The 246,497-nt window shown below is 33.1% G+C and overlaps 21 protein-coding genes across 35 annotated transcripts; 11 read left to right on the top strand and 10 right to left on the bottom strand.

Moving 5' to 3' along the window:
- Positions 1 to 3,607: 3,607 nt before the first annotated feature.
- LOC133310704 (bidirectional sugar transporter N3-like) lies at positions 3,608 to 5,471 on the top strand. Its single transcript, XM_061511673.1, has 6 exons — positions 3,608 to 3,653; positions 4,182 to 4,218; positions 4,359 to 4,569; positions 4,725 to 4,886; positions 4,998 to 5,117; positions 5,220 to 5,471. The coding sequence occupies exons 1-6, from the start codon at positions 3,608 to 3,610 to the stop codon at positions 5,469 to 5,471; spliced, it is 828 nt and encodes a 275-aa protein (XP_061367657.1).
- Positions 5,472 to 21,093: 15,622 nt separating this feature from the next.
- Positions 21,094 to 22,857, top strand: LOC133310690 (bidirectional sugar transporter N3-like). The gene is made up of 6 exons (XM_061511657.1): positions 21,094 to 21,139; positions 21,516 to 21,552; positions 21,706 to 21,916; positions 22,099 to 22,260; positions 22,373 to 22,492; positions 22,603 to 22,857. The coding sequence occupies exons 1-6, from the start codon at positions 21,094 to 21,096 to the stop codon at positions 22,855 to 22,857; spliced, it is 831 nt and encodes a 276-aa protein (XP_061367641.1).
- Positions 22,858 to 27,045: 4,188 nt separating this feature from the next.
- LOC133310694 (serine/threonine-protein kinase PBS1-like) lies at positions 27,046 to 32,587 on the bottom strand. Of its 3 annotated transcripts, XM_061511662.1 has the most exons (6): positions 32,288 to 32,587; positions 32,151 to 32,209; positions 31,589 to 31,794; positions 30,362 to 30,551; positions 28,004 to 28,395; positions 27,046 to 27,904 (listed from the first exon to the last, which is right to left on the bottom strand). In XM_061511662.1, the coding sequence occupies exons 1-6, from the start codon at positions 32,335 to 32,337 to the stop codon at positions 27,446 to 27,448; spliced, it is 1,356 nt and encodes a 451-aa protein (XP_061367646.1). In that variant the 5' UTR covers positions 32,338 to 32,587; the 3' UTR covers positions 27,046 to 27,445. The 3 variants fall into 3 exon arrangements, with proteins under 3 accessions (XP_061367646.1, XP_061367645.1, XP_061367644.1); XM_061511661.1 differs by having other exon boundaries at positions 31,589 to 31,788; positions 32,151 to 32,586; XM_061511660.1 differs by having other exon boundaries at positions 32,151 to 32,583.
- Positions 32,588 to 43,059: 10,472 nt separating this feature from the next.
- On the top strand, positions 43,060 to 43,664 carry LOC133310705 (auxin-responsive protein SAUR72-like). The gene has a single exon (XM_061511674.1). The coding sequence runs from the start codon at positions 43,119 to 43,121 to the stop codon at positions 43,662 to 43,664; it is 546 nt and encodes a 181-aa protein (XP_061367658.1). The 5' UTR covers positions 43,060 to 43,118.
- Positions 43,665 to 49,427: 5,763 nt separating this feature from the next.
- LOC133310706 (olee1-like protein) lies at positions 49,428 to 50,059 on the bottom strand. Its single transcript, XM_061511675.1, has 2 exons — positions 49,888 to 50,059; positions 49,428 to 49,786 (listed from the first exon to the last, which is right to left on the bottom strand). The coding sequence occupies exons 1-2, from the start codon at positions 50,057 to 50,059 to the stop codon at positions 49,428 to 49,430; spliced, it is 531 nt and encodes a 176-aa protein (XP_061367659.1).
- Positions 50,060 to 53,655: 3,596 nt separating this feature from the next.
- LOC133310681 (signal peptide peptidase-like 3) lies at positions 53,656 to 66,341 on the bottom strand. The gene is made up of 14 exons (XM_061511642.1): positions 65,969 to 66,341; positions 65,629 to 65,787; positions 65,276 to 65,387; positions 64,677 to 64,793; positions 63,222 to 63,379; positions 62,669 to 62,848; positions 62,277 to 62,311; positions 61,998 to 62,154; positions 61,222 to 61,275; positions 61,014 to 61,106; positions 57,871 to 58,013; positions 55,889 to 55,959; positions 54,199 to 54,282; positions 53,656 to 54,106 (listed from the first exon to the last, which is right to left on the bottom strand). Exons 1-14 carry the CDS (start codon positions 66,101 to 66,103, stop codon positions 54,009 to 54,011), a joined length of 1,596 nt encoding a protein of 531 aa, XP_061367626.1. The 5' UTR covers positions 66,104 to 66,341; the 3' UTR covers positions 53,656 to 54,008.
- Positions 66,342 to 68,833: 2,492 nt separating this feature from the next.
- LOC133310682 (ras-related protein RABA5e-like) lies at positions 68,834 to 70,769 on the top strand. The gene is made up of 2 exons (XM_061511643.1): positions 68,834 to 69,355; positions 70,113 to 70,769. Exons 1-2 carry the CDS (start codon positions 69,022 to 69,024, stop codon positions 70,433 to 70,435), a joined length of 657 nt encoding a protein of 218 aa, XP_061367627.1. The 5' UTR covers positions 68,834 to 69,021; the 3' UTR covers positions 70,436 to 70,769.
- Positions 70,770 to 74,773: 4,004 nt separating this feature from the next.
- On the bottom strand, positions 74,774 to 76,240 carry LOC133310699 (pirin-like protein). The gene is made up of 7 exons (XM_061511669.1): positions 76,098 to 76,240; positions 75,978 to 76,027; positions 75,838 to 75,876; positions 75,729 to 75,757; positions 75,563 to 75,625; positions 75,376 to 75,476; positions 74,774 to 75,257 (listed from the first exon to the last, which is right to left on the bottom strand). The coding sequence occupies exons 1-7, from the start codon at positions 76,211 to 76,213 to the stop codon at positions 74,774 to 74,776; spliced, it is 882 nt and encodes a 293-aa protein (XP_061367653.1). The 5' UTR covers positions 76,214 to 76,240.
- Positions 76,241 to 84,886: 8,646 nt separating this feature from the next.
- Positions 84,887 to 88,415, top strand: LOC133310680 (inositol transporter 1-like). The gene is made up of 6 exons (XM_061511641.1): positions 84,887 to 85,172; positions 85,499 to 85,569; positions 85,978 to 86,313; positions 86,489 to 86,596; positions 86,701 to 86,886; positions 87,652 to 88,415. The coding sequence occupies exons 1-6, from the start codon at positions 84,986 to 84,988 to the stop codon at positions 88,297 to 88,299; spliced, it is 1,536 nt and encodes a 511-aa protein (XP_061367625.1). The 5' UTR covers positions 84,887 to 84,985; the 3' UTR covers positions 88,300 to 88,415.
- A 6,501-nt stretch (positions 88,416 to 94,916) lies between these two features.
- LOC133310707 (protein NRT1/ PTR FAMILY 7.1-like) lies at positions 94,917 to 98,055 on the top strand. Its single transcript, XM_061511676.1, has 6 exons — positions 94,917 to 95,045; positions 95,433 to 95,492; positions 95,890 to 95,980; positions 96,204 to 96,421; positions 96,511 to 97,070; positions 97,194 to 98,055. Exons 1-6 carry the CDS (start codon positions 94,917 to 94,919, stop codon positions 98,053 to 98,055), a joined length of 1,920 nt encoding a protein of 639 aa, XP_061367660.1.
- A 1,025-nt stretch (positions 98,056 to 99,080) lies between these two features.
- Positions 99,081 to 108,909, bottom strand: LOC133310696 (putative E3 ubiquitin-protein ligase LIN-1). 2 transcript variants are annotated; one of them, XM_061511665.1, is made up of 10 exons: positions 108,710 to 108,909; positions 108,058 to 108,455; positions 106,712 to 107,988; positions 105,638 to 105,802; positions 105,427 to 105,454; positions 104,699 to 105,314; positions 104,382 to 104,526; positions 102,820 to 103,083; positions 100,757 to 101,063; positions 99,081 to 99,303 (listed from the first exon to the last, which is right to left on the bottom strand). In XM_061511665.1, exons 2-10 carry the CDS (start codon positions 108,383 to 108,385, stop codon positions 99,185 to 99,187), a joined length of 3,249 nt encoding a protein of 1,082 aa, XP_061367649.1. In that variant the 5' UTR covers positions 108,386 to 108,455; positions 108,710 to 108,909; the 3' UTR covers positions 99,081 to 99,184. The 2 variants fall into 2 exon arrangements, with proteins under 2 accessions (XP_061367649.1, XP_061367648.1); XM_061511664.1 differs by having other exon boundaries at positions 105,674 to 105,802; positions 106,712 to 108,455.
- A 4,065-nt stretch (positions 108,910 to 112,974) lies between these two features.
- Positions 112,975 to 138,133, bottom strand: LOC133310679 (callose synthase 3-like). The gene is made up of 44 exons (XM_061511640.1): positions 138,110 to 138,133; positions 137,726 to 137,979; positions 137,519 to 137,619; positions 137,139 to 137,263; positions 136,969 to 137,062; positions 136,719 to 136,829; positions 136,524 to 136,640; positions 136,085 to 136,177; positions 134,588 to 134,679; positions 133,695 to 133,821; positions 132,239 to 132,376; positions 132,033 to 132,109; positions 131,858 to 131,951; positions 131,078 to 131,200; positions 130,847 to 130,964; positions 128,643 to 128,814; positions 128,480 to 128,522; positions 128,306 to 128,358; positions 128,152 to 128,212; positions 127,804 to 127,885; positions 127,673 to 127,722; positions 127,506 to 127,592; positions 126,948 to 127,082; positions 126,760 to 126,854; positions 126,575 to 126,659; positions 126,311 to 126,471; positions 125,960 to 126,083; positions 125,733 to 125,839; positions 125,501 to 125,639; positions 125,270 to 125,421; positions 120,041 to 120,150; positions 119,814 to 119,942; positions 119,599 to 119,667; positions 119,277 to 119,463; positions 117,834 to 117,987; positions 117,158 to 117,277; positions 116,963 to 117,081; positions 116,799 to 116,882; positions 115,818 to 115,930; positions 115,509 to 115,738; positions 114,459 to 115,259; positions 114,307 to 114,357; positions 113,825 to 114,010; positions 112,975 to 113,363 (listed from the first exon to the last, which is right to left on the bottom strand). Exons 2-44 carry the CDS (start codon positions 137,922 to 137,924, stop codon positions 113,115 to 113,117), a joined length of 5,757 nt encoding a protein of 1,918 aa, XP_061367624.1. The 5' UTR covers positions 137,925 to 137,979; positions 138,110 to 138,133; the 3' UTR covers positions 112,975 to 113,114.
- A 5,499-nt stretch (positions 138,134 to 143,632) lies between these two features.
- Positions 143,633 to 147,146, top strand: LOC133310686 (pentatricopeptide repeat-containing protein At3g24000, mitochondrial). Its single transcript, XM_061511649.1, has one exon. The coding sequence runs from the start codon at positions 143,915 to 143,917 to the stop codon at positions 147,101 to 147,103; it is 3,189 nt and encodes a 1,062-aa protein (XP_061367633.1). The 5' UTR covers positions 143,633 to 143,914; the 3' UTR covers positions 147,104 to 147,146.
- Positions 147,147 to 148,195: 1,049 nt separating this feature from the next.
- Positions 148,196 to 151,279, bottom strand: LOC133310687 (high mobility group B protein 15-like). Its single transcript, XM_061511650.1, has 6 exons — positions 151,110 to 151,279; positions 150,729 to 150,807; positions 150,190 to 150,352; positions 149,974 to 150,099; positions 148,899 to 149,296; positions 148,196 to 148,771 (listed from the first exon to the last, which is right to left on the bottom strand). The coding sequence occupies exons 1-6, from the start codon at positions 151,277 to 151,279 to the stop codon at positions 148,370 to 148,372; spliced, it is 1,338 nt and encodes a 445-aa protein (XP_061367634.1). The 3' UTR covers positions 148,196 to 148,369.
- Positions 151,280 to 164,488: 13,209 nt separating this feature from the next.
- Positions 164,489 to 168,874, top strand: LOC133310688 (transcription initiation factor TFIID subunit 10). Of its 4 annotated transcripts, none has more exons than XM_061511651.1 (8): positions 164,489 to 164,589; positions 164,813 to 164,927; positions 165,039 to 165,103; positions 166,424 to 166,486; positions 167,203 to 167,260; positions 167,331 to 167,381; positions 168,266 to 168,395; positions 168,582 to 168,874. In XM_061511651.1, the coding sequence occupies exons 2-7, from the start codon at positions 164,835 to 164,837 to the stop codon at positions 168,344 to 168,346; spliced, it is 411 nt and encodes a 136-aa protein (XP_061367635.1). In that variant the 5' UTR covers positions 164,489 to 164,589; positions 164,813 to 164,834; the 3' UTR covers positions 168,347 to 168,395; positions 168,582 to 168,874. The 4 variants fall into 4 exon arrangements, with proteins under 4 accessions (XP_061367635.1, XP_061367636.1, XP_061367637.1 ...); XM_061511652.1 differs by having other exon boundaries at positions 164,572 to 164,707; XM_061511653.1 differs by having other exon boundaries at positions 164,572 to 164,589; positions 164,806 to 164,927.
- A 1,827-nt stretch (positions 168,875 to 170,701) lies between these two features.
- On the top strand, positions 170,702 to 182,865 carry LOC133310673 (casein kinase 1-like protein HD16). Of its 3 annotated transcripts, none has more exons than XM_061511632.1 (16): positions 170,702 to 171,354; positions 171,516 to 171,644; positions 171,729 to 171,802; positions 171,903 to 171,972; positions 172,060 to 172,115; positions 174,866 to 174,937; positions 175,087 to 175,181; positions 175,270 to 175,336; positions 175,466 to 175,610; positions 175,693 to 175,913; positions 176,027 to 176,167; positions 177,957 to 178,131; positions 178,235 to 178,325; positions 180,899 to 181,056; positions 182,236 to 182,424; positions 182,513 to 182,865. In XM_061511632.1, exons 1-16 carry the CDS (start codon positions 171,037 to 171,039, stop codon positions 182,570 to 182,572), a joined length of 2,061 nt encoding a protein of 686 aa, XP_061367616.1. In that variant the 5' UTR covers positions 170,702 to 171,036; the 3' UTR covers positions 182,573 to 182,865. The 3 variants fall into 3 exon arrangements, with proteins under 3 accessions (XP_061367616.1, XP_061367615.1, XP_061367614.1); XM_061511631.1 differs by having other exon boundaries at positions 175,466 to 175,595; XM_061511630.1 differs by having other exon boundaries at positions 175,466 to 175,595; positions 175,693 to 175,911; positions 176,037 to 176,167.
- Positions 182,866 to 184,039: 1,174 nt separating this feature from the next.
- LOC133310674 (DExH-box ATP-dependent RNA helicase DExH9) lies at positions 184,040 to 195,985 on the bottom strand. The gene is made up of 14 exons (XM_061511633.1): positions 195,593 to 195,985; positions 195,280 to 195,480; positions 194,971 to 195,189; positions 194,246 to 194,581; positions 194,038 to 194,142; positions 193,506 to 193,616; positions 191,651 to 191,901; positions 190,075 to 190,198; positions 188,517 to 188,799; positions 188,275 to 188,429; positions 185,927 to 186,076; positions 185,625 to 185,857; positions 184,705 to 184,969; positions 184,040 to 184,500 (listed from the first exon to the last, which is right to left on the bottom strand). Exons 1-14 carry the CDS (start codon positions 195,821 to 195,823, stop codon positions 184,222 to 184,224), a joined length of 2,943 nt encoding a protein of 980 aa, XP_061367617.1. The 5' UTR covers positions 195,824 to 195,985; the 3' UTR covers positions 184,040 to 184,221.
- Positions 195,986 to 197,947: 1,962 nt separating this feature from the next.
- Positions 197,948 to 201,702, bottom strand: LOC133310684 (probable methyltransferase PMT19). Of its 2 annotated transcripts, XM_061511648.1 has the most exons (7): positions 201,199 to 201,702; positions 200,978 to 201,090; positions 200,248 to 200,458; positions 199,705 to 200,002; positions 199,124 to 199,519; positions 198,756 to 198,833; positions 197,948 to 198,172 (listed from the first exon to the last, which is right to left on the bottom strand). In XM_061511648.1, exons 1-7 carry the CDS (start codon positions 201,536 to 201,538, stop codon positions 197,971 to 197,973), a joined length of 1,638 nt encoding a protein of 545 aa, XP_061367632.1. In that variant the 5' UTR covers positions 201,539 to 201,702; the 3' UTR covers positions 197,948 to 197,970. The 2 variants fall into 2 exon arrangements, with proteins under 2 accessions (XP_061367632.1, XP_061367631.1); XM_061511647.1 differs by having other exon boundaries at positions 200,978 to 201,701.
- Positions 201,703 to 208,327: 6,625 nt separating this feature from the next.
- Positions 208,328 to 214,620, top strand: LOC133310691 (uncharacterized). The gene is made up of 11 exons (XM_061511658.1): positions 208,328 to 208,704; positions 209,010 to 209,104; positions 209,935 to 209,992; positions 210,273 to 210,467; positions 210,659 to 210,735; positions 211,594 to 211,676; positions 212,304 to 212,355; positions 212,893 to 212,961; positions 213,346 to 213,432; positions 213,548 to 213,609; positions 214,314 to 214,620. The coding sequence occupies exons 1-11, from the start codon at positions 208,584 to 208,586 to the stop codon at positions 214,447 to 214,449; spliced, it is 1,035 nt and encodes a 344-aa protein (XP_061367642.1). The 5' UTR covers positions 208,328 to 208,583; the 3' UTR covers positions 214,450 to 214,620.
- A 1,814-nt stretch (positions 214,621 to 216,434) lies between these two features.
- Positions 216,435 to 223,434, top strand: LOC133310683 (uncharacterized). 3 transcript variants are annotated; one of them, XM_061511645.1, is made up of 9 exons: positions 216,435 to 216,868; positions 216,961 to 217,172; positions 217,331 to 217,612; positions 218,609 to 218,731; positions 219,003 to 219,153; positions 219,709 to 219,947; positions 220,745 to 220,781; positions 220,905 to 221,055; positions 223,116 to 223,434. In XM_061511645.1, the coding sequence occupies exons 1-8, from the start codon at positions 216,538 to 216,540 to the stop codon at positions 221,021 to 221,023; spliced, it is 1,494 nt and encodes a 497-aa protein (XP_061367629.1). In that variant the 5' UTR covers positions 216,435 to 216,537; the 3' UTR covers positions 221,024 to 221,055; positions 223,116 to 223,434. The 3 variants fall into 3 exon arrangements, with proteins under 3 accessions (XP_061367629.1, XP_061367628.1, XP_061367630.1); XM_061511644.1 differs by having other exon boundaries at positions 219,727 to 219,947; XM_061511646.1 differs by having other exon boundaries at positions 219,850 to 219,947.
- A 1,394-nt stretch (positions 223,435 to 224,828) lies between these two features.
- LOC133310675 (clathrin interactor EPSIN 3-like) lies at positions 224,829 to 231,948 on the bottom strand. 4 transcript variants are annotated; one of them, XM_061511636.1, is made up of 14 exons: positions 231,754 to 231,948; positions 230,701 to 230,778; positions 230,507 to 230,558; positions 230,220 to 230,299; positions 230,062 to 230,140; positions 229,681 to 229,764; positions 229,424 to 229,569; positions 228,640 to 228,975; positions 228,337 to 228,378; positions 228,152 to 228,244; positions 227,875 to 228,080; positions 227,224 to 227,402; positions 225,777 to 226,911; positions 224,829 to 225,650 (listed from the first exon to the last, which is right to left on the bottom strand). In XM_061511636.1, the coding sequence occupies exons 2-14, from the start codon at positions 230,733 to 230,735 to the stop codon at positions 225,193 to 225,195; spliced, it is 2,925 nt and encodes a 974-aa protein (XP_061367620.1). In that variant the 5' UTR covers positions 230,736 to 230,778; positions 231,754 to 231,948; the 3' UTR covers positions 224,829 to 225,192. The 4 variants fall into 4 exon arrangements, with proteins under 4 accessions (XP_061367620.1, XP_061367621.1, XP_061367618.1 ...); XM_061511637.1 differs by having other exon boundaries at positions 225,777 to 226,908; positions 230,701 to 230,783; XM_061511634.1 differs by having other exon boundaries at positions 230,701 to 230,783.
- Positions 231,949 to 246,497: the final 14,549 nt, after the last annotated feature.

Here is a 246,497-nt window from a genome sequence, read left to right on the forward strand (position 1 = left end):
CCTACTTGGATCTTTCCCCTATCATAGCCCAAAATTTTTTAAACCCAAGACTCATTGGGTATCAAACTATCAAATAAACCCAAGAAAAAATCTAGTCACATCTCATCAACAATTTTATCTTTGTAGAGTTTCATATCTCATTGCAAAAAAAAAACTATATTATAGTTTACTAATGGTTTTGTATTTATAAAAATAATAATTTACAAAGCCAATATATACAAAAGATGTTATTTGCATAATAATTATGAAATAAATTTTAGGATTTTTAAAAAATCGAAAACCGATCCAATCCAAACCGAAAAAATTGGATTGGATCGGATCGGATTTGAAAAAAAATTCAAACCGAACGGATGATTATATGATCAAACCGAAGGTATTGGATCAGATGATTTTTGCTTCCAAAACTGATCCAATCCAGACCACGAACACCACTAGTGCCAACAAGTTATAGTACAGTGGAATCCAGCTTACGATTATAGCTCCTATATATGTGTCTGCTTATACGAATGTGCCTAGCCACTGGTACACGTGGTCGCTATGTGTACGTAAACATAAATATTGACTATGTGTAAATAAATCCAAGTATTATTTATAGTGCCGGATGCGAGATTCTCTTTTGGCTTTTGTAACATTTTAATTTGCGGATACTTTTTCAAGCCAGTCCCAAAACGCTGGTGTTAGTAACCCCAGATTATACTTTTCTAAGAATCATGATTCATTTACAGCAAAAAGAGTATCATAATTTATGGTTGAGAGAACCAGTTCGACTGTAACCTCTGATTTTATTCTAATATCGAGATTCATGGTTGACGAGACTAGTTTGACTGATCTTTGTCGACGACCGCATATTGAGAGGCTGCGTTTTAAAATCACAAAATTAAATATGTTCGTCATTTATAATATTATTCCTTAATCCTACGTTCCCTTTCTCTCAATTATTGTTAACTAGAAGTTGTGAAAGTAAAGCATGATTAATTAGTGGACCTAGCTTAATCAACTTTTATGCGTCAAAATGGTGGTCATGATGCTAAAGATAAGAACCTTTAAAACAAGCAAGTCTCTCTCCCATTACGCGGTGGAAATTAAACGAGCGCTGATGAATTTGGGGGAATAAATAATAATATTTGAGCCGTGTATTTTTTTCCCCCCCCAACCAACATTCCCCGACCTCTTTAATTTGTTCCCTAACATTACAAAAACAAAAGGACCTATGCGGCTATGCCTATTTCTTTAACATTCCCCCCTTTGGTTGCTCCTCTCAAGTCTCTGTCTATTCTTCTCCATGGTCGTTTTTGAAAGGAAAAAAAAAATGTGTCACATGCATTTCTCTAAAACAGGTTCTATTTCTGAAATGAGAATTAATACTTATCTCCCCTAGTCAAAGACAAAGCCTCCCATTTAATTATATTTGTAGATACGCACCAAGCTATATATTATATGTGAATCATGCTTTACATTAATATCGAATTTTAATATAAGTATAATTATATTTAAATACCGGAGCTTTATCTTTTTATTTTTATTTTTTTCATGTATTGCTATTCTACAAACCTTTGGGGTATAAAAAATGGTATTACAATTCACAAAAAAAAAAAATGCTATTGCATGCACTCAGTAGTTAGGTCACTGAAGATCATATTGAAAATATATAAATGAGTAATGATACAATATCCTAAAATATCTTAGTTCTTAATAACGTAAGTATTAAATGAAAAAGTAAATCATTTAATATCTTGAAAACATAAAAAGCGTAACACTTACTTACTATTAAGAAGATTTTTATGAAGATGAGTTGGGAGGACTCTAGCTATTTAAATAAAAACAATGATATTATTTAAAGACAAATCTCATGGTTGACATGTATAAAGATATTGAATGGCCATGTCAAAAAGAACCTATTTCTAAAATGACCTTTTACATGTTAAAATTTTAATTTAAGTATATATGATAGATTATATATATACAAAGATTATTTTTGTTTGAAAAATTTTCTTCTTTTTTATGTGGAAATAATAGTTAATACATAGAAAAATCAGGTTATTTTTTTTTAAGTTTTGATGAAATTATATATAATGTACATTCGGTTCACATATTAATTTTTTTTTCTAGGAGAGGGCCCATTAGGATTTCCAAAGAAGAAGATGGGGGATGAGAAGGGGTTAAGAGTATTGCGAGAATTGAACTCTCACATTAAGAAGTGGATGAATATGATAAGGGATATGCGTTATACATTATTCTTTTTCCGTAAATGGGCATGCGTTAAACATTTTTCTTTTTTCGTACAATGTAAGGCATGGCTCAAAGCATGCGATAAACATAACCTGCAAATATAAAAGTTATAGTCGATCATTAAAAAAAAGACAAAAACTAATTATTGAGAAATGGATGAATGTGGGAACAAAAGTGCGTTCGTTGAACAATAACTATCATAGCTCGGATGCAAGAATATTGGAAGGCTTGAAAGGGACGAAAGCCATACTCCTTCGAGACACGAAAAACTACATTTTGGAATAAAAACAGCTACCTCAGGCTATGTGACAAGCTAAAAGAAAATGCAGATAAAGTGAATGAATTGTTTTGAAACTTGGTGATCGTGACCATTATATGTCACGAGGAAAAGATCGTGGTGGGGGACCACCACCAATAAACATTAGATTCATATGAATCCTTTCACTTATATACTTTTCACTTAACTCATTATCAATTAATATGAGACTGATCACATTTGAATATCTCAACATTATATACAATAAATTAATGCAAGTGAGAAACAGCTTAGGTCTTATAGGGATGTAGGATCGATTAATTGTATCAATTACACAACACAGGCCACCCTAGCTTTACACTGGTCTTGACCTAAGGTAAAATTTCCGATTCTGTAACCACTTTAAATTGCACTACCACTACCCCTAGCTTTAAACAATTGAAGTAACATTAAATGAATCTTGCAATTTAGCATCCTATTTTGATTATTGAAGAACCAAAAAAATGGAATAATGCTGATTCAGCCCTCACGTAAGGCGCGTGTTTGACTTATGATTATGACTGAATGACACCACCCAAAACAACAAAAATAAATAAATAAATAAATAAATAAATAAAATAAAATAGTTTTGTGGTATGTACACTACCTACTAAAAAGTTCAATTGCTCACTCATAATTAATAAGCATGCAGTAGGCACATATTTTCCCCTCGGAACAACAATAATATATTAGTACGATATGATATATTTTATATTGGGTTTTATAATTCTCATTCAACATGAGAATTGAAATCTTTTTACACATTCTTCGATTTTCATATTGACGTGAGTCTTACACATAATTTTTTCTAACATATAGATTCCACATACTTTTTGTCTCTATAACATAAGATTTTAATTCTCATTGTAACTTTAGAATTATAAAACCTTTTTATATTTGCAGTTCCTCCTTGTGTTATTTTTAATTGCTCTTTCTTGGAGTGTGTCTATATATATATAGTGTGGGCTTGCAAGGCCTGCATCCTCACCAGCACGAGATTTAGGGGTTGAGTTCGGAAGAAAGTTAAGGTTTCCCTCTCTCCCCTAATTCTTGTGCTAGCCTAGCTAAAGTCAAAAGGAGAGCATGGCTATTAGTCACAGCACTTTGGCATTTACCTTTGGGATGCTAGGTAGGACAAAAAACACATAAACGGTGATCGCCGTCGTTCTCTTTCAGCTTTTCATTATCTTATATCTTTCTTTTTTTCCTTTTTATTTATATTGTTCTGGGTGATGATCAGTTCTTGAAGGAAATATACCTGTTTCCATCCATGTTCCTACATTAATTCTCCTTCCCGATTGTATTAGAATGTACACAATGATATGATACTTAACACACACAAAATGATATGTTTTTGTTCGTTTTAGCAAATTGTTAGAATTCAATATTTAATTGAACAGCTTTTGGGCTTTATTTCTTCCGGTACCTAATAATTATTTTACACGGTTCGTCTGTTATATTTCTTTTAAAGGACTGAGTGGGCTGACCCCCCACTCGTGTGATCTACAAATCCACATTCCTCTATACTATATTCCAAATTAAACATCTCTCCACTCTTTTCATTTTTTACTTGCATTAACCGTGAATATAATATTCCTAATTTCCTTCTTTTTAATTAAGAAATAAAAATTAATTTATTCTCCTTTTTGGTGCACAGGCAATGTCATTTCGTTCTTGGTATTCCTGGCTCCGGTGTAAGTATAAATAAATATCTATCGATAAACACATTTGTTACTTCCACTTAGTTAATGGCATTTAAAAAAAGAAGAAGAAAAAGAGAGTAAACCAATTTTAGTTAAGGGTAATTAGTAATAAAATTGAATATATATTGCAGGCCAACATTTTACCGGATTTACAAGAAGAAATCGACGGAGGGTTTTCAGTCACTGCCTTACCTGGTCGCGTTGTTCAGCTGCATGCTTTGGTTGTACTATGCGTTAATCAAAAGAGACGCTTTTCTCTTGATTACCATCAACTCATTTGGATGTGTGGTAGAGATCATTTACATCATCTTGTACATCATCTATGCGCCCAGGGATGCTAGGGTATATCCAAATTAAGTAAACTCATGAAATATATATATGTACATATATACATTGATCTTGCTAATTAAATAATTAATTGAGCATAGCTAGGTATATATATCTTTCGTTCCAATTTGATCGATCATACTAAAATATGTTCCGTTAATTAACTGCAGAACTTAACTATTAAGCTATTTTTGGCAATGAACATGGGCTCCTTTGCTTTGATCCTCTCAGTCACACACTTGGCCGTGCATGGCCCACTTCGTGTCCAAGTCCTTGGATGGATTTGTGTTTCCGTTTCGGTCAGCGTCTTTGCAGCCCCACTAAGCATTGTGGTACGCAAAAGTCCCTATTTAATTTAATTTAATTTAATTAATTAGTGCACTTAATTATAAACTCTATGTATATTCTTTAACTACTCTTTCTTACTTTCTTGCACTGTGCAGGCACAAGTTGTTCGGACAAAGAGCGTAGAGTTTATGCCCTTCAATTTATCATTTACACTTACATTGAGTGCCATTATGTGGTTTGGTTATGGTCTCTTTCTCAAGGACATCTGTATTGCTGTAAGTGTTATTGTACAAGTACAACTGAATTAATTAGTCTAACATTTCAAGCTAATTATTTAATGAATCAGCCATTGACAAAATTTTCCTTTTGTTGTGTAGCTCCCAAATGTGCTGGGTTTTGCACTGGGATTACTTCAGATGCTGCTCTATTCCATTTACAGGAATGGCAATAAAAAGGTTATTACAAAGGAAAAGAAGGCATCACTAGAGCCACTCAAAAACATTGTCATAGTGAACCCATTGGGAACTGGTGAAGTGTTTCCAGTGGAGGAAGATGAAGAAGGAAAGAAGAGCGAAGAAGAGACAGAGGAGAAGAAGAAAATCGTGGAAGCTGCCGACAGTGCTGTCTAAATGCGTTTATGCTGAACACTACGATGACCACGACTATCTACTTTTTCTTCAATTAAGTTGTAGCTACCTAAATGTGATAGACATTTATCATTAGTGTGTGCATGCGCTTGCTTGCTTTTTTTCTTCTTCTTCTATTTTATAGGTATATCCTACCATTATTGTGTTGTGAGAATTTCATTGTTTCCCTTCTGTCATCAGAACTATATAATAATATTATCACTATCAGTTGAACACCTTATATATGCGTATAATTTAATTATTTTCTTCCATTAATTTCAACTTTACTATATTTATGAGGATAATTGATGTACTTACAATTGACGCATTGCACATGGCTCAATCATTGATTTAAGAAGCTCAGAGTCAACCAAAATTGTACTCCAATAAGTATGGCTAAATTGTTAAACGAAGCAGTAATTTGAAATATAACAAATTATAATTAAATCCAAACTCAAATGAAGTAGCATATATAATTGTGATTTGTTTAGCAAAAAAAAAAAAAAACAACATATTTGACATGATTTGAGATCTAAGATTTGTGACGTATTTTGAATTATTTAATTGTAATTAATTAATTATTTTAGAAATTAATTACCATTATATTTATTTTAAGAATTTTCCTTATTTTTAGAATTTTAGATTTTGGATCAATTTGTAATTGAAATATAAAAGGGTGCTTATGATCTTTATTGCATGAGTTGAATTTGGTTATTTTGTTAATAGAAATTGAGAATCAGAGGGTTACTCTTTCTTGAAATCTCAATTTTCTGTTTAGCCACTTTTCTATGCGCTTTTGACATCATTTAGTATCAGAGCACTAGTTTACGTTCAACCAATAATGGCTGAACAGAATAGTGGAGGTCATCGATGGCAGAGTTGTGATGGTGAGGGACGTGGATTCATTCCTAAAGAAGACGGACAACCGTGTCAGATAGACCAGGGTGACAAAGAAAACGAAGAGCTCGAAAGGCGAATCCAGGATTTGAAGCGACAACTTGAGTAGTTGTTGGTCAAGAAAATCCAAGTTTTTGAGTGATTACTTGTGCGAGCGCAAAGCAATAAAATTCAAGATTTGGAGCGACAACTCATGGGAGTGCATAGGGAGAAAATCCAAAATTTGAAACGACAATTTGTGGAGGCGCAGAGCAGAAAAATCCAAGATTTAGAGCGGCGACTTCCGCGAACAAAGTTGGGCATTCAATCTAAAGAGGGAAGGAATTAGAGGACGTATCTGAGGACGAAGAGGAGGACGTCAATTCTTTGGGGATTCTAAACCAGGGACAAAATTAAGGAGTTTGATCTGAAGATCAGTCCTCCTTTCAAGATATTGAGATGCAACTCAACATTCATAACTTTGATGTCTATGATCATAACACATTTACCCCCTTACTTAAAGTTGCTTTATCATTTACCCCCGTGACTTGATTTTCCATCCAAAGTTAGTGTTAACAGTGTTAATTTTTTTTATAAAATACCAAAACTAACCTTTTAAAAAAAGTGTTAGTTGATCTTTTTGATTTTCAGACTTGCTCCCACCACGTGAATGAAACCATTTGAGATTTGCTCAGTTCATCCAACTTGATTTTCAGATAAAGATTCATTACAATTTTGAGAGAGAGAGAGAAGCCACTTTTGGTTTAGTGTCCCTTCAATAACACATGTTCCTTTTGAATGCACAACAGTCAACAACATATAATTCTCTTTCACAACATTGATAAAAATTGCTGATCCATTGCAACAATGAAAATAAAAAAGGTTCATTTCTAAAACATATTGTATATATTGACATGTAATTTAGGACAAAGTTGAAAAATCAAGGTTCAAAATTACATTCAAATAAAAATGAGGACTTTGGGATGGACTTGTGTAGAATCTGAGCTTCACAGGATTATTCCATGCTCCTCTTTTTTTATCTTCTTTTTCTTTCTTTCTATCAAGCTTAGTTAATAATGGAGTTGGGTACCCATTACTCTTTAGACTCTATAGTTTTCTGGCTCTTTATGGACTCTGTTTTTACTTTATGGTAGCTTAGCTATAAATTGTTGGAATTTGTATAGACAATCTATTGGTTATGAATAAGAAGTGGGTTAAGGAAGAAAAGAAAAGAAGGAAGTTGAAGGGGTGTGTGGGTTTTAAAAAGTCCCATATTGGACAACTAGTAGGAGGTGAGAGAGTTAATAAGCTCTCACCTCATACTCCTAAATTGCCCTTTAGGGCACTACACTTTTATGGAGGGGAGATGAGCTAGGTCGCCTTTGGTCCATCACACACACGCGCCGCCGCCGCCCATCCGACTCGGCCCGGTTTGTGTGTGAATTAAAAATAATTTTTTAATTTTTTAATTTTTTGTCCAAAATACCCTTGTTCCTATCCGTTGCTTGTATCCATAATTTTCTGCACTGTTATTCCGTTGGATTTTTTCCTTCATCCGGTTTGCATATTTCCTTCCATTCTCTGGTGTAATTCTTCTGGCATATTGTTATGTTCCGTTCGGGCAGTTGATTGGTGGTGCCACCATTCTTCTGACGCAATCCGTTCTATCCCGGGAGACAAGTGTCTATTAACCTTCGACATCAGTGAGGGAGCAAATTGTCTTAAGAAGACGCATTCTGTGGGTTCGGATTTTCTACACTATTCTGCATATATTGATCATTTTGTTCCATTATCTGACATCCTGTAAGTCTGTTCTAATTTTCTTATTGCAGTGTGTTTGATAATTCTGATCATTAATCTCTTCTGCTTTTTACATGGGTTCAAACCTCTTAGCGATTTAATATCACCCGTTGTCTTCTAAATAACATAAATAAGAACTGTTTTACTTTTGCCTTTCATTTTGATGGAGGTAGCTTCTATGAAAAAGGCTTTCAGATTTCCAACAAAAGACTGTGACAAAATGAAGAAGATCAACTAACGCCTTTTTTAAAGGCTAGTTTTGGTATTTTATTAAAAAATTAAAACTGTTAACTATAATTTTGAATGAAAAATCAAGTCAATAGGATAAATAATAAAGCAACTTTAAGTAACGTTCTATAAATATGATTGCGGAGTAAAGATCTATATAAAAACCCAAGTCTCTCTCTCTCTCTCCCTCCCTTCGTTCACAAACTCTTTCTTGATGGTAATTGTTATAAATTCGTTCCTTGGCAGATAAAGAATCTCTTCTTATTTATATTGAACTTTCGTCAAACTGGCAATTGGGAAACCATCATATTAACAATAATCTTATATTTTAGAGTAAATACCCTTTTTAGTCCCTGACAATATCCACGAAGCCCTTTTCAGTCCCTAGCAATAAAAAAAGGACAAATTGGTCCCTGAAATAACAAAAAAGAGGCCACGTTCATCCTTCTGCTAACTCCCACCTAACGGCCCAACTAACGGTGCACAGTTGGCATGTTAGTTTGCTGACGCGGCTTGGATGCGGGACACCGTGGAAGACGAGACGACGATATTTTGGTCCCTGTCAAAACCACGAGGGCTATTTTGGTCCCTGTCAAAATGCACGAGGACGTTTTTAGTCCCTGACAAAAAGCACGGGGCCCTTATTGGTCCCTAACCAGAGAAAAATAGGCACATGATCGACTTCATTGCTTTTCTATGCAGTTCAATTTTGCAAAATAGAAGTGCATTACATCAGAAACAGGAATGCAATCCAATTTTGCAAAACAGGAACATGACATTAAATTCGATTTGTATGCAGTCCAATTTGTTAAACCAGAAGACATGGATGAACGTGGCCTCTTTTTTGTTAACAGAAGGATGAACATGGCCTCTTTTTTGTTATTTCAGGGACCAATTTGTCCCTTTTTTATTGCTATGGACTGAAAAAGACTTCGTGGATATTGTCAGGGACTAAAAAGAGTATTTACTTTATATTTTATTAGATCTCGTACATCCCAAGAAGTTTACAAAGTACATTGAGTCACGTGACCAGTTAATTTTTCTGACAATCTCCCATTATAACTCGTGATACTGCATCACTTAATATTCAATAAGCACATCAATTATAATTCGCATTAACTAACACGACAAATCTTCCACAGATTAGTTCTATCATTAATCATAATTAAGGATAATGAACTCACAAGAGAACTCATAGCAGTTACAAGTTATCAAATCAAACATGTTTCATTTCCTTGTAAAACTATATATATAAACCTTTTCCCCAATGTGACTTTCAATGAGAAATTAATAATAACTTAAAACATAATATCTTTTTAAAAGACAAATTCTGTTTTCAACACACAATAACACATGATTTTACATATATAAGGTCAAAAATAATTAAACAAGAAAAATGAGATACATTAACCAGTAGGTATGAAAGTGGGTTGGGCTGGGCCAAACTTTGTCAAGAAAAGCCCAAATCTATGTTAAAAATTTTTAATTTGGCCTGACCCAAGCCTAGTACGAGTCTAACTGTTAGCCTGGCTTGACCCTTTTATAAAAAAACAAATGGTCTGGCCTAACTCGTTAGCCTGTTAATTTTTAACTTTCAAGCAGAACCATGAATCAACTTCACAAAATACTCAAATTCTGTTGCAAAACCAAAAATCACAATTTCAACGTCCAAACAGAATCATGAACCACAACAAAACTCATCACAATCTGTATTTAAGTCACTTTCAAAAGCAAAATGCTCAAACTAAATAACATATATTTCATGAAATCTAACAAACAAATCCATACTATGTAAATTAAAATAACTACATAAATCCAACAAACACATCATGATGCTTGTAGTAAGTATAACCTCTCTCAAAAATATTTTAGCATATTCATATACACAATCTATCATGCTGAGATGTTGGTTCCTCCTACATAAGAAATAAAGTCAGATTTATATTAATCTATAATCGAATATAATTAAGTTATAAATAATTGCAATTGATTAAATTTATATCTTTTTTTTTTTTAAGGCATACTTATTCTATTTTATTTTATTTAAAATAAATAGTACAATATATGCCGGTCAGTAGGCTTATAGGTCATGCCTTGTGAAACTGGGCCTACGGTCTATTTATTAAACAAGCAATTACAAGGCCTAAATCTGGCCTATTTTACGAAATATACTAGATCAGATCAGACCTGACGTAGGCCGAGCCGTAGGCCCTTGTAGGCCGGCCCGACCCAGTTTCACCCCTATTAACCATCTTAGAGTGTGAAATATGGGAAACATATGCATCCTTTAAAAGAACACACACTTAGGTCATTTTATGAGAGATATAGACACAAAGTACCTACACTATTATTATTTTTTGTATTTATATTTTTTAAGTGGGACTCACACCTCTTGTGTCTATATCTCTCCTAAAATGACCTAAGTGTGTATCATTTTTAAGGGACACACACTTTTCCCATGAAATATATACATTAAAACTGAATTAATAACAAGTTTGTTCAATTCTCACCAAAAAAGTTTTCCAAGGGAAAATCAATCATAGTACTAACAAGTTCAATTGACAGTCTAAATTAAATGGAAGCTTAACTTCAAGTTTTCCAAATTCTACCACTTCTTTGCTCTTTCTGTTCTTTCCTTCTTATTTTTTTTTCGTTTCACTTTTTGTCTAAGTCTCTCTGTCTCGCTCTTAGTTCTTGACTCTTTGTTTTAATTTCTTTCAACTATAATTTTTGAATAGTTAGTTTAACATCTCTCTTCAATTATTTTTTTCCATATATAATGTTAGAGAATAATATAAATCATTAAAAGGTCTTCACCCAACACCTTAAGGTTTTAGGTTGAAATAGTTTTTCATATGGTATCAGAGCGTCAATGACCATACTTGTTGAATTAAAATAAGCATAAGGTAAACAAAAAATCGGGTCTGTGTAATATCGCGCTTCAAGTCCAAATGACTCTTGTGTGAGGGGTTGTGTTGGAGAATAATATAAACAATTAAAAAAGCATTCACCTAACACCTTAGACTTTGTTCGGGAGTTAGTTTTAGTAGGGAAAGGAAAGGAAAATGAGGATTTTATTAAGGGTATTATAATTCTCATTCAACATGAGAATTCAAATTTTCCTATACACCCTTCGATTTTCGTGCTGACATGGGTCCTACATATAATTTTTTCTAACACATGGGTCCCACATGCTTTTTATCTCTACAACATGAGAATTGAACTCTCATTCAACATGAGAAAATCAAACCCCTTTTATTAATCTCTTTCCTTGTTTGCGAGTTTAAAAAAATGGAAGAAGGGAATTGGGAATTTTTACAAAATCCTCCAAAATCCTTCCCATCCTTAAAATTAAAGTTCCCCTAATTTGAGGGGTTTAAGGGGGGAATATTGAAAATTACTTATCTACCCTTAGCATTAATTAAAATGTGAAAACTACATAAATGTGATTCATTTTTAAATGTGACGCTATTTGAAAAGTCTCCAATACTGACAGTATCAACGAAAAAAAGATTGTCAAATTTTTTGACAAAAATCATATTATGTAGAAAATAGAGACGAAATTTTTTTCCATCAAAACTATTGCGAGAATAAGATTTTATCATAATTACTAACATAAATTTTTAAGGGAAAAAATTTTTTAGTCACAATTCTTGATAGAATCTAAATTCATTCGAAACTTTCGACATAAATATTTATGTAAAACTTTTCAATGAAAAATAATTCTGTCAAAAAATTTGAGAAAACACATTTTCATAAACAAAATATGATAGAAAATAATTTTGTCAAATTTTTTACGAAAAATATTTCAGTCCAAATTTTCGACGAAAAATATTTCAAGCAAAATTTTCAATGGAACACATTTACAGCGAAAATTTTGACAAAAAATATCTACGTAAAAAATTTTGACGAAAAATATTTCTGAAATTTTTTTCGACGGAAATTATTTTTGTCAAAGTTCTTTACAGAATCTAAATTCCCTCGAATCATTTCCCTCAAAATTTGACAAAAAAACATATTCGTTGAAATTTTTTACGAAAAATATTTCCACCAAAATTTTCAACATACACATTTCAATTGAAATTTTTTGACAGAAAATATTTTCGTAAAAAATTGTGACGGAATTTTTTTTTTTTGTCAAAATTCATTACATAATTTAAATTCCATCAAAAATTCGACGGAACACATTGCCAACGAAATTTTTTTTACAAAAAATATTTATGTAAAAAATTTTGACGGAAAAAATATTCCGTCTAATTTTTTTACGAAATCTAAATTTCGTTGAAAGTTTCGACATAAACATTTCCCCAAAATTTCTGACAAAAAAAAATTTCGACCGTCGGAACACATTTCCATCTAAAATTTTGGATGGAAAAAGTTTCGTCAAATTTTTTGACAAAATTCTTTGTTTTTCAAAAACATTTAAGAAATTATTTTCGTCAAAACTTTTAATGGAAACTAAATTACGATAAAAATTTCGACAGAAAATTTATTTCTGTAAAAAATTTCCACATATAAAATTTTTTGTCACCTTTCAACGAAAAGTATTCGAACGGAAAAATACTTTTTTGATGAAATTTTCGTCATTAGCAACATAAGAATTCCGTTAAAAATTGATCTTTTTTAGTAAGTGTGAAAAGTACATAAATAATTTTGTTAAAAATTTTAAATTTGATTTTTTTTGCAATATATATTAATTATATTAATTTTTAAAAAAGGTTAAAATTGTAAAAATATGTCATTAACCCTTCACTTTTCTCCCTTACCATTTTTTTGACTCCTAAACAAGGGAAGAAAATACCCTTCAATTTCCTTCCCTTCCTCCCCTTTTCTTTTTCCTCCCTCTAAACTCCCAAACAAAGCCAATGTTTTGGGTTGAAATAACTTTTTACACAATGGTCATACTAAAATTTGAATTTATATTTTTCCTAAATTTTTTTTTTAATTTATAATCACATTTAAATTACCTAAACTGACTTACCTCTTCAATTATTTGGGTGGCTTCCAAAAAATATGTTAGTTAAGTTTAAAAAGTCTTACATTCATTATTATTCATTGATTCCCCTTGTATTTAACAATTCACGTAACTAAAAAATCAGAATCATTTGACACAATGGGTATCAATGTCAAGTTATGTGTGTAAAACTTACACTCGTGTAAATTAATTCTTTTCATGTATTTAAAGATAAATTCTAGTCTTAAATCTTTTAAATTAATTTTAAATATTTCTTTATTATATTTTGTGAAAAATATATTTATTTAAATACTATTAAATTTTTATGTTCCTAAAATTTAGGTCTTAGGTACTCTTTTAAATATGAAGAGCCTTATGGTAATTAAATAAATAAATAAATAATATAATTTATTTAAATCCAAAAAATATATTTAAAATTTAAAAGGTGTTATATGCAACCTATATATATAATATTATTAATTTGCACGAAGGTGCTTTGGTTAAAATGTGTTGTCAAAGGGCTTTCATGTTTAGGCAAACTGGAATTATGAAAAGATTAGGTGTCTTACTGTTCTTTTTATTCGTATATAACTATGTTTCAAGTTAATATTTTTTTTGAAATATGTTAATGACTTTATTTTACATATAATACATAATATTTAAAAAAGTTATCAAATTACAATAAAAGTTTAAAAAAATTAGTTTCCATAACAAAATGAAAAATTGATGTAATTAAAGAAGAAGTGCTTTATTTACCAAAAAAAAAGAGAGAATAGAAGAAGTACTTTGAAAATAATATCACTCAATGCTTAATATGTTATGTTTAATTTGAGAGATCCAAGACTTGAATATCGTGACTGGGAAGTTTCTTAGCGGTAACCTTCACAATATTAGAAAACCAGTGTACTGCTTTACTGGGTAGACATGCATGTGGCTAGCATGTTGCTTTCGGTTATCATTTGTTTTCTACAAGACATAGTATAGTGCACTCTAGCTCACGGGGTAGCTCCTATGCATCTGCTTCTACGAATAAGCCTATTCCCTGGTACATGCATGTAATCAATGGTAGTGCTCCGCCATGGGAAGGTAAAATATAAATTGCTATATGTAAATAAACCTACTTGTTCTACATAAAAAAATAAAATAAACCTATACATGTTATTGCATACTGTCGGATGCAAGATTCGCTGAGCTTTTCTAACTTTTGATGGACACTTTTTTTGAGCCAGTCCCAAAATACAAGCATTGATTAGTAACCCCAGGTTTTATTCTTCGAATAATCATAATTCAATTACAGCTAAAAAATGTACGATTTATGGTTGTTTGACTGTAACCCCCAGATTTTATTCTAGCTAGTATCAACATTTATGGTGGACTTGACTAGTTTAACTGATCTATGTCGACCACTAAATGAAAGGCTGCGTGTTACTGTTTAAATCACAAAATTCAATATGTTCGTCATTAATTTATAATATCATTCCTTAATCCTAAGCTCCTTTTAAGTTGTGAAAGTAAAGCGTAGTGAAAGTAAAGCATGATGAGTGAACCTGAATGAATCAGCTTTTCTGCGTCATAATGGTGGTCATGATGCTAATTAAGAAACTCTAAACAAGCAAGTCTCTCTCCTGTTAGATGGTGGAAAAGGCCAGCTGAATTTTTTTGGAAAAAAAGTAAATATATGAACCGTGTATGCTTCTCCAACCAAGACCCCCCTGTCCTCTGTTGTTTCCTTTCGGCACCATTTACAAAAACAATAGGACCCATGTCCATTATTTTAATATTCGCCTCATGCTGCTCATCTAAATTGATAGTTTTTTTTTTTTTTTTTTAATTAACCCAACTCCAATTATCTCTTTGATATGAGTTGGCTTCCTCTAATATTCTCACAAGTTTTGACTCTTTGAACTGACTATGATACTAATGCAGAGTACGGAACGAGTCAGGTATAAAGATATTTAAACCCCTATCAAAGGTGGCACGTGAAGATCGAAACGAGATCATATTCTTTTCACTTACTCAGCTCCCTTACTATCAACTAAGTTACTATCATTTTGATACTCTAAATTGATAGCTAAATCTGTATATATATATATATATATATATATATATATATATATATATATATATATATATATATATGGGAAGAATATTTATCCTTTTAAATGACACAACTTATATCCTTTCACTATCACAAAGAAGTGAGACTCACACCTTTATTTTTTATCTATCTCTTTCTCTCTCTTAAAATGACACTTTACATCATTTAAAATTATACACACTTTTCCCTATATATATATATATATATATATATATATATATATATATATATATATATATATATATATATATAGTGTAGGATCCTTTGACACCAGTGTCAAATTTCAAATTTGACATCTCATCTGAGAACCATCAGATCAAAAAAGATCAACGACTCTGATTTATAAGCATTTGACACCATTGATCTTTTTTGATCTGATGGCTCTCAGATGAGGTGTCAAATTTTAAATTTGACACCAGTGTCAAATTTTAAATTTGACACCAGTGTCAAAGGATCCTACCTCATATATATATATATATATATATATAAGGGTAATACTTCTCTTATGTTGCATAAGAGAAGTATTATCTCATGCTCAAACAATAGTTAGAAGAGAAAAAAAATTGAAGGTGAGAGAAAAAAAACCTTGTGGGACCCATTTGAAAAATGTGACTGTAGAAAATAATAATTTTTTAATGTAACATAAGAAAAGTAATTCTCATATATATATCCACTCCACACCTTCATTAATAACTAGTAATTTTTTTTATGTATGGCTAGACTTCACATTTCAAAAAATGTAATTACATGACTCAATAAGTATGTAAGTAAAGAAGATTGGCATTACTTAAATAGAAACAGTTATTTGTTTGAAGAATCTGTTTAGATAGATACAGTCTATCACAAAATAGACTTGTTTAAGGTTATGTAAAGTTATAATAAAAATTATTACAAAAAAAAAAAGATATAATAAAAATACTCACACAAAAAAAAGTTATGATAAAAATGTAGTTTCCTCTAAATATGTCCTTATACGTATCTCAACTTTTCATTTAAGCTTAAACCGTGCACGTATACTTAAAGAATTATTCTTTGTTTAAAAAGCCTCTTTTAAACGAAGTTAAAAATAAAAGAGGGTTAAATTCTTTTACTTCAGGTTGATGAAATTAAATATAAAATATGTTGGGTTCACATATTAACAAATTATAGGATAACCATGCGTTAAAAGATAATTTTATCTCAGATACTAAATTATAACTGTATAAGATGGATCAATGATTATAAAGGAAGAGAGAAAAAAAAAGAGAATTATAACCATTCAAATATTAATCAATTTGTTATCAAAAAAAAAAAATATTAATCAATTAATATAAGAAAATAAATAAACAAAACTACGTAGTTTTGAGATGGATGGAAATAAATATATTTCAAATAGCTTAAGAATACCATTAGATCATAATCTTAATTAACATTTATTTTTCTCTTTTCTCTTCAGATTATTATTTAATGGTGTTTTAGAATGATAGGTAAAATAATATATCTTTTTTATATATATATATATATATATATATATATATATATAGGGTTCATATTTTCTTATGTTGAAGGAGAGAAAAAAAGTAGAAATAAGTTAAACATGGATTCCACATTTTATATTAAAAAAGAAAAAAAAATTAATTAACACGAAAAATAAATTTGTATAGGAAAAAGTTCTACTCTCCTATAGCACAGGAGAATATGATTTCCGATATATATGTACATATATAATTATGAAAGTGATATAGTTTGATTACTTTTGATCATGGAACCCCACAAACGTACCATGTGTCATGATCATCTGATTGACATGCATATGTCATGTTAATTTGAGGGTTTCACATATTTAAGAGCGATTAAACAATATCATTTTAATAAATATTTTTAAATTATATTATTTTAATATATTTTTTAAATATATCACTTTGATCAATCAGCCAACTGTTACTCAAAAACTCTATCATATAATAGACTTGTGTAAGTTATGCTAAAACTACACTTAGCTTAGGGCTCTTTGACCGACGTGAGATTTTTATTCCTTTAATTTTTTAATTTGATATTTTATTCATGATATTTGTGAATTTATAAAAAAGTGAAATTATTGTTGTAAATTTTAACTATGTTAATGAAAGATGAAATATGTTAAATGAGATGTCATTGTGTAGATATCAAAAAGTTATGTGAAATAAAAAAAATTATCTGATTTGGATACCTGAGTCAAAAGTTATGACTTTATGAAGTTTTACGGTAACGGAACTAATGAGGGTTGCGGGACTCAGTGAGTTTCCCAAGGGAGGGGGCGTCACTTAATTAAAAAAATAAAAAAATAATAAAAGAAGTGTCAGTGACGCAAGAGGAGGATTGCGGGACTCAGTGACGCCGGATCCTCTTTGCGTCACTAAACAACCTCCATTAATAAATACCATAAATCAAATACAAATTGATAAATTAATGGGTTTTATGTTTATCATTTAATATAATATAACTTCACTTTCCTACCCACACATTAAAGAGGTGGGTCCACATGTTTTTATTTCTCTTTCATCATTCTACTTTCTCTCTCCATTTTGATGTGAGAGTTGGAAACAACACTTACATCATATTACATAACACTAATAAAACCCTAAATTAATAGCTCAAAAAACCCCGATGGGTCAAAACTACTTTTGTTATATAATTCAAATACTGGGTATCGTATAATTTTACATAACTCAACTTTCTATGTTAACGTTTTTAGGAAACCTTGTTATATAAAAAGTACTTTTATCCCAAAAGTTCTTTTCTTAAAAAAATTAAGATATACGTACAAAAGTAAGTTAAATTTTTTTAATTGAGGGTGAGAAAACTAAAGTATGCTAGGTTCACATTTATATTAATGGAGTTTGCATTTGTCATTTAACATGACACAACAAATTTTCCTATACACACAACATTTTGTGAGGCTCACACTTTTTGAAGAAAAAAGAAAAAAAAAGAAAAAGAAATTATGGCACGCAAAACGAATCCCTATAACATTACACAATCACTTTTCCTACAACATAACTCTTAAAAAACCCTATATTAATATCAAGGAATCGATGAATGTGACAAGAAGAATGCGTTAAACATATATAATTTTACAAATATATAGTTATACTCAATCATTAAAACATGTACACAAGCGCGTTAAACTTAAACCTATACAATATATATATATATATATATATATATATATATATATATATATATATATATATTGAAAAAATGAAAATAAAGTGACTGGACGGTCCAGTGCATTCAATTTACTATAACGCGTTAAAGTTAAACCTATATTATATATATAAATATTATAATAGTGTTTTTCCGGGAGAACATAATTATAATATTTACTATATTTGTGTTCTTGCAGGAGAACTTAGAACTTAGTGCACTGGATCAAATTTTATATCCAGTCACTATACACTCACTAAATTATATATATATATATAGGTAGGATCTTTTGACACCTCATCTGAGAGCCGTTAGATAAAAAAAGATCAATGGTTTCACATGCTTACAAATCAGAGTCGTTGATCTTTTTTTGATCTAATGACTTTCAGATGAGGTGTCAAATTTCAAATTTGACACTGGTGTCAAAGGATCTTATCTCTATTTATATATGGGGAAGGATCTGTTTACAAACTTTTTTTTGAAATTTTTTACAAAGTACACTATGTTCTCCCGGAAGAACATAGTGTAGTTTGTAAACAAAAAATTTTGTAAATATAACCTGCCCATATATATATATATATATATATATATATATATATATATATATATATATATTGGGAATTGATAGTAATTAATAAGTTTAATTCTCAATAAATGATAACCGTTGATTGACGGAAATCGACGGTAAAGATTTGGTGTCAAATTTCAAAATTTGACACCGGTGTCAAAGGATCCTGCCTCATATATATATATATGGTAAAATTATTTTGCAGTCGCTTTACGTACAACAACGGCAGGTGTATGGTTATGATTCCTCACATTTAATGCTTTCATTCTTTGTATGGTTATGATTCCCCACATTTAATACTTTCAAGTATATATATGACAAGTATTTGACTGTTGCACGTACAGCTGCTGCAAAAATATAAACCCCTACATATATATATATATATATATATATATATATATATATATATATATATGAGGTAAGATCCTTTGATATCAGTGTCAAATTTGAAATTTGACACCTCATCTGAGAGCCATTAGATCAAAAAAGATCAATGATATCACATGTTTACAAATCAGAGTCGTTGATTTTTTTTTTGATCTAATGACTCTCAGATGATGTGTCAAATTACACTGGTGTCAAAGGATCCTACCTCTATATATATATATATATATATATATATATATATATATATATATATATATATAGGCAGGATATTCTTACACCGGTGTAAGAGTTAGAAGTCTTATACTTAATCTTGACCATTTATCCACTTGTATCCAATGCCTCACATTACTAAAAAATTTGAGCCGTTAGATATAATTGGAATCAACGGATAAAAGTGTAACTTACACTGGTGTAAAATGATCTTGACACACATATATATATAGGGTTTAGTGAATGTACAGTGACTGGATATAAAATTTGGTCCAGTGCACTATGTTCTTTCGGGAGAACACAGTTATAGTAAATATTATAACTATGTTCTCCCGAGAGTACACCATTATAATATTTAGTATATTATGTTCTCCCTGAAGAACATAATACACTGGACTGTTCAGTCACTGAATTTTTATTTTTCCCATATATATATATATATATATATATATATTTATATATATACACACTAAGACTGAAATGCAAGAATCTCGCCTCCGCCACACAAATTCAAAACAAACAAACAAACTATAAATTATTTTTGTGGGATAAAAGTTATCTTAAAAACATAGTAGAGAGAGTTTTGTCTCCCTTGATGGTCATGTTTACCTTAAATCGGATTAGTTGAGTAAAAATAAACCGATAAATAAAGTAAAACAAGAGCTAGCATAGGTTAAGAGACAAACTAACAGAAATTAATGGAGGATTAAGGAAAGTTTTTGAAAACTTTATGATCGTGATCGTCAGAGTCTCAGATAACAGATGCCAGTGAGAAATGGCTTAGTTCTAGTGGTGTTTTCGATGCTCACATGCCCACAAGATCTATCAAGTGTCTACACATTCTCTTTCTCTCCAGAGATGATTATCTATCTATCAAGTGCCCCACTTCCCTAACTCTAACAATGTAGAACTTGAAACAATTACATGACATTACCTGCTGTACACTACCCATACCCCTAGTTTTGCATTATCTCAGTAACGTTAAAAAGACCTTACAACTTATGACCCCCCCCCCCCCCCCCCCAAAAAAAAAAAAAAAAAAAAAAAAAAAAAAAAGAAAAAGAATCTTGCAAGTTAGCATCATATGGAGTAGAATACAGAAAGTGGACGCTGATTCCACCACGTACGTACGTTTTTGCTATATTTTATTGAGCAGATTCTTTTTGTATTATAATTGCTCGCTCTTCGAGTGTGTGTATAAATAGAGAAGAAATCCTCACCAGCGTCAGCACCTGCATGAGATTTAGGGGTTGAGTTCCGAAGAAAGTTAAGGTTTCAGGTCCCCTGCCCCTAATTCTTTTGTAGTTGTTGTTTCCCAAGTCAATAAACAGAGAGCATCATGGCTATCAGTCACAATACTTTGGCTTTTACCTTTGGCATGCTAGGTACGATCAATTACCTCCGGTCCCTTTTCTTAATTTAATGCTACGAATATGTTCTTATCTTTTATTTCTCTTGTTCTAGTCCAATACAAACTCTAGAAGCAAATGTGCATGTTTACCATTTATGTTCCTTCATTCCCCTTTCCGGTTCACAATTTTTTTAAAAGAACTTTAGTAAATATTAGCTAGACTGGTCAATCTACACATGTCGATAATTTAGACACATCACACAAAGTTGTTACCAACCACCACATGATAGTGTCCCCTGTTTCGCCTTCGACCAATCTATATGTCCTTCTTCCCTTGATATAATATTCATAACCTCTAATATATTTTGCACTAAACAAAGGAATTAATATATTCTCCTTTTGATGCACAGGAAATGTTATTTCGTTCTTGGTATTCTTGGCTCCAATGTAAGTATTTATATCTATCAATCAACTCTTGTTACTTCCACTTAATTGATGAGGTTAAAAAAGAAAAAGAAAAAGAGAATAACGGATTTTAGTTAATAGTAATTATTATTAATAAAAAATATATATATATATTACTTTCCTTAAATATTGCAGTTCAACATTTTACCGAATATACAAGAAGAAATCGACGGAGGGTTTTCAATCACTGCCTTACCTGGTGGCGCTGTTCAGTTCCGTGCTTTGGTTATACTATGCTTTACTCAAAAAAGACGCTTTTCTCCTCATTACCATCAACTCATTTGGATGTGTGGTAGAGATCATTTACATCATCTTGTACATCACCTATGCGCCCAGGGATGCTAGGGTAACTATGTCCAAATACAATCTTAATTAATCTCATGAAACATATACGTACATACATTAATCTTGCTAATTATTTAAATAATTGAGTATAGCTATATATATATATATATATATATATATATATATATATATATCTTTCTCTTTCCAATTTGATACTAAAATGTCTTCGTTAATTAACTGCAGAACTTAACTTTAAAGTTATTTTCGGCAATGAACGTGGGCTCCTTTGCTTTGATCCTCTCAGTCACACACTTCGCCGTGCATGGTCCCCTTCGTGTCCAAGTTCTTGGGTGGATTTGTGTTTCCATTTCTGTCAGTGTCTTTGCAGCCCCACTTAGCATTGTGGTACGCGAAAATCCCTATAGTCATTGAGCTTATAAAATTAACGTATATATAGTATATTCTTCAACTGCTTGGCACTCCCGGCCACATGATCTTATTTTCTTGCTTTATGCAGGCACAAGTTGTTCGGACAAAGAGTGTAGAGTTTATGCCCTTCAATTTGTCATTCACACTCACATTGAGTGCCGTTATGTGGTTTGGTTACGGTCTCTTTCTCAAGGACATATGCATTGCTGTAAGTGTTATTGTACCAGTACAACTGAATCAGTTTAATATTCCAACCAAGCTAATTATTTAATTAATGAATCAGCCACTGACAAAATTAATTTTCCTTTTGTTGTGTAGCTACCAAATGTGCTGGGTTTTGCACTGGGATTACTTCAGATGCTGCTCTATGCCATTTACAGGAATGGCAACAAAAAGGTTATTACAAATGAAAAGAAGCAACCGCTAGAGCCACTCAAAAATGTTGTTATAGTGAGCCCGTTGGGAAATAGTGAGGTGTTCCCGACTGAGAAAAATGTACAAGGAAAGAATAAGAGCGAAGAAGATACCAAGGATAAGGGAAAAAGTGAAGAATCTGACGCCTGCGCAGTCTAAATGCGCGTGTCTGTTATTGTTTCGTGAGCACTTTGATGGCCACTTTAACTTACTGCTCTAATTTTCTTCCATTAAGTTTTAGCTACGTACCTACATGTGCTAGTGATTCTATCTTTCAAGTTTAACCACATTGAATCTTGCATTATAAATATTTCCATCCATCAGTAATGCTTGACGTTAACTACATGTGCTAGTAATTTTATTTTTTCAAAAACGTTTTTGAAATAATAAAATTACTTGATGCACTTTTCTCTTGACAAAACAGTAATTCATATATAACATAACCAAACAGGCAATGATTCATTTATAATTTTTTTTTTTTTATAAATTTTTACAAATGATAGTATATAGTGTACTCTAGTGTATTTCTAAAAATACATAATATAGTTTATAACATTTTATAAATAAAAAATTTGTAAATATAATCATTTCTTAATCAAATAGACAAACTCTTTCAAAATCTCGTGCTCGCTAAGATGATCAACAACTGATACATCACTTTAAATTAAAATTATTGTGCGCTATGAAGGTTCATAATTTTTTTTTCATGTTCATTGGCTTCATGTAAACAACTCGTTTACATTAAGGGTTGAAAGACTTTTCCAAAAAAAAAAAAAAAAAAAACTTATGAGTGATTATTTTGTATCGTTAACAGATGTATTTAAAATTAAATAATGATAAATAAGTAAAAAGTAATGTTGGGTATTCAATGTGAGAAATAAAATTCCATATTAATTAAGAATGAACTAAATAAAAACTATATAAATGAAATGACTCATAATTTCATTGTCTTAAATTTTAAGTTGAGTTATATATAACTGTAAATTTATGAAACTAGTAGTGCATAATACTAAACCTTAAAACACCATAATACTAACAATGGAAATGGCAATTGTGGCGAAAGCAGTTTGTTGTATTATTCCGTGGTTCAAAATATTAATTTGTTATTTTAAGAAATATATTTAAGTTTAACTTATCTATATCCATTTAAAAAACCAATTAAGTATTATAATTTTTTTTCCAAACTTTATCTTCATATATTATTTAGGGCACATTTGGTGCACAAGATAAAGGCTGATAGTATAAGATATGATAATATAAGGTCCAATTGTATAAGACCAGAATAAATTTTAATTATCCAACGTTTGACATAACATTGTATAAGATAATGTATTATATAAGATAATATTATTCAATATTTGATAATGCACTGTATAATAGTAAATAGTTTAAAAATAAATATTTTTGATAAAAACACCCTTTAATAGAGAATTTATATAATTCTTTCAAATATGCCATATAATATTAATTTTTATAAAAAAATCTATCGATATAGTAAGTTCAAAAAATATATTAATTTTCTTAAAAATAAAAATCTTCAGTATTTAAAAAAAATTCATGACTACTATATAAATAATAGAGTATTAAACAATAACTAATATTTTAATTTTTCTTCTACTTTTTTTTTCTATTTAAAATAGAAAAAAGCTCTTCCTTGCGTCTGTTGTGAACGTTATAATGCTACCATCTCGCCATCTCTTTGTCACTCTATTCACACTCTCAGTCTAACACTGATGATACTTTAGGTATTTTAATAAAACAATTTAGTCCAATGTAGTTATATTTTCTTGTAATCAAACTTAGTTAATAACTCTGAATCATTATTAATTAATTACATTTAATGTCATATATGTTAAAATGAGTATGTTGAACAATAAATACTTATAACGCATTTCTTTTTTTTTTACCTTGTACGTGTTTATATCTAAGACACACTGCTCGCGTACACAAACACGAATGTCAAGTTATAGTCTTCTTTCCATTTCCTTATTACCCCTCCGATCCGATCCTAGTTTATTGTTTTATTTATAAGTCACTTTATAAAATTATTACTATCTTTTTTTAACTTTTATATATATATATATATATATATATATATATATATATATATATATATATATGGGCTTAGTAAGTATCAAGTGACTGGATGTAATTTTGGTCCAGTGCACTGTATTCTCCCGCGTATTCTCCCGCGAGAATATAGTGCAAAAAATATTATAACTATGTTCTCCTGGGAGAACACCTGAAGAACACCATTGTAATATTTTTGCACTATATTCTCGCGGGAGAATATAGTCACAATACATTCACTGGACAGTCCAGTGACTGAATTTTGGATTTTTCGTATATATATATATATAAGCATTGGCGGACTCAGAAAACAAAATTATGTGTGCACACTTAAGGTGGGGTTCGGGAGCAGCTCCCCCGAAGATTTTTTTAAAGAAAATTTTAAATGTATTAATTGTAGGGGTTAATTGATCAAAAATCTACCTCTATTGATGTCTATTTGATCCAAAGTTGACCACTTTTGCTTCACAAAAAAACGTGAAAAATCCCATGCAATTCTCCTCCATTTGATGAAGATTGAATTTCATGAATCATTGATGTCCATTAAAGTTTGGAGCTAATAAGGTTTATGTTTCAAAAAAAGAAGAAGAGACAAAATAATGAGATAGGGTTTAAGCTTTAAGTTTTTAATTATATGGGTTGGTTGGGTTGGGCTTGGGCCTATTTTTTCTTTTCTTCTTTTCAATCTTCCTAATTTTTTTTTTTTTACTTGACCTAAATCATCTATCCCTTTAAAAAAAAATTTATCAAATTTTTGTGTCTGCATGTGCAGACACAAGCAACAACACCGGTCCGCCTCTGTATATAAGTGAGAGAGAATATTAACAAAATCAAAATAATAATTTGAATATGTTATCAAATAGTTATTTTTACTCATAATTAAAATTAGTTAATGCGTTTTTGAAATTTTTGTAAATTACCTTAGTTGATAGAAAAAAAGGAACGAAAGAAATATTAAAAAAACTCATCTATAAGAATTCAGGCTGCCAATTCTACAATGAAGAGGAAAAGGAGTTCTTTTTTTGATAAGGAACTTAGGCTTATATTATTTATTTTTCTGTTGATTTAAATGGCAAATTGACTACTGCTAAATAACGGCACGCCTTACGTGAATCTAAGCTCTATGGAACACGTGATTACAAACCAAAATTTATTATGGATCACTAACTGGATGTTAATCAATTACTCGGCTAACATGTTTTGACCAACCCAAATAAAAACATTCTTTCACATTGGTAATGAGTATAAAAGGATCGACAAATCATACTAACGCATATTATTTTATGAATCCTCATCATATAATCTCTTTCGGAACCATGACATCATGTAAAATTCTTGAATAGTTACTTTGCCAACTGTTTATGGCCACCGTTGCCATCGAATAGGAAGAAATTCGGGCTACAATTCTACGTTACTTTTTCAAGTACTTTTAATAATATTAGTCTAAAGTCAATCAAATGTGAGGATTCAAATTTTAGACAATATTTAAACAGTAGACTATTGGTAGCATTTGGTCTCCCCAAAAAAAAAAAAAAAAAAAAAACCTTATAAACGTGAAAAAGGCATTATGAGTTGGTCTAATTTACTATTATGTGAAAATAATATTAATCTATATTTATTTATTTTCTGAGAATACATACAAAATATTAAAAAAAAAAACAAAATAGGATGGTACCTTCGGAAGGAAGAGAATCATGCAAAGAATCTGATGGTAATACTCACTTTCAACCTCCCACAAATACAAGTACCTTATTATACGATCGGTTAATTTTTTTTGGAAATATTCCAATCGGTTCATTGCTTCGCAACTAATTCGATTCGGAGCGGGTCCAGAATTAAGACTTTAAACCCCTTCCAAAGGTGGTACTGGAAAAATTCAAACACATGCTCTCACCCCCACCTGCTTAGCTGCCATGCGCCAACTGAGCTACCACCATTTGGTTACGATCGGTTAATTGATTTTATCTAACATCCAATCCTATCATATTTTCAAAATGGGTTACAGGACAACGATAAAATCGCAATCTTACCGACTATTTCACCGAAGAATAAGACTTCAAAATTTTCCATTATAAGCCGAAGTAGAAGGCTGCATTATTAAGCCACTAGGCTGCATTAATTAAGCCACTATGTATGGTTTAGTGGTGAGGGATTTGAGTAAGTTATATTAGGTCATGTGATCAATTCTTACTTATATTTAAAAAAGAAAAAAAGAAAAAGAAAAGGCAGCTGCATTAATTACAATAACAAGCTAGTTGATAAAAATTATTGCTGAATACTGAGATTATCATAAACATACTACAAAGAATCTACCAAAGCTTTTACGACACAAAAACCATGACTAGTTCTAGCAATTAATGTACACCCTCGATTATGCTCGTGTTCAAGAGGTAAAGGTACAGAAAAGAAATAAGGGGGGAAAAAAGTGCCCAAAAGGTTATGTTAGAAAAGATATTATACCACGTTCATTTATGTTGCAGCCATGGCAAGAAATGGCAGCTAGCCAGATTCTAAATAAATTAGACCCCATTCTGTGGCCAAAATGGCTATCCAGATTGCTCTAGATCAGTTCAAAGAAAGATGACCTACCCATATTTTGCACCTTCCTTAGCCATAAGTCAGAAAACTAAGCAATCCAAGATATAGAAGAAGCTGCTGGGATTTGCACAAAAATAAATTAAGCGTTAGAACCATCAAAACTGCCCTGCTGCACACTTTGTCTTCTTTTTTCTCTCAAGTTCTCTCCCCACATCTTGGCTTCAGCCACGGCACGTTCTCTATCAAGATCTCTGTTTAACATCCTCGCAGTTTCTCGTGGGGAGTCATCTTTCTCGGATCCTTCCAAATCCCATCTGCGTCCAGATCCTGCAGCTTCATCATTTTTCATTATTCTTCCACCTTTATCATCTCTGTTCCTTTTATCATTCCCAGCATTGTTAGGGTCATATGCCTGGTTGACCAGATAAGAGAGGGCTGTCACCACATCTCCAATCATAGGACGTGTAGCAGCTGATTCTTGAATGCACATTGATGCCACAGCTAGAGCCTGGTAAAGACCCCTCATGGGAAATCGCCCCTGCAGCCTTGGATCAGCCAACTTTGAAAATTTCCTGCGGTCATTAAACAGTGGACGTGCCTGCTCAAACATATAAAACCACCATTACCTCTCCATTTTTATGTACTAGAGACTACGCATGCCAAACCAAATAAAATGACAATAAGAATAGAGGACAACCCATTTGACAAGGTTTTGTTCTCCATGGGGCTGGGTGCTATCGATTGCTTTACGGCCAGTAACCAGCTCTAAGAAGACCACCCCAAAACTATATACATCTGACTTTGCAGTCAGTTGTCCGGTCATAGCATACTCAGGAGCACAATAACCATAAGTTCCCATCACACGGGTAGAAACGTGTGATTTGTCACCAACAGGACCAAGCTTTGCAAGACCAAAGTCAGAAAGCTTTGGGTGGTATCCTTCACCAAGTAATATATTAGATGATTTGAAGTCTCTATAAATGACAGGAGGATTTGCCTCATCATGCAGGTATTCTAATCCTTTAGCAGCACCAGCAGCTACTTTCATCCTAGTGTTCCAATCTAGTGGTTCCTTATCAGGGGGAAGATCTGCACAGAAGTCAATAAACAATGATTCAACATTAGTTGTTATTATGACAATTGCATTTTGTGAAGAAAGCAGTAGTGTAACAGTAACAGACATGACATTTATTCTATAACTCTTCCCAAAGTTTAGAGATGCTCCTCGTCAGTCATCAGAACACAAAAAAATATGCACCAGGTAAAAAGAAAACAACTCCTAGCAAACTCAGCAGTTACTTCAATGCTTATCATATATGGCAATCCTTTCCATGATTTGGAATCATGGAAGCCTTTCTCTCTTGAAAGAGCTATAATATGGAGCACTGGATAGGTTCAGATTCTTCTGAATGCATTACCCCAGCCTTTGTTGTTCTAATCTATGGTGAGGAAGCTTCATAGTCATTAGATACTAAGTACGGTATACTACTTTATGGTCAATGGATATACTACCGGTACCTCCATTTTATCTTATTTCAACAAAGAAATTCAGTTAATCTTGGGTTCTACATCCTATGGATGCCCTTCATTTCAAATTCTATTCACATCCTGCATACATCTCTTGTGAATGAATGGGCAAACTAGAAGAAGGCTAAAACAACATCTTAACTACGACCTTGCTATATATAGTCTCATTTTTAAAAAAGAATAAAGAAAAAATAAAACCCGTTATCTCATAGTTTTAACATGTTTTTTGGCATCCTAAATTGCATATACTGGTTTAAGATACAGTTTTGAGTAAAGGAAAAGAAATCCTTCATTTAATGTGAATTTTTTTTTTTTTTTTTGAATTCAAGTTTATGGAACTTCAGACAGAGCTCTGGGCATTCCTATTTTAAATCCATCAGGCCTGTTATGTATTTTATCTATAAAAATGCCTAGCTTGAAGCCTGAAAGCTCAGCCCCAGTCACCTCTACTTAATTGTGTTATACTAGGTGGAACAACTGCACACTTGTACGAAAATACCTACTTTAAATTCATTTTGTAGCTACCGCTTAATTGATGCTACCATGCTATGCCCAAGAAGAAGACATTTAAAAGTAAAAGTCGTGATAGCTGATGATGATTTTATTGAGGAAGCTGCAATCTCAATTTATATTCATGCCATCTTATCGCACAGAATTTTATAGCTTCTATGCAACTCACCCAAAATCATTATGGTAAGAAATTTGAATAACAACGTGGGTCCCAAGCAAAAAGTATGGAAATGGAAGTACATAACGAGATAAGAAGGAATCTTGAAAATAATGAAATAGCAAATTCAGGAACTCTTAACTGCTATAAATTATAATCATATGCATTGGAGGCAAAACATGGAACATAAAAATTAAAAGCACATAATGTACTGAGCATTGGCGTTCCCGTGCAAGGGCAAAACACCCACAGATAACGGTTTGTCATAGGTTCAAGACAGTTAAAATCACAAAAAGTAGAAATTTGTAATCACTTTTAAGTAGATATGTGAGAAAAGAACAAACAACATGCATTTTAGAGAATACAAGAACTTAGACAATGTTAACCAGCAAAAGCAGCTCACTCGCTAACTAGAAATGTGATTCTACAAGAGAAAGTCCAGTGTGTCCTAGAATACAATGACCGACCACTATCAGAATTTAACTTTATTTCGGTATTTTCTGTGCAGTACTCAATTATATTCCTAATTTCCTATGAATCCCAAAACACATAGTAGTAATTTAAATGTTACCATCATTTCACCAGGGATGTTAGATCATGCAACATCTGACACTAAGCCTTGACTCAGAAATGCTAAACTTATAATAAGCTCCAATATTGTCCTTTCTTGCATTAGTACTGCATAAGACTACACAATTACTGTTGAGACTTTAATTTTTTAAAATGCATTAGCAACTGGTTTTGGTGTTCAAGATATTTCAAAAAGAGAATAATAATTCCTGATTTCCTAATTTCTGAGAAACGTTAACCAAAAATAAATTCTAATCATACAATTAGGAATGAGGTGTAACACAACCATACCGTGAAGGTGATCTTCCAATGATCCCAATGGCATAAAATCATAAACGAGGAGGCGTTGATCCCCATCCGCACAGTATCCAATGAGGTTCACAAGGTTTGGATGATGTAGAAGACTGAGCATGAGAACCTCTACAAGGAATTCTCGATTACCCTGAAGACCATTTTTGTCCAATTGTTTAACAGCAACTATCTGTACACAGCTAAATGAACAAATATTAGGACTCACTAGTCATTAGAGGCCTCAACCATACCAATTACCAAATCTCTTGAGCTTTTAAAATTCAGTATTACCTTCTTCCTTTAAAAAAGAGTGTTGCTGTTCTGACACCAGTTTTTTGGTGTAAAAGTTACAGCATTTCAATCCCTGCACAAGGGACCTACTAAAATGTGGGGACCCTGTGCAGGGAACCATATGCAAGGCAATTTGGCAAAAAAGAAAAAGAAAAAAAGAAACATGAAGAGATGGGCCAACATTGTAAGATATCTGATCGAGAAGAAACATGAATTTTAATGTATGAACTAACATGTCCTATTATTTCTTTATCATCCTCCTAGGTAAGTGCAACAGCTAAATGTACACATGAAGTATTTTGCAGCCCATAATAATAACTATATCAGATTTAAACAAGACGATTCAACATTTGCAGGATAGTTATGGAATTAAGCTTGTAAAAAATAATCATAAGAACCATAATTTTTCTTTTTCTTTTTCCCTACTTTGCAGCTATATCAAGTGATGATAAATGTAGCATCAACCAGGCCTTATCCCTCTCGGCCGGGGTATATGGTAATATGGCTCCATCGCTGTTGATGTGTATTACATTGTTGTTCCATGTCTTAAAAGATCAAACAATATCTCATGTTGACAGCTGACTACCTAACACAATCATCTCATTTTCCTAGACCTAGGATTTGCTTTTGCACTTGGTTGATAATTTTAGAACAATGCTTTTATCATTACATGCAATTGATGATAAAAGCATTATGAAGTTATGGAACAACAGCAAAAGGAAATCGTTGGTCTAGACTAGGAAGAGGAGAGCGAGCAATCCTAGGAGAGATTGCGTAAGCAACTAAGGGATAAAATCTGAGATAAGCATATTTTTTTTTTTTTTTTTTTTTTTGAGGGTGCAAAAGGAACCAGTCCAACAAAGCATCGTATTCTTTCATTCTTGTTACAAGAGTAGAAGCATAATACCACGTTAATAAAGAATAGAAAGATTGTACCTGACCCGTGCTTTCCAGCCTTCCTTTGTACACCCTTCCAAAACCACCTTCCCCTACAAAGGACTCTGGTCTAAAGTTTTTTGTTGCAGCTGCAAGTTCACGGAAAGTAAAAGTTTGAGCAGCAATTTGGACAGCGGGTCCATCCTTGAGAGGGGGCAGTTCCCTTTTGGAACCTCCATTACTTCTGGACCGTAACTTGTCTGCTCCTGCAATACAAAATTCACCAACACAAAGAATTGAGAATCAATAAGTATTCCAGAACTCCTGACAGAGACAGAGCACCTTGAATTCAACAGAAGCTCATTCAATTAGGAGGAGGCATGATTAACTTTGTTCACCAAATAGGTTTGCTAATTGTAACTTACACTTAATTTAGGCATGTCTTAGGTATGCAAATAGACAGCTTCAATTGTGAGCATAACTAAATAGCTAGAAAGCCATTTGGTACCCTGAATCCCAGGTATTGATATATGGAGATTCCATTTCATTTTTGTAAAGATAGAGTTTGACGGATAAATCAAGATGAGATGGAAATATAAATAAATGAATACATACTACTAACCAGAGGGCAATCTGGAAATATGAGAAGGGAGGGTTGGATTGGGTTGGTGCTGGTTACGGTTACGGTTACGGTTACGGTGATCCTGATCCTGATCCTGATTCTGATTCTGATTCTGATCCTGATCCAGCTGAGAATTGAGGTTGTGATCCTGTGTTGAAGTCGAATCGAAACACGAGAAGCAACCCATATATCCGGAATCAAAGAAAAACGAAAGCTTTACGAATGAAATTCAGTTTATATGTCTGCAACTGCAAGACTGTGTTAAGAGTTTACAGAGTAAAAAAAGGAAGTAAAAAAAGCAAGTAATGGTCACTGGTCAGGTCAGGTCAGAGTGGTGATCATTCATGGGACAAACAGATTCTTCTATTAATCGCATCGCAGTCGCACAATCCAAAAGACAGAACCAAACGAATCTAATCTAATCTAAGTCCACCAAACGCCACTAATAATGAAATCCACTACCAAAACAACTTCCGTGGCGCTAGGCTGGGCTGCCACACATTAATACAAATTATTATTATTATTATTATTATTATTATTACCTTTTTATGAGCTGAAAATGCTCCCAATCACCTTCCTCACTGGTCTCTACATACTTGTAAACTACATGAAAAATGAAGGGAGATTAATTCCCTCAAATCAAATGCATCATTTGATATTGGGGTAGCTAAAGCTTAACCTTAATTTTAGTTGGCATGAAAATGCATCCCAAAATATCTTTATCTAATATCTTAATTTTTTTTTATTTTTTTTTATTGATTCGAAAACTTCAGAAACATAACATAATACAACCCCGATTTGAAGGTTTAGGGTTTAGGGTAAATTTCGAGCCCCGATTCAATTGAGTAATATGAAAATGCAAAGGTATCACAAGACACGCGAGAGAAGAAAGCGACATGAAAAATGGCGGGATTGGCGGAAGCAACGAAGGAGGTGTGTGTGACAGTTTCAAGGAGAAAAGTACAATAAATAATGTATGAAGGGAAGGGGTTGTAATTGAAACATAAATAGAAGTTGCAACTGCAATTTATTTATTTATTTTCTTTTTTGGTGTACACTCAAACTCAGCATTCTGATTCTAAAAATTTATTTATGATTGTGATTTCCAGGTCGATGACTGCGGCACTGTCCCTGTCACTATGCTTAGTGCCCTGCCCAATTTTTTTTATTTTTTTTTACAAAAGCGAGAATTCAACACATAATTTAATACAACTTATTTAAATCTCTTATCACTATATTATTACCTATTTAATATTTCTCGCCCTCATAATACTATCATTTTCTTTACAAAAAAAAAATTGTAGAGCAGTCAGAAAATTTAATATCAAAAATATATTTATTAATTTTTCAAATGAATGAGTAATTTTTATTTTTTTTATTCAATCTATTAATCATCTTTTAAAGCTGGCTCTAAATTATTTGAGACTGTATCTTCTCATGTGTTAATTAACTTGATTATTAAGGGAAGAGGGAGAAAATTATTAGGATAGATAGTTATAAAATTATGATAGTTAATTCACTTTTATATAATTGTAATTTATCCATATGAATGAATTAAAAAAATGAGAATATCCATTTCCAAAATCTTTTAGTTAATTGTTTTTTTGGACGGTTTAGCTTTACTCTGTTTATTTTGTAATTATACTGCACTATGAAAGAATAATATAATGCTGCCTTATTCGTTCCTTCTTATATCAAGTTGCCCCGGTAGGAAATAGTCGTGAAATTTGAGTTTTTATTCAAAAACATTTAACTTCTTAATTGATATAACTATCATCGATCTATGTATATTTTAGATTAAATTTTTAAAATAATTTAAATTATTAGATGTACTATTGCCGAGATATGTCAAATTTTCTCTACCTATGGAGGCAGGTGTTGGACTTGCTAACATATATGCAAGAAATGCGTAAATATATCATCCACAAGTAATATAGGGCATATTTAATATCTTAGTTATCGTTCCCGCAAAGATCTTGACAATGTGAGTTAATTGCAAAAATTGTAAATGCTAAACTGAATAAAAAATAAAAATTATCCACGAGAGGAACAAAAAAGAAAAATAACAGAAATGTAACATATAAACTTCTTTTTGGATTTTTCTAAGTACTTGTGAACTGTTGATTTATGTGTACAGAAAATAAAGATACAAAAATAACTTCAATCTAAAATTTCTTTTTACCTTTTTGGACTATTCTATATGTTCATTTTAAAATGCAATAAGGAAAATTTTTAGAGGATTAAAATCAGAAACAACAAGAGATAAGATTGGGTAAGAAATAAAGTTGAGCTTTCAGTTTACTCTTCCCACAGCATTGAAAGAAATACTAATTACAAATTGCTCAATTCAAATTCCCAGTTAGCGGATCACTTTTGTTGATTTTAATCTCTTAAAATCATTTTATCCAAAACTTCCATTCACACATCTCTGCGCTAAATGCAGTGAGGACTCCTATATTTTAAGTCCAAAGTTACATGGTAGATGCTCTCATTTCTAAGTGACAACCCTTGAATGATCTCTTATTCAAGCACATATGCATGTGCTTAATGCATTTTCCAAAAGGAGCTACCTCTCGATTACTTCTTCCTAATTAAACATCTAACATCAGGCCTAAATGCAAAATGTTTAAACAACAAGTTCGGCATTAAACAACTGAGAATTCAAATTTAACAACAGTAATTAATTAGCAAGCATTCCACACTGAGGTTCGGGTAACCTAGACCCAACCTTCAAAGATTTAGCTCATACCATAAAGGTTGAACTACAAAAATAGAAAACGAAAATTAAAAAGAAATTACAACTCAACTAAAAATTACGGTGCAGAAGCTATAACCACAAAATAGCTCTGCTACAATGCTCTGAAACAAAATTAAAAACTACTCAACAAAATAAAATTGTTAAAAGAAAAGAAAAGAAGAAGACCAGAAAGAAGACGAAGGACCACCTTGCATGGTGCTAATTTCTCCATTTATAGTGCGCCTTCTACACACACATGGGCTTTGGGCTGTTTGTTAGCATACACGCGCACTCCTCTTGCAAAAATCGTGTGACCCCTTTTCGCACAATCACCTCCACGGTTTTGCCACCCAAAATCTGTTTGCACATCCACTGCATGTAACAACTTCACCAAAAATGACAGCTAAGACCTTGGTTCCTTCTCACACGATTTGGGTTAAGTCACGAGTTAGGAAAAATTATATGGTAAAAGAAAACAATATGATATTTGGTTTGGTGGCTCATGGGTTCAACGAAATTTGAGGTCATGTGTGGTTATGGCTTGATGTAATGGGTGGATTTGGTGATGTGTAGTTGAGATGAGAGAGGGTTAGAGTTCAAAGAGGGGTATAAAAATAGAATTGGGATCGTGACTACCCTACTGCCCTTCTTGTTTAGTTACTGCTGTCTGATATTTTTTTTGCCATGCTGTCTAATTTGACTTCTTTTGGACTTGACCTTTTGTGCCTTTAAAATTTTGAAATAGAAACCAAATATAAGTTCATAACCCACTTTAAATCTCAACAAACTAAAAATAGGATATACAGTAGGGGTGTGCAAAAAAACTGGTTCACTTGTCCTGCCCTTGATCTTACCTTGACCCGACCCATAAATACCCATATTTTTTGAACTGGTTTAAATACTGACCCACTTTTATTTGGGTCAGTTTTAGACCTAACTCGTTTTAATATTGACCTACTGACCCGAAACTTGACCCATACCCATTATATGAAAAAAAAAATCACAATTACATTAAAAGAAAACTTTTAACGTAAAACAATTACGTCAAAATTTTTTATGGAAAATATTTTCATAAAAATTTTCGCAAAATTTTTTGACGAAAAATATTTTCATCAAAATTTGTGACTAAAAACATATCGGTAAAAAAATTAAACGGAAAACATATCGTCAAAATATTTCACAAAAATATATATTCATAAAAACTTTCGACGAAACACATTTTCATCGAAATTCTTTGACGGAAAAAAATTTCATCAAAATTCTTTAAAGATTTCAAATTTCGGCGAAAGTTTTCGATGGAAACATTTTCGTTAAACTTTTTGACAAAAAAAATTTTGTCGAAATTTTTAGCGAAACACATTTCTATCAAAAAATTTCGACTAAATATTTTCGTCAAGTTTTTTGATAAAGAATATATCCATCAAAATTTTCAACGGAACACATTTCTGTAAAAAAATTCGTAAAATTTTTTGACAAAAATATTTTGTCTAAATTCTTTAGAGAATCTAAATTTCGTCGAAAGTTTCAAATGAAACATTTTCCTCAAAACAATTTCCTTTGAAAATTTCGACGAAACACATTTCTATCAAAAAAATTTGACGGCAAAAAATTTCATTAAAATTCTTTACAGATTTCAAATTTCGGCGAAAGTTTTCGATGAAAATATTTTCGTCATCAAAATATTTTGACGGCAAAAAATTTCATCAAAATTCTTTACAGATTTCAAATTTTGGCGAAAGTTTTCGACGGAAACATTTTCGTCATCAAAAAATTTTGACTGTAAAAAATATCGACGGCAAAAAATTTCATCAAAATTCTTTACAGATTTCAAATTTCGGCGAAAGTTTTCGACGGAAATATTTTCGTCAAAAAATTTTGACGGCAAAAAAATTCATCAAAATTCTTTACAAATTTCAAATTTCAGCGAAAGTTTTCGATGGAAACATTTTTGTCATCAAAAAATTTTGACGGCAAAAAAATTCATCAAAATTCTTTACAGATTTCAAATTTCGGCGAAAGTTTTCGACGAAAAAATTTTCGTTAAATTTTTTGACAAAAAAAAAAATTTCGTCGAAATTTTTAGCGAAATACATTTTCATCGAAAATTTTCAACTAAATATTTTCGTCAAGTTTTTTGATAAAAAATGTTCATCAAAATTTTCAACGGAACACATTTCTATAAAAAAATTCCGTAAATGTTTTTGACATAAAAACCATTTTGACGAAAAAAATATTCTGTCAAAATTCTTTAGAGAATCTAAATTTTATCGAAAGTTTCAAATGAAACATTTCCCTCGAAATAATTTCCGTCAAAATTTTCGTCAGAACACATTCCCATCGAAATTTTGAACGAAAAACATTCCGTCAAATTTTTTGACAAAATTCTTTTTTCGTTTAAAACATTTGATGGAAGAAATCATTTTCGTCAAAACTGTTGACGGAAACTAAATTTCAATAGATACTTTTTTTTTGTAAAAATTTCGACGAAAAAATAATTTTGTGACGAAATTTTCGTCTTTTGCAAAGTAAAAATTTCGACAAATTTTTTTTGAGAAAACCAAGTCGAAAACGGGTCAGGTCAGATTTGACCCAGTTCAGAAATCAAGTCAGACCCACTTCAGAAACCAAGTCAGGTCAGATCCAAACTGGTTCTAAACTAGTTCAAAAAAATCCAATCCAAGTCAGACCTGACTTGGATCAAATTAAAGCGGGTCGGGTCAAAATACCTGACCTATAAAAACCAAGTTGGGTCGAGTCGGACAAAAACCTGACCCGACCTGACTCATGCACAGCCTACTTAATAGTGAATAAGTCTTCTCATAAAGAATTATCAGCAGGTACAGGGGAAGTCATGCTCCGCCTCCAATTTTCATATTTCACATTTATATTTTAATAGTAAAGAGGAAAATATCAATACACCCCTTCAACTTTTATCTGAATTCACTTATGAATTATGTCAAACAATCAAACTTAATGGAAACATAAATTCCACATATATCAATAGTACCTTTGCATTTCTTTAGTCCAAATGAGTTTCCCGCTTAAAACTGATAACAAATCATTTTTTCCCACGAATCAACGAAATCTACTACAACAATAAACATTAATAATAAAATAGCTAACGGAACTACCGAAAATCGAAGGGGAAGAAGAAACAATAAACATTAATAACAATAATAAATGACACAATTCAAAAAAAAACTCGCGTAACTTCACCTGGAATATATACATGTGTGTAAGAGGAATCAGTTTATATCACGCAAGTTAAATCACTCATATATCATTCAATAATTTTTTTATTAGAAAAATGTGTCTAAAAAATCATCGATTCATTGAAATTTTATAGGTTATATTTATAAAATATTAAATTAATTTAAAATTATTTAATACTTTATGTATATAGTATACATAAAGTTTAACAAAATATATAATCTTGAAATATATGAAAATAAGAATAATTTATTTTTATTTATTATTTAATATTTATAAGACATGATACAAAAAATAAGGTGATAAATAATTGCAATTTAAAGGTTAATGAAAAAATTACATTTTATGTAAAATTATTGCATGATATAAGAGTAATTTTGACTTTCAAATTGGTATTATATATATATATATATATATATATATATATATATATATATATATATATATATATATATATATAATTGTTTCATTAAATAATAATATTTTCAGTAAAAGTGTTGTAAAATTGCTATTACCATGGACCAAATTATGAAAAATATGAAGAAATAATAAATGAGTAGGAGTTGACACAAGATTGAAAAAAAGCCATGATTTTTTTTCTTTACTAGCTAAAAGTTTACGAGGTAGGATATTCTTACTACCCATTTTTTTTACTACCATTTCATTACCACTCTAATCACCATTGGATTAGAGGAAAAATTAAATGAAGAGAGAGAAAAGAAAAATAACTTTTGAATCCAATGGTGATTAAAGTGGTAGTAGAAAAAATAAGTAGTAAAAATATCCTACCTCAAAGTTTATATGCTAGAGATGTCACTTGTAAGAAATACCTTACCATATCATTTTATGTTTGAAGGAATGAATCTCGTACCCTAAATTCAAAGGATATGAAAATACCCTAATAAATAAAAAGGAATAGTTTAAAAAGAGTAAGTTGTCATATTCTAATTATGCTAAGGCATACTTACAAGCCTTAGCAATTGACATTAGCAACGTAAATAAATGACCTATTAATGAAAAATGAAATATATTTTTTTTTGGAAATATTCTAATCGATTCATCGCTTCGCGACTAGTCAGATTTGAAACGGTCCACGATTAAGGTTTTAAATTCCTTTCAAAGGTGTCAGTGAGCCGAATATCATTAAAATAAAAAGGTTATGATTGTTAGTGTTGTTAAACCCGACCCGGACATCGATCCGGTCAGGGTACTGGGTCACTGGTCGGACCGGTTGACCCGTATATATATATATATATATATATATATATATATATATATATACATATAGATATATAAAAATATATATAAATATAAACATATAAATTCAATTATATTCTCCATATCTAAAATGAATTAAACAAGGTTCACTAAATAAGCTAAAAAACATGAAGCATAAATAAATAAAAAGTGCATGTTAATATGTCAATTGAAATTGCAACTCAGAATTCCCATAAACATAACTCTCAATGACATTGAACTCATATTTTTCAAATTCAACTACATTAAAATGAAATATGTCACATTCTCTAATTTTTTATTTCACAAATTGATTCAGTATTAGAAACTAAGAGGTCATTGTAGAAGAGTATACTAGCGAATAAAATTACAAAAAACAAAATGAGTTTTACAATTTTTTTGATAAGATAAAACAGTTTTGTTTTTTTGTTTTTTAAATGCATGACTCGACCCGGTCACCTGGTCACCAGATTTGACTGGTCGATGCATAACCAGTCCAATGCTTAACCTGAACCGGTCTGATGATCGGTTCACCGGGTTCCGGGTCAACCCGGCCGAGTCGGGCGGGTTTTATAACAGTGATCGTTATCATGGTAAGCTAATTAAATGGAATCAGTGTTTGTTCTTTTATAATATAGAGAATTGTGTCATTTTAGTCAATTCAAATATTAAATAAAAACAATTATGCTAATTAAAATGACTTTCTTTTAAAAGGATAAATATTTTTTTTCTAATTAGATATGAATAATAATACATTGAAATAATACAATAATTAAAAGATAACTATATATAGAGAAGTATATGGCTTGACATGAGCACAATAGTTATTCGCGCACTCGTTGAAAGTTCAAAACTTGGGAAAAAGTACCATTTTAAAATTTTTGAGCAAAAGAATTGCTCAGTTAAAGTTGATTGGATAAGTTTTTCCAAAGTAATGCAGTCAAACATGTCACATATGCTGACGGGACTAGTCTCGTCACTGACACTGACGAGACTCGTGCCACGTCAGCGCCATGTAGGCAGTTTTGTTACCATAAAACTTTAGAAGACTATAACTTGTGACTCGGGTATCCAAATCAGATGATTTTTTTTTATTTCACATAACTTTTCGAGATCTACGCAATGACATCTCATTTAACATATTTTATCTCTCACAAACATAATTTGAATTGGTAACAATTGTACCACAATCACGCGTTTAAATTCAGAAGATCTTCAAACTATGTTTGTGGGAGATAAAATATGTCAAATTAGATGTCATTGCGTAGATCTCGAAAATTTATGTGAAATAAAAAAAAAAATCATCTGATTTGGATACCCGAGTCACAAGTTATGACATTCTGAAGTTTTACGATAACGAGACTGCCTACGTGGCGCTGACGTGGCACGAGTCCCGTCAGTGTCAGTGACGAGACTAGTCCCGTCAGCATATGTGACATGTTTGACTGCATTACTTTGGAAAAACTTATCCAATCAACTTTAACTGAGCAATTCTTTTGCTCAAAAATTTTAAAATGGTGCTTTAGCCTCAAAACTTGGGATAATGATTTTTTGAATATTTAAATGTTTCTGATAATTTTTTTTTAAGTTTTTGTTAATCTCCTACATAATATGCAAAATGACTAATTAATTCAAAACTTGGGATAATAATTATTAGTTATGGTCACAAGATTATTAAGTAAGATATATGTGCAGAGAACTAAAGCACCATTTTATAGTTTTCGGACAAAAGAATTGCCCGGTTAAAGCTGATTGCATAAGTTTTTCCTAAGTAATGCAGTCAAACATGTCACCTGTGCTGACGGGACTAGTCCCGTCACTGATACTGACGGGACTCGTGCCATGTCAGCGCCACGTAAGCAGTCCAATTACCGTAAATTTTCGGAAGACCATAACTTGTGACTCGGGTATCCAAATGAGATGATTTTTTTTTTATTTCACATAACTTTTCAAGATCTACGCAATGACACCTCATTTGATATATTTTATCTCCCACAAACATAGCTTATGGATAAACACTCTTGTGATTGTGATACAATTGTTACAAATTCAAACTATATTTGTGGGATATAAAATATGTCAAACGAGGTATCATTGCGTAGATCTCGAAAAGTTATTTGAAATAAAAAAAAAAATCATCTTATTTGGATACCCGAGTCACAAGTTATGGTCTTCCGAAGATTTACGGTAATTGGATTGCCTACGTGGCGCTGACGTGGCACGAGTCCCGTCAGTATCAGTGACGGGACTAGTCCCGTCAGCACAGGTGACATGTTTGACTGCATTACTTTGGAAAAACTTATCCAATCAGCTTTAACCGGGCAATTCTTTTGTCCAAAAACTTCAAAATGGTGCTTTTCCCCGAGAATGTATAATTTAAGATAATAAGTTATGCATTGCATCATGAAAAAGAAAAGTAAAAAATCAATTTACATATTTACAGAGGTTAACAATAATAATTTGACGTACGACTTCTGCTTAAACATTTATTTTATACTGCATTCTTGTATCATATGTATATTAACAAACCAATCCGAAACAGGAGTTACAAAGTTTGGTTTGATAATGATTACCAATAAAATTAGACTTTTTGCAAATAATATTATAATATTGTATAAAAATAGTCTACTCGCGGCAATTGTCATTGGCTTAAAATAATAATGCTCATAATGTGTTTCGTGAAATGACATTTTGATGACAACTAGATAAGTTTTAAATATCAACATCACGATTAAGAAATTAAGAAAAGGTTTGCATATGTCAAAAGTGGTTAAATTATATAAGCAAGAAAATTAAGAAGTTGTCGCAATTGGAAATACGTATAAAATATAATGTAATATTTCAACTCTGAACCAAAAAGATAATAAGAACAGAGAAATATACACGAGACCGAAGTAAAAGCAATTTGTCTTATTTGTTGGTGGGGATTCATTTTTGAAACTTAAACTTAAACTTAAAGAAAAATATATATAAAATTATGATAATTAATGAAAACAGTAACAATCTAAAATATAAAAAAGTATTAAAGTATTAAAATAAAATTATCGATTTTAAAATAAATAAGGATAAGGGGTTTTGTTTTTGGATCCATAAAGAAATTGTAAATTTCTGGTACATAGAAACTGGACCCTTGAAGTGAGTGTAGGGAAAGAAGATAATAATTGAAGGAAAGAAAACGAAGCGTTGACAAAAAGGGAGTAGTCCACTAGAAATAATGTATTGGGTGGGTATAATAGGCCCAATTTTGTGTGTGTGTGTGTGTGTGTGTGTGTGAGAGAGTGTTTTTTTTTATATATAAAGGGAAACAGGTGGCGGGTTTGTCCATGCCAAGCCTTTACCAGGATAGAACCGCTTGGCGCAGAAATAACTCGTGAGGTCCTCATCTGTACGTGTGACTCTGTCTTCCTTCCTTCTTCATTAATATTCATTCATTCGGTCACCATTCTCTTCTGAATTCTGAATCTCTCTCTCTCTCTCTCTCTCTCTCATATATATGCCTCTGTATATCTTCTTATATCTTACCTTGAACCCACTCTCCTCGTCAACTTATTGATTTCCTCGGTCACATATATATATATAAATTTCATTTGTTGCACTCACACTTTATTATTTGCTAGAAATGAACAACACAATGAGGCCAAGGAGTCAAGTCATGTTTAATTCAGTTTACGACAGGGGCTGACTCTCTCTCTCACACACACACAGTCCCATCCAACACCAAAAACATCTCTTGCATGTGTTGTACAATAATCTATATACTATAGTTAAGTAGCAAATAAATTAAAATGGAAGGCATGATATCGATGAAGGGAAAAGGGAAAAAGAAAGGTCTATTGAGCAAAACATGGGAGCGATGTAAGTCCGTAGGAAGAGGACGCAAGGGTTCATCCTCATCCAAGGCGGCTATTGCTTCCCTTTCTCTGACAACAACAACAACAAGGAGCAAATCGTGGCCAAGCCATGATCAGGAGGAAGAAGAAAAGCGAGGAAAGAAAGGGAGAGGGAGAAGTGTGGCCCCACAAGGTTGCTTCTCGGTGTATGTTGGGCCACAAATGCAAAGGTTCGTGATCAAAACTGAATACGCAAACCACCCTTTGTTCAAGATGTTGCTGGAAGAAGCAGAGTCAGAATATGGTTATAGCAGCCAAGGCCCTTTGGCACTTCCTTGCAACGTTGATCTATTTTACAAGGTGTTGATGGAAATGGATGATGAAGCCACTGCTACTACTACTACTCAACAAACTCATCGAGGCTGTGCTAATTTTGGGAAGCGTTCTCGTTCTTATCATCTTCTTAGCCCTTCGCGGATGCTTGCCATCAACCCCTTCTGATGATTCCAAATCAATATATTTCATGTATCCATTTTACATGTCTACTATACCACTGTAATCGAGTAGCTAGGGTAACCCGATGAATAATCATCGGTTGAAATTTTCTTTTTTTCTTTTTTTCTTTTTTTCTTGTTGTTGTTGTTGAAATAAATAAAATGTATGATGGTTTGTCCTATTCAAATTTTCATGAGTTTTCCAATTTAATTTGTTTGTTGGTTAATTTCTTACGAGCTAGAAAGATTAAAATTAGTGGCATGGCGGCGCGCGGCTATTGGATTTCGCTTTATATATGCCTATAGGCTAATAAAGAAATCCATAATTATATTTTTAAGTTGGATGTCCTGTACTTGTTTTGATGTCACGGGCTTTAATCAATCAATAATATTACTGCTTACAATTAATTGTGCGTTTACTAATTCATCTGATTTGAACCCAATAATACTAGAGCTAGCGTGCATAGCTTTCATTGGACATTAATTGGGTTAAGGGCTTAAGGCATATATATTGCCATTGTTTAAAAATTATTTCCAAAATATAAATCACTTATATATATATATATATACATTGATTCACGAAATTATAAATTGTTATAAGAGCACTTAATTAAAACTTGCAAAATGTGGATATCTGGAATTTCGTGTTTGCTTCGTGATACCAACATCCTTCGCGCCGAGAGCTTATTGGAATAAGGGTGAGTCTTAATTACTTTTGCCTCGGAGCTTGGTTTTCGCTTTGTGTGGTGCGAAAGTGACTCTAGCTAGTGAGGGTGAGCCTATGCATTTAATTTCTAATATGGCCAAGTAGCGTGAAGCATCGACATGTGTCTAAGCTTACATCAAATGAAGACATCAGTGTTTGAGAAGAATGAACTAGGTGATATCTGCTATATTTAGATAAGATGACAATAGATTGAGTTGAATTATACCACAACTGACTTTATGATGGAAAAAAAATGCAATTAGGAAGATAAATACAGATAGGTAAATGCATTTTTCCGTAATTTTTTTAAAAGCTAAAAGCAATTTGTCGTCTTGCTATGCTTATGAATTTGAAGTGAGATCTGTGTTTGTTGACTGGTGATTATTAAAATATTATTGTTTTTCGAGAAATGTTTTAAAATTTAAACGCAATTTAAATGTTATGAAGCAAAATAAATAAAATAAACAGACTTGAAAGAGTTAGTTTATATTATCCTGCAGACCATACTAGTGGAAAGTATACAGAGTTAATCAAGGGCATAATATATTACCCATTTTAATTAGGAAAGACGTACTAATAATTAGTTCATCGACTTTTAAGATTAAATAACATAATAAATCGCGTCATATGAAATTGGGTTACTGTTTATATTAATTAAAAAGGTGACATGAGGGGTCTAATGGGCGGTGGAATGACTGATAAGAGGTTTATGAAACTATTATTGCATTTTTGTACTAATATTGTATTTTTGTCCAGCTTTTGACGATTTAATATTATGATTTATATTTTTAATGTTATAAGAAATAATTTAATCTTTTATATATATATAAAAATATTTAGGACTCCTGTTTCTTTTTTCTCTCTTTTTCTCTCACATAATTTCACATAAATTTTATACACCTTTTATATATATGTATATAGGAAATAAAATTATCTTATCAAACATAAAACACATTAGTACCTTCGCTATTTAGTATAAAAAGAATGCGTGGAGGCATCAAACACATATTAATAATTTATTTTTTGTTTTTCTTTTGGCAGGACGCATCATAGCAGTATTGTATCGCAAATTAAAATTCAACACGAACAGACAATCTCCCATTGACTACTTCAAAAAGTTTAATTATTTATAATAGAATACAATTAAAGTTATGGCAATATTAATGGACTTAATTAATTTGTCCCCGATATACATTAGACCAATTCAGATGTTAAGAAGTGAAATGGCTCATATGATGTTAAGGAGAATAAATATGTGCTTAAAATAGTTTATTTATGTTTAAAATAAGGATTTAAAGTTTCTAAAATTATTTTAAATAACTTTATCTAATATTCACCAAAAAATATATAAAAGAATGTTTGAGGTTTATGTGGATTCATATGAAAAAAAAGAGAGATAAAAATAAAACATGTGCCCAATACATTTTTATGTGTGTATTTTGGTAAATATTAGATAAAGTTAAAAACTTTAAAGTTCAAATCCTTAATATAATTTATAATTAAAAATGTGGGTTTAAAGTTTTTAAAATTACTTAGATAACTTTATCTAATATTTATCAAAATATACACAAAAAAGTATGTGAGATCCATGTGAATAAAATAGATAGAAAATGAAAATATGAGTCCACATATTTTTGTGTATGTATTTTAATTAATAATAGATAAAGTTATCTACAGTAATTTTAAAAATTTTGGACCCTAAAAATTTATTAAAACAGATTTTTAAAAACAGTGATTTTTCTCTTAAAATGATAAATTACGTGCATGAAAGTTATACAGACAAATTTTTTTTCTCATTTCTCATTTATTAATTTTATGTGAATTATTTAAATATTAGTATAATCTTACATATATTTGAAATAAATGTGGTGATGTAAGTTATATTAGTGACCTTTTCTAAAGCATTTAGCATAAATGTTTTTGTCACTATGCGTATGCGGCCCTTTAATAATAATGATATCGGACGTAATGCTGGCGTCAGATAGAAAACTTGAGGGATACTTAAGATTATAAAACACGCAATTATGCACCCCAATGTATATATATTTATCCCCTCTTCGCACGTTTGACGTTGAAACCTGTAATTGGTTGTTTGGGAACTTACTTCCCCAGTTATAAATTGATTCCAATTATTTCGTTTTATTTTATATTTGACTTTGCCAATCACTGCATTTCCCCCCTCCCTAGTTTTTTCTCTTTTAGGAGCGTGTACATTAGTGTTTGTGTATGGTATATTAAGAGTGTGCTTGGATCCCTTCTTTTTAAGTTAGAAGTTACTTATAAGTTAAAGTTAAAAAAAAAAAGAGTTTAAAAAAAGTTAAAAGCTGTTTGGTAATCACATAACAAATTTAGCTTAAAAACACATATTTCAAGAAAATTATCTCTCTCTATTTATAACTCTTCATTTTTTTTAAAACAAAAAGCACACAATTCAAGATACGCAGATAAGAGCTTAAAAAAAACTCCTCCTAAGAGCTTTTAGCTTTCATTATAAAAAAAGAGAGTTTTTCATTATATGAGCTTTTTCAAAAACCTGTTTGGCCTAGCTTATGCTTATAAGTAGCTTCTAGCTTAAAAAAGAGAGGATCCAAACAGGCATTAATTAAGAAGTTGTTAACTTCAACTTACAAAGTGTCAGTTTGGATCTTCTCTTTTTTAAGCTAGAAGCTACTTATAAGCATAAGTTAGGCCAAACAGGTTTTGAGAAAAACTATTATAACGAAAAGCTCTTTTTTTTTATAATAAAGAAAAAAGCTGAAAATTAAAAGCTCATAGGAGGAGATTTTTTTTAAGCTCTTATCTATTTTTCTTGAATTGTGTGTGTGTGTGTGTTTTTTTAAATGAAAAGTGATAAAGATAGAGAGAAAGATAATTTTCTTGAAATATGTGCTTTTAAATAATTTTTAAGCTAAAATTTTTATGTAATTTTCAAACAATTTTTAGCTTCATTTTTTAGCTTTAGCTTATAAGTAGCTTCTAGCTTAAAAATAAGAGGATTCAAACAGACTCAAAGGAAATCTATCCTCTCTCATGTTTAAAAAAGAATATATGATATGATTATATGGAATAATTATAATTATATAAAAATAAATCAACGGTTATGATTTAGTAAATACTTCTTTTAATATTTTTCTCTTTCTTTTTTTATTATCATTCATCCACCTTTGTATAATTATGATTATTCATATGACAATGTAATATCTTTTTTAATATGATAGGATACACTTTCACCTAAAATATGTAGTTCAGACTTGATTGACCACGGATTCATGGCTGTTCACAATTGAATATAAATGATTGCAATCAATTGTTTAGCAACTGAGCCGGGATAACTTTTTTAATTAGCAATTGATTAAATGAATATGCATGTTTGGAATCTGTACAAAAAAATAAAAAAAGTGTTTGAAGTCATTGATTTTAAGAACCGAGAGTAATTTTTTTTAAAAGCTTTAAAGTAGGTGTTGAATTAATTTTGAAATCATTTTAATTTTAGTTGTATATTTAGAAATCGACTTCAATTGAGTTGGATTTAGGTGAATTTTGATGTTTTATTTTAAATGCTTGAATTGATGAATTTGCCTTCATTTGTTTTCCCGCTTTGCCCATTCTAATTAAGAATGGGTAAAACAAAATTATTAACATAAAATGATTTACGAATGAATTCAAATACAATGTGTTTTGACTATAAGAATGATTTTTACTGAGATCAAATCAAATTCATTTAATGATTTGAAACGCAATTTTTATGATTTGATTAAAAAACAGTTAGTTTAATAAATAAATAAAATATAACCCATGTTAAATAATATATTAGGTTAAGACAAATATTTTTTGAAAGAAACCTGACTTACTTAATGAAAAGTTTGGTCTAGCCTAAATATATACTCATCCCACACGTATGATGGAAAATCCATGAAGGCCTTGCGAAATCGATACTTTGATGAACTTCACGTATCACTTAATGATGTCTTTTTTCTGATTACAATAATAATATAGAAGTCTAAACTTATCTTCTCACGTAAAAATGGCCTTGAGCCCTCTAAAGCCCAGTATGAAGTGTAACATCACTCCAAGTTTACTCTAAAGTCTAAACCCCCTATGCTCACAATAATGTTAACTTCATGCTTGGTCATTGTCCATCTACTTATCAAAGTCTGGACGAATGGCCCATTCCAAAATTGGACTACTAAAGAAATTAATGTAATCCTTGAACCACTAGTATCAATTTGTCTGGTTACGGCGATCGCAGACATATTTAGGGTCAACACCTCTTTCAGTTTATTTCTCATTACTTTTTCATGTTCCTCCTGCCTTTTGGATTTAAATTCAATGTTGATTGGCGATTTTTCGATGTCTATGAACAGATTAATGTGTACTTTTTGAAGCCTAGTGTCTTTGATATATTACTAGACACTAAATTCAAAATTTTGAGATTTTACTTTTATGTTGTAGTTTAGGATTATTATATTTTACTCCACTGTTTTGACATCAGATTTTCTCTACCTCGCTCACAAGTGATTTTAAATTATTGTATCTGATATCTGTTTAACCCTTTTTTTTTTTTTACATTAAATCAATGGCGCAAGCGTGTGATTTAAAGATTTATACTTTTTTATTTTTTTTAGTTTTCTCAAGATATCTTTTTACCAACCGCCGAAGACTAATCATTTCAAAATATAGAGATCAACAACAGTGGGTTTTTCCTCAATAATTTATACTTTTTGTTCCATGACTATTCTAGCGTGTTAATTAGTTACTTGGAATTCCAAAACCCTACATCATATTTTTGTTATTGAAATGAAAATTTATAAGAATTAACCATAATGTCATCATGACACCATAATGGGAGTAACTGGTCTTCATATTCTGTGGTAAAACGGTAAAAGTATACCCATGTCATGTGGGTTATGTTATGGTACTACTTAATAATAGAGTTTAATTTACTAAATTGCACTATAATTTCTGTACTTTTCTATTCTCTGCTCAATCATAACCTCTCTTTTTCCATGACCATACATAATTATCGTAAGAATAAACCGAGAAAATTAAAGGTGCAAGCAAATACTAGGGATTTTTCTGACGTCTACATAAAGTAGTGTTCTTCTGAGAAGGAGTGTAACTCAGAGGACTCAAGCTGTATATACATAGGTTATCTTGTTTTGATTTGAGTGATATCTCACGTGTTGTGCTTTTCACAAATGGAACATTGCAATTGCAACTCGAAGATGAGTTCTTCCCAATCAAGCTTGCTTCGCAGAGTGACACAATTGATGAACCATCCACGCAGTTAACTCCATCAACTGACGGTATATCTAAGTTATATACTCCATATTGGTCTGTGCTTCTGTTCACCGAGAAGCTTATCTCTTCGTTTGTTTTTGGTGAGGTTGCTCTGAATCTGCACTGTATGTGAACCTCAACACCTGTTGATTGCAACAAACCCAATGAAACAGTGCATTTGAAATATCACAATTCACAACAACTCTAGCAAGCCTTAATCATATGGCAATTTTAATTACCTTACCTTGCAAGAAGTAGCTCTGTTTAGAGACTGTGCTGCTTGAGCATGTATCACAATAAACAACTCCTACTACACTGATCCGAGAGATAGTTGGAGATTGGGCATTGAGCATAAATGGGTAACTGGACAGAGACATGAGAAAAAGAAGAAGAAGAAGGAGAACAAATGGATCCATGGAAGGAAACATAAAACTGAATGTGAAGAAGCTTCTACAAAAGCATCTGTATCGTAGTTGGTAGTGCAGACTGCAACAATATTTTATAGTGAGCAAGTGTGTTGTGTGTGCATAGATTGAACCCGTGAGTGTTTAGTGGTAGGACCAACTACAATAAGAGAGTTGAGATTGTTAATGTATTCACTACAAACAAAGACATGTGAAGGTGTTGTTGGCAGATTTTTTATTTTTTGATATATTTCAATCGGTTCATTGTTTCGCGATTAGGGATGAGTTCCAGAATTAAGATTTTAAACCTCTCCCGAAAACAGTATCGAGGAAGATCAAACACATACTCTTACTTTTATTTGCTCAATTCCCTAGTACCAATTGAACTACCATCACGTGGTCGTTATTAGCACCAATTGAGCTACCATCACGTGGTTGTTGCTGGCAGATTATCAGTGGCAAAGAAGGAGAGACTTGGAGAGGTGATGGTCCCAAAAAATAAATCCATAGATAGTCAGGGTTGATTTGTGTGTGTGTTTTGTTTTATTGATGGGAACTAGAGGCACAAAGTCATTCAGGCACATACTTTAGAGCAATTTTCATGCTCTATGCCATTTGTCGAGTGAAAATTTTCTGCCAGTTAGAAGTGATTGCTGATAATAAACGGGGGAGAATCTCTAAAGTAAATTAGAAATTTTAATTTGCTCATACAGTATATTGCGTGATAGCACAATGTTCTATTTGGGTGTCTTGCCAAAATTTAAGAAAAATAAGCACATTATTGCGGACAAGTTAATCTAATGGATCTCCAAATGACTAGAAATAACAAAGGAAACGGAAAAATTACCATTTTAAATTATAAGATTTAATGAAATTACATAAATTTAATTCTTAAAAATTGATATATTCAGTTTCAAATTTAATTTTAACAATTATCATTTATAATTTTAGTTTTTAAATAAGGGGCAGATTATAATTGCAATCACCTCTGATATATATTAAATGATAGAGAAACAAACTTTCTAGTCTCGATAAAAGTTTTCAATTTTATTTTGCAACTAAATGATCTAGTGAGTTATTTTGAAGTCACATTTATTCAAATAATCAAAACTAACTAACAATTCACTGAGCATCTGACTGAATATTAATTCATTACAATTCTTAACATGTTCCCTCGAACAATCTTTAGTTTAATTTTGTATAATATAAAAAAAAGAAAAAAAGTATCTAATATTACTTTAGACAATTTTATCTAATTTTCACCGAAACGGTATCGTTTTAGGATTGAAAAATAAAAAAAATTAGAATAATAAAGATTATTATAACCCTGAAATAAATTAAAATTACAAACACATCATGATTTTCGCTTCAAAATGACGTCATTTTGATGAATATTAAAAAAAGTTATCTAAAGTAATTTTAGAAAAAATGAACCGATAAAAAATGCATAAATAATAAAGCAACTATTTTTTCTAAAATTATATATAAAGGGTAAAATGCAGTTTTTAACTTTGTATTTTGTTTTGAATTCACTTGTCCTGCGTAGTATAAGGGTAACAACTTAGGCCTTGGGGTCCATATACATACAACAAAGATTGTTATAGCACATGATAAACAGATGAGTTGTGCTATTCAGACACTATTTTGTGCTCACTATTTGTAGACAAAGAAAGTGGGGTACATATATTATTTTTGTAAATAAATATGATTACAGGAAAAACAAGCTATCACAATCTGTTTTGAAGTGATTCGGTTAGAAACTCAATAATTGATGAGAAATCATGCATGACGTAGTGATGATGCATTGAATGTCTAACTTACTCTTTTGGCTGGGAAACTTATATTTTTATATGGACAACTTCATTACCAAGTTAATTTATACGTTGGAATGGAAATGAGTTAATTTTATGCGTTTCATGGCTTAGCTAGCTAAATAGAAAATACACTACCCAAATGGGTGCACAGCTCAGTTGGTTCCTTGGCGCTGAGTTAATGGGGTTGGACATGTGTTCGATTCCCGCTGAATGCATTCTTGGAGAGGGGGCTGAACCTTTAGCCATCACTGACCCCCGCACTCCGGATTAGTCTCATAGCCGGCTCAAAGAGTCGAAGTTTGTGGAGATACCGGAGGGAGCCAACTCGCCTCAAAGAGGTAATTAGGGTTGGGTAACTCCAAAAAAAAAAAAAAATAGAAAATAGACCTCAATTTGTTGACTTAAGCTCAGTTTGCTATATTGAATCAAATTACCCTAGCCTTGTATTCAGATGTGATACAAAAGACACAAGTGGATAAGCAGGTGCTTGTCAGAGAAAGTTTGGTAATTCTCTACGGTTTTGCCTAACTACTCCATACAGGTGGTGGAAGCCTGGAAGGTAAGATGTATAGTTAAGTGTGAAATGATTAAGACGAAATTCTAAGACATTTACAATAAGTTTTTTTTGACATTTCTTTAGAGCATAATTATTCTACTGTAGGATCCACGATATTCTTTTATCTTTTTTTTTTTATCTTTTTTTATAAGGGATCTGCTATATTCTTAAAATTCTTTTGGTATAAGAATTATGGATATTTCAAAACGTAAGCCGTATCATTGTCGTATGTATACACCTATTGGATCCTTTGACATTAATGTTGTTAACCTACACCTTTTAATTTCAAAATTTTCTTTTAAATTTTGTTTCAACAAAAGTGAAATATCATAATAGCATAATAAATGCTAGTCTTCTGGTTTTCAACCTAAACCAGCTTGAAGTGAAGGGAAAACCTAATATACTTATTGTCAATTTTTACCCTAGTCATAACCTTGCCGATATCTCTTTTAAGATCACAACTAGGACTTAAAACTCTCAACACCAAGAAATATAAGTGTCAGTTGTACACTTTCCTGCAGAGACAAAGTATTATGGTGGGACCCACATTTAAATTAAAAAAAAAAAAGCTTAAATTTTGAAGTGAGAGTGGCAGGAGAACAATTTTTTTCCGTGAAATAAGAAGTTATAAACCCATAACATATATATAGGAAAAAAGTTTGATGCTCCAGACTCTATGTGGTCCTTCCATTAAGAAGGTGATACTTGAACAAAAAATTATTTTTTATTTCTCTTCTCTTTTCTCTCCTCATTAGTTATATGATTTTGATTGATGCAGATCACTAAGTTAACGGTGATCTGAAACCAGTGAACTTCTTTTCTATACATAGGGATTTATAAGTATATGTAACATGATATGAGATCTACCATGCGATAGAAACAAACCACATATGATCCATTGGTTTTTTGTTTTTGTTTTTTTAAAAAAAGCTACAGTTTCGATGTCTGCTGAAAAGTCACTTTTCTTCCTGTTACAGAAATCCCATATACATAAACAACCATTTTAACAAAACCATTTGGTTAAGAAATTTAAATGATAAGATATTGTACTCTTTCAGCGAGTATTTGTAACCCATCTAACCTCGTGAATGCATGCATCAACAATTGCCAAGTTTTACTTTGACGAGGAATTGACAGACTATCGAACAAGAAAAATGATTAATTGCCTCGGTTAGCACAGATCGACATAATATATTGTCCAAATCCTTTTCTGCGGACCAATTTTCATTAAGGCAGTTAAAAAATAAGTAAAAGATTTTCAATGTCCTTGCCAGAAGCAAAAAAAAAAAAGTTAACAGTAGTAAGAGTAGTAAGCAATAACTATAGCAGGCAGAAACGATATGAAGGTAAATTTTGAATACCTACATTTCCTTTTGTTTTTCCTTTATTTTACAACAAAACTATGACGCAACACAAAGAACACTCATTAATCATTAATACAAAAGATAGTTATGGAGACCTCCACGAAGAGTAGCCTGTACACCTGGTAGCTTTCCTAACCAATGCATTCATTTCATACCATTGAGCTGAGATCATTTCCCATGTTGCATTTCAATTTCTTCGATTCTCAAAAGATGAATTGTGCAATCATTTAAACTTCAGAAGGCTCTGCGGACAACGATGAGTCTGTGCCATAATTCCAAAGGCTCTTCAGCTCACCTCTTATCCATCCCAATATAATAGTGACACCTGTTGATTTGATTAGACAACAATTGGGCATGAGACAGCTTAACTAAATGACGAGAACCACTAAAATCTAATTTCAGCCCGAAACTAATTACCTAGTGTACATGGAACAAGGTAGAGGAGTGCAGGTTGTCCATTTCCATTCATCAGATATAGCCCCAAATATGTGAAAACGAGGCCTGAAACAGAAAAATACACTCTCTCATGATCTAAAAGAAAAAAAAAAAAAAATGAAAAAAAAAATCTAAAAGAATAATAGCACAAAAATCTAATTACAAGTTTAAATAACTGATAAATCAACACGGAACATCTATAATGCCATAAGCTAGTAGCATCAGAGTAACTAATTGGACTTTATCACATAGATTTTTTTGAAATGATAATTAAAAAAAAAACTGTAACCATGCTTAAGAATGTACAGCGACTTATGCACAGGCGCTTCATCAGTATATTCAAACCGTCACCTAAGCAAAAAGAAAGAGATGGTCATGAGTTGCTGCAGATGTTGGGTTAGCATCTCATTCTAATCTAAACTAGGTGTATATTTGGATAAGCTTATTTTCCTTGCAGGAAAGCTTATAATCAAAACGCTCTGGAGAGAACTTTAAGCTCAAAAGCCACTTACTCTGAATTACTTGGTACTACAATGTAGTCTCTAAGGGAAAGCGCCATAGCCACTTCAGACACGAAATTCTTAAGACCACCAAAAATAAAAAATCAAGACCAAATTCTACTTTCTTAAGCCAGAAACAGACCTCCCAACAAAAAGGAATATGTATACTTTACCCCAATGATTTAGTTAAAGCAGTATAAGAGCATCATTAAATTTGGGAGAGACCGAGGGTGGAGAATTTTCCTTTTTGAGAGGCTTATCTACATCTGTATCATCTTCCTAATCCCTACACAATTACCACATCTACCCTTTCTACCACACATAGGGTTCAAATATTCATGAGGGCAAGCTTTGGAGCATCGGTAAGGTTGTTCTTTGTGACTGAAAGGTCATAGGCTTGAGTCTAGGAAACAATCTTCTTGCAAAAATACAAGGGTAAAGCTGCGTATAATCGATCCTTACCCCTACCTTCACAAAATCAGATAGCCTTGTGCACCGGGATTTGCCCTTATAGGATTCAAATATTTCTTAAAACTTCAATTTCTCTTAAAATTAAGAAATTTGAACAATAGAACAGCATTTACTCAGCAAGCAACTTTTACAGCATCAGAAGCCAAAGAAAAGGGCTTCAATTTTTGGTGGGTCTAGGAACTTGAATTATAGAACAACTTTTACACCATTAGAAGCCAAAGAATGAGGACTTTAGTTTTGACCTAAATGGTATCATACAACTTTTAGAAAGCAATAAATGCCACCCACTGGAGGGAAGGGGTTTGACATAAACTGGAATTCCATTTATAGAATAATGGAGGCTAAAAATCAGAGATATAGCTCTGAGATATGCACCAGAAAATTGCTGAAAACAGAAAGAAAGAAATACAGTAAAAGAAAAACCAATTACTTTAGGTTCGTTGTGATTGAGAAAGTACATGCCTGTTATTTCAGTCCTGCTTCAATTTTTAAGCAGTGGGTTATTGCATATTCAATCATTAGACTATTAAAGTAAGGATATTGTTACCAAATCTAATCAATCAACGCTTAAATGAAGCCTAGAAATATTTGGCCTTAAATGTACATGAGGAAAAAAGAAGCAACACAATCTCAGCCAAGCAGTTCCTGTGAAGGGGGAAATTAACAAGTCATGAATACAAACGTGGAGCAAAAGAACTTACCAATGCCATAACCAATTACCAACCAAAGAAAATATCCATTTGATGCTCCCTTCTTATTATCTTTATCAAATCTAAGACAACCAAAAGACAGAATAAATGTTAAAAACAAAGCATCATGTCGAAAGTACATAAATAAAAGCTGCCTAAAGCAAATATTAAAAAGAAAATAATTCTCTAGTGACATCAAATCGGCTTATGCATGGAACACAATCCAAAAACAGAAGGCTTGAAAGATCATAAATTTTGATTGGGTTTTACTTCTGAGTATATGGTATGATATTCTGATTGGATGTTTGGTATGAGTTAGCAATATTAATCCCACAAAGCAGAAGCAAAAAAATCAAATTGCCCATTTAATATCATCAGCATTATGAAAAAAATTCTTTGAGGGGCCATATAACATGTAGAACCATTAATAATCCTTCACCTAATAACCTAAGCTTTTGAGAGAGTTGGTCCTTAAAATCATCGTCATTTATTTTATGCGGTGAAATAGGAAAATTCAGGCTATATAATTTATTGAATACATGCTCATTTATTTCACTAAATACCATAAATCCAGTAGAACACAAGAAAGAAGCTTTGTAAGTTAGACAATTCTAAACTTGAATCATCACTCTTTTTAGATTCTCATAGACAACAATATGCCATTTTTAAGCTTATAAAGCAAATAAATGTACATACATCTCAACCAATTACATTAAATCTCCATATGAAATTAGTTTTTCCCTTTCCTTTTTAGTCTTGAACATTAGGAAAATTTTAGAGGCTAATTTGTTTATGCTGCATACAAAGACTTATTTAGAAAATTTCAAACTTTATCCTCTATTCCAATTGTCTCCCAATAGTTATAGAAATCATACGATTCGATATAATTTGCTAATCCAACTATTCGTATCATGTGATGAATCAAAAATGGCTTTGAATCGTACAATACGCGATGAATCGGTTCGATCCCGTATCACTGATACGATTCAACGATTTGTTCATTTTTTTTTTTCTTTCATCAATTCTCATTAAAGAAATTGAAAAGTCAAATAAGTTTAAGTTGTTAAGTCAAAAGGAACTAAAGGAACGCCATTGAATGCACCTTATTAGATTATTCCATTCCTATGTTTGCATTCTTTTGAAATAGGGACTTCACACACTAACTCATTCTATGCATTCTTCTAAAACATAGGCTTCACACAGTCACTCGCTTACTCTACATGCACTTTATATGGCTATATCATTGCTCTGTTTTTGTTTTTTGAAACACAAGCTTCATGCAGTCACTTTATGGGATTAAGTAATGACTTATATTATGTACACACAAAAAAAGTTATGAATTACAATTTTGTTTTTTTGAGACTTATGGTTAAGTTATTTTGTCAAATTCTTATTCCTAATTTAAAATCATTACATTGTGCATTATACATTATTTATATGATATATTTCATTTTTAGTATGTCCTTGAATCTTACAATTCGATCCGACTTAAAATTCAGGATTCAAAACATAGCCTAGTGATTTTACGATTTGAATTGCGATTCAATAATGTTTCCCAACCATTTCCCCTTCCCTTTTTATATTGCATGCATGTTTGCATGCACAATAGAGACATGGCCAAAATGTTCACATTGTCATCTTTATTATAATTGTCATGGGACACGAGAAAAAAAAAAAGCAGGGCACTAGTAGAAGATAAATCTCATGAACATATTTTGTCAAAACTCAAATTAAGTATCTATTTCAAATGCCCACATAAGTCACTTATCCAAATAGTAGCTCTCCCAGTGGAATGCAATAAGGAAAAGAAAAAGTACAAACCTATGAAACTTTAAAATCCCTTCAACAAATATCACTACAAACATGCATTATTCTTTTCTTTCTTTTTTTGGAAGGAAAATTATACACTATTCATTCAAAGCTACATCAGCACACCTTCAATTTAGTAAATCTAGCAGTTATATATGATGTTGACTAAATAAGGAATTCAGTACCTATGAGCAAAGGAAATAAGCAAACCAGGAAAGAGAATATCTCCAAATCCAATCATGTCATAACCACCCCAAGGATCAAAAAGACGAGGAAATTTTAAAAGCATAGGAATTGCTTCCCCACCAGCCTTGTCACCTCGAGCAACCTAAAAATGAAAGCTAATATAAGAGTACCACAAAATATACCACAACTTTCTCTTCCTTTTTAATAAAACAAAAATCATATTAGAGAGAGAAAACCCAAGGCACCTTTGAATATATATATATATATATAGGGTCAGGATCATTTTATACCAGTGTAAGTTACACTCTCAATCTTGTCCGTTGATCCCACTTATATCTAAGGGCTCTAATTTTTTAGTAATGTGAGCCATTAAATACAAGTGATTCAATGATCAAGATTGAGTGTAAAACTTCTAACTCTTACACTGCCCCATATATATATATATATATATATATATATATATATATACGTGTTAAAAGAGTAGCTATCGTATTATTATTTACGGCACATATTTGTGTTACTCAACTCTCATACTGTAAACTTGTACTGCAAGGTGTACACGACCTCCTTTGGTTATAAATCATACTCAAGCATAAGATGCTTGATACTTAAGCATTCACCAGAATAACAGTTCTATCTAGATCCTCTCTCTCTACACTGTAACGGGGAGAAATGCCTAACCCTTTTCAGCTTCCCTTTGTGCATTCCTTCACAGACTAAATCTTTCCATATGTACCCATCCTTTTTGTGGTGATGCTTCATTTCCAGCCATTAGGTAAATCTTTTTCTCCTCCGAGTTGCAGCTGCTAGCCTGCTAGTACTAAATCTATCAGATCCCAATATCCATAGGAGTGCATGACCGTAGCACAAATATAAAAAGATGTCAATTGATACAACCCCAGAATTGCAGCCCCAACCAGTGCCCAATGCACCCTTATGCACCACCTGTTCACCACTACCCTCTGTCCATGCTCCCGCAAATAAGCATGCCAGCACCTTTGTCAAGGTTTCTTCCTCCGAACACTTCATGTTGGGGCAATAAATCTCCTCTAGCCTTGAATCTTGGGAACAAGCATCGGAACAGCGGTAAAAATCACGGATTCGAATATGGGAAACAACCTCTTTACAAAAAATATAAAGGTACAGCTGCATATAATCGACTCTCACCTCTACCTTTGCAAGTAGGGGAGCCTTGTGCACCAGGATTTGCCCTCTTTGCCCTTTCCTTAGTCACAGATCTTTTTTGTGCATGTTGCCACTGTTTTTGCCATTCTTACAGCATTATTTTTGGTTCCCGATGAGCTTCCTTCCGTACAATCAGTATGGAAACACACGAGACCTCCTCTAATGGCAATACCAAGATCAATATTTACTCATACGTGATCTGTTTTCCAAGTTATCACTACTGAGCGACTATCCAACCCCAATTACCTGTCTTGAGCAACAATTGTTCATCCCTCGTGTTTCTTTCCCCTTCGAATCACCCCCGCGTCACCTCCTCTCCAACCACCCACCGACCCCTACCTCCATTATCACCTTGCTTTGTTTCTATATCATGTCTTTCAGTTGTCGAATTGCTGTGTTGAGAGATTTTTGAGTTATTGTATTTGCTGCTATAGTGCTATTCATTATGCTATTCTTGGTATATCAATAAAAAAGAGATACCATGGGAAACAGTTGGCAATGGTGTCGGCAGAACAACACAAAAGACAGGATAAAATTGTTATCTAGCAGTTTTCTCTTGTTCTCTCTAGTTTTCTTCGCAGTGAATTTTTTCCTTCCTCTGGTTTCTCTCCTTAAGCAAACACGAGAAAAGTACAATATCCATTTTCTTTCCTTCCATTTCACCAAAACCAACAATGGCTTATTGATGATTAATCTCAGTGAAGTTGGCTTTTTGTAAAAATAAAATAAAAAATTGTTTTGTGTTGTTTTACATATTGCAGTCGAGTCAAGATTCATCCTCAATTCAACAATTTTATCCATATTTTACAGTGTTAATGTACACCTAGATTTCTGTTTCTTTTACTGCTTTTAAGTAATTGCATGCGTCCCACATTGATCCTAGTGCACTCACACCCCTCAACAAAATGGAATTGTGGAGTAGAAAACCATCTTCTGATTAAGACTAATCACACTTTAATCTTCCAAAACAATCTTTCTTCACGGTTTCAGATGTTGCCCTTACTGCGTATTACTTTGTTGCATGTGCTCTTACGATTTATTGCATCCAAAGTCTGAATTTTATTTTGTTTCCTATCCAGTTTCTTTATCTTCTTCACCCTCGTGTTATTATTATTTTATTTTATTTTGTCTCAGCTCTAGTGGATACACCTTATCTTGCCCTAATGTACTTACTTCCCCTCTCTTTGAGAATACTTATTTTCTATTAAGTTTGGGGACAATACTACTCATGCAAGTCCCAAAAAAAAATTTCTCATTAATACACCCTTCTTTTTATCTGTTGTTCTCTCTTCTAGTGAGGGGTGGCTATTTCTTTCCAACTCCTATATTTTAGATCTTCCGATATGAATAGTTGAAATGTGATAAAGGTGAGGACTGAGGAAAAATATAGACACACTAAACCCTATACCACATATAATACTTACATACACGTGGCCACTATAGCTTGTTTTTCATGGGCAGTAAGCAGCAGGATATGGAAATTCTCCTTCCAAAGAAGGTCCAGACACCACTAATTTTCCCAAAAGCACATTCTATTTTCTTTGCCCACATTGAAGCTGAAGACTGAAATGACATGCTCCAGAAATTCCTAACTGCTTTCTAAAGCTCTACCCCAAGAAGGACCATAACGCCAAACAGATAACATTTGAGTACAAATCAGTTTCGTAAATTTAACCTTTACTGAATCACTCCTTGATTCCAAGTTGTCAGTTATGTACATCTATATATTAATCAGTTAAATGTTAATTGTATTTTTCTGTTTAGATTTACTTTCTTGCTATGATTAAGAAGATACTGTGTCTTCTGACTTCATGTTTCTCCTTTCTCTTATCACTTTCCACAAAAGTTTCGTTTTTATCAAGTAAAAGAAAATAAGTACTTATATAACTCTATCGTTAAAGATGCAAGCTGCAACAGTCCAAGTAAAATAACTATACTAGTAAAAGTAAATACTTACTGCAATCATAACACTCTCATGGAATATCACTGGAGATATGAACACCCAAAAAATGTCGTATACAAAGGCACAACAAAGGAGTACAGTTGCAACCTGTTATATCAGATGCATAAGAAAAATAATAGAGCTGTTATAATAGATACAGAACAAAGTGAGGAAGGGAAGAATTATTAATTTGTTGTAGACATAAGGAAATCCATTCAGGTACCTTAATATTAGGTAATCGAGCCAACTGCAAGACTGTTATCATCAAACAGATGCCCTGTTAAGAACAAAGCAATATTTCAAGTGAATAGCACACAGTAAAAGATCAATCAGACAGCTTATCATCAGATAGTGGTATCAAACATAATTCAGATAACAAACCAGCTTCCTGTGCAATGCTTCAGAAAGCTCACCATGAAATTAACCAAGATCCAAATGTTGTGTTTGCCCGACAAGTGCAGATGCACACAGAGACATTATTTAATGATTTGCCAATAATTAACTTGAATAGGAATAAGGAAAATTACAAGAAAGGAAATATTGGCAAAAACATTTACAATTTATGAACTACGAACCACTCAGGTAGTTAACAAAGTTCAAAAGAATGGTTGATGAGTAGCCGCTTGTTAACTAAATTAACTACTTGAGAGATTCAGTATTCCTAAACTACAGAATTTGTTATACCAAGAATTCCTGCTTTTTGTAATTTCTCTACATACATACACGTATATGTACCAGTGCCTATATTTACACTCTTGTGCATATATATTTCATGTATATAAGTAAATTCAGTTAAATGTACGTGAAAGTGTAATAGGAAACAAGCACATATAAACACTAGGAGACATAATTTCAATGACAGTCAGTATTCATGGACAACTTTTAAGAAAGGAGACAGAATTTCACATGCTAAGCATCTTGAAATATATAAGTTTGAATTTAGAAACTGCAATGATAATAGAAAGATCCATCTTGCAGGTACTAGAATCTGAAACTTACAAGAATATCTTGGCCAACCCATGAATATGATTTCTGTCGAGTAGCAGCCCAGAAAATCGCAAATGCCACACAGAATAATAACACTACCAGCGAGAAAATAGAAATTTCCCCAAACAGAGGTAAATTCACTGTCTTCTGGCCACAATTACGGCATTTACTGCTCACATTTCAAAAAGGAAAAAAAAAAGGAAAGGGAAAGAGAAATTAACAGAACGTATGGCATGCAAAAAGAACATTGATTTTCCTTTTATGGCCAGAAAAGAGTGACAGTGGCTGTACCTTAAAGTGAGGCTTATAATACAATTGTGCATCCCCTGAAAATGAAGACAAACTTGAATTAATGCACAGAGGAATTTTAGAGCTTATGATTGTGTATGTTAATGATAATGTGGGCTGGTATTTGTGCTCTTAAAGCCTTTCTCAAACACTTTCACTCTCTTTCTCTCCTTTCTTACCTTCTACTTGTGTGTGAAACCCAACAAGGCTAATGTAGTCTCATTTGATTAGTACATGTCAAATGCTCAAATTCATATAAACTTTCAGCTTATATATAAGTAAATTTAATCATGGACGACGGGTAATTAATAATCTCTTCATGCACACCATGAAATATGATCTTTTGTCAATTAGCTAAAGTATAGAGTAAAGTCCATGGAGTTGAGCTACATTACCTCAATACCACCTATGCAGAAAAGTACAATCAGCACCCAGATAAACCAAGATGACATGAAGAAGAACAGTAGCACAAGAAAGGTAGATGCCGTTATGACAAATATGATAGCACCCTTTGAATCGATGTTCACAATTTCCTTATCAGAATCATCTTTAGCTGTTTCAGCGTTAGAAGATTCCTAACACAAGAAAAATATGTACAAATTAATACATTTGAAGTTGTGACAAAAGCAAACTTGAATAAATTTGCATCAATAAACAAAATGGAAGGAAGAAGACATGCTCCTTCACTCCATTGTAAAATGTGTGTTAGTTAATGAAATTATCAGTTGCTATAACAGAGGAAATCAAAGATAAAAAGAAATGTAGGTTAGTACATATGCAAGGTCAGTCTATGACTATACATTTCAGCATTGTTAAAATGTTAGGTGATTTTTGCTTGACAAAGGCATGTCCTCGCATCCAGAAAATTGCTAGCTTAAGGCATCACAAAAACACATTTAAGTACATATCATAAACTTTAAGGGTGATAAAAGGTTGTAAGGAAAGAACCTTGGGACACAATTCATTATAGCGTTCATCAGACTTCTCAGGAGCTGTTAGATCTGACCATAGTGAAGCACATATAATTGTTCCAACAGACATCAACCACAAAAATGCAACCGAGAAGTCTAGAAGTGTTTCTGGTGGAGCATATAACAAAATTTCCACTGCAATATACAACTCGAAATTAACCATCTGTGAAACATGTGGAAAATAAACCTGATGTCTAAGATAAATATGCATTATTTTATTGATAAAACTAATTATCAGAGGAAAATCATAATTCTTGTTTCATTGTACAAAGAAGTAAAATAAGGCAACACACTAAGCCTAATATTTCTGAATAATTACGATATGGCAAAGTTACACCATAATTAGGCCCAATCCTTCATCTATCCTTTAAGCTTATGTCTTTTTGGTATTTACTAGTTGATAGTTACTGCTAACTGGGTCAGTAAGTGAAATTGTGTCACTCTGATATCAGCTTTTGACATAATGACCACAATTCTGGCTCCACAAAAGGAAACCAAAATATGTCCCGGCCTGTGCATTTCACAAATAATATCAACATGAGCCTCATGTCAATGTAACTTAGACTACTTTCTCTTGTGCTAGTGTTGACCCTACTTTCTCTTGCGCTAGTGTTGTTTAGTCAAATCCGTTTGAAATTTCAACCCAGTAAAACCATGATGATTTGCTTATACAAAATACAAGAACTTCCTCCTCATTCTTCACTTCAATTTACAAGTGAACTTAAGACAACCAAATAGTATATCCAACACATAAAATAAACCTCTTCCCTGCTGCTACATAAAAATATAATCTCCCTCCTACACATCTTGTTTTATACTAAACAGCAACCAAGCCTTATCCCACTAGGTGACCCCAGCTTCAAGGTTCAATACACACCATTGGGCGAAATCAAAAACCCAAAGTTTCAATGAAACCTGTTAGAAAACATTAAGAGCAATGTCTTTTTCGATGGTTTCTCCAGTTTGTTTTCTTAGGTCTTCCTCTGCGGTTTTTATCATACTACCTTCCATTTGATTAACTTTTTTAATTGGAACCTCTAATGGTCTTCTTGTCATATGAACAAACCACTTAAGGTGAGTTTTCTTCATCTTTTATTCAATAGGTGCTACTCCAACTGGGTGGGGAATATACTCTTCAACGAGTACAAGAGAGGAGAATAAATTATACACATACACATACACATCTTTATAACAAAAACAAGCAACCAAGCCTTATCCAATTGGGTGGGGTCAGCTATATATTCTAAGCGACACCATTGAACTCATACACATCCTACTATTTGCACTATTTGCATCATAGAAGTATATCACAATGTATAATGATAATAATAGTGCAAATAGAAGGCCTGACCTCTCCTTCCAGATGCCAATAAATATCTTTCTCAAAGACAATAATAGTGCAAATAGAAATTCTAAGAATTGAAGGCCTGACCTCTCCTTCCGGATGCCAAAGATTTGTTGAGATCTTCTCCTTCTAACTTTGTTATCATCACAACAGGAATTGAAATGTTTGCCTCAGTGCTATTGGAGCATACCATCTCAAAGAGATCTGACAACAAATAAATTGTTAGATATAAGACAAAATACGATCATGTTAAACTTTAATGATAAAAACAGATAAAAGAATAGAGAGTAAGTCATTAATAGCAATGAAGACAATGTTTCAAGTAGTAAATTATAAAGCTAAAACATTTAATAAAAATGTTGGTATAAAGCAAGATGAGAGCAAGAAGGGCAAAAAGGACGGTCACTTTGTCTATGCCTATGTCAGTTGCCTTACTAATCAGATTTCATCTTTCCATTATGCATTCAACAATGTATTCAGATTTTGTCTGCTGTTTAATATACATGAATATGGTTCAATCTAAAAAAGTGCCAGTGCCAGTGCAAGTGTGCAACTCACTTCACACTGACTGTAAATGAGTGGGGAAGTCACGAGCCTAACATATGACACCTGTAGAGTCTTATGGACGGGACCCCTTACAAATTAAATAAAAAAGGGAACACAGTATGTAAAGCACTAAAATGAACCTTCTTCATCATTTATCACCAACATGCCAGTAGCGCCTCCAGACTCTGCAAATACAGCTTTAGTTGTGAAGTCACAACCCCCACGAACACAAAGAGCAACTGATCCAGATAACTACAAGATGGAAATGCATAACAAACTCAGCATGCTTCTTGAGAAAATGTAATATACTCCATTCGTATCAGATATTAACATACAATATCAATGAACTCCTTTATTATGTTAGAAGGTTTATCAAGTTTTCGAATTTGGTAGCCTCATTCAAGCTGAGCATTGATATCCTTAGGAAATGTCTACTCATTTAATCGGTGAAAAATACAGAACCTTAAAAGGAGTAAATGAAATAGAAAGGAACCTGTGACAATGAAGTGGAACAGCAATCTATAGGATTAGAAAAAACAGCAGGATATTTGACACTGTTTTCAGCCTTCTCTGGCAATAAAGAGCCAAATTTTGCAGTCACACCAGTATACGTACTGCCTTCCTCACCATCAACCCAGCTCTTCACCTTGACCTACAAACAGTAAATAAAATTGGAAACGGATGATGTATGTTGAAAGTTGAGAAGGGAATTCGTAATACACAAGATTGAAGATGAAACCTAAAATGTTGAGAAGAAGAAGAAAAGAAAAATAATAAACTCCAGATCCAACAAACAAAGCACGAATTAGTAGAATTGGAATTGATGGAAATACCAATTGGAAGGGATTATTGCAGGATTCGGACTTGGGAGCCCTCTCGTCGTCTTGTTGGACATCGTCGGCGCCTGCTGCAATCACAAACAATAACAACAACAACACACGGAGGCCGGGAGAAGAAAACGACGCCATTTTTGTGTTGACACTTGATGAACACTATTTGCTTTGTGTATTATTCTTCTCTTCTATCTCACGTCAACAATCAAAAATCAATAGAAACCGAACGAACTGGAATTCAATCACGCAATTTTCGCCAAATTACTTACTTACTGCTCTTCACTGCCTCACCCTTCAACTCAACTCAAGACCAACCTGCAACTTCAGTTACCATTTTTCAGTTTTCCCTTTTCATTATTCTATTTATACTAATATTATTATGAGGTGTGGCCCACGATTCACCAATCACCACCAACCATTGGATTCATCATAGACACCTATGATTCATTTTGGGGCTTATCAAATATGGCAAATCACACCCCACATAACATTTGCTGCTCTTTCCTCTACTTTCCTCCTCCACCATTTTAGTTTCTTCTTCTTCTTCTTTTCAATTTTAATCGATAAATCAAATCAAATAGAAATAGACACGGTGGAATAAAATTCTTCATTATTATTTGAAAATTTAACCATGGAGCAAAAAATTTTAATAACACTACTAAAGGGATGTATTGGATTAGAATTTAAAAAAAAAAAAATTAGATAAAAATTCTTATAGATTTTAAAAAATTATTTAGAATTGAAGGGACTTTTCTAAAAGACTTTTTTTACGATCAAGATTTCAAAAGATTAGATTTTAAAGGATTTTAATAGAATTTATAATATTTGAAAGAACAATATGGATTTATAATATTTTAAAAAATCATATGAATTTTTAACAAATATTCAAAATTACAAGAATCAATAAAAAATAACAAAGAAATGCAATGAAATTAATAAAAAAAGTAAAACCTAGTATAATTTTTTCAACCAGTCAAACATAATGTAATTTTTAACAAACATTCAAAATTACTAAACAACAGCTCTTCATATATTTAAAGTTATACTAGTCCTCCACGCATTAACATTTTCTCGTTCATGCTCTTAGGTTTGACAAATGGGTTAAAAATTATCTTCTTCATTTGGTATCAAAGCTATGCATATATGATTATAAGACCCAATTTTTTTAATTATTAAAATAATTCTAAATTTGCATATAGAACCTAAAGTCCATGATAAAATTTCAAACGAAATTTTTTGCAATTGATCTTGAAAACCTTGGGGTTTTTGTTCTACGTAATGAGAGTTTTCTATCCATATATCATATGCATATTTTCATTGAATATTCTAGGAAAATTTTGAATTTAAATTTATGGGTTTTATTACATGAAAGTTTATAAAATTTCTCAATTTTTTTTTCAATCGATATATTGAAACCTTAAATTGCTTTGGGGCTTCTGAAAAACAAATTTTTAGTTATCTTTTGACACAAAAATTGTTTGAAATCGTTTCTTATAGTGAAGGAATTTCGTCTATGAATGTATTGTTATGAATATAGGGTTCATATTGTGAAAGTTTTAATCTTTCTTTAAATTGATATTGTTTCCTTGATGTAAAACGAAAATTGGTTTGAGGGTTTAGTTCCCCTGTTATTTTTTTTTCACTATTTTATGTTTATTTAATACAAAAATCACACATTTTGTGCCAAAAAAAGAGTGACCCATAACTTGAAAAATTATTTTTTAAACTTCCAAAATTTCTCAAAAATATGCTGTTTTTTATATAGATTATATTAAAATATCGTTGATTTGTTGTTCCTGAGTTGTTTTGTGATGAAAATCGCTCAAAAATATATTATTTTTGAGTTTTGACGAAGCTCCATGACGGAACCTGAATTCGAGCATGTCAACCTGCCAAAAGAATAAGAAAACACGACAATCAAGAAATTTCAAGAAATCCTAGGATTTAAGGTGAGATTGTGAGAGAGACGTCATATTTATATTTCTTACTAAAAAGTCTCACAAAATTCACACCAATAAAAAATTCATTGAAATCGTTAGATTTTTGTATATCACAAGATTGTTTTCTATTGTTTAAAACCTTGATTGAATACCAACGAATCCTAATTGAATACCACATAATTTTTTTCAATCCATTAAAATCTTAATTGAATACCTATGGATTTTTTTATCAAAAAATAATCCATTAAAATCTTTTAAAATCTCAATCCAATACACCCCTAAGTATATTTATTCTATAGGTTATATTCATTCTTCAGTATTATATTATTCTTTAGATTATATTATTTTTCTGCGACAACTAAACTCAATATTTTAATATATTTTTTAAATTTCTCTCTCTTATAATGTGTTTAGTTGTTGCAAGATAGAGGAATCTAAAAAAATAATAAAATATTGTATTTAGTTATTGCAGTTTCTTTCAGTAATACGAGAATAATAAACTCCTTATATTATACAAAGCTTATTGCATAATGGTTATATCAAGTATAACAAATTAACAATCCATGGTTTGTATATGCAAGACGCGATTAATTACGTACATATATGCAATATTAATCACTTATTTTTTGTCATTAAAACTTAACAAAATTGGAAATTTATAGCAAATATCAACCTATTTGATAATTACCAAATATGAAGAGAAAAGAAAAGAAAAAAAAAATGTGAGATAAATTTTTTGTATATAAAAGAAATAAATTTTATTAATCCTCAAAATGAATTCCTAAACGAGTACAAGTTAGATATTGTGATTTAATTCTGTCATAGACATATCAAATGATTGTGTAGGGTTTAAATTTAAACGAAAAAAGTAATATCAATAGATTTATTATTACTTTTGCGGTGAAATAAAAAAAGTGGCAAAATGGGTAATGAATGCATCAAGTAGCACTAGAGTAGAGGTAGAGGCGCAGTGTGTCTATGCCATTGCCAGGTTGTGCTATCTAATATCTACCTATCTAATCTATAATCACAGCGAAGCTAAGCTGCAAGGCCAGTGTCTCTGTTTTTGAGATTGTTAGGAATTGGAATTGGAATTGGAATCTGAGCATAACAATGTCTGATTCGGAGGATGAGGGAGAAGAGTACCTGTTCAAGGTGGTCATAATCGGGGACTCAGCTGTGGGGAAATCGAACTTGCTGTCTCGCTACGCCCGCAACGAATTCAACTTGCACTCGAAGGCCACCATCGGAGTGGAGTTCCAGACGCAGAGCTTGGAAATCGATTCAAAGGAAGTGAAGGCTCAGATTTGGGATACCGCGGGCCAAGAACGCTTCCGTGCGGTGACCTCTGCCTACTACAGAGGCGCTGTCGGTGCTCTTATTGTCTACGACATTAGCCGCAGGACTACTTTCGACAGCGTCGGTCGCTGGCTCGACGAGCTTAAAAGTAACTCAACAAACTATTCTATATCTATATATCTATATCTAGATCTGATCTCTCTCTCTCTCTCTCATTATGATTATGCTTATGCATTCCTGCATTACTTCAATTGACTTTGTTGAGACTCACATGATCTAATAGGACATGTAGATTAGCTTCGGATCTGTGACCTTTATTTCTTTAACATTGTTTGATTGAAATTAAATTAGTTTCTTTCTTTGAGCATGTTTTGTTTGGCTCATGATCCTGATTCTTCTTTTTCCTTTCTTTCAGTTCATCTGTTTAGTATATATACCTAAGTGTGTTTGTGTTTGTGCTTAGTGCTTGCTTTACTACATACATGCATGTGCCTATTGATTTACAAGGCTGCCTTGTATGCTTACTCTTTCTGTTATCATCTTCACAGATGTTCTAGGACCAATATTAAGTGTGCCTGACAGTTTCATCCATCTTGCCTGCTGATTACACTCTTCTTCTTTTTTCAACTTGTATTGTTGTCTGATTGTGTGCTTGTTTATAAATACCTCCTCACAGTCTGCATTCAAGGATCGAAAGAATGGGGGAAAGAAATAAAACTAAAACTATTAGAGAGAGGAAAGTTATCATATCTTAATTAAGTAACTAGTTATTGATCATAGAGGAGGAGGATTCAACTCCATGTAATTATGAAACTTCACTAAACTCTGCTTTTCCTTATGTAAATTAAAACTTTAATCAACATCAAGTGTTTTGTCTTAAAATTTTTGGAAACTATATAATGCAGCTCATTGTGATACAACTGTTGCAACGATGCTTGTGGGCAACAAATGTGATTTGGACAATATCAGAGCGGTGAGCATAGAGGAAGGCAAAAGCCTTGCAGAAGCAGAAGGTCTGTTTTTCATGGAAACCTCAGCCTTGGACTCCACAAACGTTAATACGGCTTTTGAGATGGTTATTCGAGAGATATACAGCAACGTCAGCAGGAAGGTCCTCAACTCAGACACCTACAAGGCAGAATTATCTGTCGATAGGGTGAGCCTTGTTAATAATGGGTCCGCTGCATCAAAGCAAACCCAAGGCTATTTTTCTTGCTGTTCAATATGACCACAGTTCTCATTTCCAGCTAGCTTTGTATGTTGAATTTGGTTTTCGTTGGCTGATTATTAAATGGGCTGGCTTATTCCTTGGTGGATATGATTTGAAAAGTTCTTCTATTATAGACATATAGTAACAAAAACGTTGTCTTCAATTTTAAGAAAAAAAGGGTTTAATTGTATAATGGGGGGTACAAAGCTTGTAATTGCAGCAGATGAAGTGGTTTATGTCTTGTTTGGTGAAAATGTTTAATGATTTCTCGAATGTTTGATTGTCGAATTCCTTGTCTTTTTTTACTTTTTGGGTTATCTTGTTCTCCTTTCCACTAGTTTCGTTCACGGGAATCGTTCTATGGTTTTCTTGTAGATTTGGGTCAGGAATTGTTCTCCCTCTTTGCTGAATATTGTTTGTTGTTCTCTCAGCTAATCGGGATGAAATACGACTGTGTTTATCGTTTGACTGTTGTTTACCTACGTAGAATACAAGCCCTTGGCTTTTTAGCTATTTTGCCTTGTAAATAGCAATAAAAGTAGGAAAAAACTAGTAATATGTAACATGATATAAAGTTTTTTACCCACTCACCCATTGGTTTCCGCACCAGCATTTTTTACTTTTTGTTTTTATTATGGGTTTTATAAGAGTTATGTTGTAGGAAAAGTGATTGTGTAATGTTATAGAGATTCATTTTGCGTGCCTTAATTTTTTATTTATTTATTTTTTTAAAAAGTGTGGGCCCCACAAAATGTTGTGAGTGTAGGAAAGTTTGTTGTGTTATGTTAAAGGATAAAACAAAAATTCTTTTATTATATGTGTGGGACCCACATATATTTTTGTTTGAGTAGGAAAATCTATATATATTATGTAACATCACATTAGCTTTACCCATAAAAGTAATATGTAATTTTAGCCTTTTAACCTTTTAATGGAGATGTGCCTTAAACTTAATGGCATGAAGTCTCTGCAATATTACATTGAATGCTGGCTTGTGGAGTGCATGTCTTGGGTTGTCACCAGAAGTTGCCTTTAGATCACGAGTTCTTTTGATTTGATGGATATATGTGTCAGGCAACGAGTTCCATCCGATTTCACAAAAGACGCCTATGAAATGGTGCATGAGTGAACCACACGTTTAAAAGCTTTTGGCCGGCAGCTTTTTAATTTAAGAGTAAATACTTTTTTGCTCGTAAGCAAATTTTATGAGGCCTGTTTTAGTCTCTAGTAAATAAAAAGTTCATTGTGATTTATAATAAATTTAAAATGGATTTATTTAGTTAAAATTGTGATTTTTCACAAATTTAAAAAAGACTCATATTAGCCCTTAAAAGTACTAAAATGTCATTTTGAATTTTTTAAGGATCACGATGGACCTTTTTATTTACTAGGACTAAAGTGGGCATCGTAAAATTTGTTAAGAATCAAAAAAGGTATTTACTCTTAATTTAATTGATCAAGTTTTTATGCATGATCTATTCATAATTATCTGATAAACTTAGATAGACATATCAATAATTTTTTCAGCTGGTGTTTAGATACTTGATTTGAGAGTCGACTATTTAGCCAATTTAGTTAACTGATGTTTATTATTATTATTTAAATAAATATACATTTAGATATCTACGTTTAAGAGTGTCATTTATTTAACGGATTGTGCCCGTATTGATTAATTTGAATTTACTATTAGGAATACCACTTTGTAATTAAAGTTTAAAATACTATTTTGTTTACGAATGTCCAATTAAGGGTTCCGCTCTCCCACTACTTGTAGGGTAATGAAGCCTTAAAAGGTAGTAAGTGGCCTAAACTGATTATTATCACTTAGCAGAATAAAATTAATTAAATGCTTGTAAACGGTTCTAATCAAATGTTGATATGAATTTTGAATTTACTATTCATGAGAAAGAACTCTACATCAACGATTGTTTTAGGTAGTCAAGAACTTTAGAAAAGAAGAAGAAATTATAGCAATTTGATTTAATTATGTCAAAAGGCCATAAATTATACCGACTTCATTTTGTTTTTTTGTCATAAGTATGCAATTCTTCCATTTTTATGGGTTCACAATTCCAATATATAATAACAGGCTATATTTATTATATATGAAGATTAAAGTCAGAAAAAACCATTAATTATGAGTAATAGTCTCACAATTTATGCAACATATTTAGTATAATAATCACAGATTTAAAATATTTAAATGTCTAATTTGCTTTCTTTGCATTAATTATTTTATTTTTTTATCATTTGTGCCAACGTATTTTTTTTTTAGTTGCTAAGGCGGGGTAGGGACCTAACGCCTAAACTACAGCTTCCACAACGAAAAAAAGAAAAACCAAATAAATCATCTAACAAAAATATATGCTGTTTATTCTGGTTATCGTTTTAATGAAATACTATGAAATACTATGTTGTTTTAGATTTTCTTAAGTTCTCCCTTTCCTCCTGTTATTTCACTGTGATTAGAATTTTGCAGTTTGTCTAATTAATTTGTATAATTAATTCATCTCCTCAGCAATTGTTGCAGACTTGCAGCTGTTAATTTCTTACTTTTCTCTCTGATTTTCTTTAACTCATAGATATGTTATTATTGTATACAAACCTTCTTAAGTGGCAGCGTATGATAGGAATTCAATAGATTAAATGAAAAAATAGATTGAACCTAATTCTCTAATTAACAATCAGATTGTAATATAATAAAACTATAGTCTCCTTAAAAAAAGCATAAAAAAAAAAATCTAGTCTTCTTACTCAAAACAATTATCTTATTTAATATTTGTAGAATCGAAGTGTAAATACTAACTAACAAATTAACAATCAAACTAATTATAATTTCTATTTTAGTGTATCGGAATGTTAATAGTCATTTGATTCTTTCACGTAATAATAACTATTAAGTATCTCGTGCATTACACTCGTATTTTAAATCTAAATTATAAATTATAAAAAAAATGTAAAAAATATTTAAAATGATAAAAATACATATATAATTTTTTTGTTGGGATGAAGAGCTATATATGCCCAAGCCAAAAATGATAATTAATTCAAGTATAATTATGAAAATATAAATTAAAATTACAATGAATACATGGATAATTAATTCGTTTGCCATTTTTATACACGATAATAATAAAAAAAAAAGTTATCACGAAACATTATCGTCAAAAGCTGTGGCTTCGTCACTGTGCCACAGTTGGGATCAACTCTAGAGCAGTTTAATAAGAAAATACAAAAATTCTGAGATAGTGGAGGAAGTACCTTAGCTAGCACCCAATTACACAATTGTGAACCTGCCAACCCATCCCTATCATAATTTCCAATCCACACAACACGCAAACATAATACTATATTTTTTTTCAAAAAAAATTATAAATTAAGTAATAAGGTAAATCATAACAACCATTATAAATTAAATAACTTTTATTGCATGATTTATAAGTTTTATTAATCAATATGTAACATTGGACATTTTATTTTTTCCATTTTAAAAAAATACTGTATCTCTTAGATGGACTTCAAAACTTTTCCATGCCAATAAAATCTCAAAGCAAACCAACCTTAAAGAAATTTATTTATTTTTTACAAGTAATTATGAAAATTTTAGGTCGCGGTTATGAATAAGTGATTCGGTTCGGAACTAGTTCGGGTCGACCCTCTTTTTGAATATTACAGGAATCGAACTTGTAACTTAATACACACTACACACACCCAACACCACTAGGCTAATCCTAGTGGTGCAGGTCGACCCTCTTTTGAAAAGAAAAAAATTAAATTTTTTTTATAAAAATCAATTTGATTCGATTTGAAAACGGTTCGATTCGGTTCAAAATGATTCGGTTCTTAAACTGATTCTAAAAACCGGTTCGGTTCATGAATTGATTCTTTAAAAACTGATTCGGTTCATGAACTGATTTTTAAAAACCGATTATTTTAAAGTTCAGTTCGGTTCGGTTCATGATTCAGTTTAGTTTTTTTTAGTTTTTTTTAGTTATTTTACACATTCTTACTTCTTTCCATCTTAATTTTCTAACTAACATCATTCCACCAACACCAAAAGATTTGAAGAAAGTAAGAAATCTATTGAAAATGAACCGAGGGGAGAAAGTGAATAAGTGACAGCAAAAAAAAGACACGATAAGCTGACCCATGATGACTTCAGCAACAACCTATAGTTGGCCCGGCAACAATTTAGAACTTCTAGAAGCTTTTGGTACATTGAAATAGAATAATAGAATAAGAAATATCTCTTTTCAGTTCCTACTACTTTGATAGCTTTGCTTTGACATTGAAAGCACCCTTTTTTTTTTTTTTTTTTTTTTTTTTTGCATTTCACTATCAGATACAGAAAAGAAACTATTGAGACCTCCAATATTTCTTCATCTCAAAGCCATTCTTGCCATATTGATAGTCTTCAATAGTTTTCTCAATTTCAGACTGTGTATTCATCACAAAAGGCCCATACTGAGCCACTGGTTCGTTAATTGGCTGTCCTCCAATCAGCACAAACCTCAAAGGGTTCGAAGAGTTATTCCACACACTGAGGCCATCACCTTGACCCAAAACCAGGACATGGTGTGCTATATTTGGTGACGAGCTCGGAGACCCAAACACTCCTTCCCCTTCAATTACATAAACAAAGGAATTCCATGACTCTTGAATACTCTGATGCAACACAGCTCCTGGCATCATTGAGAAATCAAGGAACATGGATGGAGTTCGTGTGTACACAGGAGAACGCACTCCCATTGCTTCTCCTGCTATCACTCTCACTTCAACCCCATCTTTTTCTGCTCCCGGTATGTTCTCACTGGGAAGTTCTTGATAATTAGGTTCAATCCTGATTCAAAAGTCCAACAAATTAAAAAATAAAATATAATGTCAAATAGTCATCAAATCAAACATGGCAATTAGATTAGAAAATCTTTGGTTAATGGGATAAGATATATATATATTACATTTTGTCATTGGATGATAAATTGATCCAAAGCTGCAATCCCTTGTTGCTTGCTTCTGCTGGCATTTCAGAGTGAATTATTCCTCTGCCTGCGGTCATCCACTGCACATGATGATGTAACAGTAGTCCAATTAAGCAAATATAATTTTTGTATCACTTATTATTATCATTAAAATTAATGTTCATACCTGAACATCCCCAGTTCTTATTGTACCCTTGTGTCCAGCAAAATCTTGGTGAGTTATGCCTCCCTGAAATCCCAAAATAAAAAAAGGTAAATTAAATGTTTTAGCCAATTTGGCAATTACAATCAAATGTGTTCAAGATTAAATAAAGGTAACTAACTAAGTATACCTCTAGCATGTAGGTCACGGTCTCAAAACCTGCAAAAGAGATGCAAATCAATAAATATATAAGGAAACAAAAATAATAACGAAAGAGAGAAGGAGGACAATGAAAAAACCTCTGTGTGGATGATCAGGAAATCCTCCAGGAGGAGATACTGCAAAGTCAAACACGCAACCTCGTCTTAAAATACTATATATATTTATTTAAGTGTTGTGTAACAACAAAACGGGGTCAACAACCAATAATAAGGTGTACCTGAGAAGTGATCCAGCATTAGAAAGGGATCCAAGTTCTTCAACTCGCTTCTGAGAATCACATATCAAATCAATCCATAAAATATAAAAAGAGGAGTTTGGATGCAAAATAGAAAAATACCTTCCAATGCCTCTCCTGACAACTGCTCCATCCCCTTCGTGCTGAGATCTGGCCAAAACCTTCTTGACAACCAATCTGGGTGTGTTGAAAGCAGGGGAAATATCTGATTCTGACATGATATTTCTCAGAGACGAAAGAGATCGTGGGGTATTACTATTACTATTACTATTACTATTAGTGAACCTCCAATTGAGCAGTGAAAGGTGCTTCTTTATAGCTCTCATATATTATTCCTGTGTTTATGTGAACACTGGTGTTAGACATACATGTACTTATATAGGTATCATTATTCGTTGAGAAATAACTAAGAATGCGGAAAGGGAAGATGGCTTAGTTGGAAGTTGGATTGGAGGCGTGGGGAAATATGGGATGGGCCCCACCCCTTCTCCATTCAACATGACATCAACCTCTTGTCATCATGATGAGTGCCACCAATCTCATCACGTGTGTCCTTTTTTGTAATTTCTCATACCCCTTTTGGGAGTTCACAATATTACAAGGGAATGGGTTATTTTATTTATGCTAGGAATAAGTTATTTTACCCACTATTTTTTTTTGTCTATTTTTATTTATCACTTTAAAGTATCATTATATCAGAATCTTAATATATTTTTTTTATTTTTTTTTGAGATTCTGATCTAACAGTATTAAAAAATAATAAATAAAGATAAATAGAAAAAATAATAAGTAGAATAATCTATCTATTTGTTAGAATATATTACGAGTGCAGGCTGCGGAGTTCATATATATAATTTTTAGTTTAGCATAAAATAAAATAAAAAACAAATTGTAAGGGTTGGTACCATTGTAGAAAGTAGGAACGAATCAATCTTGCCAACTGCATGTTTGGTATTCATTTGATAATCATCATTAATCACGGATTCTTCGGAGTTAACAATTCTATAGTATACATATTTGGTTGTTTCAAGATTCGTATTCACTACAAATGCGCTGGACATGAGCCAAAAACCACTAACGATATTAGTCGATTACATAGTCAGAGGAGAAGCCAATATTACAATAACCTAACAACAGACTCTAAATCCATAAAACGTCACCAAAAATTAGGGAACAATGTGCAGCTTCAGTACTATAGAGTCAATATGTTTCACTGTGAGAAGAAGACCGATCAAAATAAAACTCGTAATTCCGGATTTGAACTCAATTCGCTAATGTATGATAAACCAAAATGGTTAGAAATGTGGTCATAGCTTGGTAAATTCGACATGGTTCTAGACTTTTAAATGAATTTGGTTTCAATCAATTAGGATGGGAAATGACAAAGTTATTAATATTTTAAGGAACTTAGGGTTGCTAAATTACCCATAATCTCATTTGGCCTTAATGTCTTTTACTTTCTTCATCAGAAGCATTGCTCATGCCTCTCGGCATCATATGGTTATTACACGCTGCTTGTGAAACAGCGTGGCGTATCGCATGAAAATGTCTCATCTTCGTATACACAGCACACGTGGAGGTTTTGGAGATCAACTGCTCCCAAACACCATTTTCACTATTTCCAATGCTTCATGGTCACATCACACTAAGGTAATTTATGGTGGTTCTTAACATTGAACAATTTCTTGTTGAACATAAAGCCTAAAAACCGAGACAACGATGCTTTTGCCATTTGTTTTGGTCAAATATTTATCGGATTGTCATGTTAAATTTTATTTATCAAAATGTCACATCACCAATATACAATGAGATTACGAGGCACCATGTCAACAAGTTTAATGTCACGTAATCTTCCTATACTGTGTAGCGAGATTACGTGACAGAGCCTAATTCGCTGCATTATGCAGCATTTTATGTGGTGCTAGTAACAATTTGACATGTGGATTGAGAGGATCAATAAAAAAATTAATATTTATCTAATATTAAATTGTCTTTATCATTTTTCCGTGTATACTCCACTCCATTGTCTTTATTGTGCAGTATAATTTTCAAAAAGAAAACAATAAATAAATCAACATTTATTAGATATTAAATCGTCTTTATCGTTTTCTTATGAATACACCATCTAGACACTCTTTCGTCTTTATTGTGTATTATATTTTCCAAAATAAATAAATAATAAATCAGCATTTATTGGATATTAAATTATTTTTATCGTTAGCTTACCAATTTTTTTTTTGTTTTTATCGTTTTTTCATGAGCATTTCATCGTCTTTGTTACGTATTATTTTTTTTTAAAGAAAACAAAAAAAATCAGCATTTATTGGACATTAATTCGTCTTTATCATTTTCTCATGGACACTCCATCTTCTTTATTGTGTATTATATTTTCCAAAAAAAAAAAACAAATAAGCATTTATTGGACATTAATTCATCTTTATCGTTTTCCCATGGATACTCCATTGTCTTAATTGTATATTATATTTTTCAAATAGGAAAAAAAAAATCAACATTTATTCGTCCTCTTAATCCACGTGTCAAATTGTTATCGACGACACATAAAACGCTTCACAATGTAGCGAATTAGGCCCTGCCACGTAATCTCGCTAAACAGTGCAGCGAGATTACGTGGCTTAAACTTGCTGACATGGTTCTATGTAATCTCGTTGCATAGTGTAGCAAGTTTGATGACATGACATTTTGACAAAAATAAATTCTAATATAGCAATCTGGTAAATTTGTGCCAAAAAGGTGATAAAATGGTCGTTGTCCCCCTAAAATCCCATGGGAGGTCAGTCATATTTCAAATCTCTCGACCTGGCAAATTCATTTCAATGAGTGTCCAAAGTTAAAAATATATGAGTGTGAATCTTAAATTTCATGGATAAATATTTAGTACATATTTAAACGGGCACCAAAATTTTTTATCATCTTTACAACCAACCTAATCACCATTGATTTTCATTAATCTAACGGTTATAATTTATTGAATTTATTGAGAATTAATAATTAATTAATAAATATTGCGATCCAATAATTTTCAATATATTACAACCTTTAGATTGACGGAAATCAACAGTGATTAGGTTAGTTGTAAAAGTGATAAACTTTTTTGGTGGTAAGTATATCCTTCCCCTATATTTAAATCAATTTATCTTGCTTTAAGAAAATTTTGTAGTGAAAATATTTCAATGATAATATTTAGTTAAAAATGTTGAATATAATTTTCATAAAATGTAAGAGAAAACCTCGTATTTACAATTTGATTATTATTTTATTTTATTTAGTTATTGAAATAGTTACATGTACTTTTTAATTTTGTATGCATAATTTAAATGAAAAGATATCATAAAATTCATTAATTTTTTAAGACATTTTTTTTATAATTATTATTCTTTTTAATTCTACAAAAGATTTTTCTATTTAAATTTCTTAAAGATATTATATACTAACCAAAATCTTTATGCACTATTTTATGTTATATTTAAAAAATCGTTAATGCGTCTCGTGTTAATATTACTAATATAAACAAAATAGTCATTAATGAAAGATATATAAATTAAATCAATTATAATATTATTGAAGTACTCTTTTTTTAAGAAAGGACCCACAATAGAGGTAAGAGTAAGACATAAAAAGCTCACAAGAAGACCATGGGGAGGCGTAAAAATGCCATAAAAAATGGGATATTGTAGGATTTGAAATCATATGCTTTCATTGCATTTCTCACAACTCTCTTAATAAAATTGTCTTGTCACTAAAAATTGAAAAATGAAAAAGGGATGAAAAGTAAAATATATATATATATATATAAAAGTCAAAAATTAGAAAAAGAAATTTATATTAAAGAAATTTAAAGTTCAAAAATTTATTATGTAACAAGAATAATGAAAATAATTTTATAATAAATGCACAAAGAATTTCCCCATTTTTCATTTACTTACAATCCTTAGCCACACTCATATTTGTACATTCTTCTCTCCCCATAGTGCCTCGTACGGACGGGACGACGAAGGAAAACTCTATAGTTGCTTCTCTCTGGATCAAACGAGAATAACTATTATTAGGCATGTGAAGCCCCATGCCAACTGAACGTTGGGTCAATCCAACTAAATCTGGCTGGCCCAACAGTTGAACCTAAGCGAAAGATGAAGGATTAAGAGTAACCTCTCTTGCTTCTAATGCAAGTCGATAACTTCTTTTCCCCCTAATGATGCCTTGGACCCACCTGAGGGGACTCATCACATCTCATCTTAAATGTGCTTCAATAGATATTAATAAATTTAAAAAATATCCCAAATAACTTTGATTTGATCAAATATATTTACATTTACAGTTAAGAACATTTTATCACAAAAATAAGGGGTATGTTTTTCTCTTACAATAGGAGAAAAATAACTCTTACAACCAACACAATAAAAAGTCATGCCACCTTTTTTCTTTTCTTTTCAATTAAGTGAATTCCACGGGATTTTGAATTAGCAGGAGAGGTGTTAGTTTCTCCAAGGAGAAATATCTTTAAAAAAAATAATTACATGATAATGTCTTTGAAAACACGCAATCTTCTTTGTCCTACAATTCCCTACTATTATTCTTTTATTTTTACTACACCTCTTAGTTTACCACTTCTTATGACTCCACCAATTTTCTAATGTAAGAATTTGTTTTACAAACAATTTCCCTCTTTGCATTCTTTTACGACTTTCATAATTTCGTATTAAAAATAATTCCTCCTCATATCTTGTAAATTTTCATATTTTTATTTTTATTATGTATTTTTTATATATATTATTTATTTTGAATCGATCACATAATCTCAATTCATTGGGCCAGTTTTTATGGCTCATTTAAGGGTTTAGATCATTACATCCTTAAAATGAGACAAATATTATCTCACCATACCGAATCTTACTCTCAAAGCACACACACCTCATGAACTAAGTGAGAATGTTTGTCTCACCACTAGTGGGCCTACAAGAATAGAATGGTTATGACTCTTATTATTAAGGAATTTTCTCCACTTATAAATACTTTTCATTGCTGGTACACCTTTTGCACAATCATTCTCATTGTTGTTACTGTGTCTTAATATAGTCACAAAGTTATCGTGCTTATCACATTCTCCTTGATTCTCAACCTTCACCCGAGACCTAATTGGGGTGACGCTCCTGTGGAGCTTAAATCTATACATCTGACTCACTATATCATTATTATATTGACATACTACATCCATTGAGGAAATCATATCAATTTCTACCAACTTATAAATAAAATAAAGAAATTATGACAGTCTATTATTTTAATATAAACTTTAAATATTTAAATATCACCCTACTTTTGTTTTAGAAATATTTCATTCGTTTATCTAGGCCGGTGGCAAATGGTGATGGTGATGGCGATAATTAGTTATAGCGTTGAATCTCATGTTCTCATGGAAGCATGAAGGAGATATCTTAATTATTAACTGTTTAGTATTAAACATTCATAACCTAATTAGTATATCGTAACATAATTAAATGAATACGAATATAAAAATAAATCAAATATAGAATATCCTATATTTATTAATTATTTGATATAAGATAACAATTTGAAGATAAGGATTAATAGTTAATAGGATAGATTATGTTTCGAAAGAAAACAAGAGAGCTCTATCCAAAAAAGAAAACAAGAGAGGTTATTTTTGGGACAATAATTTCCCATTTTTTCCTTTTAAATTTTAACCACTCTGTTATGATAGCGTATCACGCAACGAGTATGATCAAATGAGCCACTATTGGCTTGGCAAACAATTGATAAGAGCAAAGTATGATAATCAATTTTATCCACCAAATGAGTCCTGAAAATTTATAATGTGACAAAACTATTATTCATTGTACGCGAGAATACGGTGTTAAATGATTTGAGTTCATTTTTCCTTCAGGGAAACTCATGAAAAAACAAAACAAAATAAAGTGAGTAATATAGCGGGCAACAGTGTGAGTCGCTATTGGTAGGCCTAGGGTTCGTTGTCTTTATTTCTCTTCACACGCGGAAATTGATCCTCTTATGTTACAACTGAAGAGAACAAAACAATTCCCCAAACAGAAAAAAGAGAACAAAACAAAATCTTTCTGTTCCATTCCATCCTATTTTATTTTGTTTGCACAAAAAACGCTATTATAATAGCTACCAAAAAAAAAAAAAAAAATCAATTATAGCCATGTTATGTATAATTATGAGTAGAGGTTTGACTTGTTCCGAAACTAACCTAATATTTTGGTCATCAATTTTTGTTTAATTTGCAACAACACATGATGTAATGCAAACTCGTTATAAAGATGCATTAAATTTATTTATGATATCCTATCGATTGCTTTGAAGTTTGAACTGAACCGCGTTATTGTTCTATGGCAAGGCTATGGCGTTAGTTGTAAATTGAAAACGAAACCCGTGACCGTTTTCAAAAGTAAAACAAAGTGAGCTTTCCACGTTACTTGATTTTGGGCCATAAATTTCTTTTTTTGGTAAACAGAGCCATAAATTAATTTGGCTTAGTTAACGTATACCGAATGATAACTATTATGAAGTTTGTTTGATTTGAAATTTGAAAACTTAACGGTGATCATTTTGTCGCTTTTGAACAAAAAAATTATCAGACCACTGCGTCACAGTAAATTTCTCAAAATTTGACATGTGGCATTTTTGGTTCTGACGTGGCATATTTCGCTACACTGTGTAGCGAATTACTTGCATGCATAATTCGCTACACTGTGTAGCAAATTATGCCCCGTGGCATTTTGACAAAATTTAATGTTGGCGTGGCATTCTGATAAAATTAAAACAGGAAATTTGTCCAAACGTGACATTTTGGTCACTGTCGCAAACTTTCTTTTCTTAACATACTTTATTTTCAGGAAAAAGTATTTTTCGGAAATAAAATTATGGGTTTTTTTTTTTCTGATGTTACTTTAGATAACTTTATCTAATGTTCATCAAAACGACGTCGTTTTGGGACGGAAATTATGGTAATTTTATAATTTTAATTTATTTCAGGGTTATAATAGTCTTTATCACTCTAATTTTTTTAATTTTTCAACCCAAAACGACGTCGTTTCGATGAACATTAGATAAAGTTATCTAAAGTAACATCGGAAACTTTTTTCCCTAAAATTATTTAGTGAATTCAAAGCAACTTCGTTTTGAGTTATAAGATTAAAAAATATAATAATAAAGACTAAAATAATCTTACAATATATTATAATTATAAAAATACCTTAATTTTCGTTCTAAAATGACATCATTTTAAGCTCATTGAAGATAACTTATCTCCATTAACGAGAAAAATATACTTTACCCTTATTTTAAAGAATTTATTATTTTTCGTGGTATACGAGATAACTTATAGAGTAAATATCTTTTGGGTCTCTAACAAAAAATACGGTACCCATTTTAGTCCCTTACAAAAAAAAAATTAGTCTCGAGATCCCTGACAAATTCAAAGTGGACCCATTTTAGTCCTTTTGAGGGACTAATATGGGTCTTTTTTGAATTTGTGAGGGACCACAATTTCAACTAAATGGTTCCATTTTGAATTTGTCAAGGACCTCGAGACTACTTTTTTTTTGTAAGGGACTAAAATAGGTACCGTGTTTTTTGTTAGGGACCAAAAATGACATTTACTCTAACTTATATATACATGAAAATTGATAGGATTTTTTTTCATTTTTTTCCCTCACATGATTTCATATACTTTAATATGTGTATAAAAAATAAATTTATTGACTTACTAAAAAAATTTATCTCCTAAAAACATACGCTGTTAAAATAATTAAAAAAAAGGAAAAAACATGCGTTTTGGATTAAATTTTTTTTTTTTAATTTTAGGAAAAAAATTAAAAAAGAATAATTATTTTTCATAAAAGAAAAAAACCTGAAAGGAACAGAACAAATCAAACACGCTATTAAATATTAATACACTAATCGGACTCCGAGTGGTTCTTTTTGTTGGGGGGACCCACCTTTCGATTATTTTAGGGAGCAGACTGAGCAGTCATCATCGAAGATTTTCTAGCCCATGTGCTAATGAGATGATGTGTCCTCTCTTCTGCGTATGTAAGCCCTACACCTGTGTCTTTCACGTTTGCAAGCAACTTTATCAGGCTCCATCTGCGACTACAAAACTCCATACGATATAATTGGTCATAAAGCTATATTCTTATTAAATTATCAACTTTCCCATTCCTGGCCTCCTCTTTTTTTTTTTTTTTTTTTTTTTAAATTCTTTATATATATTAAGTTTTTTTATGCCAGCTTATGAATTTTCAATACATTATCAGAAAGGTTTTGGAAAAAGTCGTGGTATCCTGTTTCAACAAAACATAATTCGATACAGGAGAAGAGAAGACAAGAAAGCAAAGATATATCCTATATTCATAAAAGTTAGGGAGGGGAAGTTTGCTTTTGTTGTAGCAAACAAAAACCGCAATTATTGTAAATGTCAAGGAAAAATACATCCAAAACGAATAATCATTTATTTGATCTGATTTTATATCGTAAGACTAAGACGTGAATTTAATAATTATTGTAAATAAAAAATAATATAATTATTTGTAGTGTAATTATTCTTATGATATATTATGGGTAGGTGAGAGCAAACGTGTTTTGTTCATACACCAATAATATAAAAAGAGAGAAAACAAAAAATATAATATAAAAATGTTACAATAATAATTAAAATAAAAATAAAAAGGAAATTTGGAAGATAAGATAAAATGAGGTAATTGAGGGGGGGTATAGAGAAAGGACAAAACATAAAATAATAATGAAGATACGACAGGTAAGTGGTGGTGGTGGTAGTGCCAGCTGGCAATGAAACGGAAGGAAAATATAAAAAAGAAAAAATAGGGAGAGGAGAGGAGAGATTGGGCGTAGAAATTTCAATTTCAATTTCAATTTGATTTGATTTGCGAAGGGAAGGGAAGGAAGGAAGGAAGTGTTGGATTGGATGAATGAGTGAAACTGTAAAAGTGGAGTCTCGGGACGGAAGGATGACGATCACTATGCAGTCGACGCCGGGAAGCTCAGGGTACTTAGATTTGTATCCTGAGCGTAAGATGTCCTTCTTCAAGAATCCTTACATTCTCGGTCTCGCTGCTGTCGCTGGCATCGGTGGTCTCCTCTTTGGCTACGACACTGGTTTCTTCTTCTATTCCTTCTTCTTCTTTTTATTAATCAATACCAATTCCTCACCTCACTTCACTTCACATCACACACACTACTTTATTTAATTCATCTCTTTTCTAGGTTCCCTAACTGGACTATGTTCATCAAACTACTTCCGCTTGTAAATAATTCTCAAGTTACTTCAATTCCTGATTCTGCCTTCTTCCATGTTAAATACCCATCTTTTAGATCATAGCGTCTCATATTAACTTGCTCTGTTTTGGACATCGTTTCCTCCTAATCTCTTAACTTTTTCTGTCTCTCGCTGATGCTATTTTTTCTTATTCATATTCTCATAGGTGTCATATCAGGAGCCCTTCTATATATTAAAGATGATTTCGAAGAAGTTAGAAACAGTAGTTTTCTACAGGTACAATCCTTTTTCTTCTCTTTCAATTTTGACTTCATATGTTTTGTTATTATTATTATCTGCTTCTGTTTCTCAGTCTGCGAATTTCATTATTATCTTTTGGATGTTCTTTTTCAACTGGATTGTTATCATTATGCTTGCAAAATTATTTTATTTCTCAACATTAGCATCTATTATGCCCGAAGCTGTCTGTGTGTTGTATGATGTGTGTCTGTTTTCCTAGTGAGTGTAGAACTGACTGCTACAAGAGAATTAGAGAATAGAGATCCATAACTGCAACTGTCTAATTGAATTGGAGGAGACTGGTTAATTAAAAAAATTTCTTTCCAATTCCAAGAAAGAAAAGAATAGAGTAGTGTTTACTTATTCTTTCTCATTGGATCATTCTAATCACTCTTGAGTTTCCAGGAAACAATTGTCAGCATGGCAATTGCTGGTGCCATTGTTGGAGCAGCAGTAGGTGGTTGGATTAACGATGCTTATGGACGAAAGAAGGCCACACTCTTGGCTGATGTGATCTTTGCTCTCGGAGCGATTCTCATGGCTGCTGCACCGGATCCTTATGTTCTCATAGTGGGACGTCTTTTGGTTGGTTTGGGTGTCGGCGTAGCTTCTGTTACTGCTCCTGTGTATATTGCAGAAGCATCGCCATCTGAAATAAGGGGGTCATTAGTGAGCACAAATGTGCTCATGATAACTGGTGGACAGTTTATTTCCTATCTTGTGAACCTTGCTTTTACAGGGGTTAGTATTCCATGCTCTGCTGTTCAATTGGGTGTTGTCAATATCTTCTGTTAATGAAAAGAATATAGGATATAGTTTTCCATTTCACTTGTTGACCCGCCAAAGTTATGAAGATGTCCTTATTCTATCCATATGTTTGCTTTTGGGTATATTATTTCTCTAATCAATTGAGCAGGTTCCTGGGACATGGCGATGGATGCTTGGTGTTTCAGGCGTGCCAGCAATTGTTCAGTTTATTCTCATGTTCTTCCTGCCTGAATCCCCAAGATGGCTTTTTATAAAGGTACAAAATTGCCTTATTGCTCTTATCAAGAATTATGTCCGAGATGTTACACTTGAAAGCTACTTGTTTATGAAGCCATCTTAAAATTTTATCTTTGTGTACAGAATAGGAAAAATGAAGCTGTTGATGTGCTTTCCAAGATCTATGACTTATCTCGCTTAGAGGACGAAGTTGATTTCCTAACTGCTCAATCAGAGCAAGAGCGCCAAAGAAGGAGCAAAATCAAATTCTGGCATGTTTTTAAATCAAAAGAAATCATGCTGGCATTCCTTGTTGGAGGCGGACTTCTGGTAATAAAATGTTTACAAAGAGACTGTTCTTCCAAAACATAACTTTCTCATGGTGAAAGGACCTTTGTAAATGCTTTTTGCTGTCAGTAGGTTAACTAGAATAATTTTGCTTTACTAAACATATTTATGAGTTATTGCAGAGTTGAAATGCCACTTAGGGGAAATCATAGGCTCGCTCAAAATTTTTAGGCTTGTTCTAAAACAGAAGTTTATACTTGAAAGCTATAAGTCATATGAGCATGGCTTGCTTACATAACTATAGATGATAGCATATGCTACTAGCCCCATGAAACTTAAGTTGGCATCTTGTGTGAAAATACCTTAGGGTTGTTAGTTTTATAAATTTGAAAATTTAGCACTGAATTTGTAATGTTCAGCACTCAATTTGAAAATCATTATGTTTGAAACATTTCATTTTAAGAGCTGAAATTGTATTGAAAAGAAACTATGAGCATTTAACATGACAAAAAGCTGTGTTAAAAATGCTACTGCTAAATACATTCATTGATCTCTCACGTGCTGAATGTTTTCACTACTTTTTACTCAATTTCATCTTAGCATGTATTAAATAAACACCATTAAATTAAATCTTTTCATTTCAGCTTTGAATTGAGTTTTCAGACCAGCTTTCAATTAAATCTTTTCATACTTTTTACTGGCAGTTGAACACGTTTCAGAATTAGGTTCTGTATTTGAATATAAATGACATCAGTTTATGTTAGTGAAATGTGTTCTTATAGCATCCAATGGTTTATGGTTGTGCAGTTTTTTCAGCAGTTTACAGGTATAAACACAGTGATGTATTACAGCCCAACTATTGTCCAAATGGCTGGCTTCGAGGCTAATCAGTTGGCTCTTCTACTGTCCCTCATAGTTGCCGGCATGAATGCTGCCGGAACAATTCTAGGCATTTACCTAATCGACTTTGCAGGGCGGAAAAAATTGGCCCTTTCTAGCTTAGGAGGAGTAATTGCATCCCTGATCATCTTGTCCGTGGCATTTTATAAGAAATCATCATCTTCGGATGAATTGTATGGATGGCTTGCAATTATAGGCTTAGCATTGTATATTGGTTTTTTCTCGCCAGGAATGGGGCCTGTACCGTGGACTGTGAACTCAGAGATATATCCCGAAGAATATCGAGGTATCTGTGGGGGCATGTCAGCTACTGTGTGTTGGATTTCGAATTTGATTGTTTCAGAGTCCTTTCTTTCAATTGCTGATAGTATAGGGGTTGCTTCTACTTTCTTGATTCTTGCTGTTATAGCTGTGGTTGCATTTCTATTTGTGCTTCTGTATGTTCCTGAAACCAAAGGATTGACATTTGATGAAGTGGAAGTAATATGGAGGGAGAGAGCTTGGGGCAAGAACCCAAACACACACAACCTTCTTGAGCACGGAAGTCAATCCTAGGGTGCCAGCCTGTTGGCTTTATTTGATACATCATCACGTTGCATATCTAAAGTACATTCCATGTATGCATCTTATGACTTTATATTATATTTTATATATATATATATATATTCACATGTCGGATTTGGTTAACGTTGACTTGCCTAATAGTTTCACATTTATAAATTGCGGGTTGGAAACTGAGGCTTGCGAGGCTTTATAGACCATTGTTAAAATCGTATAGGTTATTTTAACTTTCGTTCTTAATTTTTTAGAGTTCCACTTTTTAAGTAAATGGTCATTTAGCTCTCGATATGTGAACGTTATAGTATTTATATTTGACATCAGTTTTAATCCACAGATATTATAACTTTTTAATATATGCATCTAATAATAAAATATTATATTATTTAATAAGTTTGACCATTTAATTAATTATCTGAGGTGGATTATATGATAACATATTATTGCATGCAAGTAAGCGTAAATCTTTTTTAACCCTATTAGCGTATAAAAATCAAATTTTGATTTCAAATTGTTGGATTGGAGGTAACCGCTTTGTCATGATTGTTGGATCCTAACTTCGAATTTTACTTTTGTTCATTTTCAAATATTTATTGTAATAATAGTAATAATTAGTCGACAGTGACATAAAATTCGTAAGATGGGCTTTCTCCGTCAGGAAATATTTTTTATTTAATATGTGCATTTGGATATAATTTTTCCCCAAAAAAAAAAAAATCAAAATTAATTTAAAAAATAATAATCTAACTTTGTCTCAACTTCATTTTAATCACTTTCGCCCCACCCCCACCATTACATTACAATATATATATATATATATATATATATATATATATATATATAAAAGTAATTTTGTATATAAAAAGTATTTGTTAATTATAATATTCAAATAATTTTTATATATTCTATTCAAATATAAAATAATTTTAAATTTTTAAAAAATCCTTATTAAATAAACTAGTCATAAAAAAATTTATTTCAAAAACCTGTCCAAACGAATTCCGGATTGAACGAGCTGAAATATAAACAATAGTTAAATCTATTTGGTTATATCTTTGGAAGAATGAACATATCTCAAACATCCCAGTCAACACATAAATTGTTAATGTCATATTTGTGGCATGATATTCTTGTAAAATTTACTTTAATCAAATACATTTATATTGTAATCATATTGAACTCTCTTTTTATAAATCGATAATATATTGTAATGATAGCCAAAAATGACATTGAAGATAGTAATTTTTTCCATCAGTATCATTTGTCATTGCTTAATATACATATGAATGACAATTTTGAAGATAGTAATTTTTTACATCATTATCATTTGTCATTGCTTAATATACATATCAATGACAATTTTTAACATTATCTGTTGACACAATATGACACAAAAAGTTCATATTCAGGGTTGAATCTCTTTTTTTTAATTTGTGCTGTGTTATGTGTCAACTCGCTCAACACATCATACATGAACAATATTCAGTATACATATTACTTGTATTTTATTGTGTCACGTCAATTTGCATAATAAGTAAAATACTTTGAGGTTAGTATGTTATTCGTATTGTATTATGTCAACTTGCAAAATAAATTAGTTCTCACCTATCTCTCTCTCTCTCTCTATATATATATATATATATATATATTACCTATTTAATTAATCTTCCTACCCTTATTATCTTTTTATTATCGCTAGATTGAATTTAAATCAACGGTCTCAAAAATAATATTAAAAAAAAATGACACACCTCTAGATTTTTCTTCTCACTTCCTTATTTTTATCAAAAAATTACACTTTTATTTCTCTATCTTTTGCCTAATACACCTAACAAAGATAAAAAGGTAGTAAGGAGTAAGGATAGAAAGATTAAATATATAGGGAATATATATATATAGGTAGATTCTTTCACACTGGTGTCAAATTTTAAAATTTGACACTAAATCCTATCCGTTGATTTCTATCAATCAATGGTTATGATTTACTAAGAATTAATATTAATTAATAAGTTTGATTCTCAATAAATAATAATCGTTGATTGACAGAAATCAAAAGTTAGAATTTGAGGGCTTATCGTTTCTCAAGCTGTTTGAGATAATTTTCTTTCTTGCACTAAATCATAACCGTACAAAGATGGATCAATGATGATAAAGGAAGAGAGAGGAAATGAGAATCATAACTATTTAAAAGTGAATCAATTCATATAAGAAAATAAATAAATAAAACGACGTAGTTTTTGGATGGACGGAGACAAATATATCTGAAGCAGCTTGACTCACATATATATGGTAAAATTATTTTTACAGCCGCTTAACGTACAACAATGAAAGGTGTATGATTATGATTTCTCACATTTAATGATTTTATTTTTTATATAGTTATAATTCTCCATATTTAATGTTTTTACTTATATATATGACAATTATTTGTTGTATTTAGCTGATTTTTGTTCCTTCCAGTCCCCTCCCCTGGTGTCTATTTATTATATTTAGCTGATTTAGGTGATTTTGGAAAAACTAGTTGTATTGTTTCTTCTTAGCTTATTTGGGGTACATCCCCGGATAAAAAAAAAAGTCACTTAGCAAAACAAGAAAACAAACTCTAATTAAATTAAGGAGGAAATTCAAAATATTGTTACTTTTTTTTTTACTAACTCTATATTTGGCAAAAAAAAGAAGTTCTTTCAATCCAAATGAAAAAGACTAACCTTTTAACCTATCAAGCAAACCTTACCATATCTGAACCCAACAGAAAATACCAACAAACCCCAACTTATTTTGTTTATCCCAAAGATTCAAATTTATGCTAACTAACCTCACAAACTTGGACTGAGTAAATGAAAAGCATAAAGCCCATTGCATTAAAAAAATAAAAATAAAGACCCAAGCTCAAGTTCAAAACGCACACTCTACGTACCGGACGAAGAGAGTAATTAATTAAGAAGACAAAAATGGATGGATGGATGGTGTGTAAATGTTAAAAACTTTAAACAGCAATGGAAATGGAAAATAAATCTTTACGACAGAGAGGACAAGAAGAATGACCGGTATTCAACCAATTGCGGAGACACGTGGAATGGAAAACATGAATACAAACTCCTAAAGGTTGAATTGTTCCATGCAAATAGCGCATTCACTCGAGAACCTTTTAAGTTGCGGCAACTTTATCTTATACATCCTCCGATTTCCTTTTTGTACTAATCTGTATGATTCCCTCTCTGCCCTTACACCTTCAAGCTGCTCATCATCATCTCTTCTGCCTCCTCTGCTGCTGCTGCTGCTTGATGATGACCCCCCTGCAGCAGCAGCAGCCTGACTTTGACTACTTTGAGTTTGAGCCCTTACACTTTGTGACTGTGGTGGTGTGGCAGGTGCAGGTGCAGGTGTATCTGTATCTGTATGCTCTAATTGTCTCCTTCTCATTTTCCCCCAAACAAGAAACAGTAACTGAAGGATCAATAACAATATGATTATGGAATACACAATAAAATTATGGTCTTGTGGTGTATGAGCTATAAGAAGCCACAAACATACTGGGAACAATATAATTATCATCATATCCATGGCAAAACGCCACGCCGGACGCCCACAATCCATAGGGAGGAGTAGGAGGAGGAGGCTGATTACTTAACTAATTAAATCAATAATAATCAATATTATTGTATTGTGAGATGTGAAATGTACAAGAATAATAATGAAACTGATCAGAGAGAGTAGGCAATTGTTCAAGCGAGTTATAGAAAGATGAGGAGAATATTGTTGAGACTTACTTATGATACCATTCTAAATTTGAATATAGATAAATATCAATTATCAATTTGATTTTAACTTGTTTGCGGGTTTTAAATAAAATATTTACTACTAGTTTGTTTGTGTCATTGTGTTTTTTATTGTTTTTTTTGTGTGTGTAAAACTACCATTACTAAAAAAACCCTAAAAAAATTGTTAGTAATAATTAATGAATTAATTTAAATGAAGTGATACGCTAATTATCATAACAATAAAGATAACAATCAGCACAAATCTAACAAAGCAAGAATATCACTTCAAACAAACTTATAACAAATCCAAGTTTTTTAAAAAATCGTTTTTGCAATTTGTATTTTATCTTGGGCTTATTATTTCTCAAGTTGCTTGAGATAATTTTATCTTCAGCTACTAAATCATAACCGTACAAAGATGGATCAATGATTATAAAGGAAAAGAGAGAAAAAGAAGATGGATCGATGGTGATAAAGGAAGAGAGAGAAAAATGAAATCATAACCATTCGAAGGTGAATCAATTAATATAAGAAAATAAATAAACAAAACGACATAATTTTTGGATGGCCGGAGATAAACTTATATTTTTCCGTTTTATCTTTTGTTTTGTATTCTTACGTGGATTTGAAATATTTTATGGGCAATGTTTTTCTCATGTTACATGAAATATCATTGTTTTATGTAGAGACATAATTAGTTGGGTCCCACAACTAGAAAAAAGAAAAAAGAAAAAGAAATGTTGGCTCAGATTTTGATGGGTGTATAACATGAGATAAGCTTTCTCACTGTGACATGAGAATAACATTTTTCAAATTTTATTTACTTTACCATAGAATAAACTAAGCCTATTAATAAAGGAAAAAAATAATGTAATGATATTTTAGATTATTTTGTCTAATGTTTATCGAAACGACGTTGTTTTGGGTTGAAAAATTAAAAAACTAGAATGATAAAAATTGTTATAACTCTGAAATAAATTAAAATTACAACACCATGATTTTCGCCTAAAACATATCGTTTTTGTGAACATTAAACAAAGTTGTCTAAACTAACTCATTGATAAATGTCATGCAACCACCCCTTTAATTTCAACAGTAAAGCATCTAAGCAAAGAACGTTTTAATTTTACTTACTGAAAAATCTCACAGCCACAAAAACATAAAATAGTTATGAAAACAATTTGATTGTCATGCAACTACCCCTTTTAATTTTTCGCCCTTAGAGCTGTTTGATTGTATTATGGTATTTTTGTTCTTAAAACTTTTTTAGAATAATTATGAATTACGAAAATAGTTATTTTCTATGTAACACAAAATTGAATTATATTGAATATAATAAGAGTAAATGATTTCTCCGGTTAATGAAGATAAGTTATTTTCGATGAGCACAAAACGACGTTATTTTGGGACAAAAATCAAGATATTTTTGTAATTCTAATATATTGTAGGGTTACATTAATATTTAACATTATAATTTTTTAAACTTATAACTCCAAAATCTAAAATGACGTCGTTTTGAGCTCAATGGAGATAACTTTATATCGAGTGAGTGATCGGAGAAATACTTTTTTCATATAACAAACCTTTATGATTTTTTTTTTAATTCTTTTCAGAAAAGAGCCGCAACTATCCCCTCTCATTTTAAATTTTTTTCTTTCAAATGAGTGTCATGCACAGCCCCTCACGCATTGATTAATCTATCAGACAAATTTAAGGGAAGTATTTTGCTAACAATTTGGTATTTTGAGCATGAGTGTCATTGCACAATTGCACTTGCACATGGTCTCGTTTTGGAAAACTGCTAGTCATTGTACGGTCATATTTGAAAACAGCTTCAGCTTCTTTGCCACACAAGGGATGAATTAATTAAGCAGCTTCTATCACACAAGACAACTTATATATATTCATTGCTAGCGGAGACATATTTGATATTCCATAGGTTGTTCCAATTCAACTGCAAAGTTCATTCAGCAACACAAAGTATGCATGCATTAATATCACTCTTCACAATTGCTTCAGCTAGAAAAAATAAAATTCACTAGTCTTGTTTACAGGAGATAAACTTATCAATAATAAATATAAAACAAACTCAAAATTTCAAACTTCTTTTTGGAGTTACCCAACCCTAATTATCTCTTTGAGACGAGTTGGCTCCCTCCGGTATCCCCATGAGCTTCGACTCTTTGAGCCGGCTATGAGACTAATCCCAAACTTCTTTCTTATCCTTTTCGGAATTTTCGTTAAAAGCTATTTATTTAACGGACAAGTGTAAATGTAGCTATTCATAAATTCACGTCTTATTAAATGGAGAAAAAGTCCACCGAAAAGAATCAAGAAAGAAAATCTGGTTTCATGCTTTAAAAAAAAAAAGAAAAAAGTGTAGAGCCAAATTTACGGAAAACACCAAGAAGACCGCTTCAAGTGAGTACTTCAGCCACTCAAACCGCTTATATATTTCCTAACTTATCGTATGCTAATAGAACTAACTATATACGTACCATAACCTCTCATCTTAGCCGTTCATTAATTAGTCATTGGTTATTTACACTCTCTCAACTATGAGTAGAGCAATGTTCGACTAAGATCCGTGTCCATCGTTCACTATATATACTATATATATATTTAATGAATATTGACAACAAGCGAGTGGCAACAAATTAATATATATATATATATATATAAGCTTCTTCATTGTGATAACTAGTTTTCATCAGTTTCAGCTAAATTAATAAGCTAGCTCCGGAAGGAAAGGGTTTTGCATGCAAAATTGTTTGTATGAGAGTTTAGATAATTGAAAGAACTAGTTCGTGGTATCTCTGTGGATTTAGAAAGTTAAAAAAGTTTCAACCATAAATGACAAAAAGTTTCAACCAGGCTCGGCTATCTTCTTCTTGGCGAATATTATTGGCGTTTGTAATTGTTGGTTCTTGTTCTTCGCCATCACCGGAATTTGACACTATTCCCGAGGAGTTCACTATATCGGTCACCAAGTTTCGCAAAAGGTTCATTAATTACTCCATTTTCTATGTCTCATCTCATCATGCCATCTCATCTCTATGCATGTCTCATCTCATCATGCACATCCACTAATGTTGTTGTTGTTTTTTCTTTTTTTTAACAATATATACCTTAGCGTATAACAAAAGTTATGCTCCTGTTGATGTATATATGTGTGTGAAAGTGAAACACAATATGTGTGTGATTATATGTATCCTACGTTATTAATTGTTTATTTTGGACATGTTCTTCAATTTCTGTTCTACAATATAATTATAATTAAAATACAATTACTGCCTGAATCACTTTAATTTGTTTTCAGTTGCTTCGTCGCTGACTTTGTAGTTTAAAACAAAGATTTACGTTTTGCAGATGGAACCAGGAATGGCTTCTTCACCCACTCCCAACTCCCTCAATGTTGATGCAATCGAGGTTAGTTATTCTTACTAGATCACGTGTACTTTCAATTTGCTTCCTAGTGATGATAGCAACAGATCAAGAGGAGGTGTTGGTTGTGGGTTTCAATTTTTTAGTTTCAATTTCACGCTGTAACGCATTTTATAGAAATAGATTGAACATTATTCTAATTAGATATTAAAAAACTAGAAGGCTGTTGTGCATGTCATATAGTTTAATTATTAGTAGTTCCACTTATTTTTCCTTTTATGGTTGGGTTTGACTTCACACATTCTAATTTGCTTATTTATCCACTCAAATATCATAAATAGATTCCTTTTGCATGTGGAAAGAAAAAATATTACAAAGTAAACTTGTTTTTTTCTTTATGTATGATATATATGTTTGGTTTTAAAAAAACAAAAAAAAACAGGTGACACGAGGAAATCGTAGCTACAGAAAACAGGAAGCCCAAGATGATGGGAAGAGTAAAGAAGGGTGGAAAACTGCAATCATCTTGCTAGGTACTGATTAAACAAATGATCGGCTAACTCATCATTCAATTTTCATTTTTCAAAATATCAGAAATGAGTAGCAATACATACATTAATAATAAGTTGAACAATTCATTGGTTTGTTTAGAAAAGTGTTGCATGTTTTCTTCCCTTTCCTTACTTTCTTTTGTCAATTGTCTAATTGGAATAAACATGTTGTCCTCTAATAATTTGAATCATGCACTGAATGCAGCGAATCAAGCACTAGCTACACTAGCTTTCTTTGGAGTTGGAGTGAACTTGGTTCTGTTTCTAACTAGAGTCCTTGGTCAAGACAGTGCCGAGGCTGCTAATAGTGTGAGCAAGTGGACGGGAACAGTTTACATATTCTCACTGATTGGAGCATTCCTTAGTGATTCTTACTGGGGTCGATATTTAACATGCGCAGTCTTTCAGCTCTTTTTTGTTGTGGTATATTTTTTTTTTACTTCACATCTTGCTAACAAACTTTGGTTAACATTATTATGAAATATTATATTTGCAATGTTGAACATGAACAGGGCTTGGGGTTGTTGTCGTTTACATCTTGGCGATTCTTGATAAAGCCACCAGGTTGTGGTGATGAAGAAACACAATGTGTGGAACCATCCTCAGTGGGCATTGGTTTTTTCTACATGTCCATATATCTAGTGGCATTTGGATATGGAGGGCATCAACCCACGTTAGCAACCTTCGGTGCAGATCAATTTGATGAGAAGAATCCTAAACAGAAGAACTCAAGAGAAGCTTTCTTTTGTTATTTTTACTTTGCCCTCAATGTTGGATCTCTGTTCTCCAATACTATATTAGTCTATTGTGAGGATTCAGGGATGTGGACAATAGGTTTCTCTGTGTCATTGGCTTCTGCTGTTATCGCCTTACTTTTATTCTTCTCAGGATATCGCAAATATAGATACGTAAAGGCATGTGGGAACCCTGTGGGAAGGGTAGCTCAGGTATTTGTGGCTACTGCTAGGAAGTGGAAGGTTCATCCAGCCAAGGAAGAACAACTTTATGAGGTTGATGGTCCAGAATCTGCCATAAGAGGGAGTAGAAAGATTCTCCACAGCCATGATTTTGGGTAATAAATTATGTCATGTCATGTCATGATTTCGATGAAAACTAAGTAAAATAGCTACATAATTTGTCTACAACAGATTTGCAATATCTGATTGCATGTTTCATTTTTCTTGATGTTGAGCAGATTCATGGACAAGGCAGCAACAATAACAGAGAAAGATGCAAATGGTCCTAAGAATCCTTGGCGGCTCTGCACAGTAACTCAAGTTGAGGAAGCAAAATGCGTGTTGAGAATGTTACCGGTTTGGCTATGTACTATCATTTACTCTGTTGTATTTACACAAATGGCTTCACTTTTTGTGGAGCAAGGGGATGTCATGAACTCTAAGATAGGAAATTTTCATTTACCAGCAGCTAGCATGTCAGTGTTTGATATCTGCAGTGTCCTTTTATGCACAGGAATTTATCGCCAAATCCTTGTTCCATTAGCTGGAAAATTAAGTGGTAATCCTAAGGGACTAAGTGAGCTTCAAAGAATGGGAATTGGCCTAATAATTGGAATGTTAGCAATGATTGCAGCTGGTGCCACAGAGTTTGAAAGGCTCAAACATGTTAAGCCTGGGGAGAAGGCTAGTTCTTTGACTATATTTTGCCAAATCCCACAGTATGTTTTGGTTGGTGCTTCAGAAGTATTCATGTATGTGGGTCAATTGGAGTTCTTTAATGGGCAAGCCCCAGATGGCATAAAGAGCTTTGGGAGCTCACTTTGCATGGCTTCAATATCTCTTGGAAACTATGTAAGTAGCATGTTGATTTACATGGTCATGGAAATCACTGCAAGAGGCGAGAAGCCAGGGTGGATTCCGAATAACTTGAATGTGGGCCACATGGATAGGTTTTTCTTCCTCCTTGCAGTTCTAACTGCATTTGACTTTGTGCTCTACTTATTCTGTGCTCGGTGGTACAAGAGCATCAACCTTCAAGTCAGTGAGGAAGAAAATGATATGGAAAGCCTAGAGGATGATGAAGTGATTAGTAAAGTTTGATTGGGATTTGGGAGCTTCAGTTGTTTTGGATTCCTTTTCTTTCTTTTCTTTTTCTTTCCTTTCTTTCAAGGCATTAATTGTTTATATATCTTGGTAATTTCCCTTCAAGAATAGTCTCTTCTAGTGGCAGAAAGCTTGACCAGCTCAATTTTTAGAAAATTGAAAGATATATTGCTGGGGTGATTGCTTTCTTGGTGACACTGGACAAAATTGAAAGTATTTTTGAATAAGATGTCAAATTTGGCACATTAGGTTGAGTTACTCATAATGTGTATTAGGGTTTAGATTTAGGATTCGCACGTAGGTTGAGTTAATCAAAATATGTATTAGCATGACAAGTTAAGATATCAAAATGTCAAATTTAAAAATGATTACTAAAAGAAAAAAAATAAAAATAGAAAACATTTTCATCATCAAAAGGCATTTTAGGCTTTCTGTTCTGGTGGCCCAGATAGTCAAGTTCTAAATTTTCAGAAATCGTCAACTTGGAAAGTATATTATTCATAGCGTTTATGTAGTAAGATAAGGTATGGGTGAGGAAAAAAAGTTTGCGGTGGATAATAGTGAATGCACACAAGAAAGAAGCTTGCATGGTGTGACTTAAATTGGATACTCCTCTCTTTTGTGTGTGTTTGTCTAGAGGTATGTGCGAGGAAAGATTGGTTACTAGTTGCATATATATATAGAATGCACAAAACAAACTACGGTAGCTTAATAATCACTCAGCTATATAGGGTTATGGAAACGTTACTCATTCTTTGTTCGCCTTCTAGTTAAGCATTTGAAACCTGACAATCTGTATATCTAAGGATTCTGTTATTTTCAAATAGTTTTCTGTCCATGATATTATAAATTCCCACATAATTTTTTTATTTTAAGGTGTTATCTCAACCTTTTGGATAATCTTAATCTTAAAAAATGACACAAATATAAAGAAGTCAATGAGATCATTTTACATATATATTTTCTAGACAAGAATGTACAATGTTGAAATATTTTCTTTTTCTAAGACAGTCAAGCACGGACTTTTCATATACAAGCAGCATAATTTTTTTTTAAAATGAAAAATTGGATACCATCAAAATTGGAACTCCGGAAATGAGGAGGCAAAGATATATTTTGTATAATACTACAGATTCTCCCCAGACACAATGGCATGCAGCTGCTTTGCAGGCCATGTTACATCAATAAGTCCATGAAGAAGGGGAGCAATATCTTCTGCCATAGTCTTCAGAAGAGTTCTACATTCTGTAACAAACAATTATTTACAAGGGATTAAACAACAGAATATAAAATCTGTGCACTTAATGCAATATGTTCATATCCATCATCCTTTTTGAATATATTTTACACTCTATGTCTTAATCACTACTGTATGATCAAACTGAAAATGGAGGCAGTTGCCGGACAAGCTGGAGGGAGAAGAATCAAAATAGTCTCAAGAGGTTCTTGGTATTAGTAGGTAATTCTTGTTGAATGCAATGCTTGTAAGAATTAGTTATCTGACTGAAAACAAGCCAACGATGAGTATTTTTGTAAGAAATTGAAAAAGTGGAGTAAGAGTGGCTCTAATAAAAACTTGCTTAATGCAGTGGATGATTCTCAAACAACTAGTTAAGCAAAATGCAGTTTAAAAATTATTAATTAATATTATTTAAAGGGGGCGAACAGGAGTAGTGGTAAAACTGTTCCTTCATAATTGAAATAATTGAAAGGTCATGGGTTCGAATCCAGTAAACAGCTTCTTTGCAATCATGCAAGGGTAAGGCTGCGTACAAGGATTTCCTCTACCTCACACTCGCTAGTCGGGTTTAACGGAGAGTGATTTTTTTTTTTTTATTATTCAGAGGTCATATATAAATGAACAATATATGAAATCTCATTATGCAATTTAGAGAAAGAAGAAATAGGTTACCGGATTTAGGCTATATATCATGTAGATGGATTATGTTGATTCAAGGTGCCAGAAGCAGCAGATTTGCAACAGTTGTTATTAGTATTGATAAAAAGATCCACGACATTGGACATTTATTGTGGTCTTCAGAAAGTAGTTAGCGATAAGTATTGAATGCACAAGGAATCATGATCAAATTTTTTTATTGAATATGCTTTCAATGGTATCTATTTTATATTCAGATCTCTTCGTGATCTTCATTTGGATCCAATTAAGGTGGTTTGTGTTGGTATCCTTGTGTGAGATATGGTTCTTAGTGGGCCTGAGAAGCAAACAAGCTTCGATATATATATATATATATTGATCCAGCCATAAGAGAAGCCAGGTTATCATGATGAGAATGTTCATAATCACTAAGGCTGCGAGAAGATTGTTTTGAATAATTTCACATAAATAAATGGAAATTTTTATATTTAAATGTACAAAGTGAATTACTATACTTATCCAAGAACCTTATTTTGGGAATATGAACTAGGGCATTTTTTTCTTGAAATGTTGTTCATTAAGATGTTTTATTACTTGCTATATAAGATGGATCAGTTAATTGTGTAGTTACAAAGGTATCAACATCATTTGTTTTCATCATTTGTTTTCTTTTCCCTCTCTTAGAAGTTAGAAGTGTACTTTGCTTTTACATTAGCTTATACTTTTTCTCCCTTTTACATTACAATGATAATAGTCTTCAATAGTTTCAAAAATTGGCAAGATTCTAATAAAAGTAGATTAAAAGTGCAGAAGGTGCCAAACCTGATATTTTACTGAAATTAAGTAAGGACATAGATGCAAGAGTCTTGAACTCAAGTTCTCCATTTTCCAGGATTCCTTTCAACTGAGAGATGATGGTTAAGAGGGCAGGAAGATGCACTCCAGCATTAAATAGTGTACAAAGTGAGGAGCTCAACCATGTAACAGTTATTAGACACGCCCTCACCAAATCTAGGTGTCTAGAATCTAAACAACTAGATATAGTCTTCAAAAATGGGCTTTCTCCATTACCAATCAATGATTCTAACAAGTTCATTTGCAACTCTTCACCCCTTTCTTCTTCATCTTCCTATCATTTTAATTGATATAATCAGCCAAGACACATTCAGTACTCATGCAAGCAACAAGAGTTTCATGATATACAATGCTCAGTTGTAAACATTTGATTTTCTTTAAGAAGTCTAGATTCTTGGGTGTCAAAAAGATTTTTCCAGAAACAAGATAATCCGTTATAGTTGAAGCTGTTCATGGTACATTTGATAAATGGACTTCCATGATCTACCTTGCAAGATACGTATTTTAATTTCTTCCATAAATAAATTTATCATTTGTTCGGTTCTATTAAACCGTATAATGATACCTCAAGGGTATGCGCTCAGAGATATCCTATGGATGGGTATCTTGGTTGGCTTATAGCCAATATCCGCATCACTGCGCACAAGCAATAGGCTTATAGCCAAGACGTGGGTGTGTGCACAGTTTGGGCAGAAGTAGTAAATGAGTTCAGAGTGTATACCTGGGATCTTTAACCTCTTATTTATAAGGGTTACCTCTTGGGCTTGTGTAGATCTCCCAGTTGTAGTAGGATTTAACTTCCTTTCTGTTGGGATAGAGACTCTATCCTTAGCTGCCTTACTGTTTTATATTGTTAGGATAATTGGAGAATTATCCTTTAAGGGATCCTTGGGTAGGTGGTTAGGATATGGAAATATTCCATAACATCATTAAACACATGCTAAAAGGATTTATCCAGTAGATTAAAAGTTAGAAATTGTTAGAGAAATATAAAACCATTAATATTACCTCACTCAACAGCTTAAGCTTTTGGGTTGAATTGGTTCTTTACATGGTATCAGAGATTCAGTGACCACGAGGTCACGAGTTCGACCCTCGTCACCCCCCATTTTCTAGTGGAATTAAATAAGCACAAGGTAAAACAAAAATTGGGTTGTGCAATATTCACGAAGCCCAAAGGGCTCTTTCGCTCACTCAACAGCTTAAACTTTTGGTTTGAAATGGTTCTTTACATGGTATCAGAGCCTCGGTGTCACAGGTTTGATCCTCACAGCCCCCCATTTAATTAATAATTAATTAAGTCTTGTGGAGTTTCTTCGCATAGGTAGATGAGCCCGTGCATTGTCCACCCTTCAAGCCTAGTGGGCTCTCGTGTGAGGGGACATGTTAGAGAATAATATAAACTATTAAAAAAACCCTCACCCAACAGCTTAAGCTTTTGGGTTGAAATGGTTCTTTACAGAAATACCCAAGAAACACTCAAGGGTGTGTTTGGTACAAGAGAAATTTTTTGGTGACTGGGAATCATGATTAATGGGAATTCAGTAGAAATTGAGTTTACTTGGAATCTTACGAAAGATGTGTTTGGTTCGCCAAAATATTACCGGGAATATTGGGTAAAAATTACTGATTCCATATTTGGTTTAGAACGAAATATGACTTGGAATATGAGGTTATTTTACAAAAATAACCCCAAACTATTTTTACTTTTGTAATTGATAGATTGGGTCTAGATTTTTATGTGTATTGGGGTATTTTTGTCTCAAAATTTATTGTTGTGGTTTCCCTTTACTTGGTATTCTGATTGGTATTCCGAATTACCATATTATTTTTGGTAATCTGAATAGTGACTTTTCTTTATAAATCAAATTACCGGTAATCCTTGGATATTCGGGAATCGTAATTTATTCCTTCTACCAAACGTGGTAATTACATTTACCAAAGAAGGATTACCGGTAATCCTCTCCAAAAACTTGAACCAAACACCCCCCAATTGTGAAAATTTAGAAACAAAAAGACTGAAAACCTACCAATGAAATGGTTACATCTGAATGCTGGCCTTCTTCTTCATGGCTAGGAGGTTTCACTTGTGAGCTATCATTATTATAACCTGCTTGTTTTAAGATGCTACTCATGGTCTGTGTCTTTCCAGTTGAAGAAAAATGCCCACACAAGATTAAAAGAGCTCTGCAACACTTTACTCGGGCCTTCTCATCATTTAAGCTGGCATCAAGTCCCACTGCAATGGCATTCACAGCCATCTCTCTGTATATGCTAAACTTTTGAGGCTCAACCTGCAGTTCAAACTTGTTCTAGTCAATAACTGAGCAAGAAAGATATTCAATTTCTTTCACCTGGTGAAAGGAGAATCATAGTGAGAAAAGGTATACTACATATAGAAACCAAACACACATTATTTTAGCAATGCTTTTGTCCTTGGTTTCTACTTTCCTTTAAACTGCTAACTCTTGTAAAATTAGTTATTTATTTGCTTATTGCTAATAATTTCATTCACTGCTTGGTTAGATTTTCAGGAAAGTTCAACAACATACTGCTTCCCTCCTTATACAAACCAATTTGGAGATTCATTCGGCGTGTAAACAGACCACATATGAAACATTGTAAATTTTGTAAAGTATCTTATTAACTAATAAAATATCGCAATCGCAAAAAATAATTTTTTATAATAATTAAGAAATGATAAATGAAAATCATGATGACATATTGCATTCCGGAGTCTAGATCAACAATAACAATTTAACAGCAACTAATCCTAAAGAAGTAAATTTCTTTACAAGAATTTTTAAAAAATTAATTTAATTAAAGAAAAAGTTATATCAAAGAGATCAAAAGAGTGGTTCACATTGCAGGTAACAGGGCAGGCGTTTTGTTTGTAAGGCCAAATGTGCTGGATACCTTAATTTGTTTCCATAGAAAAAAATGGTTAATAACGAAGCAAATTGCAAGATTTAAAGTTAGGTTTGGATTGCATGTTATCCTATTAAATAAAAACAACCTCAACATCATATACGAGCATTTATGTACAGGTAAACTGCCCCTGTCCAGGTTTCAAGTGTTTGTTCTATTCTAAACGTCTGATTTTTTATTTTATTTTTTACAATTTTTCCTGCAGAAGAAAGGTGGAGAGGTGGAAAAATGTAGCAGCATCCCTTAAAATCATTGATAAACAATGATAATTTCATGCATGAATTGTGTGTTACAAAGTAATCGTAGGTTTTAATTTTATATGTAAAAGCACAATCAGCAACATGTTAGTATCAACTTATAAGTCACATTGTGTGTCAATATTTACATGTAAGAAACTATACAACAAAGCATAATAAGATATGATTTTTCATTACTTTTACTAATCTAACTTTTAGAATTAATTTAATACAAATATATATTAAATAATGAGAGATTTGACAATTTCCTGTCACAAGATTCCTACAGTAACATGATTGACTATAATTAAATACTAAATTTGTTAGGGTGGTCGGTCAGCTTGCCTCTTCCACCTTTCATGTAAGACCAGCCGAGATTATTTTTAATGATGATACAAGAAAATTGGCATGAAATTATTTGAGCATACCAGTAGATCAAAGTGTAACAAAAGGACAGCAATTAGAGGCTTTTCATGCGGAGAAGAATTGGCGAGATAAATGAGCAGAACATGCATTGTATTAAATACATCTTCACCCGCCAAGCTACTTATGAATGAAGTAACATCCTTTCTCCTGCAAAAAAAGTAGTCAAGTAATTAAAAAAGAGGATGAGTAAGGAAAAATTTTAAATGCAAAAGGAGGAGGGATGATTTTGTGTATAAATTTGACCAATAAGTTGCAATAGGCTAGAAAACAATCAAAGTGGGCTCTGATGAATTGAATATCAAACTTTGATAATACTCACCTCTTCATCGATACAAGCTCAGTAAGGAATACTATTGCATTTGTTATTGAGGTAACCTCCTTGCTGTGAAGAAGCTGACAAAGACATTTTCTGTCAATACTCTTTGCTATCTGAAATATACAATCTGAGTCTGCTTGAATACAGTTTATCAAGAGTGACAACACTTGTGATTTTTCTTCCACATTTCCCAGTTCAAACCTCCTTAACAGAAATGAAAGAACTCCTAAAGAGATGAGACGCTTAGCATAAGTTGATTTGTCCTCTTCTTGCAAAGATGAGAGAAGACTCTTTAACTTGAAAACGGTAGCCTCATCCCTCTTTTTCAACTTAAGTTCCTTTGAATTTCCCACTGTTTGAAAAGCAAAATCCAGAAGGTGACTAAAGTGTTCTGACTTCCAATTATCGATCAAACGCTTCAAAATAAGGTTGGTAAGTGGCATCACTACACATTCTAAGGTATTTCCTGTTACCGGGCATGTTCTGTTTCCCTTTTCAAACCATGCTTTGATGGCTTCTCTTTCAAAGGTTTGACCAGTCTCTAGAGTTACTGGTTCCTCAAAGAGATTTCCATTAAGAGGACAAATAAATTCCTGTGGAATGCTTGGAAAAAATGATCCTGCACCAAAATGTTTATGTAGTGGATTTATCTCTCTGCCAGGAAATCCAATATTTAATAGAAAATAGGTTATCTGAAGGAAGGTATTTTAATCAAACATTACTTTTCTCACCTTCAACTGCAGAGCTTATCTTATTTGGCTGCATATGAGAGATGATAAATCAGATAAGGTGATAAAAAATATGAACTATTAATAACAGTAAATAATCAAGAGTACCAAAACACTACATTTATAACATAGTTGAAGACTAATATCTAATTAGACAGAAAACGGTAGAGCAACTGGGATGGAAAGAGTTTTATATGTTCTGCATTTCTGAAACAGACATAGTTACCCTTCTGAGAGCAAGTTCATTTACTTTTCCATGTGGTTGAGCATCAATTGTGCCGCTGTTTAAATTAGTTTGTATGGAGAAAGAGTTATTAATTTCATTGCTGAGATTCGTTTCTTGCCATTCTTCTACAGCCATCATTGAAGTTCCTTTCTGCTGTCAAATATTATTGACAATATGAAAACATGTGAGACGTAGAGCAAGAGAGGAATAGAAACAATTATGTTAATGCGTCTCTAAGAATAAAGATATAATTCCAAAGAAAAAAAACCCTTGTAATAAATTATGTACTATGATTCACTCCTCAACCTATATGACTCCAAACCTACAACGTGCATAATTTGATTCAAAAATGTATAGCCATCAAAATAAAAGGAATGATTCTGCTGAGATATATAAAATCATTAATGTAACCTCACCCAACAGCTTAAGCTTTTGGGTTGAATCGGTTCTTTACATGGTATCAGAGTCTCGGTGTACCGAGTTCGATCCTCACTTTCTTTCTAGTAGAATTTCTTTCTTCGTACATGTAGGTGGACATATGCATTGTCCACCCTTCAAGCCCAGTGGGCTCTCGTGTGAGGGGGCGTGTTGAGATATATAAAATCATTAATGTAACCTCACCCAACAGCTTAAGCTTTTGGGTTGAATCGGTTCTTTACAGATTCCAAACAAAATGACCACACGTACAATTTCATAAATATATAACAGTGGACTTGCTAAATGTATTTCATAGAGTGATAAGAGAGATTGACACTGCAATGATCAAGCACATTATAAAGAAGGAATTTGATTAGTAAGAACCTCCAGTATGGCAGTGCCTTTCTTGAGATGCTAATATACACGTTTTCACTCATTCTATGTTGCTACAATTCAGACTTCGCACATCACATACTGAAGAGGACTCAAGGTAATTAATTTAAAGCAGGAAATAGATAATCACTTATTGACTTAACTAACCACTTGGGTAATTGTTTTTAAACTGGAAATAGTTATACAATTCCAAGAATTCCTTTTGTGTAATTTTCCAATCAAAGAAATAGGCAGAAAAGATAAATTACTTACAGGATGGAATGCACCGACTAGTACACTTTGAGTGAAATCTTCAACATCTTGATCCGTAAATTTAACAGTTTCAGACTCATACACTATTGTTTGTTCAACAATAGTTGAACCATAAGAGCCTCTCACGCAATTTTCTAGTTTATCTTCATCCTCATTATCTTTGACTTCATAAACTCCAGGTTTACTCGAATTCCCAAAGACAGAATCATATAGTTTCTTGCTGACCAGTGGCTGTGGTGAGAATGGTTCAGGGGAGCTAGCAGACTCCGAAGAATGACCATGTGAACTAACCTGTTGACTTCCTGTAACAGATATTGAAGGAATGCCGATAGAAGGAATAGATGGAGATTCTACTCCTTCAGCGAGCCAATCTTTGTAGTATACGGCAAATGTATGAGTTCCGGAATCCAAATGTTCATCATACACTTTTTGAAGAAGCTTCAGCTTTCCTGTTTTGCTTGCTGCATCCACTAGAATTTCAGCTTCCTTGTTGCACCATGCCTTCAAATGGGAAAGTTGTGGAGAAAATAGGTGCTCCCACAGTTCAGGCAACAATATTGTCCTTGCCTGAAAAGGTGAATCACAGAACACTTGCAAGAGATGCTTTGCTGACACCTCCTTTTTTCTCTGTATCATATATACCACACTGAGGTAAAGATGAGCACATGCTGACAGCTTATAATTCGGGATACCACATGTAAACCCATACTTCAAATCATTTAAACTCAAACCTGTAATAATGCTTAGCTGCATGGTGGCTCTCTTCAGATATGTGGTAGATATAGGCTCCTCAGCAGTTTGTTCTACGGTCTCAATTGCATGCTCGAGACTTCTTATGACTTTGGTCTCAGTATTGTTCTCTTCTTCCAGTTCAACAAAATTCAAGGAGGAGAAACAATTGTGACGCAATGTAGACCGAAAGTCCTCATCTTTTAGAAATCGTTTTATATACCCATTTAGAATGGAAACTATTGCTTGGACAGCAACTTCATCAAGAGCGAAACTAGAAGCTATTTGCATAGCGTGATCTCTATTTTTATTGCTGCCATCTTCAATGTTTTTGCTATTAGATCTAGTGTACGAGTCCTCCTGGGATTTTATACTCTTTCTATTCCCACTCCAGTGTCCAAGCATATGATTACTGGAACTTCTGCTATGCATCTTACTCATTTTTGGGTCCTTGACTTGCTTTCCCACAAGTTCATTGAAATTCTTTTCTTTGCCTCTTCTAGAATTAGACACTTGGTCTGAATAAATATCTTCAACTATGCTATCTTCTTGCTCACTCACCTCAACAATCTCATACCTTGGCTTGTATTCTGATGAACTGTTATCAATTCCTTTGCCTGATTTTTTATCGGTTGAACGTTTCTTCTCAGTTTCATTCTTCAAACGTTCATCCATTTTGTCTCTTATGAAGAGGCTATCCCTTGGCCTCCGGTTCTTAGCAGTATGAGTATCACTTTGTAGCGGTCCACTTCTAATCTGAGATTGTGAGGCATCAGATTTTGTTCTGTGTGTTTTGATTCTTTCACTTGATACACAAAGTCTCTCTTCGAAAGAGTAAAGTGGCTCACTCAAAGCACCATTGTGGAAGGAAAATCTAGACCTTGTCACTCTTCTTCTTCCTTTGAACCCTTCCTCTGCAAGAAGCTCCTCCAAAGATGAAGCCATTTATATGCCGTCCCCAAAAATTAACCCTCTAACAAAAAAGTGAATTGATTTCACCAAATTGCAACTCTTCCTGTAGGCAAAGATCAGAAACATTCAAACTCAGGACAAATTATCAAGTTGAAAACTACATCAGGATATTGGAAGTGAAGTAAAAAGTGAAAAAGAAAAAAGAATAATCAATAATCTTAACAACCCTGATGGCTCTAAAATAAGTTCAAAATGAATTTCCAGGACCTTAATAGCTCAATATTTAAGCATGTTGCCATATCCCATTATGATGTGATTTTAACTAAGTATCAAAATGAGAGTAAAAAGACAGTTTACCTGAGGCTTTTTTTGTTGTTGATTTTGGTTCAAACACCATAAGAATCAAACTTGTTACAACTAACATCTGCAACACCATCAAAATACTGTCATATTAAAAACCGGGTATGCATGCAATACTGAAAACAAAAAGGGAAACTTGTGGGTTCTGTCTTCAGACAAATGAAGGAATCTCGGGAAAAGAGAACAAAGGAGAATGATGGAGTTGATGATTGGTGAAAGACCACAATATAAATTAATGAACTATAAACGAAAGGAAAAAGTGTGTATCACAAATTTAGTTTCTTTTTAAGCGAAAGAAAGAGATAAATTATAAGAGAGAAAATTGGTGAATTTTTTTTTAAAGACGTGGGTCTCACCTCATTGTAAGAGTGAAAAGATATAAAGTGTGTCATTTAAATGAGATATCTTTTTTCCATAAACAAAAAAATGATAGCTAAGTTGATGCATGAAAACTAAGTAAGTAAAAGTGAAAGTATGATTCGATATTTAAAGTATTGATCCTGGAATGCCTCGAACAAAATTAACTTACGTGGAGTATATATGTGATTTATTAAAAAAAAATAAAAAAAGTAATGAAATATAAACAAGATGATTAAAAAAACAAAAACAAACACAAAAAAACAAACACAAAATAGAGTGAAGAAGAACAATTGGAAACAAGTGAATGCGCATGAGTTCATTTGACAAGTGAAAGGCGGCACATGAGAGAGAGGAGAAGACTTTTGAGACAAAGCGAACGAACATGTCCAACATTTGAATGTTTCAAGGACGGTCGAAACTGTCTTTCCCTTTATCAATAGTTTTTGTTGTTGTTATTGTTGTTGTATTTGCAGGCCGTTTTGTTGCTTCGGAGTCTCATAATCATATGCATATTCATATTAATATGTTAACAATAATAGGAATAGGAATAGGAATAGAACTAATCACTAACTGTTTCCAACCGCCCCCTTTCTCTCTCTTGCCCCACCAAATTGGTTTTATAAATCAGGGAACTTTGCTCTGTTTCTAGGTGCCACATGGAAACATCAAAGCGCTAAGAAAACCATGCTAAAAAAATAATAATAACGAGACTGTTAATTGTTTCTATCTCCTCCTTTATTATTATTGATCCACTTTTGTATGATTATGATTCTCCACATGACATAATTATGTGAATTTTCACATGAGAGGATCCAGATTCACTCTGACTCTCTGAGTACATAACAAGAAAAATGCTGCATGCATGTCTTACATTTCGGAGCATTAGAATTAAAACCCGTTTTACATCTCTCTTTTTTTTCGCTAAAAAAATTTCTTTTTTAAATTAAAGCTACTTTAAAGCTATATTTTAAAAAAAAAATAAAAATTATTTGATAATTATATAAAAATTTTAACTTAAAAATTACTTAAAATTATTCATTTAAAAAAATTGATACAATTTTAAAAAAAATTCTCTTAGAAGTTTTTAATTTTTGATTTTTTTTTCTTCATTGTTAAAAAACTCTTTTTATCACAAAATTTTTTTATTAAAAATTATTTGACATAACTTCTACGAAAGGAGAAGTTAAAAAAAATATCTCTCAAACATGTACTTAGAATAAGGTGTATACGAAAAGGATAGGAACAAATTATAATAAAATGATAAAATTGTACTAATGTGAAGCATTATTGATAACTCATAAAATAAATACTATCTTTATCATTTATATATAAAAAAATTTATGTAACCTTTTATTCTTGTGTAATGTAAATATTTACTCATATAAGATATCCCATGTAGGGGAGAGACCCTTGAGAATAAATGTGTTGATTTCCATTTGGAGAAAGGTTCTTGGAGAATGACTGCGTACTTCAGAGATATTATATGATATATTACAAATTATTTTACTCATAAAAGTGTTTTCACTTTGCGAAACATTATCTCTGAACGTATACCTCTTTTGAAAATAGCCCAAACTCTTTTCAAGGCCATACAAAAGAGCTACCTTATTTTCCTTTGTCTTTTACCAAAGCGAAGGTTCACACACCTTAAAACATTATTCTACATATAAAAGTGTGCTCGCTTTGCAAAACTGTAACTCCTAGCACATACCTCCTTTGAAAATGGTCATATTCACATATAAGGCTCAAAGAAGAAACTTATTCATTTTTCTTTTTATCTAACCAATCAAATGTTTAAACATCTAATCATATAGTCTTTAGATCGTATAAGTGCTCACTAGCACAAACAGTCACTCTTAAAACATACTTCCTTTGTAAATGGCTAAAAGGCACATAAAGGAAACCATGTCAATTTCATGATTTCAATGCTTTAATCCATCAAATTCAAGCTTATCATATACATCTAATCCAAGATTCATTAACATATTCATGATTTCTCAAGGTTCCACAATTAAAGCACACAAACCTCAAAGTGGCATCTTCACAACCAAGGAATTCTTCAACCATTTAACTCCTACACTCTCTTATACATACATACATACATACATATATTCCAAAGCCTACACATTTCAAACTCATATTTCCCCTAAGGTCGAACATGCATAGGAGAGGAGCCATAGGATTTTCTTTTTATTTACACAATTCAAACTCTTAGAATATATTCTTCCCTACTTATAACTCAAAACTCCAAAGACAAGGCATAATCATTAAACCCTATCATATGTGTTGTACATGCTTTTCGCTTTTGATGCATGTACATTTTAGTATTCAAGAATTGTTATGAGATGAGGTATATTTTGATATGTGGTGTAATATATCATGTGAATTAAAAAGGAAAAAGAATATTTTAAACTATTCACAGATGAATTCGGACATTGTTTCCGAAAACATGCTCAGTGAGTCATTAACTGTACAATTTTGCACGCAAAATCGTAAAACTTTTGAACTGAATACTTTTGGTCTAAAAATGACTTGTATGGCATATGTTGGACTTGAACATACTTTTAGAACTTTTTCAGGTTTCTAAACTCTACCGATTGCCTAAACGGCGGTACAAATATTCGACAGAACACGTTTTACGAGATTTTTGCAAGAAGTGTCAGACTACACAATTTTCCATTCTGAACTCATATTTGACATCAGAAATCCAAATTAGGTCTCTAACATCATTCGGCTCATTTCCGAGCTCTACCAGTTTCTACACAGCAAGGAAAAATACCCGGCAGAAGTCATTGTTCATGACCTAGTCATGATTACAGTCTAAATACTCAAAATCACGTTCAGAATCTAATTATGACATTCAAATCCTTAAATTAAATCTCTAATTAAGATTTACTAGTTGAGGTCATTACACCGGTGAGCTACCCCGATATATTATTATAATAAATAATATATTTTGTTTCGACTAGATAACATGAAAGATATAATTATATATGGACTGAATGAATTTCATGACTGTTTTTTATCTGATGAAGGAATACAGAATGATACATTTATAGTCTCAACATTTGGACATATTTGAATTTGAAAAGAATACATTTTATAATTATAAATGAACCAAGTCAAGCTCAGGCCTAGCCTTTAATTTTTCATAAACAAGTCAGTCAAGCCCAGAATTTAGCTCGTTCCAAGCTAATGGATCAAACCAGACTCAAAATATTTTTCATAGACTTGACTCGTTTAATCTAAAATTTGACTCAAGTCAGCTCATTTACATCCCTACGGAAAGGGAATACAATTGAAAGGCAAGAGTTGATTAAGAGTTTGGGTTGATCCACCAACTCGTAGTTAGTCTCACATGCAAAAGTACATTAGCTTTAAACAAACACTAGGGCTATCAAAAACAAAGAAAAGAAAAAACTTGGTCTTCAGCGTCATATAATTTTCAAATAAATAAATGAATTAAGTGTTCATCAAGATTATATACCACATTAAAAAAAACATTAACTTATAACCTACACAAATAAAGTGGGAAACAAAGGGATTGACATTTAGTACAACTCTGTTGTGGAAAACAATCTCCAAGGCTGCTTGTGCTTTTGTCCTTTTGAGTTAATTCAGATTTGAATTGAATCATCTCATATTCCCTCTCAACATTATCAGAGAAAAACACAAAAACAAGTCTAATGCACCCTACACAAATAATGATAGGCCCCATTATAATTAATGTTGTCATTCTCTCAAGGAAGATGAGACGTTCCAAGTCCCTCCAAAGATGCATAGCAAAGGGCCCAAATATCAACGAACAAGACCAAAGCGAATACGCAAGTGTCAGATGGTCAAGGGATACGAAAGGTGAAGCCAAATTTAAATCAAAATTACTTTCATTGATGTTTGACAATAATAATAATAATAATAAAATGCTGTAACGAAAGTGAAGCCTAGAATCTTTCTCATTCCTAGTCACTACTAGTTAGAATTGTTACAGAAAACCTTGCTGAAGCTGTTAGTGCAACCAGAACCAAGGATTTTATTTAAGAAACTATTCCTTGTTGCGAGAAGAGCGCTCCTTCCTTTGGCCTCCAAGAATACGAGAAATTTGCAAACCTCTGCTGAACGCTTGGTTGAACAGCATACGTGTTTGAAATTCTGAAACGAAAGGAAACCAAGCCAGAAAAGCAACAGGAGTGAACAAAAGTAAACCCATGACAATCTCGTAACTGCGAGCAAGAGTTTTTACTGATCCCCAAAATCCAGCTCGGCGTACTATAGGTTTTAACGCTTGTGCAATCTGCAAAATAAAATAACAATGACAAAGACAAAGAGAAACCTAAACCACAAACAAGTTGAAAAAGATAATGCAATAGTATAATTATAATATATCTGCCCCATGATACTAGACAAGAAACAAAAGGGAAGATGAATAAATAAATAAATACACTTAACTAAAGACAGATTATATACAAATATTACCCTAATTTGATATCTATGAAATTCAAAATCAAAAGTTAATGAGTTCACAAGTCCTTCCAGAAGTTCAGAGTCTCTGGCTAACATTCAGAAAATTTTCACATAGATGGGGGATATAACATGATCCGTGATGTTATGCGGGCCCTTTACCCTGCCCGGTAGTCCTTTGTAGTTCCCGATTTTTCACAAATAAATAACTAAATAAAATAATTGGGGATATAGCACACCTCTCCAAAAGAATATGCATTAGTTTAGTAGGGAGGGAATGGAAACAAAATTCACCTGTAGCATTCCCCAACCAGTTGGCATGAAGGCGAGAATGCAAACAACAATATCCTGCAATGTCATATGTGGAAGAGCAATCAAAGTAACAAGAATCGAGACAAAAGTTAGGAATATCAATCCTTTGATTAGTCGGAAGACAAGTTGAAAATTTGCACTGAATTTACGCCTCCCAATGGACACCGTCTGAGACAATGAGGAAAAAAAACTGAAATTTGTTAGACCATAAGAAAGTAGTGTTTGTACTTTGTAGGCAAGAAAATGAACAAGACCCTCCTTATCTTACTAAATTCAATATAAGAAAACTCCTAACACACAATGCAAAGATGAGCAAAGGCCCCATTGAGACAATATATTGCATCCATTGTGTAAGCATATATGTAAAATTATAACATGCCCCTACAAATAATTTGTACATCGTGGAAGCATACATGTACAATTATAAAATGCCCCTACAAGATACAGAGCAGCTTGTTACTAACCTTCATGACAAACAATATTACTAAGATCACAAACCACGAAATGCCATAGACCTGTTAGCCAAGGAAAGGATATCCATTATGCCATTCAACTCACCAAATTGTGGTAACAGAGATAAAAAGGTAGGAAAAAGGGAACATAACTTAAAACTTACCATAAAACTTTTTGTGCCCTTCTTCGTAATCTTTAAGTGATAAACGAGACCATACTGGTAGATAAAAAATCGCAATGATAACAATATCTCCACTATGATTCCCCGTATTCCTGAATATTGGAGATGCTCTTGTTCCTCTTCCCACCAAGATTCCCAACTTTTTTCAGGTGGTACACCTATACCTCCTCGGTTACTAATCCATTTATTCCAATCAGTCCAATCATCAACAATTTTCTGCCATTCAAACCCAGAGGGATTGAACAAGAAGGGAGCAAACAGCCAGGTGCCCACCATAAACCACATCGATATGGTAATCAAGACATAAGCAACTGCAGTTCTGTACGTATGACCAAATATTTGATATACAATAAGCAATGTCATGAGCTCAATACCCTTGACAAAGTGGCTACGGGAGTAAAGTCTATAATTATCAGCAAACTTAGCATGGAAAACCACAAACCCACGTCCTGTGGGTCTATATTTTGCACCTCCATGAAGTAGTGTCCTTCCAAAATAGTGAGTCTTTGTCCCCAGTGAAAATGTGAAAAATACAGGGGCCAGCTGCAACTGCATTAAGATGAACTCACTGAGTGCAGTTCGGAAGCCCCTTTCCAAGCCTATTTCCATCAACATGGGCAAGGCCATTAAAAATCCAATTTGAACAAATGACTGAGAAGCCAGAGCCACTTGAAGAGGCTTATTGTCTCGAACGGCTTTTTGTGTACTCAAACCTTCTTCAAGCCCACTGAGAACAAGATAAAGGCGACCATAGAGGAATACATAAACAGTGAGAACGGTTATCTGCACAGAATTGAAAAGGGGGGAAGGCTCAGAAACCCATTATATAAAATCTAAAAAAATATGACCATAGAATTTTTAGTTCACATTGTACCTCCCCTGGTCTTTAAGATCAGGGAGCTGCTCTGGGTAGGGGGTTCTGTCCCCCACCTGTCATTTCCTATTACCAATAGGGCTCTTCCTAGTTAATTTTAAAAAATAAAATAAAAATAAATAATATGCAAGTAAATGTTAACTCTGGTGATAACATACAAGAGTGCTGAAATAGAATCCAACAGTGGTGAAGTAACAGGACAGCATTCTGAAGAAGTCAAAACGGTGCCCAAGTCGGTATACATCTCGACTTAGTGTTTGCTCTCCATTGCCATTGGCTATCTTTGCTTCAAACATAGAAATCTGGTTGAGACCCACATCTCTTCCCTTCCCAACTTGTATGTATTCATGATGAGTAACATTTCCTTCACGGAGTGTAGAGTTGAAGCCTGGAAATAACATAGAAAAACTCTGATGAAAATACAATCAAATACAAAGCAAATAAAAAGGAACTGGAAGACACTGTACCAGCAAAAATATCTTCACTCAGATTGATAACCTTGGAGGCTTTACTGACACCCCCTCTTGTAAGGTGAAAAAGCCTATCAAAGACATCAGGATGACCATAGTGGAAACGAACCCTACATGAGCAGAAAAAGGGATGCAGATTATACATTTATTTTTATGTACTCAGTCTGCCCAAGAGAATGATAACTTGGACTTCCAGCAGAAATCTTATGTATTTGTAGAAGATCAGAAAGATTATTTTCCAGATGTCAAATCTCTAATTCCTCTCTAGAATCAATTAAGAATCAATTTTGCATTTCATCTTTATTAGGAGTGATTTGCTTCCTTATTTAACTCACATGTGGTGTATATATATTTTAACCTGTTATTATTGTAATACAATTCAATATTCAGACTATCAAGAGCAGGTTTGATTCCATTGTCAAATCGGAAGCTCCCTCTTCCAAAAACCATCACCAACCAGTATTTACCACAAAAATCATACCTAGAGTTCCGATCATCAATGTAAAGGAACCGGTCGACGCAAGAGAAAATTTTCAACTAGCGTTTCATTCAACGAAAATCATACTTAATAAACTCTTATGTTTCGTTTACGCTTTTACTCACCCCTACCGTTTTTACGTAAACTCTATGTTTTAACAACATTGGTCATCAGCCTAATCCTATCTATAGAAGCAAATTCAATATTCAAATTCCTATTAAAGGAAAAAATCAATCACTAATTAATAGGAAATAAAAGCGGAAAAATTCTAATCCTAATTTCCTACACAAATAAATATTTGTAATAAGGACAATCTACCAATTTCTAACAGATTTAATATTCGGTTTCAATTTAGTTTTAAGAACTTGCTCTCTCTTTCTTTCTCTCTCTGTCTCTCTCTAATTTAGTAATTCTCTTAGAATTAGAAAGCAGTAGGTTTATTCCAAATTTCTGTCCATATGATCCTGCACTTGGAAAGAAGAACCAGTAGAACAAATTACCTCAAGGGATTAGCCAACAATCTCTGACCAATTGTCACGAAACTTGTTTCTTGATTTGACATGAACCATGCAAGGGAAGAAACACTAAAACCAGAGCAAGACAATAGTCAGAAAAACAACGGAAATTATAACTTGTAGTTGCAAACACACCGATATGGATTTACCTTCCAGTAAATATATGCTCCCTAAGTCCAAGAATACTTGGGAACCTCACACCGTCATGCTTCTTAAGAAATTCTTGCAACAAATTTCTCATTTTCAAAGCTTCTTCCATATAGTTATCCTATAAAAGATACAACTTAATCACATGGTATGATGAGACCTTATAATGATGAGCTCTTCTTATATGACCATCGTACCTGGTTCATATCTATTGTTTGCAAGCCTTCTCCACGTGTGAAAATTATGGCATGATTCTGATTTTCAGGCTTACCCTCACCCAAAATCGCTGGTCCAGGTAGCTTTATTTTATATATGACCTGATTAAGACAATCAAATTGAGGATTAAGTAAATATTAATGGATGTTATTACGAAGTAAATAAATGATAGCTTAGACAACATTTTGTATCAAGAGTTGTATTAAATTCTATAGATACAGTACGCAACATTTTTTCCTATCTCAAATTAAATAAAACAAACAATTGTTTCTTTATATAAGTTAGAGCGTATTTAATTTTATTCAAAAAAGTTACTAGAAAGTAAAGAGGGACACCATTGTTTCTTCCTGGCTTGAATTAACTAATACAGAACCATTGTTTCTTTATAGAAGAGTTTATTTATGTTTATACAAAATAAAATTTTATTTGAAAGGAGAAATTTGAAGTTAGATGCTCAAAGCTGAAAAATATATTCCTACGAATGACTAATTTCTATCAACATACTCCCCAATCGAACATCTAGCCCAAGCTCTGATTAAGGGAGGCTACTTGGAGTATGGGCACGCAGGGTATCAGCACTCAGTTTCCGGATTCTAACCTAGTAGGAAAACTGAAGAGAAAATCATATACAGGCTTCATTTACCAAAATCCAAATACCTGGTCCAGATTCTGCTCAGGCTCCGAAGAATTACTGGATTTTGGCATAGCCTTCACCAAGCAAGAGTAGTAAACCTTGTTGATCTTTTTCTGTCTACTGTCTTTGATAGGTTCCTCCACCTCATCAATATAGGCAACTCGAAGTGAAGGATATCTGCCAAATGAAAATATATAAACCAATTAATAACCACAAAATATTTTACAAATTTAACAAAACAGACACATTAGGCACCAAGACTAAAACTCTTGAGCCTCTATTAGAAATGTAATATATAAAATTATTAATGTGACATTCACTTTGTTGAAATATATAAAACCATTAATGTAGCCTCACTCAATAGCTTAAGCTTTTGGGTTGAATTGGTTCTTTACATGGTATCAAAGCCTCGTGTCCCAGGTTCGATCCTCGCCGCTCCCCACTTTCTTTCAAGTGGAATTTCTTTGTTCGCACAGATAGTGGACCTGTGCATTGTCCACCCTTCAAGCCCAGTGGGCTCTTGTGTGAGGGAGCGTGTTGAAATATATAAAACTATTAATGTAGCCTCACCCAATAGCTTAAGCTTTTGGGTTGAATTGGTTCTTTACACACTTAATAACTTAAACTTTTGGGTTGATACGTGGCGTTGTGCCTCTAGAGCCATTGCCCACTTTTGGTTGGTAACCCCATGAATACTCGAAGAAGCTTTTGCTTGAGAGGGAGTTGACAAATTATAGCACTCACACAGAGGGAGATTCTTCAAGCATTCATGGGATTATCAACCAAGAGTGTGCAAGTCTTGGTTTCAAACATGGACCCAGAGGCACAAACCCAAACACTAATCACCATCTTCAAATACTTGGCCTAGCTAATAACCTAGCTAGCACAGGCCAATCAATCATTAGCTCTAATACCACCGTGAATGTGTTGAGCAATAATCCACCACAACAAGTAACAACGCCACGTCTCAACCCGAAAGTTTAAGCTATTAAGTGAATGTCACATTAATGATTTTATATTTTATATCTCTAACACACTTTCTCACGCAAGAGCCCTTAGGCTTGTTCTGCGCATAATACACATGCCTATTTTTTTTTGGTTTTCCTTGAGTTGATTTTATCTTACTTTTTTATTTTTTATTAGAAAACGGAGACAGTGATAATCAAACTCATGACCATTTGATCACATAGGCTTTGATACTATGTAAAGTGTCAATTCAACCCGAAAAACTTAAGTTGTTGAGAGAAAACAAATGAATGGTTTTTCTATTTTATATTAATATTTCTAACATATCCCCTCACATAAGAGCTCAATGGTCTTGAAGGGTGGACAATGCACAAGCCCGCCTACTTGTGTTAAGAAATTCCAGAATTAAATATTTATTAGAAAAATAAGAGTGGCGAGGATCGAACTTAAGACCACTTGGTCATAGATTCTGATAGCATGTCACAACCTCCAATGCTTACCTTGTCATAAGCCTTAATATGTCATGTGCACGAGCAGCACCAGATCGCTTGTCAATGCCATATTGTTGGCATGATACCACGTATGTGAATTTCATATCAGCTACTGCTTGACACTGAGTCCGCAATGACCTTTCCCCCGTTGAGTTATCATCTGAGTTTTCTATGACTTTATAACCTTCCATCAAGTCTGCCCATTTATATCAGCCAAAACCCAACAAAAAAAGCTACAAGCTGTAAGTTTCATTAACTAATAAAGTGACAACCAAAGTACATGCAACTAAAGAAATTCCACTTAATCATTATAGAGAGAAGGAACAGTCACCTTCATCTTTGACCATATCAAGAAAAGCTTGGAGCTCCAAAGCTTTTCTATAATACATCATACCTCTTACTGCATGAATAAGAATACTTCAGTCAATTGCAACTTTAAGTGACATTCTAAACTCTCGAGGCTAGAAAATAACTATATAAAATAAATACAAAAGCACTTAAATTGTATATGTGCATGCATGCTTGTTCGTGAGAGAGAGAGAGAACCAGTTCTAGTCAAAGTTTGCCCTCTATATGATGCCCAAAGACGAAGTTCTTCTAACTCGTCGGATTCATTCCCTTTAAGTTCCTCCTCACTAGAGCACTTCACTCGCTCAAGAAAGTTGTTCCACTCATCTGTGCATCAATAACCAAAAAGATAACAAGAAATGCATTAGATATCCCATCCAATTTTCACAATTATATAGCAAAGAGATTTAGGGGTAAAATTGAACCTGGAAAAATCTTTTGCAAGTAGAACAGTATTGAAACACCATCTTCATTCGGTGAATCCAAATCATGTAATGAGAAGAGAACCTCTTCTGTATAATATGGTGTTAAAACCCTATAACCAAAGTCCACAACAACCAAAAATTAATAATAAAAATGTACATGCACCTAAACTGATAGGGATTTAATAATTTTAAACAAATAATTCTCAGTGCTCATGCCATTAAATTAATAATTTGAGTAAACACCCTTTTTAGTCCCTGGCAATATCTTCGAAGTCCTTTTCAGTCCCTGGCAATAAAAAAGGACCAAATCGGTCCCTGAAAGTACAAGAAAAGGGCCACTCTACATATTTGGGAGTTGACATAAGGACTAACATGACCCTTTTTTTGTAATTTCAAGGACCGATTTGGTCTTTTTTTATTGTCAGGGACTAAAAAGGACTTCGTAGATATTGACAGGGACTAAAAAGGGTATTTACTCTAATAATTTCAACGGGATACAATTTAAAGCTGAAATACAATAAAATAAAATTATGAAGCTTTTAGCCAGACACACTATGATGGATAATACAACTTTGTTTCTTTCTTGTCAAACCTCCAAAAAAAATATTATCCGTGAGAACTTCTTCAGAAAACTAAACATTCAATTCAGCCACGCCTTTCACAATATTAGAATAGCCCATAAAATTTACAAACTAAAACTTCTGGTCACAAAAGTACTTCACAGAATTTAAATCTTGAATGTTTCACATGCCAAACTGAAGAGTTAATTATGCATACTGTGAAAAATAAGCAAAATCCCACAGAACTTTGAATCTTCAGTCAACAAGAATGCAAGAAAAGGAACAGGTTAAGATAATGCAAATTGCAAATTGGGAGGGGATATTTCCTAGATCTATGATACGTAACTGAGTCAGAGAAAAGGAAAATTTGGAAAGGGAACTTGTATTAATCATATTGAATACAAACACGGACCCAATATAGCTATTACACTGTAGTGTTCAAGGAAAACTACAAGAAATGGAAAGGAAAATTACAGAACAAACAAAAGTTACAAGACTGGGAATTAAGAAAAATGCAATATTGATATCCAAAACAATTTGAGAGGTTCTGGTTCTCTCCCATGAGCCCAAGAGTCACAACTTTCCAAGATGACTCCAAATGATTCCTATAACACCTCATATATTTGAAATGAATATTAATAATTAAATTGTGGGTTAGAGGGTATGTTTATGGGAAACTCCGAGTTTTAAGTCCAAATACACACGAAGGGTAAAACGGTAAATTGACAAATGCGTAACCCTGATAAGTGAGATGGTAAAATTAGACCTCATTTGAGAAAAATAATACTGGAAATGGATTCAGAACGAAATTTGGAGTGGATAGGCAAGTTTCTGAAAAATTGATGAATAGTGATTTTTACTGGATAAAATACTGCCGTGAAAATTCCACCGAGTAAACCAGAAACAAGATTACTGATCTAGGATTTGATTATATGCTGAAAGAGGTATATAGAGTTAAGAAAAGTGATTGTTCGAAATATTTAGTGAATTTTAATGGTTTTTGGAAAAACATGCCTACAGGGCACAACTGGGGGGTAAAATTGTAATTTCACCAAATTACCGGGAAACTCTGGAGTCACCTGTTAAAGTATAAGTAAAGGACTTTAGTGAATATTAAATTTTTTATTTAATGAATGATTCATGAAGTAATTGGAGATTAGTGGGTTAAATGAGTTTAAGTGAAAAACCGACCAAGTGGGACCCATCCCACTTAAGTGAACTAAAGCCATATGTGCTTAACACTATTTAGTCACCTCTTCCACCCCCAATTTTGTCCAAAACCCGCGGCCATCACAAGGTATAGAGCAAGTTGGCATTTCAATTTTCCTTCATCAAATGGCTTAGTATCTTACATGAAAATTTAAGTAAAACACCTAGTGAACTCAACCCACACCTCCATTCTCCTTGAAAACCTCTACATCTTGAGATATCTCTCCTTGAAAGTCACAAAAATTTGAAGAAAGTGGAACCATTGGTAGTTGTTGCTTAATTGGTTGCTTGGAAGTCATTCATAAGGGGCTTAAGCATTGATTTGTGGTAAGTTTCCATACCTTTTCTTGGATTTTCCTTTGGATTGAAAATGTGATGACCTAAGTGTATGTGTGAGTTGATTAGTTGGAAGCATGTAATGGTAGTGTCTCTTTGGAATTTAATGCTCACGATGATGAATGACGATGATTGAACCAATAAAAATTATGGTGATATAGTTTTGTAACTTAGACAATTTTTGGATGGATGAATGTTGATTTCTTGTAAAACAAGTTATTGAGGAATTGTGTAAATAAGTTATGGATGACTTGAATCATTAATAACAAGGTAAAATGAGTGTGTAATGCATGTGAATTGGTTGGAAAACCTTTGGCCCCTTTGATATGCATCTTCGGCCTTAGACCAATTAATTAGGAAAAATGGTGCAAAAATGTGTTAGGACATATAATCACGAGGTGTGGTGTGTGGATGACTTGGTTGATGATCTAAACAAGTGCCATAAATCATTGGAATGTTGAAAAATCACTTTGGACTCCTTTAAGGTAACCCTCGGCCATTATAGTGTAAATTGGGAGAAAATGGTGCTAAATTATAATGCAGAGTAAATAAGGATTGTAATGGTATTGAAAAAGGTTGTGTAGCCATAGAGATGATTGGATGTAATTAAAACACATTGGGTAACATTTTTGGGCCTTGTGGCCGAACCTAAGGTATTGATGGGGGGATTGCATTGTATTGTTTTGTTGTGACTTGTTGGACAAGTTATTGATGACATGGTTTGTACGATCATGTAGATTGTCTCCCTCGAACCCAATCGTTGAGGACTGACTCTTGGAGCTCTTTTGGGATTGCCTTTGATCCTTAACCATAAGGATTTTGGTAAGTGCAAAACTCCCTCTAATGTGTAATTGCTTGATTGTGAATCATGATGATCCAATTGGTAATTGAAATAGAATGACCTTTTGTTGTAGGCATTTCGTGTGAAAGTGAAAGTTTGGGAGATAACTTGTGGTGGAAGCTATCTAGATTGGAAGCTTCTACAAGGTAAACTCTTTGTCCTGGGGTTAATCTTTGTTTGTGCTCCACCACGCCCATTGGGGTAGTGATTGGAATTTGTGGATTGTAATGGTGTGTAATATGACATGCTCATGCATTTTGACATGATTGTTTGATATATGTTTTGATATACCTGTATCTCTGGCCAATAGATAGATTTGTGGGGACTTCCATTGGATAGGTCTCTGTAGGGAGTTTCCATTGGTATAATGCCATAGTGCTGTCTTCGTTTTGGGAGCGGTACTAGGAATGTCTCGGGAGTTATAAGATGGGTTCCTTGAATTATATCCAGGGAATATGTTCTTGGAATTAGGCCCATTTTGATTGATTGATATATGACTTGTTATATGTATATTATTACTGCTTTGCATTTGTGTGAGTCATTGGGTGGAGTGACCCTCCAAGACCATTGGTTTACTGAGATTGTCAAATCTCACCCCGCGTTATAGGGTTTATATTTCAGGTACCACTAGTGCAGCTGGAGAGGCATTGGGCAAGAGGCCTACTTAGGACTTCATTTGTGGATTTGGAGTTGCATCCGCATTTTGGGATTTTAGAGTGGTTTATTTATTATTGCCTATATATATTCTTGACTTAATGTATGAACATTTTTCTTGCATGTAGGATATTGTCATGCTTGGTTGTTCATGCTTTTGTACTAAGTCAAGTAGTTTTAATTTTAGTATGGATTGTATTATGTGAAAGTAGCGAGGAATTGTAATAGTTATATCATTAATGTAGTAAATTCTATTGCATCATTTAAGGATCTTGTGTAATTAAACATTGATGTATATGATGAGAAGACAATAGGCTTATTCTAGGTAATGATGTGATTTTGATTATGGTAAATGCATGAAAATGGAATAATGTGATTGAAACAGATAGTAGCTTGTAATATAAGTATGATGGATAATACCTTGGAAATTAAGTAATGATCTTAGTTGTTGTATATTGTGGGTTGTAAGAGCACCAAGGTTTGTTGAGCTTTTGTGTGCCACCCTATGGTCAATTAGGTGCCTTTATAAGAAATTGGAACACACTTGTATAACTGGAATTAGTTAATAAAACAAAGGAGGTGCTGTCGAAATTTATAAGAAATTGGTCCGATTTTTACCTAACTTTGGGAGACCATACCTCATTTTAAAGCCTAGGATGTCAGCTATACTGACTTAAAATTTGGCGTCTTTTCGAGTTGTAAAACACCCTGTGTGTCGCAATGAGTGATGGCTGCCCAAAACTAGCCATTTGGACCTGCATTCGGGTCTGGGATTCAAAAAATTCTACCTCCCTCATTTCTTATTAAAATTAGGCTTATGATATACCAAATTGAAGGTCTAGGTGTCTAGTATACTGTATAAAAATTTGAGAGCAATCCGATCAGTGGATCGTCTGGAATTCCAGGAGCCGTGAGGGATGTTGGTGAACCTGTAGAGCTGTGTTGACAGATTTGAAGGATCAACTTATAGCGAGAACTCCGTTTGAGGCGTGTGATACCTTGTTGGAAAGCTTGAGGAGTCTAGTTTAACATAGTAAAAGATGGAAAATTATTAGTGAGTGGATCACGCCCAGTTTTGTTTAAACCGAGGCATACTCTAGTTTGGAAATTATGTCATTGAGTATTTTGCTTTGTTAGTTTATGGGAATCACCTAACAACCTTAGATAGGTGTTGTGTGATAGTTAAAGCATTAGTATTTATGTTTCCGCATTAGTTTTGAGTTACGATCACAGTTTGTAAATTGTTTATATGGATGTTTTTATAAATGCGAAGTTTTGTAAATGTTAATAAAAAGAAAAAGTTTTCCCATATTTTTAAATGAGCCGTTGTGATTGTAATTGTGTTTACTATCATAATTAATGAAAACACACCGGTCCGGGGAACGGGGTGTTACAATTCCCCCCTTGCTATTAATAACCAGTTCCGTAAGATGGGTGTGACTCTAACTACCCAATTCCCATCTTACTAATTCCCTTCTAACCAATTGCTGCTAACTCAGCATTGGTAATTGGAAGCTGCAATATACCCTCCCAAATCTATTATGTGGCACATCCATATCAATCTATAACTTAACTGATTCACAAATTTCAACAGGAAAACATAAGATTTGGGACTAAAAGAAAGCTCACGAGAATGAAAGCATGTTGCGAACTTTTGGTGCCACAGGCATGTCCATAAACAAAGAATTTGAGAAGAAAGAAATACGCCTTCTTGCTTCTAAGTTAGATGGTACATCCATTGCAGATTCTTTTGTCGTAAGTAGCAAGAAAAGCCGATTAATCTAACAAAAAATTAAAGAAGTCATGAAAACGAACATCACCATTCAAACTTTAAGCAGAAAAAATCAATTGGTAACAAACCTTCTCTGTCCAAGCTGGCGTCAATGGTTCAATTGGAAAATTGATAGCTCCTTCAGATGCAAATAACTGGTGCCGTGGCTCAGGCTCAAGGGGAAGCATCCCCTCATGTCCGTATCCTCCATGGCTTGAATCTACCAAACTATTGAAACAATATGATACAATCATAATCAAGGGGGGAGGAAGAAGATGCTTGTTAAAGAGGTAGAGACATGGGGATATATGCATGCATCACCTAAATATATGATCCTGATCCTCCATCATTATATCTCTTGTCACAACCTCCAGCATGTCCTGGAATAAAATCACAACTTGGTCCCTATCTTTCTGACTATTTTCCAACTGCAATAATTTAAAAACCAGGGTAAGATTTTGACAATCACTCTGAAAAGGAACTAAATGTACTAAACAGATGTACCTAAAAAAAGTACTAAATTGAGTAAAAGAGTGCTAAAATATTACCAAATATTTTATTAGCTGAACAAACTGTCCATAGAGGCTAGGAAGAGCACTCATTTTGAATTCAGATATCAATTTACCCGCTTCTATATGTTTGTCTACTTCATCGAACATGTACTCTATAACCCTGAAATGAAATATGCCAACAAAGTTAAAAGGAATTAGATAAACAGGAACGTTTTATAAGTCAGTTTGAACTTGAAAAGATATATCATCAAGAGTGATAAAGCCAGCTCTTCCCCATAGCATTTTATCAAGTGGCCTATAATCACTTAACATTTTGAGCTAGGCAGGAATATTACACTAGACTATCACTCAGAGTACAACTACATCAAACTGCTTCAAGCGACTTACGGTATCTCCCGTGGCCCTTGAACCATTTGGTTAATAATGCTCTTAAATGAAGCATAGCACTCACGGACAGCACAAGACATGTAGTCGTCTGCCTCAATTCTCTTTCTCAGCTCTCGATCCTTTCCATTGCTGTCCTTGGCCATATCTAGTGCAATTGGGATCTAAAGAGCATATAGCCACAAATAGAATTATTCAATGATTTATGGAAATGAAGGTAGCTAGGTCTCAAAAAGAAGTGACAATAAAAAAAGAAAGAAAGAAAACCTTGCTAGCAAGTAGAAAAGGGGGCCATTGTATAAGGTTCAACTGAGTATCAGCCCAATAAGGAACAAGCAAAAGGTCCATCTCCCTGAATAGTATAACCATCAGCACACTACTGTAGAAAAAATCCAGCGGTCCAGCAAGAGAGAAAGCAGATCAAGAACCAGAATACTAAACCCTCAAATTACCTATTACTAATAAGATCTTCCTCTCTGAAACTAGTAATTATTTGGTTCCACAATTGTGCAAACCTTGCAGGTTCCTTCCCTTTGTTTGATGGGATCTGAATCGATCGGCCAAAATAATGTTATCCAACAACAAGATGCTCTAATTTTATATCACAAGCTCAAGTGATTATAAAAGTAAAACAGTTAACCTCAGCAAATCTATGAGAAAAAGCGGCCTTTAATCCTTTTTTCTTTGGCTCCTTCGTTTCCTCTGGAATCAAACTGGCATTGAAGGCACCAGGCAATGATTGAAAACGAGACCTAAGCATTCCTAAGGTCCGTATCTGAAACCAAGATAAGCAGCTAAGATGCAGAAAAATAATTATTGTTTAAGAGCAAAAGATATTTTATTCAATAGTCATTGTTCTATGCATGCAAGTCTAGAACTAATCAAGAGTTATAGTGATGTAGACTGAGCCCATCTTTATTTCTCCTCGCATACACCTTCTTGATTGGGGGCTTTCTAGTAACATGATTATGGACAGATAACATTGCTTTTAGTGCTGTACTGCCCAAAAGTGAAAGAAAATTTGGAGAAGCGACAGGAACAGAGGAAAAAGAATAAGCATATCTATTATTACAGCAACAATAACTTCAACCTTCTTAGATTTCCCACCAAAGTATATCCACAAAATAAAAACAAGAAAAACTGAAGATCCATAAGAAATCACTACGTCAGTGATCATTGGAGTGAACAATCTACTAACCTCCCCAAGGCGACGGAATGCACCATAAATCCCACCAAATAAGGTTGAGAATATGGCATACCAAATTTGGGTATCCATAAAGTATACCTGAGAAAAGAAAGGAGTTATATGATTATGCTACAGATATAAATAACATGATGTGAATCAGGTATGTCATAAACCCTTACAAGAATAATTGGAGCCCAAAGTGCAACTACAACGCCAATATTGTTCCTAGCTGCAAAGTACACAACCACTTATAAAAAAAACTTCTAAGAAAATGAACTAATACGAAAGCCTGAGCATTCAACCTTATTACCATGGGGAAAGAATTCATGCCACTGGAAAGTCGAGATTTTTACACTCATTATAGCTTTCGTAGGTCCCACCAGAGGTTTTATCTATAGAAAGAATGTAAGAAAGTTTAAACAAGTAACAAAAAGTTGATAAAAGAAGAAATTCACTAAGATAGGAGAAGATTACAGAGAAAATGGAGGATACGAGATCCCAAAAAAAAAAAAAAAAACATATTCATAAACACAATTGTGTGAAACTGTAGAAGTGAATACGAATAAGCAAAAGACAATCACAGAGTCATCTGAATGAAATGAAAGATTTGAAAGAATATTCCGAGTTTCAGAAGGAATGAAAAGTTAAAACGTATCACCTCTATATAGTAACTGAAAGCCAACTTCGTAATTATAAGTAGGACCCAAAACACCGTGTACCTGATGTTATAAAAAATGATACATTAATATCAGATGCATAGGAATATTACACCATTCACAGGAAAAAGAAACTTTTCAACTTTATATTCTTACTTGAAAATCGAAAATGAGCTCTCCTGCATTCCCCTACCAACATACAGACGAGGCTGACAATTGTAAAGCACCGGAAACATCAAGTATGAACATAAATATCACAGTAATAATGGCACAAAACTGTTTCTAGGTGTACCAAATTGGAAAAAAAAAAAAGGATGAATCACTGCCTACCTGTGACCACCACATAATTAGCATCACAATCCTGTAGTTCGACCTCTCGAGAAAACGACGAATGAATGGCATCAGAAAGAATATCACAGCGATCATATTTGGTGACAGGTAAAAAACAACAGCCAAAATAAACAATGAAGGCGAACTTGAACCACTTCCAAACCAACTTTTGATGATTTGAGCAAACCCATGAGGATTATCCCATGAATACGCATAAGTAACTGACAGAACAACCACCCATGCTGCAGCTGCAACAACTTTTAGAATGTATCGTAACTTGACATAATGTGACATACTCTGGTGTGCTTTCCAACTTAGGATTACATCAAGAACAGCTGCCAAGTGGGAGGGGAGGAAGATTAACATGAGTAACCTCCACTTTCTGAAATGAAAGTATTCCTAAAATATACATTTACAGCAGGAAAAATAAAAACATAAAGGAAATAGATGTTGACTTCTTATTTTAATTTTCATGAAACCAAGTCTTAGGGGTACATATTATATAAGTGCTAATTGCTAAGACAAGGAGACAAGCCATTCTTATGTGTTTTAGAATAGCTTCCCATAATGAAATTTTGATCTGAATCTTGAATACTGCACCTTCAATTTACCACAGCACATACCCAAACAACTAAGTTGTTCAATAAAATAGTAACAAGACTATGACAAAGTATCCAATCACACTGAGGAAGTTATAATCAGGAATAGGATACTATTGACAAAGATCTAAATATCTAACAAGACAGAACATAATGAATATAGAGCATGATGACTCACTTCAAAGTCACATAATGGTTACTTTAGAGGTGTTTCAAGCTGAACTGTCTCAATTCAATTGGAAAACTAAATGAGTTATACAAGCGCAATGGACCCCGTAATGGGTTGATATTACACTGATGCATAGAAAGCACTCAAATAAAGCTATAGTATGATAATAAGGAAACTGCTTTGGGTTTAAATAATTAGTGATTATTGTAGTGCACTTTATGTGCCATTTGCTCAACAGAGCTATCTCTCTGTAAAACATAGAAACTCCTCCAAATAACTATTAGCAAGTGTACAACAAAAAAAAAGGAGAAAAATCCTGACTGAAATAAGATGCTCAGATAAAACTTTTGTTCAAAGACACTAGCTTAAGCTTCCTTGCGAGAATGTATCCAATGAACTCCTCAAAAGGGTTTCTCTTTCTCCTCTATTATGCTTGCTTTATTTTGCCTACTTCAAGAGGATATGTTATCCTTCAGTTATGACTTTTCCCTTCCTATAAAGGAACCCTTATTTAATAAAAAATAAACAACCTATAAGCATTGCTATAGTATTAAGGATACATTTTGTTTAAAATCATTGAAAGCTATAGCAATCCGAGAAGAATGCTCCTCCTACAGGATATAAAATAAAATATCAGATGCCTGATGACCAAAATACTACGGTCTACTGATTCTACCTATTGTCTCCACTCGTCAATTCCACTTGCTTTTTTCCTCAGTTTACAACTGCCCGCTCTCTTTTTCTATAAAGCAGTTCCACCACCCCTTGAAACCATAGTTGTCAATTCCAGATAGCAACACAGTGCAGTCAACCCCAGATAGCAACATAGGGAATAGCAGGATGGCCGCTATATCGAAGATTATGTATAAAAATGTAATTTATACTATATACATATAAATGCTTAAAATTAAAAAAAATACCATAATTAAAGACCTATTCATCATTAATAATATCAAAAGTCATAAGAGACATATTCTAGATACACAATCACCTTATATCAAAGGCATAATTAACAAGTCAATAACATAGGGCTGTGAAAAAAAAAAGTACAGATAGAGGACGTTATGGAACTGCCAAAAAAAAAGAGGCGGTACAGGTGCAGAGAATGGAGACAACACACTTCACAAACAGAAGGTGGGGTGAGAGAAGGGAGGCTCGGGGTCACGCCTTGAGAGAAGGGAGGGACACAACGGAAATGACCAAAAAACCCTAAAAAACTAGGTGGGTTGCGTCACAAAAATGGGGGGAAAGAGAGGTTTTTACCCGCCTGACAAAGTAGCAGCCTCAATTTGGAGCCATGGCATGGTGCATGATAGCACGACAAACCAGTGCAATTAACTAACCTGCTTGAAACTTTAAAAGGGACTGTTACGTAGTTAACCAAAAACTTTCACTAATTTAATCTTACTCTGGCAGTTACAACTTTCACTAATGTACAGCACGTAAGGTCAAAGTAGCACATTAGGTTACTATGTCAAACGGAAACACAGTTGACTAAATGCAGAAAGGACGAGGCATAGTCTCAAAGTCACAAGTTAAGCTGCAATATCATAATTGGATATTGAATTATAAGTGCAAATAATATTGGCTAGTACCTACCTTGGCCAAACTTCAATATAGCTGCTGTTATAAACACACTTAAGACATTCTTGAATACATCACCATTGAAGATTACACTTGGATCCCCAGATCCATTCCAAGCAATTATAATCATAGCCTAATGACAAATTAACCATTTTCAGGGGTAGATCTTATTTTGCAAAGGATTAAAAGAAAAATAAATGCTCACATGGAAGGAGAGAGCAATAAAATGCAGAAAAGATTTAATACCTGTAAACACAGAATGAAAAAACTCCACATGCGGTCAAAACTTCTGAAAATGTGCCAAAATGACCTTATCTCAACAAAATTCACTTTCCCAATCCCTCTGTCTCTGTTAGCTGGCTTGTCATCCTGTACAAGTTGTAGCAAGGCTTAAGATGCAGTGGCAGATATAAGTTTCGGCAGCAATGACTGGCATATACACTACAAACAATTCACATTATTCATAACTAAGCACAAAAGATTTTCTTTGCATTTTCAGCCAAAGTTCCAAGTATTAAGCAAATGATAACATGATTTTTCTTTTTGATGGAAAATGGGCATATCGAACCAGGAAGTAACCAGTATATCATTATATAGGGAACCGATGATTGACTCTGAGTCAATTTTGAAAACAAATCTAATCTAATCCCTAAAATACATAAACTATCAGATAAAGGGGGAAACAAGAGATAATTATCTTAAATACTAAAACAGAACATGATAGAATCCTCATCTCCTAAAAAGTGGAACTAAATTATCAACATCCTTAATCGTAGGAAACCAAGTTGGTGACAATTAGGAAACAACTGGATTAGGATAAAGGCCAGCTGTATGGCATGAGGGTCTGCAACAATAATCTCTCACTTAAAAGATTTTGGGGGAAAACTAAATGCTTATGGTCAACATCAGCATCAACAACACCTTTATCCCGAATAAGTTGGGGTCAGTAGTCAATGAACTCAAATAAAAAGCAAGCTTATCGTCAACATATGAGGAGAAAATCAGAGATTATTAATCAATGCTTACGTTAGATTTGTCAATATGTAGCTGCTCAGCTGGCAGACAAAAGAAATCAGCATCAGCACGCATTGGCCAACCTAACCGAAAACAATCGGCAGACCTACAATTATGACGTTAAAAATGAATTCATAGACAGGTATTAATAATGAATACTAGAGAAAGTTAAAAGAAATAATTATACCAGAAATATTCATTTAAATCATCATAGTTCCTCCATTGTGAATGCTTTGACCTTCCCTTTTTGCTTCGTCCAGCTTCCTTTTGAGCCAAGAAATATCAATAATTTCATTTTATCAATATAAAAATGAAAGAAATAAATTTTATATGGATGTGATGGCCACAAACAAAAATGAAGGAAAAGAAGACAGTGATTAATGTTAGAATAACCTTTGCAATCACATCATAAATAGGAGTGACCACTTTCCGTAAGAAGGCCTCCTCTTCACCTCCATATGCTGGCTTGACATTCTCTCCAGTCATTGGACTTACATTACCAGCAAGCATACCATACAATTCAAAAGCCATCTACAGAAGCCATCATGAAAAGATCCCAAATGTTAATATTCAACAAAAGTGGTAAGTTACCATCAAAAAGTTTCATTCGACACCAACATATAATTATTTATAATAGGCAAAGGTGATAATGTCAGAAAATGCCCAAACCATAGGGAGAACACATCCACACATATATGAGAACTAAATGTTCCAATGAAAATAGCCATAAACAGCATATTACGTATCACTAGGAAACAAAATGACAACAATAAAAAAATTTGTATCCTTTTAAACTCTTGTATGAATTAATTTTATAGAGTCGCTGGATGAGGTCGTGATGCTCTTAATTTCCATCCCGCTTAGGTTTAAACATCAAGAAAGTACAAATAGTTCTTATAAGTGCACTTTGTGTTCCTTCTTACTTCTCACAGAAATTATCCTTTTTAAATTTAAACTATTTTTTCATTCAGAAAAAGAAACATTAGATAAACCAGGAAAGTACAACTAGGTAGGAACAATGAAGCTATTTGGTAAAGATATCAGAATGTTTTGTACCTAAGACAATGAATTCACAATATCACAAGGCACAGCCAAATCAATATTTATAAAAAAAATTAAAAAAAAAATGTGTTTTTTGCATTATATAGATACAGAAATCCGTAAAGGAACAATTCCCAACTAGAAAGCACTAATACAGCTCCCAAATGCATATCAAACATAAACCACCACATAAGTCACAGGGTTAAAGCATGTTATTCAACAAACTTGTTCATATGAAAATATTACTTCAAAGGTTTAGACATGGCTTGATTACCTTGAAAATTTCATGTAGTGAAAAAAAAATTAAAAACCCTTGTACAGTTATGTCATTATCACTTAGCAACCTATGGTTTATGAAGTGTCATTGTTGGGGCTCCATTATCACTTACTCTCTCTATTTTGAAACAAAATGTGATATAGTGCCAAAGCAACTAAGGGTTATCCAACAACTGGTCCAAGGGATCGTGCACAACAGTTCAAACATGGGTTTTTCTTTCTGTCAAAAGGTTTGGAATCAATGGGAAAGTGAAGATCAAAGGAAAGAGGACTATGGAGAAAAAAGGATTACCCAAGCAAAAGAGACAAAGAAATGGTAACAGGAAAAGTTTGTTATTTTCGTTCCAAGGTGAAAACTGTAAAGAAACAAGCTGATGCATGCGCAAACACACAAAATATACAGGAATCAATTAGTTTGAGAATGCATCAAAACATTTATAAAAATCAGGAAAATGGGAAACAGCAAAGATGACCCAAACATTTCTGGAAAAGTAAATAAACATCATAGATTGGTTGAAGTTACAAAGCATACATTATGATATATATAACAAAGGCATTCTGGCATGAATCTTAGGTTGGCAGCTTCACCCCATATTAGAAGATACAGACCCATGTATAGTAGTTTGCGCTGCTGCATTTCTTGCTGTATGGTTGGTAACCTGCAATATGCATCCACGAGGTATGTTACATGGAGAACTGAGACATAAGAGTTAAAACATGCTACAAATAAAAACCCAGACACTGAATCAGAACTCACATATCAATTTAAATACCCACACACAGATTTAACATAATCATAGTGTAAAGCAATCAATTCAACCCAATAGCTTAAGCTATTAGATGAAGTTCATATTAATGGTTTTTTATTATATTTCTTTAACACTCCACCTCACACAAGAGCACAGGCTCATCTACCTGTGCTAAAAAACTTCACAATATCTAATTATTTATTGATAAAATAGAGGGTGCACACAGATTTAACATAATCATAGTGTAAGGCAATCAATTCAACCCAATAGCTTAAGCTATTACGTGAAATTCATATTAATGGTTTTTTATTATATTTCTTTAACACGCCACCTCACACAAGAGTCAATACAGAGAACCACCTACCTATGCTAAAAAACTTCACAATATCTAATTATTTATTGATAAGATGAGGGACAGTGAGGATCAAACTCATGATCACTTTGTCACAGTAACTCTGATACCATGTAAAGCAATTCAACCCAGAAGCTTAAGTTGTTAAGTGAAGATCATATTAATGATTTTATAATATATTTCTCTGACACACAAGTTAAACTGTACATCTCCAAAGAAAATAGTTTCAAAATCTTGTCGCTGTATAGACTTAAACAAACAGCTCCTAGTCAGCAAGACAGTAATTATATTATCTTTCAACATTAGGACAACAGAAACACTCACCAAAGACTACTTTTCCGATCCAAATACTTGCACCACTTTTTATAATTCTTGAACAGTTTCTTCATCACTTCTAACAGTGCAGGCTCATCCAACTAATCAAACAAAATTTACTAGTCACAAGCAGAACTGGCACAAATTACAGTATGCATAGTGGTACTAATGAAAACTGAAAAGAAAAAGATTGGGTTTGGTTTATGTTCCGTTTTCGTTTTCATTTTCATTTGATATGATTTTCACTAATAATTACTTTTCATTTTGTTTCCCATTTTCAAGAATTTGCAAAGGAAAAATAGTTAAAACAACAAAATCTGTTTTCTGTATTTCCTTCACAATATCATGGAAACAGGAAACAATATGAAAATAATGTGGCACTTTAGTAATTATAAACGAGAACATATCAACTGAAAATGAAAACAAAAAACAAACCACAAACACCACCTTACATTGTTCCCAAATGAAGATACATTGTCATCAGAAATAAAGAATGGAATGTTTATGTAACGTGCAGGCCTTGTGAACTCCTTAAAAATGAAATTCAGCTAAAAGGCATACATTTACAGCCTGAGGAAAGAAATAATTTGCACACATCATCATCAGTATTAAATGCTTCTTAACAAAAGAAATCACCATGCATCTTAACAACAACCATTAACACTGCAACTTGAGACATTAGTATTAAATGCTTCCCCCACCCTCCAACCATAACAGAGTGCATTTATATAAGAAGTTTTAGAGAAGCGTTAAATTTTATGTATTAAATTGAGCATGACAGACAGAGCCAGCCTTCAAGATTAAACTGTAAACAATATAGTAAAAACTTCAGATGCTCCATAATATCAGAAACAGTAAAAAGGGAACAATAGGAGAAGCAAATGCTGCATAGTAGCCTCTAACATAGGATCAACCAACGAAAACACTTCTTCTGTTTTCCCTCATTTTTTCTTTTCATGTAAAAATATTAAACAAAAATAAACAATTCTTTCTGAAAAAAGTTAGGGCCTGTTCGATTTCTATTTCTAAGAGCAGTTTTTAGTTTTTCGAACAAAAAAATTAAAAAAATTGTTTGAAAAGTGTTGTTTTGTAAAAATACCTTCCCAAAACAATAGCTGTTTTTTAGTTTTTAAAACTAAAATTGGAGAACTTAGAGATGTTCTCAAAAATTGTCTTTTGGTTTTGTTGTTTTTGTGGTGGCAATTTTGTAATAATGAAATTTCATTAGTGGCATTTTCATAAACAAATCCAACTTTTTTTTCAATTTTAAATTGCTCTACGATCGCATTCTTGTAATTATGAAGGTTCATTAATGACACTTTTATAAATAAATCCAACTCCTTTATAACTTTAGATCCAACTACATTAAAACAGTTTTATAAATAGATTAATGACACTTTTTATTTTAAAAATTTACAAAACAGTTTCAAAGAACTAAAAAACAAAATTAATTCAAACAGACCGTAAAATTGAAAATGTGTGTAAGTACTTCAATTAAAAACTGACCTTTGGCTGCTGATCAGGCTTTGGAAATTGTCTTATGTGAACATTAGCAAGCAATAAGATCAAATGCTCTCTCTGATTTGCAACATTGTGCTTCTGCATTTTTGTATAAATTATATATTAAAACCATGAGGAGGCAATGAAGAAGTTAAAAAAAAAAAATACAAGACTGTTCAAACAACTAAATGTTGCAAATATAGAATGTATAATTTAATAATTCTGATATATTTCATTTTTTATTCTATTAGACAGATTATAGGGAAGATATGTGACAGATTATAGGTCTGATTTACTCCTTATTTGTTTCCCTATATTCAGCTCTTTATTAGGATTATTCACATATTAGTTTATACACCATTTGTAAATGACCATTCAAGTAAATAATATTCAGAATTCCAAATTCCAACTACAAATAACCTCACAGATCCAGATTGTGTTTTACCTGAAATCCAAACATCGATCCAAGCCAATCTAGAATGTCTTCATCTTTTTTTTTCTTGTAGTCCTTAGGCCAGGGAAGACCCCTAGTGTTACGAAGAGCATGTACAGTAGCTTGGATCTATAAAGAAATATGAATAAGTATTCTCTTAAACACAAGGTAGCCAAAATTACAAATGCCTCAAACTAAAGATCATGCCTCAGGAAATTTCATTATAGCCTGATTTGCACTATCAGGATCAAGAGGAAGAATATTGTAAGGGACTAAGATCTCAGTCTTCTCAGCAACTTTATCTTGGGTCTCCAAAATCTATTACAATGGCAATTGCAAATAAATCATACGTATAATGTAATAGCCAGTAAAAATGTAGCAAGTTATTAGAATATGGATTCACATATAAGGGAACACCAATAAAAAGATAACATCTTAGGAGCTATAAAAAAATAACCTCGCGATCAACTTCCATAGATTGGGTCACGTTAACAGCCTTCAAAACCTCGAAAAGAACATTAGCAGTCTGATATGCCTTGGTAAGCTGTGCACTGAAAGAAGAGACAAATTATTAGTCCTACAATAGCCAGAGAGCATATCACATTGAAGATTATATAGAGACTCTACCGGTCAGCTTTATCAGCAGCATTTTGTAAAGCTTGAATATATTTTTTGTAGTAGTGCTGATAGAAACTCTGCATCTCACGAGCATCACTTTTCTTTACCCTTCCCTTCAGTGTTGGATCATTTTCCTAACAATGATGGAACAAATTGACAATTATGTAGAGAGAGAGGCTTAGCATGAAATAATTTAAATTAGTATAGAGGAGCATTAGAGGCAAGTGCATTTCAAGATGGCAGGCAGCCCATATCAAATATAGAAAACTTTGTTTCCTCAAAAGACCGATAAAGTAATGCAGAACTTATACACGGACAACAAGCAGGAAGCATGATGTTAAGTGCATGTTGCAGAGGCAGAAAAAAAAAATACGCATGAGAATGGTTACTCTTTCAAGGCGTTGAAGAAGGGCGGTTTTGAATTGGCGAACACCACGACCGCTTGAAGTGGGGTCCAACCTATGAGCTTTCTCAAAGGCATAAAAGCGGCCTGCAAGATTCAAGATCAGGAAACTTAACATGCATCCTGATACCAAACAACAACAACAACAAAAGTAAGGATTGAGAACGGAACTTGAACTTGAACTTGAACTTACAGAGATAAGCAACTCTGGGATGGGTCTTCTCGATTTCATTAGCAACACGAAGAATGGGTGCAACCTCGACGAGAGAAGAAGGCACAACTTCACTGTCAAATATGGACTCTCCCAGGTTCCCAGCAGTCTGCGTCCGCATGATCTGCCTCCGCGGCGGCGGCTCCGAGGGCCCCGCCCCCCTCGAAGACGAGGACGACATTCCGATCAAACTGTCTCTCTCTCTCTCTCTCCTTTCTCTTCCTATCCTGTTATAACTATACATACAGCACAAACAAACGCAAAACACGAAAAGAAGAATCAACGGTTAGAACAAGGTGGTCAATAATAAACAAAGAGAAGGACTAAGCTGCATTGCATAAATTATCTATGAGATAGAAAAAGTACCATCCGAGAAGGAAATAAAAGCTAAGATTCTGATTCTGATTCTGATTCGAGAATATAGAATATGCAGTGCACACTGCACAGCACAGCACGTAGGTAGTTAAGATGCAGCAGCAGGGATGGAATGCGATGCGATGATGGCTATTGATTGAGGAAACCCTAGCAGCCCAAATGCAGATGCAGAGGCAGAGGCAGAGAGTGGAACTGCAAGCTACTTCGGAGCGAAGCAAAAGGTTGGTAATAACAAAAGAGAGAGAGAGAGAGAGAGAGAGAGCTCAAGTTACTATTGATGCTTGCTTACGCAGCACAATCACAGCAGACAAAGACACTTTTATTTTCATTTCTTCTCTTATCTTTTCTTTTCTTTTCTTTTTTGTGCTTCTATGACTGTGGGGTGGGGTCACACTCACAATCTTTTGCAATTTCGGTGTGTCAAAATGGACAACATTTTCCTCCATATAACGCTCTTGCCACTCTTATCATGCTTCACAGCTGAAGTGCTGAACTGAACTTTGCTTTTTCAAGAGTTAACTTTATTCTTTTATTAGACCAATCTTTCTTAAGAGTTAAGACAGAGAGAGAAAGATTCCAAATTATATTTTACTAAATCGATCTTATTATATTCTTTCATCGGTGATCTCTCTTTACCGCAAATTTCACATGGCTCATATTGGATTTATTTATTTATTTATTGAAAGAAATATTCTTATTATTAAAAATATTCACTATCATTCTACTACTTCATAATTACTACTGGATTAGAATTTTCTTTTTCTTCAAAAAAAATTATGTTTGTTAATCCAATTTATTTCTATATTCAAATAGCAAAAGTGACTTGAAGAATAGTGTTTTTAATAAATAATATGTATTTGATACGGTTAATATATTCTACGATATGTATATTTAATAAATAGAGTGAGAAAAAAAATCACTTCTATTTAACTTGTGCTCCCATATAATTGGTTTATCATGTGAAATATAAAAATAAACCTATTTTATAAAATGTTATATCTAATATTTTTGTGCCCCAAATTGAGAAAAAACATATACTTTCTGAAAACGTTGAGTGCAAACATTTTGTGTGCTTAAGAACCTTGGTCGAGAGGGCGTCTGTGTTCGCCCAAGAAAATTGTGACCAATTTTCATTATATATGCCTATTATTCTCCATCATCTCCTCCCTAGTTATTTCTCGTGGAATTGGACTGAAAATTCAAATTTCAATTCAAATGCACGGTCCAATATAATTAAAATTAGGAATTCCAATTTTAATTCAAATACTAATTTCATATATTTTAGGGTGTGCATGACAACCTTCCCGGAATGAGTTTTTTTTTAATTTTTGTTCTCAGGAACAAAAATGGATGAGAATTGCGTTTGATAAAATCGGTTTATTTTTTTGTTCCCGGGATGAACCGGTTTTTTTTTATTCTGGAGAACAAAAAAAAAGAATCAAAAAATTTCTACTTTTCTAATTCTGGGCACAAAAAGAGAATCAATTTTCTCTCACACTCTCACCCACGCTCGTAATTGTCAACCACAGATACATGCTTGCTCAACCTCGTCATAACATAAATAGAAATTTGACAATTCTGGGCACATAAATTTCTCTTGATAATTCTGTGATTCTCACAATTCCTCTCATGTGCAACCTCGTCACAATTCTGGGCACATAAATTTCTCTTGATAATTATGTGATTCTCATAATAACTTTATCATTAACGCTCGTAAAGGACGGGTTTGGTGGCGCTTGTTCTTTTTGGGGTCATTTTGATCTTAGCAACTCAGGAAGCACCGATGAACGAAGTGGATTCACCCAGCACCGCAATGCACGGGTTCGTCGTTGGCTATTTCAGCATACCAAAACAACCCCTTTTGAATGGTTACTCTGTTTTCCACTTACCAGAACAACCCTAAACGCAATACCCAATGAAATTCTAATTCTCAGAATGAAAAAAAAACTGTATTAACAAACGTAATTCTGATTCTCGGAATAAAAATAAAATATGTTAACAAACATAATTCTGATTCTCAGAACTCTTCTAAAGCACATAAATAAATAAATAAATCATTTTTTTCAGAAACAGTGCCAGGAATTAGAATGGTTGTCATGCGCAGTCTTAATGTTGTCAAAATCAAGTGTCTGTGTGTAAATAGAAGAAAATAGTAAAAACATAAATCGTAGAATCGACATAAAATATAAAAATTTTATTTCTTAAGATCAAGATATAGAATTATATATATATATATATATATATACTCAAACAATTGCATAATAAATTATATAAGTCACTGTTCAAACAATTGCATGATAAATGATATAAGTTACTACTCAAACAATTGCATAATTATTTTTTTATTATGCAATGGTAAAAAGATATATTCAAATTGGGGCCTTCCAAAATATCTATCTTTATAAAGTTAACTTTTCAAAAAATCTATATCAAATTGGGGCCTTCCAAACTTTAAAACATGGCCTGAAAGAAAAAAAATTATAAATATTGAACATTCAAATTCGTTTTTGAAAACAGTCGAATGAAATGGCACACTTAGAAGCCAAAAATCAAGATGAAGCTTCAAATAACTATCCTCGATTTTTATATATACAGATAATAATAAATCTTGAAGCCTTGACTTAAGAAAGTATCATCGCAAAACCTAAAAGAGTTGGTCTCATTTTTTAAAATACTTGGAGGAAGTGAAAAAGGATGGCTCAGCCTGAACACCAAGATGAAAGTTTTGTACCCAAAAAAAAAAAATGAAAGTGGAAAAACATTGTGCATTCTGATTTGGGGAAATATAATTTCTTTTGTTTGAAAACAAAATCGAATCGTGGGTTAAAAGTTGATTCGATTCAATTTTTGGTATAAGTAAAAACATAAAAATTTACATTTTCATCATTTTTATGGGGCTTTTTACTGCAAATTATTTCTAATTATATTTTGACACGTATTATTTTAGTAAAAACATATATTTATACGTTTTTAGTCTATTTTTTACAACAGTTATGCATCTATCAATATCTAAAAGAGGACATTATTTTTTCTTTGCTCGATGGTTTTTAACTATTAAAGAAGAAAAACAATTTCCACTACACTAAATATAAAAATAAAGTGTTTTAGGAAAAATATTTATATATACAAACAATATAAATTAATAAATCAATGGATGAAATTTTTTAAGTGAAATGAAATAATTTAATTAATAGAATAACTTATTTTTTACCTCTTGAGGTTATATGATCTATCACTTGATTCCAATATTGTGGTCATAAAATATTTTTCTTAATCTTTATATTATATTATTTTCATATTATAAATTAAAATTAAAATTAAATTATATATTAATGATTAAAATAAAATTTATATGTTTATAAATTATTTTAAACATTATCTTAATTAGTATTTAAAAATATGAATTATTTATTTATATTACACTAAAAACTAAAAATATTATTTAACATATGAAAATTAATAATGGAAGTTAGATAGCTCAAAAAAAATAATGTAAGTTGAAGAACGCTGCTCATGGAAATATTTTTTATGCTCTAAGACCACCCAATAATTTGGTGCTTCCTCTCACAATATTAATTTTTTCTTTTCTTTTCTACCCCTGTTATGTTTCCTCTTTCCTAATTTTACCCTTCTATTTATACTAAGGGGGTGTTTGGTAGGGATTTTGTTATAGATATCTAGACAACTTCTATTGATATTTCAATTTAACCATATTTGGTACAACACTTACAAAAATTTAACTAGGAAAATTCATTGCCCATCCATCTTGATTTGTTAGTAAAATTTCATGAAAAAATACTATTCCAAAAATCCAAAGAAGAGGTGGTATTTTGAACTTTACTAGGGAAAGAAAAAAAGAGGTTGAAATGAGGGCAAAATTGACCCTACTCAATCTCTTTCTTTTGTGGAAATTCAAAAAGTAGTGTGGTTATTTTTGTAATTTTACCCATTTTTCCATCAATATTTTACCTTCAACCAAACATAGACTTGAAAAATTTTAATCAATTTTTTTGATAATATTTTGTCCTACCAAACGACTTTTTTTCATTTTTACCATCAAACTTACTTTTTATCGTTTCCCCAATAATTGTATTTACCTGGTAAAAAAATTTTCTCCTCTATCAAACACTCCTTAAGGATCACCTAAAAATAGTGGTCCCGGACGATTCTCTCGTTGCTCATTCAAATTTGGGGAAATATGATTTTTTTTTTTAATAAAATCGGATAGTTGATTAAAAATTATCTCGGTTCAATTTGTGGATATAAATAAAGGTTTTACACGTCTCCTTTTAGGGAGAAGTCGCGAGATTCCCACAAAATGAACAAAAAATGGGGATCACTTAAAAAAAAAAGTAAAAAGTGAGACACAACGTTCGAACTCTCAGCAACGCAGAATAAGTGACTTCTCCTTTCACAAAAGAAGTGATTTTCCCATAAATAAAAATGTAAAAATTTACGTTTCAACTATATTTAGGGACGTTTGGTATGTATGATTCTTTAAGATTATTGAGAAACTGAATTTTTTTAAATTTTAAATTTACAAATATTATCATAAACTGAATATAAAAATCATATTTTAAAAATTGATATTCCCGGCAAAAAAAAAATTTCTATTTTACCAAACGCTCCCTTACATGTTTACATGGCATTTTTTCTAAAAATTATTTTTACTTACATTTTGACACATATTATTTTAATAAAAACATATAATTTTATATTTTTAGTCTCGTTTTTTACAACGGTGATGCACCTATCAATATCTAGAAGAGGACGTTATTTTCCTTTGATCAATGATTTTTAACTATTTTAAGGATGAAAAAAGTTTATATTACACTAAATATAAGAAGAAAGTCTCTTGGGAAAAATATTTATGGGATAACAACTTCTCATGTTGGTGGAGAAGTTGTTATTTTGCAGCTGACACAATAATTAGGAGAGAGAAAAGAGAAAGAAGTGAGAGAAAAATGATTGAAGTGGGCTCCGCCATTAATGTATCTATAACATGAGAAAACTATTCTTCTTTGAAAGGAGAAGTATAAACCCCAATATTTATATATACAAACAACACAAATTAATAAATCAATAGATAAAATCTTTTAAGTGAAATGAAATAATTTAATTAATAGAATAACTAAAATTAACTTAGTATTTATTTTTAATTATAATAATTATCAGATAGAATATTAACTCTTTTTTAAAAAACATTTTTATACACAAAGCAACGGAAAATATTTATATTTTTTCACGTAAGAAAAAAATATATAGTAAAATGATAACAGTGTATTTTATTGGCCATGACATCTACTTGGACGTAATAAAAAAAGTGTAATGGATTATAGAAGTTTACCCCAAAAAAAAAAAAAAAAAAGTGTAATGGGAAAGAAAAATTAACATTTTCAGATTTATTTTTGTACCCCCGTTATTTTACTTAATTGTGTTGGAATCCCAAGAGTTGCAATTGTTGTTCGATGTTATCTTCTACACATCTCAGTCCCTTCTTCCATTACCATCAGCACTTAGCAGCAGTGAAGACGGTAACACTTTAGCTCAACCTGTCATCAGGTTGACTTCATGTATCTCTCTCCTTATTGTTTATGGACTTATGGTTTGGTTTTGGGGATAAAAGTTTTATTACCTCTAGGATTAGGTTGAAAATTATTGAGTCCTTCCATTGATATGCTTATGTGAAGCTATTGTTGATAACTTACTTAAAAGCATGCCATTTTTTAATTAGCTTCACTGTTGTATTATTCTGTAAATTTTCTGGATTATTGATATACTAATTGGGAATATGGGATGGCAACAAAAAAATTGGCAGTAATCCCTTTGAAGTTCTTCACAAGTGTTGACTATTTGTCCTGTCTCTTCCAATTATCAGAGCTGGCTAGGCATTTTAGAAAGCTGTCTACTCTTAGTCTTGTGCATGCCCCACCCACTACATCATGCTTGCCCGTTGTAAACATCCAAAACCAGTTCAAAACATGCATAAAAGAAAAAGAATCCATCAGCTATTATGGCATCCATTTGCCCCTCACAGACCACCCTAACCCCCAAGTTTCATGCTTTCCTCAAAAGGGCTTCTCACAAATCACTGAAGGAATTGTTGTGAAAGCATTGCATGCATTTTGTGTGAAAGGTGTTATTCAACTCGGTACGTTCTATACAAATACCTTGATTAATATGTACTCTAAGTTTGGTAACATCAAATATGCGCAATACGTTTTTGATGAAATGTTGGACAGAAATGAAGCTTCTTGGAATAACATGATGTCGGGGTATGTTCGAGTGGGTTGGTACCACGAAGCAATGCAATTCTTCTGTCATTTGTGTGAATATGGCGTCAGGCCAAGCGGGTATGTTGTTGCTAGTTTGGTGACGGCCTGTGATCGGTCAGGGTGCATGACTGAAGGGGCAATTCAGATTCATGGCTATGTCGTCAAATGCGGTTTGATATCTGATGTGTTTGTCGGCACTTGCCTGCTGCATTTTTATGGTACACATGGTCAGGTTTCTAAGGCTAACAAACTCTTTGAGGAGATTGATGAACCAAATATAGTCTCTTGGACTTCTTTGATGGTTGGCTATGCAGATAATGGGTATATAAAGGAGGTTCCAAATATTTATCAGCATTTGAGACGCGATGGGTTATACTGTAATCAAAATACAATGGCTACAGTTATTAGGTCTTGTGGAATGCTCGGAGATAAAACCTTGGGTTATCAGATCCTTGGAAATGTAATCAAATCTGGATTAGACACTAGTGTCTCTGTGGCAAACTCCCTTATATCCATGTTTGGTAGTTGTGATAGCATAGAGGAGGCATCTTGTGTATTCGATAACATGAAGGAACGTGATACTATTTCATGGAATTCAATGATTACTGCAAGCGTGCATAATGGTCATTGTGAAGAATCTCTAGGACACTTTTTTTGGATGCGTCATACTGACATAGAAACAAATGATATTACTATTTCAACCTTGTTATCAGCATGCGGCTCTGCACAAAATTTGAGGTGGGGAAGAGGACTTCATGGTCTAGTAGTGAAATCTGGACTGGAATCAAATGTTTGCGTATGCAATAGTCTTTTAAGTATGTATTCTCAGGCTGGTACGTCTGAGGATGCAGAGCTTGTATTTCATATAATGCCAGAGAGGGACTTAATTTCATGGAATTCCATGATGGCTAGCCATGTTGAGGATGAAAAGTATGCTCGTGCCATACAACTTTTGATTGAGATGCTCCAAACGAGAAAGGCAATGAACTATGTAACTTTCACAACTGCATTATCTGCCTGTTATTCTTTAGAAAAATTAAAGATTGTTCATGCCTTTGTGGTTCTTTTTGGTTTCCATCACAATTTGATCATTGGTAATGCATTGGTTACCATGTATGGGAAGCTCGGTTTGATGGCTGAAGCACAATGGGTGTGCAAAATTATGCCTAAGAGAGACGAAGTAACTTGGAATGCACTTATAGGCGGCCATGCTGATAACCAAGAACCAAATGCAGCAATTGAAGCTTTCAATTTATTGAGAAAAGAAGGTGTGCCTGCAAACTACATTACTATTGTTAATCTTCTGAGTGCTTGTTTGTCTCCTGATTATCTTTTGGAACATGGAAGGCCAATCCATGCACATATAGTTGTGGCAGGTTTTGAATTAGATACATATGTCCAAAGCTCCCTAATTACAATGTATGCCCAGTGTGGTGATCTTAATACAAGTAACTATATTTTTGATGTATTAGCTAATAAGAATTCTAGTACTTGGAATGCCATTCTTTCTGCAAATGCTCATTATGGGCCTGGTGAGGAAGCACTAAAACTTATTGTAAAGATGAGAAATGGCGGGGTTCATTTAGATCAGTTTAGCTTCTCTGTAGCTCTTTCCATTATTGGTAACTTAACTGTACTGGATGAAGGTCAGCAGCTTCATAGCTTGATTATTAAACTTGGTTTCGAGTCAAACGATTATGTTTTAAATGCCACGATGGATATGTATGGAAAATGTGGGGAAATTGATGATGTATTTAGAATCCTTCCCCAACCAAGAAGCAGGACGCAAAGGTCTTGGAACATTTTAATATCAGCATTAGCCAGACATGGGTTTTTCCAACAGGCTAAGGAAGCCTTTCATGAGATGCTGGATCTGGGACTAAGACCCGACCATGTCACTTTTGTTTCACTTCTGTCTGCATGCAGCCATGGGGGTTTGGTGGATGAGGGTCTTGAATACTTCTCTTTAATGACTACTGAATATGGTGTCTCCATTGGAATAGAGCATTGTGTATGCATAATTGATCTTCTTGGACGATCAGGAAGGCTTGCTGAGGCTGAAACTTTTATTGACAAGATGCCAATTCAACCAAACGACTTTGTGTGGCGTAGCCTGTTGGCTGCTTGTAAAATACATGGCAATTTGGAGCTTGGGAGGAAAGCTGCTGACCGTCTTTTCGAGCTGGACTCATCTGATGATTCAGCTTATGTTCTTTACTCAAATGTCTGTGCATCTACCAGAAGCTGGGGAGATGTAGAGAATGTGAGAAAGCAAATGCAATCACACAACATAAAGAAAAAACCTGCCTGTAGTTGGATCAAGTTGAAAAACAAGGTTACTACTTTTGGAATGGGAGAACAGTTTCATCCACAAACAGTGCAAATCTATGCAAAGTTAGATGAGCTGAGAAAGATGATTAAAGAAGCAGGCTATGTGCCTGACACAAGCTATGCATTGCAAGATACAGACGAAGAACAAAAGGAGCATAATCTTTGGAACCACAGTGAGAGAATTGCCCTTGCATTTGGGTTGATCAACAGTCCGGAAGTTTCACCTGTTAGAATTTTTAAGAATCTCCGTGTCTGTGGTGATTGTCACTCTGTTTTCAAGCTGGTTAGTAAAATTGTTAGTAGGAAAATCATATTAAGGGATGCATATCGGTTTCACCATTTCAGTGGTGGCAAGTGTTCTTGTTCAGACTACTGGTAGTGTGGATTGGATTTTGTTGAATGTTGTAGCTGAAAAATGTTGTTGAGCAAATTAATAGATGAAAAGTTCAATTTTGATGCATCGGGCTATTGGTAAAAGATTTTTACACTATCTATCAAACATATGTACAACGTCACAAATAAAATCCATAGTCAAAAATTGAAGAAGATGATAAAGAATTTAAGACATGTACTTTAAGGATTTGGGCTTGCCCAAGCGAAATCCGGAAGCTTGTGGAAATATGTTTTGAATCCAGTACTATATAATGAAATCTGAACTTTTTGAATATAAGATGTGATATTTATTTGCTTTAGCATTTTTTTAAAGCCCATCCAAATACCTTTCTTAATAATTTAAATGTTTTTCAAAAATATAGAATATTACTACTTCTATTTATTCTTTTGGTAAAAATAAGCATATTCGAACAAGGACAAAATTATTGGATTATCTAGGTAGGAATTATTAAATTAAAGTGGAACATTATCTAAGAATGAGTTTTTTTTTATATTTTTAATGTTCTAATTTTTTTTTTCACAATTTTTAAAGATATAGCATAGTGACTCAAAAACAAACAAGTATTAATAGGAGAAGAAATACTCCTAGACCCCAGCTACAGAATTATGTGTGTGATTAAGGATTGAGAGGACTAGGAGGCTCTCACGTTCCCACACAACACATACACTTACTAATTACAATTTTATCAATTACAATGTTAGGCTGGGAAAAGCTAAGAAATATTACAGAGTCCCATAATCATAAAGCAAATCATAATACAAAGACAATTTGATCTTTTGAAGGGTTTTATTGATGCTAGTGCATCCTGCTTCAAAAACTCTTGGAATTAGACAGAGTCCCGGTGGTCACAGAAAACCTAATCAAACCATTGAACCAATTTGTGAATATAATGTGGATTCATTGCTGGATCAGTAACCATTACTTCCATATCATTTTTGACACCATGTATGGTACATTTTATTTATGTGAAACCAGTAGATGTGACTTCTCTTTAGAGGTAGATTGGAGAGAGTTCACCCTTCCAAATGTTTTGCAGTCAATGAAACAAAAAAAATTCTGATGGTTCTTTTGTGTAAAAGATCATTGGAAATAAGTACCGCCATTGTCTATGTCAGCATTCCAGATGTACAACAAATGCACAGAACATGAACTCAGTGAATGAATCTTGAAAAAACAAAACCTAGAGTTAAGCACTAGAAATAAAGACTACCATAACTTTCAAATGTCAAATAAAAAATCTGTTCTGGTGGACTAAAATAGTTCCAGCATATTCTTGCTCTCGTTCATCTTTGGAGGCTGTTGATCTCCAGCATTCCCTTCTCTCTCACAATGGCGAAGAAGCTCATAATCCCCCTCCTTGGATGACTTGTTTGAACCCAAGTAGGTAGCATCAGCAGCCACTGCTACTCCAGGAGAAGCATCCATATTGATATCATCTTCACAGTCACTTCCAACAGAACTGCTCTCCTCAGGTGTTTGAGGAGAACCTAACAATTTTATGTCCACATCCACCAAAGTTGTATCTGCTTGAGGAAGCAGTTGTTGCAGTGGCACAGCATCACTGATAACATGGCTCATCTTCAGTTTCTCACGATAATCCTCCATTTCTGCTTTATACCTCTCTTTATCCTTAACAGCCTTCTCTTGATAAACCTTAATATCAGTGAAAATCAAGTAATCAACACAACATTACAAACAATATAAGATGCATGCGTGGGTTGTTTATGCACTACAAAATAGCCAACTCATAAAATAGTAATATTTAACACAAGTTCCTTACTGATCTTTCAGGCTCTTTTAATTTGTTCCAGAGTTCACCAATCATCCTACTAATATCCCTGTCCTTGGCTTGGTGTTGTAGCTTTAGTCTTGCATGCTGCTCAGCAAAGAAGAAATTGTATCCACTTCTGTTTGGTTTTGGATGAGCAGGATCTCTCCTTTTTATTTCTGATTTCTTCCTGCGACGACGGCGATGGACCCCCAACGAAGCAGAGGCATTGTTGTTCTTAACAAATATGCTTTGACCATGTGAGGCAGATGCAGGCAAATCAGGGATTTGTGGAGCCTCATAATAAAGTACACCTTGGAGCTTCTCTGAACCTACTGAAACAGAAACTAGATACCCACCTTCAAATTTCCCATCAATGACTCCAATCACTGGGGATCCTGCCAGAGACACTGGAGAACAAACAATACTGCTTATTGACGAATCATTGATATATATTGAGGAAAATTATCTTGTGCACTTGTTTTCAACAAAACTAGAGAAAAAAAAAAAACAGAATGGAACATAGTAGAAGGGACATATGTGAGGAATAGAAAGCCCCATCAATCAAATACCAATTCACCCTTTCCTTCTATTCATAAAAAGAATAGGTCAAACTGGGCCAAAACCTTGATAACATAATTTACAGTCGTCATGCACAGAATCTGAGTAATTTCTTTATAGTATATATCTGGTATAAACAAGACAAAATGATTCAAGTAATTCTCTAATATATCACTAAGAGGATTAAAAGCGACAAAAAAATCTTATGACTATTTATTATGGGAAATATAAGTATTACGTTGTAGGAATAAGATTTTTGTCCTGCAACCCATTTTTAACTACGTGCTCCGGGGAGGACATAATTATAATATTAAAGTTTTTTTTTTTTGCTGATATGAAGGAGAGAGAAAAGGTAACTTTAATGTTATAATTATGTACTCACCGGAGTACATAGTTAAAAACAGATTGCAAGACAAAAAGGATGTCCTGTGATGGACCCATATATTATATACTACTATATTCCCATTTTCTTTCTTTATTTGTGGTCAGCAACCAAATCTTATTCTGAGTTGAAGAAAGCGGAGACCTTCAGGTGATTCAGCAGCATTGACCCTTGACTGTTGAAAGACAGCTGATTGCATTCCTGGAGAAGGCTGCAAAAATTGTGTTCTTTGAGCCGGAACTGGCATGGTTGAATGACTCTGCAGAGTATCTGACAAAGTGCAATTTGCCTTATCGTACATTAGAACAAGCCCTGCAAAAGCTCATGTTCAAACAAGCAATTTCATTTAAATGCACATACCAGAAGTTGCAGGGGTCCATCGATTGGCCTTAAAATAGTAGATTTGTTCGTAGTGGTAAAGCAATGAAGTATAGTACTTCCGCAGCACATAGGAAGCATTCGTGGCTGTTGTTGGAAAATTAAAAACTGCAGTTACTTCTTTCCATCTTCTCTCTCTAATAAGCTGCAAGACACATTGTTAAAGATGAACAACATGTTCACCATCTATTTTTCCATGAAGAAATGATGATCTTGACAAGGCACCCAAAAAAAAAAAACCTATAGATTTAGAAGGAAATTGAAACATGTTAAAAACCACTCCCCGTTAAACCCTGACTAGTGAGTATGTAGTGAGGGTAATTCTTATGCACAGCCTTGACTTTGCTTATTTGCAAAGAGGTTGTTTCTCAAACTTGTGACTTTTTCGGTCACAAAGGAGCAATTTTACTATTATTTCAAGCTAGCACTCTTAAATTCAAACATGGTAGCAGGGAATGTTTAACAATTAAATACATTAGTAAAGATAATAGCAGAAGCAGTTATAAATAATCACATCTTACCTTCTCAATCCCTCCACGAGAAGTCACTTCAAGGAAGAGGCGACACAAGTCAAGTTCTTTTCCGCCAATAATTGGAATCCTGAAACAAAATGTCAGTTGCACATGGACGTTCTCAAATCTTCAACAACATAATAGAATAGAATCTCAGAAGTCACATCCAAGTCCTTACTTATTACAAAAAATAAAAATAAAAATAAATAATAACATCATTATATTTTTAAGAACGATAGAAAACACTTGAACCAGGTTCAAACTTTGCAAACATAGTCCTGGCTTTCGGTTTAGACTTTAGAGGTGTTTAAACCCACAAATAAAGTAACTTATGAGGGAATAAAATACAATAAGCAGAGCTAGTGACCATATGATAAGCAGAGAGCTTACATGAACTTGGTACCCATAGCAGCGTGAAGCTTCTCCAAGGTAAACATGAAGAGCTTGGGGTTTGTTGTAACATCCTCATATTTTGCAAGAGGTGGAGGATACAAATTAGACATTGGAACTGCTTCTTTCATGGGTATTAGGCTGTTGCTGAGACAAGATGTTGATGCCATTAACAACTACTCCGTAATTTCAGCCTTCAGCTTTGTCCTGTCATACCATCAACATCAATAACCTTAACAGGCGAGTCGGTGGAAAAAAAAGAAAAACAAGAAAAGGAAGGGGTGGAGTGAGAAGCAAAAGCTGAAATTGAAAGAAGAAAGACACCAAAGACAACAAGTTGAAAACTACCAAATATGTAACATATTCAGTGCATGTAACATGCAGAAGAAACATAGAGAATGTGTTCCCAGAAAGGGAAAAAAATTAAAAAAAAAAACATCACAATCACCATGCAGAAGCAGATTCAGGAGTGAAATAATCCACGACCCTGATAAGGTACACACAACCACCAGCCGAATGAAATAACTCCCAGTAAGAAGGGAAAAGCTGCGTCATTGCCGCCATGAATTCCTCAATAATATAGAGAATATAACAGCAAGAACCCATCAAAGCTGAGACCTTTCAAACAAAGGAGCTAAAACACAGATACCCTTTTAGCCTTTGATAATAAAAGAAAGCAGAAACTTGTTCACATTTGCCCAAAGAAAATTCATACAAGATTTGTTGTTGCACTCTCAGGGAAAAGGACAATAAAGAAAAGATGTTAATGGAAATATAACAATATCTTTTTTAATTTAAGGTGTTTTTGCTGTTTACATATTGATGAAAAAATGTTGTTGATATAAAAAAAAATAAAAATGTATACAGGTATTTAAACATCATATAAGAATGAAGGAACCCAGAGGAAACAGAATGAATAATGCAAAATGAATAAAATAATGGAAAGTGGAAGAAATAGACTTACCAACAGTAACTGAGAATTGAGGTATCATGCAAATGAATGAAATATCATTAAGGAAGAAGCTTAAGCGGTGGAGGAGGTCTTTTAATATCTGTTATTTGCTGTGTATTTTCTTTATAGGTTTGTTAGAAATGAATGATGAAGAACTTTAATAAGCTAATGGGCAATTCCCATAGAAAGACAATTTTGTCCTCATTAATTTTAGAAGAGAGGCTGAGAGAGAGTGCCCGAATCATCAAATGACATGGAAGTTTCAATTAATAATTTATGATATATTTATGGGGCAGAATATTTTTACACTGGTGTAAGAGTTAGAAGTCTTACCATCAATCTTGACCATTGATCCACTTGTATCAAATGGCTCACATTACTAAAAGATTTGAGCCCTTAGATATAAGTGGGATTAACGGACGAGATTAAGAGTGTAACTTACACTAGTGTAAAATGCTGTATTTATTATCATTTATCCATACTTCCCTATATATAAAATAGTAAATTCACGACAAAAAAACAAAATAGAAAAATTACAGTAATGGATGGATGTGAGGATGAAATTTAAGAGTTGGGATTAGCAAAAAATAACGTGTCTTATTGACTTCCCGTTTGAAACGGCCCAATTGTTTGAAACTAAGCAAAATCAAAACAAAAGGATAAGAATAAAAGATGCACAAAAAAATAAGGGATAGGATGAGACTGTGACTGTGAGAGATACATGGAGTGCCGTAACAATATCTCCTTTGTATTCGATGTAGCAAATAGCAATAGCATGCATTTATTTATTTCTTTGGAATTAGTCTATCATCTCATACCCCTTTCTCGCCTTTCCCCTCTCTCTCTTCTATCTTTTGATATCTCTTCTTTTGTTATTAGATTAACATAAAGTTATAAAATACAAAAATACAAAAAAATTACTATTTCAATAAAATTATATATTATTTGCATTTCTCTTTGAAAAACTGTTATAAAAAACAGTTAAAGAAAAATAATGCAAGATATGATAGAAATATTTTGAAATTTAAATTTAAAATAAAAATAAGTATGGTATGTGTAAATACACGTGTAATTATCACTAAAAAATATCAGAATAATGATCCACCAAAAAGAAATCAAAATAATGTAAAATAGGTAATATTTTAAAATTTAACTGTAAGATAAAAATAAAAAAATGTATGTATAAGATATGTTTCAATTCTCTTGTAATCATCACTGCAAATAGTAATAAGAATGCCGACAATGGTGATTAATGTTCATATAGATAAGTGAAATATTATTATTTATAGCCTAAACACCATGCATGTTGATAGATATTTTTATTGTTCATTTGATGCATATGATAGACGTATCAAAAAATAAAATAAAATCATAACTATAATTAACAATAAAATACTAGAAAAGCTCGTATAATTAATACTTAACAGATTATTGTATCAATCTCATAGTTTGCTTGTTGGAAATAAAGATAAAGTATATGGAAATATTAAAAAATAAATAAAATCAAGACTTACTCATACATGACATCATATATTCTTCTCATGCTGCACAGAGTTTGTATAAGGTATACAATACCAAAAGAACCTTACACCAGGCAACTATCTACGACGAAACATGTTTATCAAAATGTGAAGAGGACATCTAACCCCTTTACAACCCCATTGCTCTGAAAAAACAATTAATACAACTGTGTCTATGGGTGTAAATATGTTAGGTTAACTTAAAGTTTGATTTAAATAGGCTAAGTCTATGTAAAAAAATAAAAAATAAAATAAAAATTAAGTTTGGCATGACCTGTTAGTCTTATGTATGTCAAAATTACAAGTTTTGGTCTGACTTATATTTAAAAAATAAAAGTCTTGACTAGGCCTATTAAATATTCAATTATTAAAAATAACTAAAATAATATTATTTTATTATTCGAAATGACTAAAATAATAATTTTACTTATTTTATTTAAAATAAATAATAGTAAGATTTATACCTATTTTTTAAATAGATTTTTTAAAAAATCTAAGTCTGTTCTATTTCATTATTTATAATAGGTCAAGACTGATCTAATATAGATTAGGTCATAAGTCTCTGTAAGTCAGCCTAACCCATTTTAACCTCTATCTATATTAGTGTTTCATGTAAAAACATTCTCTAACTTAAGGTACATGTAGGGCAAAACAAATAGTGAAGACATGATGTGTGATTCTGGGCACATTCACTCAAATCTAAAGCTTCACAGTTGACACCTAAAAATATCATACTGAATGAGAAGTTGATCTTAAAAATATTTTCAAAATATATGATAAAAATCATGAATGGCGTAACAATTAATTCCTTGTTGGGATTCTCTTAATATCCTATGATGAAAATCATCACCGTAAATTTTCGGATATATCATATTAGATCATCAAGGAATTAAAGTGTACCTGATTCCATCGCAATGATTATAGTTTTTTGATGTATTTGAATTTTGGGATTTATGGTCTTCTTCGGTCAAATTACCAGAGTGTCAAATCCTTATACGAAAGTTCTCTCTTGATGGGAGGAGAAAATCATCTAACAAATTTGATATATTGAGGACCATAATCATTTTCCTTATTCCTTATAATTGGGTCCATCAGCCTCCTATTATACCTGGTTGGGCCAATGTAGGTATCCATTCATTTAACACATAATTGAATTCCCTTAATAGATCTCTTAGTTCACCTAATAATTAAATATGCAACCCACACTAATATATATATATATATATATATATGTATATATATATATATATTTAACATTCCTGGCATAATACCTGTAAAGTAGATAAACATATATGAAGAAAAAAATTCATAAGCACATAAATAATTATTTTTTCAATATTATCCATATTTATTAATTGAATTAATTCTAAGCTCAGAGCTTTTGATTATTTTAAACAATATCTCTTATGTCATTATAGACAATCATAAGATAAATTAATAGTGACGTAACTAATAAAAAAAGAATATTTTGAAAAGATGAAAGACACAAGACTCCTAAAAAAAAAAAATTAAAAATTGGATTGGTTGGTTTGACCAATTCAACTAAGGATTAGGACTTTTGACCACTATAGCCTTAATTTATTAATTAATTATTAATTTTCCATTCAATCAAAATATATAACTTATCTGTCTTTGTTTACGTAAAATATCTGGATAGATAAGGGATACTCGGGTATAATTTGAAAATTTTACCCTACCCGAATAGTCAAGGAGATATTCGGGTATTGTTCGTAATCTAAAAAAAATGTTTGAATTATTTATCCGGATAAGGAAGGAGATACCAAATAAATAATTAAGGCTCATATAAACAAGTTCTCATTCTCCCTCACCCATTAACGATGTCAAGCAAAACTTGCCAGCTCACCACAAGAAGCCACCAGCGTCTACCATCACCCATGCTTGAAGCCACAACACCAGCTGCACCAAATGACCATAAGGCCATCCACAAAAGCACAACAAGCATAAACGCATATGCCACTCTCATAACCTCGGGAAGACTCCAAACCATCTTCACAGAACCAACATCGTAAATGGAAGTCTGGAGAAGAAAAGAAGCCACAAGGAACCATCTTATAGACTCAATTAATTATACAAAAAGGAAAAAAGAAGCAACTGAAGGAACTAAAGTACTAAACTACAAAATTAGAAACTTGCAACATTAATCTGTGAATACAAGAAACTGTAAATTGTACGGGGGGAAAATCTTTAAAAATGGAACATATGTAAACAACAGTTTATTTGCATTTTAGGAAATGGAGACTGTTGAAATTGTAGGGATTGGATGGAAAAGAAAATGAGAGAATATATTCGAACTAGGACATTGTATAACTATGATATTATCGTACAAACAAAGTCTTTGAATGCTTAACTCATCAACTGCAGTTAGCAATTATTTACTCGGTATCCCCTTTCTACCCAGGTAAATAATTCAAACATTTTTTCAGATTACGAAGAATACCCGGTATCCCTTGACTACCCGAGTAGGGTGAAAATTTTAAATTATACCCTAGTATCCCTTGTCTACACTGGTATTTTATGTAAACAGAGGCAGATAGGTAATATGTTTTGGTTGAAAGGAAAATTAGTAATTAATTATTAAATTAAGGCTACGGTGGTAAAAAAAGCCAAGAATCAGACCAGCAACCAGTTCGATCCAATTAATAAATCGGCTTTGCAAATAATCTGAGATATCGGGTGCAATCGTATTTGAATTGATTTTTGGATTTTTTTTGCAAAATATTTAGAGATTGCAGCCCTTGGGATTGAAACTTGAATATGCATTACATTTTCACTAAGCTTTGATTAATTAATTTATTATATATTTTTTTATAAAATTAATTTGACTGATTTTATAATAACCATATCAGTACATTAATCATGGATTAAGCAATAGTTATATGATAATTATTATGAAAGACCAATTATGCCAAACAAGTCATGTAGGTACAAAAATATTAGTTTAAATTATTGAGCGGATTAATTAGAAGATATTGTGATATAAAAATGATGCCATAATAATTAAATTATGTTTGTGGAGTTAAGTTTTAAGTGGGTTAAATTAGAAGAAACAAATAGTAGTTTAAGTGGGAAAATATAAGCAAAAGTTAATACCTTGTGTAAGTCATTTAAGTCACCACCTAGGAGAGAGGAAACACATATTCTCCTTTATTGAAGCAAACTGCAGCCTCCTCCTCCATTGTAGGGCAAGAAGAGTTCTTCATTGTTTCTTCAAATTTTAGTCACTTTCAAGTCACCAAATCACAAAACTTCCAACAAGAAAGTTGTTTCTTAGTGTCTTGGGATAAGAACCCATACCTCTTTTCTTGTTGGGAAGCACTTTTGAGAGAGATATTCCCTCCATTATAGCTCACGGTACTATTCATCTTCATATAAAAAGATGATATTTTTGGGTGATTTAATGCATGAAACTTGATCCCTTGGTTGTCTAGGAGTTATTCAAGGTGAGATACTCTAATTCTTTTGGTTGAATACTTAGTTTTCATGATTTGTGTTCATGATTATTTGGTGGGAAAAGTGCAGAGGTTTGAAATTTGAATTTGAGTGAAAAGTGGTATGCGTATGATGAAGTGTATACATAGTGTTGTGAAAACAAGTATGGTTGTCTTTAGGAGTTGAAAATTTTTGAGAAAACCCTTACATGATTTTCAACCAACATAATAAATTAGGGGATTTGATGTGTTAAATTCTTATGGTTGATTTATAGGCTTATGATATGTTGTGGTGTTGGCTTGAAATGGTTAAACCAAGTACATTGTGACAAAAGTCGGAGAAAACTCATGTTTTGTGCCTTTAGGAACTTTTTGACCAAGTGAGGTGAAAGGGGGCTTAGAGTTGTGTTTGAATTGTTGGTTGCTTGGAGGACAAGAAACTTATAATCCCTAATGGTTCAAAAGTAATAATTACTTGACAATTTGATGAAAAATCCGTTGGATTTCTCAATATGTGGTTTCGGCCTTCATGGCCACTTTTTATGAAAATTGTGACTTTGGGTTGCTTGATAATGATAATAAAGAATGCTAAGTACCATATGGTATATGTATAGATTGTCTAATGAATCGGTTCGAGATTGAAATGCCTATAATGTGTTATATGCTTTGATTCACTTTTTAGGCTTTGTATGTGATAATGGGTTTAATAACCCTAATTATGAATATGGTTAATGAGTACTTAATAATGGATACACAATGATGTGATTAGAACCTTTAGAAATATGAAAAGGTCTTGGTCTTTGTGTGAAGAAAATGAGGTAATGATGTGTTGTAAATGGTCAATTGATAAATACATATGACATATGAACTAAAGTTAAGGTAGTTAGGCTAACTAGCGAGGTGTTTAAATGATATAAAACCTTAATGGACCTTTAGATCATCATTTGAGCATTTGACTTACGGAACAAGTAATTGAGTTAGATAGCTTGGCGTTTGTGCCAAGTGTTGATCATAGTATAATGTGAAGTCAAATGGATGTGTTAATAAGCTAAGTTATTTATTACGAAAAGTTTGAAAAGAATATGGTGACCTTGAGATCATGGTTCGGCCATGTAGAGTTAATTAGGTTTGATTTCTTAATTAATTGCTAAATGATACCTAGGGTTACTCTTGTACCATTCTTAGGGTAAGTAAGTGTATGAAATCATGTGGTTGTTTGTCAAGCAAGTAATCACCTTTTATGGTCCTATATGTTAGATTTCAGAAGGAATTAGTAATGACTTGTTGTTTGGAATATAATTGGCATGCTAATATATGAAAGGATAAAATGACATCTAACCAATTGGGGTATCATATATGAAAATAATAGAATCATTAAGTGTGAGTGTCTTGTATATAATACTTGCCATTTGACATATATAATGAATGTTTAAGATTGATTCTTACTCTAGGTTTGTGCCTAGAGATTATGAGATTGTGGATCAAGCATTGGAGCGAGATTCATAGTTTTTTTGCAATACAAGTAAGCGTTTGGTTAAGCTTCAAGAGGTAAACTCTTTGTTTAAGGAACTTTCTTCGCCATGTATGCTCCACCATGGTCCATTGGGGCTATGGTATGAAGAATGTATGATTGTATGTTTGATACTTAGTATAGGTGCATTCATATAAATATGTATGATAATATGACGTGATATGCATGATGTGGTTCTTGACCAACAAACGTATGTATGTTGACTAATCCACTAGAGGATCTGAGCTCGTGGAGGTCATAACTCATACGTATATGTTGACTAATCCACTAGAGGACCTAAGCTCTTAGAGGTCACATATACATAATGAATTTATGTATGATATGTTCGATTATATGATGATATTCTATGTATCTGACCCTTTATGCAGGAAGTGAGCTCGGGGTGAATATGACTCTATAAACCCTGAGCTTACTTGGGGACATGTTTCAGGTGTGCAGCCTGTCGGTGAGCCCTCTTGGGCCAAACATGTGATTCAAGGATAGTCGAGTAGTTGTCTATGATTAGATAACTTTCTTTTTGGATTACTATGTATATGCTATTCTTTTGGGTTATGATGTATGACCAGTGTTTTGTATATGGCTTGTATATATTTTTGAGAGATTCATTCATACTGGATGAATGTACATTGGCATTTCATGCATATATATATGTATATATATATATATACACATATGTATGTATTTATTCAGTTAGATGCATGTGTCAGTAATCTGTATGTGATAGATTGCTGTGGCACGAAGCCAATAATGACTGAGTGTAATACCCCATATTTTTATTAATAAAATAATAATAATAATAAACTATAAATTAGTAGTAATAATAATATAGATATATATAAATAAATATTATGGTGATAGATAGCAAAGTAGAATATTAATTTTATTTTTGATAAAATTATTTTGTGCGATATGAGTGCTATTGGAAAATAATTTTGATACTTTGTAATACTCTAAATTATTTATAATAACATAATATTAATATGTATATATATATATATATATATATATGTATATATATTAGATGATAAATTATAATTAATTGGATTATTAATTGATTGATGATTTAAGTATTTATGATTGATTGGTAATATTTGATAGGTAATGATTGATTGGTAATTTGATTAGATATGATGAGTTAGCATTGAATCAGTAATGTATGAAGTCAATATCTGAGTCAAATACATCAATAAAGAAAAAGGAAATAAATGCACGAAACCCATATCCGAGCCCAAAACTTCAACTATAAATAGAGGCCTAGCCTAAACAAACTAATTCACTCTCCAACATTTCTCCTCTACTACTCTCTCTCCTTACTTCAAAAGTTTATTTGTTTTATTTTCTATATTCTTTTGGTTACCAACCGGTTCTCTGCCCCAATTTATTCTCTTCTAGAAGTTAGCAAAAACGGAGACTAGGTAATCCTAATCCTTAGGTATTTTTAGATTATATTTATTTTATGTGAAATTTGGTATGTGTAATCCTAATCCTTAGGTTATAATCTTGTTTGAAGTTTATTAATAGTAATCCTAATCCCCAGATGTTTGTAGGTTATCTGTATTATATGAAATTTGGGCATGATCCTTATATGTAATCCGTATATGTTCTTAATAGTTTGGTATGAACATTTCTATATATATAGGTATTTGTTTTTTTTAAATTTAAATTACTACATATGATAATTAGAATATGGATACAAGTTGGAATGAAAGAGAATTCCGAATCAGCTTGCAATATATGATATAAACTTTTATTTTAGAAATTATGATTATGTGCAATATATGATATAAAATGTTATTATTTTAGAAATTATAATTATGTGCAATGTATGGTATAAGACTTAATTCAGGTGCAATATATGGATCTTATTGAATAATTATGAAAATTATGGAATTATAATACTCTTTAAGAAAAACTTTCCAAATATGTGTTTTAATGATTGAATTTGAATATTTATAACTATGATAATTGATGTGATGGGATTATTTGAATGACGATGATTGGATTTGAATTTTTCTATGATGAATGTTGAAGATTTGAATTATTATATCCTTGAATAAATTGGAAAGTTATGATGAGGATCAGATTTGGATTTTACTGTGATGAATGTTGAAGATTTGAATTATTATATCCTTGAACAAATTGGAAAGTTATGATGAGGATCAGATTTGGATTTTATTGTGATGAATGTTGAAGATTTGAATTATTATATCCTTGAATAAATTGGAAAGTTATGATGATGATCGGATTTGGATTTTACTGTTATGAATGTTGAAGATTTGAATTATCATATCCTTGAATAAATTGGAAAGTTATGATGATGATCGGATTTGGATTTTACTATGATGAATGTTGAAGATTTGAATTGTTATATAAATTCGAGAATTTATGATAATAGTTGTTTGAATTATGATACTTTGGAAAATTATAATGCCCTTGAGTAACTCATTTAGAGATGATAATACTTAAAGAATAAATAATTATGATTGAATCTTTCCTGATTGTGTGTGTTTGTAATAAATTAATGGTGGGAGGATAGCTTTGAGATGGTACCTTCCAAAGTGATGAACACAACTTTTGGGCTTTATGCCTCCGATGTGAAATTGATGTGAAAAAGATTGTATCCGTTCTTCCCAAAGTGGTATCTGGTAACGGTGGTTTTTTCCCGGGATACTAGTAGCAACTTTGGGAAGAGGTGTGCACACTAGGAAGATGTGAATTGATTATGGCCAATTTTGATTATACGTGGCTGGTAACAGTGGTTTTTTCCCGGGTCACGGGGTAGACTGGCAGGGTTTCCCGGGTCTACCATGGTTCTCTTCCCACTAAATATAATGAACTTAAACATTATTAATAATGAAATTTGTTATTTGATTTGATTATGAAGAATGTCATTGAGTTGTGAATATTATCATATTATGACTAATGTTGTGCTAAATATGTTAGTTGATAATTACCAAATACATCAAATGAACTTAATAAAGATAAATATTATATAATGGAATTTTGATTATTATATTCATATTTGATTTGATTAATGTGGAATCGATTTGAACACTATTTGATATTTGATTTAATTTGTTATTAATTACATTAATCGTATTTTGATTGGGATTACCAGCTTTGCTGACTTTTGTGTTTGTTTGACTGCAATGATCCTGCGGCTGCGGGGGAGCAGATTTTCAGTGAAGCATTTTGCAAAGGATGGGGCTAGCTGTGGGCAGTGAGGATCACGACTCGGATATTTCTAGCTGTCATAAATATTATGTATAAAAAAAAACTGTAGTCTTAGATTTTTATTTGAATGTAATAGAGTTAGCCTTGCACTTGTCCCTGTACAAGTGCGGCGGTAACACTTCCCAAATTTGATTATTTTGAACTTCCGCTGTTATTTATAAAATTATTGAATTTATTTATGCTATTATAAACTGTTAGAAATTTGGGGTGTTACACTGAGCCCATGGATGAGTCTCATGTCCTCTGTCGAACGATTTTGATATGCATGAATTGTACTGAACTTTTCTGATTGGCAATGATTGTTATGCGAGTGAGATTTAATCCTCATGTTGTCCAATTTACAGTCATTATGATGTCTGATTGACACTGTCAGGTTGATACTTGTTATCATACTCTGATGGTCATTGACCATTGCTTATGGTTATAACTTATAAGATTGATAAGTTATCAAAAAGGAATTTTGTTTTAGAATAAGATGATATACTTTGATTATTATGGAAATAGTTTTATACTATGCAATACATCAAGTGAAAAAGAAAAGAAAAAAGTTAATTCATAGGGTTACATAGGTTAACGACGAGACTTTTAAGTAAGACTTTCGCTTATGCATGTTAATTATATTGCACTTTAATATCATATATATGTTAACTAACCGGCTCGAGACAGAGATGTTACAGATTTGATCCACAGGTCAAACCATTAATTTGGTAGCTGAACTGAGTCAATAACCGACTTGATTTTGGTAAACAAATGTTAATATTTTAATTTAAATTGTCGTATATAATTTAGGCAAACCTTCATTTTAACCCCTTGTGGTTTAATGGAGTATCAGTTAACCCTTGTGGTTTTAAACTTGTCATTCTTACCCATTGTGGTTAAATAAGTTTATAGTGTAAACCACTGTGATTTCAAACATTAAATTACATCCATCGTGGTAACAAAAATATATCACTTAGACCCTGATGGTCTTATAAATTTAAAATTCTTTATTTTTTCTATCTTTTATTTTATATAATTATAAAATAAAATTTTAATAAAATTAACTATTAATGATTAAATTTAGAAATATTTAAATTTATTTATTTTATAACTTTTTTAAAAATATCTTAAATTTTTGTAGTTATATAAAAATATATTTAAAATTAAGAATATTATTCAACATAAATTAAAGACTTATTAGTTGAATAAATTTTTTATTTTAATTTTTTAAAAATATGAAATAAAATAAATAAATAAATAAATAAAATAATATTATATTTGACTTAAATTTATTTTTATGATAAAAATATAAGACCATAAGATTTAAATGTACATCATCTAATGAATTTAATAAAATAAAATAAAATATTTTTTTTAACGTAAAATAAATGCCTATATAATACATTTATATATATAAGGGCATGTTTGGTGTGATGTATAAGGCCTGATAGTATAAGCTTATACTATACATTAATGAATTTTCAGTTGTTTGGTGTAACCATTGTATAGTATAAGCTTATACAGCAGACCCCCTAATACATCAAAATGATGTATAACTTACTCAAGCCTAGAGAGGTGGGATTAGACCTGATAAGGAATTGATGTATTAGCCTAATCCCATCCCATTCTTCTCTTTCCCATTATAACCTTTTACCCTTAACCCCCTTTCTTCCCCACCCCGCTGTAACCTCATTTCTTCTTTTTCCCCATTTCTTCTTCTTCTCAAATCACATCAGTGTAGAAAGTTGTAACAAAATTGAATTCTGATTTTTCAAATTGTTACAATAATAACAACGAAACCTTGATGCTAGTGCCAGCTTGGGAGGGAAACATTGTCCCCATTTTAACACATTGTGTTTGTATTGACGGAGATCCCAAAACTTGCCTCCCATTCTAATTTATGCATTTATCTTCTACAATCTGCAATCAAATCCAGAGACGCATTCATCGTAAGATCTATTCATGCTCGAATCATCAAATAGGGCTTTCGCATGGGTGTTTTCTTGATGAACAACCTCCTCAATTTCTATGCTAAAATTGGTTCCTTCTCTCATGTTCACCGCGTGTTCGGTGAAATGCCCCTTAAGACCTCATTATCTTGGAACACCATTTTCTCCGATTATGCTAAAGGGGCGACATGGAAGCTGCACACTGTGTGTTTGATGAAATTCCTCAACCTGATTTAGTCTCCCAATAATAGTTTTTTTGTTAAAATATTAATTTTTATTTCTACAAAATTTATTTATTTTTTAGACATACTAAATTAATATCATATGACATATATAGAAGAATTATATAAAAAAATTATTAAAGGGTATCTTTGTCAAAAATATTTTTTTTTATCCTATCTAGTATTATACAGTGCATTACCAAACACTGGATAATATTATTTTATACAATACATTATCTTATACAATGTCAAGCCAAACGTTGGATAGTATTAAAATCTAATCAGGCCTTATACTATCAGGTCTTATACTATCAGGTCTAATCTTATACTATGCACCAAACATGCCCTAAAATATGTGTGTGCCCGCGCGTGTGCATATGTAAAAGATCACAACGAATCTAAGTAATATATTTTTATAATCACGGTAGATGTACATAAAATAGAAAGGGAAATGTGGTTTACCGAAAAAAAGAAGGAAAAAAAGAGGGGGATGTGGTACAAAATTTTTGTGGGCCGTAATCAAACCCGTTTTAAGCTGAGTTGATCGAGAACGAGGCCCATTAACTAAACCAAACCATCTTTTATCACAGCAGAGTTAGGACCTGGACGAGTTTGTGAATTCTGAATTCTGAATTCTGAATTGAGGTATGAAAACTCGTTACTCTCTCTGATCCAACCTAAGTTTCTCGTTGCTTGACTTCAACCCAACCATAACTATCAATTTTATCACAATATTTGTTTACGGTGATTGATGATAAGTTTCGTGAGTTTGATTATTTTCTCTTTGCGTTGTTGTTATTATATTTTACTTCCAATTTTGTTTGTTTGTTGAAATTTTTTCAATGGTTATTATGTATGGAGCATGCAGTAGTCGTTGGTAGATAATAAAGATGAACCACAATCCGCAATCAAGCGAAGGAAGGCATGATGATGATGCTGCACTCTCTGATTTCCTTGCTTCCTTAATGGATTATACTCCCACTGTGAGTTTCTTACCATCCAATATCTTATATTGCTTATTTTCTACATCCAAAAAAAATTAAAAAACCCTTCTCTTTCTTTTTTCCCCTTTTGGTTTGAATTTTTTTTTATAGATACCTGATGAGTTGGTGGAGCATTACTTAGCCAAGAGCGGCTTTCAATGTCCTGATGTTCGATTGTGGGTACCTCTTTATTCACCAAAAATTATTTTCGCTGTTTGTGCCTCTTATTATGTCGACCATGTTTATATTATTGTTTGCTGAGAAAATAAGAATTAGTGGACTTTTATGCAAGGCTTCTTGTGAGGAAACGAGTTCTTTACCATGCTTTCGGGTTTTCTTCTGTGATTTCATCCGAGAGCATGCTGTCAGGTTCAATTATCCAAATGTAGTTTTAATGTTTGATTGCATTTTGCATTCTGCTGGTGCTTGGACTGTTGGCTAATGCATATGTTTGACATTTTTCTTGTTGGGCTTCCTGTATCTATTTTTAATCCATTTTCTGGTCTTGGGCGGATCACACTCACGTTTTCTGCTCCTCTCTTATGCAACTTATCTTCCTCATCATTCTACTCTGTCCAAAAAAAAAAAAACTTCTATTGTGCCTCTCTCTTTGTCTCTCTCTCTCTCTCTCTATATATATATATCGCTCTAAATTTTTGCCTGAATTGAATTATTGACTGCTTATGTGGTCATCATAAATGCAACTTCCAAACAATTGATCGAAACCGAATGTCATGTTGCTGAGAAATGTGAAAAAAGAGGAGATAAATCTAAAGTCCATGTGTTTGCAAGAAGTTGAGGGCTAGAGCAACATGACAAGTTTGTTGGATATCTCTACATATGTTCTGTAAAGATTAAAGGCAGAATAGATCTTTTCATGGAGGAAAAAAAACATCATAGTCCTTTGAACAGCACTATGACATGGACCCCATCATATCTTTGTGTGCCTCTAGATCGACCAATTTGAGAGTTTTTAAGTTGTATAAAGACATAAGAGATAAGTTATCTAAAACTATAAATATATATGAGATTAGCAGTTTATGCTATTATATTTTCTGCTAAAGACCTTTTACTTTTGTCTTTAATAATGTTAATGCCTATTGCTCTTTCTTTGGGATCCTATACCTAAATGGAATCTATATATGATGTTGCATTCCTTCTTTGGCAAATGAGGGCAGGCAGTTATTTTAGAGCAATTTAAGCCAAAGAATGATGAAATACGCAAATTGTGCTAGTGTGATTTTCTTGCCATTTTTTCACTTTTTATTTTCACTCTAACTCAGGATTTATTTTGGTTTTCTTGCTGTCTATTGTTGTTTTGAATCTCTGATAAAGTTGAACATGTGTACTTGGGAATTTGTTAGGGGTTCAACATTTCTTCCATTTTGGTTGACTCTTGTTCACTGATTTATTTCTACTTAAGTTAGATTCCTAGCCCAGGAATTTTTTGCGAAATATACTGTGTGCTTGACTAGAAATACTCATCACTATTTCAGGACTAGACTGGTAGCTGTTGCCACTCAGAAGTTTGTTGCAGAAGTTGCAGGCGATGCACTTCTGTATGTTCATATTAACTTTGTTTGATTTTATTGAAACTTTGCATTCTTTTTTTTGTTTCATTTAAATTATTTTAACCTTGAATCATTGCTTCATAGCAAGTTATTTATATGCATAGTAAAGTTGGGGAGTATGCTTCTCTAGAGATCTGTTTCTAGTTTCCCTAAAAGTATTTAACTGTTGGCAAAAGGTAGTTCTTGCATGTGGGTGAAGTTGTTGATTGCCTGGTGGAAATTTGTTTCTTTAATGAATGAGTGTCTAAGGCACTTTATAGGATAACAAACACATAATTCAATGGAATTCTTTTGCACAATTGCACTTAATTTTTGTGTTTTTATCCTTTTCTTTTGTAAAGGTCCATAAATGTACACACTAAAATGAGGCAAACTATGAGAGGAAGAACGTAAATTAGAAAATTTAATGTCAAGGTTGTTGACTGACTTTCACTCCCTAGGACAGCTTTGTCCTAACTTTTTGGCATAATAGTAGCTGGCTTTGTATTTTGAATGCTTGTTTCTTTGTCTAAGTTGATTGGTTTTCTTGGTTTTATCATTATGAAGTATAACAATGTGATTTCTCCCTTTTTATTATCATCTGTAACTGCATTACTATTTCTTTTTACCAGGTCCTAAGTGCATTGTTATTGGTCATTTAATTGTTCCGTCTTTCTTTTACATGTCTGTCCTGGCATGATGATTTCACTAGATGTTAACTGTAGGCACTGCAAAGCAAGACAAGCAACAATTCCAAAAGATAAAAGGGACAAGCAACAGAAGGTTTTGACTGCTTTTACCTGGTTTTATCTATTCATTTTCTGTGTCTAGTATTTACATTCTGTTATAACAGGATAAGCGCCTAGTTTTGACAATGGAAGACCTATCAAAGGCACTGAATGAGGTAAGAATTGTTCTCTAGATTTAAAAGGTAGAAAAGTTTCCTCTCTCCCCATTATAAGTGTCAAAAGACTAAAGACATGCAATCTATTATTTGTTTTATTTATATTTTCACAGAACCTTAATCATTAAGCTATATATATATCCACTGTCTTCTAGACCAGATTGCAACACCCCATCCATCTTTTTAGCCTTTAGCATAGCTAGCTATTGCATACAACCAGCACCACTAGTCTAAGGCTCATAGAATCAATCATTCAACTCCCTTGAAAGCTTACTGCTCAGCTTTTCTTTGCTTGTCGCTTTGTCACAAGTTTAGAGTAGATGGTAGTGATTTTGGCTTATATTCACTAGGCACAGCAGGCAGAAAGCCTTGCCACAGTCATGGCGATTGACATGTCTTCTGAGAGAAGAGAATTGGGATCAAAATAGAAGTCTGGTCTCTGCTGCTTTGAACACCACTACAACCTATGACATCTGTCACTACTTTCTATCCTTTTTTTTTTTTTTTTTGGTCTGAACTGAAGAATGAAGACAATGACTCTGAACTGGAAGTTTGGTGCTTTCTGGATCAATGTGTGATAGGCTTCTGACCAGTTTGAATGGGTTTGCTGATTTTTAAGTTTCCCTGTTTAGGGCCTAGTCCAGCTGGTCTAGGCTGGTTTATTTTTAGTGAATTCTTTGTTTACAAAGGATTTGGGCGATCACACACATGCAGGGTGGTCTAGCCTGGTTTTCATGACCTTGTTTTTAATCTTCTTCTGGGATCAATGTTATTGTAGTAAACTGAGCTAGATTTGCAGATAAAGTATAGTTCATTTTTCATGAATTGTGCTGATATGTTTATGTTTCTTTACATTTAATCCACTTGTTATCTTTTATGAACAGTATGGCGTGAATTTAAAGCACCAAGAATATTTTGCTGATAGCCCTTCTACTGGAATGGATCCTGCTACTCGGGATGAATGAGTCCTTTCTTGTTTATTTATGTGTTCAGGCTTCTAAATTCTCATGTTTAGTAAGTACTGCTTTTTACCAATGCGGGTCTATTCTATTGAGATGTTGCTTGTTCTTTAGTTTTATGTTCTGTATCTGAAGTCGTAGCTCAGTATGCCCATTTATGTAGTTTGATGCACGTCATTTTAGGGGCTTGTATTTGTGTTTAATTCCATGTTTTTAACTAGTTGTCAAATTTGTTTTGCAGGAATGAAATAGTTGTTAAGGGAATGATTTTTATGATGCACAAACTAGAGCGTCATCTCCTCGAAGCTGACAAAGCGCTACAATTGTTAGCCATTAACATTAAAGGTGGTTGTAATAACTATTATATTTGGTCTGTGGGGTCAGTGGCAGTGGGAGTACGCTATCAGCACTGAACTAGTCTAATTTTTTTTTTTTAAATGCTCTGTTGTATCATGTTTTTCCTTTGGTTCTGAATTTTCACGAGTATGGGATTGATATAAAAAATTGCAAAAGTCATATAGGTTGTTATGTTTATTCATTTTCGTCTAATCTTTTTTCAAGAAAACATGGAAGGTATATCGTGACTTCATTTGTGACTTCCAATCAGTTATGAAAATAACCATTGTATACAAAGTATATTTAGTACAACTGGTCCTTGCTTATATATATAGTTAGAGACTATCGTCTTCATCTCCCAATAGACTTTGCTACATAAATTCTTAAAGACGACAGTTGGACACAAATGTAAGAATAAAAGTAATGCCGGTGGAGAAATTAAAAAGAAAAAAAGAATTCGGTTTTCAACCCGAACTGTACAAGGTAGAAACATGCCACACTTAGCAATTATGGTGGGGCCAAGGTCAACTAACACAAGATATAATCCATTTTTAAAGATTGTTTGCTTGCGGGTTTCGAACTATATGTGGGAAAGGAGTAGGAGTGTTGTTGTTTTCTAGGTCTCAATTTATGAGAATTTGATGGTTTACAAACCATTCCTAACAAATGAAAAATGTGAAAATTTACATGCAACGTTGTTGTTTTTAAGGTCTCAAATCTCAATCATTTACATGAACTTACTTCTCTTTCAATTTGTGGTTATGAAAATTAACATAGAACATCGTTATTTTCGAGGTCTCAATCATTCACACGGACCAACTTCTCATTCCATTTGTGGAAAGTTAATGATCTATATTGTTGGCAGGTGAAATTATATATGGAGCATTGTTGTTCCCGAGGTCTCAACCTAGTTCAATAGAAATTTAATAAACCGTTCCTAACGAACAATCGCCTTATATTTAAGCACCATCATTTCATGCAAACTTGGTGACAATAAAATTCCGCTCTTTATCTTATAATTGACTTGAAAAATCAATAAAATATTTTTTCCTTAAAATAGTTTAAATTGAATTATTCTTATGTCACACAATTGTCTTGGTAAAATTTGCAATTAGTAAATCTTCTGCTAATTTTGCAAATTAGTAAAATTTGCAAAATAAGTTTTAATCCAATACTTGCCCAGCCCTCCAAACTCTTTGGCAAAGTATAGTTATTTTCTTTGAGATAGGTTATTCTATCTTTCTTTTCTCTCTCCTATCTTTGCCTCTTATGTTTTTTTCCTATATTTTTCAACATCATTATATCAGAATTTTAATAAGAGAGAAAATGATAAAGGTGATTGAGATTCCTATTTAATAATATTGGAAAGTGATAAATAAAGGTAAACGGAAAAAGAGATAGACAGAATAAATATCGACAACTAATTTGACGAGATAAGTTATTCTACTTACCGTTTTTTTGTCTATCTTTACTTATCATTTTCTAATACCGTTAGATCAAAATTTCAAATGAAGAAAAACAATAAAGTTAATTGAGATTCTGATTTAACGGTAGTAGAGAGTAGTAAACAAAAATAAACAGACAAAAAGATAGATAGAATAATACGTTCCTAGAGATGGACGGTATAGCAAAGAAATAATTTGAATATTTATGATACATATATCTAAAAACAATTTTCCCCATAATGTGGAGGTGGACGGTATAGCAAAGAAATAATTTGAATACTTATGATACATATATCGAAAAACAAATTTTCCCATAATGTGGAGGTGGACGGTATAGCAAAGAATCAGTCTAAATGAAACCCTAATCAATAATCGTGTAAAAAAAATAAAATCATTTTTTCATTTAATAGAAGATAATTTTCTCATATTACGAGACATCGAAAATCGTGATATCTTTTTTGTTTTTTCTTCTTTTTTAACAAGTGGTGTGCATCACTTATTATATCTATGACACAAGAGATCATATCCGATATGATATAAGAAAAGAGAAACCAAAAAAAAATAAAAATGGTTAGTAACGAAGATGTGGATACAGCAAGAACTTAAAATTGTTTTCATCTTACAGCCGCCTTGGATTTTTCTCTTTCCTTGCTATCTTAATCTGTTATCATCATATTCACTATTCATTCATATCATCTTCTTTCATCACCAATCAAACCCTAACCCTAATCCTCTGTTTAAATCCATCAGTTCTCTTTTCTTTTCTTTCTTTGATTTATTTATTTATTTTTTTCAAATTCTTTCGTCAACTCACACGCAATTTCATCCATGAATCGGATCTTGGAGCTTTCGTAACACGCATATAATGATCGAAGTGGTCCTTAGCGCTGCGAATCGATTGCATGGGTTTAGAGAATGGCGGAGCTTCGTAGTGGACCGCGACGTCGTCGGGCTCCGGTAGGCCCTAGAAGCTGCGAACCACTGTCTCCGGCGGCCAAATACGTGAAGACTCGGGCTGCAGTCGCCAGGGAAGTTGCGGCAGCAGAGGCGGCGGTGGTTGAGAGGCCGAGGACTCGATTGGTGGCCAAGAAATTAAAGCAGGAGAAACCGGTGATCGTGATATCGGAGAAGGAAGAAATTGAAGGCGTGATGGGTGATGATAGTGGTGGTTTAAGCGCTAATAAAGGCGTTGCTCAAGAGGATGAGGGCAACACTCCTCCTTTTCCTGAGAGGGTATTGTATTCTTCACTTCTTGCTTGCTATTGTAGTTTCCCATTTAGTTACTTAAATAGTATTCATCGTTGAATGGTTAATATATTGGTGCTTGCTTATTCATTTCTATATCCTTTTTTTTTTTCATTCCTTTGTTTATTGAATTTGTTTTCAAACCAAAGGTTCAAGTCGGAGGATCGCCTATATACAAAGTGGACAGGAAACTGGGTAAAGGTGGCTTTGGACAGGTTTTTGTTGGCCGTCGAGTCACAGGTGGTAATGACCGTACTTCTGGCCCTGGTGCCACTGAGGTAAGCTTCTCTTGTTACCTGAGGTTTGTATATGGTTGAAGAATTTTTATGGCTTTAAGTTGATTGCTATCTTTCACATTTCAGGTGGCTCTGAAATTTGAACATAGAAACAGTAAAGGCTGTAACTATGGCCCTCCGTATGAGTGGCAAGTGTACAAGTGGGTACTCTATTTATTATTATGTTATTTATATTGTAATTTGTAAATTTGTCTTAAAAGTAAATTTGCCTGAGATTTTTTTTTTTTTTTTTTTGGTAAGCACCCTTGGTGGCAGTCATGGAATACCTAAAGTACATTATAAAGGAAGGCAAGGAGAACATTACGTAATGGTATGATCTATACAAAAGCCATTATTTATCTATTTGCAACTTGACCTTTGACTTTTTTTGCGTAAATTATTATTTGTATATATGCAGGTTATGGACATGCTTGGTCCAAGCTTGTGGGATGTATGGAATTCCTTAAACCAAGCGTGAGTATAAGCTACGCCTATCATTGTATCTGCTGCGATGTTTATAGGTTTTGTGTTTTAAAAGAAGGGCTATTATACATTGATTTTGTGCGTATCTAATATTTGTTAAGGTTTATATTGAAGTGAGGTGACTCTGTTTCTATTTTCATTTTCTTTCAAATGCATTAGTAACTAAATATACTAAGAGAAAGCGGTGAGATAGTAAAAGAAAGAGAAGGAAAATTACAGAGAGAGAATATGTGAGAAAACTTCATTCTTAATATTACGATTCAATATGATACATTGAGCTACATAGGGCTCTATTTATAGAGCCGGATAACAGAACAATATTAGTAACAGCAGTCTAACTCCCTAACAAACCAGTCTAACAGAATCCGTAAAATGATTATATACAGCCTGATGTATAGTAACTATAATGGAGTCAAATAATACAATTAATACAATACAACAGAAGTTATAGATAAACATATCTCTAACATGCCCCCTCAAACTCTGGAGGAATGGGGTGAAGAGGCTATAGAATGTATAATTGTATAAATATAATAGATTCATTTTTTCTTTTATTAGACAACTTAAAGTTGATGAACATACATCAGGTGATATAGGATCATTTTACTGATTTTGATAGACTGGTTAGTTAGGGAGTTAGATTTCTATTATTGATATTGTTCTGTTATCGAACTCTATAAATAGAGCCCTATGTAGCTGGTGGTATCATATTGAATCATAATATTCAGAATGATGTTTTCTCACATATTCTCTCTATAATTTTCCTTCACTTTCTCTTATGGTATAGTTAAGGATGGGGAGGATGGCCGTCTATGGGATTTACCAACACAACAAGCTGTCAAAAGTCTTCAACCATTTTAATATTAAATGAAATATTACATGATGTAAATACATTTTTGAGGGATTCATGGTGTGGATGTCCTAGACGACAGTGCCACAAGGAGTAAGTAGAATAAGAACCCATTGAGGACTGAGTACATTTTACAGAATTTGTATTTACACTATTACATTCAATAAGAACAGTCCTAGTATTTGATGACAAACTTGAGTTTGGTGACACTGAAACAGAGCATCATCATTCTTGTTTGTGTGCTCGTTCTGCTGATTCGAGGAGTGGCGGGCAATGTTTGCTATGGTGTTTTCGTCAATTAGAGACTCTGATTGCTTGATTAAATAAGTTGTTCATGAGCCAGAAGTTCAATCCCAATAACAGTAGTGACAAAAGCATTGTAATCTTCTGGCAGTCCATCAATGATCAATTTGGTTTGTTCCTCTATTGAAGCTGGACTTCCAATTGTTTTCAAGGAATCACAGAGTTTTGATTCTTGCCAAGTACTCTTTTGCACTTTTTGAGCCTTTCTGTATGGATCTGAGTTGTCTCGCCTTTAACTTCATTGTGCCATGAAACAGCTTGCGAATGTTATCCCATGCTTTAAATGAGTGTTTTAAAGTTAGAATGTCATTCACTACTTGCTAGTCCATAGCCACATTGAAAGCATTTGATTCTGAGCCATTCCACGTACTCAAGACCAAGGATGTTGTTTTCTCAATCCTCATCTGATTTGAACTAGAGAGGGATTTTCGGATTTACAAGAAAGTGATGAAATTGATGAGAAGTAATTACCGGTTAAATTATTTGATTCCAGAACAGGTAATTAACTTTTTTGAGCTTCGCTGCAATCAAGAGATTGAAGAGAGAGGGAGGAAAATTTTCTGTTGAAGTTCCTCTGTTTGATCGAGAGGAATTTGTGTTTGGGCTTCATGTGTTGGATGCAAAAGACATTGGGACGGGCAATTATGGATCAGGCCCACAGAAAGAGGGCTCTAATATCATAAGAGAAAGCAGCGAAAAAGTGAAGGAAAGAGAAGGAAAATTATAGAGAGAGAATCTGTTAGAAAACTTCATTCTTAATATTATGATTCAATATGATACAATCAGCTACATAGGGCTCTATTTACAGAGGTAGATAACAGAACAATATCGGTAACAGAAGTCTAACTCCCTAACTAACCAGTCTAACAGAATCAGTACAATGATTCTATAAAACCTAATGTACAGTAACTATGATGGAGTCAAGTAATACACATATTACAATACAACAGAAGCTATAGATGAACTTGTCTTATCTCTACTATATACTAAAAAAAAAAAGGAAAAAAGGTTTGATTTGCTGTAGTTGTAGATGGTTTGTTGTACTGAATTCTTCATGTTGTCAGTCTTTGGTTTTTTTCTTTGATATAATTTGGTCTTGGTTTGCGCTTTTTAAACATCCTGATCTCCATTTTTGATGTAAATAACATATCATGAATCGATTATCTCAAAAGCTTAAGATGTTAGATGAAGACACATAAATGTTTTTATATTACATTTATAACATGTCCCTTTGGGCTTGAAGCATTAATGAATAAGCCTACTTACCTTGTGCTGAAATTCAATTCATTTTTAGAAAAATGGAATGTGAAAGGATCAAATTCTAAACAACTTCTGTTATAGAGGTTCTGATACCATGTTATGAACCAATTCTCCCAAAGTCTTAAGCTAATGGGTGAAAGCACATGAATGAATATATATCTAGCAAATGTTGTATAAGATGTATCCTTCATCGATGTTGTATTTGTGCCTTGTACTTCTGGCTGTGTCACCTTTTATTGCTTTTCCTTTCCCTTCCTTTGGACAATGACTAACTTGTTCCTTGTTGTTTCTTTGACATTCTGTTATTGCTTGTATTTTGAATGTGTAGGATGTCTGCTGAAATGGTTTCATGTATTGCTGTTGAGTCCTTGTCGATCCTGGAGAAGATGCACTTGAGAGGGTATGTTATTGGTCAAACATTTTTATATTCAACCTTTTCCTTCCTAATTTGCTTGTTATGCTGTGAATGAGTTTTAATTTGTTATATTGATTTAGTATTGAATTTCTTGGTTTCTATGCGTGATCTTCTGGTTCCTATCTTCATTATAGATATGTGCATGGAGATGTAAAACCAGAGAACTTTTTACTAGGTCAGCCAGCTACACTGCAAGAGAAGAAATTGTTTCTTGTTGACCTTGGATTAGGTCAGTGATTTGAATTCAAGCATGAGATGTTTCTTTCTTATTCACAATCTTCTTTTTGGCCTGTCTTATATAAGCACATGTTTTGCAGCAACCAAGTGGAGGGACACCTCCAGTGGGCAGCATGTTGAATATGATCAACGCCCTGATATGTTTAGGTTACCTTTTCTCCTTCCTTTCTTTTCCTTCTTAAATTCTACTTGTTGCTATTATATTTTTTAGTGCTTCTATTATTATTATTGTTGTTGTTTTTTGTTCTTATATGGTTATCAATCTTCTTGATGTAGAGGGACTGTTCGATATGCTAGTGTTCATGCTCATTTGGGAAGAACTGCTAGTAGAAGGGATGATCTTGAATCTCTTGCATATACACTCATCTTCCTTCATAAAGGCCGGTTACCATGGCAAGGATTTCAGGTATATACATTTATTGTATATTCTCTTTAAGTACTTATTTGACAATTGGCTTTCTTTACATATTTTGCTTTGAATCTGATTTTACCTTCTCTGTTAGGGTGATAACAAATCCTTCCTTGTCTGCAAAAAGAAGATGAGAACATCTCCTGAGATGCTATGCTGCTTCTGCCCTCCACCTTTTAGGCAGTTTCTTGAGATTGTAGTGAACATGACATTTGATGAAGAACCTAGCTATTCCAAGCTAATATCTTTGTTTGATGATATGCTTGGACCGAATCCTGCATTGCGGCCTATTAATACTGAAGGTGCTCAAAAGGTAATCTTTATAATAAGATTTTAAAGGTCTCTTATTTTTGGCTTTATCTTGTGTTCAAACTTCAAACTTTTGGTTGGTCTTTGGATTCACCCTGATCCTTTGTTCCCTCGACCAAAATTTATCAGGCTGGGCAAAAGCGGGGTAGATTGAATATTGAGGAAGAAGATGATTTGCAGCCCAAAAAGAAGGTTCGTTTGGGGGTTCCTGCTACACAATGGATTTCAGTTTACAATGCAAGACTGCCAATGAAGCAGAGGTAGCACTGCAATCACTCCTTGTAGTTTTTTCCTTTAATCAAGCAATCAGATGTCTTTAAGTATTTAGTTTTTATATTAATAGTGTAAAGAATTAATATGTTGGATGAGAGAACATAGATTGAGGTGGTTTGGGCACGTGATGAGAAGACCCATGGATGCTCCTGTAAGAACAGAAATTTGTTACCAAGAGCTCAACACAAAAAGAGGCAGAGGTAGGCCGAAGCTTACTTGGGGGAAAGTAGTAAAACAAGATTTAATGGAGTGGGATATAGATTGGCGGACAGTATGTCTTAGAACGGAATGGAGAAAAGCTATAAGTATGGTGGAGGGTTAGACCCGCTGTTATTCCTATGTTCCAGACGGTCCCTTTTTAGTCCTTTTCCCCTTCATTTCCCCCACTTCTTCTTGTCCCTTTCTTTTTACTTTTATTTATTTATATATACATATATTGTTATTTTATTTTATCTTATTTTATATTTTTATTTTATTTGTTTATTTTTATTTATTTATTTATTTATTTTCTGCTTTTTTACTTTTTTAACTTTTTTTTACTTTTTTATTTTATTATTTTTTTAACTTTTTTTTCAACCGTTTTGTATCTTTCATGTGGGTTCATCTACCACCGACCCCAATTAATTTGGGATAAAGGTGTTGTTGATGTTGATTAATAGTGTAAAGAATTGCTTTTCAAATCAAAGAAGTGTTTCGTTTAGTATTGTATTGTCTAAACCTTTAATTTCAATTCACTTCAGTAATATCATGTTCAGCATATAGTTACATCTAAATGATACAGGCCCTGTTGTTTTTGTGTATTTTGGAGCCATTTTTTTACTGGAAGTAAGTTTTCTGTTATAAAGAAGTTGAGTCTTTCAAGTTGATGGAATTATACATGTCCTTGCATAGCTTGAATATTAGACTGTAGAACTGGATTTTAATGATGGGTTGAACTGCTGGAAAACTTTATGTTAGGAAACCAAAACCCCCATTACTAGAGTGTACTCTAGAAAGGGGTGTAGGGAATGAATGCCCACTGCTGGAAAAGCGGTTATGACCTCTGGAAAAGGGGAAGAGGGATAAAAAACAGAATGGAGAGGAGGGTAGAGCAGTAAGTAAGAATTAAGATGAGAAGTTTGTAAGGGTAGAGACAGGCCTCTCGAAAGCCTGATAGCATTTTCTTTCTGTTTTATACTGTAATCCATATTTGCATGTGATATCATCTTGATATCAGTAAGTTCAATATAAGACTACACTGTTTTCCCTGTTCCTACTTGTGTTTTTTCTATTTGGGTTCTATCAGTTTAATTAATAGGTGCTGGAATAGTTATAATTTCGTTACAGTATCAGCAAATATGAATTGATTTCAACAGTGTGATAGTGGAAGTATAATGGAGTAGTTTAGATGTCAAGAGCTTGCTGGCAGTGATTATGATTTTCATAGTTGTGGTAGACTAAAATGCTGCAGTACCAGTATTAGCAAAGATTATTTTGCTCAACTCTTGAAGCAAGAATAGTGGACCTAGTGCTGATTTTAGTAGTAGTTATGTGGCAAAAAATATTAATAAGACAAACTTAACCATCTGATGTACCAAGGGATTACATAGTACTGCATTCTTTGCAATTTTTTATATCTTTTACGTGTATCTATTTGACCTGGGTTGTTAAAGACCTATTATGCTTGATCTGCAAAAATAAAGTTATGGCTTTACCTTGAAGGCAAAAGTGTCTACTGCTTGAGTATTTTGTTATCAGGATGATGTTGTTTTGACTTCTGAATTGGTTGTGTATTAGGTATCATTACAATGTAGCTGATTCAAGATTAGCACAGCATGTGGATAGAGGGATTGCAGATGGCCTTCTTATTAGCTGTGTGGCTTCTTGTTCCAATCTTTGGGCACTTATTATGGATGCTGGAACTGGTTTTACAAATCAAGTTTACAAATTGTCACCTTTTTTCTTACACAAGGTAAAATTATATGATGTACAATTGTATATCAGTACATGTCATACACTTTGTTATCTGCTTTCATTTTATGAAACTTAACCCATGTAATTTTGTTTCTTTTCAGGAATGGATCATGGAGCAGTGGGAGAAGAACTATTACATTACTTCTATAGCTGGGGCTAATAATGGGAGCTCTCTTGTGGTAATGTCAAAAGGTCTGTTTGCTTACTTTTTACAATTGATGAATGTGATTTTTTTATTCCTTTTCCAGAGTGATGAAGCATCTTATCCAATGCTATGGGAAAACGTTTCCAGATTAGCAACTTTTACCCCCACATTTACTGTTCTCGTTTTTTAAGATGAACAAGTTTTGATTTTTATTTCTGAGATTTTATTTATATACTTTTTTAAGTCATTTGATCTTATTTTGGGTCTCTTTATGTGCTCAAAATAAAGTTTTGGTTTCTTTTTTAGCGTTAGTCTCCCCTCAATATGAATGCCAGTAAACTGTGATTGGGGCATATTTCTAACAGGTCCCATGCCCCCAAAATTCATCTACACTTTTGTGGGGTGGTGCACCTCTTGTTGCTAATTTCATGGTTTTCCACTACAATAAATTGGGGGGGGGGGGGGGCGGGGAGGGAAAGGTAATATTACGTCTTAGCTTTCTTTTGAACTACCTACCTCTCAGTAGGATCCAGAGAACTGGGAGCAAAGGTGTTAGATGTAGTTTGTTGTAGAATGCAAGAAGCATTTTAATGATTAAGCACATTTTAATTGGTTGGATAAACTTGGTTAATTATATGGAATTCAGTAAATCAGTTGTGTATTTTATTTGGAATGCTTTTGAAATTCTAATCTCATGTAATTGGATTTTCAGATCATCTGTCTGTCATTTTTAATTGGGTAAATTATAACTTAACCCCTACACCAAGGTTCCTTTTCAGAAAACTTCCCTGAAATTTCAATTGAAATTATCATAACAAATTACAATAATTAACATATATTATTTTTAAGACAAAAGTACCCCTGTTCCTCGATTTATCACTGGCCACCACTGCCACATTCATTGTTTGTCCAATGGTATGAATACGTGTAACATCCGGATTCCACCATGGGTCCATGACAAGAAGCATTTGAGGCTGCTGCTATGTTTATCCCCACTCCACCAGAAATTTGGCCTATGTTGGTCCCTCCATGGTACAATATTAATTTGGAAACTTTCCACCGCGGTGGAAAGAGTGCACCACAGCAAACTGATGGGGAAACACCATCAAATGAAAGAAACCATCAACTCCTATTCTCTGTCAACATATTTTGACAGAGCTTGGAGTGATTTGATCGGAGGAAAATCCTTTGCATGTGTTAATAGTTGGACCAGGAACGTCTTCTTGATGACATATACGGCTGGTGGCAGCGGTGGCTGATGGTGACCGGTGGTGATTGGTGGCGGTGGCAGTAGGTTGAGTATTTGTGGTGTTTTTGTCTTAAAATTACGATATTTGTTTAATTGTAATAATATAATGTAAGTAGGTTAATTATTTCATTTGAAAATACATGGTGGTAAGTTGTAGTGTACCCTTTATATTTCCCTCCTGTCCTGACTTCTTTTTACAAGTTTGGCTAAGAGGCACTACTCAATTTTAGTGCCTCTATAATTTTCCATATTTTTTTGCTGCTATCTTATGAAGTAGTTTGTCCACATGCCTGGGGTTTGTCTGAATAAGAGATGGAACGAGAGAAAACACTTTATTCTGTCATTCTCGGTCTGGGTTATCTCAGTACTTTCTGAGGAGCCTGGGAGGATGGCTGGGAGATGCATAGGAAGAAAAGATGACTGGAAGGATATGCAGCCAATTGAAGAGGATAAAGGGATGCTGTTGGTGTGAACTGAGAAGGAACAACGGGTAGATTATTGGATCCTTTGCTTTTGCTAGCCATTGGTACTATATGGATAAGGCGATAGAGGGATAATGGGAGAAAACCCTTGTATCTAAACATAAGCGAAATAGACTGATATATGTCTACTATATTTATATTCTGCGGACAGCTAATTACAGATTTACAATTAAAAAGTACACATGAAACTAATTCAACTAATGGTACATCTAGTATTTATAATTTTCTCTGTCGTTATTTATATTATGGGTGGGAGAGGGAGACCTCGGCCTTTGGATTATAAGGGCATAGCACCCACCGCCTTTAGTATTTATTGTGTCTTCATTGTAATTTTAGGTGAGCTTTATTTAGATTACTTGGGGGAAAGTAGTAAAACAAGATTTAATGGAGTGGGATATAGATTGGCGGACAGTATGTCTTAGAAAGGAATGGAGAAAAGCTATAAGTATGGTGGAGGGTTAGACTCGCTGTTATTCCTATGTTCCAGATGGTCCTTTTTTAGTCCTTTTCCCCTTCATTTCCCCCACTTCTTCTTGTCCCTTTCTTTTTTACTTTTATTTATTTATATATACATATATTTTTATTTCATTTTATTTTATTTTATTATTTTATTTGTGTATTTTTATTTATTTATTTATTTATTTATTTTTTATTTTTTATTTTTTTTACTTTTTTTCAACCGTTTTGTATCTTTCATGTGGGTTTATCTACCACCGACCCCAATTAATTTGGGATAAAGGTGTTGTTGATGTTGATGTTGATTGTAATTTTAGGTGAGCTTTATTTAGTGCATTTATTTGGACAGAGTACTGAATTTCTGCAGACATTTACATACAAGGATTCTGCAGCTATCTCTGATTTTTGGTTACTTGTGGTCTGATTTCTGCAGGCACGCAGTACACACAACAATCATACAAAGTAAGTGATTCTTTCCCCTTCAAATGGATAAACAAGAAGTGGAGAGAAGGTTTTCATGTGACCTCAATGACCACTGCTGGAAGTCGCTGGGGTGTTGTTATGTCTCGAAATGCTGGATTCAGTGATCAGGTTTGCTGTTTATTTTGTATTATTAGGATATGTTGGTATAAAAGCTTCTATGCTTTCTTTGAGTATTTGTTGTCCTTTCTGTTTAGAATGTTTTGTATTCTATTGAGTATTACTATGTACTACATGGCCTGGCTTTGGAGTAGTGCCACGCAGCCAAAACAAGTCTTGACAGAATTTAGCCAAAATTTACTCGTATTCAAAGGTGGTTATTGGATAAATCAAAGTCATAGGGTTCACTCATATAACTCGTTCTGGCTCTTGTCAAAAAAAAAAAATTCTGGCTAGCTAGCATTTTCCTTTTCTTCACCATTTCAAGGTTTGGCTTTATTAACAAACTGCAACCATAGGAATCATCATTGGCTTGTTACGTTGGGTCTGTTTGGATGGACTTTTGAAAAAATCTTTTTACGCATTGCTTTATTTATCAAGGATTTGTTTTAAAAGGTAAACTATTTTGCATGTGGAATGTCGATGGAGTATCTGAAAAGTACTTTTAACTAAAATTGTTTGGGGAGTTAAAATTAAAAAGCCCTTTATATGTATAAAATTACTAAAAAGGATATGTGAAAGCAAATCATAGAAGCAAGATTTGGGATTGGGGCAGTAATAATAGTAATAATAATAATCATGGAAACAAGATTTGGTGGGGGTTGTGGTGGCGAAGGTGGGGTTGGGATTGGGGTAATTTTAGATTTTGAGAAAAATATTTGGCTTTTAACTTCAGTTTTATTAGAAGCCCAAAATTTTAACTGAAAAAAAGAAATATTTTGACCTTTTTTTGGCTTATACTTTTTTTAAAAGTTGACATTCAAATGCTTCCATAGAGTGAGAAATATTTTAAACCTTTACTATTGCATATCTAAAAAACCAGCTTCTTAAGATAAAAGCCTATCCAACCTGGTTCGTTATGTTAGATTGCTTTATACTGATGTTCTAAGAAATTCAATGGGTTTATTGTCTTCAGGTTAAATTAGACTTGAAAGATGTATCTCATAACTCATGTTGAGTTTAAAATGTGTTCATGCTATTTATGACAACTTTTGACTTAAATTTTTCTTCTGAAATTAAATTATTTATTCTACTTGTAGTTTTTATATAGAGCAGTTTTTTCATTGATTTGGTTTTGCACAAAAACTCTTGCTCTTTGTTGAAACTTTATAATTCACCTTCTAAATGTAGGTCGTAGAACTTGATTTTCTCTATCCTAGCGAAGGCATCCACAGACGTTGGGATAATGGTTACAGGATTACAGCAACTGCTGCTACATGGGATCAATCTGCTCTTATATTAAGCATTCCGAGGCGCAAGCTTGGTGATGAAACTCAGGAAACTCTGCGTACATCTCAATTTCCAAGCACACATGTTAAGGTAAGGGTTGAAAAATAAATGGATGATTGATTTTGTTAAGTAAAATACCCAAAGCTGATTTTCTCATTTTGCTTACGTTTGTGTTCAGGAAAAATGGTCAAAAAACCTTTATCTTGCTTGTTTGTGCTATGGGCGCACAGTATGCTGATTCCCTTTACGGCTTAAAGCATTTTGTTGACTACGAAATTATATATTTTATACTGCCCAAATCATGTATAACTTTTTTGTTTGAAGCTAGTTGTGCAAGCGGAGAAGAACTGTATCATTGCCTGTTATATAGTATTGTTCTTCCCTCCCGTTCTATTTCAAGTTCTGTGGGCGGGAATGTGACAGTTATTGTATTGTATACAGCTTAGTTTTGTATGTTCCTTCAATGTGTAAATGTAGGTTCTATCTAATTTTTTGTCTGATTTTCAAGATTGTTTCCATGACAAACGTCTAATAAGGAAAACAAAAAAGTTGCTTTGTATTGATAAATTTCTTTGTGAATAAAAGATTCAATCACAATTTTAATATTCCTTGCGCATGCCATACTGTTTTAGGGGGATATGCTTTTTCTTTGTATGCTGTTAGCCATGGAGTGCATTTAAAAATTTAATTGGGTGTAATGTATGATTCTTCTCCCAGCTTTGGGTTCTGGGATCCATATTTCACAAGTTAAAGCAATTAATTACATGTCGAAGTGAGAGGAAAAAAATACAGACCTCACGAAAGAGAATATTTGACTCTGATTTTGTTGTCATCTAGTTGGATTAAAGGAAATAAGATTAAAAGAAAATTTTTGTAGTTACTATTAAATTCCTGTAGAGCAGCCCCTGTATATATATATTCGTTGATTGGTGTATGTGAACAAGAATTGGAAGAATTGGGTAACATAATTATTACGTAAGAGGTTGTAAGGAAAAGAAATTATAAATATAACTTAAGTTATCCATGACATTTCAATTGAAGAAGTTTGATTTTTTTTCTTTCCAGTTTTAGGCATCCAGTTTTAATTAGTTATATGAATTTATATTTTAGAAAACTATTATCATATTAATATTTTATTTTTAAATGAAACTTTAATTTTTTATTCAGATTTGGGTGAAGTGTTTATACAAAGTTATCTCGACCTTAAATAAAAATTGTCATTATAAAAATTAATATAGCCCCAAAACTAATTAAAATTATAAAAGAATTTTTTTTCTAATCACAGTTTTTTCTAGTTAGGAGAATTACTTTTGCATATCTTAAATATTGTTTGGGGATAATTTATATTAAACACTAGATATTTAATAAGATTCGTTAAAAGATAGTAAAATTTCATCCACTCCACGTACTTGGCTACTACATTCTCACACCAACATCCTCCACTGAAAAAGTGGAACAATTACAAAAAGGTAAAGCCTTCTATGGTCAAACTAAAACGAGTTTCAGACTTAGCTTATTAACTGAATTCGGCCTTATGCCCAGTAATTACATGGCTCAATATTGTGTGATTGAGATCTACCAATTCAATCTCAAATTTAATTTCTAATTGAGTCAAGCTTAACTGGACTAATCCCTCATTTCTAGCCAATAGAAATATTTTAGAGTATGCTCCCGTTTTCAAAAATAAAAAATAAAATTTTGTCATTGTTGAGGAGATTATCATATACATCAATTGTGAGTGTTTCTAGGTATCAGTCAGTTGAGATCAAAACTGATGGTGAGAAACAAGGTTCATTTCACACTGTCTTACATGATGCTCTGCATTTGCCTCTAGCATAACTATGTGTCCTCTTCAAATTTAATTAAATAAACAGTTTCTGGAAGGAACTACAAATACAGGGATGCTGCAAAGACAATATCCCTCTTGATCTTGGATACGGCCTCTTCAAACTTCGCCTCAAGTTGAGTTTCCCCGATTGACTTAGCTGCTTCTATTAACTGCTGAAGAACTTCCTCAAGTCGTCTAATTGCCCTAATCAAGCTACCTTCAAAAACCTGGGTAATTTCCATGATTTCATAGAACTTTGAACCTTTAGCCCAAGCATACACAGCCTCCATAATATCAGGCCTAAATGACTTCACAAAACTCTCAATGTCAATTTGCACCTGTTTTTTTGTTTTTTTGGTGGAGGTGGGTGGGGGGGATAAGATAAAAGAAAAAATGACTTGTTAAAGCATGTACAACTACGAAAGTGAAGAAAATTTGAAAAAGTACAAGATAGCAAACAGACACGCTGAAAAGGTTGTAAGGCAAATTCATATGTCCAGTTTAGATGCCAGCCATGTGATGAATTGGCATCCAGTCTTTACCTTGCACTCAAGCTGAAGTTGGGCAACTCTTCGAGCAGTGTCTTGTAATTGTGCAAATAGGAGATCAAGTTCTTCCCGGGGTTTAGCAGCATCATGAATTTTTTCTTGCCAGACAAAACAGGACAGGAGAGAAACCATCTCCTCTACCTTTATGTCCTTTAAGACACCATTGAACATGAGTTCTGTTAGGGTCAATTCATCTGCACTACTAATTTCACAAGCAACCTTCCCTTTTAATTCCACCACATTGTCACTAGTAGCATATCTGCAATGAAGATCTCACTTGAATATCATTTTCATCAACAAAATTCAATCACATGGGGTTGCTGAAATTATTTGATAGAAAGAAAAAACCATAAAAAATTTGCTGCATAAACAAATTGGACATTAACATTTAGCCATAGGAGATTAAGATCAGATGGACAGTTCTAAGCACTGCATAAGAGTATCAGGCCACCAAATACATATGGAAACTTTTGATATAAAGATGATTTGATCTCTTCAAGTTAATGCAGTTAAGTTAAAAGAAAACAATTACAAGCACACAAAATAACCAAATTAGAAAATACATTACATCAATTAAAGCAGTAGGCATTCTTCTACGTTTCTTTAGGGGGAAAATGAGAAACATTACTACAGAAAAGAAAGAGTGCAGAGGATAACTGATCCTCATTAACAAAGGCAGATAGATGACTCCCAAATGACAAAAAAAGAAAATGCAATATGTTGCATTTGAGTGCAAAAACAAGATAAAATTTCAAGAAATCACTTAATTCCTTTCAGGACTAGGCGCTTGTAGTATAAAGCAGTTTGGGGCAGAACTTAAACAGCTACCCAAAGTCAAAGCTTCAAGGCCTTGCAGCAAAACAAAAAAGGAAAGGAGGGGGAAAAGAACAGGAGTACATAAGAAGTTTCATTACCCCAGCCTCCGAAGAACTCTCTTTCTTGCCTTAAGTTCATCCTTGAAGGCCAAAGCAGTAGAAGATCTTAATGTTTTCTTAATGGACTTTATCTTTGTGGTCAGTTCTTGCTTCCTCTGTAAAACTTTTAACTTCTGCTTAATAAGTGGTGACTTCGCAATTTCATGCTTTTCAAATAGGCTCTCCAGAGCCTCTATCCTACGAGATGTTTTTTTGTACAAGCTGCTCTGGATCTGAGAAATAAAAGAATCAAAATCATGATAATTTAAAAAGGAAGAAAATGAATAGGATGAGCACCATACCTTCATGTCTTCTTCAGGATCTAGAAGTGGCAATTCTTTCTCACCAAATCTAGAAAGAGTTTCCAACACTTTTTTCAGTGCGTTTTCTCGAGCTTCCAAAGACAAAAGATCCTTCGGTATATATAGACGCAGACTGCTTATTGTATTAATCTGTTAACAATCAGACAGCAAATAATTTACTAATCATTTTTAAACTTAAAAAGCCACAAATATACAATTCCGTCAAAATATTTTAACAATGGATTGGATACAGGCGCTTTAATATCTAATTCAACCATTGAACTTAAATCCTAGATAAGTTATTCAAAGCAACAGCTCTATAAACAAATATAAGAACCCAATGTTGAAAGATTAGTTTGTTACACTATACTTTCAGATTGTTAATAAAAATCAATGAAATTGAAAAGCCAAAAAATGCTCACTAGAATATTAGGTTAGGAAGGACAGCAGTGGAATACAATGAAGTGTGTAGTACATGTTAGCATCATTAGCTTCTCCATCGCAATAGTCTTTTTCTTTTACTTTTGCAATTTTCATGGAATAATCTAATCTAACACTTTGAGGAGCATCCTAAAAGAAATATTTAAGAACTGTTAAGGAATAAAATGTAGAGTTAAACTATTAATTAATTATGAAACTCCTATGGGTTCAGAAATTGCCCAGTTTTGGTATTACAGGCATGATAACATAAATTTTTGAATGAAAATATTTTGAGAAATTGGCCATAGAAGTGTTAATTATCATTTCGGCTGTGACCATGGTTGTTAAAACGTCGTTCCAACTCCACGTTTTTACGTTTTATTGTCTAAAAACGTGTCAAAATGATGGTTGAAACGGAATTTGGGCTGAAATGGTTGAAACGTCGAGTTAACTCGGTAAACTCGGCACTCGGTTGACTCGGTGAGTTTACCGAGTTAACTCAGTGTTGAAAAAATAAAAAAAACTCTGTTCGTTGGTGCGTTGTGCAGGCAATTGTTCGCATGCAGGCATCTGTTAGTTGGTTCTTCCCTCTTATCTTGATCTCCCATTTGAAGCTGACCATCATCCATGAAAGCAGCAATTCCAGCATTTTGAAGAGAGGTATAGAGACGTGAAGTGAATGAAATCGCACCTGAAGGGAATGATGAAGGATCTCTTTCCCTTCCGGAACTCAAGGATACATCATATATCATGGGATCAATGGCTCTGCGGTGGAGGACGTGGAGGAAGACATGAATGAGATTAAAGGAAACAGTTGATGAGAAAACTGCAGTGGAGGTGCACAAGAATTCTTTTTTGGATAAGAAGCTTAAAGCCAAATGAAGACGACAGCACTTTTTATATAAAATGGCACGGCTAAATTCCCATCATACACCTGTCCAGCCACCTGGCATGCACTATCTATCCATAAAGTCATCTTTCAACACATTATTGCCAATATTTTATGCACTGCATCTTGTGGTAAAATTATAATACACCGGAGGATATATTTAAAATTTAGATGAAATTTATTATATATAAAATAAAAACTGTTTCAAAAACAAAAATTTAATCGACTTATATATAAAGTCAAGGTGTGCTGAACAACCTACAAGATAATATGATGATGTAAAAAAATATGAAATATATAGAGACTAATCAACGCAAAAAAAGAATAATCTATATCCTAAAATTAATCTAAATTTATTATGACTTATGTATTGGTATGTTTTGATTTTATATATGTTGGATTTTTTTTTTTTGGTACATAGTAAATAGATTTTATGTTTTTGTTCACCCCTACCGTTTTTAGGTAGACTCTACGTTTTAACAACATTGGCTGTGACACATGGAGTCATAAGGGTAGCTAATAGATAGGCATGAGTTGCACGTTTTTATTGAAGCTGAGGAGGCATATATATGTTTTTGGTAATATTGCATGTCATAAGTGGGTATCCTACTTCTTATAGACAGGTAAGATCTAGTCTTCGTTCACATTGTTCTTTGCAGTGGGTTGCTTTAGGTAACCTCTTTATAAGTTGGAAGCAACTTCTGAAGTGCAACTAGTAAGGATGGGCTGTATTCTGGTTTTGTGTTCTTTTATCGGTTTATATTGCTAGAGATGTGCTAATTTGGGCTTTGCAGTGATCCGATTCTGTTTTCCATGGAGGTTTCCATTTGAAGTAATTGATGAAATTTTATGATCTCTCTGCCTCACATTTCTTCCACTTTCCATTTGTCTCCTATAGCGTTCTTGTTTTCAAACCATAACTAAACCACATGACAGATTTGGAAACATCATACTTTGTTGAAATGTAATGTGAAAAATCACAATTTAGAGTCACAATCTGCAGATATAATACATCATTTAACAGTTTCAAAGACTTTACCTGAGAGATAGGAACTGAAACCACTAGAGGTTCTCCAGGTTCTTTCAGAGGAACAATCTTAACAGATTTTTTTCCAATTTTATCTTTCCTCACCACACATCTTGTAAGAATATCAACGTTGTAAGATGCATCTTCTGGTTTTATGCTTGCATCATCTGAAATTTTTTTTTGACTATAAACAAACTAAAATTTTAATAAATAAGAGTATATAGAAATCGCCAGAGGCCATTGAGAATTCTCACCTTCAGAAACACTCTTAACCCTTTCAAAATTAATGACCAACCCCCAAGTCAACTGGTCCTCAATAAAAATGGGGGGCAGATCTTCATTACTTGAAGTGCATTGGAGAGAAACAAGCCTCCCAGGCTGTAAAAATGGTAAACAGTGCCTTGGAGATAACACAATGTCATGAACCTCCTTATTCAAACTTCTATGCTGCTCCAGCAGATTGTAATAATCCTTCAAACTGTTTTCTTCTTCAATAACAATCGATTCCCTTTCTTCTTCAAGAGCCTTTATTTGTTTCTGGATAAACAAAATTATTAAAATTATTCTTTGTCATATAATTTTCAAATTGACAATACAAGGAAATAAACTTCTTAGATACCAGGTCAATGACTAATTCAATGTAGTCAAGGACCAATTCAACCTAAAAGCTTAACGAAAACAATTTTAGACCAACTCGACCTAAAAGCTTAACTCTTAACAGCTTTAAAGAATAAAAAGAAAGGAATAACATCATAGAAATCCCTAATCTTTAAGATGAGATGCTCGTGCTTATGGTGTGCTCTTGTAGAACCACGTTGCACATCACATCATGGGGTAAGAACATCGAAGCATGGTACCCATTTTATTACTAAGGGAGGAAATCAGTTGGAGACAAATATAGAATATCAAATGTGCAAAATATGGAGAAGCTTTCTACATTCCAGCATGACTATAGGAAGAAGGAAAAACTTTGCTAAAGGTAAGAGCTTGAGGATGGGAGTCATTAATATTATTGGAGTACTTGCAACTGAAATTACTCATTTGTACACTGCTCTTAAATAGAAGAAAATCATACTAGGCCCATTTTATTGAAGGTTTGGATTGGTGTTCTATCTCTCATAATATGGTTGGTTGGAAATGAAAAGGCGTTTTGAGTAAGAGGAAATCTAAAGGGCTATTTGGTGCATGGAAAAGGAAAAAGCTCCAAATCCCAATGGCTTTCCTGTTGCTTTTTCAAAGAGATGTTGCAATATGATCAAGCAGGGTCTCCTTAAGGATTTCTTTGAATTTCATTGCAATGGCAAGGTAGAGGTTAGCATGAATTCAACTAATATCACTCCAGTGCCTAGAACAGGTCTTTCAAGGTGAACATTGCAGACCTTCAAGCCTAGTCACTAGTATTTATAACTTCAATACTAAGATCCTTTCCATGAGAACAAGTGAAGTCTTACCAGAAACCTTTTCAAAACATTAGAGTGATTTCTTTGCAGTTAAAATTTTTTTAAATGTTAATCTCATTGCAAATGAGGTGGCAGAAGATATCAGAAGGAGGATAAGGGGTCTGGTTATCAAATTGGATTTTGAGAAAGCTTACGATCAAGTGAGTTGAGATTTGACTCTACATGGGAAAATTTTTCATCAATTTAAAATATGAATCATATTAACAAATTTTGACTTTGACAGACACGAAAGATATTTAAACCCACAATCATAAAGAAGAATTTCACATGAATAAGTAGCCCTAATCTCATGATTCTATACGTTACACACACAAAAAAATCATATTTCCAGCCTTCATAAATTTAAACAAACCTCCAGATCAGGAATGGCCCGGTCAGCTTGGAACTGATAAAAAGAATTGCGGAGCAAATTTTCAGGATCACCGTCTTCACAGCGCATTTGGTTCAAAATCATGTTGTAGCTTAAATGAAAGGCACTGAAATGCAAGGAAAGGCAAATGTAAAAAAGAGACAACAATGCCTTTATACAAACTACAATATGAAAAATAGAAAACATATTTCTTTAGGTAGACGAAGATCATCGTATTATCAAAAGCTAACCAAGCATAAGACAACCATCCCCTGATTTTGTTTATGTTTCACGCATTAGATCTTGAACAGTCTCCATTATGGCATCCTCTATTATGTCACAAGACACATCGCCATTGCAGTCACACATGTATGATTTTCCAATTCCTGATAAAATCTACACTAAACTCGAGTTACTAAACAGCAAGGGCACTCTAAGAACAGGCTTTCAAAGAAAGTAAATTCTTGCATCCCCAAAATATAGTGTTAGACACAAAGGAATATTTCCGTCGGTATGATCTTCCAATTCCTGATAGAACCTACACTAAACTAGAGATTGATTTACTAAACAAAGGCACTCTCACAACAGGCTGTCAGAGAAAAGTAAATACTGGTATCCCCAATATATAGAGCATTAGATACATAGGGCTTTTCTGTTAGTCTAATTGTTTTAGTTCTGTATCTTTAGCTTTGTAAAAGGTCTCTCTTTACTTGATAAAAATCAGAGCACGGTGTCTGAAAAAGACAAACTCCATTCTTCATGTTTGAGTTTATCTCTTTTGGTTAATAAAGAGAATCACCAAGCTGAAGAACTAGCAGCCTTTTGAAATGAGTAGGAAAGGTGATGACTGACAAGATACAAGACATCAGCTAGGTCAATAATGAAATGGTTTTAGAATTTCCATGCATTAATTTGAAAATGCCTAAAGCATGCTTTATTTATTTATTTATTTTAACAAAGAAGAAATTCATTCAGACAAAGAGAAGATGATTACAAAGAATTAGAAGAATATGAGATCCTCCTTAAAAAAAAAATGAAACAAACAATAAGAACAGAGCAGATATTCAAAGACGTAAAGCTACCCAATCCTTCAACATATTTGTAAGAGAAACCCCTGTAAAAAATCATGAGCTTGACAACAAGTGGAAGCTAAATGCCTAATCTTATCTCAAAGAAGCTACTTGTCTAAAGAAATCTCCTTAAAGATGCAAGAATTATGCTCCTACCAAATGCACCAAATACATATTACGAACTCAGATTCAATCTGTCAGTAAAAAATTTCTACTAATCCAATAGAAACATTAGCACATGAGGTCATAAACACTGTCCCTTTAAATCAAAGTGCTACAGGATAAAATGCTCCAGACCTCTGGACAAGTCCAGCATTCACCAGGAAAACCAGAGAGTCCATGTCTAAAGCTACTGGATAGTCAAGAACACCAAGAAGAATTCCAGTTCGAAAGCTTCCAAATTATTAAGGCTTTGACAAAAATACAAATTTCAAGAAAAATGGACCAATCAATCATTATCTAGCAGCATCTTGCATGATATAACACTTTGAATTGAACCAATAACTCACCTGTTTAAACTATCAGCTGCCCCTCTAACCATCATTTTAGCAGTAGAAGGCTCCATCTTCTCATCAACCATGAGGATACATATTCCACGCTCATCAATACCTCGTCGACCAGCACGACCACTCATTTGTATATATTCACCACTGGATATCCACCTAAACTTGTCCCCATCAAATTTTCGGACATTTGTAAAAACAACAGTTTTTGCAGGCATGTTCAAACCAATGCTGAAGGTCTCTGTGGCAAACAAACACTGGAGGAAAATATTTCAATACTTGGAAGAATTAGCTTTACCAAACAAGGAGTGTTTACAGTATCAATATTAAAAAAGAAGAAAATATGAAAATATACTTGTTCCTAATATACAATAGTAATATCAGTAGGTCAAATACTGAGAACTAAACGATTGAGTAAGAAATAGAACAAGGAAAACCCTGACTAGTATATACGAAATTTTAAAACAATAATACTTTGTAGTGGCCTCTTAACTTACGCTGGACTAATGTCGGTGTAATCCCTAAACTACATTTCAAAATCAAATGATTCAAAAAGTTTGAGCACTTAGGCAACTAAAACAGTGCTATCCATACTCTACTAAGATTGTTTTTTAGTAGCCTCTTCAGTCTTCACTACCTTTTGCCTCTTCAGATTCTAGTGTGAGTGACTCAGTGGATGGAGAAAATTATGAAATTTGGTCTGGTGGGGTGATCAGAGAGGTCACTTGATTAGTTAGGAGGCTTGTTGCTAGCATAATAAGAATCAAGGGGGAATTGGGTCATTGGAATTTGGTGTCCAGAAACATTTCTTTGGTAACTAAAAAAGGCTATGAGATTTTCCTTTAGAGACTACTTCATTGTGGCACCAGGTAATTCAAAGTGAGCACGGTTTAGATCTTAATAGGTTAGATGCAAACCAGCAATCATAGCAACTCATCCTAATCCCTGGTTAATTTCTCAGGGATATGCTTCTTTTAGACCACAAGCTTTTTTGGGGTTGGTTCAAGTAGTCAATTGCGTGTGACAAAGATGCTATAGCACACAGTCGCGTTGCGGCAGGTGGCCAACGGGCTGCTGCTGAAGTTGATTCACATTGCTGATAGTTGGTCGAGGAATGTTCCTATTTAAAGGCTTTTCCTTGACTATAACATTTCTCGTATATATACGATCACCCATATGATATTTAAGTTTTATTCAAGCTCATAATGTTTCTGGGAATTTTCACCTTCATTGGAGCATGCATAACAGATAATAAAGTAAAGATTTCTCATGACAAGTTTTGTTGGTTAACACTGGGTGTGTCCTTTCACTATGGAGAAAATTTTGACCAGAGAGGAAGCTATGATTTCATGATAGTGTGTCTATTTAATTTCTGGTCTATTTGGCTGAAAAATTCCTGTATTTTCAAGGATACAATTTGGTTCATGGCCTCTCTTTGGTGCTCTGCTCATTGTTGTATCATGGGAATTTCTATTCATAAGCAATGAGATTGGCCAAATTTGTCTCATTGAAGCCAATTTGGCTCAATGATTTAATTGTTTCTCACTCTCTCTATATAGGAGGATATCTTAGTCTCCCCAAGATGTAATTGCTCTCCTTTCTTATTAATAATATTTTATTCTGTAAAAAAGAAATCAAAGCAAGGATGACATATAATAGCATACAATAGCCTGCTAACAGAATGCTACAATTGCTACTAACTAGCCTACTATTACTGTATTAAATAACTTTACCTGCATGTTGTTTTGCTGATAATGCAATTTACACATTACGTACAAAGATGCAAATATAAAATTATGTCATAGGTTCACAGCTTATACAGCGGAAGAAAGTATCTTATCTCATGATTTCTTCCACTAACCTTGATTAGTCCTTCTTGAAATAAGATCTCGATAACTTCCTTTAGAATTGGGAGTAAACCAGAGTGATGTACTCCTATTCCACGCTTCAGCAAGGGCAGCATGTTTGAAACCTGAAAAAACCAATATAAAACCAACAAGAAAATAGATACCATGAAAGTGACAAACATAATAACGTGCAACCAGAGTACAATTACTGTATTTGTAGACAGTAAGTTAGAAAGCAATAGCATCAAGAAAGGACAAGTTTATCCAGCAGAGACTAGGTAAAGCTCCGTAATAATCCTAAGCCTAGTACCACTAAGACATTCTTGTTTTCTTCAATGGCGGGGTGTGATATAACTGACAAATGGAAATTGAGTTTGGTTTCAACAATTGCCTCCCTGAATACCAAGGCAGTGCATTTACTGTAATTCAATAAGAACCTCTACTTAGTTTTTTGAAGTTTTGAGAAGCATTAAAACTTGGAAATCTGCATGAGGCATGATAGTGTGCCAGAGGGGGGAAAGCACCAAAGTTGAGGAAGTAACTTGCCTGAGGCAACTTCTTATCATCATCTGAAAGCATATCCATAGCACTCCAAAATATCTTTTCTATGTTGTCCTTCTCATCATCCCCATTAAGATCCATTTTTGCCATCTACGGAAACCAAAAAAGACACCAGAGGGGTAGTATTGTATATGAAAGAATGGAAAGAAAATGAATAGATACTTCTAACAATGAACAGAAATTCAGACTTTACCTGCATTGCAAGAAATTCACACTCCCTTTTGCTAAAGCTGAACAGTATCACAGGATCATATTGACGCTGAATGATCATTTTCACCATCTTGAATATGTCACTTTCTTCACCAATTCTGCCCAGCACCAAACCTTTTTGCCACTTAACGTTTTCTTTTTTCTTGTCACCCTCGCCGGGAACAAGTGCATTTAAAGCTTTCTGAAAGCTGTCTTCACGAAATTTCCCCTTTTCATCCACAACCAAATATAGACCATCACCTCCAGAAGGAAAAATATAATGCTGAAGGGGAGTTGGTCGGTAATCAGTATAAATGATATGACAAGGCTGCTGGTGCACCTGCAAGTAACTTAAAGTATCAGAACTCCAGCTATACATTCTCACATACATTAACATACAAACCGAAATATAATTAAAGCTTTTAAGTAATCCGCTAGTCAATATGGGATCAGAAAAATTCTCTGGACTTTGGGCTGGTAAGGAAATCATAGGTCTTGCCTGAAATTCAGGCTTTAGGAGTTTTATTTTTCAAATAGAGCGACACATCATCTGACTCCATTGTATTGATGGCAAGGCAAAAAATGCCAGAGGGACATGGATATATACTTGTCCAATTATAAGTTCAGTAACAAGCCTAAAATTGACATATTACAAATTATAAATTCTAAGGCACCCACCCCAAAAAGAAAAACTAAAAAAGAGGTTTCATATAATGAAGAGTAAATGACCTTTGCAACCCAATCAGCAAATTCCTTCGCATTAGGGACGGTGGCGGATAGGAAGACAAAACGAGAATTCTTGGGCGACATAACAATGCTCTCTTCCCAAACCACACCTCTTTCGCGATCACGCATGTAATGCACCTCGTCAAAAATGATCCAAGCCACCTCCCTCGTGACCTCGGACCCTTTGTATTGCATACTACGCCAGATTTCCGTAGTCATCACCTGAATTTGATATATTTTATTATTTTTAATACGCAAAAAGTGAGCTTATATTAGGAAGCAAAAGACATATGATAGCATAGCATAGCATACCAAGCAAGAAGCATTGGGATCAATGGTGACATCTCCAGTCATCAAACCAACATCAGAGAATTCTTCCTTAAATTCCCTATACTTCTGATTGCTGAGTGCCTTGATAGGGGAAGTGTAGATAACACGTTGTCCATTTCTAAGGGACATAGCAATTGCATATAACGCCACTACAGTTTTCCCAGCAGATGTGTGTGCAGACACCTAAGTGAAGTAAGTAACAACAACAAACAGTGACAAAAATAATCATCGAAATTCGATTTCATTTTCATTTTCATTAATGGTTAAAGCAATAATGATGAAAAAAAATACTGACCATGGCGGATTCACCCTTTTCAAGACAAGTAATAGCCTGAGACTGAAAGGGGTCGAGGGCAAATGGGAACTTCTTAGCAGGTTCTTCGTGAGGTGAAGAAGAAAGAGAAGAAGAAGAAGAGTGAACATAACCATCTGGATACGACACGTCGTGCACGCAGTCATGTAGCACTTGCCTATGTGAGTTTGAAGTTGATGGCTCTTCCGGCGATTTCCTCTTCGGTGACCCCATTATTATAAATAATTATATATGCCTTCTTCTTCAATTCTTCTTCTTCTTCTTCAATTCTCTCAATAAAACACGTAACAGTAAGCAGCACTGCAAGCTAGAATTGAAAATCCTAACATGAGCGAAGGAAGTAGCAATGTTTATATAATTATACCTCCAAAACCCTAACAGCCACCGGAACGTTAAACCTAACCGGAACCCTTTTATCACTCCTCGCTTTATATTTTATTAACTTTCTTAATTGGCGATTAATATTTTATGGTGTATTTCACGATATAATGTTATATTTTTCTATTCTGATTTTCTAATATTTATCATGCAAATATAAAAGTAAATAAGTGATGAATTTTGTAATATTTTTCTATTCTGATTTCCTAATATTTATCATGTAATTATAAAAGCAAATAAGTGATAAATTTTCTAATATTTAGATTATATTACAAGTTAATTATCTCAGAAATTTAGTAAATCCTTACATATATTGTCATATCAAAAATTATCTCCGAGCAATTTTATTTTGGTTTTCTTAATTTGGAATTGATTTAGATTCATCTATTTTTATTTTATTTTTTTCTATTTTAGTCATTGTTGAATCTGCTGTCTAAAACTTTTTTTTATTTATCCTTGGACCCGGTGTTTCTTTTTTTTCTCTCTATTTCTCTTTTGAATGGGTTTGTGCTTTAACGGATTATTTGAGAAATTTTATTAAGGTTTTTTTAGTTTCCAATTAATTCAAATTGATCTATTCATTTTATTTTTTATTTATAGTCATTGTTAAATCTACTATGAACCTTGTTTTACTATAGCTTTGTACCTTGTATTTCTTCTCTTTTAATTGACTTATGCTTTAATGGGCTAATGCAATTTGGTATTAAATGTGTACCCGAGGCTTCTCTTTAAAGGAATCGCTAGATGCACTGAAGTTTATAAGAATGTTATTATTAATCTCATGTAAGAGGAGAGAAGTTTTTTCATGTTATAGAGATAATTATGTGTAAAACCTATTTATTGTAGAAAAAGCTAAAAAAATACAGAAATCGATGAGAAAAACACTCTCCTATATAACATAAGAGATAAGAAATGAACCAATGTTATAAAAATCGAAATGGCTGGGTCGACCCGAAATTCGGTGAATCGATAATTTGACAGGTTTGGTTATCATATTGAATCGGTCAAGTACCAGACTCGGTGTGACCCGGCCGATTTTGGTAAAAACCGGTGACGCAATCGGTTAACTAGTGACTCGGCTCAGTTTATTTAAAAAAATATTTCAATTTTTTTTTTTCTAAAAAACTTTATAATGGACATATTTGAGTGATCTGTTGTTTATTGATTTACCTAGGTTATGTACTTACAATACTAATATCATCTCAGTTATGCACTATGCAGAAAATTTTGATTTGATTTATAGTTAAAGATGTCATTTACTGAACCTGAAATACCAATATCACAAGCATTATATGTTTGTACGATCTTTTATTAAACAATAATGTATAATTTGTTATTTTTTATATTAAAATATTTAGAATTTATATTAAATTTTTTACTATTTGAATATGTTTATAATTTTTTAATATAAATTTTAGATTTACGTATAATCACCTGATGATGCGATTCAACTAAAGACTCGGTACCTCAACTGAGTGAATGATCGGGCCAATTTTAAGAACACATTGATAAGGAGTAACGAATTCATATATTTTATCTACAAAAACACATTGAGTCAATATTCCCTAGTAAAGTTGAGTCTATGTAACTTATAATTTCAAGATTCCCACTAGAATAAAGTGTAAGACATCCTACTCATATGTTACCATTGCTTAGGATCTTTGGAGATTACTTCTTATAGAGATGAACTCTGTGCCTGAAGGGTATGATTTTCCTTTTTAAAATTCTTCATTCTAAATCTGGAAAGGATTTTGTTAATGAAAGAAGCTTAAGATAATAAGGAAGACTCAACTTAAGATATCCTACTTAACGATTGTTGGGTAGTTTGGCTTATGCCTCCTAATTCTCTTTGTTTACTTATCTTCAATGTATTGAAGTTTAACAAACTACTGAAATAAAGATTCAGCAAAATTGAACTATCAAAAGCTAGAGTAGAGGAAACGAAAAGCTTCTGCTGGTAAGAGGACAATAATATAATCAATTTACTCAGTATTGTCAACAACAAGAATCATTTCCGAGTGAAAAGTTCCATTCTTATCACCGGCCACTAGTGTTCCATTCCATCTTATTTGATCTGTTATTTCTTTTACTTTAAGAATCGCATCTTCATGATCTCTAATAATAACAGCTCCTTCGGGACGAATAATCCGATGCATCTCAAGAAGAATATCAGTAATACTACACCTGCAAGAGACATTATTGTATATTAATGCATTATAAGTTTGAATACAATCAGTCATAGACAGTTGACCATGAATATGAGTATATATATTCACTTCAGTATTTCATATAAGGCTTTTAATGAGTGTGTGCCTTCTAATATATTTCTAATTGTTCAGATATGCTTAGTTGCTGATCACATTTCAAAATTACTTTTTATGCTACAAATGGTGTTTGTTTGCCTAAAATTGGAGCTGTCCTCCCCCCACTAATCATGAGTTATACACACGAGCCTTTAGAAAAAATAAGTTAATGAAAAAAATTTAAAATTCTATTTGCGAATTAGCATCATTTCATTTTATTATTATCGAGTGGCAGTAATGAACATAAGTAATAGGGAAAAGTGTTTATCCTTTTAAATGACACGACTTATATCATTTTACTCTCACAAAGAGGTGAGACCCACACCTTTATTTTTTTTGTCAACTCTCTCTCCTCATTTATCTATCTCTTTCTCTTTACATCCTTTAAAATGACACACACTTTTCCCTAAAGTAATAATAGTAAACATGCTGAAATCATCTATCTATACTGATATTAAGCTTACTTGTTCATATACATGCTGAATATACCCCAAGCATGTATTAAATCATATGTTCGTGGGTATGTTGAAAACGGCTCACACCTGCAAGAAAGATAACGTTGTTCCCTCCATTATTTCAACCTCAAAAGTACATACTCATCAGATACCGACCGAGACATAAGTATATCCATGAAGATCAAACGAATCATATGTTAAGATATCCAGAGCAGGACAATTTAAAGGACTCAATGCAAATAACTTTTAGATTGAGGGAAATGACAAACCAGACGAATATACAATAGATATATTAAAGCAGAAAGTAAAAATAAAAAACTTGAAAAGATTCTTCAGAAATTAAAAAGGAGACAGTAAAGATGATAAGCAGTAAATACCAATCCATGTAAGTTCCTATAAGGCCTCGTTCATAGATAATGCCAAGATTGTTGCTTTTTGCATCAAATGGAACGACATTCATAACCCAAACTGGATAATTCACCATTGCAGCTGCAAATCCACCAAAGCCAGCATTCATATCCATAACATTTCGGTATTTACCAGAAGAGAGGGATTTAAGCATGACCGCATAATATGATACTCTCCTTTTCCATTTTCGACTATCTTCAATATAGGTTTTGTCTTTGAGCATGAAGCCATCATTATTTTCATTTCTAACCCTTGGTGGAGCAGTGTTCAACCTCATAGGCCATTTCTCAAGAGCACCACCTGATATTTCATGGATATCTTTCACGTCTAGAAGAGGAAAAATGCATGCAGTCATTTTGGTATACCTGTTGAGTAGTTCATATTTGTGAAGTATGAACATAAAACATGGGAAAATGATCTAGAATATAAACAAGACCATGGGAAAAATTACTAACAGAAACCTTAGCAAAACAGAAAACTCAAAGTTGTTGCCTAGATTTCCATATAGTGCCCTCTGAACAAAAAAGTGATTTGAAATAAAGAAAATTACCATCCAGCATCAGGGTCAGATGAGTTGCAGATCTTGGGGGATCTCAAAGTCTTGAACTTGTGTATGCAACTGATATGATTTGTGGGTTTTTGCCAGATAGCAATCTGTTCTCCCTCAGCAACTTTTTCCCAGCACAGTTGCATTGCAAGGTCTTCTATAAGGTTTTGCTCATTTTCCAACACCTTAGGTTCTGTTTGCCACGCTTTATAGTTTACCCTCCAATTTATGGGTGGCCCAGACAGTACCCAAAATCCACCCGGACGCAAAATCCGGTCAATCTCTCTTAGATACAGCCCATCTTTAATGAATTAAACAGTATCTATCAGATAATAGCATCATTAATTGAAACCAAGTTCTCATATGCTGAATAAATTTAAGTGTTTCTTCTCATCCAATGAGATGTCTCTTTTTTCTTTCTGAAATTTATTTTTAATTTTTTTTTGAAACACTTGATTCTCTGTGACCATGAAGTAGGTGACATTAAAATACCTTTTTCTAATGCATACATTTAGTATCAAAGTAACAAGATTCAAGTACAGATACCATAAGCAGTCCAAGGGACAAGACATCTGGAGCAATGAGCCATGTCAAATGATCTTGAAGGGAATGTTAGTCTATGAGTGCTTAGTACTCCAAGCATTGCTGGAAGTCCTCTTTCTAGGGCAAACAGTACTTGAGCTTCATGTTCATCACTCGGTGCAATTGACATTGTCAAGATATCATAGTCCATTAGAGATGCTCCAAAGCTTGCAACCTACAATTATTGTAAAGAATCAATTCAACTCAATTTTTGGTTTACCTTGTACTTATTTAATTTCACTAAAAAGTGGGGCGGTAAGAAACGAACTCGTGACCTTATGTTCACTGAAGTTCTGATACTATATAAAGAACCAATTCAACCCAAAAGATTAAATTTTTAAGTGAAGGCTCATCAATGATTTATATACTTCTCTAACAATTATGCAAAAATTTGTTGTAGGAAACAATCAAAGCAAAAAGATAATAGCATCATCGCAGTTAAGTAAAGTTTGTAAATTGGTCATAATTAGTAGAACTAAACAGCTTCAATATGGAACAACAAGAATGAGGAACAACTAATTAACAACATGAAAGGACAATCAAATCCTAGGTTCCCAGTAGCATTTGTAGTAACCTCTAAATCTGAAAGATAATAATAAGAAGAATAACCAACTTTATCGCTCATTTAGCTAAAGTCTTGAAGCAGTTTGAAATAATGAAGAATAAAAGGAAAGAAGAAGAGCATTAAGCATACCCCATAACCAACATCAAGAGCTGTTCTGATAACCCCAGATTCCAAAGGCACTGGAAGAAGACGGTTTAGAGCATCAACATAACCCTTAACTCCTTCAGGAAAGGAAGTGCCACCTCCAGGAAAAACAAAACGGTCACCTTCCAATCTAACCCAATTCTGTGACTTCTTATATTCCACAAGTTTAGGAAAAGGGACATTACTGAACCATGCACTGTTCTTACTCTGAGGCCAAGGAAGTGGCTTTTGGTACCCCACTGGACTTGGGATGAGGCATCTCAGCCTCTCACTGCTTTCTGGGCAGTGACGCTCTTTACGAAACCATTTTCTATTGGGAAAGCGTTTCTGCCTTATTGGGTCTTGACATGGACAGTAGTTGGTGTAGTTACTTGGGCAGAACTCAAAGTGGGATTTTGTTGAAGATTCCAATGGTTGATGATTGAGAAAAGGTGATGAGGTGAAGAAGGAAGAAGAAAAGAGGTACAAGAGAGAGCAAAGGAAGAGGGTGAAGGTGAACAACAAGATATTGAGAAAGGGTGTTGTGATAAACTTTGAGGAGGACATGTCAAAATTCAGAGAAGTGGTTCGTTCTATGTATCTAATATCTATAGCTAGTAATAATAATAATAATAGAACATTATAGTATCAACAGCTTCTGTTTTGTGTTGTGTTTTGTGTTGTGTTGTGTGCAGATTCTTATCTGGTGAGTGAGAAAAAAGAGAAGGGAATCAAAATCAATGGTTGGAATTGGAAAACAAAAATCTGATGTTGGCGTTGGATTATGTGATGTCAATTAAACCGAGGTCCGCAATTTATGCCACAGTCATGTAATGTAACTGATGCTGATGCCCAGCTACCTATTTTAATAAGAATATTACAGTAAAAAAATAAAATTATTATATTAGACCGACTTTTTTCTAAAATAATATTTTTTTTTGGGGCTTAACTTGTAAAAAAAGTTCTGATATTAAATTCGGAGGACTCGGTTTGGTCGATATATGGATTAATTAACTACTGATTCAACTAGTTAAACATAATAATACATAAGAAATATTATAATTGGAGCATTATTATCACAAACTAGCATTGATGTAGTGACAACTGTAACGTAACTTTGGTTGCAACCAAGTCATGAATGCATTTCTTGGCAGCAAATGTTTACTTTTCTTGCCAACTCATAATACGGTTTCATAATCAAAATAAGAAAAGTTGTATAATTGGTCAGATAAATGGAATGTGCAATGCCAATGAGTAGGGGTGTAAATGGGCTGGGCTGGGCTGGGCTTTGGCCATCCTGGCCCAAGCCTACGTCAAAAAAAATTTGGCCTATCTGGCCTACTGGCCTATTAAAGGCTTTATTTGTAGGCCAAGTCCGGCCCATTTTCGAAAATAAGAAAGTCTGACATGGCCTACAGGCCTTGTAGGCCTCCCACTATATATACTAAACAAAAAAAATAATTGTATATAGCAAAGATAGTTCCATTCATGCATGCACTAGTACTTCTCATAAGAAAAAATGACAAACAAGAAAGAGTCAACATAATACCTCAGCTCTAGAATGTATATCATAGAGGAATAGAGTCAAAGAAATGGGAAAAATAAGAAAAATACAATTATTGGATGTTGAAATAAAGTCTACAAGAGAATGTCATTCTTCTAAAAATATTTAAACCACCATCAAGACAAGGGAAAGAAGAGTATTATTGAAAGATCTTCATCAGTAACATCATAATCCAGCAAGGTACCCATTGCTCCATGGTATTAAGCTGCAACAACATGTAAAATTTGGAGACATTAGACAAGTTTTCCTTTCATAAAATAAAATAGCACAAAAAGTAAGAGATATTGATATTTGGTACTTTGTATCTTTGTCACACAAAATAAATATTATTTTATTATTTTATTTTAATAAATTAAATGGGCCAGCCTACAAGGCTATAGGCCGGGCTAGACAAAATTGGCCTATGGCCTATTTATTAAAAAAGCTTTTTTATAAGCCTAAGCCTACTCTACTTTTCTGAAAGGCCGGGCCTAGGCTGGGCTCAATGTAGGCCGGGCCGTAGGCTGGGCTGGGCCAGCCTGGCCCATTTACACCCCTACCAATGAGCTTATTTTTTTTAATAAAACCACACCCCCTTGATTTTAAAAAATGTTACATTTTAAGAGAAATAAAATATAATTAACAAAGATGTAACTTTTAATTTAATTGATATTATTTTTTTGAGGAACATGAAAAAATGAGACCTAAAATTTGAGTTTCCTATACAAACCATTTTTCATATACGATTGGATATATAACACAAGTACACAACTTTTGGTTTCTTTATTTTCATAATCAAACTACATTTTAAATTTAAACTTACACATTTATTCAAACCCCAATTTGCCACAAATATTAAATACCATCGTGCTCCTATCAGGCTATTTTTCTAAGGCAACCTTCTGAAACCTTTCAGATAGTCTAGCAAGGTGTAATATTGTATGTGTCTGTTTTCATAAAAATAAATGGGGATTGTTGGAATTATTATTAAAAAGCACATATTTCCCCCCAAAAAATAGGTGTTTACTAACGTGGTTTGATACCAAAACGATTATAAAGGAATCAAAAGTTTTAAAATCCAGCAAATGCCCTTGGGTCATGAAACTGACAAGAAAGGACCATTAGATGCCCAGCAGTCAACAAAATTATATCACCATTATATGATCTTAGAGTTTTATGTTTATTATGTTACATAATATAACTTCATTTTTCTACACATATTTTTCTTTTTCTTTCATCATTCCACTTTCTCTCTCCTTTATTTTGTGTGTTGAAAACTAAACTTATGTTATGTAACATAACATTAATAAAACTCATGATTTTATATATGTTGAGTATTATAATGTTCAAAACTTTTATTATCTAACTATTAGGTTTTTTTTCCTACATTTACTTGAAGAAATAGATAAAAATAAGTCACACAGTCTATGTCTGCTCGGCATATAATAAATTAGACTTGACCTAAGATATTAGTAAAATAAAAATAGCTTAAACTTAAAAGAAAGTATATTTAGAAAACATGTTATAGATTTACTCTTATAAGGTATGATCTATAAATTTACAGGTCTTTTTATATCATATTATTTATTTTAATTAAAATAAAATAAAATAGATATTTAAATAGACTAACATGCATATCTAAACCAGGTCTTTTCAATTTTTAATACAAGATAGCTTACACTAGATCAAACTTAAAATATTTATATAAAACTGAGGTCCATATACACTCCTATTGAAGAGAATATGATCGATTTATGATCTTAATTGCAGTTATTATTTGGCTTTTGTGGAAGAATCCTATTGACTATTGAGTATTGACTTGGTTTTCAATCAATAAATCAAATCTCCCCCTCGTGAAACAAGATGGAATTCTTGTTTCTTCTTTCAATATTCGACTTCAGATGGCTACCATTTTACAATTCAAGAATTGTTTATTCTTGACACCAAATCATCAATTAACTTCAATGGAAAATTTCTCTCAAGAATAAATATATTACCAGAAAAAAAAAACATTTATCCTTGACTTTATTTTATCGTCGAAATGCTCTTCCTAAAACAATAACTTTTTTTGGCAGTTCGTGACAAATTAATGAGGTAATTGCAAGCCAATCAGCGTATTAACTCTTAATATATGGAAAAGTTTAATTTTAAAGAAATAATGGTGTTTTTTTCAAAAAAGTTTTATTCCAAAATTAAAAATTACTAATTTTTAAAATTTTAAAATAAATCACTTCAAATACTTAATTTATTGATGATTGTGATTTGAAAGGTGACCTTATCGTACACGACAATGTATCTTTTTCATTTCATCTCCCTTTATATCTCAGCCTCAGCCATCATGTCTCTTCATAACGTTAGTCATTCAAATCTATACCTCTCTTCCGGAATATTTTCATTCTGGTTTTCAAAAAGAATAAGGGACACATTTCATCGTTATATTAGGTTGAAGCTATTAAAATATTTTATTTTATTATTTATTGGGTTCACATTTTTTTTAGAGTGAAGATAGATAGCTTATCTATATTAAGCTCAAAATGATGTCGTTTTGAGGCGAAAATCAAGGTATTTTTGTAATTATAATTTATTTCAGGGTTATAATAGTCTTTTTCATTATAATTTTTAATTTTTTAATCCAAAACGACGTCGTTTTGAGAGTGAAGGTAGATAATTTATCTACACTTACTTTATAAACATTAAAGCCTTATTTATTATTGTATTTTAAATCTTATTTTTTATTTTAAAATAAACTACTTCAAGTTCAAATGAGCACGAATCTGTTGATGTTCGTGAGTTTAAAGTATTCGGTTACTCTTTTTATGATATATATCTTTATTTATATTTAAAACAAAAAATCAAATTTTATTAATTATTTTATCATTTATTCATACTTTTAAATAATATATTTTTTTTTTATTAATCTTTTCTTTGCCAGTGAGCACCTTAATTGATTAGAATGCTTTTTAAGAATATATTAATTAGGCTAAATTGCAATTTAACCCCCTGTACTTAGATCCTTATGCAAAAAACCACCATTTACTTATAATTAAAACTATTAACTATTAACCTAATTATACTATATAATTTAAACAAATAAACATAAATGTTAAAGAGACATCCAATTTCGTTAAGTTTTGTGTGAAACACCAAAACGCATTGTCGTTTTCTACCCTCCCAAAATTGGTTCATGCGCCGCTCTCCACTTTTAAAATACATATGACTTTTGTTGCTGTGCATTGAGTTCTAAGAATTCCTTGAACTTGTTGTAATGCATGCTTTCTTGGATAGTTTTGCTTTGCTAGTTCATCTAATTCAGCAACCATCTTCACTGCTGTATTCGGAAGATTCATCTGAGTAAAAAATAAATAAATCTATGAGCAAGAAAGGTAATGTTGCAACATAAAGCCCATAAAAAGGCGACACTTGATTGCAATTTGGATGAAAGATAGCACGAAAAAGAAAACATGACAGTTGAAAAATTTGCAAAACTATATGCAGAATGAAACCATTTTAGTTCATAGAAGGTGGTGATATAATGAACTCACCTCTTCCTCGCTGGCAAGATCAAGTTTCTTCACAAGGTACTTTTGAATAAATGAGACGGGCACAGTACCATCCCTGTGATGAGGTCAGAAACAAAGAATTACACAATTATGATCTACAAATGCTTATCATGAAAAAGGGAATATGTTCAAGAGAATTAGAAGAGAACGGAAAGAGGAAAGAAATGAGGGCAAGCAACATAGAAAGAAAGAGGCAGGAAAAATCAACACATTTCAAATGATTCATATGAAAGTTGAGTTCCCTTTTGCTAAATCTGTGATTCAGACAATGATCTTTACTGAATCTATGGTTATTCTCAGAAAATTGTTCCAAAATTAAGTTAAAAAAATATGGGAGATTGATGTGCACTATTAATTAGTTGCCTGAACATCATACTTTCTTAAATTGCAACATGGAACTGTTTGTTTGAACATGTCAGTCGCATCTTTAAAAGCATAAACTTCCCCCCTTGCAATTCAATCCTCGGCAGTTTATGAAATCACGAGGTAACGTATAAAAACAAAAACACTTTTTTTTATCTTATTATTGACCGTTAGCCAAATTTTGACACAACAAAATGAGAAAAAATATATTTGTTCAATTCACAAGCCAAATTTGTATTCACTTAATAGCAAAATCAAGCAAAACTTTAAAAACTAAAAATATAAACAAATCAGATAAACAGAAAGGTAAGAAGAGTCAGAAGAAGTACTTTATTCTTAAGTAACAGGCTAAGATCCGTGGCAAGGGAACATCTCCTTTCTTGGATAATAGCATCAATTTCTTTAAGGTCCACAGAAGATCAACACTTCATAATTAATAATATTTTCAATTATAAAAAGCTAATTTACTGGTCTTTTAAAGCAACTAATGAAAACCATATAGGATTATTTTTTCTGATGGAGAGAAGAAAATAAAGAAGAGACGAGGAATGTGTCATCATGTGAAGAGAGCGGTCACAAACATGTGCGGGGACTTAGGAGAAAAGTAAACGACATGTGTTTTGGGGTTTCACAATAAAGAATTAGATTAGATGTTTATTTGACGGAGATGCTTAATTGTTTAAATTGTATAATATATTTAAGTTAATTATTTTAATTAAAACTAAAGGGTGATTTTCTGAACAGAGATCAAAGTTCAGGGTACTAAATTATAATTTAGCCTATTAATTATTACTTGTGCTGTACCAATGGTATACTAAAATTAAATAATTAAGCATATTCGAAAATGGTCCAACATCTTTTCAGTACCTTGCTGGATATGGAATTTCCAATGTTAAAGATCAATCAATGAAGAACGAAAGATCAGAAAAGAAAGTGCAAAGCACGTTAAGCGGCTGCAAGAGAATGTTAACCATTTAAAGAAAAGACCATAACTTTGCGTAAAGCACTAATGTGTTGTGTCCTAAAGGAATAGGAAACCTATGCTCTACAATTTTTGACTATTCCACTCATTCATTTAAGCTTTGACAATGATGTTTGCATAAAGACAAAAGGAACTTCGATAGTTTTGGACCTCAAGAGGTGAGCCTCAAAATTGGCAGCACTAGGAACAAAACAATAACTTACAGAGTTGACTCTTTGTAGTTTATACTATAGTGAAATTATATTACTGTATATACATGTCACTTCACTTCATATTAACGTAATCAATTATTTTTCAAATTCATTTAACGAAAAATTATTATATATACTTAGGAAAAAAGAATTCTTATGTTGTAAGAGAGCTCTCTTCTCATGTTAGTGAAGGTTCGTTTTGCGTGTAATAATTTTTTTTATTTTTTATGTGTGGACCCCACCATAAATTTAAGTATATAAGAGATTTCCTCCTCTCCAATAACATGAGAAAAGCAGTGCCCATATACTTAACTACTAATTTCATTTCTCAATTTCCTTTCAATAAGGTTGTATCTCGTCATCACAACGTCAAGTATAAGATAAGATTTGACATTTGGTTCATCAATTATGTGATATTATTTTTATACAAGCACGCGGGCGTATAGTTTATTCTTCAACCAATCTTTTATTGTAATTTAATCCAATGATTCGAAATTATATAATTCCAAAAAAAAAAAACAATGAATAAATACTAAAAAAAAGTATTTATAAATACAATTGCTCTTTAAATAAATAGAAACTTAAAAAAAAAATAAGAAGAAAATTTGACTTTATTGTTAATTCTATTTATTATTAGAGTTTAGGGTGTATATATAACGGACAACGGTTCATGAAAGAGTTCCGTTCCGTTCCGTGTTGACGAGGTAGGTGCACACGAGTGAAAAAGTGATGATGCAGAGATGAAACAAACAAACATTGTGAGTGTCACCTTCTATATCAATAATTGACGGCTGAAACAATCTCTGGTGATTGCTTCTATATGCTGTTTAAGCTCAACACTCTTTTTCTTTCACTTTCTCACCCAAAATATTCTTTTACATAAAGTTTAAGCCTTTGAAATCCCCACTAAAGTGATCATTCTGCAAGTTTTATATTTGTTTGTTGAGTTATAGCTGGACTTGGAAATCAAAATATGATGACCATCTTTGAAAAGTTTTGGACGAGAAACACCTTAATTGGTCTTGGGTTGGGACAGTTTCTTTCTCTTCTCATCACTTCCACAGGCTTCACATCTGATCAATTGGCTAAAAAAGGTTTAACTTCATCTCCATCCATGCATCCTTTATATGCCTTTAAGACTATATTATTATTGTATATACAACTATTATTACTGAGGACTCGTTGATTTTATTTTATTTATTAAAAAAATTACGTAAGTGCTCTTTGATTGCCCTTGTGGTTTTTTATTTATACTTTGGCCTACTAAGTTTCATAATAAGATTTTTTGTTCTGTCCCTTCTTGTTCGACCATTGTCTACTTAAGTTCATTCTATGCATAATTTTTTTTGGATTTTAGACGCCTGATACAATGTTTTGTTCTTGTCTTTCATTATCATAGGAATTAATGCTCCAACTTCTCAGTCGTTTCTAAACTATGTCTTGTTGGCGATTGTCTATGGAAGCATTTTAATATACCGAAGGAAAGCACTCAAGGTTATTTAATACATGCTTCACAAATTTGTGCCTGCTTTTGATATATATTGTCTATAAGATTTGATTATTTGCAAAATATGATACAATGCCTTAATTATGATTAAATTTTAAATTTGTTTGAAGTCATTCATTATTGGATTGAGCGAGATTGATGGAGAGAACATGCCAACAATTTTTTTATGATCTTATGCACTTAAACTCCTTATGGATCTCCTGCCATTGTAAACTGGTGCTGTTCATTCAATGACTAATTTGATGAATATCAGTTGAAATTGGGGGGTTGTTATCCAAATATCCCTTTCTTTCGGTTACTCTGATACTAAAAATACAAGTGGGAAAGAATGGTTCATTAGATGGCTGCCAAGATGCCAATGTTTAGATCCTCCATCTATTCCACCAATCTGCAAATTTTTTCAATATTTTTGGGAAGTAGGTAAGGGAGCGAACCGGAGCACTGGTAAAACTGTTCCTTCATGACTGAAAGGTCATGAGTTCGAATCCAAAAAACAACCTCTTTGCAATTATGCAAGGGTCAGGCTGTGTACAAAGATTTTCTCCACCCCACACTCGCTAATCGGGTTTAACGGGGAGTGGTGATTTTTTTTTGGGAAGTAGGTAGCAAACCATAAAAACATGGGTCATGTATTTTATAATTATTTTTTTTTGGTTTTTTGAGCTTAAGAGATTATATAACTTTATTTCTGTTTCAAGAAGAGAGTGTGGGAGTGAAGCCTTGCAAAAGGATCAACTGTTCTGTTTTTTACTCTGTTTTCCCTCTCAATGTCAAACATTTAAAGACAATTTATTAACTATATATGGTTCTAACGCAGGCAAAATGGTATTATTATATACTTCTTGGGTTGGTTGATGTGGAGGCAAATTTTCTTGGTAAGTGTTTCACGATGGTAGAGACATAGTATTAAGTAAAGAAAGCATTGGTGAAATTAATACATTTATATGCAGTCTGCTCAAACAACAACAGGCAGAGTAAAACTAAATTTTAATGATAACCTATATGTCTCAAATTTAAATATCCATATCTAAATTACTTGAAGAGTAACTCTCCTTTCTTTTATATTTATCATTGGACTCTTCCTATGTATTAAAATGAAGATTTGAATGATCTTACTTTCAATGATTTGCAAACTAATTCTCATCTAATGAACAGTTGTGAAGGCGTATCAATACACATCACTTACAAGTGTGATGCTGCTTGACTGCTGGTCAATTCCATCCGTCATGCTTCTTACATGGCTTTTCTTGAAAACAAAATATAGGTTAAAAAAGATAACTGGTGTAATTGTTTGCATCGCTGGCCTTGTCCTGGTTGTGTTTTCAGATGTTCATTCAGGTGACCGTGCAGGTAGGTGGTGTTTTATGTACTGGATACTGGCATCTATACCATATATTTATTACTTAAAACACATATATGCACATTGAAATTGTGTCTGCGCCCGCTCCATATCTTTTTTCTTGGAAATCACGCAACCTCATCAGTAACATGTATCTTTCCATTTTATGGTATTTGTCTGATGTCATATTCACCTGTCATAGGTGGAAGCAATCCTCGTTTGGGGGACCTTCTTGTTATTGCTGGTTCTACCTTGTATGCAATCAGTAATGTCAGTGAGGTAAGTTGATGGCAAATCTGCTTTAATGCATTTTGCAACACTCTTGCAATTAACAATGTGGCACAACATGATAAATACATATACTTGCTAACCACTATCGAAAACATTGATTACTATACGAAGTTTGTGCTTTTCTGTCCTTCTAAATATAAATTCTTACTAGGTAAGTGTTTCACTGTTTTCCTTCCACTGAATCTCAAAAATTCTTCATTCCTACATTATACGGATCTGTACTTTGGTTCCTGTTTTATGCCCTTTCATCTCTTCCACCATTTGTTTACTTTGCTTTTGTACTTCATGCCTTGGTGCTTCCAGAAACTGAGGAACTCATTGTATTAACCTTTTTAGTTTTTGATGTGAGTCTGAGGATTTTTTTATTTCTGTATCTTTTTAAATATATGTTCCATTTCTAACTTAGCCAGTGTGTTTTAAACTGTCATTACTCATTCATGTAGCCTAAACTTATTTGAAGTGTTGTAGGAGCTATCAAGTTATGTAACATCAACATGGCACTTAATTTGACAGTGCTTGTTATTATGTATTGAATGACTTTCAGATATATTATGTTCTGAATGAACTTGTTATCAATGATGTAAGGTTTGATTAATTTAAAATGAGACATGCAGACTGGACTTGTTATCATGTACCCATGGGCTATTTGTTGGCTTGTGTTTGTTGTCCATACTTTCACGGCAAAATGGACTTGATTCTGGCCTCCTAGCAGAAAGACATTAATGTATTGAATTTGTTCTAATTCTTGAGATGCACTCAAATCTTACATGCACACATGACTGCTCATATTATTGTTTTCTTATGCGTAATCTCCCTTTTGTTGTCATTATTTCTTTTTCATTGCAGGAGTTTCTAGTGAAAAATGCTGATAGAGTTGAGCTCATGGCAATGTTGGGTCTCTTTGGTGGTATTATCAGTTTCATTCAAATGTATCCTTGAAATTGATTATATTGTGAGGAGTGTGGGATTTTTCTGTTTTAATTTTTTTTCTTAGCTTAATTTATGTCTATTTATTTATAACAAGGTGCTGCACATCTTTAAACTAGCTCTTCTATGAAATTTGCACAGAGGAATCTATTTGGAGGCACTTGCCCTTGCTCAAACATTCCTCCCAGCATTTATTGTCTAACACATGATCATATTTGTTTAGCCTTCCAATACATTTTTGTTCTGTTGCATAGCTTAAGGCTCTAATTTCTATCTTTATGCCATATAATATTGGCTTGCTAAATAGTTTAACAAATTATTCTGGGGATTTTTGATTTTGGAATTAACTGTGAAATGTTAAATTGATTAGTAGTTTGTCACAGGTGAACAAAATGCAGTTTTAATTAAGTTTAACTTCAAGTTTTTCAAATGAATAAATTATTTTTCTGCGAGTGTGACGAGATAAAAATCATTTTATCATTTTTTTTTTCCCAGAAGAAAAAAATTGTGATTTTTGTATGAAATTTGCATTTGACTTAATCAAGCAAAATAAAAACATATATCCATTGACTAGAAATATTACATTCTTAGTTTTGGTTTTCCTATTGTAGCCTTAATGAATATTACAGAATGATACTTGAGCGCAAGGAACTTAAATCTATTCACTGGTCGGCTGGGGCAGTAAGCTTTCTCTATCCATCTGTGATTATAACTGAGTAATTTACAGAATTCCACTTTAACTAAGATGCCTGCAATGCAAGGCTGTGAGTGACTATAAGAAATCATTGCTTATAATTGAATGAGAAAGGAAGGTAAGAAGTTAAACAAGTTCAAATTCAGGATAAAACCACTTGGCCTTGATACAGATAAAACATCAAAAGGTTATAGCTGAGCTTTGAATTTAATGGATTCTTCTTTACCAGGCTTTGAACTCAGCATCTTGTGATTACTTACTGAAATATGTGAATCTAATAAAGTTGGACTTCTATAAAAGATTCTGTTTAGTATCTGCATAATATCTACCACCCTGACCCTAAGCTGCTTACTGGCCTGTGCTTAATGATTATAGATATTTCTTTGTTTTTTATTTTTATATTTTTTACTGTATGTGCTATTATTCATGTCAAGTTGTATATGTTGTCACAATATGTCAATTAGTCTGATGGAATATCTGCAAGCATTATTATTTGTGTTAATTTCTTTCAATGTTGGTTTCAGGCGCTTCCCTTCGTTGGATTTTCTGTGGCTATGTTTATGTTTTACTCTTTGGTCCCTATTCTGCTTAAGGTTTGGATTCAATCCATAAAAATTCTGCAGATTTTTTTTAGAAGTTATACTTGTTATTATGGCTGGAATAAAACAATAGTGCTGAATCCCCCGGCCCCTAAAAAAAAAAAAGGAGTTAATTGATAAAAAAACTCTAGGATGTAGTTCTTTCTTTTAAATCTTTCTGTCTCTGTCTCTCTGAATGTTTCTCTATTATTTTTGAGTCTGATCTTTATTTCTGGTCCAAAATAATTTACTAATTGTGTAGCACAGTGAAATTTTTATCACCCTTCAAGTTTCTTGAAATTCTTTCTTAGTATTGGAGAATTTTTTACTTACTCTATAGTCTGTAAATGTCCAACTGGGAACTAATATTTTTAAATATGTTATGTCCTTTTGTCACAGATCAGTGGTTCTACCATGCTAAATCTTTCTCTGTTGACCTCAGACATGTGGGCTGTCGTAATTCGCATTTTTGCATACCATGACAAGGTCTGACAGTAATCTTGCTGCCCTTGTATTTTTTCAATTTAGAATTTCCTAATAGATGTGAATCACATTTTCAGTGTGCTAACATCTCTAGAACTAATTATGCTTTCTTTTCTAGGTTGATTGGATGTATTTTGTGGCCTTTGGTGCTGTTACCATTGGAATTGTTATCTACTCCGGGTATGTGTTATTATTGCACTTTCTTCTCATTAATATTGCTGTTTATGTTGGGATAAAGAGCAATGTGTGCTTGCATGCATGGTCTGTCCCAAGCCAGGACAAAGGAGGAGGGTTGACGTCAGGTGTAGCGAATCGGCCATAAAAAGCAGCTATATTTATGAGATTACCACCGACCCCAAATAGTTTAGGATAAAGGTGTTGTTATGTCGGGAGGTTCTTTGGATTTTTCGAGAAATGAATGGTTGCATTCATTCAGCTAATTTTAGCACGTTATTACATTCGTTAACCTTTTACATTGAATATCAATGACTATTTATTAGATGATATCAAAGCCCCTGACCAAGTTGTTAGGAATTCCATCTTTGCAATTCTCATTCATCTAAACACAAATTGAATTTCAGCACAAGACACCCACACTTCAAGCCCAAAATACTTGTGAGGCAGCATGTTAGAAATATAACGAAGCCATTTATATACAATAAAACTATTTATATGCCCGTTACACTTTTGGGATATTTGATTCATGACATTCTGACACAGTAGTTTTCAAAAAGACCTATATGGATGTTCTGTTAGCTCAAGCTCAAGGATAATTTCATTAGTCCATTATCCTATATTATAGAGACTTGTGGCTTGTATTATATCTTTAGATATATCTTAATACATTAAAGTTTGTTTACCTATGGTGTTTCATCTTATTGCAGAGGTGACAAAGATGAGAATCAGCTCCCTCTTATTGCTAATGAAGATCCTCAGCCAACCAAACAGGATGAGGAAGCCAATTCAGGAAATCATAGCAAAGGAACTGTAGCTGGAAGCTCAAAAACCTGGGTAGCTTAAGAAAGTATCGACCTTGAGATCCATACAGGGAAAAACCATGAGGAAGAGTCTCTTTCAAAAATGGAGATTATTCCTAATTTACTTAGCTTCTCCAAGACTGCAATCCAAGAAGCACGCATATCGATTATATTCATTTAGATGTTGTTCTTGTCCACTTATCTTAACATTTGAAGGCAGAATTTTTAGATGGAATTTTGAGAAATTTTTTATGATTTGGATATTAATAGTCAACTTTTTAGTCCGTATGCTGCTAATTATCTGATATTTTTCTTCACAGAGAAATTGATGAGAAATATATATATACAGAGAGCGGAATGATATATTTACAAACTTTTTTAAATTTTTTTACAAATTATACCATCTTTTCTTGGAGAACATAATGAAACTTAGTGTTCTTCCGGGAGAAGATAATGTAGTTTATAAGAGTTTGTAAATAAAAAAGTTTGTAAATATAACATACTCCATATATATATATATATATATATATATATATATATATATATAAAGGTAGGATCATTTGACACCAGTGTCAAATTTAAAATTTGACATCTCATCTGAGAGCCATTAAATCAAAAAAGATCAATGACTCTGATTTGTAAGCATGTGATACCATTGATCTTTTTTTATCTAACGACTATCAGATGAGGTGTCAAATTTCAAATTTGACACTAGTGTCAAATCATCTGAGAGCCTTTAGATAAAAAAAGATCAATGGTGTCACATGCTTACAATTAGAGTCGTTGATCTTTTTTGATCTAAAGGCTCTCAGATGAGGTGTCAAATTTGAATTTTGACACTGGTGTCAAAAGATCCTGCCTCTCTCTATATATATATAGGGTAGGAGTCTTTGACATCAGTAACAAATTTAAAGTTTGACACCTCGTCTGATTGTCATTAGATAAAAAAAGATCAACGAGACTCTGATTTGTAAGCATGTGGCACCATTGATCTTTTTTTTTATTCAACGGTGAATCAATTAATTTAAAGAAATATATAAACAAAACGACGTAGTCTTTGGGTGGACAAAGAAAAATATTTCTCAAGCTCATATATATATATATATATGGCAAAATGATTTCTGCAGTCGCAGTAACTACAGCCAGGATCTGCGTCCCCGCTTCCGGATCCTGTTTTTTTTTTTTTAAGTTGTGGGGCTCATTTTTCTGTGTCAGCTGCAGATAACACTGTCTACGGCGGCTGCAGAAATGTTAAGTCCTATATATATATATATATATATATATATATTAAAGTAGTAATTGTTTGCCATCTCTTAAGTTTCGTTTGAATTTGTGGTAATTGTCATGTTTGGTACATGAAATGGTCTCAACGAATAGAAATGAAATGACAAGTTTTGGAATGATCATTTTCAGTCCACACTTCAATAATTTTCAGAATAGTCAAGTGTTTAAATTTTTGATACACAGAATGAATGCAATGCAAAGGAATCAAATTTAATTTAAATGACTTAAACATCTCTCGTGAGAAAAACATAGGTTAGCTTTTTTACGAATAATAATAATTTTTTTCATAAATAGCAAAAATTATTGTCATTAAAAAAGAGTAAACATTGTATTATTCGTAAGGTAATTTCAAAATGCATACAATCTTAGATAAAATACTTCATGTATATTTTTATGGTGGATTTGTTTTTTTGTAATGAGAATTGGCATATATATGATATTATGATTGAACTTTCGCCATAGTAGTTGGCATGTATGATCGTGGAGGTTGGTAACTTGACCTTTTAAATATTAAATTTTAATAAAAAAATAATTTCTTGACTTTGTTTAAAAGTTATATACCAACTAGATATTAGAATAAGATATTTTTTGATTAATTCATTTTAAATTTTGTAATAATTTTTAAAACCAATGATTGCTACATACGTGTCGGGTGATGATTGGTACGTGACAAAATGCTGACACAACAAAATACAAAAATGTACGAAACCGCAATTCATAGCATAAACAAGTTTAGAAATGTAATTATTAGTTTAAATGGTAATGAAAGTGAAGATTAGGATTAAAGTGGATTACAGTTGCAGCATTAGAAACTAGAAAGAGTGATAGAAAGAGTGTTGAGTAGAGGATGAAGTGTTCAGCAGTTAGCAGAAGCTACGGCGCCGGCGGTGGTTGTGTTCCCGGTGGCCGCGTATCCCGGTGGTCCTCCTCCGTCCAGTCTCAATCTTGTTGTTCAGTTTCGCTATGGAGAACCAGAAATCGGAAATCTATAAGCATAACTGCTTCCTCGTCGTTGAATGGGAATGATGATAATGGTTCTTCTTCTCCTTCTACTTCTCCTGTGAAGGTGCTTCGAGGAATCCTTGATTCCCCAGGGATTAAGCAGTCTCCTGTTGTTTTCGATGCTCTCAGTGCTAAGCTTGTTCAATCTGCTGGTTTTCAATTGTGCTTTACCGGTGGTATGGTATCTATGCTATGCTAATGCTAATGCTATTCTATATTGTTTACCTAAACAGCTTCACTATTCTTGTTATCTTTTTTGATTTACTAGGTTTCGCAATATCAGCTGCGAGATTGGGTTTGCCAGATACAGGTTTGATATCTTATGGAGAAATGGTGGATCAGGGTCGACTCATTACACAAGCTGTCTCTATTCCTGTCCTTGCTGATGCTGATAATGGATATGGAAATGCTCTCAATGTCAAGAGGACTGTTAAGGGTTTTATTTCTGCTGGTTTTGCTGGAATCATGCTTGAAGATCAGGTTTTATATTTATCTCCTGTTATTATAACACCTTTGACCCTAACACTATGATGTGATGTGATGTGATGTATACCTTATGCATCCTGTGATATCAATGATTTAAAGTATTTTATGTATTACCTCAGTTGGTTCTGTATGAACTTGATCATTATTGCTAGATATCTCCCAAAGCATGTGGTCACACGCGAGGAAGGAAAGTGTCGTCTAGAGAAGAGGCAGTGATGCGGATTAAAGCTGCCATTGATGCCAGAAGAGAGTCTGGCTCTGATATTGTCATTGTGGCGCGTACCGATTCTCGGCAAGCTGTGTCATTGGATGAAGCACTCTTCAGGGCTAGGGCATTTGCAGATGCTGGAGCAGATCTTATTTTTGTAGACGCACTCACTTCAAAAGAAGAGATGAAAGCTTTTTGTCAAGTTTCTCCCCTTGTTCCAAAACTGGTTTGTTTTTATTCCCAATCAAAGACTTTGCCGTGTCCACTGCATTGATGCTTGTTTAGATGTCAAACACTCACGCTAAGTCACTAACACACATAACACGTTTCCTTGTTCTAATATGCATAACAAACACTAAGTCACTAACACACAATTACTCTCCAACACTCCCCCTTCAAGCTGGGGTTCCCTGCTTGTTACAGATAGAACACAGTCACACGTCCTATTACAACTGAGTGATTTTATAAAAATATTAGCTAGTTAGTCCCCAAGTTCACAAATGAAATTTAAATAAATCCTTGCTGATTTTTTTTTTTAGTGACAATCACACTCAATATGTTTTTTCCTCTCAAGGAAAATAAGATTAGATGTAAGATCAAATCAATCAATTGCAATCTGGTAATCACACCAAAGTCGCATAGGTCTAGAGCTTTTGAAACCAACTTCTTCAAGTAATTGACATATCCACCCAATTTCACTAGGAGTCTGGGCCATAGCTTGATACTCAGATTTAGCACTTGACCGAGCCACCAAAATTTATTTCTTACTCTTCTTCAAAATCATATTACCACCAATGAAGATTTAGCGTGCTGAATCTGATCCCTTGTTTATAGGAAAACCATTCCAACCAACATTAGAATAAATAAGTTTGCCCACCTGTTTCCGATGCTGCTACTAACAGAAATCTCCATCCTTATTCGGCCCATCCTTGTTTCTTCTTGCATACAACTTTCTAATTGTGGCCTGCTACTAACAGAAACCTCAATCAGTAAACCCAGAGGCTGCCAACAAGTACAGAGCCTCTAATCAACACAAGCAATGCTGGTGAAGGAAGTTGAGGGGAGTTTGGGCCTCTTTGGTTTGATTTAGGGATGGCTTGAAACAAAAATTGTTGGCTTTTTTTTCCTGCTTACCGTGTATCAATTTCATAGCTGCTGATTATTTGTCGTTATGACATAATTTCAATAGGATAAAGTATTGTTAACTTGTACTCTGGTGTAGGCCAACATGCTTGAAGGAGGAGGCAAAACACCAATACTTAATCCTCTGGAACTTGAAGAAATTGGTTATAAAGTTGTTGCTTATCCACTTTCCTTGATTGGGGTTTCTATACAAGCAATGCAGGTGACTTGTCTTCCCTTTTTATCCTTTGATACTGATTTATATTATATGCGCTAATGAGTTCATAAGTGAGATGAGACATACTAAGAGATGCTTATCTGTGTGGTGCTTGCCTGTGAATTGTTGTTACAGGAATTATACCTTTTAGTTTCTAACTTCTTTATAACAGGCCAAAATGTTGAACTCGTTATTCGTAAAACCTATTTCACCTTTTTCTGATATTCTTCTAAAGTATCATATTATTTACAGATAAATAATATCTATGAATTTGTAGGATGCACTCACTGCCATTAAAGGAGGTCGTGTTCCTCCTCCAGGAAGCATGCCATCTTTTGAAGAAATTAAGGATATCTTAGGTTTCAATGCTTATTATGAAGAAGAGAAGCATTATGCTACAAGCACCAATCAGCAGCTTTCAATGAGAGGTTGGATTAGACAATCTTAACACAAAAATAAGTAAATAACAACCCTTTTATAATGGGACGTTGTAGTGTAAGGGCTGTAGGCTTCTCAGAGTCATATGCAATCTATACCTACTTTTATCTTCTTGTTAGCTGTCAATTAATTATCTCTTCTAACATATTATTAAGCAATGGTTGAATTTGACGCTTTACTTCCATAAATGCGTGTTGGGCCAGGGGGGAGTTTGGTTGACAATGAACCACCCTGTGGATTCATCTGCATGTAGGGAGAAGCTTTTGATTTTTCTTTATGATGGTCTGTTTGTGTGAAGTAACTATGTCTCTGGGATATTTTCAACACTGAATATCAAGTGATATATCTGATTAATATTTTTATTAAAATAAATATAAGCCATCTAATTAATCTATCATAGATAGTCACAAGAAAATTAAACAGCTATCTTTACATCAGTGAATTTCTCTGTTTCACCTCTTGGGGAAAATCAAAGACAGAGGAAAAGGTCTCATGCATATATTCACAAAATGTTTATTGTGCATTCCATTCTTGCATTCTCATAGAAATTAGTTATTTGTCAGAGGGCAGTAGCCTATACAGTATACAACAGGGAGATCAAGTTGATACAGAGCAGACAAGTCAAAGTCTCAAAGATCCCATTGTGGAAGTTATAACACCTGATGTGTACAATGAATATGGTGCAGATAGTTCAAGGGACCCTTTTTCTGGAATCTGGTCTCGGACTCTCAGAATAAAAATAACGGGCAGAGATGGATTCGAGAAACTTGATCTTAGGATTCCTGTAAGTGATCATGCTCTCCAGGTGCATAATAATAATAAAATTCATATTAACTGGTCAGAAAAAGTTAGGGAAGCAACCTACTGATGATTTCCACTAATGACATAAATGATTTTTATCCTCATCAAGTTGCTGCATCTTTATCTCAAATTTCAAAACATTGTGGATGCCAATTACATGATTTCTTTTTGTTCTAGTTCAATTTCTTATGCACTTTTATTTTTCTCACTTTCTTCCCTAGCCTCTTATGCTTGCAATCAGGCATACGTTGATCTCATCGTTCTCTGCTGGCACAATTGAAAACTCCTGAACTCCTCTAGTTTTGATAAGAAATCAGTCTTGTGAAGTAGAACTATCAGATATGTTACATTGAAGTAAATTAGATGATGCATTTGAAATCCTGATAGTTGTGGCCTTGTGGGTGTAGTATACTTGGATGTCCCACTATCCTGAATTAACCACCTTTCTTCCGCCACCTTGCCCCTGCTCTTCTCCCTCCCCATTATATTTGGGAAAAAAATAAAAAAAAGAATGAGAAAGGAGTATAATAGACATGGTTCTTGTTTTATGAAAGCTAATCTGCAACCTGTTTGTTTTGTACTGATTTCTGCTGAGGCTTTCTCCCCATGTTGTGGTTATGCATATTCTTACACTGTAACCCCCTGCATGTCCAATCAGTTAGTCATCTTTAAGTTACGTGTATCTTCAAGTTTGGCATGAAACTTAATCATGTTGAATATTGCTCCATGTAAGATTTCTTGTTTCCTTTTTTCATAATACATATACTTTGCTACATACAGGCTGGATTTCTCGACGGAATCACAAACATAGTTCCTGGTACGTTTACTATTTAGAAATTCTTCTATAATGTATAGATAGATGTCTATTCTACATCTGTGACTCAGTTGAAAGATTTTTTTTGCATTTTCGATTGGTTAATTTTGTCACAACTCTATACAGCTTTGGGTGGTGTAAACTTCAAAGAATTGTTAGATGATGCAGCGGAGGAAGTTGGGGGAAAACTGTTGTTAGATTTTAATGACAGGATGGGCGACAGGATTCAAGTATTTCTGGAGTGATTCTATGTTGCTTGAGTTTCTCAAGTCCAACGGTAATTTTTTCTGAACTGCTGTAGTTTTAATTGAGATAAAGGAATAAATTCATTAAGGATAAAAGGAGAAGATATCCACCTAAAAATATTTCGAACAATAGATAAAAAAAACTTCAACCAAGCAAAGATACCCACTTCCTAGACATATCTGTGAGGGAAAACTATTAAAAAGACCATGAGCTTTGCACCAAGCAATATTTCGAACAATAGATATCCACCTAAAAAGGAGAAGATATCCACCTAAAAATATTTCGAACAATAGATAAAAAAAACTTCAACCAAGCAAAGATACCCACTTCCTAGACATATCTGTGAGGGAAAACTATTAAAAAGACCATGAGCTTTACACCAAGTAGAAGCCCAAGGCCTTATCCTATCCCAAAGAAGCTGCTCACTCAGAGAGCCCTCCTTAAAGAAATGAGAATTATACTCCAACCATATGCACCGAAGAGTAGCATAGACAGGACATTGCCACAAAATTTTAGATTCCTTATTTGAATTTTATTCATGGCTCCCCTCTCTTCATCATGGTCCACAATTTTTAATGTTCTTTTCTTTTCTGGGAGGGGCGTGTGTTCTAGACTTCTAGCAGCTCCAAGGACATGATGGTGTCTTATTCTACATTTTGTAGTTGATCATGAATAGTGTACAGATATTTTGGCTCCCCCACGTTTCATCATGGTCCAGATTTTTATTAATGTTATTTTTTAAATTATTTATTTATTTATTTTATTTTTTTGGAGGGGGGGGGGGGCTCTAGCAGCTTCGTACATTCTAGTTTAGATATTTTGACAGCCCTTACTAGGTGTCAGTAGTCATTTTTCTCTTTCTTTTGGTGGAATATATGGTGTCATCAGTTACTGTACTAATGAAATGATTTAGTAGTGTGATGCCTTCTCTTCCTTGTAGGTTTTTTTAAACCTATTATGCGATGCTAATATATGTTACTGCTGATATTTATTGGTACAGTGGAATATTTTTTTTTTTTTTTTGTTGGTACATTGTGGAATATTTGTTTTGGCCATAAACTGATATAGCGGATCTGGAAGTTTATTTTGAAACCATAATCCTCCATTTTATTTATCATAAGAGAGATTTTTTGGTTAACAACTAGACATTTATATTTTGTTCATGCACCGGACTAATAAAAAGTTAGAGATGGGTCAATTGGTTGGACAAAATCTGACTGGTGGGAACCAAATCAGAGAAAATCAATCCTTTATTACTATTGATCCAGAGCTCAAACCATCATGTGTATCCAACAATTTTCTTTATCATAAACTGTTACATGGATCTCTAAAATATGTCCTTCTACGTCATTGATATAATGCTCGTAAAATCAGAATCCAACAAGAAAACTATTTTGACGGATGCTTCCTGAGTTACAGGTGTTGCATCTTTAAGCTCCTTTTCCCCCTTTATTTTACTATCTTACCTGCTAAAATTTCATATTTGACAGATAGTTTTAGTGCAAAAGGGTCCCCCTTCACTTGTATCCTGTTTTGTTTTTCAAAGGAAATATGATCAACCATCAAAATTTGGAATTCAGAGAACAGAGGGCTAATGTCAAAAGTTTTAGAGCCAGTTACTCAAATGTTTAGTTATAAACACGAGTACTTATGCCTGGAAACCTTTGACACTATTCAATTGTCATATCTGATTCTCCATTGCTTTGCTTAAGATGACTATAAATGGAGTTTATAAAGAATATAACAAATTGAAAGGCCCTGATTTATTTATTTTTGCTTTTTGTTTATGTAATTCCAGATTTATGAATTGTATAATACAATAGGCCGTCATGACTGCTTTACATACAATGTTCTTCACTTTGGTAATATAGCAATAATATTTTTTTTATATACAAATTTAACTGTTACATAAATTCAATTTCAAGTACAAGTTTGGAACAAGTTGGTTTGTGTTTGCACATCCGAACAACCGGTAACTACTGTAACACCATTCCTAAATTTAAAGGGGGAGTCTGAAGTCATCCATGTTAATTAATGATGAGATGATGATACTTCCTATAATGTCCATGTTCGTTGGTGATGCTGTTGCAGGAATGGTTCATATTGATGATGATAAGTGGAAGCTCGGAACAAAACCTCATCATGGCTGTTGGGAAGTCTGAAGCGAGGCGTGGTACAATCATGGTCCTTTTGCTCATGTCATCGGGAACTAGTCTTGGTGTAAAATGTTACATGGATTTATTATCCAAGTACTGGTGAAAAAAAAAAGGTTACAAGTCACATCTATAGTCATAAATGGGAAATTTCTTCAAACAACATTTTATAATATTGGTAATTTGGCTCTTTTTCTCTCAACCCGTTTTTATATTTTCTTTGCTCCGTTAGGGAGAAAAATTCCCACATCCTATATAGTTGCTATGGCAATTCTTATGGCAATACCCATTGGGATTCCCAAGATTAGAAAATTTTCCTTTTCACCTTCCCTGTTTTCATTAATTCATTTGTTCTTTTATTCTAGCGGCTCTATTAATTTTTATTTTTTATTTTTCTGTGCTTATCGATACGATACTCATGGGAAGGGTGTGTACTATATCCTACCATTGGAGTGTGGTCTAAGGAATCCCTAACAGGGCACCCATAGAGGGAACAGGTAAAGGAAATGAGGAGCCCAAATTTTTTGTAAGAGCAAAAGAAAATCTTTTATTTAACCACTAGTTATGTATTTGCAATTACATTGACCAATTTCACCTAAATTACTTGGAAGCAACTTTTAATAGAATTCCCAGTACACTGTATTATATATAATCGACTTTCAAAAGACACAAGTTTGGAGCTAAAGTAATTTTTAAAAAGGCAATTAAAGGTCAAATTTTGTAAAGTGTCCAAACACAAGATTCTGGTGTTCAACACGTAAACTTTGGTTTCGGATTCGTCGCCATAATTAGTGTCCAACACCAAAAGCATAGTATAGACCACAAAGTCTAAAGTGTCCAACACCAAAAGCAGGGTTTCAACACCATTCACCTAAAGCAATAAGAATCAGATAACTATAAAGATAAGTGTACAACATCATAAGCATGTATAGCCCCGCATCTTTTTTTATTGTGGCTTGATAATGTTTTTTAGCGATGCTTGATCATCTTTGTGTGATAGTGTTACACGTGTAACATTATCCAAAAAGAGAGTCACATAGTTTAGTCGTAGATGGCTTTATTAGAGAAAAATGAGATTGCAATGGACACTCACCTGGAGTTAGATGGATCCTATCTCATGCGAGTGCCAAGCAGACGATCTCAACATTGTAATATATGTAAAAATATCAAAGCAAGTTATGATAAGCAAGTTAACCCACTATACGACATGAGAACTCGTGTTCGGATTGATTCAAAAAAACTTCTATGTCATGTTTTTATAGAGAAAAATATAAAAAATTTGTCTCATGTCAAATGTCTTATCAACACAAATCCAACTCATTTTTTTCATTTTGACCCATAATTTGTATCTCATATCAACCTGCAAAAAATTTATATTGTATTCGTATTGAAGATTTTGACACGAATACAAATTCGTGCCGTGTTCATGTATTTATGTGTATCAACCCGTTTTGACACTCCTAAATATATGAAAGGAATCATACAGGAATTGATTAAACAAAATTGAACAGGGGCATCCAGTTGCATAATTGTGGTCTGCATCCCAACATGAATATCTAGTTTATCACCTGTTTTTAGACGTCACAATTGAATTAACAAGCATAAAAGATAAACCATTAAATTGCAAACCTTAAATTTGAAGCAAATGTAAAAAGAATATATTAATATCAAACCACCCACTGGTGTACAAAAAATGAGGAACAAGCAAAGAAAGCAATAACCCAAATAAGGTTATTCTATCAAGTCTGGTACACAACTCTGATGCTCAAAGCACCTATAGAAGGGTGACCCAAAAAAAAATAAGAATGGTAATAGCATATTTATAACAAGAATAAACATACTTCAAACTGGGTCACTTTACAGAAAATTGCAACTTTAATGATACACCGCTATAAATCCAAATGTCTCAATGTGGATACTAGTGGTAGCACTGGTATTGGCATGGCATCTATCAACTTGTAGCAAAACATGCAATAATACTTCTTCACCTCTCTATTTAGGAATAATGTTCAATCTCATCGGTAGCCACCATATGGCTGTTGAGCATAAGCACCTGGACCCATCATGGAGTTATAGTTACCTTGCATGTTGGAACCAGGAGGCATTCCAGTTGGGGGTTGCATCTGGACTCCTTGTCCCATACCCATTCCCCCCATCCCCCCCATCCCTCCCATCCCCATACCCATGGATGTATTCATGCCTCCATAGCCTCCCATCCCCATACCAACACCAGGACTATTACTCATGCCCATGCCCATGCCCATACCCATACCCATGCCAGAACCCATCATCGCGTTTGGAGAAGGTCTGAGAGCACCGGCACCAGCCCGGCCTATTCCTGAACCCGATCCCATAGCTTTACCCATAGTTACAGTTGATGTTACAGCTTGGGTACTGGGCTTCTCCATTCTCTTTTCCTTCCTATTAATGGATTCAAAATCAATCCCAATATCTGCTAATGGATTTGTTTTAGCTGCATGTAAAAAAAAAGCATAACAATTAATAGTTTGTCCAGATAAGGTCAACATTGTAACCGTAGTATACGCTAGAAACTGAAAAGGTCACAAACAGAAGCGTTTGAGAAGATGAAAGCACTCACGTCCAGATATATTCAAATTAACCAGTCCCCTGCTTAGTGTATCTGCCCAAACTGTTGATTTTGTCTCGAACTTGTCCTTGGATGGGTGAGCAACTATAGAGTTTGATCCCGTCGGAACAGCATACTGTGCAGCATTAGAAGCAAGTGATTGATGGGTAATTGGTGAGCTATAGGGAACTACATTTCCTTGTTGTCCAATGAAGCTCTGGCTGTTAAACTGTGGTGCTTGATCAGTTGGAGAGTGAGAAGTCATATGGGAAGTTGGGTGAGAAGTAGATCCTCCATGATGGGGAAAGTATGTGCTCTGTGACAGCTGCCCTGTTGGAGCTTGAGGAGTCATGTGTGATGGAAAAGCTGTTGTAGATCCTTGTGGCAGGAAGTTCCCACTGTTCATAGGTCCATTATATACATTTTGGGATTGAGGAGACATGTTTGGAGCTCCTGGAGTAAGAGATCCATCCTGGGAGCGCAACCCACCGTATATATGACCACTTGACTGTGCAGGTTGACCACCTTGAGAAGCAAAAGGTGGCTGCATAGATTGGCCAGCAGATGAAAATGTATGCAGGCCAGGTTGACCAGCATGAGATGAAAAGGGTTGTTGTGCATATTGACTGGTGGGAGCTGAAAAAGGTGATTGCATTTGTGCTGGTTGGCCATTGGGAGCTGAAAAGGCTTGCTGGGTATGTTGACCTGGGGGAACTGAAAAGGCTTGTGCAGGTTGACTGTGTGCAGCTGAGAAACCTTGGTGGGTAATTTGGCCAGTTGGTTCAGAAAATGGTTGTGATGCCATTTGGCCAGATGCAGCTGAAATGTTATGCTGTGAAGTCATCTCAGGTAATGGTGCAGGAGGAAGAATGTCTGCAAGAATATCAGTTTCTAGCTGTGGAATTGACGAATCTTGAGACAAAAACTGAGAATTTGTAGAGAAAGGTTGAGTATCACTGGCAACAGATGCAGAGTATGGTACAACAGCAAATGAGTCCCCAAACCCAAAGTTAGAGATCGTTTCTGGATTAAGACCACTTGATTGGGATGGTTCAATACTCTGATATGCCTGGGGTTGAGATGGAGCTGTTTCAGTCGAAGTAACAGCCTTGAATGGCGAATCGCCAAATGGATCTTCAAAAGACTGCTGAAAGTCAAATTAACAAACATTATTTTAGTAAAGATAAACAAATAGACGGACTGTTCTATACACTAAGATGCAGATCTATCCAAAAGATTAGTCAAAGCCGAGTGTTGAAATACTTATGCCCTTTCTCAAAATAGAAACCTAATTTTCAGAACTCTACTGATTCATTGTGGTCCACAAACAGGAGACAACAAGAAGAATTCCAAGTCATATACAAATCCATTCATTATAGTACTATGTGTCAAAACATAGGAAAGAATAGTCAAATACTTTCTTTCACTAAAAAGTAGAAACAATGAAACAAATACCTACCTGGTTGAAATTACTGGACCCAGGTGTTGGTGCTGCAAAGGAAGCTGTTGAACCAGGGTTTGCTTCAGGGGTTGCAGTTGACGACGTAGCTGGCTCAAGAGGCAATGCATTTGAAGAGAACGAGTCTGACAGGGAACCCAGCAAGTCCATTTCAACATTACTAGAGGTGATTGGGGCAGCTGAGAAGCAACATAAAGATATCATGAATACAAAGCCTAGTAAATGTTACTTGCAGAGCAAATAGCATTAAAAAATTAATGCAAGCTCTTCAAGACCATTAATACTAAACCTTAAACCCCAAATTACTGCCAAGGATAATTCATCAAATGTCAATTAGGGTCATGCCAGTGGTTTTACGAGTATATTGGACCAAAGTTAATTATGACTGGAGTGCTATATCTTGACCACAAACCATGCTGTACTACTCCGTCACACACTACTCAAAATACATATAAATGAAAAGAATTGCAATAAAGAGCTACACTAGTGAATGGCCAACTTTTACCACTATAGGATTCAAGGAAATTATTCTAATTAATGGATCTTAGGATTCAGTTTCAAAAAGTCTTCCAAATTTATGCATAAAATGGTGCATGCATATTTAAGACCAAGGGTCCAACATAACATAATACTATAAATAACTTTACACACCTGATGCAGGACCACGTGGGTCAAAAAAATCATCAGTGGACTCAATTTCCTGGGTTCCAGTTGCAGCAGTACTGGCAGCAGGAGCTGTTTCGGTTGGATTATTGCTTACAGGAGAAGATCCTGTAGGTGCAGAGGTTTGGCTAGGATTATCACTTACATGTGGAGAGGCGTCTTTTGGAACAGATGCTTCTGAAGTTTCTACATCCCTGCAATCAAGATAATATTAGTAGCAGATTCTGTTGTAAACAAGTGTGGTCCATAGCATAAAAGTTCATACCTTTCACTGTGTACAGGGCTCCGAGATTCACCAACAGCTTCTTCATAACTGGGAGGAGCACCCATATTTTTCTCAGAAAGTTTCTGCTCAAGCCTGCCCATGTATATTGCACATATCAATCTTAAAAATGGCTAGCAGAAATAAGAATAAATAAGAGAGAGAGAATATCTCTATGATGAATATACCTTGCTTCCAGAGATTGGTCCTCGGCTTTAGCATTGCTACCTCTGACAGATCATTGCAAAAAAAAGACCAAGGTAGAAATAACATGACATTAATGATTTTCATCGGAGAGCAATAACATGACATTAATCCCCATGTTCTTGTGATAATGTTATATTAGTGTTTGAGAGTGCAGACAAAATGAAGGAAAACAACAGAAAATGCAAGAAAATGGGAGAGTATACAGAGAGTGTTCTCTGTAAATAGGAGATATAAAATTTAAATAGGAGAGTATTTCACAGGTATTATATCATAGAGTCTCATACCGGGACGAGTGTTGGCCATCATCATCACGGTCTCTATCAGAGCTCCTGCTTCTTGTGTCATATTGGTAATCGACACTTCGACTTCTTCCCCTGTAGTCATCATCTCTGTAACCGTCCCTGCCATAACGATCATCGTAATCTCTGCTATAACGATCTCCATCACGACTATACCGATCATCATCTCTATAGCCCCATTCTTTTTCTCTTCCATAACCATAGCCATTTCTATCTTCCTCCCTGCTTCCATAACGATCATCATCATATCTATCACCATAGGCTCCACCGCTTGAATATGAACCAGGCCTATACATTCCACCTGCTGAATTGTTGCGAAACCTGGCGAATCATATAAGATAGTTAATATCTCCTCAAGATTGAGAAAATCACACACATATTCTACCGTGATGAAGAACCTACATTTCATCAGCTTGAACCAATAACGTAAAATAAAGATGATGACAAGAAAACTAGCACCCAGAACTAAACAAACTTCTAGAACCCTAACTATTAAGCAAAAGGCCATGCTTGATATTCCCAAATGATCGAGTGTATAAAAGCTCAAAGTTCTTATCTTTCAGATCAATGGAGATTCTAGGAATACACATGTACTTTAAGCTAAATAAAAAACACTCAGTGCAGAAGAGACCTCTTGTGTATAAAATAAATGCTTGAGCTCTTCCGAGCCCAGCATATTGGTAAATAAGGGGGTAGATATTAAATTTATATAGCAACTGGAAGATGGAAAAATAAAAAAAATCAATAGAATTAATGAGAAGAGACTTACTTGTCCCTGTTAGCAGCAGCCTTTTGCCTAACCTCTATGATTCTTTCTTTATCATTCACAAGGAGAACAAGACTTTGAGATTTCTTCCTGACATTGTTTCCTTGATCTCTTCCGCTGGAATCAATATATTGAAAATCGGACAATGTCTGTTCATATGATGATAACAATCTTATCAGGTTGCATTATAATTTTTAGACCCGTATGGAAACTAACTAACAGTATATAAATTTTAAGTAGTATTGACAAAATGGAATTACTGATATTTGATAAGCATGTTCTCTGATCTCATCTATGACCCGCTCTGACCCATGAGCCACCAAGTACTCTAGTACCGTCAAAGCCTAGTTTTGAACGATAAGCAGTTAATATGGGAAAATAAGAAAAGAACAATTATTTAAGAAAACAAGATCAGCAGCAAATGCAAAAGGAAAACAAGACAGAAATCTTAATACGGAAGAACCCATCATTATTTCAAGTGATGTAAACAAGTGTTAAGACAAATTTCATAAATGGTGTACTTTCAGGGGTACATTGCAGTGTTGATGAAACAGTACATGGCATTATGGCAAAAACAAAAAAAAGATTAGCAGCATGAGGGAGCAACTGAAACAAAAACATAAAATGGTTCGGTGAACAACCTTGTAGACATGCCGCCAATTCTTGCCAGTGTCATTAATTCGCTTCCAGATTACTGCCATGATCATCTGATATTCATGACTGCAGGAGCTCAAAAAATTAGATACTTTGTGGTGAAATACACAATATATCAAGCATAAAATTAAGAGTACAAGCTTACGGGTTTCTGGTTGCCTGAGCTATATCTGCAAGAAGTGATCCGTGAGGACCCCATGGTTCATTGCTGGTAGAATCAAGAACCTGGGAGAGGGGAGAGAAAACAACAAATCTAATTTAGATTTTGCAAAAATAAGATTATAATGCATAAGTTTCAGGATAATCGACATCTATTTCATGAGCAGGTGTCATATAAAAATAAAGTCAAACTTCACATAAATCCTTACACAATTATGATGCTCTGATTAGTGCAGTCATAGTTTCAGTGAAATTTCAAAAGAAAAACTTTACCTTCTGTTCAATCCCAGGAACTTTCAGCACTTTCTTATTTACTTCTCTTTTACTGCAACAATACCACGAAGAATAGACATTTAAAAAATAGAACTAGGCTGTAAATAATAATATTATAATATACTCCCAAAGTAGCAATTACATAGATTACACATCAAACCATAGGTTAATATATAACAAACAGTTATACTTACAGGTCCCTAACAGTTTGACCAATAACCTTCTTCATTGTAGCTGGTGTTCAGAACAAGCTATGAGCCAGCACCAAAGGCCTGAACTGCCATGCACAAATAAAGCCCACTTCAATTTTTTGTCATGCACTGGTTCAAGAAATACTTAAGAGTTTCTCAACAATATAATGGTTACTTGATTTCCAGAAAGAAATTTTCAAGCATTTTCTCTGTTTGCAGCTGGACCAGTATAGAAGTTTAAAGTAATTATATGAAAATGCGAATTAGTGAAAGACTTGATTTATTTATCAAAGAAGACAGTCATCAGTAATAAACAGATATCAATGTCTGCATAGTATATAACGAGAGAAATGAGCATCAAACACGTATGAAGTGAAAATTTAAGCCTTTAATTTAAATGACCATGGTAGGATGTTACATCATAATTCAATTATACAAAAATCATATAGAAAAACTTAAATTACAGATAAAAGCTCAACAAAGGAATCCAACCATAAGTCCCAAATGAATTTTTTGAGATCAACCCGAATTCTCAAACGTTTAAATGATGAGCCAGATACCTACCAATATTGTCTCGTATCACATCTCATAAATTTCACCCCGGCGTTTATAATATCTATCAAAGTTGAAACAATCACAAAGTGCACCAAAACACATAACAAAAAAAAAAGCTGATGATTTCAAAAAGCCAGGATACAAAAAGATGCAAAATCTCATTCAATCAAAGCTGAATCGGAAAGAACAAATAAAAACTAACAGGGAGATCAGAGCTAACTCTAACCCCAAAGCTAATGATTCCAGCAAATAACATAACAAAAATAAAAATTACAATAAACATTGATCCCAAACAAAGCCACCAAGAAACAAGAAAACACAGAAACAAAATAATTGTCAAAAACTAAACCCAAAAATATTGTGAAGCACAATCAAACATAAAATCAAAAGATTAAAATGAGACCAACCCAGAAAAGAATATCAAAATTTGAGAGAAACCCAGATCCAAGCTTTGAAAAAGAAAGCAAACCCAGATCTGCGTAAGAGCAAATGAGATCGAACCTGATCCAATCGGATTAAACGGGAAACCAAAGGTGTTTGGTGCGATAGCCAATGCTAGAGAGAGATAGAAAATTGCAAGACCAGGCAACAAATATTGTTATGCCTCTAAAATAATAATTATAATAATAATATTACGTTGTCAAAGAGAAACACACACAAAAACACAGACTCTCTCTCTCTCTCTACAATTTCGGAGTTAATGTTAAACGGAAGCAAAAAAAGGACGAGGAAGACAGCGCAACTTACACGCACAGAATAATTAAGGAAAAATAACCTTTTTCGTTTTTTATTCTTTCATGATTAATAATTAAGGAAAAATGTTTATCCTTTTAAACGAGACAACTTATATCCTTTCACTTCCACAAAGACGTGGGATCCACACTTTTATTTTTTTGTCAACTCTCTCTCCTCCTTTATCTATCTCTTTCACTCTCTTACAATGACATAACTTTACATCCTTTAAAATGACACACACTTTACCCTAATAATTAATAGAAGATATTATAACCACGAATTAGATTATTATCAATATTACTACCAATCAATTTCACCGTTAGATTAATTATGTTGATCCAATAATTATATTTATTTTCATCTTTGTATGATTATAATTCTCTATATTTAATGTAAAAGCATTTAATATAATAAATAAATCATAATCATACAAAGATAAAAATAAATATAAAGTATTAAAAATAGAGAATTATAATTATACAAAGATGAAAATAAATATAACTGTTAGATCAACATAATCGATATAACGATAAAATTGATTCATAATAATATTAATAGTAACTCTATTTGATTGTTACAATATTATATTTCTAATAATTATAGTTAAAACAATTTTTTTATTGGTTACACACTTTCCTCATCATTATTATTATTATTCGCCATTAAAATATTTTTAGTATTCGTACCTTCCTTTGAAAAAGTTTTGGTGATAATAATGATGTGAGTGTTTTCGGGGGTGCATCCAGGAAGGTGGATGGATGGTATTCTCTGTTGACAGAAATGTTCCAACTTATATCTTATTATTATTTTTCGGTGCATGAGGTGTGTGTGTGTGTCTATTTGATTTTCTTTTCTTTTCTTTTTCCTTATGTTATTGTCAAAATCAAAATTATCTTGCGTGTTCAACGCAAGCTCAAACTCGTTGACCCAATAAAATGAAAAAAGAAACTAAATATTTTACTTTCATTGTAAATAAAAATTGAAAAAATGTTTGGTCAGTATGCCAACTTTGACCCTTCCCGAGTCACCAGGAACTCAAATGATCTACAAACGTCAAAAATAATAAATATCAGTGTTTCTGTGTAATGTGTCAGACCCGAATTTTGACGTCTTCTGTTCTGTCAATAAGGCACAAAAACTTGGCACACAGTTGATGCGGATGTATATATAACTTTGATAGTAACATCTTGCTATAAAATAAGGGTTATACAACTATTATGTTATAGAAAAAAATACTATTTAGTAAAAATGAGAAAACAAAAATAAAAATTAACGACCCCATATCTTTATTATTTGTGTAGGAAAATAGATACATATCCCAATAAAATAATGGAGCATATGTCGTTTAATGATGCACCATGGTCTATTTCAACAGGAAAAAAAAATTGTGCATTATTGCATGTCTAGGAATTGTTTTTTACAAATAAACAAGTGGGAATGATCATAGGTTACCTGCTCCTAGTCTGGCAAATGAAAAGTACAAATTGGTATTAGAAAGTTTGGAGATTATTAAACCTTTTGACACCACTGCTTGAACCCACTAGGCCACTAAGAATAAGAATTTAGGCACTTTCACGTAAGAAACATAACGTAGTCACTATTTAAAGTTTAAAGAATATAGGAAAAGTAGCGTACACCCTCTGGACTTCTATGAAAGTGGTCTGTTTTCAATTGATAGTGTGGTGTGGCAGAACTGCTGAAGTGAAATATCACAATTTTTTATTTTTATTTTTATTTGTTTGGTTACAATAGCTTTTTATAAGCATTTATTCTTTGAAATTTAAATGGTTTTTCCGGTTTAATTATTACTAAAAAATATAACGCCGCAACGTGTGTGGCGAAAAAATCTTTCATACTCCTATAATATTATACATCATTCTAAAAAGGGTAAAAATTGAAATTTAGATAAAAATACTAAGTTTAAATAATAATAAAAAGTTCCTTTTTAAGAAAAGGGGAGTACCAATGTACCATATCACCAAAGAAAAATTGGGACATTGACCATTGTGCCACTCCTTTAATGAAAATTTACCTTATTGCTATGTTTGGAAAAAAATTTGCCAAAATGCCACGTCACAATCCCGCTGGTCTGACAAGCGGAAATGGACTGAATACGTGTCAGTGTCTGAATGATCAACCATTCTCGCTGGGCTACCCAGCTAGAATGACAGGATGCTGACACGTGGTAAAAGTACAGACATCCAGAGAATGCCTGTACTTTTGCCACGTGTCAGCATTCTGTCATTCTAGCTGGACAGCCCAGCGAAAATGGTTGACCATTCAGACGCTGACACGTGTCTAGTCCAATCCCGCTTGTCAGACCAGTGGGGTTGTGACGTGACATTTTGGCAAAAAAAAATTCAGGCGAGGCAATCAGGTAAAATTTTGCCCAAAAAGTGACAATATGATCATTGTCCCTATTCATGGGCGGCATGGCATCCCTACTTGTCTGTTTCTCTTTTGATTGTGAGGTTTTTTTTTAAAAAAAAAACACGCATCGTATGATATACGTATCGTATTGTAAAAATATAAATTTCTTTCTAATACATCTCACGATATATATCGTTGGACTTATGTATTGTATCGTATGAATCATATCGTGTATCGTAAGATATTAATAACTATACTTTCGACTTTGGAGTATGGTTGGAGAAAGTTCTGAGGAAAAAAGGATAATTTTTTCATTTGTAAGTTTAGGTAAATATAAAAAAAATTCTAATTATTTGAAAGTTATATAATTATAATTTTTTATTTTAGAAAATTATCAAATAAATAAAATGTTTAATTATGAAGATAAATTAAGAAATTTTATTTTCCTTCTAACTTTTCAATTGGCCTGATGTATTTGAAAGAATTAAATTTCCCCAAATTTTGACAAAACTTTGAACCAAAATTGTGGCAAATACGGCTGAAAACTAGTTATTTGTTTAAGTTAGCTTAATTAACTTGATAAGGAATAACATGGCTTGAAATTTGATATGAGTTCAATATAAACTATTTTTTGTCCTTGAATTTGACTTAAAGTTTGTGAACTTATAAAGATCACCTTATCAGCTCAAATTAAATGAACCAAATAAACCAATGTAGCTCATAAACCCATACGCTATCTAGGTTCATAACACAATGTTAATTTTAAACAAATGTCACACATCAACAAATATTTCTTTTATCGTTTCTTATATATCAAAGATATATCATAGAAAAACGCGTAAACAGTTATCCCAAAGGATTCTGATAACATGAGACCATGAACTACTAGGTCGTATAACGGGCCCAGTATTTCGGACCGGAACATTGTTGAAAAACACATGACTGTAAAAGAAATCAAGTAAGAAAAATAAGTGTCACTCAAGAAATCAAACAATAAAAGTTAAAAATAAAATAAATAAATAAATAAATAATAATACTAAAAAAATTATTAAAATTTGACCACGAATTGATTGCAGAATCAATTTTATGAATAAATGGATTATAAACTATGGACATATATTTTTCTAGACAAGGTAACATTACTTACACAGTTACACACACCTCTCTTCAAAATAGACCTTTTTTTGATGTTTATGAAAAATGGGTGATTACCACTAAAAAAGTTTATCTTTCTTACAATCAACTTAATTATCGTCAAAATAAAATCAAATAAATGATAACTAAAACATGATGGAAAGAGAAAGTTAAGAGAGAGTGGCGTAAATCATGGAAGCCAAAAAAATAATTTATATCAAATGACAATCGTTAATTTCATTTCATCCATCGATGATTAAATTAGTTATAAGAGTGATACATTTTTTTATGATAAATATATTCATTATCTATGAAAAATAGGCAAGAGGTGATTTCCACAATTATAGTAATCACGGATAACTTGAACCCACAACTAATCTTAGCCATATATCAACACTAAGTTCATGGTTGAAATATTATGTCAATTGATGTCTCTTTTTTAGAATTGTGACTAGATTGCCACATTTTTGATAATTTTTTACCAATATGTCACGTAAATAGTATTTTTTTTATCAAATTGTCACGTATTGAAGTTTGTTACGACTGATAGCAAACTTAATAGTCAATAATTTCGTGACACATGTATATTTTCGTAATAAAAGTTGTCTGCCACGTATCCAAGTTCGCTATAACTGGTAGCGAACTTGGTAGCTAAGAATTTTATGACATGTGACACACTTTCGCAAGAAAAGCTGACTGGACTAAGTTCTCTACCAGGGGTAGAGAACTTGGTGTGCTATGTGACACAATCTCCTTGCATGATAAGAATTAATGTGCCAATCACGATCCAAAACAAAGAAAACGAAGGAAAAGTGTTATTTAATTAATGTACCAATCACAATTAATGTACTAATCACCGATCACAATTAGTGCACCAATGTGATTACCTTTTGATTGTACTACTCATAATTAATGAACCAATCACCGATCATTTCAGAAAGTCATAACTTTTGATTCGGATATCCCAATTAGAGGATTTTTTATTTTATTTCAAATATTTTTTGAGATCTACGTAATGACACTTCATTTGTCATATTTTATCTCTCACAAACATCATAAGAATTTGTAACAATGGTATCACAAACAATTAATGTATCAATCACCAATCACAATTAATGTACTAATTACAAATTACAATTAATGTATCAATCACCATTCACAATTAATTTTGATCGTAATTAAATAGCCATTTTTCTCGTTTTTTTTTTCTTTTATTGTGACTGGTACATTAATTCTGAGCAAACAATGAGATTGTGGTCACATAGTGCACCAAGTTCGCTACCCCTGGTGGTAGCGAACTTAGTCCAGTCAGCTTTCTCTGCAAAAGTGTGTCACGTGTCACGAAATCATTGGCTACCAAGTTCGCTATTAGTCGTAGCGAACTTGGACATGTGACAGTCAGCTTTTCCTGTAAAAGTGCATCACGTGTCAAGAAATCATTAGCTATCAAGTTTGCTACAAGTCGTAGTAAACTTCAACACAAGACAGTCTAGTAAATTTTGCTATTTGCATGACAGTTTGATATATAAATGTCAAAAACGTGTTACATTGGTCACCGTTCCTCTTCTTTTTTTTTGTATTTTTTTTTTGGTAGGCTTCTTTTTGTGTTTTTTATTATTATTGTTTAATTACTATTTTTATTAAAATTATTATTATTTTTAAAAAGGGTTATAATTTAGTTTTTTTTTATATTTTTAAATACTTGGGACAAAATTAAATATTTAAGAGCACATAAAGTTTTTTCTCTATAAGCACATGTAATTTTCATAAATGCGCCGTCAATATCAACTTTCCTGCGTCATACAATGATCTTGGTTTTAGTCTTAATTTAGACGAAAGATGGGCATTCGTCTTGTCCGTTTAAAAATATTTTGTTTCATTTTTTTTAAAGTAAATAAATGCATGCATTTCTTTTCCTTTTTGCTTAGTATACGAAGGTTTGTACATTAATTGCAGTGCCCTTAAAATATTTTTTAAAAGAAAAGAATTAAACTAAACAATATTAATTTTGTTATCAACTTTTTTTGATAAAATGAGTCTGAAAATGTATGACGTATTAGATGAATCAATAATTTGTGCCACTATATATTTTTTAGTTTCTAGACAGTGAATAGTAGGATTCTGAATGGGCATATATATTTTTTAGTTTATATACTTATATATAGGGAAATATTACTTTTCTTTTACATAAGGTAAACTATCTCATTTTCTCTCACTTTTTGATTTTCGCATCCTACTTTTTTCTTCTTTTTCTTTTTTCTTACAATGGTGGGACCTACTCATTTTCTTTTTTTTGGAGTTACCCAACCCTAATTATCTCTTTGAGACGAGTTGGCTCCCTCCGGTATCCCCACGAGCTTCGACTCTTTGAGCCGGCTATGGAACTCATTTTCTTTCTACCACATAAGATAACTATCTTATGTGGAAGGAGATTAATAAAACCCATATATATGGGTATAGGTAGATTGAATGCGCATAATTTAAATATTACAATTGTTCAACATTTGGAATCAAATAAACATTTTGTACAATATTAAACAATCTAGTATCTAAGTGATGAAAGATCAATTACTTAATTTATAATATGTTGGTAACTTAGTTTTGGATGCTCAGTATTATGTATTAAGAATATTATTTTGTAAATCAAATTGTTTTATAAAAAATCGTAGGATTTAATAATTATACTTACATAGTGAAAAAATTATTGCTAAACGTATTAAAGATGGGTTTGTGTTTTCTAAAGTTACTTTAGATAACTTTATCTAATGTTCATTAAAACGACGTTGTTTTGAGGCGGAAATCATGGTATTTTTATAATTTTAATTTATTTCAAGATTATAATAGTCTTTATCATTCTAATTTTTTAATTTTCTAACCCAAAACGACGTCGTTTTGATGAACATTAGATAAAGTTATCTAAAGTATGATTAGATACTTTTTTCCCATTAAAGATATCTCATATTGTTTAATGAATTTACTAAAATTATTTTTGATTAAAAGATAAAAATCCTATAAAATAAAATAACGTTGTTATTCTAAGATACTCTTTATCTTCATTTACACGTAACGTCACCGTCAAAAATCATTTGTCCTTACCATTCTGTTTTTTGATGACTAATTTATCTTCTCAAATTAATTACTTTTAAACATATTTTCCTATCAAATATAATATTTATATTCCTTATTATGTGTTCACTTTTTATTTTTTATTTATTTTCAAAATTTAACTCCCTATTTTCTGATACTATTTTTAAATTTCAAATAAGGCTGACATCTAAATTAAATTAATTAATAAATAATTTACATCTATTAATTAATTAAATTTCAAATAAGGCTGACTATTTTTATATTCCTTATTGATAACTTGGCGCTGAGTTAGTGGGGTTGGATATGTGTTTGATTCTCGCTGAATGCATTCTTGGGGAGGGGGCTGAATCTTTAGTCATCACTGTTCCCCCGCACTCCGAATTAGTCTCATAGCCGGCTTAAAGAGTCGAAACTCGTGGAGATACCGGATGGAGCCAACTCGTCTCAAAGAGATAATTAGAGTTGGGTAACTCCAAAAAAAATTACATTCTATTCGTAATGGTTTAATGTCTTGATCATACATGCCTTTTTTATTTTTTATTTAATATTTTAAAATTAATCATACATGTATTGTTTTTTTAATTTTAAATTTTTTCATAAAATATATTTTCAAGATTCTATTTGATACTGTAACTGTAAAATGCAGGGACATAATTGGATTTTTGTATCCTTTTGTCTCTTATGAATTAAAAAATAATAATTTTGTCACCTTTTTAGAATTATTTAAATTTTTTGACATTTCCATTAAATATAACATCAATTTAGCCATGTTTATCAATATCACACGACACTTTGGAAAAACCATTATAAAAATAACAATTACCAATCAAACAAAAACAACAAGAGCTTAATGTGTATGAATCATGGGGCATTGGCAAGCAACACATATTTTACTTGTTCTGACGCTCGTAGATGAACGAAAACGATATGCTTACCAAATTTCGGCGTGTTGAATTAATAATCAGTTCACTCTGATTATTATAAAATGGCATGCATGCTCAAATATATATGATCAAACGTTACTGTTTTGCAGTAGTTATTCATGAGCGAAGCGTCTTGTAGACTGATTTTATAAATAATTTCAATTCAACCCAAAAATAACAAAATAAAAAACAAGAATAGGGGGAAGGAGTGCCAGGACATTGTCCTTGTGTACTGTGACTACTGTCCAAAATAACAAAATAAAAAACAATAATTCCATAACGTGTGGAGCAGAGTGAATACAAATGCCATATGAAAAAGCCGAAATCACTCTGGGAACGTTTGGTATGCGGGATTTTGAGAGATTTCTGGGAAACTGAATTTTTTTAAATTTTAAATTTTCAGATATTATCGTAAACTGAATGTAAAAATTATATTTTTGAAAATCGAGATTCCCGGACAAATAAAAATTTCTCCTGTACCAAACGCCCCCTGTGACATGCATTTATTTAAAGAGTTGCATAAAATAAATCACGGGGCCTATTCCACGCAGAGTCCCAAATTCCGAAGGGGAAAAAAAATGGTGAAATGATGCACGAATTGGTAAAAGCTTTAAGCTACATTGGTTCATTGCTCTTGAGTTTATATCAACAGATTTCATGTTCCATGCATTGAGGTTTTTCACTGTGATGGGTTCAGTACCGTTGTTGAACACAAACAAGTGAGCTTGATTTGTCATTACTAGCTCTGGATAAATCCTAGACAAGATTTTTGTTTTTCCTCCTGCTCCAAAACTCTCCACTGCTGAGTGATCAATCTGTTAGAAAATTACATTTTCTAATAATTATTGTGGGTCACATATTATATTAATAATTATATTGTGCTATTTATATATATTGGGTAAATTAAAGTGATCAAGTAAATATTCCCAAATAGATTCCTAAGTGAGTATGGGCTGAATGAGTGGATACCGGTGTTGGGCCAACTAGGTATAATGGGAGCTTATTGACCCAACAATAAAGATAAAAACACTATATAAGGGTTATGGTCCCCAATACGTCAAATGAACAACCCTAGTTTCTCTTCCCCATCAAGAGAGAGACGGCACACTAAGGAATAAGGTTTTAGGGTGATTTGACTGAGGAAGACTACAAACCCCAAGAGACAAGATCAAAGTTATTCCGCTGCAATGGAGACAGATATGCCTCCACCTTTATGTTGTTCTTATTTTTCTTTATGATTTGGTATGATGAATCTTGGCTTGTAGGTGATAGTTATCACCATAAAGTTTAGAGGAATTAAAAATTACAACAATTGGTATCAGAGCCATCATCATATTGAATTATGAGGGAATTAAGTTTTGTGATTTTTATATATGATTAATCATGAAAAGTTTTGCTTTATTGTCTTTTGGCATAAAGTTTATTATTTTTTGAACGTGGGTTCCATCTTATGTATTTTTTATTAGCTATGTAGTGTTATTTTTGTTCCCTGACGGTGATTTTTTGGTTTTGGAACAAAAGCTACATTTTTTTAGAAAAAACTAGGATTCACAGTTTAATAAGGGTTTATTATTTAAATTTTGAATCTGTGAATAGATGGAATGTTTGGAAGAATTTTGGCTTTATAATCGATGAGGTTTTGTTGTTTGAATTTTTTGAATAAACAATGAATTCTCTTAGAAAATTTTGGACTTACGGTTTGAAAGAAATCAAATGTTTAAGGTCTTTGGTTTTGGGGTTTTCCTTATATTTGATATTCTTTGTTAAAAGCTAAAATTGTTGTAATTTTTAATTCCTCTAAACTTTATGGTGATAACTATCATCTACAAGCCAAGATCCATCATACAAAATCATAAAGAAAAATAAGAACAACATAAAGGTGGAGGCATATCTGTCTCCATTGCAGCGGAATAACTTTGATCTTGTCTCTTGGGGTTTGTAGTCTTCCTCAGTCAAATCACCCTAAAACCTTATTCCTTAGTGTGCTGTCTCTCTCTTGATGGGAAAGAGAAACTAGGGTTGTTCATTTGACGTATTGAGACCATAACCCTTATATAGTGTTTTTATCTTTATTGTTGGGCCAATAAGCTCCCATTATACCTAGTTGGCCCAACACCGGTATCCACTCATTCAGCCCATACTCACTTAGGAATCTATTTGGGAATATTTACTTGATCACTTTAATTTACCCAATATATATAAATAGCACAATATAATTATTAATATAATATGTGACCCACAATAATTATTAGAAAATGTAATTTTCTAACAATCTCCCACTTGAGCCACATATTAACTTGAGATAATTATATCATATTTCTTTAGTGCGCAACTGTATGCTATTTTTCTTTAGATTCCTCCTTAGATACAATCTGGTCCACCTCCTATATTAATATGAGATCATGGCGGCTTTTGTCACTTTCAAGCGTAACTAAACCTTCCATGGTCATCGCACCAATATATTCAATGACATAGATCAAGTATGGATGAGTGGCATGGAAATTACATGCAATGTGATCTTACCATGCCTATTTCCAACTAGTCCTACTTTAATCTTTATGAGATCAATCCTAAATTTTCTGCATACACAAAGCAGAAACACAAGCACAAAATTTAATACATTCAGAGGGAAAATAACATTGAATTCTTTATTCTGCAGAAAATGTAATCTTCATAGAACACTAACATAAAGAACTTCCACTAAACCGTAGTGTCATCGAACAAAACAACACCCATATGAGCAGTATGCTCGTGAAAGACCTTAGCCACTAAGCCTTTAGTAAACGGATCCGCAAGCATGGAGTTCGTCCTTATGTGTTCTATGGAAATCTGACCACTCTGAACTCTTTCTTTAACAACCAGAAACTTTATATCGATTTGCTTCGATTTTGAAGAGCTTCTGTTGTTGTTGGAGTACAACACTGCTGACCTGTTGTCACAATAAATCTTCAGTGGCCTTTCAACACCACTCACTATATGCAGCCCTGTGACAAAGTTTCGCAGCCATACCCCAAGGTTGGATGCCTCAAAACAAGCTACAAATTCAGCGGCCATAGTAGAGGAAGCTACGAGTGTCTGTTTAACACTCTTCCAAGAAATAGCTCCTCCAGCCAACATGTAGACAAAACCTGACATGGATCTTTTACTATTTTGGCATCCAGCAAAATCAGAGTCAGTATATCCGACGATCTCTAATTGATCTGACCTCCGATATGTAAGCATATAATCTTTTGTTTTCTTTAAATACCGCATAACCTTCTTGGCTGCTTTCCAATGATCCATTCCTGGATTGCTCAAGTATCTTCCTAACACTCCCACTATAAATGCTATATCAGGGCGAGTACAAACCTGGGCATACATAAGGCTTCCTACTGCCGAAGCATAAGGTACCTTTGTCATGTCTATCATCTCAAGCTTACCTTTAGGGCATTGGGCAAAACTAAACTTGTCTCCCCTAGATATGGGCGTATCTCCTGACGTACAATCCTCCATGCCAAATCTATCCAAAATCTTTTCAATGTAGGCCTTTTGTGATAACTGTAGGATACCTTGAGCGCGATCTCGAAGTATCTGTATTCTTAAGACAAAAGATGCATCACCAAGGTCCTTCATCTCAAAAATTTTAATGAGAAGTTTCTTGGTTTTATGCAATAAGCCTACATCACTACTAGCAAGTAAGATATCATCAACATATAATATCAGGAATACGAATTTACTCCCACTAAACTTGTGATACACACAATCTTCCACTAAGTTCACCTCAAAGCCATAGGAGATAATAACCTGATGAAATTTGTGATACCATTGACGAGAAGCTTGCTTAAGGCCATAGATGGACTTTTTCAATTTGCAAACCATAGACTTTGAATCTCCCAATACAAAGTTTTCTGGTTGCACCATATAAATTGTCTCATCAATGTTGCCATTGAGAAACACTGTCTTTACGTCCATCTGATGTAGCTCCAAATCCAAATGAGCCACAAGCGCCATTATTGTCCTAAAGGAGTCATTCGTAGAAACCGGAGAGAAAGTATCTTTATAGTCTATGCCTTCTTTCTGAGTGAAACCTCTAGCAACTAGACGTGCCTTATATCTTTCGATGTTGCCATTTGAATCCCTTTTGGTTTTAAATATCCATTTACAACCAATGAGTTTCGCACCTTTAGGCAACTCAATAAGATCCCAAATGTCGTTGTCTTTCATAGATTGCATCTCATCTTTCATGGCATCAATCCATTTATGAGCATTAGAAATTTCTAAGACTTGTTGGAAGTTGATTGGATCATCTTCCTTCAAGCTTAAAATATTTTCATGCTCTTGAAGAAACACAATATAATCATCCGGAATTGCATTTCTCCTTTCCCTAGTGGATCTCCTTAATGGCACTTCTTGAGTTTGTTGAGTTTGTTCTATAGGTGGCATATGGGGTGATTCATTATTGTCTTGACCCAAAAAAATGTCAGGGACCAAAGCCTGTTCCATAACAATGTCATGAACAGGGACCTAATCATTAATTGCTTGTTCCGTAATTGCATCTTGAATGATGACAATATTCGGAAGAGAAATATTATTTTCTTCCTTATCAAAGACAACATTCCTTATTTTATCTTCCCCCCAAACTCAACATCCTCAAGGAATCTGGCATTTCCCGTCTCCAAAAAAGGATCTTGTAGTGGGATTATAAAATTTAAAGCCCCGAGAGCGTTCAACATATCCAACAAAATAGCAGCTGATTGTTCTTGAGTCCAACTTTCTTTCATTTGGCCTATAAGGCCTTGCTTTTGCTGGACAACCCCAAATGTGTAAATGTCTTATGCTAGGTTTCTTTCCATTCCATAGCTCATAAGGGGTTTTTGTCACTGCTTTGCTGGGAACCCTATTAAGGATATAAACTGCAGTCTTTAGTGCTTCTCCCCAAAGTGATTCTGGCAATGAAGAATGACTAAGCATACTCCTCACCATGTCTTTAAGAGTCCGGTTTCGCCTTTCCGCAACACCATTCATGCTAGGTTTACTTGGCATTGTGTATTGCGGGACGATTCCACACTCCTTTAGGAAGATCGCAAAGGGCCCTGGACGTTGTTCACCTGATCCATCAGATCTACCATAGTATTCACCACCACGATAAGATCTAATGGCCTTAATTTTCTTGCCTAACTGAAGTTCAACTTCAGCTTTAAATTCTTTGAACACATCCAATGATTGTGACTTCTCTCTAATCAAATATAGGTATCAAAATCTTGAATAGTCGTCTATGAATGTGATAAAATATTGTTGACCATTCCAAGAGGCTATAGGAAATGGTCCACAAATATCCGTATGAATCAATTCTAAGACGTCTGAAGCTCTGTTGGAACCTATTTTCCTTATGTTCGTCTGTTTCCCCTTTATGCATTCAATGCACACCTCAAAATCATCCAGATCAAGGGGTTCAAGAATTCCATCAGTCACAAGCCTCTGAATTCTCTGTTTAGAGATATGACCTAAACGCTTGTGCTACAGAACCAGTACCAACAAACTAAAGTGAGAGTCATACCCTTCTTTTCGCGCCATGCCTTGTATTTGGAACACTCTTTCTTCATGTGTCCAAATTTCTTACAAAAGAAGCAGGTGAATTCCTGATCCTGCTTCTTTTGCTTCTTTGGCAAAGCATCTGCATTATCCTTAGCTCTCTTTCTTTTCTTGTCTTGAGAGGTTGATGCCAAGTGAGCACTATCAGTCTTCTCTCGCTGTAACCTCTCTTCCTCTTGCACACAGTGAGAAATGAGCTCATTAAGAGTCCATTTTTCCTTTTGAGTGTTATAACTCACCACAAATTGACCGTATTGTGCAGGAAGAGAAATAATAACTAAGTACATGAACAACTCAGAGGGCAGCTCTAACTTTAATGCCTTTAGTTTTCCAGCAAGATTAGACATTTCCATAATGTACTCCCTTATGTTTCCCTTTCCTTTATACCTCATGTTTATGAGTTTGGACAAGGTTTGACCAATTTTAGCCTTTTCATTTCGAGCAAAGTATTGCTCGAGTTCCTTCAGAAACAACTTGGCATCAGTAGTCTCAACAATCGAGCCCCTAAACGCCTCTGAAACGGAACGTTTCATGATCATCAGACACATGCGATTTGAGCGTTCCCACTTCTCAATTTTATCCGTGTTTGGATTTTCCTGAGTGGAAGTGGGTTTCTCAGTCCTTAGCGCATTGTCGAGATCCATGCAACCGAGAACATTTCCACATTCTCTTTCCACAGCTTGAAATTTTCCCCATTAAGCATTGGAAGCATATTCATTTGAGCAACATAATTGGCAGCGGTAGCAGAAACTATACAGAGAACCAAAAAAGATAACATACTAATAACATGTCATATCATATATATTCATACACGATATAGACAAATAATCCGAAGTAAAATGAGTTTATTATAAGATACCTAGCACAACATTAATATTTAGTCTGTGGACAAAAATATCAACTTGTAAGTGGTACTCTTAATGTAGTAATCAAACATTGACAATAAGTCCTGTCAAATCATAGCCTTCCTGTGGGCCGACTATGAATTACATGGAGAATTCTTGATAATTGTCACATATTTATTACCACAGGTATGTTTGTTACTTGGCCAAATAATAACCTTCCTGTGGGCCGATCACTATTCGCATAAGCAATAAACACACACATGATCACACAACATATGTTATTTGGCCAAACAATAACCTTCCTGTGGGCCGATTAATATTTGCATAAATAAAATATATTTATATGACCAACCTATTTGAAATCAAATTAACCTTTTATAAATTTGGCCACTGTGGCGGCTAACAAATCTATCATATTTAATTTCAAATAGAAACCTTTAGGGATAATAAACCCATTTAAAACCAAAATAACAACAATAAAGAAAATTATTCTTTATCAATCTTCAATGTATATACATACATACTTTATCCTTATACCATTAACAATAAATACCTATTCATTATAAGGCTTAAAAAATGA

Source organism: Gastrolobium bilobum, unplaced genomic scaffold (genome assembly GCF_033153095.1).
Source record: "Gastrolobium bilobum isolate Gb01-03AN ecotype WA unplaced genomic scaffold, APGP_CSIRO_Gbil_v1 utg11324, whole genome shotgun sequence".
In the NCBI taxonomy this organism is placed as follows: Eukaryota; Viridiplantae; Streptophyta; class Magnoliopsida; order Fabales; family Fabaceae; genus Gastrolobium; species Gastrolobium bilobum.

Excerpts from the sequence above, each read along its gene's own strand:
- LOC133310704 (XM_061511673.1), top strand. The coding sequence starts at position 3,608 with ATGGCTATTAGTCACAGCACTTTGGCATTTACCTTTGGGATGCTAG. Across the intron at positions 4,570-4,724 it reads ATGCGCCCAGGGATGCTAGG|AACTTAACTATTAAGCTATT; the intron begins GTATATCCAAAT and ends AATTAACTGCAG. Across the intron at positions 5,118-5,219 it reads TCAAGGACATCTGTATTGCT|CTCCCAAATGTGCTGGGTTT; the intron begins GTAAGTGTTATT and ends TTTGTTGTGTAG.
- LOC133310690 (XM_061511657.1), top strand. The coding sequence starts at position 21,094 with ATGGCTATCAGTCACAATACTTTGGCTTTTACCTTTGGCATGCTAG. Across the intron at positions 21,553-21,705 it reads TTGGTATTCTTGGCTCCAAT|TTCAACATTTTACCGAATAT; the intron begins GTAAGTATTTAT and ends TAAATATTGCAG. Across the intron at positions 21,917-22,098 it reads ATGCGCCCAGGGATGCTAGG|AACTTAACTTTAAAGTTATT; the intron begins GTAACTATGTCC and ends AATTAACTGCAG.
- LOC133310694 (XM_061511660.1), bottom strand. The coding sequence starts at position 32,337 with ATGGGTTGCTTCTCGTGTTTCGATTCGACTTCAACACAGGATCACAAC. Across the intron at positions 31,795-32,150 it reads TATTTCCAGATTGCCCTCTG|GAGCAGACAAGTTACGGTCC; the intron begins GTTAGTAGTATG and ends TTTGTATTGCAG. Across the intron at positions 28,396-30,361 it reads ATTGGAAGATCACCTTCACG|ATCTTCCCCCTGATAAGGAA; the intron begins GTATGGTTGTGT and ends ACTTCTGTGCAG.
- LOC133310705 (XM_061511674.1), top strand. The coding sequence starts at position 43,119 with ATGGAAGGCATGATATCGATGAAGGGAAAAGGGAAAAAGAAAGGTCTA.
- LOC133310706 (XM_061511675.1), bottom strand. The coding sequence starts at position 50,059 with ATGGATCCATTTGTTCTCCTTCTTCTTCTTCTTTTTCTCATGTCTCTG. Across the intron at positions 49,787-49,887 it reads ACAGAGCTACTTCTTGCAAG|GTGTTGAGGTTCACATACAG; the intron begins GTAAGGTAATTA and ends TGCAATCAACAG.
- LOC133310681 (XM_061511642.1), bottom strand. The coding sequence starts at position 66,103 with ATGGCGTCGTTTTCTTCTCCCGGCCTCCGTGTGTTGTTGTTGTTATTG. Across the intron at positions 65,788-65,968 it reads GCAATAATCCCTTCCAATTG|GTCAAGGTGAAGAGCTGGGT; the intron begins GTATTTCCATCA and ends TACTGTTTGTAG. Across the intron at positions 61,107-61,221 it reads CTCGATTACCTAATATTAAG|GTTGCAACTGTACTCCTTTG; the intron begins GTACCTGAATGG and ends CTGATATAACAG.
- LOC133310682 (XM_061511643.1), top strand. The coding sequence starts at position 69,022 with ATGTCTGATTCGGAGGATGAGGGAGAAGAGTACCTGTTCAAGGTGGTC. Across the intron at positions 69,356-70,112 it reads CTGGCTCGACGAGCTTAAAA|CTCATTGTGATACAACTGTT; the intron begins GTAACTCAACAA and ends TATATAATGCAG.
- LOC133310699 (XM_061511669.1), bottom strand. The coding sequence starts at position 76,213 with ATGTCAGAATCAGATATTTCCCCTGCTTTCAACACACCCAGATTGGTT. Across the intron at positions 76,028-76,097 it reads GTCAGGAGAGGCATTGGAAG|AAGCGAGTTGAAGAACTTGG; the intron begins GTATTTTTCTAT and ends TGTGATTCTCAG. Across the intron at positions 75,477-75,562 it reads TAAGAACTGGGGATGTTCAG|TGGATGACCGCAGGCAGAGG; the intron begins GTATGAACATTA and ends CATCATGTGCAG.
- LOC133310680 (XM_061511641.1), top strand. The coding sequence starts at position 84,986 with ATGAGTGAAACTGTAAAAGTGGAGTCTCGGGACGGAAGGATGACGATC. Across the intron at positions 85,173-85,498 it reads CCTCTTTGGCTACGACACTG|GTGTCATATCAGGAGCCCTT; the intron begins GTTTCTTCTTCT and ends ATATTCTCATAG. Across the intron at positions 86,597-86,700 it reads CAAGATGGCTTTTTATAAAG|AATAGGAAAAATGAAGCTGT; the intron begins GTACAAAATTGC and ends CTTTGTGTACAG.
- LOC133310707 (XM_061511676.1), top strand. The coding sequence starts at position 94,917 with ATGACAAAAAGTTTCAACCAGGCTCGGCTATCTTCTTCTTGGCGAATA. Across the intron at positions 95,493-95,889 it reads TCAATGTTGATGCAATCGAG|GTGACACGAGGAAATCGTAG; the intron begins GTTAGTTATTCT and ends AAAAAAAAACAG. Across the intron at positions 96,422-96,510 it reads TTCAGCTCTTTTTTGTTGTG|GGCTTGGGGTTGTTGTCGTT; the intron begins GTATATTTTTTT and ends GAACATGAACAG.
- LOC133310696 (XM_061511664.1), bottom strand. The coding sequence starts at position 108,385 with ATGGCTTCATCTTTGGAGGAGCTTCTTGCAGAGGAAGGGTTCAAAGGA. Across the intron at positions 103,084-104,381 it reads TGTTACACTTTGATCTACTG|GTTGAGCCTCAAAAGTTTAG; the intron begins GTATGCTCAAAT and ends TTTGAACTGCAG. Across the intron at positions 101,064-102,819 it reads CAGATGTAACCATTTCATTG|GAAGATGAAGAAGAAAGGGG; the intron begins GTAGGTTTTCAG and ends TTAAAATGATAG.
- LOC133310679 (XM_061511640.1), bottom strand. The coding sequence starts at position 137,924 with ATGTCGTCCTCGTCTTCGAGGGGGGCGGGGCCCTCGGAGCCGCCGCCG. Across the intron at positions 128,359-128,479 it reads TAATTATGTGGTGGTCACAG|CCTCGTCTGTATGTTGGTAG; the intron begins GTAGGCAGTGAT and ends TACAATTGTCAG. Across the intron at positions 117,278-117,833 it reads CTGAGCAGAATCTGGACCAG|GTCATATATAAAATAAAGCT; the intron begins GTATTTGGATTT and ends TGTCTTAATCAG.
- LOC133310686 (XM_061511649.1), top strand. The coding sequence starts at position 143,915 with ATGGCAACAAAAAAATTGGCAGTAATCCCTTTGAAGTTCTTCACAAGT.
- LOC133310687 (XM_061511650.1), bottom strand. The coding sequence starts at position 151,279 with ATGGCATCAACATCTTGTCTCAGCAACAGCCTAATACCCATGAAAGAA. Across the intron at positions 150,808-151,109 it reads GCTATGGGTACCAAGTTCAT|GATTCCAATTATTGGCGGAA; the intron begins GTAAGCTCTCTG and ends ATTTTGTTTCAG. Across the intron at positions 150,353-150,728 it reads CTCGTGGAGGGATTGAGAAG|CTTATTAGAGAGAGAAGATG; the intron begins GTAAGATGTGAT and ends TGTGTCTTGCAG.
- LOC133310688 (XM_061511651.1), top strand. The coding sequence starts at position 164,835 with ATGAACCACAATCCGCAATCAAGCGAAGGAAGGCATGATGATGATGCT. Across the intron at positions 167,261-167,330 it reads AAAGGGACAAGCAACAGAAG|GATAAGCGCCTAGTTTTGAC; the intron begins GTTTTGACTGCT and ends CTGTTATAACAG. Across the intron at positions 167,382-168,265 it reads TATCAAAGGCACTGAATGAG|TATGGCGTGAATTTAAAGCA; the intron begins GTAAGAATTGTT and ends TTTTATGAACAG.
- LOC133310673 (XM_061511632.1), top strand. The coding sequence starts at position 171,037 with ATGGCGGAGCTTCGTAGTGGACCGCGACGTCGTCGGGCTCCGGTAGGC. Across the intron at positions 171,803-171,902 it reads TATGAGTGGCAAGTGTACAA|CACCCTTGGTGGCAGTCATG; the intron begins GTGGGTACTCTA and ends TTTTTTGGTAAG. Across the intron at positions 175,337-175,465 it reads CAACGCCCTGATATGTTTAG|AGGGACTGTTCGATATGCTA; the intron begins GTTACCTTTTCT and ends TTCTTGATGTAG.
- LOC133310674 (XM_061511633.1), bottom strand. The coding sequence starts at position 195,823 with ATGGGGTCACCGAAGAGGAAATCGCCGGAAGAGCCATCAACTTCAAAC. Across the intron at positions 195,190-195,279 it reads ATCCCAATGCTTCTTGCTTG|GTGATGACTACGGAAATCTG; the intron begins GTATGCTATGCT and ends TATCAAATTCAG. Across the intron at positions 194,143-194,245 it reads GTGAATTTCTTGCAATGCAG|ATGGCAAAAATGGATCTTAA; the intron begins GTAAAGTCTGAA and ends TGGTTTCCGTAG.
- LOC133310684 (XM_061511647.1), bottom strand. The coding sequence starts at position 201,538 with ATGTCCTCCTCAAAGTTTATCACAACACCCTTTCTCAATATCTTGTTG. Across the intron at positions 200,003-200,247 it reads TGTCCCTTGGACTGCTTATG|ATGGGCTGTATCTAAGAGAG; the intron begins GTATCTGTACTT and ends AATTCATTAAAG. Across the intron at positions 198,834-199,123 it reads ATAGGAACTTACATGGATTG|GTGTGAGCCGTTTTCAACAT; the intron begins GTATTTACTGCT and ends TCTTTCTTGCAG.
- LOC133310691 (XM_061511658.1), top strand. The coding sequence starts at position 208,584 with ATGATGACCATCTTTGAAAAGTTTTGGACGAGAAACACCTTAATTGGT. Across the intron at positions 208,705-209,009 it reads TGATCAATTGGCTAAAAAAG|GAATTAATGCTCCAACTTCT; the intron begins GTTTAACTTCAT and ends TCATTATCATAG. Across the intron at positions 210,468-210,658 it reads TCATTCAGGTGACCGTGCAG|GTGGAAGCAATCCTCGTTTG; the intron begins GTAGGTGGTGTT and ends CACCTGTCATAG.
- LOC133310683 (XM_061511645.1), top strand. The coding sequence starts at position 216,538 with ATGAAGTGTTCAGCAGTTAGCAGAAGCTACGGCGCCGGCGGTGGTTGT. Across the intron at positions 218,732-219,002 it reads TTTCTATACAAGCAATGCAG|GATGCACTCACTGCCATTAA; the intron begins GTGACTTGTCTT and ends ATGAATTTGTAG. Across the intron at positions 220,782-220,904 it reads AATCACAAACATAGTTCCTG|CTTTGGGTGGTGTAAACTTC; the intron begins GTACGTTTACTA and ends AACTCTATACAG.
- LOC133310675 (XM_061511636.1), bottom strand. The coding sequence starts at position 230,735 with ATGAAGAAGGTTATTGGTCAAACTGTTAGGGACCT. Across the intron at positions 230,559-230,700 it reads GGTCAAACTGTTAGGGACCT|TAAAAGAGAAGTAAATAAGA; the intron begins GTAAGTATAACT and ends GTATTGTTGCAG. Across the intron at positions 228,976-229,423 it reads GCTGCTGCTAACAGGGACAA|GTTTCGCAACAATTCAGCAG; the intron begins GTAAGTCTCTTC and ends ATGATTCGCCAG.